Source organism: Erithacus rubecula (assembly GCF_903797595.1).
Source record: "Erithacus rubecula genome assembly, chromosome: 2".
In the NCBI taxonomy this organism is placed as follows: domain Eukaryota; kingdom Metazoa; phylum Chordata; class Aves; order Passeriformes; family Muscicapidae; genus Erithacus; species Erithacus rubecula.
The window spans coordinates 23,249,809-23,497,376 of NC_136685.1; the positions used below are offsets into that span (position 1 = coordinate 23,249,809).

At 37.7% G+C, this 247,568-nt stretch overlaps 3 protein-coding genes across 6 annotated transcripts; 2 read left to right on the forward strand and 1 right to left on the reverse strand.

The window, feature by feature from the left end:
* Positions 1-53,044: 53,044 nt before the first annotated feature.
* HCRTR2 (hypocretin receptor 2) lies at positions 53,045-84,884 on the forward strand (the record flags this gene model as incomplete). Its single annotated transcript, XM_079326593.1, has 8 exons — positions 53,045-53,273; positions 66,571-66,749; positions 68,174-68,417; positions 75,644-75,759; positions 80,377-80,597; positions 81,987-82,108; positions 83,184-83,384; positions 84,603-84,884. 8 exons carry the CDS (start codon positions 53,045-53,047, stop codon positions 84,794-84,796), a joined length of 1,506 nt encoding a protein of 501 aa, XP_079182719.1. The 3' UTR covers positions 84,797-84,884.
* Positions 84,885-90,535: 5,651 nt separating this feature from the next.
* Positions 90,536-117,450, forward strand: GFRAL (GDNF family receptor alpha like). The gene is made up of 10 exons (XM_079298291.1): positions 90,536-90,603; positions 93,780-93,914; positions 100,698-100,856; positions 103,209-103,583; positions 104,157-104,213; positions 104,841-105,165; positions 107,068-107,327; positions 110,241-110,339; positions 115,051-115,132; positions 116,130-117,450. Exons 1-10 carry the CDS (start codon positions 90,582-90,584, stop codon positions 116,215-116,217), a joined length of 1,602 nt encoding a protein of 533 aa, XP_079154417.1. The 5' UTR covers positions 90,536-90,581; the 3' UTR covers positions 116,218-117,450.
* A 6,178-nt stretch (positions 117,451-123,628) lies between these two features.
* On the reverse strand, positions 123,629-193,231 carry HMGCLL1 (3-hydroxy-3-methylglutaryl-CoA lyase like 1). Of its 4 annotated transcripts, none has more exons than XM_079297744.1 (9): positions 193,044-193,231; positions 173,915-173,992; positions 172,845-172,952; positions 169,470-169,565; positions 167,647-167,795; positions 153,262-153,325; positions 148,807-148,995; positions 126,741-126,801; positions 123,629-123,984 (listed from the first exon to the last, which is right to left on the reverse strand). In XM_079297744.1, exons 1-9 carry the CDS (start codon positions 193,146-193,148, stop codon positions 123,824-123,826), a joined length of 1,011 nt encoding a protein of 336 aa, XP_079153870.1. In that variant the 5' UTR covers positions 193,149-193,231; the 3' UTR covers positions 123,629-123,823. The 4 variants fall into 4 exon arrangements, with proteins under 4 accessions (XP_079153870.1, XP_079153869.1, XP_079153872.1 ...); XM_079297743.1 differs by having other exon boundaries at positions 126,676-126,801; XM_079297746.1 differs by lacking the exon at positions 193,044-193,231 and adding an exon at positions 176,833-176,863 and having other exon boundaries at positions 126,676-126,801.
* Between the last annotated feature and the right edge of the window lie 54,337 nt (positions 193,232-247,568).

A 247,568-nucleotide genomic window follows, 5' to 3' on the forward strand; every position in this document is an offset into this window, starting at 1 on the left:
GCTGAATTTCAGATCTGTTTATTTCATAAATCCAAAAGTATAGACAAAAGCCCAGTGACCCAGAGGAAAGGGTCTGACCTTCTCTTCTGCAGTGGCTCTGCTCTGCCAACTTGCTATAATAGTTTCACTAACTACCTTGTTTTCCAGATAGCCAGGATCTTTTTCCTAGATGCTTGTTGACACTGAGCTGCAGCTGTTGCACTGGACACCAGCTACCTCTTTATCTTCTTACCCTTTTAAAAGTTAAAAAATCTTCTTTAGGTATGGTTGTTTTATTTTTTTAATGTTCTTAGACTCTGATCATATGTGTTGTGAGTCTTCCATATTTCTGTACAGGCTGAAGAGTTTTTGTCTCTTCCCTTTCCACTCTCACCCTGTGGTGGTTTTGATATGCTTCCTCCATTTCTTTTGGTCTCATCACCCCAAAATGGGTAGGTAGGGTAGTCTGAATTGCTGACACTCGCCACAAATCAGGGTGTGAAAATTAAATGCCTCAGTATACTGATGGGTACTGAATTGCATAGACAGACACAGAGACCTATGCATGTGCTTATGATTTGATTAAAGTTTCACTAGAACTCTGAAAGAGGAACATCCTTTTCCTAACATTGGATGACCTTCCCAGAAACAGAATCCATAGATTTGAATGGCACAGTTGTGTTCACTCATGTGGGGGTTTTGCAAGGTGTTATTAGAATTGTGTTTGTTGACATGTGAAAAAGCTGCAAGGTTTGTTTTGCTTTTGCACCTATACTCAGCTCCTGATGTTACCTTGTTTTGTGGGCTCTATTTTCAAATTCCTCACTTTCAACACTGTGGCATGCCTCCCTTTATAAACACTGAAGAGGTCTCATCTAGGCTGTATGTTAGGTCTCTGTCCTGGGGGCAGAAGTCCTCTGTCTATCCTTCATGAGCACTAGGGGAAGAAAGCTGAACATCAATCTTCCAGGAAGCTGAACTGGGTACCTGGCAGTGCTTGCTGAAGCATATATCCAGTGGGAAGCACTGTCTCTGCCTGCAGAGAGGCAGAAAATGGCTTTATCCTGAACTTTAGACTGATTCACACTCACAAAAGATTGTCCTCGCAAAATGGAGACCAAGCTTTTTAATTTTTATTCTGTAAAATGTGTTCTTTAGGAATGTAAAAATTTGCAGGTAACACTAATGAAGATATGTAAGAGAAGACAATTGTTTGTCATGTTACTTGCTTTCCTCCATCCCACAAGCCAAGACACAGGAGACAAGTGCTTTAGCTCCATCTAGGAGGCAGAAAGACTATTACTGTATCTGCCTGAAACCAGATCCCACAGGTTTTTCTCATTTCTAAACTGCATTTTAAAGGCTCCAATGAATTAGTCTTGCTGTATCTCCCTGAGCCAGACTGCCATTTCTGCCATCATTTTTGTGCATGAAATTCTGCAATGCAGAAAGGCAAATTTTGCCCAGTCTAGCAGCATCTAGGTTTACATTTTATATAACTCAGTTAACATAATGGAATGGATACAAAATAAAAAATTATTTCAACCAAAGGAATTCATGCCTAAAAAGAGGGAAAACAATTCTCATTTCCTTACTGAAGGGAAAGACCCATTTTAATGAAAACAGTGAATAAGGCATAAGAAGTACATTTGATCCTGTATACTCATTCAAAGTCACACAGAAAATCAAGTCTAGAGATGGAGTCAGCCCCCAAAACATCAGGCCCCAAAAAACCTTCCCACACTTTACTCAGTGGATAATCCACTTCTTCCCAGCTAATAGGAGTCTCAAAGAATCAGACTGGTTTGGATTAGAAGGGACCTTAGAGATCATTAGTTCAAACTGAGCAACACTCCAACAAAGAGATTATACTTTTCATTTTTATTAAGTTTATTTACTTTTGCCCTGTCGTGTCAGTACATAGGGATGGTGGATTTTTACCTGCCTGATGTAGTAGTTATGTGAATGTCTTCTGACCTTTAACAACTTTTCTCCATTATTTGTATGAACATTTATCAATCTAGTCAGTAGATCATAAACTGAATCCCTCACTTCTATGGTAGTCTTTCTGCTCCCTTTTCCATACAGACTTTCTACCTACAAATACTGTCTGCTCCTTATACAAATAACTGACTGTCCATCTTTCACCTGCTTTTTTTTTATTCCTGCTTAACAAAGCCATCATTTTGTAACTTTTTCTAAGCTTTAAAAAAACACCAGAGAGCATCTCCAGTTCTTTTCACTTAAGCTCTCTAGTGAGCTAATCCAAATTGCACAGGTTTTTGGCAAGCCAGGAGCGTGTCTGGAGTTTTCTGATGTCTTAATAAAATACAATGCATGACTTCTAACGCTAAACTTAGACAGAGGCAGAAATAGGAAGGTTACCACCTTCTGCCTCGTGCATTTTGTATAACAGTTCAGTCTAGACTACCTAATTTATTATCATTCTTCATATAATGCATTCTGTATATAGAATGTATATGTAAGTGTATACACAATTAGAGTAAAAATGCAATTCCCAAATTAAATAGACATTTAAGGAGCTGTCTAATTTTAAGAACTGTTTCTGTCTACTTGTTTTTCCTTTTTGTTGCCCTGAACCATTTGCAGAACTAAGGTACCCAGGAGAAATACATTGTTTTGTCACAATGTTTAAGTTTTTGTCCCCAAACTGCCCAAAATACCATATAATCACATAAATTTCTTCCTCTTGTAGCCATTACAATTTTTATCACTTTATAAAAATAAGACCTCTTCACAGCAATTTATAACAGAAGTGGGAAGTACTGCTCTGGTATACTTTTTATTCCAAAATTTACAACTACTAAAGGAGTACAGAGATTTAACTAGATGTATTGGTTTATTTGCAAAACAAAAACAAAAACAAAAAAAAGTAGGGGCCTTGCTTTAAATTTTTCAGCCCACCATTATCTAAACAGTAAAAAGGGCTTGTTATTAAAAATGTGACTTAGCTCCCTTGCTTTTTTTCACCAAGACTGGTGCAAATATTGTAAGTTTTTGTTGGTTTTTGGCTTTCATGCTACAGAGGTTGACATTTTTACAAGTTACATTATGCACTTTTAATATCAATATCCTTAAAAACACAGGTACACAACAGAATAAGTTGCTCTTATATTTTGAGTAAATAGTCACTTTTCTTTTCTTTTTCAAAATTGCCATTTTACTTGTTGGATCAGAAGATTATATCTATTTATATAAATAAAGCCCTCATATGTTTCTATGAAGGAGAGAGTTGTGAATAATTAGTCAAGGCTAAATGAAATATTCTAGCCAGATTCAACCTACAGCTAAATATGTGCAGACACATTTAAATAGCAAGAGCCAGATACCCTTTGTTTTTCTCCTTAGCAAATCTTTCACACTTTCCAGCTTTCATTTCTGAAGAATCATCCTCTCACTTGTAATGTTTGCTATAAAAATGCATGATGTAGCCAGCAAAGATACCAAACTGATAAACAGAGATATTAGGAATGAGCAAACCATAATAAGTCAAGGGCAGAGGACACATGCTGAGAAATCACTTCTCTGGTGAAGCCATGACATTTAAATTATTGCAGTAGGATCTCACATCCATACAATCCATATACTGAAAATGATCCAATTTACTGGAAAATAATTACCAAGTATAAAGATTTCTTCTGTGGGGTACTGTACTTTAAAAACCATAAATGATATCTTTAAATTTTGTGCAAAATCATTTTACTTTGGAACATTTGCATAAATGTATATTTTTCTACCTGTGATTTTCTACATTTGTTAGATTTGATTGAGTTTACAAGATCCATTTCAATTGTTGTTTGACAGAGTGTCAGCTAAGGTTTAGCTTCTCCATGATATGATATGAAATCTTTACTGAAAATATTCAGCAAAATATGAAGATTTCATTCAAATTTATTTGAGAGTGCTCTGCAGATGTTTAAATAGCTAAACTTTCTTGAAATTCAATGTTTATCACTTAGTTGCATGCAGTCATGGTTTCCATGACCTCTTTGTTTTCATTCGCATACAAGATCCCAGGATATTTTCCACAGGAAAAATCAGCTGAATTCAGTGAACATTTCAGTGTTCATCAGTATTCATTCAAGCTCTCTGCTTTCAGGAGAATGTATTTGGTCAGGGCATTAATTTTCTGTTGCTTATTCTTAAGGGAAAAATACTGGGCCATATTGTGTCTCCTATTGGTAGCTACAGTGGAAAATTAGAACAAGGAGATGTATTTGCTCTTCATCTTCTGCTTCTTATTAGGGATCACCTATCTGAACATTAAAAGGGGAATCTGAAGGCTATTGGCAATTTTTAATGTGAGGGAAATACAGACAGGGAGAATAGAAAGGCTGACTACACCAGTCCATCTGATTCTGCATCATGCCATCACCAATGGCCATTGGGAGACACACAGATTTCCAGGACATCAGGATACTCTGAATGTTCACCTCCATACAGATCAAAAATCTCTCAGTGAAGAGCTGGATATGTATTTAATGGACACAGCTTTCACCTGCACTGAGAAGAACTATCTTCTTTTTTAGAGTGACCAGCCACTCTCTGGGGTTATTTAATTCTCCTTATTCTTTTGTTGGAATACATGGTGATCTATTCCTTATTTGTTTGTATTTTAATCTCTCATATGAGTCAGGTTGTTTCACTTAATCCCTCTTCTTCCCTCTCTTGGGTCCTAAGGCCTGGTCTGGGTGCACTAAAATGCAACAAAAGTAGGTACAGCATCTATAGGGAGGCACTCACTGCTGGAGTTGTAGGGGTACACAATAATAATTTATAATGCCAGAAGACTTAGAGTGACAGGAAGAAAGCTGCAACACCTCTCTGCTCCAGCTGGTTGTTTAGAATGGATGATGAGTTTCCCATTCCATATTAATTTCTTATTTGGGCTGATAGTATTTGCCAGCTGCTGTTTTCATATAATAATAGTAAACTTAATTTTAAAAGATGCTATTTATCATATTATTATTATCCCTAGCTCTTATCTCCCTTTTCTCTCTTTGCTCTTCATCATTTACTTCAGCTAAAAAGCTACGAAATCAAGAATTAATGTCCAAAATCAGTGCTTGCTTGTGTCTCAATTAGAGATGTGTTTTCTGTGCTCTGAAGATTGACAGCTTTAAAGAAACTCTAGTGTACTGGATCAGTATTGCCTGAAGCAAAGTACTGCATCACTTCCTATGAAAATTAACTTAAAATCCACTGATCCCAAATGGCAAAGAGCAACAATATTATTCCTTTTGGAAATTCTAGTATGAACACTAATTACTATTCTAAGAACTCGTAGCTGCTGATTCCACATTGATCTGAATATTTGTAGCTTACTTGGTAAGTCATAGGATCAGATTTAATGAACTGAGAGTCTTGAGTGTGATTTTAAGGGACTAAGAAGAAATGTATTTCTTCTGAAAGATGTCAATTTTCATGCTCTGCCCAAAAATTTCTCCAATTTTTCTAATAAAAAAAATTCCTTTATCTTTTAAGGAGTTGTAGCAGAGGAGAATGGACTGTGACCTGGAGGTGGTTTTTATGTTTTCCATTCTCCTTTAACATTTGGCCATTGGAAAAGGGTGAGGGATGGTGACCTTGCTTCTCTCTCCACAGCTGGTGTGGGAAAAGTTTCCATAGTTCACAGACAGAATGTAATTTGCTTTCATAAAGGAAAGGTTATAGAACAAACCTAGCTAAATCAGAGCCAGGAAATGCAAAGGTTGGACAAGCTGTTCAATTTTTAATTAAACATTGCATTATACAATTGTGTAAAGTGCCAAACTCAATTTGTTTCTCAGATTGGCTAAATTAGTTCTAAAGTTCCTGGTTATTTGGTAATGAATACATCTCCACAATTCATTACCTGGCTAAACTATTTTGATGCATGTGAGTATAATTTCTTGGTACTGGGGGCTTTTTTGCTTGTACTTCTCTGACCTTATAAATGAGCAAATTTAAACATGACAGGTATATGGTAAGATAAGAACTACCTGTTTGTCTCACAGAAAGCCTTTTGGTAGTGGTTAAGTGTCCACTGGCCTTCTTGAAAACACATCTCATATATCTCTAATGAAACCTACTGTGAATAGAAAAGATCTAATTCACCTGCAGAAGATCAAAGAGGATATCACAGTAAACTCATACATTCCCCAGTTGTGGTATAGTGCCTTCTTTGCTAAATGGATTGTGTTTGTTGGTTCTAGAGGGTCCAAGATTCAGTCTGGTTAAAATATTGCTGGTAAGATCTTTTGGGTTTACCTTGCCCTTTCTGGGTAGGTTCCTCTTTCTCACTCTTCTGTACTTTTCTGTATCTGCAACCTAATTTCTTGAGAGCAGTTGGATGGTCATCATGCAGTCCTAACTATGGAGCAAAGGTGCAATCTGGTGTACTGATCACTGTACATATTGTGATCTCTTCTGAGGTTGTTGTCATCTCTTGTCCTGAAACAGGAACATAGTATCCAAAGTGATCTTATTAATAATACTTATTGCAAAACTGCTCATAATTTGACAGTTTCTGTGGATGTCTAATTAAATCCTTTTCGTCCTCATCCTCAGCCTCTTCAGGACTGCATGCAGTGTTTCTGAAAATTAAGCTCTAAATAAAATTTTCAAAGATGCACACAAAGCACACAAGTTCTGCTTGGAGTTCTATTTCATTTGGAACAGATTGTCCAACAAGATTGAGCAGGCTCTGTCCCTGGAGGTATTCAAGACCTGGATGAAATAAGGGAATGAGCAAACTGGTGAGACCTCAGTCGACCTGCAAGAGATAAGACTATACAGACTCCCAAGATCTCTCAAAATGTGAGTTATCCTACTTTATTCTACTTTATCAACGCTATTTGATCTAAAAGCTTCTGAAGCCTCTAGCATCTAAAAGAAAACACGGAATATATCCCAAATAAGACTATTTATGCAATTGCGTTTCAGTTAGTCTTAATCTTTCAGCTGAAGTAATGTAATTTTATAATTCATCCACCTATGTCAGATAATAGCAAAGAGTCTTACAGCCCATGCTTATCAAATACACTGTTTCTGTTACAGATTTTGGAGGCAGAAATTTGTTCAAGACTCCCATTTAGGTATTTGGGTGTGCTGTATGTGTTGGAGTGAGTTAGCTGAATCAGTACTATGGGCAGGATTCAGCTGCCTCTATGTGTGCCAGTTCAGCCCTGGGAAGTGCATTACACCTACTGAGGCACAGATTGCATGAGAATTGCATCCCTCTGAAAACTGGAAACCAGGTATTCTACCATGCACTAATTGAGAAAATACTTGACATCAATATCTAGGCAGCTGAATTTCATTTTAGGTTACTGCTGAATGATCAGCTGCTTTCTCTACAACTCTACCTCCATGAACTGCCATCTTGTCTTTGTCCAGGGAAACCATGTGGTGGTGTGTGGGAACAGCCACCATCTTGTCTTTGTCCAGGGAAACCATGTGGTGGTGTGTGGGAATGGCTGCCATCTTGTCTTTGTCCAGGGAAACCATGTGGTGGTGTGTGGGAATGGCTGCCATCTTGTCTTTGTCCCAGGGCCCATGTGGACTCAACCTACAGGGAGTGTCCAGCATCCTGCCTTGTCCCAGCAGCCACACACAACTAAGTCAAGGTGGTGAACAGCTTTTGTGTGCAAAGCACCTTCTCTTTTTGTATATTTTCTTATTTATATTGCTGCTGTTTCTGTGTGTTCCTTATTCCAAGGCTGTTTGATTTCAGTAAATTGTTTCCTTGACCCATAGGCTCTGCCTTTGTCCATCTCGTGTTGGAAGGGGCAGGGAGAAGGGCAGTGGCTTATATGTAGTTTAATTTCCAGCTGGTGTTAGACCACCACACCGTCTCAAGTTGATTTTTGTGTTTATCATAGTTGATGAAGTTGCCTGGGATGAGCATGTGAAGGATTCGTAGGCTGATTAGTCTTTGGGGATGGTAGACAGAAATAGCTGCAGAGACATGTTAATATGTTCTGCTTTTATTTTGTGATTTCTGAGCCATAGGAAATCAGCTCACATTTCTTTGTTTAGAGTTCACTTACACATTGTAATGGCAGATCCTGTACCCTTTTCCTACTTATTTAGGCGTGCAATTGTTCGGACATCCCAGATTTTCAGGATCCCAGAAATTATTTTCTTTAAAAGGCACATAAAACAAAATAATATTTCACTTCTTGGTTTTAATAAGGCAGCATGGCTTCTATTCTCATGAAATCTATGCTTAGCCTTCTGTTTCCTTTTCTTGTTTCTGGGTTTCATTTACTATAGAAAATTGGTGTATTGGCATACTCTTTTACCAGTCAAGTTCTTAAGCTATTTCTCATTAATTTCATGGTGTTATATTTCTATATAAGCACTTACAGAATGGAAGGCGAAGGCAAAAGCAACAGCTGGGTAGCACTAACATTATGTTCACTCCACATATTTCCCTCATAATAAGGCTGCTATCCAGAATAACATTTTAAGTTTTGGTCCTCTCTTGAAACCAGAGAATTCAAGTCCAAATTCACACTGGTATTTTCACAGCACTGTAATTTAGTAGAGCTGTATTAATGCTTTTAGCATAGTGCTACTGAGATATCCTCCTACACCTATACATGCATTTATTTCTTTAAACAGGACAAACCCAAGCAGTATTTTCCTCACCATTAATTTCTCAGCAATGGCCCTGGCATGGCTGGGCATGACAGCAACATCCCAGCCCCAGCTCAATAATCAGTGCATGCTGCAGATCCATCAAATGTGTCCAGCTCCTGGGTTTGTGGAGATAAGGACTGAACTGTGTGCTGGCTGGCCTTCAGTGCATGCAAAAAGCAGTTTATCCATGTTATCAATCCTTAGGTTTGCCAAAACCGTTTGCCAGGAACCTCGATTAACAGATTGTTAATGGTGTCAATAATGTCCCAGCACGGCCACAATGTGCTGGGAGCTTAGGCAAGGACAGCCATAAAGTATTTATTACTTCAGAAGAGAGGAAAGAGAACAGGATTTGGGAATTACATTTCATAACTACAAGCTCTTTAAATTATTGCTAATTATCCCTTTTTATTGTTGTCAAATCTTCTTAATAATCATTAAAGTGTTAGATGTAATTCTCCTTTTACAGCCACAGGAGGAGTATTTTCAGCTGCTTTCCAACAGTCAGTCATGAAAACTCTGCAAAAGCATTCTGTCAGTGTGAGGTAGAAGGAGTCACTTGCTTTTAGCATACAACTTGAGCAGCTGTCTTTTGACCACGTATGCAGTGGGAGATACGGGTGAGTTCTCAGTCTGACAGGTCTTTTGTCCAAAGCCTAATGTGGATGACAGTGATAGGATGAAATTCAAAAGAACCCTACAGTGGTTCCAAATGAAGAGTTTGAAACAGGCTGGGATTATCCTCCCTGCAGGGCTAACACTAGCAGTGCATAGAGCCTGGAGGTGGGACTCAGCTTGCTCTGGTAGCTGCAGAGACACTGCTCCATGCTGGGCTCACAGCCAAGACCTGGGCACAGGCCATGGCAGGACATGCACTGAGGGCTCTGACCCATCTGATGGGCCATGGCACTACAGCAGGGCAGCTCAGCTCGCAAACTCAGGTGCTGCCATGGGACCATGTGGTGATCTGTGCAGGCTTGCTCTGAACACTCGGAACACTGACTACAGGATTGCTCCCGGGAGATGGATCAATGGCTGGCTTTTTACATGAAATTCAATATCTCTGCAAGAGCTTAGCGTGCCCCCACCTCTTATGAACTGTTCCAACATTTAATTTTCATCCTCAGGGAAGTGGCCTGACTTCAACTTCAAGCAAATGTGCTATCTCATGCTCTATTCTGTAGCTCTGAAATATTTCTCTTTACACTACAATGGGAAATACATGATCAGATGTCTTCCAGAGGGTTTTTACACATTCAAAGATTAATTGCTAATATCTAATTTATTAAACTGTATGATGTTCCCAGAGCTTTCTGCTCCTCTCTTTAAGGCCATTAAGTGTAATTTGTTTGGGCCACATGATGCCATGACCTGAAACTGTTGCATTGTACCAGAACATTTTATTGTTCATAAAACACAAATAAATAAAATTTATTTTCTACATATAAATGTAAAGTCTTTTACACTTCAGATGTTGCACTAGGATAAAGATTTTCCTTCCTAAATTTTTTAAACACTTTATTTTGCCATTTTACCTACTGGGATTTACTTCAAGCCCTTTTGCTACCTCCATATTAGTAAATTAAACAGCATGGTAAAAGGAACAGGATGGCAACTCAACTGCCTATACTATTTAGTTGTTATAAGTGTACCTGGCAGCCTCAACCAATAATACTCCCCCAAGCATTTTTAAAAGTTTGAAATTCAGTCCATTCCAAAACTCTTTTTCAGAATATGGGGACTTTTAATAAATAGTATGCCTATGCCAGCTTTGGAATCTCCAAATTTTTCGTTTGTGAGTTTAGAGGCATGTCTCAATATGCAAATTAAAGCATTTTCCTATTTTTCAATGGGAATATTAAATGTAATGTTAGGATTGATGTCTAATTTGGAAAGAACTAAACTATTTGAAGGTAATTAAAATATTATTGATCAGTCCAATTACATGAAAAGTTCACAGGAAGTAAAAAAATTCAAGATACCAGATAAATGTCTTTCACATTGAGATTAACAAAGCCATGACCAGTTATCTTCTATATTTTATGAAGAGAGATGAAAGAGTCATTTTAATCTTAGGATGTCGGCAATTTGACTGTAGTATATATGTAGAATTATTTACAATGCCACATACACCATAGGTCCTTTACAGCAGGCTGCTATACATTCAGCTATTTTCCCATCTATTATTATTAAAGGAATATTTTTCTCCAGGAGCAGAACTTTGCACTTCTTTTTGTTGAACTTTTTGAGGCTTCTCGGAGCTCAAGCCTCAAGATTCTCAAATCTTCTCTGGATTAAAGCCCTCCAGTTCAGCCCTTCACCCCTTATTTATCATCACCTGGTAACCTATTCACAATCATGTTGATTAGGCAGGGTTTGGAGGCTGTCTGTTCCTTGTTATCTTCTTGTTGCTCAAAAAAGTGGAAGGTAGATTGCAAGGAAATGTGCTCCACGACTTTTCCAGGGACTGAGGTGGGGGCTGATCAGCCTATTGTTTGCAAGGTGGTTCTTACGTTTCAGGTACATAAGCATAACTTTAATTCTTTCCTACCTGGCAGAGAATTTCTCCATCTGTCATCTACTTTCTGTAGATGATAGTCAACCTCCTCATAACGATGTGCCATTTCAACAGCCTTGATTTAATCTCTTACAGCTCCATGTATCTCACTACTATCAGCTTCTCTAAGTAGCCTGTTGATTCCTCACTTCAAGTTGTACTCTATCCCAGCAAATTTGCAGGCACCAAGCTGAGTGGTGCAATTGACGCACCAGGGGGATCTGGATAAGCATGAGAAGTGGGTCCATGTAAAAATCATGAGGTTCAACAAGGCCATGTGCAAGGTGCCACACCTGGGTTGGGACAACCTCTGATATCAGTAAAGGTTGGGGGGATGAAGGGATTGAGAGCAGCCCTGCTGAGGACTTTGGGGTGCTGATGGATGACATGAGCTGGCAATGAACATTCACAGCCCCAAAGACCAACTGCATCCCAGACTGCATCAAATGCAGTGTGATCAGAAGGGCAAGGATGGGGATTCTGTCCCTCAGTTCTACTCATTCTACCCTGCTCTGGCCAGACCCCAACTGCAGTGCTGCATCCAGATCTGGGGTCCCCAGAGCAGGAAAGACTTGTACTTATTGAAGCAGTTGCAGAGGAGACCAGGAAAGAGATCAACATGGCTGGAGTACCTCTTCTATGAAGACAGGCTGAGAGATTTGGGGATGTTCAGCCTGAAGAAGAGGATTTCTTGAAAGACTTTATTGTGGCCTTCCAGTAATGGAAGGGTACTTATAAGAAAGATGGGGACAGACATTTTAAGGGGATCCATTGCAACAGGACAAGGGGAAGCAGTTTTATAATAAAGAAAGGGTAGATTTAAACTAGATAAAAGGAAGAAATTTTTTTACAGTGAGGGTGGTAAAACACTGGAACAGGTTTCCCAGAAATGTGGTAGATGTTGTCCCCCTGGAAAGATTCCAGGCAGGTTGTATGGGACTCTAAGTAACCTGGTCTAGTTAAAGATATCCCTGGTCATTGCAGAGAGCCTGGATTAACAACCTTAAAATGTCCCTCCCAACCCAAACTGTTCTATAATTCTATGATTCTGTGTCCTCACACTGTAGGTGAGAAGGGCTGAAAGCCAATTTTTACTCTGAAGACTGAGACCTAAAAAAAATATTGAGTATGGTACTACCTCCAAAAAAGGTACCACATTTTACCAGAATGTACTCTTATTACTAGCACACTGGTGGATTCTTTTCTTCTTATCCTTTAGAAAGCTATATCTTCTTGGTTTTGCCCCACGCTTTTATCACTTTCCTTTTTTTCTCAACTGCCTCTATGCCTCTGAGGCTATGTCTAGTCTGTACTCTGAGTAATTCAGAGGGAAAGATGAGTATATGTTTGGTCATCTCAGTGAAGGATTTTGACCCCCATATGACACAACTAGATTCCAATATCTCAGAGAACCTCCAAATTATGTTTTATGTGGTTTTTTTTTCCTTGAACAGCTGTAGCTGACAAGTGCTCTTTTCCATCAATATTGAGTTGGTGTAGACCCAAAAGAAAGCAATCAGTACAGTCTTTCTTCTCCAAAGAAAGTTATGAAGAGGCATCCAGGGTGAGGTTCAGTTATCTGAGGAATTGATTCCTGATACATTTTGACATGATAAAAGTAATAGAAAATAAAATTAGATTTCCAGTGTCCTGAATATAGCAGAATGTTTGTGATATCAAATATAATTACCTTTGCCAAATGCTCTAATTTTGTGTATGGTTATAACCAGTGCTTTTATCATTTCATCTGTGTGATCTCTGATCTACTAGCCAAGTATTAGCAATTTCAGCAGTGATGTTTCTTTTCTTTATGGATGAAGGCCAATACACAATTTAAAAAATATTCTGTTGTTATATATTGTCTTCATATTTACTTTCAGATTTTCATGGCTATCTAATTATATTTGATAGCTGATGTGTTCATGTGAAGCTAACAGAAAATCAGTTTCTCTGTGTTTGTGAGCAAATGCCACCAGATGGGAAGAGAAAAGGAATGGCTAAAAGTACATAATGTTCTGTTGTTAAATCTTTCTAAATTAGCTTGGTGAAGAAAGAACAACTATTTCTGCACTGATTAATTTCTAGTCAATAGAAATGGAATTGCCATCAGTGCTTCCACACAAGGCCAACATAATTTTAAGTGCTATGACAGTCATATGCTTTAATGTTATTCATAAAAGAAAAATGGCATTTCAGTTGACCAGAGAACTCAATAAACCTTCAGAGAAATTTTTTGGCATTGTTGCTTGGGTTTTCATTCATTTTTATTTTGCCATTCTCTGTGAGTTCAACCTGATTTGTAGAGTAAGAACCTCAGGTTATATTTACCTTCACAGCTGAGTCTTTGATTCAGCATTCAAGTATATAAAATAAGTTCAAAATAAGGCAACACACTTGTTTTCATCCTTCCTTTCTGAAACAATACCTCCCTACTTGCCAAGGACAGTAAAAGTGGTTAGGTCCCTGACCTGCTTTCAGCAGTCCAGACCCCTGCAGACATTTTCCAAAAAGAATGTTTGAGATTTTGAGTTATGTCTCTAGGCAACCTGTTCCAGAGCACCATCCTTACAGTAATAAACTTTTTTTCCCATGTTTAAATGGAATTTCCTGTATTTCCATTTGTGCTCATTGTTTGTTCTCCTTTTACTAAATACCAGTGAAAAAAGCCTGACTCTCTCTTCTTTATATCTTCCCATCAGGTTTATATATCCCATCATATTGATGAGAATTCTCTTCTTTAGCCTTTTCTTCTCTAAACAATCCCATCTCTTTGAGCTTCTCTTTGTATATTAGATGTTCCTGTCTCTTAACCATACTCATGGTCCTGAAATGGACCTGCTCCAGCATGACCAGGTCTTTCTTGTGCAGGACAGCCCAGGACTGGACACAATACTTTAGATTTGACCTGAGCAGAGCTGGCTTGATGAGGGAGCACTGTGTCCCATTGTCCAGGTAATTAATGACAGTGCTGGCCAGTACTGGCTCTCAGGCTGACCCCTCCAGTACACCACAGGTGATGGCCTTGAGCAGGATGTCACATTGCTGATCAAACCACTTTGAGCTAAACGGTTCATTTTGGTTACATAGTCCAAGCTTCACCACCTTGTTGAGAAGGATATTATGGAAATGTGGGATATCTTAAAAACAGGATGAACAACAACCACTAGTATTTCCCCAGCTACTAAGCTGGACATATCATTGCAGAAGCTATCAGGAGAGTCAAGAGGGATTTCTCCTTTGTAAATCCATGATGACTAGATTTAACCATCTTGTTGTAATGCATGCATTTGAAAATATCTGCTCTGTCATATTCCCAAGGAATAGAGGTGAAGCTGCCTGGCCTTTTTGAAGACAGGACTTAAATTTGGTCCCTTCTAGCTCTCCGTTTCTCTTGACTGACCTTTCAAAGGCAATTGAGAGTGGTCTTACAATGGCCAACATCCAAATAATCATTGTTGTATCACATGTGACCCCTTAGACCCATGGATGTCCAGTTTTATTTAAGTATCCCCTAACCTGGTCCTCTTCCTCCAAGGAAAAGACCTCCTTGCTCCAGATTTTCCCACTGATCTTAAGGGCCTGGGAGCATCAAAGGCCAGTCCTACCAGCAGAGACTGATGGAGTCAGTAGTTCTTCTCAGATTCAGCTCCCTGGTTTCATATGCCTACAGACTGGTTTTCTACAGTGCTAAAAAATGGCAGTTCCAGAAATTTTAAACCTAAGTTTTGCTGCCTATTCATTTTTTCACTCTGCAGGTAGGCATCTAAATTCAGCAATCATTGCCAAAAGTGTTAATATTCCTGCCTGCTGTTCTCAGTTGAACAATGTCTCATGTGCCTCCAAGACCGTGGTGCTCTGCACCTCATCCCAAAGTGCTAAAGTGCTGTGCTGAAACCAACCATCAATCACACACCCTGATTTACTTTTCATGTGACAGCCCTTGCATACCAAAAACATACTCTGCACCTGTGCATCTGTAATTAGTAATATATTAAGAATTTTATGGAGAATTTAATTAAGAAAAGGAGACAACATTAATATATTTATTTCAATATCACCCGTTTATGGCTTGGTCCCTCAGTTCATCCCACATCAGTGGGCTGTACTCTGAAAAGAATGCAAGTTGGAGATGATTGCTGTATTCTGTACATCTCTTCTCACCTGGATTTTAACTGAGGGTTGCATAATTGTACAGAAAGTCTAGTGTTCCTAAATGAAAGGCTCAAGATTCAGTAGGATGAACACAGGACTTTCTCTTCCATTCTTTAAATACTGTAGCAGAAGGTGGCTTAGAACACTAAGAAAGGTAGCTATTATGACACCTGTTAGGGTTTATTTCCTGGTGTATTGTATCTGAACAACTGGAAAATATTTCTGATATTAAAGTAGAAGTGAATGAGAAAGAGTAAAAAGTATGTTTGTGTGTGATCATTTAATTTATGTAATGATTCTTTGCAGGAATATATGAATTAAACCAGAAACAATGGAAAAGTGAATGAATCTCACAAAATGTAGGAATTTACATTTTCCTATTCTGTTTTGGTGATAATTTCTTACTATAACTCTTCAGTGTACGCTATATTGAGGGAATATTTATTTTTGATTAAACAAGCATTTTGAAATTTGAGTCCAACATGAACTTAATTAAAGATTGACATTTCCATTTTCCATAAAACCTTACTGTAATTAGATCTATTGTAGAAATAATTACTTTTCCTTTTTCTTACGTATGTGAAATGTAATATGTAATGTGTAATTGTACGTATGTATAATTATTCCTAAATATAAAAAATTATGCGAACTAATGTTTCTTGGAAATGTTAAAGACCTTTTCCAAAAGTAATTTTGAATAAATTTAAGTTAGAGAGTATAATAATATTGATTTTTTTTCCTCAAATAACTTCCAAAAAGAGAGTAATTATAGTAATTATTTCTCATAGACTAACAGTAGATTTAAAGATCAAAAATGTGTATTATAAAATTGAGTGTGGTTATTGCTAAGAGTTGTTAGTGGCAGCCTTCACCTCCAGCAGGTCTGTCCCAGGACTTTCTCCTGCCTCACCTCTGGAGCCCAGTGCCCCAGAGCTGGGGTTTCTGCCCAGGCTGTGAGATATGGCTGCCCCTAGGGAAGCTGAGCACTTGTCCCAGACACACAGGACATGGACAGGGCTGGCTGCACAAAGATGCTGCCCCTACATAGCACTCACATCACATCAGAGGAGCACAGAGCACCATCCCCTGCTCCCCGGGGCTGGCAGAGACAGAAGGTCTCTGTGTGGGCACACACACACCAGTGCCCAGGCTCACAAGCACTCACACAGTCACGGATTCCCTGAGTACAGCATGACCCTTCTGCTCACTGATGCCCTGCTGGGACTCCAGACCTTCTTTCCACCCCTTGAATGCCCGATTTGTCAGCTGGTCTAGCTCAGGGCTTGCTGCAAAATGACAGACAGACTCATATTCTCATTGCACAGGCACCTCACAGCCCCCCATCCCCATGGACTCTACCTGCCTGATGCTCTTGCTCCAACATGGGACATCCAACTGCTGCAGAGTCCAGCTTGGAGTTTGCTGCTGAATGACAGATGCACACTCCATGCACACCCATCTTGAGAGTGATACAGACTTGCCCCCTGCCCCCAAACTGGCACCAGGCATGTGAGCTGTGAGCCACAGTCCTGCTTCAGCTGCCACAGCTGGTGGCAGTGTCCCACCCACACCAGAACCCCAGCAGGCAGCACTCAGACCTGGCCCTCACCCACGTGGAGCAGAGGGTGAGATCATGCAGAGCTAGTTACCACAGTATTGATAAAGAGATAGGATGAATTGTGATGATCAGCTGCAGGGCTCCATCTGGCAAGTGTGTTAATGGCTCCATTTTACATGCAACCAGCCTCTTTTATGCCCCTTTCTATCAGTTTGACCCTTCATTCCTCTGTGCTCCCCCTTTCTCTGCATATTCCCTCATCAGCATGCATAGCTCTATTGACCCCCCTTCCATCTTCATTCACCCTTGGGTTTGCAAAGTCCTGGTTTACTTGCAGCTTCTTGATGGCCCACAAGCTACTGTCACTGGACAGGTTTATTGTCTTTGTCTCCATTGTGCTTGTCAGTCAGGTTTGTGCATCTGCATCTTCTTGTTTATATCTCCCATCTATTCTTATTATCCCTCTTTTGCATTGAAAAGGTCCTTGACCATACATCCTTAAAAGAGATGCTCTCTCCTCCCACACACACTTGAAGTTTATTCCATGGGTTGGCTGGATCACATGTCTGCTCATTACAGGCTTCAGCAGGGAAGAGTTCAGAGTATTGAGTGAGAGTTTAAGTCTGCCACAAGGTATCATATTAATTTTAATATCTAAATATGTATTTAATCTACTGCTGCCAAGTGGTTTTGGCATTTATAGACATGAAAGGAAGCCCCTGAATTGGAGAGTTTATTGTGTTTAGGTAGAAGGTAATTAGAAGAAAGGCTCACTTCACTGAAGTGCAGTTAATCTTTCTTGAGGCATTCTATCCTCAGTGAATGAAGAAGTTCCTTCAGAAATCTATTCACACTCACTCTTAATTTCCCTGTGGGAAATCCTTTCTCTTTCTGGAGAAGGAGCCTTGTAATATTAACCTCCCAAGAGATGTTGTCAAAACTACCAGACCAGTGTCAGTCACCTTTGGAAAAAAAACAATAGCTGGATATGAAGAGTCAAAAAATGCACCACAAAGAAGGAGAGCAAGAGGAAAATTGTGGGAAGACAAGTTAAATGGAAGTAATAGAGACTATGCCCATTGTCTGAGGTATCAAAAAATGCAGGGACCCAATCTGGCTTCTGGAAAGGTCTGTTCAAACTGGTTGTAAAGCATGCATCTTCACATAAGCCTAGCTAGAGCCTTCATCAGCAGATATTTCCATATCTGTCAATCTCCATGACCTGGTTTCTTTCCTGAGGAAGCAGGATTAGGAAACTGAAGCATACTTGTGTATGCTTCACTCTAATCAGCAGAGACACAACATGGGGGTAATCTCAGTCTCATTTACACACACCTTGACTCAGTCTCAGAAGGAATCTCCCTCTTCACTAGGTTGGAAAATAAATGTGACTAATCACCTAAAGAAGTTTCCTAAAATACAGTCTGGCAACATGAAAGTTGCTCTACAAAATATAAATAAAAAATATTTTCTATTTTACTTTTTTTAAAGCAGATGTTTTGGTGTGGTAATGAGTTCATATTCAACATACTGTTGATTCTGCAGTATTTGCTCTCAGTCAGTCCTGGAGTCTTGAAATAATTCACACTTCTGGTGATATTTCAGGGATTAAATCACAGGTTTAAGGCAAACTGATGGTTGAGCTACAGAAGTTATACTTGAGTGAATATGTTGCTGGTAAAAATATTAGTGAAAAAATCAATTGTACCTTCCTGCTATATTTGTCAATAAATATTCTAATGTCAAGGAAATAATTTTTCTTGTTATAAATTAATGTTTCAGTTTTTTGTATGTACTAGTCATTCATTCTCACCAGGGATAATTGTTATACATTTAAATTACAAACCCTTTTCAGAACCAGACTTTAAATTCCTGTGTCTATAGTCAAATTTGAAGTCCAAACTGTTGCTTAGAGTACCCAAGCCTGACAATTCCTGAACTTAGCAAGAGCCTCTGCCACTTTGGCTATGTAAGTGTCTAGTTTGTTCAAGTTGGGCATGCTGCTTGTTTTTTCAATCTTAGACACTCAGAGCCACCTTTCTATGAGGCCCCATTTGAAAAATGGTGAATGAAAGATTGTATCTCCAGAGGGAATTCATATGACATGCAATGAATATTCCTTAATACATGTTCACAGGGTCCAGCTTCTCCAATAATGAATTTCTTGATGTTTTCTCTTCAGTTGGGACTGAGGAACTGCTTTTGCTTGCCAAGGAATTGGGAGCTTTTGCCCTCTTTAGAATGAAAGTTTATAATTCTGAGCTTCTTTTTTATGCCAGGATATTTTCTTAGAGAAGGATTTTGTTCATGCACAGTAAAGCAGGGCCACTGTGGCAGAATAACTCATATCTTTAGTATCAGAGAGCAAAAGAACAGATGAGATTTTCAGAGGAGCATGATAATGCAGCCTACTGCTTCCTGTCATCTAAGATAAGGAAACCATGCTCTTTATCACCACCACCATCCATGCAGCTCTTCAACAACTCTTCAAAGAATCTAGACTGTGGTTCCTTAGTAGATGAAGGGACTAACCATCCTATTCCTAGGAAAAGTCCTCTGAAACATTAATAATGTGAATGTCAGATCCTCAGGACTGACTGTTTTCCTTGTTGAGTTTGGGTCTTGCAGAATTCACTAGTTGCAATGTAAAGAGATCAAAAATAATTTCTGGCTCAGTTGTCAAAATTCTAAGAGGGGTGGGTTTTAAAACCCTTTCATTTCAGTGAGTTTCTTCATTGCTAGCTTTAGGCATCTCCTCAATTTGAGGGTAGTTTTTAAATCAGATATTCAGAGGCACAGAGATGGGGGTTTGAAATTTAAGTTTATTGTGATGGGCTTAGAATTCAAATCATGACTCCTTAAAATGTATTTCTCAATTTTTAAAATAGATATATATTTATAGAACTGATAAATAAATTTCCTAGTTGATGTCAGTAGCACAGAAGAACTCTTAAAAGCTGTTGAAAAGAATTTCAAAGTATGTTGCATATACTCAAAAAAATTCTGTAAATTATTTTCTCTAAGTTATTATGTTAATAATAACTTTGACAACAAATCAGTTGAACTGAGATATTAAGAACCCACATGATATTCAATCTGTTGTTTTATTTTTAATTGCCACATTTTAAAGAAAGCTTCATACAAACAACAAAAGATTGGGTTTTCGATTGAATGTCTGAGTGAGGTCAGTGTATTTTTATCAGAGCCTCTACAATGATTCATCCATCTGTTGTCTCATTGCTTTCTTGTTCAGAGGCTTCTCCTCTGCATTTATTTTGATATTAAACCAAAAGCAAAAAACCAGCCCATTTCTTTGATTTTTCCAATCATGCTACGTTAATGAAGGATGACTGCAAAACGTCTAATTCCTAAATATTCATAATTTAGCATGGACTTCTATATACACTGATTAAATATACAAAGCAAACCCACAAAATTTTCTTCGTCAATTTCCATTCACTAGTAATTTGGGAAGTCAATTTGAGAAGTTACTTTTAAAGCAATTAGATTATATTCTCTTTTTGTTACACAAATCAGATCTGTAAAACTCATAAATTAAATTACTGATTGCCTCTCCTATCTGCTGGTACATCCTATTTCTATACCTTTATAACCTTTGGACACCACCTCCCAGAGAATTCTTGTGGAGAAACTGGCTGGTCATGGCTTGGACTGGGACATGGGAAAAACTGGGTGGATGGCCAGTGGTGATAAATGGTGTGGCCAATCCTGAGTGATGTTCCCCAGGGCTCAGTGTTGGGTCCAGTCCTGTTTAACATCTTTATCCATGGTCTGGAGCGCAAATCCCAGGAATCCCACAAATCTGAGAGAGCTGGGTTAACCTGGAGAGAACAAAGCTGAAGGGAAACCTCATTGCCCTCTACAGCTGCCTGAGAGGAGGCTGCAGAGAGGTGCGAGTCAGACTCATCTTACAAGCAAGGTTTAGATTGGATATTAGGAAAAGCATATTCAAGAAAAGGTATTGGAGCAGGCTGCCCAGGGAAGTGGTTGATTCACCATTCCTGGAAGTGTTCAAAAGATGTGTTGATGTGTCACTCAGGGTGCTGCACTTGGCAGTGCTGGGTTAATGGTAGCACTCAACAATCTTAAAGATCTTATCCAACTTGAATGATTTTATCAAAGAAGAAATAACAAACTTCATGAAATAAGAATTTTCCCCTAAAGAATTCTCTTTCAAGGGAGTAAAGTCTTTTATCCTTTACATTTATTCTTTATGTTCATTCTACACTTTAATTATAAATTTCTACCACCAGGAAATGTCTATCCATCTGTATTTATGTATGCCTATCTATATGTATATCTACTTATTTGTAAATCTATCTGTAGGTATGTGTATAAATATATATGAAATAATTATTTTTATGGTGTGTCACCAACACATACCACACAATCATTTATTTGATCACCAGTAATCTAAAATTTAATGCCATTTTACCACTAAAGACACAAAGTCCCTTCTCAGGTAGGCTGTAATGTGCTTAAAAAACATAAACCTTTGGAATTGTGCTGGATGCAAAATTTTGTAAAATTAATATCTAAAAGGCAGATTTAACCAAGTTTCCTAGGTTTGGAACCTGTGAATGAAATGCACTTTCTCTGCTCAAATAGGAGGTAGATTTGGGCTAGAAGTGTATAAGTGGATATTTTTGAGTTCTGCAGCCTCCTTTAAACCACCAATAACTATCAGATCATTTTTGCTTATGTTGAAGTAAATTCTACCTGCAAATAGTAATATTTCAATATTTCTGATTTATATAATTTAATAATTGAAAAAATAATTTTTTCTTCAGATTTGCAATTTTCATACTGGTTTTTTTTTCCATTTTCCTTATAAATACAGCACAATATCTCCAGTACAGTATATTTGAAAAGGATTATATATTTTTCATTGATTTTTATATTAGATCACAGTTGTGTTTATAGTTTTACAGTTGCTCAGTTTGTGTAAGAATGTATTAGTTGTTTTCTAAAATGCAAAATCATAGTGTCATGTGTATTCACATGTATTATACTGAGGTCTGAGTTTCAGCCTTTGAATTCATAAATCTTCCTCATAATTTGAACAATCTGAATAATCCAATATTTAAAATTGCAAATGTGTTCTTTGATTATTCAGCATTAAAATCTGCATAAATTCATACTGGCAATATACCATGTGGGCAAAACTGCAAGGACAATTCTACAGCAATGAAGGCATAAGACATTTCCATTACCCTGGGGGCAAGAAGGGCAATTCACAGAGGCACAAAATTGCTGAGGCTGGAAGAGACCTCTGGAGCTTTTCTAGACCCATCCTCTGCCCAAAGCAGGGTCAGGTAGAACAGGTTACCTGGAACTATATCAATCAGGATTTCAATGTCTCCAGGAATGGAGACTTCAAAACATCTTTGGGAAGCATGCTCAGTGTTTGATAACTCTCAGTAAAATAATAATAAATAAAAATTATGTTTCAGTGGAATTTCCTATGTTTGAATTTATGACCCTTGCCTCCTGTTTTTTACCTTAATACCACTGAGAAGGGTCTGGCTCCAACTTGTTTATTACCCTGACCTACACATTGACACTTGTGTATAAATCTTCTCCAGTCTTTAACAATCCCATCCCTCTCTGCCTTTTCTTGTGTAACACATGCTCCAATCCCTTAGTCATACCTGTGTCACTCACTGATCCCACAGCAGTGTGCCCATGTCTCTGCTGTACTGGGAATCCTAGGACTGGAAACCACTCCAGATGTGTCTCACAGATCTGAGCAGGGGTAGGATTGTCTCCCTAGAATTAATGGCAGCAGTCTTTCTAAAGTAGTTAGGATGCCAGTGGCTTGCTTTGCCACAAGGGAGCTTCATTCCTCTCCAAGTGCATTTGACTTTTTGACATTCTTTTCCAACTACAACCACCTCTATCATGGTCCTCCATTTCCTGTATCAGCCTAATGAGAATAAAGCACTTGCCACTGAACACTTACTCAGTTTCTGGCTTAAGCTTTATGTGTTCTGCCTGCAGATTCAACCTGAATAAGTGATCTGAGGTTTTTCCAAACTCAGATCCTACTCTTGGCAGACAACCTGGGATGCAATTTTCTTCCTTCTCTTGATACTTCTTTCAGAGCAGGAGTTTCTTGCCCACCCTCACCTGGGGAAAGGTGGAGCCTTTCCCATCAGGGAAAAAGCTCATGGAGATTTAATATGCTAAATGCATATGCAATGCATAAATATGATAAATTTAATGTCTTAAATCAAGTAGAATTTGCAGTTGCTTCAGTATGGAATTAATTTTGAAGCCTGTGTAGGGTGGTATAAGCTTAACACAGCTCATACCTTTTTGTCCACTGTTATACCTTTTACTCTGATGTATCATGCTTTGTCTTTCTCAAATTAGGTTTACCCCTCTCTTACCCTTGAGGTCCTTTTCCCCAGTCAGCTTTGCTTACTGCCAGTGCAGAAGCGAGGATAGAGGATATGCCATTACTGAATTGCAGTCTGAGAGATACTCAGCTCACAAAGTGCATTCCCTGAGGGCTACAAGGTCAGAAATAGTTCCTATGGTGCCCTAAATCCCATTGCCTTCCCATTTCCCTGTTATGACACTTATAGTCCAAGTGAAACAACCAATGTAATGGCACCTCACTATTTTGTTGCTAATTTTTGAAAGGCTGCAGTCCTCTCTGTGGAGCAAGAACATGCCTTCCAGGATATTTTTAATGGCAGTGTAGGCAGTCCCATTAAAATTCCCCAGACTCATATAGACAAAATGGTTTAAATGCTGATGACTGCAATAGAACAGAGACATTTTATATTTCTTCTGAATGTAGAATTCTCATAAGATTTGGAAATACACTTCTAATTCTCAGTTAATTTGGAAGAAAAGTTTTGACAAAAAGCTTTTGCCTAGTCCTGTCTCTAAAAGACAGTTGTTCCACAACAATGCAAGAACACTTTATGTACTAATTGAGCAATATTGTGGGATTGGTGCTTTGAACAATAAAACAGCTGTCATGTGCATTTTAAAGCTTCCTGTGCCAATGAAGCATTTGAGGAGTAGGGAGTGGGAGATTTTAAGACATTCTGAAAGCTAAAAAGAAACCAAAAGCCTTCCTAAATACCACCACAAACACCTTGTCTGTACTGTAGAATACTAGCCAGTGTTGCTGCTGTTCAGGGTCTCATATCCTTATAACAGATAAATAATATCTATCATTCAGTCTGTCAAATAATATCTATCATTCAAAATCATATCATTCAATCTTTCCCTCATCACAAGGATGCATGTTTGCTCCTGCAGAGATACATTTTCTTTGATGCATTTTCACATTAGTCTATCAAGCTGTGTGCTTATCTACCACAGACAATATGGTTGGCATGTCAAGGGGTAATGGGGGTGTTCATTATTCTAGGCAAGTCTCAAAAGAGTACAGTGCCTTGAAAACGTAAATATGAATGCTTCTTTGTTGAAATATTAGATCAAAAGCTGTTCTTAAAAAGAAAATAACCTTGCCACAAGATGAAGGGAAAGAGAAAGGTAGACGGAAGAAAGTCATGTCCTTTCTCTGCAGTTTTGTCAATGATGTTACTCTGGGCTTTTTACCTCTGTGCAAAAGAAATGCACATCTTATGAGTCACAGCCAAATATTAGTGAAAATACCACATTGCAGTCATTTTATTTTCTTCCTATTTTTTAATATATCACTGTATGAGAGAGATTTGATTTTTATTCAGTCAAATTAAACAAAGTCTCCCAGAATGGTGTTTACAGTGACCTTATCCCTCTCTACAACTCCCTGAAAGTGGCTGTAGCCAGGTGGAGGTCAGCCTCTTCTCCCAGGCAACAACTGACAGAGCAACAGGACACAGCCTTAAGCTACACCAGGGGAAGTTTTTCAGGAAAAAAAATTTCACTGAAAGAATGATTGAGCACTGGAATCATCTGCCCAGGGAAGTGATGGAGTCACCATACCTGGAAGTGTTTAAAAAAAGACTCGATGTGGCACTCAGTGTTGTGGTTTAGTTGATGAGGAGGAGTTAAGTCATAGGCTGGACTTGATGATGTCAAAGGTCTTTTCCAACCCAGCTCATGCTGCAATTCTGTGATCCCAAGTGTGATGGGGATTTACAAAGCAGTTTGTAAGTGTGAGCAAATAATACATGTGTGTCCCTCCATTGAATACATTTTGTTATCAGATGCAATGCTTCATTTTTCAGGTTTTAGTCACATCTAATTGATAAATTTTTGTGCACAGGGAAGAATATAAAATAGGACTGTAAGGGATCTTCAGATATTGCCTGGTCCAATACTACCCATGATCTCTTACCCTCTCATCCTGCTCAGATAAGGTTGTTAATCTTTTTTAATAAACATTCTGAGATGGAGATTTCATAACCCATTTAAACATCTATTCCAGTGCTTGCCTAACCTTACTGTAAGAACATTTCCCTGCATCTGAATCTTCCTGGCTACAGCTCAAGGTCATTTCTCCTTGTTCTATTCTGAGTAAGAAACAGTAGAAAAAAATATGTTTTTATTTTCCTTGCCATAAATTTTTGTGTACTTGAATTCAATTAAAAAGTTTCTCTAATCTACTTTTCTTCAGCAAAAATAACTTACTCAATCTTCCTTCAGAGGTCACATATTCTAGCCCTTTTAATTGTTTGTAGTTCTTCTTTGGCTCTTCCCAAGTTGATCCAGTGTTTCTTAAACCTTTCCAGCTGACATCTTGCCAATAACTAATAGAATAGGTCAATTATTTTTCATGTTGCTCATCTTTGTAATACTAGGGTAAATTTTTGTCTTTTTTCACTGTAAGGTTAGTGCATCTATTTACTTTTTATTCATAAATTCTAGGCCTGGTTTTCACTGAGGCCTAGTCAGTGTCCTTTTTATGATTTCTTTTCTGTCATTTCATTTCACTAAATTGTATCCTATTTATTTTGTGCCATTTCTTTCTTTTGTTGAAGTTATTTAATGAAGTTATCATTGCCAAGACATCTGAATCTATTCCAGCTTGACATGACCTATGACACTGACTTTCACAGGTTTGTAGGGATGCACAGTTTGTTCCCAACTTGTAAGAGCAACAATTACAATCTAAAATTGCTGATGCTAAAAAATCTCCATCTCCCTGAAAATGTTTTGGAAATTCACCAGCTGACTGCAAACTGTTTGAATAAACACAGTTTATAGATGCATCACATGAATCAGCCTAATGTAGTAGCCTAATTCAGAAACCATATCTGTTCCAAGATGGTAAATCTATAAAGTCCATAGGCTCCAAAACCAGTAGTACTAGTTATCCTAAAGAATAACTGCAATATTTAGAGTAAAAACAGAATAAAAAAAGTACATATATATATGTGTGTGTATACCTGGGTTTTTTCAGCTGTTTAAGTGGAAGACTTTACAATTTGCTTATGTGACCATGAGCTTTGCTCTACATGTGAATGACCCACCTAAAGATCACAAAAATACTGGTTTCTAAAGGTCTTCTAAATATGTATCTATATGCAACAAAATTTCAAAGAGCATAATAAATTTTTGTAATTTTAAAAATCATGTGCAAAATATCCCATTGTATTTGTTAGACATATTTGGGCTATTTATATTGAAAAATGGTGGAAGCTTTTAGCAGACATATGAAATATTTATCCAGCTCTGTTGACTGCTGACATTAGTGGCAACGTGGGTTCAACCAGCTGTAAAACAGATTTTAGGACAGGTAGTTTCTAGTGCTGCTGGAATCTGTAAGTGGGGCTGGAGGGCAAGATGATAGGCTGGCAAAGTGAGAAACTTGTTTCCAGTTTCTGTAGGTCCCAAGGAAGTCCAAGTCTACATGTCTGAACACAAATCCACTTCCAGGAAGTTCCTAGATAATCTGCTTCCATACCCTACAGAAATTGGGTTAACAAGCAGCCAAGAGCATTGGCACTAGAATAAGTACAGAAAGAAGGAAGCTGACTGTGTAACCCACCAGTTAACTAAGGACATGTAAGAGCCTGAGGTCAAAATTCACTGTCACTGTAATTTTTCTAGAGAGTCTTTAATATAAAATATATAAATTATCCTAGCAGAAAAAAAACAGAATGAGAGGTTCCTCCTTTGCTTCCTCCATCTGAAAAATCTTGCTTCCTCAAATGAACAGGGCTGGTCTCCCTAATCTGTGAAGCTTTTTAGCCCACTGATCATGTCTGTATCCTAGGAGTTAAATACTGGAGGAAACTTTTTAAACAGAGGGAGGCCTAGAGCTCAAGTTTACCACTAAATGATGATCAAGATTTAATAAGGCTGGGTGTACTCTTGCTTCCTTTTCAAACAATGATTTTTTTCCCCTTTACTTAAAAGCATCTGTAATCGGGAGAACATTTACTGTGCTTGCTCCTGTTTCATTTAAAAATTAACCTCAGACTTCCAGGGAGGTAATTGACCCCTAGGAGAGACAAATTTCAGAAGCACATATAGGCTGGATTTTTCTGGCATAGACTTAGTTTTCTTCATATCTAGTACTGGCCAAGCCTTGGATTTGTGCTGGAGACAGTGTTGATAACACAGAGGTGTTTTGGTTGCTGCTGAGCAGCACTTACACAGTGTCAAAGCCCTCTCTGCCTCTCACACCAGCCCAGCAGTGAGGAGGCTGGGGGCATGGTCATTTGGGAGGGGGTGGAACCCTCCCTCAGACTTCATTCCTAGAAAGGCATCAGAGCTTCAGTGATTATTTGATTACAGACACTAAACCTAAACTGAGTCATCACAAGCTGATTAAATTCTATGGCAAGCAAAAGAACAGAAAGCTAAAGCTTTATTTCTTTATTTTTTTTCAAGAAGGAACCTGTAGTTTGAGTCTATGTTATGAACCTTTAAGAACTTATAAAGTGCTTTAAGCTCCAACCTTCCTTTTCCTACTTTCAGTTATAGGTTTCTATCCCTTACCTCTTCACCTCTTCATAGAAATTGGACATACCATTTCTTGTGCCTCTAAGCTGGTAATTTATTTTGCTTTAAACTGGATCTGTAAAATGACACTAGTAAAAAAAATTAGTTTTCTTGTTGTTAGGAGACTCACTGCAGTCAGCTGGGGTCATTGATTAGAGGCTTAGCTGTAACATGGCTTTTTTTAAGCTGAATATAAAACTTTGTGATGCTTGCAGCTTGTGTCAAGAGGAAAGCACATTAAGGTTCCATGTCTCCACAAAAGAAAAGCCATTTTATACAGAATATTGGTAATAAATAACAACCTAAAAGAACTAAGGAGAGAATAGAATGTGAAGACAGCTGAGCAATATCTGACAAACTGCAGTGAACTACAAAATGTTCATTCAAAACTCATAAAAAACAAATCAAACAAAAAAGGAGTAGAATAGATCCTACACTAAGAATGAGGAAAATAATCCAGTATGATGCTCTAACAAAATAATATTTTATTTATTTTCAGCAATGCTGGTCTTTTTTAAGTATTGGTCTGTTACTAGGAATAAGGCTATAGGAATAGAAATAGTGAATTTGAGGAGAAAACACAAGAGGACTGCATTCTGCAGTCTCTCAACCTTGAAAAAGATAACAAATGAAACTAATACTCTCCTAGTTGTGATTTAGTAAATCACTCATTTGGGCATTTATGTTGCATAAACAGAATATAATGCACATTCATCCATTGTCAAGCTTTTAGATCAAGGTTTGAAGGAGAGACAAGCTTCAGCAGATACAGTTAAACAAGCCACAAAACTGAAAGTCTAAAATTTGCCTTCTCAAATCCTGACCAGAATTCTATGTCACGAACCCATCTTTAATTGAAATTGATCTCAACAAGGATTTAAGGAGGAAAGGGCATGGAAGGCCAATGTAGCTAATTAAGGAGTATGAAGAAATAAATCAGTAGCACAAAATGCTCAAAGACCAAAAACTGCTCAGTAGAAAAATGAGCAAGCATGACCACAGTCAAGATTTAAGCAACCTTCAGAACAGACCAGTAAAAAAGAATCTCTTAAAAGGGTAGGCTAAACAGTATCTCAAAGCTTTACAACACATTGGCTATGATTACTGTCCTCTCTGGCAATGGTTTAGAGCCCATTATCCTGCATTTGTTTGAACTTAAAAAACACTTCCTAAATACTGTGAGTTTTTGTTTGTGCCTGTTGGTTTGTTTTTCAGTATTTTTGATTTCAGACTTCTGGAGCTATTAAACCTTTTCCTGAACACTTTTCAGCTAGTCACACAAGAGGTTAAAGATGAGAGGAATAACTAACTCTCCACCCCACTGTATTTCTGGTGCCTAATTTTGATCCTTTGAGAAAACTGACTCACTATGAATGTGCCAAGTAAAGCTGGGGAGCCCTGAACTAGGCTGGCTTTTGTGGATATGAACTTTCACAGTCTACAGTAAAGTTATAAAGCAAGTATATAAAATGTAAATTGTAGTATTAAACACATAGTTTCTTTTTAAAATAGCAAGCATCAAATGCACACTGTGAGCAGCTCAGGGATATGTAAGAAAATAACATCAGAATTAGCTAATATATTGAGGTAAGAACACACTGAGTAATGTCAATGTTTTCAGATATGGAATATATTTCTGTCTCATTGTTCAATGTCTAAATTCCCCAGGAACTCCTATAATCTCTCAGATCATTCATTTCTGCCAAGTTTGGCAAACCTTAGATGTCTAACAAGGACTTTGAAGCAGTTACTATATCAAATGCTTTTTATCTAATGATAGCTGACCATATAATGTGTTTCACAGGATAATTCAAAGCAGTTCACTAGCAATAATGATAGATTAAGCATGTGCTAAACTGCAATGATGTGTGTTTGATATTGTGCCAGCATTGAATAGTCAAGGTTCAATAGATCTCTAACTGCTCTTCCTCTTAACCATGCTTTCTTTTTAATGTATGGGAAAAGCCTGCTGCAAAGTAATTTAGTTTAGTCAAAGTTAACAGTTTTCTATGAAATAATCTGTTAGTTAAATTTCCATTTTTACCTCATGTATATGCCAGATATATTGATCATCCATTCCTTTATTTTCTAAAATAAAAGTATTTTTAAAACTAAAGGTTAGTATACCAAAAATGGCAGGTCTACCATTTCTTCAGACAAAACACATTATTTACAAACATTTTATTTTTGTATATGCAGATCACTGTTTTTAATGTATGGGCTATTTCTTTGCTGTTCCTTATTTCTATTTTTATATTAACTCCAGTAATTTATTTCATTAAGGATAGGTGAGACAAACATTAAAGAAATTAGTTTAAAATGTCCATCTCATACTTTTCTACATAGTCTCAGATTTTATTTGATATTATCCTTTAGGAATAGCTATTACTGACAGACTTTAACATCTTTGGCAGTCACACTATTTCTTCTCTACAAGGCAACTTGCAGCATTCCTGTAAGGAAATAGGACAGGAACATTCATAGACACAGCTCTCTGTCCCCACTTACATCTCTCTACACACACAAGGACATCTGATAGACCTAAACAGGATATAAATGGAACATTTACACACAATCTTTCACAGAGCAACCTCAACAATTTTATAGTTTAGCTGTAAAGAAAGGAAATCCTTCTCAAAACAGACAGTGCATATTGAAAATACAATAGGATCAAATGACAATATTGTGGAACAGAACCCAGCGTGCTATTGAATACAAATAAGCTAGCTCAAGAATCACTAGAAGCTGGGAGATTATGTGTGAGAAGTATCATTATATGCTTGTTGCATTCTAAATCTCTTCCTGGGCTGTCAGCAGCTGAGGAAGAGCACCACACCTGAGGGCCCTTGCCTCAGCAAGGTGTTTTGGCCCCACTGTGGCACTCAGCACATAATGCTGTGTGTAGGTAATGTGAGGGCACTTTATATCAGACAGCCCTGCTGCACCTGCAGGGATCAGCTCTGGAACTTCAGAAAATCCATGAGCTCTGTTGGCAGAGTGAGGTGATCCATCAGTATTAGCTGTATCCAAGGAGGGATCAGCTGTAATCCAGCAAGGTCAGAATGCCATCCTAAAGCAATTTGCTACTGATAAAATGTCACTCGTGTCATCCATTCTTTGAATGTGCTGGGGTGTCTGGATGAAAAAGAAAAAAAAATTTGATTATTGCTTGCATGCTGTGAGTTGGGTTCCACATCTGTGCTCTTTGAGATATTAAACCATAAAAGACAAGCACAAAGTCCAAGTTCTACCCATCAGAGAATTATTACAATCACAAAAATAGGTTTTAACCTAAGGCGGGCTGATGTACTATGAACATGGATAAGACACACCAGGCTACAGATGAATAAAATAGAGATACTCAAATAAAGATACCTTTTAAATATTAAAAAAAACCCAAAACAAAACAAAAACAAAAACAAAAACAAAAACAAAAACAAAAAGGGAAAATTACAATGGAAAGAGAGGTAGTGATAATCTTTTTCTTTTAGTGTCATTAAACATACACTTAGCCACTTTGCCAATTGAAAAGTTTCAAATAACATAATATGTGTCAGAGAATGTTGATTAGTTGTCAGAAAATGTCAGATATTTACTAAGTTTGTATTATATACCCTGCTTCTGAAAACATCAAAAAAAGCAAGTATATATATATTGATGGTATTGTTTTTTGGGGGGAAGAGTGGGTTTTTTTTGTTGCTGTTGTGGAGTTTTTTTTGTTTATTTTTAAATTATATGGGCATAATAGCCTGCCACATATTTCTCACAGTTACCTTTAATTCACTGTGTTAATGACACATTTTCAAGAAGTACTCCCCAAAACAAACAGTGCACAATCAGTCATTTTTAACTCCAGTTTGAACAGCATCTGTTTCTTTAGACAAAAGTCTGCATGGCTAAATCATTGTGTCTATGGATAAGTCAAGCAGATTCCAAAAAAATAGAAATAATCAAAGGTTTGCAGGCATGTATTTTCCCTACTATTTACCAAACCATTCATTTTGCACCTATTTTATTTTCTTTTCCATGCATTTAATTTTTTTTTTTTTTAAGGAAGAATTTTTCAATGTAGACAATGCTTTACTGCCAGGGAACTGGCAGATCCCAGAACCTCTCAAATGCATTATCAATTAGATATGTTTAAATTTGTACAATACATTGATTTTCCTCACCTGCTTATAGTGAAAGTGATCTCATGATTCAGAATTAGTACATGTTAACTACAGGCAACATAAAGAACAATGCAAATCTCTCAGATATTGATACTTCTGTATTTTTTCTGAGTAGTTCTGCACTTATGTTTGCTCAGCTGCCATTTCTATAAATTAATTTTTTTATAAACTGTTTGATAAAGTAAAACCTAGACAAAATACTGAGAAAATCAGACTCCAAATTCTTATAACAATATCAAAAATAGCAGTAAACTAATCAGAAAGTAAGAGCACAAAATACCTCTTAAACTATCAAAATAATTGTTAGCCTTCATTTATTAACGATGGAAATTCAAGGAATGAGTTACCAGACAGCAGTATGCTGTACACATTATTTTGCATTTTAAAGATTTAATTGATGTAAAAATCATCACAGTCTATTAAGTTGGTTTATTAATGATAAGACATCCATTTATCTCGTACAATATTTTGTCTTGCATGCTAATTAAAATTGTCTGAAATAGCAGACTTCTCCACATCTAAAAAGCAGAATAGTCTTGCAGTAAAAAAGAATGTCTAATGCTATTTTATCAGCTGTAACTGGCCAAATTAAAAATGTGAGTCATGGTAGAATGAAAATGTTAGGAGAAAAAGATACTTGCTGTAAGTTGTTTACAATCTTATTTTAAAATATAAAAGTAAAATCAAACCTGATTTCAAAGTGTTCAATTATATTTCGTTTTCAGCTTGTGGCTCTTTAACCCAGTAGCTCTTTAACTCAAATATCCAATTCTCATGAACAGACTGACATAGAAGGTACATCTTTTAAAAAAAGAATTAACATCAGAAAAAGGAAAATCTTACATTGGCGTCTCTGGATTAAACTGAAGGGAATACAGTTTTCTGCACAGGATAGAAAAACAAGATATTTCTAAAATGGATTCAGAGGTACATCCTCTTTCATACTTTAATATGTTAGTAGGAATTGACTTGGCAACACTAGAAAGTTCCACCTTTATTTCTGAGAATTATCTGAGTTACATGTGTCAAGTTTAGGTTGGGCTCTAATGATTACAGTGCATAGAGCTCCCAAAAGAAGGCACACAATGAGCCTTTATTCTTACTCAGCACCTATCCAAGCCTCATGCTAGGGTAAAACCTTCCTTCCTGTCTTTAAGCAGTTGACAAAGACACTGAAGTTCAAAACACAGGATCTTCAAGTTCCTTCTGTGGTCAGGGGAGGCTTCCAGACAAGTCTGTAAGATTTCAGTTCTCTAGAGTCTTTTCTGCCTGGCTTTCTCTCTCCACTCTGACCCTAGGGTGATGGCAATCTTGGCTTGGGTGCTCCAGTTCAGCATTTAAATTATTTTGTCACACCACAGATAAAGCATACCCCAAGAGGACACTCTCTGTTAAATAGAATCTGGTATTTGTATTTTATCTTTAGAGGCATATATCTTAACTAATTCTGCCACAATTTTAACAGGTGTCCTGCATTCAGTGTGGAGTCAAAGGAATTGCTGACCTATTTGCCCAGAGGAGCTCCTGTTAATCCTTCCAAAGTTGTCACTGTGTAAGCACTGAACAATTCAATTTCTGATTACAGAGAATGCTAGTATTATTAACTTTTCAGGGAAACAAAAAATCAGTAGATTTTCATGATAATGAACTCTTCCACTCCCCATGCATGCTCCAGGTTCTATTCTTACTTCCCCACTGGCAGGTGCCTATATGGCCTTCAGGGTCACACAGGTTTCCCAGGGTTTTTCTGCTGACAGTTTGTGAAGCTGGTTCAGAGCAAGTAATTGGTGGCATAGCAACCACAAAAAGATGGAGTTTTCAAGTTTGGGTCAAGTAGCAGGGATGCCAGCAGAATTACCGTGTTGGAATTCCAGCAGGCAGGATTGAATTGAACTATCATCAAACTTGCAATGGTTTTCTTGCACCATGAATAATCATAGGAAATAATGACATCAGTATAGATATTTCTTGTACTTAAAGGAGTTATGGTTTCTGTCAATGGGTCAACAAAAAATGAAAAACTCAGTTTAAATAAAACATATCTAGTTCAGCCTTCTTTACAGACTGACAGCTATAAAAATAAACAGAACAGCTCCTAAAAAGCTTAGCCAAATATCAAAGCCAGGACAAAGATGAGCTTTGTGAAAGGTTTCCCTCTGACTGGTTGCAACTGAACAGGCCAGAAGACTCTTGGAAAAATGCATACCCATGAGGAAGAAAAGGGTGTAAAGCACTCTTGCACCTGGTTCAAGGAAGGAAAGAAGGGTGCTCTTAGGGTACAAAACTGACTGAGAAGATGATCAGAGAAACTAAAAGAAGAGTCCTTTCCCTCTTGTACTGAGGGAAAACAGGCTTTGTGTGTAGGACAAAGAAAAATCCTGTTTTTATCATTCATTTATTCTCAAAATGAAGACAGCCGTGGGAGTTCCTGTCTACTATCAGCTCAAAAAAGTAATGAATAATGGAAATCACAGAACTCTCACTAGGTTGTCTAGGAAATAATTCATTGAAAGTATGTGATTGTCAGTCAGTGGAAAAAGCAAATTATTTAGCACATACTATCAAACGTGCTACAGTTTGAACCTTATTTTTGAAATATAGTTCTGTTGAAGGTGGGAGAATTACAAAGGTTGTTTTTAATCATACTTAAATGACATTATCCTAATGATAAAGTTAGATCCCTTGAGATCAAGAGATCTTTTCTCCTCTGACAGAAGCATCTTAACTATCAGCAACTTCAACTATTATTTTCACATGCTACTTACATATTCACAGAGGATCTGAAAAGCAATTTTTCTGTGTACCAGAACAAATGAAAGATAGGGCCAGTTCCTAGATGGAAGAATTTAAAATAAATCTACAATGGTGATATGTTTAAAATTTTGTCATGTTGCATCTGTGTCAGCAAAGTAGCAATGCCCAGGTTCATTTTCCAGTCCCAAAGAGAACTGACAGGATTAGGCTGTCTTAGTATAGTTAAGCTGACTGCAGGACAGGAGGATTCTCTATTCATAGACTCTACTGGAAATATCTCTTTGACTGTGCTACCTGCTGAACAATTCCCCAGAATTTTTTAGGAGATGAATTATTTAGTAAAAACCAGTTCCAGAACAATTTTTGCCATTTTGAATTGTGACATTGGAGTTCCAGTTCCTGGACTCAGACATTGGCATAGATAACTGTCTGAATAGTTTATGTCATGGAGAGGTTAGGAGAGACCTTTCTTTAATTTTTTAACCAAAAGTTTGCTCTTCTAAGCCTGTATCCTAATGTACAGAAGAGCTTTTATTTTCAAATGAAATGGAGTCATGTTGGGTCTGAAATATGTCTGCCATCAGCATGCTGTAAACCTTTCAAATTCTTCTTAAATAGAAACATGTTGTAAGATTCCCATGAGTTGAAGGCACTTCCTTCAATCTTCAAAATTCAAAATCTTAAATAGAAACATGTTTTAAGCTTCCCATGAGTTGAAGGCACTTCCTTCAATCTTCATCTGTACTCTACCCAAGCATCTATAACCCAGGAGACATTATTGCCTCCTGTGTTATTGTCTAAAAAAGAAACTCTGTGGGCTGTAAATTTTTGCTGTCAGCCCAATACATAATCACTTTGGATTCCTTGCCCTTTTTGTTTTTAGACCTCTGTTGCCTTTTTTATGCATAATCATTCATAAAATAAAAAGAAAATCAGGGGGTTTATTTTCGTATTCACTCCAGGTAATATGAGCTTGTCACTTACACCCATGCAAGTATTCTCATTTTTTCAAGATTCTACTGGCTAATTCTTAAGGAAGGGTGAGGGGAGGGGAAATAAATCTTAGTGTGCTAAATATACATACACCCTTCTATGCCTAGAGCTATCTGTTTTATGTTGAAGATATGACTCTCCACTTTGATGCCTTTCTAGAAGTGAAGAATTATTAGGGATTTTGCTAAGGGCTTTTTTCCCCTTAAGGCATTCCCTATCAATTTTATCACCAGAAGTTTTATATCCCAGAAGGAAACACATTACTGGAATCAGCGCCATCCCCACCCTTGCCAGTACTTGATAAGATGAGACCTCCCATGGCTGGTTTACTTAGCTCACATCTTTGTAAGAAGTTATAATCCTTCAAAGAATTTGATAAGAGTCTTTAGTTTCCTGGGAGCAATATAAATGTGAGAAATATGTGGATTATAGCACACATTATACAACTCCTTCCTTATAGTTGAAGATACTGACTAAATAATCTTTTTCAAGTTGCTACCTAGGAACTTTGTGCAATCTCTTTTGTCACTGAAGAAAAATTTCTGGAATGCTTGGATAGGAACCAAAACCAATTGACTTTAAGTCAAAATATGGAGAATGTTTCCTGATTTTTTAAAGAATCATATTTATAAATGGCAATTCCTTATGCTTTCCCAGACTCACTGATACATTCCTCCAATTCTAGTTTCTGGTATTGAACAAGCCTTTAGGCTATGAGCAAGTGGAAGAATTTAAAATGGCCCTAAGGTATCTCTTACTCTAGGAGCCTTGCTGAACTGCTCTGTAACAGAAATCCTTGAGTTATAATAGTTGATCTGTGTAGCCATGCTCATGCATCGATGGAAATATTAATGTGATGCTGCACCACACACTTTTCCTCAAACACAGATGAGTCTTTTCATCAGTTTAATTCAGAATTACATCAAACTTCCAGGGACCTCTAACTGACAGGAGCCTTACACATTCAGACTATACCTGGGCTTCTACTAGTGAATTGAAATACAGTTTGGACATAGCGTCCTGATTTGAAGAGTAAAATAGTTAAGTAGTATCAATGCAATTTCTGGAGAATTGTGTCTGGAATACTAATGTATTAGTATAGGCACAGCCTCACTTTCATGATAAATACCACTTGTTTACTCAGATGGAAGCTCCCACAAAGGGCTGTGAGCTGCTGGCGATGGTACTTGGCTGCCTGCCTTGAAGCACAGTGGTTTTCTGTACCAGCACTTATGATGTCTTACATTTAAACATCACCCCTGCGAGCTCCTGACCTAGACATAGCTAAGTGACCATGTTACAAGGAGCCAAACTGAGCTCAGGAGAAAACTTAATAGGTGCTGATTAAGAGCAGCATCTGTTCAAGCCTTTCCAGCAGCCTCCCATGTGTAACCCTCGACAGGTATCCAGTGCAGGGAATGGAGGCTTTGATTAGCAGCTGAAATAACACAGCACACACAGCCATAGCTGTGCTGTGATCCTCTACTCCAAGGAGAGAATATACTTATGGGAGTAAAGAATATATTGAAATGCTCAGGCTTGTGAATGCCTGTTTTGTTTTTTTTTTTTTTTAAATGGGCCACATTGCCACACTGGTCACAGTTCTGTAGTTTTGAGATGCAAAGGTCTGGTGTGTAAAATACAAGGTTTGAAATTGGGATACATGACTTTGATTTCCAACAGTGTGAGTGACTCTGGGTCATTCGATAGGTCTGCACATCTCTGTTTTCCTGATTGCCCTCCCACATTTTTCTTTTGTGTCTGTTCCCATAATAAATTCCTCAAAGATGACTAGTTTCCTTTTAATTCTGCTTCTTTTTGTTTTCTAGGCTACTGTGGTTTTCTTTTAAGTGCTGCATTTTGGAATAAGAACAAGGCAGTTTGTTCTAATTTTCAAGGGCTATGATTTATTACCTGCACTGCCTAATTTCATTTAGCTAAAAACTCAGTCCAAACACAATGCATATAGTACTTGTCACAGAAAACATCAAAGGCACTTCTCTTCCAAGTAAAATCCATCCTAAGTAAGTAAACAGTGTGTATTCCAGCAGGAAATAAACATTGACATAGCAACCTGTCATATGGATGACAGGACCTGCAGCTGGAGTCGACAGGAGAGGCAACCAGCAGCTCCCTCCTTACTTCCCAGGTCCTTGCAGGCCATGGCTCAACCATTATCAACACAAGATCTGAGGGCTGCTGGGTCACCTGGCAGTACTAGCTGTACACAGATGAAAAGCAAGGGCATGAGTGCAGTTCTGATGATCCTGTGATTCTATGTAGTGGTTATTTATTAATGTTTTATGCTACCTCTGAAAAATGGATGATTCCTGACCTAACTTAAAACTCCTCAAAAAAACATTGCAAGCACATTTGAAGTAGAAGTTGAAATAGAGGTTGAACTTTTCACATCAGGTGACTGAACGTTTTTATCATGTCCAGTTCTGAAAGCAGATTTACCATTTGTTGAGCCAAATGAAGGAAATACAAAGGTAAAAACTGGGATGGGCTACTTGGGGAAACTACAGAGATATTGCCTAAACATCTAGAGCTGGTTTAGCAAAGTCAGGTATTAGCTGGAGTTTCTTAATGTACAGCAAAAGAATAACTAATAAAAATGTGGGTGTGATGCTCAGTGTGCTCATCTAATCACAAATAACTAAAAAAGGACAAAAAGTATTCAATTACATTGTTCTCATAGTCTTTTCTGGCAAGGTCTGCTCTCAGGTCTTTTGCATCTGGTTGGAGAGGGTTTGAAAATGGCACTATTTGCACCAGAGGAAGATACAGCTAAGGACGTCTTAAACAAATTCAATTATTTGGGATGGGATGAATCCAGTGATTCTAAAGGAACCAGCTAATTTCATTGACATTGACTGTAAAATTTCATTTCTCTGTGATCCTTAAATAGTCACAACAATCAAGGAAGATTTCTGCTGACTGTAAAAGTAAAAAATGTTACACCCACCTTCAAGAAGTACAACAAAGAAGATCCAGGGACAAATACACAAGCCAGGAACCTAGCATGGCTCATGTCAGCAGAGATAAATTCTTCCCTTGGAAAATGTGTGGTGTCCTGAAAACTGTATGCTGGAAACAGCTCCTGCCCTAGTTTAACCTCCAAACCATACTCAGGAACTACAAAGGTTTTGCTTAGTTTATTGTAGAGACACACCTGTAGAGAGGCCATCAAAAGACCCAAAGATGAGAGCAAAGTAGTGTTGAAATCTAGCCTGTGACCCACTCACTCAGGGCCAGAGAGCAGCCCCTGACCCCATTTAAATAAATTCTAGATGCATTCATTGCTGCACTGATTAGTTAAACACGTGTAGGAACTATGGGGGCAAGCACATAGACAGGCAGGCTGTAAATGCTTTGCTCACCTGAAGCCAACTTCTACTCCAAGTAGCAGAACTTTTCTCAAACTGGTTAACAACTATTTAGCAGAACATGTGGAGCAGAGGTGAAGAACTGAAAGGTGCTACCTTTGGTCTGTGGTACATCCCTGTGTGCTTGATATTTTTTCCAGATGTCTGTCCAAACCATTAATTCTGAAATGAAAACGCGATTATTTGAGTACTTTGAAATAGAAATTCTGATAAAAAGTGAAACTTTCTCAGCATTCAAGTTTGGTATATTTGCTGAAATGCAAATAATTTTGTTACTTTTATTTTTTAAGTGGGTATGAATGACTTTCCAGCAAAACATTATTCACAGAGCAAATCTAAAATTTAGGTTCAAAAACTGGTCATCAGAGAGTTGTAGAATAACAATTTAGTATACAACAACAGAAAATTTTGCATCTCGTAGACCAGCAAAGAAACTGTTTTTATTAGGGCATAGGGAATGACAATATTTAAAGAAAAGAAATAATCAATATGTAGGAAATGCACATCTTCAACTACAGACTGAAAGAAAAAGTACTGGTAGTCACAAGCAATAAAGTACAACCCAACATTATAATGCCTGCAATGGCATTGATAGCCCAAGGAAGCATTTGGCTTCTAGGTAAAGCATATTCCCTCTCAACTGTATTCCTTTCCAGAGTGGAGAGATATTATCTGGCTACGCTGTCTCTAGTAGAGTGAAGGAACAGTTTCTGGATAATGAATTAAATACTAGTTTCCTAGGAGATGTCTTGATGTGCAGGAGGCAGAGTGAGCCCTTTATCTTTCTATCCAGTGTACTCTCAGCCTACAATATTAAGCTCTGTCAATGGGTCTAGGAGGACAAAATTTTTTTTCTGTGCAAACATCTTGAATTACTGAAGAGTAATTTAGAACAGTTTCCAGGTAACTTATGCTAGCCTCTCTATTCTCTGTAGGAGAGCTGAGTAAGACCCAAGTACACACTTTAAGAATACATTATTACTACAATTCTGTGAGGTTATCTTGCTTACCACACAGGTACAAATTTGAGGGAGTTAATCTGCATATCTGAATTGAAGTTTTTATGTTCTTGTTGCCTGATAGGCCCTAAAATCAAGAGCCAGCCAAATTAAGATGACAAAATGCACAGGACTTCAAAATCTTTATGTTTAGAAAATTAGCATAATTGACAAGAATCCCCAGTTAGAAGTACAGTTAATGAAGTAACTCCCCTCTTTGTTCAGCCCTCTACTGAAGCCTCCCCCTTTCTTGTTTATTATATAAAATAATAATATGTATATCCCCATATTGTTTATGTCTAAATAAATGGGAAAGTGAAACAGCCTTGGTTCACTGAAGAGGCAAGATTTGAACAGGATTCCTGTTTGTCTGCCAGGTAGGAAAAGTACTGGAGTTAGCTAAGAAAATATATAATTATACAATAATAGTCTACAGAGCTACAATTATATTAAAAATATATAAAAATCAACAATCCTTTGACATTATTCTAATTATTTTGATTTTTTCATCTTTAACCGAAAGTGAAGTCTGTTTTCTTACTTATTCACAGATGTTTCTATTTTATATTCAAGATGGAATATAATTTTCTTAAGTTGTTTTGAAGACAACAATGTAACTTGAAAAACACTCAGTTCAAATGTAATCATTCATGTTTACTGTGATTCTGTGACAACAGGAGATATATAGTTTATCTGGGTATAATTGGCTTACTTACAGGATGCTGGATTTGTGGAGAAAAGAAATTCAGCTCATTTTAAAGTGCATATTATTACAGTATTAGTGGATTCCATAGTGTGTTAATTTATGGGCAATGGGATTTCCACAGGAAACATCAGAAATCTCACCTAATTTCTAACACAGGAAAGCTAAGCCAAACATTTAGTTAAAATTAGCACTGACAAGCCTGGGTATTCTTGTTGTATATATTGATTATGAGACCTTCTAAAAGGTAGTTAAATTTTTTACTTTAATTAATTTTATAGTCTGTTTTTACCTTGTTGGAAGTAAAACTGTTGGAGCTATCCTTTATTTCCCACTACTATTTTTATTCAGTGATTCCTACTTGTGCCAAGAGTTGGAACAGAAACATGTCATTTGCTTTTGTCCTGCTGTTCATTTTTGATACATGTACTCATATTCTTTCTGATTTGTTTCCTATGGTAAAACATTCTAGTTTTGTAAAGAAATTCTCATGGTGTTTATCATTCTCACCACTTTTTTTACAAAGATCTTCAAGACCTGCAACATGCTCTTTGAGTGATAGTTCACTAGCACTTCCAGCAGTTTTACTGATGGGGCAGCACTCATCTGTGTAATTATACCATACTCTTGTGTTTTTCCCCTAATTGTCCTTTCTCGCTGTATATACATATTTATTAGAGACCTTCAGTAAACTTTAACAACAAAGTAACACATAATTTGGGGTGCATTTACAACAGACCGTTTTTCAGGGTACATTCTCCATCTCATGTTCCAGCTCAGTCTTTTTCTCTGGGAAGAACAATAGAAAATGAAGGAACAGTTTATAAGTCTTGTAAAAAAATACATTATTTACACAGGTTATAAATCAATTCTGTATAGGATTGTAAATGTGAGTAGATACACTGAAGCCAAATAATTTTTGGGGCTTTTTACACAAACGACTAAGCAAATTTACAGAATGGAAACAAAACAGCTAAAGGAAGGGACACATTTCTCATGCTCTGATATTTAGTTTGGACTTAGTGGACTCAGTCTGGGTAATTTGACTGCACCAGTATCAGGATTTATGGAACTCTTATAAATTTTGGTGTTAAACTTGCCATTCTTCATCCCCTTCACTTATAGCACCTAAAACTTATGTTTTTACAGATATTCACACTAAGGAAATTCTGTGAACTCAGTTTGCAGATGAGTAACCAGAAAATGAGGTTAAGTGATAGAGTTTTCTATAGGTGATAGCAAGCAACAGACAATGTGTATGAAGATACAGAATCCTCATAAAGTTGAAAATGCTAATAGTTCAGCTGTGCTTCACAAGAAATGATCTTCACCGTTAAAATTTTGAAGTAGTCAGAAAATAAAGTTACTAAAGAAACAGCAAAAAAACATCTGAGAAGGTCTAAGCATTTAAACAGGCAGCAAACTTGGAAGGAAAAAAGTGAATAGTGCTTTTTCAAATGATACTTTTCCAAGCTCTCTAGTTGAATATCTTGGTTAATCTGGTCCAGCTGAAATTAAACTGGGACAAGGATGCCTTGTTTACAAGCTATTCTATAGCAGTAAATGAAAAATGTGCAGCCAATATAATTAAATTTTAGAAGATGAAAAAATGAAAAGTATCACATACTCAGTCTTGTTTATAGTCTTGAATCCCACAGAAGTAGATTATTTATCTTCACAATCACTGGAAGAATTGCAGTGACTGAGACATCCTCAACCCCAAAGCCTTCCTAAAAGAGACTTAAAGGTGCAGGTCTGCTACAATCTTGAGGTTGGTTCATACTCATCATTCAAAGCATATTAAGCACTGCCTCACATTTTCAACTTCACAGGAAAATAAGTCTTTCAGTGCTGGTGCCTCAATGTGTAACAGTATTGTGAGAGACTATAATATTTTTTTTAATAATGTGACTCTGAGCTGGCAGCTTGCTTGTAAATACAAGGAAAAGCAAGTAGAGTTCCTGTGCTGATGGGTTTCTATCTGATGGCCCAGATCAACAGTCATGTGTGTATTGTCACACATCTGAGCCCATTCAGGACCCTGCCAGCCCCAGAGTGGTGCTGCACAATAGGTGCAGGAGTCTGCATGGGCTTAGTCACAGCTCTGATTCCTCCACAATTGCCTTTATCAGTAGCAAAGATGGTCCTAAAGTGACTTCTTCCTTCACCCCTCCATAGATAATGGGCTCTGCCTGCAAAGCATACACGCATCTTTACAATAGGAGAGGCAGAACTATAATTATCTGAGGCTCAACTACTGCCAAGTGGCAAAGGGATGAGAAAAATCTGCCCATAATAATAAGTACTGGTATTCTCAGGCATGAGAACTGAAGCTAGATTTGACTGAGATGAAAAAATACGGGTTTAATTCACTAAAAGGCTCATCTGATATTCAGGCTAGGGTAATTTCTGCAGCATAATGTTGATCTGTATCTAGAAATTTTAACATTTCCTTTTATTTTTTGACATTTTGGGACATTTTATTTTATTTTATTTTTTTTAAAACTGACTTGTGGGCTTATGCTGTTTAGCAGAGTAAAAAACTGAGCCAGCCACTGTCTAATAGGGCACTGGGTAATAATACTGTTTAATACACAGTCAGTCAATGTAAGACTTACTGAAACATGCAACTGACAGTAAGTGATGAAAAGAGAAAGCAATGACCAATATTTCAGGAGTTGGAGAAGACCACTAAAGGTTCTAGTTTAAATCATTCTGTAGCAGAGGAACCTTCTTTTATATTTTTTTTAATGACCCAACATATCTTACATATCTTATCTTTAGCCTGAACAATTTTCACAGATTTGGTGTTGAGTTTGAGACCTCTCTCTAACAATACCCCTAGTAAATATACATTTAATACATGCAGTGGCAAAGTGCAGAAGAGAAACAAATCAGTGCAGTCCATGCTGGCAAAACAGTGCACTTTGGCCCTGAAAGATCTTGAAGAACAAGTCTAATGAGGAGAGGGCTGAGGGAACTGGAATTGTTTACTCCAGTCAAAAGGAGGTTACTGCTCTCCTTTGCTGGGAGTTGGTGTCTTTTCCCAGGTAACAAGTGATAGGACAAGAGGAAATGGCCTCAAGTTGTGTCAGGGGATGGAATTTTTTTTATATTAGGGAAAAATCTCTTCACTGAAAATGTGAGAAGCACTGAACAGGCTACCCAGGGAAGTGGTAGAATCACCATCCCTGGAAGTGTTCAAAAAACATGTAGATGTGGTGATTGGGACATGGTGTAGTGGTGCATTTGGCAGTGCTGGGTAAATTGTTGGGTTTGATTGTCTTGGTGGTCTCTTCAAACCTTAATAATTCTATGATTCTATGACAAAATGTATAAAAAATTCTATGTTTTTTTTTTTTAAATTGAATGCCATTATGACTTCAATTTCTGAGGCACAAAACATGGTTTTCTATCACAAGAAACCTTGTAACAATAAGGGAAATTACTGCAAAGTTCTGCATGTTGCAGTCCAAAGTAATGTATAGCCACATAGAAACTCATTGAATGAGTGAGGAAAATATTCCTGCAACAGTTCATTGAAAATTAATGGAGGAAATTAAGCTCTTCCCTGTTACCTAACTGAAATATTTTATTAAGCAAGGAAAAAGAAAAAGAAAACAGACATGGAATAAATATCAAGGCAACATTAGTGTCTTTAAATGCCATGTGTAAATATACATACCTGAACAGAATATTAAATTACATCTTAAGAAACTAAATAGCAAGGGGTGAACAGTGACACAGAAACAAATGCTTTTGATGCTTTGTGAACTTCCCTCATGACAAAATACTTCATTTTTGTTCCCTGAAAACTTAACTTTAAAATGGAAATTTCAAGAGGTCATATAGTGGCAACAGATTGTAGAAAGTGTTTGAGAAAAGATGACCTGAGAAATGTTCTCAGTGCCATGACCAGGGCTAGAGAGAGCAGTGTCAGTATGTCTGAGAAATGGCACAAAGAGCAGAGTCAGTTTGTTAGGAATGGGGAAACTTTAATAAAAGATCAAACTGATATTAGGGACACAGCTTATCCAAGGAAAGAGAAATCTGTTGATGAAACTTAAAATAAAAATAGGCAAGTTTTAAAGTTTACTATCTGAAAGCCAATGTGCCAAAAAGTGTGCCATTTGTGATGATTCATCTGGTAATGAAGTCACAGAATGCTGTATTCAAATGAAGCATAGTGTACAGGGCAAACCGAACAAAATTCAAATAAGTGACAGGAAAACACCCCCACTGAGTTAACTGGACCCTGTTTAAACAGATAAGAGGTGATTCAGGGCATGAATTTAAAAAGTAACAACATTTTCTGTTCTGCTAAGTTAATTAGCAAAAATAAAGTGATTGCTGAAATGGAGACTGTTTCAAGCAAGGAGGACATGATTGAGGAAAAGCATGTCACAAATGGTATGGAAAAACTGGAAAGGGAAATACTCCATTTTTACATCATATGAGCAACAAACCAAGTTAAAAAATTATTTAGGAACACTTTTAAAGGTTGCAAAGGAGGAGCACTGTAACAAATTGTGGAAATCATTGTTTCTGGTTTCAGTGGAAGACAGAGGTTCAGATGGGCTCAGGGGACAATTAAGCAAAGCTGTTGGGAAAAACGTGTTAAGAGCTGTTAGCCATACATAATGATGTGCCTCAGGAAGCTGCTAACTTGCAGCTTGCTCAAAGATAGAAAGTTGGGAAGTATCATTGCAAACTTGCCTTACCCTTATGTTCTCCCCTACTCACCCATACCTGGCCACTGCCAGAGCTGTAACCATGACTGGAGGGTTTGCTGGCCTTATGCAAGGAGGGATAGAGAACAAAGGAAGAGCCAGCTTGATGAAAGCAACAGCACAATGTAATTCTGATATTCTGTCTTCTGTCAGGAGGCCAGTAAACTCAAATTGAAAAAATACAGGTCACAGGCCTGTATTACATGTTGGTGTCATTTAGCTTTGATAATACTGAAAGTGGTAAGTCCCTTAAAGCCATCTTTGTCACTGTTCACTTCCCATTCCTAATTTATCTCATCTGCTTAAAACGTATATTCTGCAGAATGGAGATTGTTCCTTGCACCATGTCACCAAGGACAGATCCAATGCTCTAATCACCATGAAAACTTTGCAATAAATCATACATTTTTTTGTGCTGATTTCATTTGATAGGCCTTTGTTTCCTTTAAAATAACCAAAATATTTATTTTTTAAAAGCTGTGTTCCTGTTCCTTCTTGTTCCTAAAAATTCTTAATATGAAAGCATCTAACTTGCCTCAGATCACACGATCACACCACAGATCCTGTGCTATTTCCATATTGGTCAGAAGAAGATTCCAGGTAAAATAATTTTAAGAAATATGTTCTATTTCAAGTTGTATTTTCTCCTGGCTTCAGAGCTCTTGACTGCAATGTGGCATTCAATCTGCTTAATTTAACAGCTTTGATGTGCTTGTAATAAATTTGTCTGAGCTTCTACAAAAATGACTTTCAGTGCCCACATATATTTATGAAGTTAAGAAGAGATTTTTTAAAATATTTAAACTTGCTGACTGAAATTATCATTGGGCATGCCTTGACTTGATTTAAAAAAAAAAAAAAAAAAAAAAAAAAAAGAAGGGAAAAAAAAAAGGATTAAACAGACATCCTCTTTTCAGCTTCTTTATATAGTTGAGAGACATTTTCAGGAAAGGTGTCTTGTAATTTGTTCTATCTATGCTTGGATTTGTGCCCTGATCATTAAATGTGTTTGCTTTTAAATATTTGTAGACTTGGTGGAGGAGACAATATTGCAGATGGTACTTACTCATTTTCATATATTAAAACCATTTTTTTTCTAAAAGAAATAAAAAGAAGTTTTAAAATCCCTTTTAGTATTTGGCTAATATATATATCCATAAGCACATGGAGCAAGAAAAGCATGGTGCAGCAGTGTACTTTTTTTTTACATGTGCATTGCGCACTCTTGGAAATTATATCTTTAGCATATAGGAAAGATGCTAGGCAACTCTGTTCCCAGCTGGACAACAGAGTGTTCATTGAGAATCAGATTCTCATATTGCTTTCAGCTTGTCTGAAATTGAACAACTATGCATTCTATTATTCTAATTTGTATTACAGCAGCATAACTCTACTGACATGAATGAAGATACTTCTAATTTACAGTAGAGTGAATGAGACTAGAATCAGAATGTTTTCACTTCAAATATGTTCTGCATTAATGAATATTAATAATGAAGATGGCATGAGCTAACCAACAGGTAATTTTTCTTATCTGTTCATTATCAGAAACAGAGAAAATTATCTTAGTTTTGACTTATTTTAATGGTGCTAGTCAGCTAATAAATCAATAGACTGTTGCTCATATTGGGGTAATAATACCTTTGCAAGTTTTAGCATTTTTTAAAACAAGATCCTGCTTAACAGGATCCTGCTTTCTATATTCAAGACAAAAATGCCTGAGGTTAACTAAATAAAGGTAATTGCCAGATGCTTCTTATATCCTCAGTTTAAAAAATTTAACACCTGGTTTGAGCTGCTCTTATGTTAAAATTGGTTTTGAATCTTTAACCTACAATTAATCACTGAATTGATGCTAAGAAAATAAGAGACCTAAAGGTGCTGCAAATGCATTGTGTGATGGAACATCATAAGGTTTACTTATAAAGGTAACTAATTTATTCTATTCACAAAAAATACAGTAAAGTATGTATTTTTCTTTTGTGGTTCTTTTCACCTCACTGCCTGATGGCCACTATCCTTATCACTTCACCAAAATTAAAGGCTATATGGGTTTCTAGCCTGGCTTTTCCCTTCAGTCTTCCTTTCTTGCTCTTAGCTTGTTTCTACTTGCTCATTTATTGTCTTCATTATTTAGTTGATAGTAGTCCATCTTCTTCTTAGAAACTACTTCATACTGCTGCCAGGGAGCAGCACTTCCACCTTGAAACAACCATTATAGCAGGAAAGATACCAGAGGATCTTCATGGGCAAAACCTGGAATTTGACTGGCCAGGATGACTCAGGTAAATAAACATCAAGGCTGGTGGTTTTCTACTCTCAGGAGCATATTTCATGAGAGAGACAAAGGAACAGAAAAACAGTGTTATATGGGAAGGAGGGAAGGAGGGAAGGGAGGGAGGGAGGGAGGGAGGGAGGGAGGGAGGGAGGGAGGGAGGGAGGGAGGGAGGGAGGGAGGGAGGGAGGGAGGGAGGGAGGGAGGGAGGGAGGGAGGGAGGGAGGGAGGGAGGGAGGGAGGGAGGGAGGGAGGGAGGGAGGGAGGGAGGGAGGGAGGGAGGGAGGGAGGAAGGAAGGAAGGAAGGAAGGAAGGAAGGAAGGAAGGAAGGAAGGAAGGAAGGAAGGAAGGAAGGAAGGAAGGAAGGAAGGAAGGAAGGAAGGAAGGAAGGAAGGAAGGAAGGAAGGAAGGAAGGAAGGAAGGAAGGAAGGAAGGAAGGAAGGAAGGAAGGAAGGAAGGAAGGAAGGAAGGAAGGAAGGAAGGAAGGAAGGAAGGAAGGAAGGAAGGAAGGAAGGAAGGAAGGAAGGAAGGAAGGAAGGAAGGAAGGAAGGAAGGAAGGAAGGAAGGAAGGAAGGAAGGAAGGAAGGAAGGAAGGAAGGAAGGAAGGAAGGAAGGAAGGAAGGAAGGAAGGAAGGAAGGAAGGAAGGAAGGAAGGAAGGAAGGAAGGAAGGAAGGAAGGAAGGAAGGAAGGAAGGAAGGAAGGAAGGAAGGAAGGAAGGAAGGAAGGAAGGAAGGAAGGAAGGAAGGAAGGAAGGAAGGAAGGAAGGAAGGAAGGAAGGAAGGAAGGAAGGAAGGAAGGAAGGAAGGAAGGAAGGAAGGAAGGAAGGAAGGAAGGAAGGAAGGAAGGTAAGAGGAAGGGAATAGAAGGAAGGAAGGAAGGAAGGAAGGAAGGAAGGAAGGAAGGAAGGAAGGAAGGAAGGAAGGAAGGAAGGAAGGAAGGAAGGAAGGAAGGAAGGAAGGAAGGAAGGAAGGAAGGAAGGAAGGAAGGAAGGAAGGAAGGAAGGAAGGAATTCACACAAGTGTCTCTACTGCCAGCACAACAGTCTGTTTCTCTTAAGTGCTTGTGTTCATGTGATTTGCTTACAACAAAATCACCTGCTAAAATATTCAACAAAGGCAGAACAGAAACTCCCCAGCTGAGTTGCCTCTCAAACCAAGTTGTAAAAAATTCAAAATTAATTCTGACCTGAGAAAAGGGCTCATAATTTAGTATGGTATTTGACTACTATGGAACTAGTACTACTCTGAATCAAATAGATTTTAAAATGAAAGGGCTATTCTCTGACAGAAGACTGAAGAAAAAATGCTGCCTATTTATGTGAATAATAAAAATGTAGGTCTGCAATAAAATTATTGTTATGGAGGGGGAAATGTCTTTGACAAAGCAATAAACTTGGATGCTGAAGTAAGGTTTGTTTATTTTCTGTGAATGTCCGTTCCTATGAGCCATCAGATGTAATAAAGCACAAAATTCTGTTTGATTTATATTCACATGGTCTAATATCATATAATAAGTGATATTGAAAGCCACAAGACATATCTTCTAGGACTGGTAATCTAATTTCAGTACTTTTGGATAAGTGATGGAAAGTTATGGATTAGAAGAGATATCAATATATGTGAACCTTTTAGCTAAATAAAGTACCAGACACTACTCTGCTGAAATAAGAAGATTAATAGATATACCCTTGAATTTAAGCATCTTTTAAGTGCTGTGTCACCAGTATATTCTTTGGTTATAGAAGTATGTAAAACCAAATGTTAAGCAGGCTTTAAACTGAAAAAAAAACCCAAAAACCATAAAACAATTAAAATAAGAATTACATAATTTTGAACATTTGCTATACACTTCCATATGAAAGGAACAGATTTAAACTGTTGCACCAAGTTTGACACAGATAGTATAATTAAAAGAAAAGATAAATCAGAACCAAAATTCATCAGGGAATTGATTTAGCTAACACACTTTCACAAATTAGAAAGCCAGAGGGGGACAACCATAATCATCTGGTCTGACCTCTTGCACTACACATCATGTGATTTTTCTGAATTAATTCTCATCTAGCATTTATCTTTTAGAAAGACATTTGATCTTGATTTTAAAATGCATGGCAAAAATGGTTCCAATTGAACACCATTTCCTTGGTAGCAGAGTTTTGTACATGGTGAATATTTTCACCAAGTTAAGTATCATCCAAATGATAAAAAAAAACAACTTTAAAACTTAATCTGTTTTCACAGGTATACCCTTTATACCACCAAGGATCAAATGAAGCTTTCTGCCTACGGATTCATGATAAGCATGCATGTTTAGCTGATTACACCTGATCTTTGGGTCACCTGCCAGCTTCTTCAAGGTCATTGAAAAAATAACAGGACCAAGAAGTGACAGTAGGAATGCATAGGCTCAGCAATGATTCTTTGTCTACCTTTTCATTCTGGCTAACCCATTTTTAATCTTTATAATGTGTGCTACATTGATTTTTTTACTAGCCTGCTCCCTAATCAGAATGTGTGGTATCAATCAAAGCAAATGTCTTCCTATTCTCTAGGAATAACAAATTTAGGCAGCTAATTAATCTGCATAATCTATTATTTACGTATTTATTGGTCAAATTTGTAATCTTGTTGAAAAAAAAAATGAGTCTTATGACAAGTTTTTCAAAAATTCATGTTGTTTCCAAATATTTATGTCTTTTTAATTCCATTCTTCTATTCATAGGAATCATAGGATGGCTTGGGTTGGAATGGAAGAGACCTTAAAGATCATCTAGTCACAACCCCTCTACTCTAGGCAAGGAACCTTCCAGCAGACAATGTTCCTCAAAGCTCCATCCAGCCTGGCCTTGAAGACATCCAGGGATGGGATATCCACGACTTCTCTGGGCAGCCTGTTTCGGTTCCTCACCATATTCACAGTAAGCAACTTCTTCCTAATGTCTGGTATAAACCTACTCTCTTCCAGGTTAAATCCATTCCCAACCTTATCACTATATAATTTTGTAAAGTTCCTCTCCATCTTTCTCGTAGGTTCTCTTCAGCTACTGGGTAGCTACAAGTAAGTCACCCCTAAGCTGTCTCTTTTCCAGCCTGAACAATCTCAATTCTTTTAACCTTTCCTGATAGAAGAGGTGCTTCATCTCTCTGATCACCTTGATGGCCCTCCTCTAGACTAGCTCCAGAAGGTCAATGTCCTTCCTGTGCTGGGGACCTCAGAGCTGCATGCAGCACTGCAGATGGGGTCACTACTGGTGATGGAGGAAGAACTCTACATCAAAAAAGACATTATTTGATTTTTTTGGCAACTTGGAAGCAAATATTGGTATTACCAACATTTTAGCACAAGAAACAAGCTGGAGCATGAGTGTGGTTTTCTGTTATTAATTAGCAAATGGTCATTCTCTAAATCTCTTCACCACTAGCAAAGACCATGACAAGCTCCTTCAATAGGTCTCTTTTTGTGTATCAAATAGTCCTGCATTCCCACATTGTCAGGAGAGTTTAAATCACTTCTCATATTCATACCTCAACTAATATAACCTTAGGGGTTTTTGTTAGCTGCAGAGTATCTAATCTTTCCTATGGTGTTTTCAGACTCTACCCTTCAAGATTTATGTAGGACAGATGCTGATCCTACCTATATATCTGAGTATATTTCACTCTAGAACATATTTAGACTAAAAGGTTCACTCAAGTGGAATAGGAATTTTTTTGTTGTTGTTGTTTTACAAGGAACTAAAGCAAAGCGAGTGGGTCTGTAGAAACAGGAGGGGGTATTCCAGGTGTAGGTATGCTGCATTGAACTTTGGAGGCAGTAGAGAAGGCTGCACATCAATAAAAAACAATTGGGTAGCCTAAAGTACTGTCTGGAGCTAAGCACTCTATGCACAGTGTTAATGAATGAATACCTGCCTCTTTATTACGTTTGTGTTGGAAGTAGAGTCGCATCATAATTTTTCCTCCATTTCTATGGAGGTGCAGACCCTGCACTGAAATGCTCAACTGAGCTAGTTGTGCCACGCAATAGAAATGGTGCTTTTATCAGACTCATTAAATTATTCAGATATGAAGTGAACAGATTGCCTGAATAAGAGGGGATTTTATCAGTCATGGAGGGACAAGTCCAGACCTATCCCTCCTCTTTCAGAGATTGTACACTTGGCAAAGTATGAAAATATTTTAAGAAGTAATGACCAGATGCCAGGAAACCTATCATAATGTTTAACTAGCACTTCTGGGTTCTCTTGAACTGCTTTCTGCCAGCTGAGCCCATTTCAGAATAGCTGATGGGCTGTTGCTGTATCAAGATCCCAAGCTGGATGTTTGCAACAACCTCAGCGCAGTGAATGCATGCTAAACTCAAGGCACAGGGAGGTCTCACAATCTTCAAATCCAATGAAACCTCACAGTTATCTGCTCAGCTCACTTAGGGATTTTTCCAACAGTCTTGGGAAACCCACAGGGTTCCCGTTTTTGCCTAACTTTCAAAGCAGCACAGAAATGAGACAGCTTCATAAGCCACTGCTTTCTAATGGCTCCTTTAACCCTGCGCTTCCTCCCACCGCAGTCTTCCACAGCCTTAATTCACAAAATATCTTGAATATATCTGGAATCTAATGCAGAAAGGTCTAAAGGGAAGTGCTTGTGCAAGAGAGGGTGAGAAGCCGAGGAGAAGCAGAGTGAGGAGAGGAATGGGCACTCTGGAAGCAGGGCTGGGGGTAGAGATGAGGAGCTGGGGATGAGCTGAAGCAGGGGGAGGAAGGGGGGGAGGCATACAGAGATGCGGGGGGGTGTAAGGGTGCGTGTACATGAATTGGGGAACAAAAAAAGGCATCGTCTGAAACGGACGTGACTTTTCCAGCGGGGGCGGGCGCACTCTGGCACCTGAGGCATGCAACCTACCCCGACCAGCCTTTTCCACGACGGTGCCGGGGGTGCAGCCTCCGCGGGGGAGGCTTCAGCCCTTGCCCGGTCGGGGAAAAGGCTCGTCAGGGCGGGTTGGGGACCGACGCGGATCCCCAGCCTGTTCCCGCATTGGCTCCCGTAAGTTCCCGCGTCATTTTTCTCCCCACACCCCGCTTTTCGCACTGGCAACCACAAGCCTCGATGGAGCGGCGGGAGAAAGCTCGGATGCTCTGAGAGGGTCTGGGTTTGGGGGTTATTGTTTTTTTCCCCCCAGCCTCCGGAACAACCACTAGGGATGTCCGGGATTCAACCAGAGGATGGTTCCCCTCCGTACAGGAATTGGACGAGTGGCTCGGAACTAAACGAAACGCGGGAGGCTCTTTTAACCCCTTCCTCCGACTACGATGATGAGGAGTTCCTGCGATATCTCTGGAAGGAGTATTTGCATCCCAAGGAATATGAATGGGCGCTGATCGCCGGCTATATAGTCGTCTTCATTGTGGCTCTCGTCGGGAACGTCTTGGGTGAGTCGAGCTCCCCAAAACTTCCCGTTCTCCCTCCCCGAGATGGGTTTTGCACGGAGGGTGGCTGGAAACCGGGGCGGGTTTGGCACACCCCTCTGGAAAGGCGGCAGTCCCCAGCCGAGGGGGAAAGTTCAGGCTGCGCGGATGGGGCGGTAAAATCCGCTCCCCCTGCGCGGGCCGGGGCGGCGGCGCCGCTCGCTCCAGCGCCGGGCACGGCGGCACAGAGCCGCGGCTCCGGCCGGCTCCCGGCCCTGTCCCCGGGCCGAGGTGCTGAACCCTCCCGCACGGCGGCGGCTGCGCCTTCCGTCCGCTCGGAAGGGTGCTGCTCCCTTACGCAGCCCGGCGCGGCCCCGGGGTATTGGGGTGATTCTCCAGGACAGAGACAGAGACGGGGCGCGGGGCCGGGACGGCGCCCGGCCGAGGCGGCAGCCGGCGCTGTGCCCTCAGGGGCGGCGGGCGCGGAACGCGCGGCTCCTTCCCGGCGGGAGCGGAGCGGGGCCGCGGGGCGGAGGCGAGGCGGCGGCTCCCGGGCGCTCATTGAGGCAGCGAGGCGGGGCGGGGCCTCCCTGGAGCCCGCCTCCTCCCGCTTCCATTCATCCTTGAAGGAGGCGGCGGGGGCACCGCGGGAGCGGTGGGGGCGCTGGAGTGTGCCTGTGCTGTCGGCAGCCCGCCCGCTGCCCCCCATCGCTCCCCCGAGCCCACAGTGGGGGCTCTCGCCGGGCTGTGGGAACAGGTGCCTGTGCTGGTGCGGGGGAGCGCGGCCATGCCTGTGCACACACCCGCCCGGGGCGGCCGTGCCCCCAGCTCCCAAGGGCGGCCGTGCCCCCAACTCCCAAGGGCGGCCGTGCCCCCGACTCCCAAGGGCGGCCGTGCCCCCAATTCCCAAGGGCGGCCGTGCCCCCATCCCAAGGGCGGCCGTGCCCCCATCCCAAGGCGGCCGTGCCCCCAGCTCCCAAGGGCGGCCGTGCCCCCGACTCCCAAGGGCGGCCGTGCCCCCAATTCCCAAGGGCTTCCGTGCCCCCATCCCAAGGCGGCCGTGCCCCGTCCCGGGCTGCGGTGTCCGGGGACGGAGCAGGCGCTGCTCCCCAGCAGTTCCGCGTTTATGAATGGGCTTGGCGGCCGCCGGGAGCCGGCTCCGCCGGGAGGACTCCCCGGGCTGCGGCCATGGCCATTGGCATTCCCGGTGTCCATCCCTATGGCACTGCTCCGAACGGAGCGCGCTGGGCCCCGCCCCGCCATACGGGCCTTTCATTCATGTTTTTCTGGAGGAATTGTGCGTGTCAGGGCTGTCAGTGCAAACTCTACAGGCTTCCCGAAGTGAGATGCAAATGAGGCTGCAGCCAAAGGCAATATTTTTAAAGGCATTTTTAAAAAGTTCAGCGGACTGATGATGCGCTATTTTTTTTTAGTAATTCTGTAGCATTGTGCTAAGTGCCTGTGCACACGTTTGCTCAGTCCATTGCTCGGCAGCCAGCTTGATGGACAGTGTGAAGATAACAGCCCTGTCAGAGGCTTTATTTTTAAACTAGGATAAAAGCTGTCTTTCTGTCTGATTTTGAGCACAGACTATTTTAGGAGAACCACCTGTGCTTACCTCCACCGATACTGTAGACAAGCTGTCCTCTCACCAGTAGAGACTCAAGGTCAAATCTTCAGCTGGAGGAGCTTTTGCACTATTTACACTTTTCCCCTCTGAAGCCACGAGGAGAAAAGCTTTAGTCTCTATGCAGATGTGCAGATGTTCTTTCCTCACATTTGTGTGTATGAACTCTTTGCTTTGGATGGAAACTGGCATCTGGCTGTCCACTCACCGTTTCTTTTACTGGATAGAATGTCCACTTTTTGTCCTCTGAAATCTCTCTCTCCAAGCTTTAGTACATAGTAGCAAATCTCTGTCTTAAAATGGACAGAGAAGTACCTGAGCACCTTTCTATCCACTCCTCTAAATCGCAGTAAATCTTACAATAGATAATTCATCTTTACATTTATCTACTCAATTATCTTAAAGGTCTTTTCCAACCTAAATGACTCTGTGATCATCCTCAAGCTGTTTGCTCCATATTGCTGGTTCTGTTTATGGGTGAATTGTTTGTGGTGCCTGCAGGTGCTTGGTAGCTGAATACTGTCTCATCTTTATTCAGGAAAGCTCACACTGCACTGATTGCACGCTCATGTGATTCTGAGGAGAGAAATGGATGTGATCTAATGCTCTTTACAAAGACATTTTTGACTTTTTTATGACCAGTGAAATCTGATGTAGAAGAGTTGATGTTCTACTACAGCACATGTTGATGTTGATGACTCTGAAAAGCTGAGTTCTTCTGCTTGATAAATACATATTCAAGGTTAATCTGGGATTTAGTCATGGACCTTCTCAAAGAAGAGCAGGAATGCTTCTGAGGAGAGTTTTAGTGACTGCTAGTGCTTTATAGTATCATCCTTAATGATGCATTGCCTTTCTTTGCTTATGTTTGCCCAGTGTTGCAGAAGAGTCAAATGCTTTGATTCTATTTTTAACATGTCCTATTCAAATAACACTTGAGCAACCGGGAAAAACCCTCCCTTTCCATATGTGGTGCTGAAAATTGCATTTCTGCTTCTTATTTTGGTTTGTGCACTCACATGGGATAAGTAGTGTCCCAGAAATTGTACCTGTGCAAGCAGAAGAACAGCACATCCCTTAGATATTAGTAATAAACTGGATTGAACCATTCTGACAATTAATTAACAGCCAAGGGTAGAATCAGAAGCTCAAGCTTTGATTGACATCTATTGGGTTCTTGAGTGAGATACACAGCAGGAATTCCACTAATAATAGCATTTAAACAAGGTCTGCATTGCTATTTAGCTTTCAATTTAATTAGAGAGTTGTCACAGACTGTCCAAGCTGCTGCACAGACCAGCTAAAGTGAAAAACATTAGCAAGTCTCTGTATCTGAGTGCAGGTTTCAGTATTGCACACAAAGTGCTTCATGTCAATGATTCTCTTGTATGCTTGGATTGGCTGGTCACCAGGTACTTCAGTGCAAACCAAGGTAAAGAAACAGATTTTAATGACAGATGATTTTATGACATATTTACATGAACACTCAGGGAATCTGAAATCTGGATGGCAATATCAGTATGATGATTTATCCTATTTTCTTCTTCACTTGGTCTCTATTTATCACTAGAAACAGAACAAGTGTAGAGGGCAAGGACTTTCTGTTTTGCAAATAAGACCCAAAGTTTGCAGAGCAATGAAACTCTTGCAATTTCTTTGCACCTCTAGTGCAAAACATAGGACTTCTAAATGTAGAATGTATGTTGACTATAAAGACTATGTTCTTTATTTTGAAGCATGTAATTAAAAACACTGCTTAAAAATAGGAAACTAGATAAGTAAAGAAAAAATGTATTTTTAGGATGTCTGGAGGTCTCTGGTTACTGATGCTATTCCATGCTGATCAGTTGCAGTTAATAACTGGAATAAGACTGCAAGAGATTGAAAGGTACTGTACAACTACATATATTTAACTGTGTATCCATATGAAGAATGCAAATTACCCTTGTTGAAGCTATTCATTCACATGGGTCAGGATTTTTCTAATGAAATGGTTTCTCTAAGGGAATATGTATTCATCAAAATTAAAGTGTACAGCAGAGATGACTTGGTTTGATCAAAGACTGAAGGCAAACTAGCAATCTCCTGGCATCCCACCAGCTGGGCTGCAGGGCCTCTTGGCAGGCTTGCCCAGAGCTGGCAGGAGCTGAAATCTTTAGCACACACAGTCTGCCACTGCCCAGCTTGAAAGTCCTCAACACTGCTGGCTTCCAAGGGTAAGAGACCATGCAATACATCAGTGAGCGCTCTCAGAAACTTTATTTCTCACACAGTTTTGTGATATTTGCTTTTCATTCCAACTCAGAAGGAGATTGTGAGAGACTTACCCTTCTCTGGATAGATGTATTATTTATTATCTGTTTTACAGTAACTGCCAGTTTTGCTGAGATCTGTAAGAACCCAACTATGCTCCTTTCTTCAAAGAGTTCATAGTCTGACTCATAGAGTTCAACAGTCTCCATTTGATTTTTCTAGGGCTGGAGCAGAAAAAAAATCAGTGTATGGCTCTAATACCAGAGTCCTGCCCGATGCCTATGAATAGGCAGCTCTCTCAAATGCTGCTCTGTTATAATTTTAAAGATATCCAGTGAATACTGAGGTCTAGGCTTACATGTCTATGTTGATAGAATTGGATGAGTCATGTATTCTCTTAAATGATCTTCATGAATCCTATTTCATTGCTGTAGGTGAGGCATATTTCATTTAATTACATTTAATAAATAAATTATTACATTTTTTAAGATCACTTGGGGAATCTGATACTGAAAGGACTTTGTAATATCAGCATGAGAGTCACCTTTAGCTGTTGGATAAATAAAAGCTAGAATTGCTTTATCATTGTTAAGAAGGCAGCACATAGGAAATGAGACAATATGTATTTTTTTTTTTCTACCTAAGATAAAGTGTAAGCTCAATTTATGTAAGAGTTCAAGTATCAATTGAAGTACACAGCTGTTTGCATAATCTAGGGATTACTCACTGTTTTTGAAAAGAAAAAAGTATTGAAGGGTTCAGGATGGGTTATTTTTTTTATAGAGCATAGTTTATTTTTTTGTGTTGCATGTCTTCTTTGTTTTCTTGGACATAAGCAGCTGAGTTACTGCCTGTCTCACAAGTGGAATGTGTCAGAGAAGAACTATGAGGGACTGTTCCCCAGGGGAAGGGGTGCCAGGAGCTGAGGGCAGCAGCGAGACTCACAGGGCAGTGTACTCACCAACACAGTCACACAGTGTCTGAGAGCTTGGTAGGTCTGAAGATGTTTACCAGGTTTCAGTCACCTCCCAGCAATCACCACACGAATCTGTAGTGCTGAAACAGGTCTGAGGTTAAGCCAGAAAATCAAGTCAGTGGATGAGTTTTACAATCAAATTCAGCAAGGCAAAAGCTTACTTGCAACCTGGTCATTGCCCAAGCCTAGTGTGAGACCCTGAGCTTAAATGCAGTTCTGGAGCACAAGGCTGACTCTCAAAAGAGTACTCCAAAACTCCAGAAGCTGTGTTCCCAGAAGCCTTACCAGCTTACATGCTGCCCCATATCAAAGCTGGCCTCCAGCATGGACAGCTGGCTCCTGGACAGGGGGCAGAGGTTGCAGAGCCAGAGGGTGCACTCACCTCTGACAGAACTGTGCTCTGTCTCCTGGATCTTAGCACAGTAGGACTGCAAGGATTTTAGCCAGTTTGTGGAATATTAGATTGACAATGAGGATCCAAGATACAGATTCAGAAGTTGTGCTATATGCAAGATATTTGATGGAACATGCCACTAGCATAGTGAACTGTATTTTCTTTGTATATCCTGCAGAAAAGGCACTGAGTCTTACATCTCCATTAGAAAAAGACATGGACATGGAAAGGTTTTTCCTAGTGCAACTCATGTTGCAATGACTTATAGATGCTTTTTGAAGCATATTTTTTCAAAGTTGCACAGCATTTCAGCTGTGAAACACAACATTTTAATGTCACGCTGCTTTAAATTGAATCAGCAAAGTGTGAAATCTTTTCAACAGTGTCATATGCAGTATGACATCTAAATTTCTGACTCTTCCACCTGTGATAAGAAGTGTGGATAAAGATTTTGTGGGCTTTCTTTGTAATAAAATGAATTGTTATTATTATTAAACATCTAATCAATCATTATAGCCAGCTCTGCAGAGATGACTGGGTTTGCCAATACTGATAATGATTTGGGAGGTGGATACTTTAAACCATCTGTCTGTCTTAGTCAATACAGTTAGATTAGGAAAACACTCTGGTGGAACCTTTCTCTTCCTCCAGAGCTGACCAAACCAGGCATTTTGGGCAGTCTGTTTTTATAGCATAGCTGATTTTCTGCTAATAACTCCCATTTCCATTAGACTCTTAATTGCCTAAGATTATATAATGTGGCCAATTTAGGAAATTAATCCAGTGCCAATTAGATGGTAGTGCTATTACTCCCAGTTGTGATCCATAGACATAAGCTCCCAGTACACAGAATTCAGTTCTTGTTTTCTTCTCTAATTCCTTGATAAGCCAGTGTTTAAGATGTAGAAGCGTTCTGGGGCATATGAGTAACCCACGACCCACAGCTCTTAAGTCTGTTTAAAACCTTTGGTACAATAGAACACATGGTAGGTAGAAAACCTCAGAAAACATATTGCTGCAAGCAAACTAATTGTTGTCATCTGTTATATTTATGTAGATCCTCAATGTCTTTTTTTCCCCATTAGTCCATTCCAGTGAAACTGATATTCAACAAAATACTTTGGAATTTCAAGTGTTCTGTGTTATTCAACCACATTTTTTACAGTTTCCCTGTGTGATGGAACCTAACATACACACTTGTTTATACGAGGGAGCCTGACCCAGACATCTGCTCCTTTTGTCATGTTTCTAAGAGTTTCTTCACACGTTTGAATATATTTGGTGTTTCCTGTTGATGAGGAGCTGTTGCCTCACTGGCAGGCCATGTACTTCCTTTGCTCAGAGTATTGGCTGTCTTTTCAGCTGTCACATCACATGTTCAAGGACAGTTCTCATCTGCCAGGCATTGTTACCAGATACAGGTTTCAAGTATTTTTTTCAGTATTTCCTTTATAATAAGAATTGTATAAAACAGTGTATTTTCTTTCTATTATTCTTTCTATTACTTTTCATTTTAAGCCTGGTCTCATGTTCATCCCCTTTCTTTCAGATAAGATTAGTTATGTAAAAATGAAGTAATATGGGAGTTTAGAACTTAATAGTGGGTAAGAGATGGACAGCCTAAGGATTAGATATCTCCCTATTCACAGAAGATATTGCTTTGGTTTAGACCTTTAGTTCTAATTACTGGTTTCAAAAACCCCTAATTACATATTTTCTACTATTTAAAGTGCTTCTTTCCCCTTAATCAAGATCATCAATGAAATTACTGAAAGACTCATGAGAAGCCTTCCTTAAATAAAATAAGCTTAGTCTTAGACACCTAATTTTTAGACTTTTAAGTCAAAGCAGAAGAATCCTTAATCAGGAGTCATTCATAACGAAGATAGTTTTAATGACAGCGTTTTTCCTTCCAGCAGTATACATTCAGTGTTTTCACACAGGCTCTAGCTCTCCAGAATTCCCTTTGGTGGTACATCTGCTTAGATATTATCCTTTCAGCCTTCCATGATTGTGTTCCTTGACACGCACCACTCAGATCTTGATTTGCAGCAGGTAATATCACCAAAAGAGAACAAGAGGAAGAATGCCATATGAAGAACCAAATAATTGTGAGGAGTGGGTGGGTTATGAGACAGAGAATAAACAATGTGTAATTCAAAACTATTTATCACGTTTTTTTGTCACTGGTTGTAAAATAGTGTGAAAGAGTAGAGTTTTTTAGAAGCTTTCTGCCTAATGTATTTGGAGATGCTGATTACCAGGTCTTATAATCACAGCACCAGTTCCAAATAACTTCAGCATGACTATATTATGATATTTCAGTCAAAGAGTTGTGAGACTGAATTACCAAAGAAAAATAAAATCTTTGTAGTTTTGTATGAAAAATGATAATTCCTTGTTTACTTCCATATGGGATTTATTATTCATCCAAAATTAGATAAGTGATAAAGTCATTCCTTTATATATGAAAATGTCAGGTATTGCTGGTTAAGGAAATTACATTTCTATTCATCACTGAAAGATGACCCATTGAATAAGAGGCTGACAAGACTTCTGGAGTGTGAGGGAAATTATTTAGGGTTGACATGTAGAAAACAAATTGACAGCTGACCCAGGAGTCCACCAGTGGAAGGACTGCAGCAGTGTTTAATATGCTCAAGACAGCATAAATCTTCCAGGAGGCAAGCAGCTGCACTTTATACCAGATGGAGCCTTTGTATTGTTTTCACATTCAGCTTGAGATACAATGAGCTGTGCTAATTGATTAAACACCATTACAGTATCTAATTAAAATGCCCCAGGACATTAAACCGCAGGGACTAATTTTGCACATAAGAAATACCAATCTCACTATGTTGTCATATCAGAGAAGGTTTTTTTCTTCGGGAATGTGAGGTGAAGCTTTCTTGATTGATTTCTAACAGCAATCAGTCTTTAAAAACAGTCTTAAATTTTGACTTTAATCTTTTAGCATTTTGTCGTTGTTGGGACTTTCCTGTGAGACTTTTTTGGGGAATGGCAGATCGTCATTGTTTGAAGGTTGGGTCAGAAACCAGCTTCGTTATCACAGAGCTCTCCTGTCTTACGAGAGCCTCCACAGATTTTTCCAAACGCTTTCATCCTGGCGACTCTTCTGGTTTCCGAGCCTTCAGTGACACTGTGTGGAATAGGTGGGAACAGCAAGCTCTTCGCTTAAAGCTCTGCTGGAGTCTGGAAAAGGAAAAGGGGAGCGCCCCCGGTGAGGCGAAGGATCTGGGACAGTCTAACAGCCATTAGAAAAGCAGCTGCCCCTTGTGAAACCTGGCCTGCCTGTTGGCACTTGCAGGAATAGCTCTAACTCCGACTGGTTTTGTCAAATAAAGGCAGAAATATGGAAAATAACACAATACGTTGGACAGGTAATTAGATTCCATTAGAGCACTAGCAGTAGGGAAAATCATGCAGAGCAGAAGCACATTTCAGGACTGCTTTTTAAAATTTCTCTCTTTTTTTTTTTTCATTATTCTAATCATCTTTCCTCCAGTGTCTGTGTTAACACCACTTCCCCCACTTACTTTCTCAGTCCCATTCATGGCTAGTAACATCAAAGTCTGCATAAAAGCTTTGCACATAATATTAAATTGAGATTTTACTAAATTAATTTTACTATTTCACCGATTTTTAAATGTAGATCTAAAGAATTTAGTTTGGGCCATTTTTCTGTGCTCCGACAAAACGGGCATCCTGTTAACACTGTGCTATCTCAAGTTTTTAGGAAGGCTGCTTCTGGCCTCATCTCCTATTTTATGATTTTGAAGTACTTTTTGGTAAACTACACTCCCAATTGAGAATCTTTTCTACCTTTCTTATCCTTTCTTTTCCTCTTCAAGATGAGTGAAAATTCACAGCTCTCTGCTATTTCTGTTTGGGTAGGCAGATGGCATTTCCACTCCATGGAACTCTCTTTCCCTAGTGTGCTACTTGAGTGTTCCTGTGTCAGCTGAGTGCCTCTGTAAAACTGCCTGAGATGAAAATGTATAATTAAAGGAGTGCAAGTGGAGAGTAGATGAAATTCTTTTGTTCTGACACTTAACTAGCTTCACAGTATTCAATGGCATAGTCAAACTATTTTTCATGCCTATAAAACAGCAGGTTTTGAGCAGAGGCTAGAGAACCTCTCTTGATGAGCTGCTAGAACACTATCAATGAAGCTATTGTCCAAGACTACTGAGTAACCTTGGACTGTAGTAAACTCAGAAAGAGCGAGCCTGGAAGGAATGTATTGAACTAACTTTAGGTCATTTAGGACTTATTTATTACTTTTTATAATTCTGTCCTATTCAAATAACTCGTAGCAGATCCTCACAGCTTTTTAACCTTGCCCTGAAAAGAAACATTACCAATGCTTGTGGCAGGTTGAAAACAGTACTGCAAACAGCAGAGGGCAATGAGGGCAGAGAAAGCTGACTTGGTTTTAAAATACTTCAGAGGCTTTTTTTCACAATCTCTCTTTGTTTTTTTTTTTTTTTTTTGTTTTGTTTTGTTTTGTTTTGTTTTTTTTAATACATTCATGAAATGTGTTTCTGGGATATTTAATTATTATGGTATCATTTAAATATTTATGTAAACATAAAGCTGATTAAGGTGCTTGTACTACTATGTGACATTAAAAAGGTGGGAAATGTTTTACACTGAGGAGAAGAGGTCAAAAGGGAAAACAGACAAGCACAAGCAGAAAAATATAAAGTAACAAATTATCTTGCATTTCTGTGCTTGCAGCATATTGACCTTTTTCACCTTCCAGGTGCCTACCCCCATGGATTCGAATTCAATGAATTTGAGGGGTAGTTTCTGTACCTTGGCTTTCCTGAACACTGCTACACCATGAGAGCAAGAGACACAGTCTTTTATGTTACTCTAAGAAACAGGAAACACTGAAGTTCATCTACATTCCATCTGTGTGAAGCCAGTGTGATCTGGAAGGTTTAGTACACAGCAGGGAATTAGGAGTCCAAGTTTCTCTTTCTGTGTCTGATTTATTGTTCGGCCTTTAACAACTTCTGTTCTGCACTTCAGTTTCTTTGTGTCAGAGATGGAAATGGTAGTAATTCTTAGATCTCTAGGGTATCACAAGGTTTCATTTGCTCATAGATAGACAGCTTTGAACTCAATGTGCAGAATGTTATGAATTGATTTCTGATACAGCTGGATGCCAGTGAGATCGACCTCATATTTGTCAATTTAATGGATTTGTTTTACCAGAAATAATGTTTATGTTCAGGTCTTTTTCACATGGACCAGCACAGGGATGGGAATAGGCCTGGTCAAAGACCAAACATATCTCTTTAAACCCTGCATCTTTAGGCACTGACATCCATGGCTGTAAATGATGTACTTGTCTGAATTAGGTAGAACACAGGACTGCTGAAACCATAATATGAGAAAAAAAGTGGCCAAACTCTAAACTTTTAAACAACTTTTTATTTAATTTTTGACTGTTGATAAAAGGAATAAGAAGTACACAAACACATTGCCATTTAATATCAACTTTTGCCCAGGACCATACTTTCAATATGAATGGCACCTAAGATAAAGAACCAGCCATAAGAAAATGAAATTTTTAGATTTAAGTATTAAAAATTATTGAAAGTGAAATGGTTTTTGCAATTTTTTTTCACAGCATTTAATTTCCAACTGCAAATATTCCAGAGGGGCAGCAATGTATTACTCCCCTGGATGCTGCCTCTGCACTATCAGACTGTAGCTGTGGTAACCCCATGCATGAGTGACAGTGATAAAGCTCTGATGAATTATGTTGCAGTTATCATGCAATGCTATAGAAATAATTACTTTGGTAGGTTCTTCAAATCTTCCAAATGTGAAGAAGATACAATCAATATGTTTCCTTTAAGCCTTTAATTTTCAAATCTTGTCTTTTAGATATCTGAGGACAAAACTAAGAAAGCCTGAAGTTCTGTATTCAGGAAGAAAACAATAGAACAAATGTATATTTTATCCTCTTCAAAACCAATGCAAGAACAGTGAAAATCTTTGTAGAGAGGTTTATGAAAGCATGATTCATGTATAGAAAAAATTAAATTATAAGCTACAGAATCCAGAGCTATCTCTGCAACATATTAAAATATATGAAGAACATATGTTGCATCACAACAGAGGTTTTAGATGAACCTTGGAAGCCTATATCTTAAGATGATAGTTAATCAAATCACCTGGTCTTAGAGAAACTGAAGGCCACCAGTCTCTCCCTTGGTCTGTGTCCTAGTCTGTGTCTAAACATAGCCCTCATGAAGAAGTACTGATCTCAGCTCCTGCCACTGCACTGGTAAGATCCTGAAAGAGTATTCTGCCAGTTTTGGTCACTGCACTCTCACCAGAAAGGTTCAATTCAGTCTAAAAGTGTCCAGAGAGCAGCAACAAAGATGGTTGCAGAAGTTCTAGAAATGACTGAGAGTAAAAAATAAAGAGGTCTGAAGTTCTGAGGAAATATGTAAAAAAATTCCTTTCATATGTGAAACATTGATGCAAGAAAAAACTCTTCCTCATTCCTGCCTATGTGCAGGAGAAAAAAGTTATATAAATAGCAGCAAAATAAGAGTAGATTAGGCATGAGACAATTTTTTTTTTTTTGGTAAGGTAGATAATTAAACAGTGCAACACATTTAAGAGACGTGTGGTATCTTCAAATACAACACATTTTCAAATGTAAACTTGCCAACAGTTGCTTAGTTGTAGTCTTGCTGTAATTCTGTTGCTCTGAAGACAAGAAAAGTTTTGTGGGCTTAAGTAATATGTTTATTAGATCAACTGGTAAGCTGGAAGATAGAAACTTTCAGACACTTCATCCTTCTTAGGATCTAAAGAAGCATCTGATCTCAAGAGCTTATGTGCCCTAAAGTCTGTATTTTTTTTTTCCAACTGTTTTATCTAGTTGAATGACTATCAGAGAGTGACTTAACTCTGACAGATTCCATTTTAGGTTGGGCAACTTCTTGAGGACCTTTTTAGCTCAATTTTTTCACATTCTCTGATCTGTTTAATATATCTAAATTAAGCATTGTGCTATATCCTGACAGATTAGGAGACTGAATCTTCAGCTAGATGTGCATGATGGATGAATAATTGTTTGCAGGGAAGACCCTTTGATGTACAATGAATTGTATTCTTGTTTTACAAGAACTATTGTGCATCAGTTAAAAAAGATCTTTGGGTGAATGAATTTAAAAATCTAAATAATTCAAAAGCCTTTGATTGCTCAAGTCACTCAGGGTTTGACTTCAAAAATTATTTTTAGAATGACTTTTCTGCTACATTCTCAGACTTAATTATGGCATTTTTAATTTATAAGCTTATGAATTTGTGTAATGATTTTGAAGACTGATTTGCCTCATTTCTAGAAGTCCTTAAGTTTGAAAAAGAGAGACATAAAATATACAAAACAAGCTTTAAAGGCACATCTTATAAAGTGCCTTCTACATGCTGCTTTTGATCGTCATAAAAATGTAACATTTAATACAGCAAAAATACTTTTATTAATTTAATTTGTATGACAGTTACCCAGAAAATTGTTACAGATTCTCTGCAGATAAAATAGTTATATTAAATACAGCAAAATATTTTATAAAATTATATTTGTACAGTTTGCAAGATTCTGTGTTGTAGCAATTTGATTTGAGCATCATGCTATCATAAGAAAACAGATATACTTTTAGAGGAGTAAATGTGTATTGCTGTAGATTAGAGCCAATGGCTTGAAAGAGAAATGAAAGAAGTTTTATGAGTAGTTAGTGAAGATTAACTAGCAGAGAAGTAAGATGGTTTATATATTGGATTATTTCCCATGTTGCAGTCTGTGGAAAGCTATTCTTTGTGTATCAAGAATCTCTCTACATGTATTCTCTTTTTTCCATTCTAAAAGAAAACACATGGTTCTTGCATTGAACTGCATATTCAGATATTCTGTATTAAACAAAGCACACAAAATTTCCTTAATTCCACAAAGTCAAATATTTTCCTCTTAAAGCATTTCCTAAGTCATTTCCATCTCACTAACTTGTCTTTCCAAATTCAGTTTGCCTTGCAGTGTGGAAGAACCACCACATGCGGACCGTTACCAACTATTTCATAGTGAACCTTTCTCTGGCTGACATTCTGGTCACAATTACTTGTCTTCCAGCAACTTTAGTTGTGGACATCACAGAAACGTGGTTCTTTGGGCAGACCCTCTGTAAAGTGATTCCCTATTTACAGGTATTATTTTTCTGTTTGTGTACACGTTACCCTTGTTATGAAAACCAGAAATGACAATGGCATCTTCCTAATATTTCTAATCCAATGATCTATGCCTGATACTGAGTAGGTATCTCAGAGCATATACTGAGGCCTGAAAGACTGTTCCACTTGAATGTGATTGTGCATAATAAGGACTGGTTTTCATCCATCTGATTGTTGAATTTTGGCAATACATTTTTGGGACATGTTTCTGATGCTCTTTACTTTTTGTGACCTTTATTAATGATTCTGAAGGGATGTAAAGCAATAATAATATCGGTAAATAGAAATAAAGTCCTTAATATTCTCTCTGTGTGAATGTGAACAGCTGCACAAGTGTCCTGAACAGAGAATCTAACTTCTGAGGGCAGTATGGGCTTTTGTTGTGTTTACTGATTTTGTGTCAAGGTAACCAGGTTCACTGGGAGTTGATCAAATTGTCAGCCTTAAGCAAAAATTGCTTCTACTCATTTACCCATGGAATTAACTAGTTTTGAAATCATTTGCATCAAAATGATTGACAAATACCTTTTCTAAGAATAGGTGTGTGAATGAACTGACTGGGCAAAGTAGAATGACAAGTGCTTGGATTTGTAGTCATTAAAATTCAGAAGAACTAAACAGTACTCAGATTATATGAAGATCATCAGCTCTGTGCCTCCAGCACAATTTATATTTGCAGAAGATATCTCTATGGCCAAAGAGCCACATTTTCAAAGGCAAAGTCCTCCTGCAGTTATGAGCTCTACTTGATACAATCAAAATCACAATTTTGTTTTTCAAAACTTCTATTCTAGTGAAAGAATATCATACAAATTGAAAGAATAAAACTGGAGTGATAGCTTATTTCCTTTACTGAAAAAACAGTAAAATGTCTTAGTCTGCCATAAGCTGATTGTTGTCAAGGACTTTTTAATGATATCCTGAGTTTCATTGTTCTTGTAAAAATAAAAAGCTAAATGATGACTCTGGTATGCTAACATAACATAGAAATCAACAAATAAATTTTTCTACAGAGAAAAAAAAGATAAAATTAATTGTCTAATGTTTTAAAAACTTTTTTCAGATTAAGTTTTATAAATTCTCAGTTGATTAAATTTTGGATTTCAAAATTTGATTTTGCAACACCTTTTTAGTTTAGTTAGCGTCCTAATGTGTGAATTGTCTTGTGGATTCTAGTAGGAGTACAGCAGATGAGGATATCTATTGTAATTTGGTAATAAGTGGTTTTTAAAGGAGTCTGTTTTTCTGGAGTCTATTTAACAATTGCAGGTAAAGAACTAACTATGTTGAAAATATAAATATTTTTTAAAACTCTGTGGGAAAGGTATGATAAATAATTTTTGGGAAACTCTGTGGAAAAGCCTTACATTTACATTTACATAATATTCCATTTTCTTTAGACAGTTTCAGTCTCTGTGTCTGTCCTAACTCTCAGCTGCATTGCTTTGGATCGATGGTATGCAATTTGCCACCCTTTGATGTTTAAAAGCACAGCCAAGCGAGCCAGGAACAGCATCATAATTATCTGGATTGTGTCCTGCATCATAATGATTCCTCAGGCTATTGTTATGGAGTGCAGCAGTGTGTTCCCAGGATTAGCCAATAAAACCACCTTGTTCACAGTGTGTGATGAGCACTGGGGAGGTGAGTCTGTCATTGACCATACAAGCTGAGTTTGTACTGCTGTAAAGTAATCAAAATATCAGCAGATGTTAAATAAAGTAATCAAAATATCAGGAGATGTTAATGTGAAGTCAAGTTGTATAAACAGAACACAAAATGTCCTTGATTATATAAGCTTTCCTGGAACTGTCATTTTTCAAATTCTGTGAAATTTCTGTGTATTTCTTTTGTTTTGTTGAGGCTTTAAGTACATTTTAAATTAAGTTTAAATGAATGAGGCTGACAAGTGTCTTGACCGTGTTAATGCTTCCCAGAGGGTAGAAATGTTCCCATCCTTCAATGCTCATGCTTATATAATTCTGTGACTGATGGACATTGAAGGTTTACAAAGACTTCAGTATTTAGCCTTCAGAAGTAGCTATGCAAGAACAGATTTTCTGTTTACCTGGTATTTTGCTAATTGCTGGCATTTGGCAAGTGTTTATAGGTATCTCCTGAGAGTTCTATTCAAAATACATGTCATTGTAGAATTCACAGAGAAGTCATCTATATAGGGCAGTGAGTTAATCTAAAATTTGAAATTTGTCATGGACAAAATCACTGAAATAACTTTGTGGAAGTAATCAGTTACAAACTAGTCTATACAAGAAGTAACCCTGCCCTTCCAGATTTGAATCTAAGATGTTCTGTATCTGAATGAAGCTGTAAGAAGCAGCAAGGATTTCCAGGGAGTAACTGCTTCTATTTAGTCTCCATTCACAGTGAGTGGTGTGAGCCACCCACCCCAATGGTGAGGGCTCAACTCTGGTGGGCCTTGGCAGACCTCCAGTGCTAACAGAGTGCATGAGTTACATGCTGTGACTCTGACACTGCATATAATGGCCATCAGTAATACCATTATTCACACTCAGGAGAATAAAGCCAAGTTTGCCAAAACATGTAACAAAAAGGTGCCTGTTTAAAAGCCTTGAGTCCGGCTAAAACACAACCAGATATTCTCTCAGAGCTGTCTCTGTAGAAGATGATTCCAGTCCTGTGAACAATTATGATAAAATACAACAGAATCACCTGTACTTAATTATCATGATAGATTAATCTAAACAACCTGAACTGCTGAAGGCTCTTCCATGTGCTCTACTGTAAGTTCCTTCCCTGCCAGTGGCTTTCACAGAGCCACTAGAGGATTAATGAGAAGACACTGGGTATTGCATTCCCTGTTTTTGGCTCCTTCATCCCAGTCAGTCCTCTGGGACACGGCAGGGGGGCAGAGGTGGCCACTGGTACTTGTTGCTGACAAAGGTGTGCTCTAAGTTTGTAGCTGAGAGAAAGCCTCTGTTAAAAGTTGTGAGTACTGTACTTGGTGTTTCATTGGAGAGGAAAAATCTGCTCTTTACTTGTAGTGTTCTTTCTTCATCTGTGAAAAATGTGAAAATATCTCTCCTGCTGCAGGGTACTGCAGTAGTCATGTGACTGTTTTCTCTCACAGCATTCATTCCAGGTACAATTTTTGTCTGCTCATTTTGGCACAGCACCAATTATTCATGCCCTCATCACTTCAGGGTTAACTCTGCAGCACAGATTCTTTTAATCTCATCCCAGAAAACAATGTGATTAATTAATTAGGAAGTCATCAGGGAATGCAATCTCAGAATTTCCAGATCCTTATTGGCCACTTTTTGATTTCCAATGGGAAAGTGTTGCTTTTGAGCTACAGAGTCTGTAGTAGGCTTAGAACTATTTTAAAGAGTGCCTTTTGTTCAGTTGTGCTGAACTAGTTGCAGCCTGAGGTGAAGCAGCCACCATACAAAATAAAACCCAACAAGAAACAGCTAACCCAAACTCCCATGTGCTGCTTGCAAGACTCTACTCCTATGGAGTGTATTTGTCTAAATTTAAATCTATTGGTCCTCAGGTTAGGATGTGAGCCTTCACTTGGATGCTTGGAGAGATATAGGGGATTATAATAAAGGCAAGGATTCGTGTATAGAATCAATTATAGAATCAATTTTTTTGTGTCTAGCTTCAGAAAGGGTGTGCAAACACTTCAAAAATTTTAAATTATTATTTATATTGAGCATGAAAATAATAATTTTATACTAAAAAGTTTTCTGAAATGGGAAGATTTTCACTTCACTGAAAGATAAAATCCCTATTTTTATCTTGCTGCCTTTTTAATGACTAATTCTTTGAATGGCAATGCACCATCATTGCTAGTTATTCTGATGGTGCATTTCAGATATCCTTAAAAAAACCTCCATATTCTAATAATAGCTTATCATAGTAATTTGAAAGAAGAATCTTTATATGCATTAAATTACAAGAAGCAGATTTCTCAAAATCATTGAATTGCTTGGTAAAAGTAGAGTTAACTATATTTTATCAATGAGTATAATACATATATATATATGCATCCCTTTCAGACTATAGAGAATAGAGCATCATTAAAAAATAATTTCCATTCTGTTGAAAATGTCTAAGGACTCTGAGTTAGATCAAAGCATAGAATATGCAGTTTTTATACTGAAAAATAGGGTTTGAAATCACAAAGGCCCCCAAAAAGAAGAACAAAAGAAAAGGGTAACAAAGCAGTGGTTTGAAAAGAGTGGTGAGCCTTAAAGCTGGAAGAAGAAATAAAAAGCTAATATTTTAAAAGAAAATAGTTACAGTTTTGTTTGATTTTGTTTTGCCTTTTTTGACTATGCAAATACAGAGGGTCAAGCAAAGAGCTAACTAGGAGGATGTTGAAGGAGAAAGAAATTCATACTGCTACAAATAACATATTTGAAAAGTGAAAGTGGAGATGCAAATGTTGCACACACTCAAGAGACCCTAAGAAAGTCCTGTAGGAGAGTCAGTTTAGAGAAAGGGGTTGTATTTGGATGCTTATTGCTTTGTTTAGAACTGCATACAATTAATGCTGTCTAAAATTACAGTACATCTGATAAAATCTTTGCAGAGTATCCTGTACATCATATGTTCCAAGGATGTTAAATTGTGAATATTAAAGATTTGGACTGCAAAAAGAGGATGCTTAACAATATTTCCCAAAGTGTTTTGGAAGTCTGTTGTAGTTCTGGGACCCCAGGGCCATTGGAACATGAGGTGCTATGGAAGAGGAACTGGAAGCCATGTCCAGGAAGATGTCAGAGATACCAAAGCAGGAGACAACACTGCACCCTACACAGGCTTAGGACCAGCTGCTGGAGACCATAAAGTCTGATGAGTGTCTGGAGGGAAGGTCTGAGCAGCACTGTGACACTTGTGTCCTTAATGGTGAACAAACAGTCGCCACCCTGACTAATAACATTTGAGCATGCTGTTGGAAAGCTGCCAGTGGCTGCAAATGGAGCAATAGTTCAGCCTAAAACAGGGCTCAATTTCTTTATAATTGCTTCTGGCATTCCTGAATGTAAAATTCATTGCCAATTCTAGGCTGAGGGTTTTTCATCTTGAGTACTGTCTAATAACAATATTTTATTTGGGAATGCAGAAGGATCCAACTTGTGACCTAAGCAGGCTCACTTAAGGAGCCAGAATTGGCCAAAGTTCTATAATAGTCTGTAATTGCTGTGCTGAATTTGATGATAAAGTGCCAAAATAAAATAAATGTATATTAAAATGAGTTCACCATGTGTCCAACTCAGCTAAGTATATTGTCTTAGAGCTGTTCAAGAAGAGAGTGTTGGCCAAAGTGCATTAGCCAAGCCCTTTGCAATGATAAAAAGAATATGGAGATAATCCTTTCCCAAAACTGTGTGGTTGAATGGAAACAAAGGGAAGACTTTGTGTTCCATTTCCTCTTAGACTATTCATACAATAGTACAAAACCACATTGTGTTAATTCTGGACAACAAATAGCTGGAAATTGCAGTACTCCAAGAAGCTTTATACATTCTGTTTATCAAAGTGTTCAGAATTTAATGAAAAACTCATGGAATATTTTAATGCAGAAGGAAGTCAGAATATTTCTAATACTAAAAGTAAGCTGGATATTATTGTAAATTGATAACTCAAGCACAATATATTAGGTTTCAAGATGTAATTTAGTATTAGCTAATAAGTACTCTGACATAGAAACTCAGTTTTGGAAGCACTGCATTATATGGTTGATTTTTTGTGCTATGGGCATCCACTTCTTAACATCCTTAATTACCACGTCTTATTTTTAAAATATACACTTTTAGTTGCATTGCTTCTCTATGTTGGTAAAACCTCATAGGTGTTTTCCTGAGAGTAGGGAACCCAGGAACTCTACTGATGCTCAAAAAACTTGATAGTCCTATTTTTCTCTGTTCTTAAGGAAGCTATCAGGAGTAGCAATTTTGTTAAGCACTATGGCTAAAGGGACTATTTCATTTGCTAGACATATAATAACATTTTAAGTCTGTTTATTTCAGTCTGATTACAAATATATATGTATACATGTATATATATATATGTATTTATGTAAATATAGTAAAATTTTGGCAAAACTTTAGTTTCAATCTACCAATTTCAGGCTGGGACTGGAAGACCATGTAGAGAGGGAAGCTTTAGAAAATTTTTAAATGTGCTCAATAACCCCTGCAGTAGACAGATGAAAGCTTGTTTTAACAGAGTGATCCTTTATTGGGTGGGGTAATTACAGTGTATGAATGAAGCTGAGTAGGAATGCTGATCTGAACCTAGTCCAACCCCCATGACCACCTGTGTGCTTTATGTTTTATTCTCTCTCTTCAATGGAATAGTAGCCAGAGGCATGAGAGTCATTGTTTTATTCTTAAAGAGGTGGTTACTCCAGCTAAGAACAATCCCCCCTGTCCTGAAGTCCATTGCACGACCATAGAAGGCAAGAACTTTTCTCCTTTTCTGCTTGGCACTAAGAGTTTCAGCCATCCCAGTCAGGCAGGAGCACAGACTGATTGATGTTTGCATTCAAGGAGCCTGGAATGCACTTACTTGATAAATGAATAGTATGCTTATCCAGCCCTCCTCCTCCTTGCTGCTGGAATTGTCAAACAGCTTTAAAGCTTTTCTTTGGCTTGAGAAGCTAAACAGAGTCATGCTTCTTAGCGAAAAGTTCTGCAAAGGGCTTTGCCCTGGGTGGAGGAGGGACAGGTTTCCTTTGATGTTTAGCAGCTGGCACTTTCCAGGTGGCTAAACTTCAAAGGCAAGTGTTAGGATCTTCCTCCAACCTGGTCCTCAGTTCTTTGTAGATAGCTAGGCTCCTTTAATGTTTTACTTTACTTGGAATGCTAAATTGGAAGTCATAAACTCCAGATGGCCTTTTAAATATGTACAGTCCTTTACCTGAAAGGGGCCCAGCTGCCGGCAGAGCACTGATGAGGCAGGTGGCACCTCCTCCTGAGTACTTTCAATTCTGACCTCCTGTGATCCCAGTAAGCCACATTCCTCCAGTTTCTCCTTCATCTCTCCACCTGTGAAGCATGCATGTCAGTACTTCCCTGGCTAGCAGGACTGCTGTGAGGCTGCTTTTTCTGGAATGCAGAAGCAAGTTTGAGATTACATGTTGATTGACAATCTCAAGTTAATGCCAGTTATGAAAAACCTGCCCCAAATGGTCTGGCTCCCCCAGGAACATTGACAAGAGTTAGGAGCTGCAGCTGCTGGTTAGGAGTTGGTAAGCTTTTTTGCCACAGGATCTTAGAGCAAGAAAGAAGTCAAATACTACTCATCTGAATTTTTTCAAACCCCGATCCGTCAAAACTATCAAATGTCAGTGGCAGCATCTCTATTACCTTTGCTGGGAATGAACCTTGGCTGCAGTTTGCTGCAGCAGGTTTCCATCTCCTTGTTACTGAAGGTTTTCTGTCTGGTGAGCCAGCTGGTGCTTTCAGGTGCAATGACAAGTGTGAGTTACTCGAGTCTGCATTTTAGAGTGAGCCTGGAATTTACATGACAGTGTTCTCCCCCCTGCTATGAGAGTAATGGGGCAAGTCTTTGTATATCTTTGTCTGAGATTCTCCTGGAATGCCCTTCTTTGATAGGGTCCACAGTATCAGTCATTTTAGCAGGCAGAAAATAATTTGGATACACTGAAGTTTTGATCTCATGCAATCATGCAATTCTTTTATTTTCTTTCTCTTTCTTTTTTTTTTAATTTTTTTTTCTTTAATTAAAACACCAATCAATACAGAATTCCACTTGTAGATCTTATAATCCTGGAACATTTGGAAATTCTGGAAATTGACATAAACATTCCTTCTTTTCTCTATCTAAGATACAATGTTTAGGATTACCTTGCAGTTCAATGGTTCATGGGGTGCAGTTTCTCTTCTGCTATGTGTTCTTACTCTTCAAACTGTTCATTCCTTTTCTGAGGCCAGCCATAGATGTTAAGTTGTAATTAATAGCAATAATCAGTAACAGCAAACTACATTTAACATTACAAAAGAGAAGACAAGTTTTCAAGCACTGCATATTCTGATACAAACTACTGATGGAAATTAAGATGCAGCATTCTTAAAACTCAATACACTTACAACACTTTTAAGATGTTTTCTCTGAGCAAATAACTTTCATTAGTTGTCTTTTTAAAAAAGATATATGGGAAACTAGAACACAACAGTACCAAACTCATTATTGTTAAAGCTGAGTCAAAAACCATCTTGGAGATTACCTAGATTAAAGCACTTGAATGTATTGATTCTATTTTTAAAATGTAATCATAGTAATTAATTACTGAGTCTTAATCACATGTGTTCTGCCATCAAAGAGTGATTTATGAGCTGTGTCTCTCCTCCCATCTGTGTCCTATGTGCTGTGGTTTCCAGGTGCAGTCTTTATAGATGAAGGATTGTGCAGTTTACTCAGGGACACATAGTAGCCTTTGCAGAATTAAAACCAAAGACAATTACACAACTTTTCAATATGTGAAGGATGAGGATTATTACTTAGCTATTTTTAGATAAGGCAATGTTTCACTTTTAGATAGCGTTTTGTTTTAAGATAACAAATTAATCCATCACTGTTTTAACAAAAAGCAAAACTTAAGGCTGCATAGGTAAAGTAATAATATGATAAGAAATCAGTACTGTGATATAGGAGATCCTTGAGATAAAAAGCATGTTTCTAATAGAATGTATCTAGAAGTGATTAACAAAGCAATCTTGACCATAATATTATTTGTTACATCTTCCTGTTATGTTGAAAAATACATGCATATCTGTATGAACAATTTTTATAAAGGTGATTTTGAAATGTATGTATGTTTAAATGCACTTTTCCTATTTGAATTCTCTTTCCAGCTGAGGTTTACCCCAAAATGTATCACATGTGCTTTTTTCTGGTGACATACATGGCACCACTGTGTCTTATGGTGTTGGCCTATCTGCAAATATTCCGAAAGCTGTGGTGTCGCCAGGTAAGTCACTGGCTCTCTTGACTTGCTCTTGCAACTTTTGCAGATTCCCATGTACAACCTCTCTTTATAAACTCCATGTTGTCACTTAGGACTTTGAGTTTTACATCCATGCAGGTATGCAGCCCCCTTGGATAGGCATTGAGATGTAAAATGAAAATGAAGGTAGTCAAAAAATAAACCACTTTCTTGTGTCTGTGAAGGGCTTTCTCTTAGAGAGAAAGAAAGCAAAAGGCAACAGAAAAATTGATTTCAGGTAGAAGAAAAATGTCCATCACTGTATCAGAAATGCTTACCAAAAATACCTTAGGTGACCTTATTTATACTACTAAAATCTCTGGAAGCAGTCAAAATTTAAGATTGACCTTCTCATTTTGTTAGTTTCATTTTTATTTTTCTTACTCAGGTTGATGGCAGGCCCACTCTAACCAAAGTGTAAGCTAGAAGGTCCAGCTATCAGTACTGGGAGACTGGAATTGCTTGATGTGGAGCTGACTGTTATCAATAACATTTGATGTGAATTGATAACTAATAGTTGACGCAATTTCTGATATGAACATCTGTTTTTTTCAAGTTTTGATTAAAAAACACAGGAAAGAAAATAAGAATAATAAACAAAACAAACCCACCAAGCAAACAAACAGACAAAGAACATTTGAATTTAAGTGGCAAAAAGATGTAGCTTTTTTCAGGAGTCTTGAAAAATTATTTTGTGTATGTGGACTGTGATTTGCCATGCACTAGTCTATGGTGCTCTCTGATGTCTTCTGCTTTGTTCAGGATTTATCTATAGCTGTAGTCCACCACCAGCTGCTCTGTCATTCTGTAAAGGACAATAAGCTCATCCAGTTGAAGAAATAATGCAAGATATTCCCTCTCATTTCCATCAATGTATGGGCATGAATCACTTCTCTCTCACCAGCATGTGATACCATCTGATTTTGAGGCTGTCCTGGGCAGGGGGTAATACCTACCCCCTTAGGAACATTTTTCATGTAGTTCATACACACAGAATGCCTGGGTGGGAATAGACTTTCAAAATCATCGAGTCCAACCCAAAAGTTCAAATTGATTCATCAGAGACATCACAAATGGACTTTAGATTTCTAAATATACATATGACAAAATTAAAATACAAATCTTATACTGGCAGAATATATCTCTTACAAGTAACTCATATACAGGAAATACCAAATCTACTTTAAGGCTTTTTGTTATCATCCATGAGTCATAGCAGCAATTATTGTCACTTTTAATCAGATTAGGTTAAACCAGAATTGCTGTTTATCATGCTCATCAGCTTTCAATTATTATTTTTGCTTTTAATTGCTTAGGTTGATAAGATGAAATAACAAGATAGCTTGGAGACAAAATTTAACCTTTACAGTTTGAGAGGGCTCTTCTCCAGAACAAAGGATGTCTTGCTTAGTTTTTTTATTAAGTTCAGTCTAAACATAGTTCTAATATGCTCTGCCTTGCTGAATCTCTCCTGTATCACCCAATGACTTTATCACCATAATCCTTCTCAACCTTCTCTTCTATACCTTTACAATCTGCCTACCCTCTCAAGCTCTTAATTAACTGAGTTAGTGCAAAGCAGTTATTCTTAACCTACACATAGTTGAAATTGCTGGCTCAGATCCAGAGCAGAAGTTGAATGACTGAAAACCAACTTTTTTGGGGGGGTTTCCCCTCTGCCTCCATTCCCCAGTAGTTTTAGCTGGTCTATTTGTTCTTCACCATGTTTCCTCTCCCTATTTGTCCTGCATGCTGACCAGGTTAGGATGACCCCTTATTTCTCAGTGGCAAAAAGAGAAATTCTACACGGGCTCAGTGCTATCAGTGGTGCCAAACTGCAGCTGCCTCTCTGCCTGGCGTGGATGAAAGTGAAATTAAAGCCATGGCACATCTATTATCAACTGTGACTTGGCTGCAGGCATCAGGCACTTTTCTGAGTGCAGCAGGTGTGCTGTAATCAGTCATGTAGCACAAATGAATGTGGTGCTCTAAATGTATTCTTTGGTAACAGCTTCAATTTAAAAAATCACGCTCTTTACCAGAAATTCAGTTAAATGTGGTGATCTTATTGCAAGGTACAATGAGCCTTTCAGATGTACATGGCAGAAAAAGTACAACAAACAGTACATGCTTTCTATGCCCTACTTTTTTTTAAATGTTCTTTTTTCAAAATGTAATGTGTTGTGCATGCAAATTTTCAGATGAAAAAATAGAAGATTGATTTACAAGTTATTGTTTTCATACTTTGTATAATAGCTCTTAAAATTTCTGATTGTATAAATCAAGCAGATCTTTAAATTAATGATTCATCTTTAAAAAGACAAGAACAATCATGCAAAAAATACTACAAATTTTGAGTAATTTTTAATTATTAGCAAGGAAGTAGTGATTTGAAAGTCTATGTTGTGTGGATTTTAGGTAGATTAAAAACAGCTTCTGAACAAATAGAACTGAATGGACTTATGATGAGAGTGTTGATACACAATTTGTAATATCAAATTCCAAGTATGCTTCAATTTTCTGATGTCTTAATGCATTGACACTAAAGCCCATTTGTATTAGTAATTAGGAGCTCTACCTTTTTCTTTTTGGTAGTTGAAATATACCCTTCCACTCTTTGCAAGTTGATACTACATTGGAGAGATTTTCTTTGGTTATAAACCCTTTTATAACTATCTGAGGGGATAGAGAAAAGGTGCATAAGAAAGTAACTCTAAATTTTAGTATTTGTTTATTCACAGCTAATAGGCTTTTCATAAAACATTGGAATTACACAATGCTTCAGAATTCTCTCTGACTAACTAATTTCTGACAAGCATTATATGCATTATGCTTCCGTATATCCTTGGATACTTGTATGTACATAATCATAGAATCATATAAACATTTATCTTGAAAAAGGCCCGTAAGGTCATTGAATACAACCATAGACCTAACACTGCCAAGTCCACCACTAAATCATGTCCCTATGTGCCACATCTACTTATCTTTAAATATCTCCAGGAGTGCTGACTCAACCACTTGCCTGGGCAGGCTGTTCCAAGGCTTGGCAACCCTTTCTGTGAAGAAATTTTTCCTTATATCCAATCTAAACCTGCCCTGGCATAACTCCAGACCATTTCTTCTCATTCTATCACTTGTCTACAAGTAGGGTAAATGCCTTGCAATAGGACAAATGTTCAATTGTGAAGCTGGTAAGTGCTGATTTCAGATGTGTGAGTGGGAACAGATCAAGTGGAAGGGGCTGAGTTGTTTTAGATCCATGGATACATAAGTAAAAAATAAATATTATAACTTATCCCCAAATTTGTTTCATAGATTTCTTGTCCATTACGTGGCAACTTTGCCAAAAAGTTCCAATAGGTGTAAATCATGTTTGTTGGTGCACATAAATGCTGAACTAAGGGCTTGTCTGTGCAAGGAAGATATTCACACACAAGGCCTCTCCCACCCCCACCAACAAATAAATAAACAGACCAAAGCTAAAAGCTAACCAAAAAACCCACCAAACCCCACAAAACCTCACCAAAACCTCAACATAGTAGCTTTTCTAGAAAAATTCAGAATATGCATGCTTTTAAACTTACTTTTACATTTCTTCAATAAATATTAAAAAATTTCATAATTTTCTGGTCAGATTGTCTGGATAAGGCCTTATTAAAAAAAAAAAAAAGTTACAATAGGCATTGTGAACTTCCCAGATATTTTTGAACTTGAAATATTTCACATGAGATTAGTCTCCCTACACACAATTGTACTACACATAAATAAAACTGTATTTCTAGCCAAGAGGTTTTCACACTGTATGACACTGAAAATATTATAAATGCAACTATAATCGAGTTCTCTGAGAAAGTCCTTGACATCTGCAGTCTTTCACATTTTGCTGCAGGCAGGAAGTAATTTAGGAGAACTGAAGCAAAATTGTTTTACTTGGCTTATGTGAGGGCACGGAAAACAAAAGCCAATTTTTTTTTAATAGCATGGTCCTACACATACTCATTGCAACATGTCTTTAACTAACCTAATTCTTCCTGTTTCTTGGCACTTTTCCATGATTTCTCTCAGTTTTTAAGAACTTTGCAGAGAGATCCACACTTCTGCTGTGATTATTTCTTTAGCTACTTCACTGTCATTGCGATTGCATGTATGGAAGTTTGGCACTTAAAGCTATGCAGGTTTTAAATCCTTGTTTTCCAGTACTGAAAAACTGTTTAGTATCTTATAACAGCAGCATATTAATGGGAAAAACTACTCTGCTGTACAACAAAACATTTAATGTAGAACTTTATAACAACATAATTGCAGCAATAGGGTTGGTAATTTTGATAGTCTGAAGAAACAAACAAGACAAGGTATGTGAGAAGTAAAGAAAATTTGAGGACATGAGTTGATATCTGTGTATAAAACACAATTTTTTATGTAGTCCCTCTAGGGTGTCTGAAATTCACTTTGTTTCCTGCAGCTACACCAATTAATTTAATTGAAAAGGCCTTTTTATCACTGTGTGCTTATATTGTATATGTCATGATCTCTATTATCCTTGTATCTGCAGAAAAAGAAATCAGGTTTTAAAAATGCCACTTATTTTGTCTGCCTTAGATCCCAGGAACTTCTTCTGTTGTTCAGAAGAAATGGAAGCCTCAGCAGCCCTCAGCACAGCCCCGGGGTCTGGGACAATCAACAAAGTCAAAGATTAGTGCTGTGGCAGCTGAAATAAAACAGATTCGTGCGAGAAGGAAAACAGCACGTATGCTAATGGTTGTCCTTCTGGTTTTTGCACTTTGCTATCTACCAATTAGCATCCTCAATGTCTTGAAAAGGTAAAGTTTATCCCAAAATATAAACACTTGGTAGAGCTTTCTGTCTAAAAGCAGTTCTCTGTGACAAGATTCCTTTTATTCTGACAGATACTTTTGAAGGATAAGCTTACTTATTGTATGATAAAGAAGTGGGAAAGAAGCATACAATTGCAAAAAAATATTATATATTATATACATTCAACCTATCCCTAGTCTTAAACCAGAGGCCAGATTGTGGAGCTCTTATTAACAAGATCTTCCTCATGAAAATTATCTAGCCCATCCTCATTAAACATTGTCATTTACATGAGATTACAGCTTGTTTGCTGTAATTGTCCCCATGGAAGTGCAGTCACCTAAAGCACCAGCTGAAGGTCAGCAGCAGAGTGCAGTGTTGTGGCTTGGCTCTGTGAAATGAGTTCAAACCTAAGCTGCCCGTGTATAGTTTGAGACCTTAGGCTAACCCTTCAGTTGGTCCAATGAAGCTGTATTTTAATTTTTTATATTTTTCTCTCTGTGCATTTTGTTTGTAATTCTGTACACTCCTGTTTTTTGTACAGCCTTAATGTACTTTTGTACAGTGGCTTTGGTAAAGTTACACCTCATGGGCCCTCTAGAATATCAATAAATAATGGCATGTAGCAGAAGATTTGAGTATCCTAAAAAATAATGAGCATATTATTGGTGCTTTTTAAATTGTAGTGTTATTGGAGTATTTGAGTTTTTTAAGGGATCGTTTCAAGGTTTAAGCATACCCCACTCAATTCTGGCCCTTTCTTGAGGCCTGTTTAAATACTTTTCATACTGAAGTCCCTTCACAGAAAATGTGGAGAGAAAACTATCTCCAGAAAATGCTTCAGGCCCCCTACAACCTGAAACAGAGGAAATACACAGGCTGCCTCAACAACAATAGGAGAGTAGGCTCAGAGTTAGATTTTAATTTCAATGGCAGAAATAATGTGCAAAGAGTCTGGGAATGCAGATTTCCCTGCAGGACAGGAGCTGCTACAGCAGCCTCAGGTTTGGGGCCAGTTCAGTTCCTTTTCAATTCCAGAGATATTTGCAGAGTGGCCTAGAGAGTGCATTGGAGAGTGGCCTAGAGCCAGGAAGCTCAGTGGCACGAGTACATCAAAAGCAACTTCTCCTGTCTTTTCTTGGCTTATCTGACACCAGATGACTTTAGTCACTTGGCAGAGAAGTTGTGCATCTTCACTACAGTAAACTCTTTGTGCTAAACCACCAAGACAGGAGGCTGAGGGTTGGGGAGAGGATTTCATTCTCTCAAGTAAGAGAGCAGTGCTGAATCAGCCTTTCTGTAGTATTTCAAATAAGTCATCAGAGATAAAATTAGGCTAGAAGTTGTAAAATCTAATTTTGCCATCTTTCAGGTTTGCTTTTCTCTTTCTGTAGGGTGTTGGGGATGTTTAATCATGCTGATGACAGAGAAACTGTATATGCCTGGTTCACATTCTCACACTGGCTTGTATATGCAAACAGTGCAGCCAATCCTATTATTTATAACTTCCTCAGCGGTAAGTTACAATTACCTAGAGTTCAAGTTTAAAGTATAATTTGAATGCAATGAGCCATACCAAAAATTAATGACTATGCAACTTCAGCTCAGCTCCTCCAGTGGGAACTAGATCCTCTTCCTAGTATCAAGTATCCTGTTACCTTCAGACCACCAATAAGTAACCTAGAGTGTGGCAGGAGTGCTAGAGTGTGACTGCCCATGACATTAATGTGGTAGAGAAGTTCCTGGTATGACTTTGATCTGAAACAATTGCCATTCCTCTAAACACTCCCTGGATGCTCTCTGGCAGGTGGCACAGTCCAGGGGCTGTCCCAGCTTGCGTGTTATACTCAAGTTTTGGGATTTGGAGGCTGTGAGTCTTCAACAGTACTTGCATGACCAGACTGTGCCAAGTAGAGTCGGCTTCAAAGAACCAGCCAGGATGTGATTTACTTACTAGGATAGATTTGTCTTAGTTTGTATATGTGTCATTTGGTTTGGAAAGCAGAATCAGCACCTGAACTGGTGGTATTGCAGCTAAATACATGGAAGCAAAAGTCTGTTGATCCTCACTACCTATTGGCCCACTGTAGTTTTTTGTGGTGTGTAGTATGAAAACGATCTGAACAATTTTTTCTGAGCCCCAAAAGCATGGGACTATCAGTTGTGTTTCTTCTTTTAAAATCTATAATGATAAAACACAAATTAGCCATTAGCTCTCTCATTTCATGTATCAAGTAAGGATTCAATCATTCAAGGCTGTATTTGCTCAATTTTTTTTTTGTTACATATGTAATTAATCAGCAGACTATCTATGAGGTGCTTTCATTAATCATTCTAGTTTGTCCATTCTGTCCAGCCAAGAATAATTCAGTCTTCCCATCACACCTCGCATGTCCTCTTAGAAAGGTTATCTTTTTTCTGTCTTTCTCCAAGATGGTTAAACTGTGATTTTCTACTTCTGAATTAGAAGAGCATCTGGGTGGTTTTCATTAATTCTGCTTTAGATAACTCCTTTATATCCGAATCTATAAAGTGTGATGAAATGCGGTTTACAGTACAATTTTTTCATGAGTCATTTTTGTGGTTGACAGGGAAATTTAGAGAAGAATTTAAAGCAGCATTTTCCTGTTGCATCTTTGGCATTCGCAGCCACCATGACGAACGGTTCAACAGAGGTCGTGCCAGTACAGAGAGTCGGAAATCCCTGACCACCCAGATCAGCAATTTTGATAACGTGTCAAAACTTTCAGAACACGTTGTATTGACCAACATAAACACAATTCCATCAAATGGTACTGCTTCTATTACCCACTATTAGTATACTGGTCCCTATGCCTTTTGATCCCATAGAAGTAAATTCTAATTGTGCATCCATCAATACTGGGATCTGAGCACAAAGAGAGAAGGGTGTTTAAGGTTAAGAACTGACCATAAGAAAAGAAAATTAAAATAAATATTTTATAGAATATGCCATAACTTTGATTGTATAATGAAGAAATAAATTTTCATCACATTTATTTCAAAAGTCATGTTGCAAATAGGAAGGGAGTAAAGCAGTCATATTTTCTACAAATATTTTCTTTGGATACCTACTTCTTTCAGACTCCTAAGCAAATAAAGAGCAAGTACCTGAAAGTATGAAAATTATTTTCCCTGTCATTAGATAGTGTTCATGAATAGCTGTATTCTACTCTGATCTAATTGTCTGAAGTTGTGGTATATTTTATAACAAATATTTTAAACAAAATTGGGTGTAGAGATTGAACTACTATAATGTCCTTTACTATTTCAAATTATCTGCTTAGCATGCATTCTGATGTGAGTTAGACTGATCAAATAAGAAATACATATTAATTCATTTCCCAAAGTTTTCTGTTCCTTTTCATATTAGGTAGGCTGTTGCATGTCTTCAGGAACAGCTGGGAAGCCACTTTTCACTTAATGTTGGAGGAATGGGGTTTTCTCCTGAATTCAGTAGTATTGCCATTCCTTTATGTACGGCACAAGCAAAGTTCCAAATGTGAATCCCATATGAGAATGTGGCTGCAAATTATGTTTTATCCTTTGTTTCTCATTTATCATCATCCTCTATCCACTGCTCATGGCAGGGGAGTTAGATCAGATGGTCTTTAAATGTCTCTTCAAACCCAAACATCAATGATTCCATGACTGACTTGTAAACAGGAAGCTGTGGTGCTCTGTTGGTCAGAGAGGCATCTAGATAAGGTACCAAAGGGCAATTTACTAAATAGTACATAACAATAGGTATTGAACATATGAAAATGTTGAAAAACAAAAAAATCAAGATTTATGCATCAGAAATGCCCTTAGTCTTCAGTCAAGAATCTTTCACTTAAAATTTTCACATGCAATTGGAAACATTCTCTGGAAGAGCATTTTATTAATAGATAATCACCTGCATAGTGTTCAGAGAGAGAGAATCAGAGAGTGAGTTAGCCAGCCACCTGGCAAGCAGTGAAATGTTCTTAAAATCTTTATTTTGTCTACAGATATCCCAGCTATGCTGAGCCCATTGAAGGCAGCAGAACTGCATCTCCACATACCCGGGATGAACATGACTTCAAATATAGATGAAGCCATAAGGGTTTCTGCAGAAGACACTGTCAAAGCAGAGAATGCAGAGTGGGATAAATTTGTCCCTAGCATAACTAAGCTCACTTCGATGGAGTTACAGCAAGGATGACTTTGGCTCAACACACCACCACTGCCAGAGACTGTCACATGCTTTTAGCTGTGGTACAGACCATCACTGGACAAAGGGATTCCTTCAAAATAACTGCCTATCCTCTTTTTTCTCAGTCTTACAGAAACCTACTTACCTCAGTATGAGCTAAAGAACAGGTCTTTACAATTCTTTTTAAAGATTGGATTGTATCATACTTTGTAAATATTGTAGATATTTATTTTTATATATTTTAGATGCTGTGAAATATTCTAAAAGGTATCATATAAAGAAATCTAAGTATTTGAAAGAAGGCTCAAACATCATTTATTTATATCTTTCTATAATTGACTCATGTACGAGGAATGCTTACTTATGCACTAGTGATATTCTGGCATTACTTTGCACTTCTTTTTCTGCAAATCCACTTGTAGTAAATTCTATGTTTATTATGGAACTTTCACTTCAGATTGATTTGGGGAGAGTCCACATTACTTTTCTAAGTACAGACGTGTTTCTAAGGTGTGAATCCAAAGCACTGAAAGTCACATGTACTTATAAGATTACATTTAAACAGCCTTTTTTTTTTTTTTTTCAGATTTGAGTGCCTAAAAAGTAATCATTAAAATAAAATTTATGTGATGCTCAAAGGTGCTATAGGCTCAAACTTCCTACTCAGGCCAATAGGAATAACAAGTGTCAGCACCACTGAAGGACAGGACATTTTAACTTTGGTAGCTTGTTTCAGTACATAACATGTACATGTTGCTCCAGAAGATCTCTGAACACAGGAAACATTAGCTGTATTTCATTTTCATGACTTCTCTCTCAATTGCCATTTAATACTAAAGATACAATCAATTTACAAATCTATATATCTATTTATGGGATAATCTCTCTGGCCTGGAGCTTCCTCCTATATATTGTATTTTTCTTGTTAAAGGATGAAGATGGTGCATCACTGGAGACCTAGTCTTCTAGAAGAATGTGGTCTATTGGTTAGAAAAAGGCCAATAATCAGAACCTGAAATACAATTTCCCTGTGGCACTATATTTGTGTTTCTGTCCAGATTTTTCAAAAGAAAGGGTAAAATGAGAAGGAGGACTTTTTTTTCATTAAGAAGGATTTGGTTTAGAAAGAAGACAGTCTCATGTATTCAAATGTTTCTATAAAGCCAATTCTTAATTGACAAGGTGTTATTTGATTATCTTTTGTAAATATTTTTTCTAGATTTTTCTTGGACCTAATGTCATGCAATGTGCTATCTGTCATGGCAACTATAGTTTTATGAAGTGCTCAATCACTTTATGCTTCAGCCTTCCCCAACAGCTGTTTGACTTTACATTGTTGCAATTCCTCCTAGTTTATATTGATGTTAAGTGAAAGAAAGGGATTTGCATTCATTTGTATATTAAAGTTTTCTATTTAAAGAGAAAAAGGAGAATTCTCTTTTTTTTATTAAAAAAGAAAAAGAAAAAAAGCTAAATAGACAGAATGTTTAAATATCAAATAAAATAATAGGAATTTCAATATTCCTATATGTAGGCTTAATTTTTAAGTATAGCTATTATGTCAATGTTATTTCAAGAAATTATTTTGCCTTGTCTCTTCTAAGAAAATAAAACCCAAATAACTGTGGAAAGCACAGCAGGATTTGATTTCATAGCTATTGCAATTCCTTTACCTTGAGAAGGCTATTTTTTGCTCTTCAACCATGGAAAATGCAGAATTGTTAAAGAGTGTTGAACAAAATGTATTTTTTTCCTATATCATTTGAAATGATTGAACAAACAGCTGCTGAATTCAAACATTACAGATATGGGAAAATGGAATTTTAAAAAGTTCTCTAAATTTTTCTTTTGTTTAGCTATAAGCAAATAAATAGTCAAAAATTTCAAAACTAGCATAACAACCCAGCTGCAAAATAATTATTAGTAATCATTTATTTGAGACATAAATTATCTCAGCCCATGGTTGAAAAAAATGTCCACTATGCTCAATTTTCATAAAGCTATATTTTTATTTCAGAAAAAGTATTTTTAGCTTTTCCTTGAAGAAAAAGACTGCAGAAAGCAACGGTTATTTAACAAAACATGGAGAGCATAAAAGGAGAGTATGTATACTTTTCAAACATAGAAGATCATGGGTCACTGTGGAAGACCAGCAAAATCTTTATGCTTTGTCAGGTGTGTTGCCCAGATCTCTGTGGGACAAACAGAGAGGAAAAAGGGTACAGTCCTGCTAACCTGAGTCACCAAACAAGGAACTAAAATATTGGTGTCAGTGAGGCTCATGGAAAAATCCTAATTAGCATCTTTCTAAAGAGGGGGCTAATTCCACCTGCTGGCAGAATTTGTATTCTTTTTGCTGCTACTTTAATGCCAGGGGAGGAATTGTGGTAGTTAAGTTAGTTCTGAGGCAAGAACATCACTAAAGGTCAATGGCAGGTTTTGGAGCCTGGGGGTGTTCTGTGCCATGTTAGAAAGGGAGTTCTGGCCTTAATTTTGTCTTTGTAAGATAAATTGTTCTCCTTTTTATCTTTTCTTATTTTCACCTAGATCTCCAGAGTGGAAACGTCCAGACATTTTTAGGAATTTCTTTTAACCACAACTTTAACTTAGCAGTACTTTTTATGTGAAGATGATAAATAAAATATGAGACATTCATTAGCAAGTGATTCTGGGTTTTCTCTGGACAATTTCTATTGAATAAGCAGCATATCTTTCAGACAAAAAATATACAATCAGATGTTATATCAGATTTGAAATTCTAAGGATAGCTACAGAGTGTTACCTAATTTTTGTCAGAGATTACGGTTATGAAGCTAAATAATGGTGAAATATGGTTACCAAGATAAATATCTGGTTATTTTTATGAAAAGATTTTTTCATTCAAAAATAAAAATTTTTGATTAAAGTATTCCTATGCTTTTATTTATTTAGTTTCACAAAATTCAAGAAATTACTTTTTTAATTAAAATAATCACTGGGAGAAAAGCCCTATAGTGAGCAATAGCCAGCAATGGATATAGAAATAGCTGTGAGAAGAGAGGGTTTAGTGAATGAACATTTCTTATCCAGCATATAAATACTGAAAATTATCTGAAAGCTGAGCCTTAATTGGGTTTTGTAACCTCTAGCTGCTTTGCTATTGTAATATTTCCACTATTGAAATGGAGAAACAGAGTTCTCATGCATTGTTTCTGCTTGTCCACAGCAGCATTAAACACAGGGTTTAAATCACAGCACATTTGTTCCTGCAGATATAAGTTGTGCCACCATCATTCAGGTGCTTTGTCTCTCAACATATTTCACAGTCTTGGAGGTTTGATATCCTGACCTGTTTCTCCTTTACTGTTGTCACTGTAGTGATAAGCTTGTGCCTTGCAGTCACAATGAATTCAAGATAATATTTCCCTGTCTCCACCTCCATAAACACAATATTTTTCCTCTTCTTCTGGACTACATAGAGACAAGCATCTCATTCTCTGATATGATCAAAATTGATATGTGTTATTAACCTGGAGAGTGCTTTATATGGATGCTTGGATGGAGTATACACCAAACATTAGTTTAATTCATCCTGTACTCTATGATGTATCATGACCTGCTGCTGCATATTACAGTGGTTTAGAGCAAAGGCAAATTTAACTTTCTGACTTAGAATTTGTCTCACAGCTAAAATTATATTAATCTCTCAGGCTGTTCTTTCTTCTTGACAATTAGGTTTTTCTGTGGCTGTTGGATATATTGAGTGAAGTAATATATTAATTATTGAACAATTTTAAAAGCCCACAAAAATATTTAGTAATTTTGTCATTAGGAGTTTACATAAATAATGCACTTAAAAAAACGAAGCTAAAAAATCTGTGTTAAAAAATATGAGAAATTGCATGCAAGATTGATCTTTCCTGAGCTTAGAAAAATGACTGAAATCTGGACTTTGGGTCAAGTTTTGCTTTGTCAGTAGAGACAGGATTTTAACCACTATATCTGTCTCTGATAGCTAAGCTGGAAATGTTATGATATCTTTTTGTTTTGGTGTTTAAGTACCAAATGCAGTTTAAAACGTTCTGTATGGGGCAGGCCATTTGTGAAAACAAGATTCATGAGTAGCATGGGGAAATCAGGAGGGATCTGTTGCTTCCTCCTCCTTCCAGTGCAAAAGCAAAGAGCACACACTGAAGCCAGCAGGTGTATGATTGCATCCTTATGGCTGACTGCTTCATTGTTAAGTACCAAGTCAGCTGCTGACTTTTGTGTGGCAAACTGTTTTTTGAGGTATTTTAGTGAAACACCTGAGGTTACACTGATAATCCAGTTTGGGTCTAGACTATAGATTAATTATTTGTTCCCCTGGTCTTCTGTCCAATATATTCCATAGGTCTTGCTGGTCAAGACCATAATCCACATCTGAGATGAAAACAAACGAATTCACTTCTAAAATGCATTGAAAAGTTCTTACAGAAAGTGTTAGGACATAGCAACAGGCATTTTCCAAAGATCTTGCAGGCAGCAGCCTGCTCTGTTAGTTTCTCCAGAGATCAAATGAGAACTGAGTGCACAGGGAGTGCCAGATCCTGTTGAAGATGCTGAAGAGCTCATCCGGACACAGAAACTGTGGGAAGAGAAGAAATGAGAGCACAGGGTGTGACAAGGACAGCAAAAGCTGCTCCCGGGACTGGGGCGCGTCATTCTCTGCCCCTGTCCGCAGGGCTGGGCAGGGACAGGAAAGGGACAGGGACAGGGACAGGGACAGGGACAGGGACAGGGACAGGGACAGGGACAGGGACAGGGAGACGGACAGGAGCATAGGCAGGGACAGGGAAAGGGGCACAGGCAGAGCCACAGGCAGAGGCACAGACAGGGGCACAGGCAGGGGCACAGACAGAGGCACAGACAGAGGCACAGGCAGGGGCAGGGGCAGAGACAGGGGCACAGGCAGAGGCAGGGGCACAGGCAGGGGCACAGGCAGGAGCACAGGCAGGGGCACAGGCAGGGGCACAGGCAGGGACAGGGGCACAGGCAGGGGCACAGACAGGGACAGGGGCACAGGCAGGGGCACAGACAGGAGCACAGGCAGGGGCACAGACAGGGGCACAGGCAGGGGCACAGGCAGGGGCACAGGCAGGGGCACAGGCAGGGACAGGGGCACAGGCAGGGGCACAGACAGGGACAGGGGCACAGGCAGGGGCACAGGCAGGGGCACAGGCAGGGGCAGGGGCACAGGCAGGGGCACAGACAGGGGCACAGACAGGGGCACAGACAGGGGCAGGGGCACAGACAGGGGCACAGACAGGGGCACAGACAGGGGCACAGACAGGGGCAGGGGCACAGACAGGGGCACAGACAGGGGCACAGACGGGCAGGGGCACAGGCAGGGGCAGGGGCACAGGCAGGGGCACAGGCAGGGGCAGGGGCACAGGCAGGGGCACAGACAGGGGCACAGGCAGGGGCAGGGGCACAGGCAGGGGCACAGGCAGGGGCACAGACAGGGGCACAGGCAGGGGCAGGGGCACAGGCAGGGGCACAGGCAGGGGCACAGACAGGGGCACAGACAGGGGCACAGACAGGGGCAGGCGCACAGACAGGGGCACAGGCAGGGGCAGGGGCACAGGCAGGGGCACAGGCAGGGGCACAGACAGGGGCACAGACAGGGGCAGGGGCACAGACAGGGGCAGGGGCACAGACAGGGGCACAGACAGGGGCAGGCTCACGGGCAGAGCCGGCGGAGCAGGGGCGGGGCCGGGCGCTGTCCCCCGGCCGGTGCTGAAGGGGCGGCGCCGCTCCGGCACCTGCGGCCGCCATGGCCGCGCTCCTCGGCTCCGGTAAATTCGGCCCCGGTAAGTGCGGCCCCGGTAAGTGCGGCCCCGGTAAGTGCGGCCCCGGCGGCTCCGGACCCTCGCCTCGCCCCGTCCCTCCCTCCCCCCCGGGGCTCCTTCCCCGCGGGTCTCCCGGCGGGGCACCGGGGGCTGTTGGGAGCGGCTCGGGGAGCCCCGGCAGGGCAGGACAGGGCAGGGCTGGGGAGGGATGGAAGCGGAGGGAAGGATGGAAGCGGCGGGGACCCCCCGGCTGGGACCCCCCGGCTGGGAGCCCCGGCTGGGAGCCCGGTGCGAATGAGCAGCCACTTGTTCGCTGGCTGGGGAGCGCTGGGTGCTGCCAGCGCTACACACGGGGCTGCTGCTGACACTTCCTCTGGGTTTGAGTGGAGAAAAAGGGAAAATCAACACAGCGGGTACGGAAGGATTTGGTACAGGTAGAACATGATGAGACAAGGATGTTTTAAGTTTTGTTATTCTCCTTTTCTGCTCACTGCATACTGTATACATGCTGCTTCTCTGTTTAATACCCCACCACTCTAAACTTATATTTCTGTGTTAAAAATATTCCGTAGGTAGTTCTGCCCCAGTTTTTGTTAGACTAAAGTTGTTCTTTATGACTTTTCAACTATTCAGCTGTTGCTTGTCATTTTGCTTTTGAAGCTTGTTATCTCGCTGCTCTTGCCATTGCATAGAAACCATACCTTGGTTTCCCAATATTCATTATTACTTATTTACATTTTTTAGGATTTCAGAATTGGGAAATGTAATTCCTCCATTCCTCAGTTCCCAATCTGCAAAATGAAGGTGCTAAAAGATTCCTTTCCCCATCTTTCTTGTGACCTTAGACACCAAATTCTATAGAGAACAGAGAATTTTACACCTACCCAGTGAATCAATAAGCCTTTGCATAAAAATGCAGACATCTGTAGAAATTTAAATGTGTGTCTTCTTGTCAATATGGATCCCTCTTAGCTACAAACTGACGCTTAGATACCCTGAACTCTCCTATGCAGAAGTCACTTAGTATTCCAAACACGAGAATAAATAAGTACAGTGAGCAACTGAAGTAGTAAATGTCAGTTTAAGGAATTGCATAAACTACAGTGCCCTGAATTCTAAAATCATATAGGACAGTTTGCTTCAGGTAGGCTTGTGGCAGTGTACCCCCTCTGTACAGCTAAGGAAACAAAGACCCATCCATAAAGTGTCATTAGACCTTTCTCAGGCTGAAGTGCCTTCAATCCTGGATTATGCTATTCACCTCTTTATTTTACAAAGACATCACCTCCCATTTTGTGGCCAGTTTCCAGGTAGGTTCAAAATGAGCAGCAGTATGAAATACTCCCTAAAAAGTAGCAGGAAGGCTGTGCAATCAGCCTGTTTTTGACTGTCTCAGCCACTGGTCCTTCAAAACTGTCTCAACGTGGAAGAGAGCACAGACACTTTGTGCTGTGAATCCCAGTCAGATGAGTAAATCTTCTGTTGTGTTAGAACCTACAAAATAGATAAATGGTCATCCAGCAAAATACCTTTTCTTAATAAATTTGTGGGATTGTAATTTTATATTGTTTTATATATGCAGTCATTTTTACCTGTGAGGTATTTGGCAACTTCTTTTCTCTGTCACCTGAGTAAATAGTGAATAATTTTACATTAAGAAAGATCTTTTGGAGGCAGTCCTAGAGCTAAAATGTTGTCATAATAAGCCAAAATTGTCCCTATGGACAAGGCCAGCTGCACATTCCTCAATGTCAAGAGGTAGGAGCTGTTTTTATCAATGTGTCTTCAAGGCTGATGAGCAGACACAGCCCAAGAGTGTTCCAGGCTGGAACTCACTGAAATCACCACCAGTCCTGCAGGGATCTGAGAACTGCCAGCAATATGCACAACTGAGGAAGGATTAGCACCAGCTATAATAAGCACATGTGGCCTCTTCTTTGTCTCACAGGCACACTAGTTGCTGTTGCACCTGTCAATTATAAAGTATTAAATGTTGCTTCATGTAAATCGACATGCATCCAAAAAGTGCTCCCTACAGCAGCATTATTGTATCACTGGTAAATAATTTCTAGAAGGGATGGCATCACCTCTAAAGAGTAGTGGCTCTTTAAGGTTATCTAGAGGTATATTTGATACATAATTTCTTATTCTAAAATGTATAGTTAGAAAAATTTAATTTCTTTGAATAAGGTCTGGACAAATCCTGAGGCAATATTTCATGCCTCATGCACATGATGTTGAAGGGATTAAACAATGCTGGAAACCACTCAAATTCCATATGAATTTGCCTGAACGTGATGGGGGGAAACAGTATTTGGTCAGAGAGATGATGTGTCCTTCAACAACTAAAGAACATCAGGTTTTCAGAAGGCAGTTTGATAAGTCCTGAAATCAGTGACTGAAATTTAATTTTATAGAAAATAAAGATACATGATTACAAATTAGAGGTTGTCTTACCATGGGAATGTTAATGAAAGAGCAAAACTCCAGCTGATTTATCCTTTCTTAACAAGGCAATTTAATTTTCTACTGATAAGTCACAGTCAATGCTGCCTTAAAATTCTTTAGCTTGAAACCTCCAGAACTTTTTAAAGTAATTAACAGGCTTAATGCCCTCAGGAAAACAGATAAAGACATAAATGTGGGGGTTACTTTCAAGAAATGATGTGTCTGTGAAGTAAAAATAAAGAGAATGAAGAGTACTGTATTTATAAAAAAAAAAAAAATCAGGTTTATTATCTAACAGTTGTGTAGCTGTCAAATCTCTTTCACACACTCTATTCATAGGAATTCCTAAAAAGCCCAGCTTGGTGAGATTTCATGCAAATAAAATGCTGTTTCCTCTGAATTTTATACTGTCTTCCTTTCTGAATTTATTATGGATCTCAGAACTGCAGCAATTTCTGTATCTATGCACTGATGTCAAATATAGATATGGTTGCTGCTATAATACTGGGGTAAACCCAATGCAAAATATGCCACACTGAAACTTTCAACATTTAAATTTAATTTTCCAGTTGCAACATTGAGAAAAAACTTTATTCTGCTAAAAATTAATTTGATAGCAAATGTGAATCTATAGAAAAACTATAATAAATTATATTTTTTAAATTTATGTGTAAAGGGAAAGGGTCAGTACAGTATCTACTGCATTAAATAGTCATTATATTCTGTTTTTACAGTGTTGTTAATTTACTTCACATGTATATCTACTGTCCAGACTACTGACTGTCTGCACTTGAGGGAACAATGTATTAATGCTGGAAAAGGATGTGAGAGTATCTGGAATGTGGTTGAAGATGCCTGCAGTATTTCAGGTAATTCTGTATGGTGTACGTAGCTCAATTTTGAATTGCTGTATGGTTGCATATTCACAGTTTGTTACAGTATTGCTGTGGTAACTAAATGAAGATGGTGAGATTTCAAAGAGAAAAATTATGGCAAAAGACAGCTTCTGAAATCCTTTACAATGGCTAATGCTACTTTTAATAAGAGTCACACTGTCTCTTCAAGGAAGTGATAAATGAAATTTCTGTACTATGAGCAAAGTCAGAGCCTGAAGAGCCAGACTCAAGAAGTCTGAATTCAGCAGAAATTGGATTCTTGTGGGATCCTGTTAAATAAAGCCTGCATGCAACTGGAAAAGAAGTTCCAGCATTGAGAGAATTTGGAGGAGTAGATCTGCCCCCTCCCTGGCAGTGTTCAAGGCAAGGCTGCATGGGTCTAGTGGAAGATGTCCCTGCCAATGGCAGAGGGGTTGAATTCCCCCCCAATCTAAACCTTTCTGTGGTTCTATAACCTCACACAATATACCCTAAACAATGTAGTAGTTACTTAGAGTCATTTTTAATTATTGTACTAGAATAAGAAACAAATAAAATAAGGAATGCCTCAAAGAAAATTGAGGGGAGCACACTGTGTTTATTCAGTGAAAAGAACCAACACATCACTGTGATTCACTTGCAGGGGATGCTGGTATTATAAAGTGGCATGACTGGGCCTCCTTGAGTTGTTAAACAGGTTCTCATGTAAATGAAGGCAGATATTTAATCTCTTTCGATGTTTATTGCATTTCCAATAGCTGGTGCTTTACTTTCAAATAATCTATGTTTTAATCAGGGAAAGACCAGGTATTATAAGTTTGGCTGAAACCCATCCTACTCTTTGTGGTTGTTCAAATGAAAATGTTCCTATCTCTGAAGGCTTATTGTCTTTTTGAACAAACCTTGGGTGTCTTTCACCAGCTCTTTCTTTAAATCCTTCCCAGACCTTGCTGTTCAATGCTTGGAATCCATTTTCCAGGTGCTGTGAATATGGAAGGGAGACAAGAGTGGCACTATAATCTGGTAGTATCATTGGACCAAGCTAGTAATGACACCTTTCCTGATTGATAAGTGCCAAGTGACCTGTCACTACATCATCTCTAGCAAATGCTAAGGGCCAGGAGCTATTTTCTGATTGAGTTCACCTTTCATGGGGCATTGTGTGGTGGTGAATCAGAAGTATCTACATCTCTGTGGAAATCTCTCTGCTTCTTATAATGGCCTTATTTGAACAGAACAAGCCATGTTGTGATGCCATAATCTGTTCAGAGCCTCAGCTGCAGCAGAGCTGACAATGTGAATGTCCCTCTGCCCTGATGTCAGGACCCAGTCTGGCCTGTGGGGGAAGCCAGGCAGCAGAAGTTTCTTGGCTTTGTGGTCAATAAGCCATTGCTAAAGCATTCACCTGCAGTGTGAGCTACCTGCATGAATGCCTCTGTCTGTCTGATCTGTTGCATGTATTTGGTGTCAAAAATGTCCCAAGTCACAAGGCAATATTTAAAATTATTAGAGTAGAACATTCTCTGAGGAGTCTTTGTTAGTGTGTGCTTTCCCAGATACTTATCTATTTTGCACAGAATGGCTGAAAATTTTTAAGAACAGATGAAGTAAATGAAAAATACATGATAATATAACAATTACTACAGTACCCAAAGCAGCTGGGCTTCAGCCCATGTTCTATTGATCTGATAAATATTTTATGTGAAGTGAAACAGTTTCAAAAGATATAGCTGCTGTTTAGAAAAAGAAAAAAAGGTTGGAATATGCAGTACTTTCTGGCTCAAGTGACCTACAGATGAGCTCTCTAGAACCAAAGCAGGACAAGCTGAATTTGCTTCTCTCACATCATTCACAAACCTATTAGCACCAGGACTACTTGCCACAAAGACTTATATTTGTGCTGTAGCCTGTTAATCTTGATCCCCTGCAGCCAGATGAAGTGGGCCAGCATGATTACTTCTCCCCTTTGGATGTACAACACTGTCCCATAATATGACATTTCTCTCTCTTATTGTCCTATGTACCTATTCACTATATTAATGATATTTGTAACTGGGCCAGAGAAACCTTCCAGAAATAATATTTCTTGTGATTGCTTGTTTGGATTTGCATCTGTGTGTTTCCTTAGGATAATAGCTTTTGGCAAGGACTCTCCAGCATTGCAGAGCACTCAAATATTGTTGGGTCTAGGACAAATTATACTAAATGTGCTTGTTAGGTACCCTGATCCCAGAGCATGTAAATGCAGTCAGACTGATGGTACCTCTCAGGCAGCCCACAGAAACAGTGATAGAAAACCTACCAGCAGCATCATTAGCAAGAAGAACATTATACTGTCTGTCATGTGCAAGTCTAGAAACTTCATGGATGAGCTATAGGAATGGAAAATGTCCTTTGAGCACAAGCCTGTTACTTGGAGGCAATAGAAAATGGGGTAAATATTTGTTTGTTAGCTTCTTTATGCAAAATCCAACTACAAATTATAATTAAACTCCTTTGGGGTACAAGTTCAATAACTCAGTCCATCAGACTGTAATCTCAAAGTTAAATGTGCCCATTATCAAGAATCCCATCTTTTGCTCTTCAGTGCAGGTCTGGGAACACTCCCCAAACTACTGCCTAAGTCACTCCTTTTCCTGTCAAATTTTCCATCTGCTTCCCCACTACTACAGCAGCATTTCCAGAGTATCAGTTTATAATCCTCAGAGTCCAATCCTTCTTTTACTTCTGTGGCCAAAATATGGTGGAAACAAAAAACAGAGTGTGAAAAAAAGTCTATGAATCAGCTTCCAGGTCATGATAGAAAAGATAGAAATATTAAATTTTGATGAAATAAGATTTTTCATTCTGAAAAAAATCAAAAGAATTTCAGCACAGCAGAATGAAGACTTTAAGGTTTGGGCTTTATGATTTGTTTGTGGGTTTTGTTATTTGTTTATTTTCCTTTCATTATTTCAGTGTTTAAAAAAAAAAAAAAAAAAAAAAAACAAACAACCCAAACCAGACATTTCTGAACTCTGATTTAACCGTAAGTATAAATTTTTCTAATTTTTCTGGATGGGAGACAGTGAAAGTTTTCAAAAGAAAAAAGCAACTCAGATCACTTAAATTTTAAGGAATCACATTTTGAATTAAATTTTGATGAGTTTACTTTTCTTAGAATAACGGACTCATTGAGGTTGGAAGGATCTCTGGAGATCTATCCAAACTGTGGTCTCACCAGTGCCAGAGAGGAAAACCTCAGACTTTCCCCTGTAGTCTTCAAATTCAATTCCCACTGAGATGACTGAAGAGCTGATTAAGCAAAAGCAGAGATTATCACTCTTGGAGTGTCAGCTTCTACTCTGTCATGCTTCTGTCTGTGGTCCTGTGTACATGAATTATGTACCTATAAATAAAACAAATTATGAATAATGGCTGCCAAACATTAGGTTGAGAGAGCTTTTTTTTTTTTTTGGTAAATGCCTTAGAAGCATATGTATAAGATAGAATATATTACCTAGAACTAATCTCTGGTAAAGCAACAATAATTGAAAACCAGTAATAAAATATTTTCTGCCGTTCGTCACAGCTGAATCAATACCATGTACAAACAGAGCAATACTGATAATAGGTTATTTCTATACAGTTTTCAAGAAGTCATGCAAGGGAGCCCCATAAATCTGATGTGCTTCCTGACTCTGTCCATGCCCTTTGCATGTGTGTAGCCCCAGAACCTCTCCCCCAGCCCTGGCCATCAGGTGCAGGCTCAGCCCAGAGCTCAGACAGGGAGCACTGAACGCAGCCCCTGACTCCTGGCCACTCCTGTCAGTGTCATGGAGACAGGTGGGCTGAGTGAGGCTGGGGTGCTGCACAGAATAAACTGGGGTGGGGGGTTTTATTCTTCTAGTTCTACTCACCTTCATCCTGGAAGTGTACTCTGCACCTTGAAAAAGAAAGTCATAAATTTTGTGAATAAGTTAATTTACACAAGCCCCTCCTGATCTTTATTGCTCTTTTTCTATGTTTTCTTGAAATTCTTTTATTATCCCTTACTTAGCTGATAAATACAAAGTAGAATATTCTTATGCTCATCTTCATGGGCCATGTCACCACATCCTTTCCATCCTATTTTTATGGTCAGGGACTATCCTATGTCTGTGACCTTTGATAAATCTCCCGAGTTCCTTGATGTCTGGAACTGTGAGGGCTAAGGGCCAAGGGTGATGATCTATTTCTGAAAAAGCAGAAGGAAAGGTGAAGATGAGGTTGGAGAGATACAGCCACCATCAACTTCTCTGCTGATACAAGAGGTGGAGTGGGAGCAGAGGCTGGGGCCTGCAGCTCTTGCTGGCCTGTGACATTCCCCTCTAGGAGTGTATTGTTTGATATACCCCTCAAACCCTCCTTAGGCAGCAACTGGAGAAAAGGCAATGCAGGAAAAATGTTTGAAAAAAGGGGATCAGGAGAAGGATGTGAAGTCTGGAATAGCTGATTCTCATTATTTCAGGCACAGGCAAAATGCACTGTTCCCTCTTGAAGAGCCTTGCCTCCCTTGCCTTCCACTGCTATTTGTGTCAACAACACATAAGTGATTTTAAAACTCTGGTGACATCAAAGCTTGCCCATGGCACTGGTGACACAGGACTTTTTGTCACTTTGCAGTTTTACTGAGTGCAGAGTCTTTGCTGCTCCACACCTGTGAGGAAGCAGCAAGGCAGGAACCAGCCAGCATCATGTGCAGGGCAGAGACATCAGCCTGTGTGCTCAGGAGACTAAACCAATTCTCATTTGCCCTGAGACCTGGCTGGATCTTGTGGAACAAGTACTGCTTCTCTTAGAGATTGTGAGACATTTAATAACTATGAGGTAAAGAGAGGAAATGTGCTGGATCAGCACATACCTGTTTCAACATGGTAGATCATGGCTTTCACAAAATAAAACTTATCTAAATTAAATTAAACTGCTTCACATGTAACATTCTTGAGTAATGTGTAACCTTCTTAAGCAATAATAAATCACATTATCATAGAATGTTAAGGGTTGGAAGAGACCTTAGAGATCATCCCAACCCCCTCTGCCACAGGCAGGGACATCTCCCACTAGACCAGGCTGCTCAAGGCTTTGTCAACCTGGCTTTGAACATTGCCAGGGGTGGAGCATTTACAGCTTCCCTGGGAAACCTCTTTCAGTGTCTCATAATCCTCACAGGAAAAAAATTCTTCCTGAAATCTAACCTAAATTTCTTTCAGTTTGCATCCATTATTCCTTGTTCTGTTACTACAGTTCCTGACAGAGTCCCTCTCCAGCTTCCCTTAGGCCCCTTCAGATACCTGAAGGTTGTTGTGAGGTCTCCACAAAACCTTCTCTTCTCCAGGCTGAGCAGCCCCAATTTTCCCAGCCTGTGCTTGTAGAGGAAGAGCTCCAGCCCTGTTATCAACTTGCTGGCCCTTGTTTGGACTTGCTCCCACAGTTCCATGCCCTTCTGATGCTGGGGACACCAGAGGTGGGTGCAGCACTCCAGGTGGGGTCTCATGAGAGCAGAGCAGAGGTGTAGAGTCACCTTCCTCACCCTGCTAGCCACTCTGCTGCTGTGAATGCAGCCCAGGCTTTGAGTGAGCACTCACTGTTGGCCCATGACAGGGTTTTCACCAACCTCCACACCCAAGCCTTACTCTGCAGGGCTGCTCTCAATCCCTTCTCTGCCCATCCTGCAGGTGTGTCTGGGGCTGCCATGACCCAGCTGCAGGACCTTGCACTTTGCTTCATTGAGCATCATAAGGTTTGCCTTGGCCCACTGCCCCAGCCTGTCCCTCCAGGGGCATCCCTTCCCTCCAGCCAGCTGCACCACACAGCTTGGTGTCAGCAGCAAGTTTGCTGAGGATGCACTCAATCCCACTATCATAGTAATAATAAGATTTTAGAAAAGCTTTTAGCTCATAAAGTAGATGGCTGATTGATTTACCTTTGTACCACAAACTAGTACATGCTCTTTATTTTTACTACACATACATGGAAAATATGACCTGACATCCCATGTGAGTTTTTACCATTCAGTCCAAGTGCACATGTAAACAGACTTGAAACAGGGCCAGCAAACTAAAGTTTCTGCCTATTTTTTTAACTTCTCCTTTATTTTTATTATAAGAATCCTAAAAATCAGACTATTCTTGGGCTACTTTAAGTTTATTGTCATTCTCAAAGTTAGGCAGTGAAGTTTTTCTATAGAGTAGCAGTTCAAGACAATATCCAAATGGCATTTGTAGGCATGCACATTCTCACATGAGAGAGAGAATCTGACCCAGAGCTGGCATCTCCTCAGCCTGGGGCTCTCATCACCATTAATTATCCTGGGTCTGCCCTCTGTGTCCTGTCTCTCCCTCCATCACATGGGGATGCCTCAAGCCTGCACTGTGTGTTCCTGTCCCTGTGCCAGGCACCTCATTTCTGCTACACAGGACCAAGATAAGTCTCTCCTGTCCCTTCCACTCCTGGGCACCTTTTTCGTTTGGTCTCTGTGCCTTACCTGCCTAAAATAAAAGGTGTGAGTTTAAGGTTTTATGTACTTTGTAAATGAGAGCAGATATTCTGGCAATGGGTCAGATCAAATAAAAGAAGTCAATATTGTATCCACAGCTTTATTATATTACTTTGAATGTTATTTAAAATTTGTAAAATATGACAAACCATCTTCTCTTGGCAAAGCATATTATTTTTGTTCTTCAATTGAATTGTTTTATGTAACCATATCCCTTGAGCACTCATAAACATTAATGAAATTATAATTTTAATGGTGAGTTCTAGGTAATAGATGCAAGGCAGAAGACACTGTTGGATGTAATAGGATAATCCAGGTCCTGGCTGATGAATACCCAGAATTTAAAAGCTGTGTCTGCACTACAGACAATATCTGTAGCATCACAACTTGGCTTGGGAAACACTGCGGCATTAATAAAGGTAAATAAACATAAAGTTGTAATTATGAAGACCAAACCCAGTAATTTTGCAACCACCATTTTAAGTGGATTCAACTTTCTTTGCATATACTCAAGTCTGATAAATGCCCCCAAAAAAATTAGTTTTGTCTTTTCTGTGATATTCACATTCCAGCATGCGTATGAAATAAAATGCATGTGAGAAATTCAATGGCTTCTAAAACTCCTGTTGAATCCACTGGGAAGCAGGAGTGAATACACAATGTGTGCTGAGGGCTACTCATTGCCATGCAAATTTGAGAGTCACTGGATCTAGGTTGTGAATATAGAGAGACATATTCAGCACCTTCTGAATGGCAGGATGAGTGAATGGGGATGCACAGGGGTGCAGTTGTGTCACACTGTGCTGCAGGAGGACCTTCACTACATCTAGGAGAGGCTACTGGATGTGTGAAACACAGTCACCACCTTCATAAAGCTGCACATAATATATAGTGCATATTTTAAAAATTCTATTGTAATCAATAGGCCCCTCAATTTACTTTTTTTTTTTTTTTTCTGAGAACTCTTATCCCTGCAGAGAGCCTATCTCTGTCATTGGGAATTACTTAGTACATGAAGAAATTGCAGTTTCTGGTCCAAAGTCTCCTGGCATAATGATTAGCAAGGCTGACACAAGAGAGGTAAAATCATCCATTGAATGAGAGTCTGCAAAGTGAGTTTCAAAGTGATTTTCAAAGTGATTCCTGGCACTGGTCCATCACACCCTACTGGCATCACACAGCATTCATCACACAGTACTAGAATATATGCCCCTATTGCAGAGGGAAGAGTAACATCCTGATCTGCCCCAAACTCCTTGCCCCAAACAAGAAGGATGGATATCTGAAACCTGATGTTGATGTCATTGGAGCAGTTGCTTATGCTTCTAGCAAAATGCCATAATGTTATATCTTTTTGCCAATTGAGATTACATTCCTCACCACTGTAGAAACAAGTTTGGATGGACTTAGAGTAGGTTGAGTTTACCTGCAAAGGATAGCATATGGTGTTGCTAGGCACTTTCAGGAATAATTCTCCCTCTCTAAATTAAATTACTATTATAGGTAATGAATCAACCATCTTCTAGAATTACCATTCTCTCATTAAAAATTACACTTTTGCTTTAGATGATAATCCGTGATAGGTCCAAACTGTAGGTGGTTAAAATTATGTGAAGTTAAACTCTTTATGCAGTAATTTTAGTGAGGATCTTTTTACTGCTGTTTTGCTGCTGAACTGTTAGAGTGGACTGTCCTATATATCTGACAGCACACAGTAAACATCAGGACGATTCATTGTTGCTGCGGGGCTAGGAGAGCAGCCAAAAAGATGTAACAACAAACTTCCTACAGGCAGAAGAGAAGGAAAAAAACCTTCATTAAAGAAACAAATTATACTTTTATAGACTAGATCGTGGTAGATCATGGAACTGAGGATAGACTCAATTTCATTATTTCGAGGAAGTTAACATGTGGGAGAAATAGGCCTTTTGGGCTGGAAATTATTTTGATTATGCAGAAGCCAATTTATTATTTATTTTTTAGATTTAGTTGAACATTTTAAGACTATTGTTTATGCGATCATGCATTTTTTGATTGGTGCTTCTATGCTGTTCACATGTCTTGCATGAGCTCTTCAGTATGGTGATTGGTGGTTGTTTAAACTTCACTGCCCACCTTTATTTTGGGTCTTTTAATTTCAGTATTCTGGTTTTTAGCTCCTTCTCTCTCAATTTAGCACAGTTTATGTTTCAGCGGCTTTGAAGAGTCTTAACAAGTTGTAGAAAAAACACTTTAAAATGTTTCATTTCATTCACCTGTTATAAATACTGGTTTAAACTAAGAAATATACTGAAAAACAGCTAAGCATGTGAAGAAACAGTAAAATATGCCGAAAAACAACTAGGCAGCAAAATATGGAGAAAAACAGCTAAATGTAGTTTGGCTGGTGTACACAACAGAGACCAGAGTCTGGATGTGTTCAGACATGTTTCCTGTGGCTTAAACTTGTTCACTATTGCTACAGTAGCACCCTGGTGAACACGCTTTCACTAAAACATCTCGTCTCTCACGCATCCAGCAGGTGCTTAATCAATGTTGCAATTCTTTCTCTCATGTTTTCCTTGAGCAGCCTGAGAAAATCCAAGCCTGCTTTTTCCCTGGCGTTCACCAGAATCCCACAATTCATTTGTCTGTAAGACTCTGAAATTTTGATGTGTTTAATCGGAATTAAGCTAGGGCGGTCTCACTCATGGCGGTGCATTAAGACAAGCACCGTTTCCCGGAGTTATTGCGCTGTTTGATTCACGACTGGTCTGCGTTTCTCTCTCCAGGCTATTGGGAGTCTCCCTCGGGCTCAGAGGCGGGGCCGGGGCGCGGGTGCGGCGCGGCGGAGCGGCGCTGCCGGGAGCAGCCGCGCTGCGCGGCCGCCTGGCGCGGCTTCCGGCGGGCGTGCCGGCCCCCTGCGCCCCGCTGCGGCCCGCCCGGCTGTGCCCGGGCCTGGCGGCGGCTCAGGAGCGCCGCCCTGGCACCGTGCGCCTGCTCCCAGCCGCCGCGGCCGGGCTGCGCTCGCAGTTGGGAGGGAATGGTCAACAACCCGTGTTCGCAGCGCTCTCGGGAGAGCCAAGCGTCGGGAGCTGGGGAAAATGATGGCGGTGATGGTGGCTATAATGGTGATGGTGACGAGAAAAATCTGGTCACTGACACAGGTTAGTGCTATTCCAGCAGTCTGAACGCTCTCATGCATAACACCGGTCCACAGCCTGTGAAAAATATTTCCTTGCCCATTTGCAATTCAACATTGAAAACAAGACCATTAAGGAGGTTTATTTATAAATAAATTCACAATCTGATAGAAAATGATACCCTGAGAGCAAATACTGTTGTCCTTCAATGTGCTAATTTGATACAACCTAAATCAGCTGGTTTCAGCTCTTCACTATAACTAGAAACAATAAGGCCTCTGGATTTTATTTATTCACAAGAAATCTGACTTTATAATGCACTGAGAAGCTATAAAAAATTCTTGAGTTCATAGGATAATTATGTAAAAAATGTTATCAGCAGTCTTTGATAAACTATGCTTTGACCCCAAAACTTATGAATATATGTAATAGTGGATTTAGAATTTGTTAGTGGGTTCTATTTGGTCAAACTAATTTGTTTCATTCTTGTTTGTTTTTACTCCTGGCACTATGCCAGTGAGACAGCCAATACTTGAAAGTTAAAAAGCTAAGATAGTATTTACAATTTATGCCTGTACCTGTATCTTTTTCTTCTAGACAATATTAGTATGGAAACAAAGTTGCAATGGGGTTTATCTGCTCTCCCCAAACAAGGTAAGTCTGAATTTACTTATGAATCCTAATAAATAAATTTAGCTCCATTTTCAGACAGTGTACAACATACCTTCAGATTGAAATTAATACGTTTCATTCAAATGGATGAGCAGGGAGTTAAAAGATCCAACATATTTTCAGTTAAGGTGCTGGATAGAGAAGAACCCAAAAATGTAACAGGTAAGAATCAAGTAATGTACATGTAAATCAGGTAACAATCATGATTCTGTCAAATTAACAGAAGCAAAACTTATCCCATAAGCATTTTTGGGTTCTAGAATTTTCTAGATATTTTTGGAAGGTTTATTTCACAGTCTAGAAATATCTAAACTGATGTTACATGTACAAACATGCCATTTATATTCTCTTCTTCATTACTTATTAATGCCTAGCATAAGACTGTATGCTGGGAATTTCAGCAGTTTCAGGAGTGCTGCTTGTGAGGGCCAAGCAGGGCAAGAAAGAAGTTACTCAATAGGCTTAAAAGAGGCAATGCTGCAAGAGCTGGGTCAGAGTTTTGGGAATCAAGCTTGATTTACTGGGAATTTTGTAGACAGGATGCCTGCCAGTCATCACCTGAGAAAAATTTTTTTGAGATTTTATTTTAAAAACTGTTGTTCTTTTTAGTGTACACAGCAAACAGAAGCTGTCTGGATGTGAACAGGGAGTGTGTTGAAGATGAAGTGTGCAACAAGCAGCTGTCCCTGTACCTTAAAGTTTGCTCAGTAAACAAGTGCAGTGTGGAAGGATGCCAAGCAGCCATAAGGTTCTTCTATCGAAACATGCCTTTTGAAGTTGCCCAGATGATGATATTTTGTGACTGTGTCCAGCATGATGAATCCTGCCACAGAGCCAAAGAACTTCTCCATGGCAAGCCCTGTGCAGTTACTGCAGTTCCACCTCCATCGTGTCTGAATGTGATCCACATGTGTGAAGAGAATGAACTGTGCAGGTGAGTAGAAGTATTTTGCCCACTAAGGTGCTTTTGAATAATGATTGAAAACATTTTTGTTATGCTCTATGTATCTCAGCTATAACAAAATTATTTTCTGCACTGTGTCTGCTGTGTTTGACATCTTTACAGGTGTTTGCGTAAACTGTGGCAATTCCAGAAGTAATCCCACAAGTAAACTGAAATGATTGATTTTCAGAAAGGTTTGGAATCTAATGTGGGCTTTTCTTCTGCCTGTATCATGACACTTAGCACCATTTCTGCTGGACAAACTTTGCTATTGCAATTTTCATTACTGCTTTCTTCAGATAACACCTGCCTGTCTGCACCTTTGCCCTCCAGCAATTTGCCCAACTTTTGCAGCAGACCAGACAAAGTTTATTTGGTAAAAGTAATTACCTTTTGAGGACAGAGTCTGACCCCTTGTACCCAACAGCCACACAAACAGCTTGGCCTGTTCAAAAAACTTTTGTCTTATTCTCTTCATCTCAGGGATACTTGCAAAAAGCTTTTGAAAATCTGGCCAGAAATATGCACAGACCACAAATCTCATGAAGGATAATGCCTTTTCAAAGTTTCATTTTACATTTTTAAAGCATGCAACAGGATTACCCATATTTGTAGTTCAATTTAATTGCCCCCTTTCATGGACAGTCAATTAGCCCGCTTTGTTTTTTCAGTGTAGTCACCTTGTGGATTAAAGTTTAATTTCACCTCAAAGTTGTGTTCAAATTAACCTTCAGGCAATAAACCCGGAGGTCAAGAGATGGTTTTTGTTTTGTGCAGATTATTCAGATTGATATCAGTGAGAATAGCCAAAGGGCTATAAATGTACATCTGCACATGTATAGACATGTAATATCATAATGGCTGAATTCCCCATCATTTTGGGAACATTAATGTTTCCTGGCACTGACAATAAATGCATATAATTAGCAAAATTAGTTTGTGAATTATGGCTAGTCACATCCATAAATCAGGAGGTGAATGAAAATAATTCCATTAGAACAGAGGTGGCATCTGCTTCAAAACTTATGCTTGTGTAATGAAAATATATGCTAAAATTTTTAGCCAGTATTGCAACAGTCCATGCTTTTCCATGTGACATGCTTGTGGCTACTACATGATATCAACACCAAATTAATAACATATTTATATGATTAAGGAAGAATATTTTAATGACCTAATATACAATATACTAAACTTTACCTTTATTATCCCCTAAAATTAAATGTGATGGGTTTTTAATTAATATCTACATATTTTTTGTTAATTTATAAAGATATTTTCTATTGTCTTATATAGTGCATTAAAGGACAGTTTTATTCCATCCTAATATGAAACAAACAGAAATAATTTGAGAATATTGAACTAGGTAGCAAATTAATTCTTCATGTAATTTATCTCTGCTATCAATTTATCTTTAAGTTCACTGAATTACTTGTACTTTTTCCTGAGCCTTGGACATTTTGTATTTTGTTAGCATTTGGAGGGCAAAGGGATGTAGATTGGATGTAGATTATTTAATGCAAAATAAGTTGAATGCTTATTCTTCCTTCACACTGCTCAAAAACAGATCCATTAGAACAGCACCTGGTGTGGCTTCATTGTGATAACAGGTCTAATTCCTGTATTCACATTTCTTCTCTGAGTATCTGAGACTGTTGGAATTCACACTGTTTTTTACTGGACTCTGGGAAATAGATGCTGATTAGAAGTGCAGTTGCTTTTTCTCAAAATCAGAGAAGTTTTTATGTCAGCTATCACTGAATATTGTGATTTTTAAGCTTAAGTGGTACCTTGGAAATACACATTCTTTTAGTGATATCTTTTTAGGAAATCACAGTTCTTAAAGTGTCATTGCACACTTCTTTTGCTTTTCTTTATTTCTTTCCTTACCAGGAGAAAATACACAACTTTTCAGTCAAAGTGTTGGAGACATGTGACAAAAAAATGCTACAGTGATGAAGCTTGTCTTGAAACTCTCCTCAAGGATGACATGCCCTGCTCTGCCAGCACTGATTGCAAAGCAGCCTACATCAGCAGCTGGGGCACAATGCTGCACAGGGAGTGCACCTGCCAAAATGTGCCTCCTGTGGAGCAGCCTTTGTGTCAGCTCTTCCATCACATGCTGCACAGCAAATCCTGCTTCAGTGACTTACGTGAGTAGCACTTACAGATTTACAGAATAATTAGTGTTAAAGAGAATTATGATGCTAATTTACATCAGATCTTTACTATATCTTTGATACCACTTGGTTTAAGCAAGATCTATAGCTGTGGGTTTTTTTAAATCAATATCAAGCAAAAATTGGACATCAGTTTTCTTCTTGTGGTTTGGGGAAAAATTATAATAGTGAACCAATGAAATTGACTACGTCTCATTATTTGAATTTTCTGAAATAAATAAATAATTTCTAGATTCCATATTAATATGAAAATTTAAAAACTCCAAAGTCTTCCTATTCTCGGCTTAGCATTGTACTTTGGTACACTGCTTTTATAAATAATACAAAATAGCATTTGTTTTTCCTTTCTTTTCTTCTTGGAGTCTTAATATTAGTAATCCTTACACATATTTAGCAACAGAATTCATTCTGCAGGAAATAGTTTCAATTGTTTAAAGTAGGCTTTAGGATTTGGTCTCCAGTGAAAACAGTGGGTGTAATTGAGATGAACTATAGGTACTTTTTCAAAACCAGTAATGCCTTTTATGTGCTCGATTAGCTAATTATTTTTGTTAAATATACATGTCTTTGCCAAGCCTTTGGTTGAGAGAATTGTTAATGCAATAAACAGCAATACAGGAGCAAATATTAATGTTTTAGTCTGAACCTGCAGAGTGCCTTCAAAGCAAAGCTCCTCTTTGTCCCCAGCTTCTGTGTTGTGGGTCAGTCACAGGGTGGTTCTCTATCATGGGGTGGTTCCTGGTCTCCTGCAGCAGAAACTGAACCTGAAGGTTCATCTGCAGCCTCTGCAGTGCTCCAGCTGCATGCACTGGTCCATCAAACAGATCAATGATGAAAGCATTCTCTTCTCCTCAAATCTCTGACTTACCACACCAGCTATTTTGTAATATAAATCCTCTTAGGGTGTAACTGGCTAGTGCATCATGCCCTATGCCAGCTATTTTCCACATATATACTCTAAAATTATATGTATTCTTAAACTGACTTGGAAGAGGTAATGACATCTGAAGATTTCAATGAAAAGAAATGGTTCTTTCACAGTTTTATCTGCTGGCAGTATTTTGAAAGCATATATGAATTTTGTTCATGCATTTCATTGAATGAAGTAGCTACTCTTTTAGTTCCAAAAAACAAAATAGTACCACTGAAAAAGGATGTAACTTTTTTGTGTCATTCAAAGGCTACCCAAAAATTAAAATCAAGTTGCTGAAGCATTGCTCTTAATTCAGTTAATGATTAGTCCACCCAAACTCTGAGAAAATATTAAAAATTTTATCCTCTGAAAAAGTGATAACATAACCCACTTAGACTTGAGACTTCTAGCTGTGCTGATGAATATTATTTACTTGCTCTATTTAGGACTGAATTTAATATTCCAAATGAGTGAACACATCATCGTGTTAGTTGTTTCTTAACCTACAAAGCAAAAAGATGATCCTCATGTCTGAATAATCAAATAATTGCTGACAAGCTTTTGCCATTCCCTGAAGCAGTCTCAGGATAAAATGGTTTGAGGGGCTTTGTGATTAAAACTTCCCTAACATAATTGGGACTGAAAAACAGAAGCTTGTGTTTCTTGTCTTGTGCAACAATTTCCTGGCAGTTAAACAGAAAGAATTTGGGGATCCAGAGCCTTTGGTGGATCAGTACCAACTCTATAGAATACTTGCAGCTTATTCTTGCTTTACTTTTTCTTTTTCCTAGATGTCTAGTTGTAATGCAGCTAAACTGATGATGGTGATGGTTATGGGTTTTATTACAAAGCTTGTTTTTAATGCCATTCTCTGCATGGCAGTACAGAGATGTAGAATGCACCCACCCAACCTCACCTGCTGATTTATTCCTTGGGCCTGGTGGTGATTTTTGGCTGACTTCCACTCTTACAATGGCAATGATCTTAAACATTTCTGAATGGGCAGATGGCCAGGGTTTGGAAGGGGATCTTTGCCTCTAGAACTGGTGTGAACAGACCCACTAATGGTGTTTTCACCCTCTTATCTTCCTACTTGCTGTGCTGTGCTCACAGGATTGCATTTGCTGCAGACTCTGTAGGAGGCAGGAATTGTGACTGACTGCTGCTGCATGAAGCAGAAGCACAGTGTGGATCATTGCCAATGTGGGATCAGTGTCTCAACAGGAATAAGCAAAAATGTCAGTGAGGGAAAGAAAAAAAATTAATTTTCCAAAATATTTTATTTCTGGGTTGTACTTTTGGATCTTACAGGAAAAAATCCAAATTACAGGTAGGTTTAGTCAATTGTTATTTGGACAATGTTCCAGGCTGCAAATATGAGTCTTTCTGATATTATAAAATTTTCTCAGTTTGATGTTCATGTGAGTGACCACATGTATCCTTGCATGGTTTAGCATCCTACTCTGTAAACTATACTACTTAAGTAAACATCCTATTTTTCATTTCAACAGAAGATATGTATTCTCAGATATGTTCCTGATATTATGGCCACTGAGAGGGCTGGCCTTTGTGAAAAAAATTTATTAAAGTCTAGCAACAGAGTTTGAGAATAAACTCTGCCTTATGGAAATTACTTCAGACTGCTACCCTGTTCTCACCACTTCTGTTCTGGTTTGGTGGACACAATTCTTTTGGTGGGCCTATTTTTTAAACAGTTTATGTGGAAAGTGAATTTAAGCTCTTTTGTGGCAGAAAATATTTTCAAGGTGTACTTGTCATCCATAAGAAAAACTGAGGTGAAATGGGAAGAACTTATGCACTCATTCAATTTGTTCATCAGGTATGAGTAAACAGTATTTTTAAATAGCTCCCTTTATAAATACTGCAGCTGTTAGCAAAGTATCAAAAAATATTCACTTATATTATCATTTTAAAGTAATATTTTAAATGGATATTTTCTTTCCAATATCCAGGTCAAATTTCTATTCAGAAGAAAGGTTTTCACTGGGTAAATACAGAAATGCCAGGGGAAAAGATTTCTGGAGCACAGCTCCATTCCTCTGCAGTTAATGGTGAGTTTGGGCAAGTGATTTTATGATTCCCACAGCACTACTCTTGAGATATTTCACATGTATGATAGAAAAGACCAAAGTTTGATCCCTTGGGTGGGCTCAGCTCAACCTGTTGCTCCTTCATTTGGTCTGGAAATCTCCCTGCCTGTTTGGCTTAGCTTATATATCCACAAAATAAAGTTAATCAGACTGAACCAATTACTCTGATAAATGGTTTTGAAATAGATGTCTCACAAGCACTGTATGATAACTGTGGAAAATTAAGCTATTAAGCCTACCAGAGCCTGACTCTCTGTGCAGTCATTAGAAAGTAGTAATGTCATAATGTGTAATACAAATTATTATCTTTGATGTCACACCTACTTCTGTCTCTCTTGACTTTCTGTAGTAGTTACCACAACAAAATGAGAAGCCACAGTAAGTGGTCTGAGAAGGGGCTTGTGTTACACCCCATCAGACTCTACCTTCATACACAGCAGAAGGGCACACAGTATCCCATGGGCTGAAGAGCTGCAGCTGCTTTTATTTCCATGCATTTACAGTAAGAAATTAAGCAACATAAAGTTAAAGGATATTGAATTAATATACAAATGTTATATCTTATATTTCCTTTTGAGGGAGCCCAATTACAGGGTTAGAACACTAAGGAGCTTAATGCACTGTCACCTCTAATGACAGTGACCTGTTCTACCTTGTGCAGGGCAGATTACAATTCTCCACACAATACTACAAATTAATTCCCAGAAGTGTTCATACAGAACACTTCTAACTGTGAAAAAAATAATTCAATTCCTGCATGCAATAGAAAATTAAGTGACTTCTGACCTCGCCATCCTTCAGCTATTGCTAAAGTGGGCAACCTGGATAAGGGATACAAATGGATTAAAGCAATGGGATTCCTGTATGTGCATAATGAAGCATTTGACTGTAGTGTTAGTATTAAAGTTACTTAAGAATCATGTATGTCATCCAAGTGCTCTGTGTAGCCAGAGAAGAAGTCAGGGACCCTCAAAGGAAGAATAGTCCAATCTTTTTGGACTGCATTTGCTGAAAGGATTGACTCCTCCTTGCCAATTAGAGAGGGAGCCTGAATCCACAGCTGGAATGAGACTCTAGTGGTTAAATAATGCAAGTCATAATACAAGAAAAACTGCACTAAGTGAGAAAATGCAAAATGTGAGATATTACACCCCTGTGACTAGTTCTAACTGCAGACCTTTTCAGTGAGTAAAATGCATTTTACTTTTCACTCAGAGATTCAGATAAATATTTGCAAGAAGAAACCTGCACCCAGATGATTCTCTTCACATTGAAGTCTGAATACTTTCCAAAAATCTTTCCTTGAAGTCTTAAAAGAACTTTGGATGGCTTTAGAAAAATACAAAGAATGCTGACCAGCCTAAACCATACAATAAAATATTCTTTCTATTGTAGCTGTCATGTACATGAGATGGGAACTCTAAGCCATAAAAGTCCCATAGGAAGCCAGGTCAAGACGAATTTGATTCAGGATATCTATCTGATGGTAAAAACCATAGTGCAAATTGTTTCATAAATCTCACTGCCAAAAATCAAACTCAATGTCCCGGAGACATATGCTAATAAATGTACATTACTCAGTCTGCAAAGGGAGTTATCATCTTCACAAAATATTTATCTTTAATGAAATCAAATCCCAAGAAGAATTCAGGGCACAGAGGTAAAACAGTTAAGTTGTCAAATATGTCCTGTCACATGTGTGAAGACTTTTGAAGACATTTGCTTCTTGGCTGTTTTTTGCTTGAAAACCACGAGATAAAATCTGCTGATGTATCTGCATTAAAATCTCAGAAGAATGCTTAGTTTGTCATTGAATGACACAAGGAGCACTTTCACCAGATGGAATGAATGTCCATCTGCAGATGAACCTGCTCAGAAGAAACTCAGTATATCTTCACCTTTTTCTTAATTTAATACTTTAAAATATAGAATACTGTTCGAAAAACGAGTTAGATTTCTCTGTTTTCTTCAGCAGCATCATAAATCATCCCTTTGGATAAGATTGCTTTAATAGAAGGAGTCTTTCACAACAAATAATAAATCTAAGTATATATACATATATTCAAATATATCTGTAAATAAATAGAAACGTGAAAGTTTAAAAATGATTACTCCAGCTTTTGGTGTAAAAATGGGATACCAGGATTGTGTAAAAATCTTGACTGGATTTAAACACATTTGCATTCCCAGGAGGGAACAGGCCAAGAGACCATCATCTTTGGGCTGATACAACTCTGTTAACAAGATGTGATGTGGGCAGAGCCAGAACCATACAAAAGTTAATCAGACATTTCCTGTAAGCTTAAATTTTAATCTCATTTTGGAAACAATATCAAAAAGTGATAAATCAAATAAAATTTCTCCAAACTTCTAATATGACTGCCCAATTATGCATCTTCAGCCTGGTTTTGGCTTTATCCTATGCAAATTATATAAATGACTTTACAGATCCAAATAATTTTAAAGACTTTCCTGCACTTTAGTTTGAAAAATGATTCATGTGGGAAGATAAGGATTTACTTTCATCACCATGGAGCTTTGAGGCTAAGTTGTGGGTTTTTTGTGGGAATGGAAGCCAAAATACAGAACATTTACCCTGTTCTTGTGAGATACAATAAAATATAGTTTGATCCAAAACTGTTGAAATTTTGTATTAAATTGTAGTCTTATCATATATTTCCTACTGAGGAATTTTGCAGTGCTAAGTATTTAGATAAACATGTAATTGGCAGGGTTTATCTCTAAGTATACCAGCTGCTGTGAGAACTGAGATTAGTTCAGCTCCAGTGCCTTTAATTTGTAAAGTATCAAACACTGTCAGTCTGACAGTTTTATAAATGCAGAAAAAAGTCCATGACAAACTGCAGGTAGCCAAGGAACCTCTGAGCAGAGGCTGGGATTAATCTGTTTGATGAATATGCACTAACAGTACGTAAACAGGTAGATCTACAATAGAGGAAGATTCATCAAAACCCCTCTTTGTTCCTGACAGAACTGAATCAACACCTCTTTTACCAGCAATTCACCAAAAATATAGCATTTTTTCAGATTTTGTTAAAAAATATAAAAAATATTTCAGTTGGTCATTTCATAGTGTTTTGTTTGATTGAAATGAAGCACCTTTTACAAATTTTATCTTAAAAAGATCTCAGTGTTCTGCTGAGAATTTATTAGCCCATTTTAACCATCCCTAACTGTACAATATATAATTTGTTTGATATAATAATTTTTGTGGTAAGTGACATACTTCAAAAGTTTCTCTGCCTAAAATATGCGTGAAAGTCACTTTCCACTTACTCACTTTCCAGTTGCTGTTTCCAACAATAAGAACCTGTTGCCTTTACAACTGCTCCTAAATTTGTAAAAAGTTTTCAAAAATAGCTGCATGTACAATTAAGATTCAGAAACTGAAAAAAAAGCCTACAAATTACTCTTTTGCTGAAACCCATCATCTTAAAGAAATGTAACTTGAGCGCTAGGCCAACTGCTGATGTAGTTTTTAACACACATTATTAGCAGTCCTTCTCTAAGATAGACCTCACACTTCTTTCTTCAAAAATTCACCTTATTAACTATCTTCCAGTAGGTTAGTGGATTAAATGGAATGTTCATTCCATTTGTGCTAATTGTGGTGGTTTGATGACTCCTTTCATTTTCTGATATTGGAAAACTTGAACTTGGGATGTTTTTTTCAGAAAATGAAACATACAGTAACTGGTAACTTATTCAGGGACCACAATATGGCCTTCTCATAAACCCTGGGCATGGCATGGAGAGCCTCAGGAGCAGCTAGGGCCCTCTGCATTTGAATTCCTATGTAAACAAAACTTACCTGGTTGTACAAAGGTGACAGAATCAGTGCCACACCAAAGCCACACAAAGGTCTCGTGTTTTTTGCTCGTGGCTCTGCATTTGTGGCCACTTGTCAAGTCATCTAACCTCCACACCTCTCCATCCCATGCCCAGGGTTTATATTACACTCTCAACTGAAACGTTTCCTTCAGGTATTTGATCAAGACTGATGGATTCATTACTTCAGGAAAAAAGAGTTACTCCTCCTTTGAAAAATAAAATTTGAAACAGCTCCCAGTTTTTCAACAGTTGGAATTTTTAGCACATAAGCCACCTAAGTGACTTTTTGGTGAGAAGCCTAACAGAAAAAGGAAACTCCACAGGAATGGGGCCCAGAAAAACAGTATTAGTTCCCATTTTACATTAATTTGATTCAAGGTGGAGTATTGCTCCAAACTGTGATTACAGTAATATGTGAAAAAGGAAAATAAGTCTAGTTGATAAGTAAGAGCCAAGTCTGCTTTGATACACAAAATAAAATAAACATTTAAAAATCAACAGGGAGAATACTCCAAAACAAAAATCACAGTAACAAGCTGTTCCCCTGCAGCTCAGTGAAAGGTACTGCTTTACTTATGATGTGCTATTGGAGCTGGTATTTACTAAAAGAAGTCTGAAAACTATGTTGCATCAACTGGCAAAGGAAGAGTAATTCCTATCACTGACATTCATGTAGGTCTTTTTCCTCCTTTTAATTACTTTTGACAAAATTGATAGCTAATTATCTCACATATATGGGATTTCCAATGTAGATCTCAAACTGGTTTCTTATTACTAAAAAAGCAAATGTTTCATTTCTGTTTTCTGTTTTTATTTTTAGGTGACAATGTCTACATTATTGCTTACTCCTCCTGCATTGCTCTCATCCTAGGAATAGTCCTGTTGACTCTCCTAAAGATCAGGTAATTTGATAGGGATATTAATCACTGCTTCTAGGAAACTGAAAAAACAGAAAATAAAATGTTTTGGCTTAGTTAAAAGGTGGACATTGTGATTGTCTTTAAAAACAGCCCAGTGATGGAAAGAACTGACATTGTGGGTGTCAGCAGGGAAGAGTGAAATACGATATGGATCTACAATGCCCTCCATTCATGCAGAGATCCCAGGCTTTGGGAGCTTTCATTTCCTGTCCCATGGCAGGGGAAGGTGAAATCTGAATTCAAAAATTCTGTGAGACTATGTTCCTAGCAGGCAGGGGTAATGCAAAAAGGAAATGAGAATATTCAGCATTATAACATATTTAGAAACCAAACTGTGAATGCTGCTATTGTAGTTAATATTCTTGCCAAATGCCATTTTTGCTCACAGGAGTCTGTAAACAACACCCACCATCCCTGCCATCCTTTCCCCCCTCTCTCCCTCCCTCCCTCCCTCTGTATGAGAAACTTCCCATACACCAATGCTTGGTAAGAAAACAGAAATGTGCATTCACTTAGTTAAATGAACATGGCCTTTTCTTAAATGATACATTTTCTTGGACCAAATTAAATGGCCAGATTTCAAGAATTGCTCTGTCAGATGATAGGTAACAGAACATGATGTAGCAGGAGCTATGTATAGTGGGAGGGATACTGAGTCAAATTTCATTATTAAATTCCAAGATAGATCAAAGAGGAATTGTAGAAAAATGCAAAAGGCAAGTCAAGGATATATGGGAACAGAGGCTTTCTCTTTAGGTTTGCATTTACAGGAATATCAGCATATAAAGAAAATTCAGATTTAAAGAATACAGAAAATGGAAGAAAGAACAATGCATTAATAACAACGAAGGGGATTATTTTATACCACAATATTAATCATAAAAAGAGGGGAATTCTGCCACTGATTTCAATTAGGCCAAAGTTCAAAACAAAAGCTGTATAGTTTATTGTTTAATACATGCACATTCTTTGTTTTCAGAGCCTGCAGAACAAAATATGAGTCGAGAAGTCCCTCGCCAGACCATTCTTCTGAAACATTTATGGCCCATTATAAAAGTCACAGATGAACTACTCTGTTTCTTGTGCTTTTTAAGGCTATTCCTGAAAGCCAGCCTGTTGTACATATGTGATAATAAAATATATATTAGAAAAACTGCTATAAATTATGGAATTTTGTAGTTAAGCATAAAAAATATTTTTTATATTTATTAGCTTATTTTAAGCCTTTCAAAACCTGAAAAAAATGGTAAAAATGGTAAAACTGTGGTCTCTCTTATTTATGTAGATTCACAGATCTGTCTGAGCTGAACATTTCCTACATTTTTAGATGCACATGGCACTGGTATAAATGCTGTGTCAACAATGGCAATCTTTGAAGCCCACCTTTTCTGATCTCAAATCATCTGGAAGAAATTTTAAAAAAATCCACTCAGAAGCATTTTAGAGACTTGGTAAAGAGCACAAATGTGGCAGTTTTGTACAGCAGGCTCCCAGGTACCAAGCACCTGGAGCAGCAGTCCCAGCTGAGCTGCCTGCAGTTGATGGTGGATCACCTGCAGGGTCAGAGGAGATCAGGATTACAACCCCCTTCAGAACTAAAATGACTCTCTGGCATAATGCTTTGGCTCCAAAATGTACTGAAATTGTTTTCAATTTCTCCTCCAATATGCTTCTAAAAGGAAAGAGTGAGCTTTGCCACTTCAAATACAGTAACTTTAGAGAGCTTTTTTGGTCTGAATGCCCAGTGGAGAAAGTCACTGGCCTGGGGTTGAAGTGCCTGCTTCTCCAGAGAGAAGCTGTGGCCCATCTCCTCCTCTGTGTTCCCATTCATTGTCTCTAGGCAAGACCAAAGTGCCTAAATGTCCCCTTGCACTGCACTGGGAGTCTTGGTCCCTAAACACCATTCTGGATCCCACTTTGTGGCTGTGACCTCTGGATTTCTCTCTATAGCTGAGCTGTTTTGCTAGATTTAAGCTTCTATTTACTACGAGTGAGTTGTGTTTGTTAAATGTTTGTAGCAATCTGGTTCTGGTGAGCACAGAATAATGGACTGCCATTTCTTATTCAACTGTTACCATAAATAGCCAATGTGTTGCCTTGTTACATTATCTGATTAATTAACTTTATTTTCAATGTGATTAGTTTTAATTTTGTTTGAATTATCACTTTATGTAACTCACCTTCAGTTTTGACCGTGAGGCAACTGATCCAGGGCCACATCTAGTGCTAGATGACAGATCTAGGACTAGATATTAATGTGATCAGAAAAGCAAGAATCTCTACTCTTCAATGTGACTTGCAAAATCTGAGTTGTGCAGTTCTGTTGGGGAGAGGCTTAGAAATCTTAAACAATTATTACAACATAGATTTTCTCTGTCTTTATAATCTGCATAAACCAAAGAATGTCCTTTTTGTTTTGCAATCAAATGTTCTGTCCTTACTAAATCAGCATTTGGACAAAAATACAGCAATTTGCAGCATCTGGCTTAACTCTCACCAAACTGGTATATTCATATTCTTCATTTTAAAACTATGAAGTGGGAAGACTTCAAGCTGAAAATACTGTTCAGAATAAGCTGTATAGAAACATTTCATTGTACAGGAAATATGCTTCTGACATGAAAACTGTGCTGGTTTTCAGTCTGATTTCAAAAACCAGTGAGCCCTCCATGTCACAAAATTTGAGAAGATCCATTTAAATTCAGATTTAACTAAATCTCAATGAAAAACAACAAAACATTACCTTCTTAGAACCTTTTTATTTTCTAATTATCTTATATTTAGACACTAGAAACCCAACTCATATATGTGCTTAGACACACTCACAAACAAGTGTGTAAAATGTATTTGAAACTGAGGGTAGGTTACTCCAAGAGACAGCAAGATACTCAATGGTTATTGTGTTGTTCTGCAATTTTAAAGGCTCTCTTAAGAGATGACCTAAATGTTTAATGGGAAAAGTACACTCCCTCCACCATATGTGTAAAAAGAAGTCTGTCAATTGTGCCTCGGTGTTAGTTATTAAATAAAGGAATTTCTGCTGGGATGATTCCTGTGATCCTGATTATGCTCTAGCTGCTTCACAGTTTTTGGAACAAAGAATTATAGAATCAGTTAGTTTGGAAAAGACCTTTAAGATCTTTGAGTCTGACCATGGTGGAAGAAAACGCTGCATTTTGTAAGAGCTTCATTATTAAAATATTTTCCCCTGAAGTATGTCATCTGCATCCATACCCAGATGAGGAACATTAAGTCTCACTGATGACAGGATTCCCAGGACACATGTCATTTTGGGTAAGGATGTAGCATTCATCCTCTTTCCACTGGAGCTGGGACATCCCAAAGTGATGACATCCTGGTCCTCTGATCTAGATATCAGACCAAGCTAGGAACACAGAAGATGGATGGAAGCAGCACCAACACCAGAAGATGGTGCCATAAAACAGAAAACACCATTCAGTTCTTTTAAAAAATAACTATAGCTGTCTCTCCACCTAGGAAAATACTAACCCTCATGTTCAAGCTAGTGAAGATAACTAACTGCAGCTCATGTTGAGGCACTTCAAGAGTAGCATGGGGTAGGGAATTCTACTGTTGATTTTGCCAAGAAAGTTCCCTCATCAGCATTTTGATGTTTCAGACCACATGCTGAAGCCATTCAGTCTCCCATGAAGTGTGTAGGGAATCTTAGACATCACTTACACAGCACAGATTTCTATCCTGCATTGGAACATCTGATGTTAGATAATGCCTCATTGAACTTTTTCAACTCCTGCCTCCATTCCTGCCTGTAGCTTTTAATGTTTAGTTAATGGAGGAAAGAAATGTTTCCCCAGTAACTTAAAAGAGATTTGTCTGCTATAAAAACACACAGGAACACCAGATTAAAAGGTAATCCTAAGAAAAACCACTCAAAATGGATTACAAGGTAACAAAGTCAACACGGGCATACACGTCAGTGACAGCTCATATTTGCTAATGCTGCACGCATGAACTGTTAGTCAGAGCTGCTGAATCTGGCATAATACATGAGCATATCAGTTTCAATAAACAGCAAGACAGATTTTATTTCAGCTTTAACACCACATATTGCAAAATCACAAATGCATTCAACCAGGCGGATACATGACAATTCCTTGACAAACACATCATCTCTTAGACATTGGTTTCAAAGGACTAAGTTGACTTTGGCTGCATTTCTTCTGCCTGCTGTGTTATTGCAGCAATGAAGATCAACACTGCATTACAGCAGGACTGCAGAGAAAAATCATCTCAAAAAATACAATATAATGAAAGAAAAGCATTTATCTTCAAGTCAAGAACTGGAATTCATTTACTTCTTTCCACTCAACCTGTTTAGCTACTTTTCTAGATATGTCACAATCAATGAAGAGAATTTAAGGCAGTGTCAGAAATCATAGAAAAATTCAGTGGCAGAAAGTATCAATTTTCTGATATCACAGTAACTAAATATTTCTACCCCTTAAAATAAATTCATTGAAAAAATAGGCAGATCTTATACATTCACACTAACTCTTTGGATAAGTATTATTTCATTTCAACAGCACTGATCCCAAACATAAGAATTTTACTTCACAGACTTGTAGTCTTCATTTTGTGACTCTTTAATACAATAATAAAAGTTTTATGAACTCAAATGACACTATTAAGAGAGGAAAATTAGCCAAAGCCTCTCTGGACTTATTCACAACACTAGAATATTTAGTTCTTATTTCATAAGCTCTGGTTATACATGAAAATGAGCCATTAAAGTGCTGGTCCAGAGCCAAACTGCCCTAGCACATAAAAGTTTTAACTACAAAGGAAGCTGCTGCTGGAAGACATTAGAAGTGTATGGGATCTATGTCATTGCTGTGTTCTGGAAGGCACTGAAGAATGATTATGCCCATACTACTGGAACTGATCAACTTCTCCAACAAAGCCCACCAGTCATGCCTTTAACAATGTAATACCTTAACTTATAATTTTTATAATGACATAGTGATAAGAACACCTGCTCATGGAAGCCAAACACCTGGATGCAAGCCCTCCACAGGCAGGGGGCTATTTCAGGGTGAAGGACAGCAATGTATTCAGCTGGGGACTGTGACAGGGACTAAAAGAGCAGACACCACTAGTGATGGGTCACTCTGAATATAAGCATGAAGGTTTAGGAAGTCAGAAGCACTGGAGAGCCTCATCCATGTCTTGACATGTTTTTTGAAGGGGTATAGTCTCAGCTGTTCTTCTATGTGCTAAATTCAGTGCTGCTGTGTGAGTGATGCATGCTCATGGCACAGCTATTGGATTAGCCTTTGCTATCAATAGCAATAGATGCCTATTGTGTGAAGACAGAGATTAGGTGTCAAAATGTTCTTCATAGTCAAAGTTATGCCAGCCCAGGAAAGCAGAACAGCAGCATTTTACACACCTAAAAAATATGTGTAGGCAGAACATAAGATGTCTCAGGATTCTCAGCCACACTACAAGTAAACAAGGATTTTATATGGACTGCTCACCTGGATCCACAAACCTAAATTCATCCCAGGTGGCAATTTTGGCACATAAACACTGGGTTGGGGTTTGCTTTTTTAAATTCTGGCTCTGCATTTCTTTCTCCCTTGTAACAATCCTGACAAACAATCTATTTGTCTGCGACCTCCACCCTGGATTACTATAACTCACAATGTGGTTGAAGCTGAACATGTGGGTAAAGTACAGGCTCCAGATGTGACTGCTCATCTTTTCCAGTGCTCACATCATTACAGAATAACAGACTGCAATTAAGGCTCTCTGCAAGTTTCCAAGTAGTTTCTAAAACAGACCCAATAAAGAACTGATACATTTTAGGTTGTTGCACATGATTTAATAAGTACCCTGTTTCACTGCATAGGGAGAATCAAGAGCCTTAGAATTGCAAACCAGACAGTCCAGATGCTGAGAAGTCTAGGATGCAGAGGCATAAAAATGGACACTGCCCATTCAGTTCCTTACTTGGCTGATAATTGAAGGCCTCCCCACTATCTTCAAGGAAAAGAACCTTGCCATCTGTTGCAGAGGCACTGACATTCTTTTCTTGGGATTCTTCTGGTTTTAGAATTTTTAATTCCATTCTACCCAGTGGCACAAATTCACCAGATTTACTAGAAAGTGTGTTCTTTTTGAGTTCATATTCACAGGATAAGCTGAATTGTAAGGGACCCACAAGGATCATCAAGTCCAACTCCTGGACCCTGCACAGGACATCCCCAAGAGTCACCCCATGTGCCCAAGAGCACTGTCCAAACACTCCTCAAACTCTGTCAGGCTGGTGCTGTGACCACTGCCACTGCTCCAGTGCCCAAACACCCTCTGGTGAAGAACATTTTTCTAATATCCAACCTAAACCTCCCCGATACAGCTTCAAGCCATTCCCTCAGGTCCTGTCATGGGTGTGTGTGTAATCTCCCCAGGCTGAGCAGCAAGCTCAATCTCAGTTCAGTTGTTTAGTCTCACATTCAGGTTTGCATCACTGCTTTTTTTTCAAGGGCTAACTTCACTTTCAGTCTTTGAGAAGCTCAATATTGTTTATGCCAATTAAACATGCTTGCTCAGGGGGGTCTTGGGTGGAAGAAAATTAATTAGGACCTACATGAAAACTGCATACTTCAGCTCAAAATGAGCCAATTCTGTGCCTACAGAGAAAACTAAACAGGAAAATTTATTATTAAATAGGACAGTATCACAGTAAGATTGGTCACCATCAGGGGTAAATGGCACATAAATTAGCCAGTCTTTAAGATGTCAATTCTGGCACCACATTTAGGCTTAACTACTAATTATTAGACTCAGTACAGTCTAAGTACTGCTGCAGTTTCCTCACCTCTTCATTGGGTCTAATCCATTACAGAATTTTAAAGTTCATGAATCATTCAAGACCTGGTTTTATTTAAGTTCATGTTTTGATATATGAGCTATGGTGGCTGCTAAATAGCAAAGCCCCAGCTGAACAACGAGAAAAAGAGGAAAGAGTTTTTTTGTGGTGATCCATCCATGCATCTAGAAAATCAAGGTGTTCACGCCTCCAGGAATACTTGAAAGACTCTGCAGGAAATATTTAGTATTTTGAAATGATAGGCAAGATATTTCTTGCCTCATCTGAGCACATTTTTTTGTTTGTCCTTTGACATTTACCATGAGAAGAGTGAAACAAAGCAGTTTGTATTAATTTTGACTATCATTATGGCATAAACATGATAGAGGTATTATATAAAATTTATACTTTTGTGTTGCCTGGAATGCAAATACTGACTTTCTTAAACTATGCCAATTCTAAACTACTGGCTAAAAGATCTCAGAAAAATTCACCTTGGTATTTCAAAGGCCAACCGTAACTCAGCTGTAACTTGGCAGACTTGAGTTCCAGACAAAAAAAAAATCAGCCTTTTCTTTTTATGTGAGTTATCTTTCCCTTTCTTTCATCTTACCTTTTGACATGATTTCACATTTTTGAGGAAAAGTGAGAATATTGATGAAGACCACAGTCCAGGGTTTTAGATTTTCATGTCAACAGGCCATGTTCAGAAAAAATACAGATCAAGGTTAAGAACACAAAGTACAGAACAGATCCCACCCAACCAACCAGTAAGAGTACTGAAGTTTCAGGCTGAAAAACATGACAGTATTTTCATGGCACACTTGAACATTTATAAATAAGATAATTCTCTTTGAATTTGTCCATTTGTTCTTTATTGATCTAAAAATGACAGTGCAGTTCATTGGCATCTTGTTGAACTAAGGGATTTAAAAGAACAGCATCATTATCAGTAGAGCACAAAAAAAATTTTAAGTGGTCTCCTTTGTGTAAGCTAGAACAGCAAAACACTATTATCCTAAAAATCCTGTGACTTCTGAATGAGAGAATACCAATTCATAGCCTACAGAATGAAAAATCCAACTGTTTGATGAAACCTTGGAAGAAAATGTAGCCTCTTCTACACCACTATGAACCTGAATGATGTCGAAAACCTTGCCAATTTTTATTTGCTTCATATAATTAGGTTTTAATAATTTGACCAAAAAAGGCAACTACAACAAATATAACATATGTAACAAATAAGGAAATTTGCAAGAGAATTTGAAGTGTCTGGCAGAGTGCCATTCACCACAATGTCTTGGAACAAGATAAAGTCATCCATAATTTAACAGATGTTAAACAGAATTTAAAAGAAGTTCTATTGCTAAAAAATTCTTACAGTGAGTTCAGATTTGGCTCCATGTTCATAACACAGTGACTTGACAAATGAAAAGCAAGAATTCAGATAAATAAAATACATAATAGAATGGCCACACACAGTGTGAGATCCCATAAACTACTGAAAATATTTGTACTGTTCTGAAAGACATCTTGATTAAAATTTAACTATATACTCACTGCCTCTACTCAGTCTTCCTGAAAACAACTAAAAATTCAATTTAAAATATGGTAAAATGTTTGTACATCTGTAGAAGTACCAAGCACAGGGTTCTGTACTACAGCCATTTATTTCTTACTTACAACTCAGACAATTTCTGACAAGACAGTACAGTACAATAACTCCTCCCATAAAAAAAAAAAAAATTATATATCAGTTCTATTTTACTTCTTTGATGCAATGGTTTTCTTGTTTCTTTTCCTGGTGCAAATGTCCTTGGTCAAGGTAAATGGAAAATGTAATCAAGCTGCAAAAAGAAAACTCTGTTTAATTGGTAGTTCCAGTACTGAAGGAAGCCTGTGCAACTTTTGAGTTTGTTTTCTTGTTCAAAGCTGTGCAGATGAAGTTTCCAGCTTCCATCACGGCACAAAGATTTACTCCCTAAAAAAGAGGTGAAAAATGTTAAGAATAATAAATGCACATGTTGAAAATGCTTAGACTCCAAGTTTTTTGCTCCAGGGTCTAATTTTTGCAAACAAAGGGCCTGATTCATGTTATAGGTCAGTAATGGAGATCAGAAAAGCTACAGTGATTTACGGGTAGTTACAGCTTCTAGTGGTTCAAAAGGTTCTGCTACTTGGAGAGTGATTCCTTGTCCCATCAGCAGTGGGCCAAATACTGGAGTAATACCTTTCAACCCCAAAAGAATCTGGAATAAAGAACTGGAATTACAACTAAAAGTTAGAAGAAAAATATAGTGTCTAAATATGTGCTATACTTATTTATCATCCAACACTATAAAACTTCAGGCTTGCAAGTGCCCCACTAGCAGCTCAGGAAAATGGAGAAAACACACTCGTACTGGCAACTGAATCCAGGGGAAATGGGCTCCTGTACTCTCTTGAATTACTATAATCTCCTTCTTGAAGGAGTCCATTTCAATACAAAATTACAATTTACCTTGATAGCACAGCTGAGCAAAAAATCACAACTGCTTCATCTGCCCATGCTAAAAAACATCCTCTGAGCAACTATTTTTAAACTGTGATACATATCATAACTGCTTGATTGCTAAAATTAAATCAGATCACTGATTAAAGAGGCAAAACCACTTCATTGTAAGTGTCCTTTATACCTCATGTATAGTACAGATTTTAAAGTTAGATCATGTGATTTAAGTACTTGCTCCAAAGATTGCAATTTGAAGCCAGAGTAAAGTTCCTGTAGAAAGGATGAAAAAGGAGCTTTGAACTACCAATACACCAAGCAGTCATTCAAAACTGGGAGAATGTCACTCTCCATTAAAGAGTACACGTTGTATTGCATCAGAAATTACACTTTCATCACACTTCCAAATTGATGCACTAATATTCAGACCAAAACCTGACTTAAATACTTAATCCTTTAATTTGATCTAGCACTTAGTTCCACATTCTGTCTTAAACTTAAAATTAAACTTAGCTAAAAATGCTAATGAGAATAGAAATGACTTAGCAGAAATGTAATCAAAAGCATTTTTAATTTGAAAAAAAATGCTAGCACCATCTAAACCACACAGTTCAAAGACATTATTTTACTGCTATCTCTTTTTAATACAGTTACAACAAGTTTAACTTCAGCTTATTCTGTTTATCCTTAATGGGTCATTACTTAGATTTAGTTTGTAAAGTGCTATTGCACATAACATAATCTAAAAAAATTAAATCCATCTGTGCTTTTTTAACAAGGAAAAAATGAGCAACATACCACCATAGACATATTTGGTAGTTAGATTATAGAAGACGTCAAAATAAACTCCCCAAATTACACAACAGTCATGTTTCCATCACTGTAGCACTGCATAATGTGATATGTGTTGATAAGAATCATACCTTCACAGTTCACATTCATTAAATGGAATATATGAATCTCTACCTTTTATACTGTCTTCCTTAATATAAGGACTGAGAACCAAAGGGGAGTCTCATGAGGGCACAAAACCCAGCATTCATTAGCATGACCCTGAGATGGGAATGGGACAGGAACAGGTGTTTGTAAGGTTGTCAACCTTCAGAGAGATACCCAGAATGTACTTACTTAGTATACTGGGTAATCATTCCATGTATCCAGAATTACTCCTTCACACCCAGGAATTATTATGGCCCCCAAAAAACCCAAAGAAAAGTGCCTCTACTATTATCTATAAACTTGGATAGGTGCCTTAAATCACAAGAGCTTCTTCAAGAAGGCAAAATCCTTTAATTCTCATTGACTTCAAAATTATTTCACATTTAGTCAGCCAAAGATTTATTTCAAGGGTCACTTCTTGTTTAGGTGTTCTGAAGAACAGTACAGAAAAACCATCAATTATTATTTTGATGTATTTAGTCAACCTGAACTCAATAACTCACAGATATCACAGAATACTCAGAGTTGGAAGGGACCCACAAGGACCATCAAGTCCAATTCTTAAGTGAATGGTCCATATGGGGATCAAACCTGTGACCTTGGAGTTATCAGCACCACTGACCAACTGACCTAAAATAATGTATGGTTAAACACTGCCCAACATTGCCTGGTATTTGAGGTTAGTTCAGTCAAATAATTGAAAACTTTAGCATATAGCTGAGATGAACATGAGAAAGTGCTCCTTGCAAATGGACAGCATTAGCAATCACAATTCCATTTTGTGCCATTACACAAAAAAGAACATATTAATAATCTTCTTCAACAATGATTGTACAGAATTGGCAATGGTACCAAAACCAGCCAACATTATAAAGAGAAAAGCTCACTATTATGGTAATAACTTTGAGGGTCCAGGTCTCTCATCCAGTAAAATACTCTTTATTTAATGAGCCAGAAAGTATCCAAAAAAGCAAAGCCTTGTGTTTTGGTATTGCACAATCTAAAATATAAAATAAAACAAAATCTAAATAAAACCACCATCATTTATTTTGCAAAAACTACAATGGGCCCTGAATATTTTTTTGAACAGCACAAGCACAAGTTATTGTGAGAATCACAGAATCACAAAATAATGAGGTTGGAAGAGACCTCTAAGATCATCGAGTTCAACATTTGTATAATACGTTTCCTAGAAAAATATATTTTTGTCCCTAAAGTCTTAAGTAGAAAGTAAAAATATCTCACTGTGTTGATCCCCAGACCATTCAGCATGTATATCACATCCTCTGTGGCTACATTTCCAGTAGCACCTTTTGCATAGGGACAACCACCAAGTCCTGCAACAGATGAATCCACTACAGCAACTCCCATCTGGAAAATAAAAATACAAAAATGAAGCATCAGCACAAAGTATTATTTATAAAATTTCATAAATGGCAGATCATATGTATTAGTCACCGTGCATAAAATACACATTTCTCCACAAATGGATGTGTTCCTTGGAGGAAATTCCTTATAATGGCTTCAGTCCTGACATCTTTATAAGGTAAGACTTTTCAAACACAGGATATGGAACAAAGAAACTAATGGTCCATTACATTTGGCAGATAAGATGATTGCTGTTTTATAGACAGAGGTATAAGCATTTTCTCTCTTTATCTTTCAACTTGATGTTTTCAAACAACCTGCATCTAGTATGAAAGGTTTTCATGCAAAAAACACAATCAATGGAAGTTCTCCATAGATATATATAGATTCTGAGGTTGGAATATTCTTAAGAGAATACTTGGCACACAGTGTTAAGCTTTCCCATTTAAACTAGACCTAAATTAAGACTTGAAAAAACACTCAGCTGTGGTAAATTCATAATTGCTTGATTTTTATTTTTTTTCCTGCTGCTATCAAATGTCTTCTGTCTTCCGATTCACTCAGCAAATTATTGATAAAATGTAGTAAACCAGTTATCAACTCCACCCAGGAGATAATCTTGCATTTCCTACGTGATAAAGTCTTCCCTAGGAGACTGATAAGGGAGGGGACAAAAAACTGAGCCAGTGATTGCACTGATATATTTAGTGAGCTTTTACACCCTCTTCTTTCTATGATTTGATTTTAAAATAAAGCTGAAACTGGAAAGCAATCTTTTACTGTTACAACACGTTAGGTATGTGATCCAGGACACTGGGTCTCCCTTTCAGAGAAGGCTCTTCAGTCTCCCCCTTGACTCTGGAGGCATTCAAGCTCTGCAGATAACCAGAAACAGGCAAGGGAATTAGGCAAAACAATTATTAGGTCTTCAAAGACACAAGCTCCTCTTTGTCTTAAGTGCACTAGATGGTCCCCCTTCCCACAGGAACAATTTAGACAGACATACACCAAAACTGCAAGACTGAAATTCAGGGCAGGAGTTTCTGTGCAGAGATAAATTTTCAAAACCCTGACTTTGGGTCTGGAGAGATTCAGAGGTTAAACCATGCCTGTTACCTGCATATGCAAGTCAGGAAGTTTGGTTTAGAGGCCTGACTGCAGAGATTGCTGATCTTTCCTCTGAGGAACCTGCCTGTCCCTGAAGGTTGGTCTGGGAGCCTGAGTGCCTCCTTCTCCTTCCTAGACATGTACAGACTATCTGGCAAGGTAGGCAAATGATGCATCCTGCATGTTGCAGTTGGCTAAGTCTCTTTTCCAAGTACACCTATTAATTGGGTTTTTAGTTCTGAAATTAACTAATGTGGGTTTATTTTTTATTTGCTTATAGTTTTAACAGGGCATTCTGTAGTATTATCATTGGCCTTACAGGGTCTTTGAACTTCCAACATCTGCAGAGATGTTGGAAGTGTTGTCCCAGGTCCTCTTCTTGGACAGAGAATATTATCTTGATCAAGGTAGCTGCTCAAAGCCTGTAATGAAGACCTCAAAGGAGTCGAGGTGCATAACTGTGACAGGCAAGAGAGTGCTATTTAATACTGCTCACACAATGACAGTCTCTAAAAAGAGATACTGTACTTTAAAGTACACTCATCTGTGACTTATGGAGTGAATCACCAAAGTGTACATTTCACATTTCAGTCACTTGTCACAGCCTTTGTGTAAGTCACCAGTCAGAAAATGTTATATGACACATATATCTGTGTCCAGTACACAGAGGATATGCATTCATGACAGCTGGAAATTGTCTCTTTTTGCACTACCTGCTAAGATTCATATATTTACTCTAGAAGTCATTGCACCAAGCTCCACAGTGGCAGCTTTCAGCTTGAAAGTGTTCATGCAGAGACACATAAGGCTGGGGAAGGTCTGCAGAAAAGGGTGTCTACTGTGGATGTACAGGTATGATGATACAAGCATGATTCCACCACTGTGCCTGCTCTCTCAGTCTGATTTTAAGATTTCCATCAGAAATTATTGTTTCAGAGATAAAAATATGAAATTGAGGTCTTTCATGGAGGTTTTCCCAATCTGTAAGGTTATGTCATAACTGCTAGTGCATTCCTTCTTCATGTATTTTCAGTAACTTTTACATGGGGATAAAACTATAGGCAAATAATGTGGTGAGGTACATCTTGGCTCTTAAATTCCCAAGGAATACCACTTTGTCTAACCACATCCTGGCATTATGAGGCAGCCTTATCTGAGCTATTCAAAGTACCCTCACTGGAAGCTGGAGTAAGTTCAGACAATTTATCTTATAGTAGATGCAAAAGCATATAAAATCCTGATGTCTTCTGCTGGCTAACAAGTGGGAGCAGTAATTTCAACATGATGGACAGTGATAATTGCTCTGTCTTTTAAATCACTGACTATTTTGGCTAAATAAACAAATTAAATAAAATTTAAAAAAAAAAAAAAAAGAGAAGGTCTAATAGCAACTTTACACTAGTAGCATCCTTGGAGAGATGGCTTTAACCATAGTACAGGACACTTAATCCATTACTTCCCAGAAACTATGTATAAACATGAAGTCTCTAAAATTGTATCTCTATCAGGTTGTATTTGCTATTTGAACATCAAGCCAGTGGTAGACAAGGTCCAGACATGTATACATGATACAGCCACCCTGACTGACCTCCAAACCTGACAGTTCTTCAAATCAGTGGTCATAATATGCAGTGAGCAGGTGTCTCTTATTTTAAGATTATGTCTTTTAAAGTTCTCTTCAGTATGCTTCTCATAGGATATCTACTGCAATGTACTAATATTTCAGCAACAGGGCCAGCTGCATCTGTCTGCTCTTGCATGTTGTACAGAGAGTTAAAATGTGTTTGCTGACCCAAGTGCAGAATCACTCCAGTTCATCTTCAGTATAGCCCCATTTAAAAAAAAATCCTTAAATAATCTATACTCTAAACTCCCATCTAACAGTGCTAAAAACAGATGTTGGAAAACATCCCTCAGCAGTGCTACTAATTTGGAGGTTGATATTACAGCCCAGCCTGTCCAAGCAGAGTCTGAAATAGCACCTAATAAATAACTCCTCTGTGCATTTGAGCAGCTATGAGGCTGTTTTGCTGTTGCAGCCACTAAAAGCATAAGGAGCTCTAAAGTAAAACCTAAAAATTGATAAAATATGTAAAACAAGGTCTTTTCCTTCATCACATCTTCCATATTTATCAGACTTTTACAGGAGATAATGACCTTCAATGCTTTTAGCAATCCAAGATTGCAAAAAATTCACTGTCAATATGATGTTTAAAAAGTCCACAGTCTCACTGTCACCTCCTGACAGGCACCAAATTGTGCTGACATTCCTGTGAAGTTGTACTGCAGCATTTCATAGGATATGTCCTAGATGAGCACTCACTGAGCTGCTTACATATGGACACGTATGGGGGTGAACAATGGCTTGGCTTCCAGGACAACTATAGTACTTCAATATTTTTTGATAATCACAAAATTCCTGACAGTGGTTCCTGAACACCTTCCAAACTTTAGCTTTGGCTAGCTTTAGCTTACTCTCTAGAGAAGGCAGAGGACTTTTTGCTCCTGTCCCATGCTAACTTCCTAATTCCCCAATGAGAAAGCCAAGAATTAAATTCATCACCTTTGTCAAACAGCCAATTTTAACAGGAAACCATTATTGCCAGTGAATAATAAATGCTTCATGTTTCTCAGTTTGCTTTACTAGCTCCCCATAACTTCTTGTTGGGACAGTCAGTCTCCTTCCTTACTGATCTTTAAACCTGGTTTGTCTGGCAGAAGTTTAACTTTGTTTCTCTCTTAAAAATGGCAAGGTCAGCATCAGTAACTCCAGGAAAGTATGTGGTATAAATCAGAAGCTATAAATCAGGTCTTTCATAAATTGGTCTTCTTCTAAACGATGAGATTTTGAAAGCATAATATCAAGGATACAATGTATGCATTAAACAGGAAAATATTTGTGCCATAAAGTCAAGGAGCCACAGTGCTGTGAAGTTCAGTGCCCAGTGTCTTAAAGATAGGTGCATGTAGACATGGCAAAGAATGGCTGCATTAGTTCAGTGTTTGTCCAATGAAGGAAGAAGGCAGGGAGGAAGATGCAAAGGTCAAAGGCTGCCCACACAAAAGGCAGTACAAGACTAATGCTGTTTAATCCTCCAGCCCAGTCAGTGCCTGGCTGGCACTCTTGGAATGGTAATATGGATCTGCTATATTCCTGTGTCTCTCTGGCATCAGTCTGCTACCCACTATTACATGGTGCACCACTGTCAGACTCACACTCTCCTGTAGAGAGACAGAGAGGTAACACAGAAACAGAAATAAATATGCCAGAAATGCTTTGTAAGGTTCAGTGGCTACAAAGACCCTTCCCTAATTTACATTGCCAAGCTGTCTAAAATCAAAGCTTGCTATTCTCCTGTATTTCAACAAAATAAATGTATGCAAATAAATATTATTTTGAAATTGAAAGCATAATTTCTATTAATAAGGCAATAAAATGCAATAACATATCTTTGTGGAAATCCCTGAAAGTTATCTGCATTTCCTTCCTGCTTCTTTTTTTCTCTGCTTTTGCTAAAAGCCAGCACACATCACAAAACTGCTTTCCAGAGTTAACACCATCCCTGCTGACCACAGGGTGTCACTGTTACATCAAAATCTCCAATTTCCCAGTTCACGTCGTTTGAAAATTAATACATTCATCAGCGGAAAAAAAATATCCTTTTCTTCCAAAACATATTGAGATGCAAGCAATTTGTGGGCAGACGTGCAACATAAAATAGGTTAATACTGCATTCCTTTAACTTATTGTACACATCTTTTCATATTGCTACTGACACATTTATTATAAGCAAAGCTGGCAATGACATCTAGAGTTAAAGTTCCCTAACACTTTCCGTCATAAGGCCCCACTTTCAGTTGTTTATTGCTTTGTCAGCCTTTAACTGCTGGAACTTATATTTTCCATACCTTGTCTCTGCCTCAGACTGGATTGTTTTGAAAGTTTTAGTGAAAAATGGGCTTGGCCACTTCCGGGAACAAGTTTTGGGGAAGAAAAACACTCTGTTACGTTAATATTCAGTAAGTTTTACATTAATTTCTTGGAGATATTTTTGTACCTTTGCACTCTCAAATTTGGCACAGCAGGGATACTGATCTTAAGAGATCCCAGTCTGGACTTAGTTATAAACACAGGGAAGTTCCACCTTAGTTCCACCTTATTGTCAGGAACAGGTCAGTCTGGGAGTTAAAATGTCCAAGGGTCAAGAAAGCAGCAGCTGACAATGATTTTTTCTTAACCTCAACAAAGAATTGTGAAGCAATTTCCCTGAGACTGAGCTGGAAAATCTGTGTCTCTGACTGACAATGCATTGTCTGCACAAAAAGCCTGAGCAGTGAGGTCTGTGCTGCAGATCTGGTTCTTCAGAAAGCATTCATAGATGTTTAGGGGAAATCAATTCCATTCAACATGGGACTGATTTTGAGATTTTGGAATGCTAATAAAAATCCTATGTCATAACACAATTAATGAAGCAGATGTTCACAAATCATTATTGCCTATGCAGGCTTATTGTGCTCCTTTTAGGAATATGTGCACTCTTCTATTAAAAAACACTGGGGTTTGCTGGTTTGGGGCTGTACTCAACTCGAGCTCTGCCTTGCTAAGGATCACAAAGCTGCAGGGGGAGCAGGAGGCACGCCAAGGTCTTGTTGGAACCCATGAAGATGCAATGATCATCAAAACAGTAAGTGACTTTCCAGTCTCCCTTCCTTCCCTCCCCAGGCAAGCCAGGGCATTGCCAGATGCTGCTCTGACAGTAGCTACTGCCCCAGATGCTCTTCAGTAGAAGTTCTGCTCTCAAGCAAACCTGTGATGGTTTAATAATTTATCTGCTTACTATATCATGAAATAACCTTATCTATAAATGCAAAATATTTGTTCTATAGACAGAAGTCTGGACACAGTCAGATGACCAATGAAATAGGTAAGGCAGAGAAGATAATAATCTTAGGATCTGGAGGGAAAGAGGGAACTAGACAGAAAAGACAAAGAGGAGCTCTGGGGGAGGCTGGGATAGAACTGTCTAGTCCAGATGTGCAACAGCTGGTCCAGGTTGCCTGTGCCCTACATGTCATCAGGTAACAAGGTTTTTCTCACATGCTACATGCCACTGTACATGAATAAAAATAAACTGGAAAATAAACAGAGGTCTTTGAATGGACAGGGGAGATAAATGATCACTTAACTCCATGGCAAAGTTACTGATAGCAGCTTTAGGAGAGGAAAATTTAGCTGGGAGTGGACAACCTTTGGAGCTGCTAACTATTAAGCTCTAATGAAGAAAGAAAAAAATATCCAGTTAATTCCATGGATGGCTCACAGAGATAAGCTGAGTAGACACATAAAATTAAACAAAATGGCTGAATTATCATAATATTGGACATCAGCTGAGAACAAGTTGAATGCAGGACAGAACAAGTAAAAATCAGTATTTGAGATGCAGGCTGCAGACAGTGCATTTGCCTGTGAGCCACAATTCTGAAAAGGGCAGAGGACTACTATGAAGAATCAGGGAAAGACACTGATTTGAAAGGCCCAGAACTTGAAATGCATGTGGCAAATATGGAACATGTGAATCTATCAATGAAAATGGCAAATCTGACCCAAGAATGCCAGTATTTGAAAAGGCCCCTTTTCCCCTAATGAAGTTAATCTATCTTAGGTACCCCTTTTACTGTATCTGTGCCTTAGAAAGAAACTACAAACTCTTCTGATCTTGTTTTTTTGTCCTCACTAGCTTCTGCCAGCTCTCAACCCTTCAAGTTACTGGAAGACCAATTTGTGTTGAGTCACTTTTCAGCTTAGCCTGGGTGACCAAATTCTTCCTGTAGGTGTAATTTCCCTCACTTATAACCAGAACACTTGCAGCATTATGCACTAAGTGGCAGCGGACACTACCTTGTACCAATGTGAGCAAATAAATACATGGATGGCAGAAAGCATCTATTTTTTAAAATAAATTTGCAGAAATGACAGCACGTATAAAAACACAGGGAATGTAGAGCAGAACTATTTTCATTCCACAGCAGCGTTATCATGTATCAACATCAGGGTATCTAAAGGAACAAAATAATCACATTTAAAATGCCATCTAACTTCAATTCAGCCTGAGCTTCATGCATTGTCACAATTTTTCAGATTATTTTATAATGTACTACAGGGATATGTAGAATTTTGAATCCTAGTTTGGTCTTTACATAATCAATCTTTTGCATTTTATATGAATATATACATAATGGATGCTTTGTACTTGGAATACATATTATATATTTTTATAGCAGTTATTTTCTAATGCGAGAGATTCCCTTTCTCATTTCTGGAGATAAATCTCACAATAGAAATGAACAATTGTGCATCCTACTCAAGCTGAACAGATATGTATCTCCATCATTCACTGTCACTCCATAGTAGATTTAGAGTCAGCCAAAAATAATTTGTACAGTTAATTTGTACAGTTAAATAAAACCTGAACTTTTTATTCAGACTTAACTACTATTTCAAATATCTCTTAATTCTATTTTCAGAATCCCCTGAGTGAAACAATACTTTATTCCACTTTAGTATGTAGGATATACAGAGGTTCAGAGACTCTGCTCACCAATATTCATTGACAAACCACACTCAGCATAAAGAAAAGTGGATTTCCAAGATGTATGGCAAACTAACCTTAGAAAAAAAAAAGAAACTCCTGGCATTTGTTACATCTTCTGGATTACACAGGTGCACATCCATCTTCTCCCATATATGGAAAACAAGAACTGCATCCTCCATTCAAATGCTTTTAACTTATTTACAGCTAGACTGGAGACAATATTTATCATCACAAAGTATAAAGCCAAATGTCCATTTTCTTCAGGAGCACCAAAGATTAACAGATTAGAATGTTTTCCACATGTCCACTTTACTGTCAAGAGAATATTAAAGAAGTTTTCCAGCTTCCGCAGCTCAGCCAGATGTCAATGGATCCCACAGTGAGGCAGAATTGGCAGAGTAGCCTTCTCATGACCCCAGCATTGTTTTATCAAGGATCAGTTTAAAAGTATAAAGGGCCATTTCTTGCTGAGATCTGTAATGTTTTTCAGCCCTTTTCCCCTGCAATTACACAAAAGTGCTGACTTTGTTGAACTACTGATATGCAGTAGTATTTCTTATGACTTCTCTCACACTGTGCTGTAATTGCTGTTTATGTTGGCACAAGGAAAGTACCACGTCTTGTTTCCACTATACACTTCCGGACTCTGGTTTCAGTAACATCAGTGTAGGATATTGTACTGGGCACATGTTTTGTTGTGTAAACATTAACTGGTAATTTACCCTGTCAATCTCCACAGTATGGCTTCTAATTACCAAAGGTTGAGGGGCTTCAGATGGACATTTTACAAAAATATTTACAGCAGTTATCCTGCTTCTTTTTTTTTTTTATTATTATTCACTGGTATTTGTGTTTTGAAAATAATTGCAAGAGTAAAAAAAACAACTCCATCAAATGCCATAAAACAAAACCCAACCCCAAATTTATTCATTCTTGTGCACCTCATTCTCTAGAGTAACTAAAGACTAGTTTCCTAATTAGTTAAGCAAAAATGATGGCAGTATGACAGTAAACATGACAGTATAGGAAAGTGCCAGATATTTGTTTGTTTGCAATTTAATTATTCCCTTTATATTTTTTAACAAGAAAAAAAATACTTCTATTGGCATTTTTTTTCCTTAAAATTCATTCTTACTAAATAGCCTGTGAACTTGCAAATGGCTGTGCACATCCTTATTTGATTCAAGACTCAGACAAATGTACTTAACAAATGTTACCACTATGGTCTTGTTGGAAAATCTACTGCAGGGATTCAGAAGCAAAGAACAATCTCCCTTTAAGAGCTATGGAATATATGTTTTAGTCATTCATCTGTATAATTTCAAGGAAGTAGCACTTTATATTTTGTGCAAAAATACAGTGTCTTGAGTAGAATTCCAGGGTGGGATTATACAGTAACAGTAATTACAGTAACATGGGCAAGGAAGATGCAATCAAATAGGGCATTTTTTTGGCCACCCTAGGCAGAGAGAATTTTTATTTCAAATAAAATTTTCATCATGATTTTCATTATAATACATGAAACTTTTTTTCAAAAGTGTGATAGTCTCTCATCTTTTACTGTTCCCTTAGAATTGGGTCAACTTTATAATGTTAATCACATCATAGTACCTCAGCATGTAGCACTTTAAATACATGGGCTAATTAAGTGGCAGCATTAAGGTGGAGAGACACGAAATATAAAATGTCTTGAAAATATTTTTCTCTTATTCTGATGGAAGTTCCTTTTTATAAAAAGACATTTGTAATTGTCTATCCAGTGTATCTGCCAGCAGTAAAGCCAGAATACTTCTTTTGTTTAAAAGGCCATTCAACTTAGCATCTTATATTTTGCTATAGATGCATGTTATATTGCTCTGCTAAGTCTAGTTTTATTTTGTTTACTTGGTTTATTGGTTAGAGAAAAAAAATCTCCATCAAGTTAAAAATTATTTCCTATTGTTGCAACTCTTAGTGCAAGCAAAATTTAACTGCTAAGAACATTGATTAGAGAAAAAAATCTTTCTATAAGCATTCACTTAATGCATTTGAATGGACTCTGATAAGCAAAACACATCATTTGCCTCTGGCAGTCTCACCACATATCATTTTCACTAAGCAACAAAGAAAAAAGTAAACAGGTAAACATGCAAGCTGGCAGAATTATGTAGTGTATAACATTGCCATTCATTTATGTTTAAAAATTATAAAAAAAAAAATATTTCTGAGTGCCTAGCTGTTTTGATTCATACTGCAATATTTCAAAAGGAAAAGATAAATGACAAATTATTTGACTTGGGAGACTGTTTTTGTGTTGCTTCTGCACAGCACAGAAAATGATTTTCATACTTTAAGTACTACATCAGCTTTGGTTTCTGTCTTAGCTGAAGTCATCTTCAACTTATTCCACTTATGCAAATACTCACTTGTTCTCCCAAGCTACAAAGATCCACCCAACACTCATTTGGAGTGAGTTCAGAACTCCAGCCTTCGGTCACAGCTATCTACAGATTTTCTGCAGTTTAATTTACCTTAAAAACACCCTAAGATCTTGTTTAAAGCCACTGGATGCATCTTAGAATAGGGAGTAAGTCTCCCTGCATTGTTTGCCAGATGATAATAAAATTCCTTCCGAGGAGCTGTAAATATGCAAGCATGGCCTGATTTTTAGTTCCACCCCCTCAGCACAGCTGTCTGTAGAGCTGCCCAAAAAGGAAGGAAGCATCATCCTGTAAACTACACTTCCCTACTGGAGACCCTGGGATTTGTTATTTCCCAAGTCTATTCCAGCCATGGCAAACTCCTCTTATCCTTACTTAGGTCTGAAATTCAGGCTCCATACAATGTCCTCTTTTACAGGCAAAAATTAGAATACACACACTCACAAATAATGAAAAGTCATGAAAACAGTAATTTCCAAGAAGGAAGCATTGTAGTGATTCTGTTCTTTTTTAACAGTTGCTATTAAAGTTTAAGAAAAACTACTTTAGGATAAAAAAGGAGTCATCTCCATCAAGCAGAAAAATAAACATCTCTTCTCCTAGCTGATGTGTACAGATTAAAGCTCCATATGATTATAGTGAGAACTTCTAAAAACAACTCCAGCAACACTCAGAGAAACTAGTTCCTTTCAAAAAAAAAAAAAAAGTAATTAAAATGAGAAATTAAATTCTGGGGGGAAAAAAAAGTTTTAAAAGTACTTAAAATAATTGTATCTTGACCAAACTTTTGAAATTTTGCATTCACAATTATTTTAAAAATTATGTTGAAATACTGTATTTTATTTCTGTCACTGCTCCACATACCTTTATAGTGTCCAGTATATAAATTCAAATCCCCACAGACATCAGCAGCACACTCAGAACTGACCAGAACCTCTGAAATCTCATCTCCAGAGACATCCTTAGATGCCATTATGGAATGCCACAAATGCTACCAGTAATGACAGCAAAAATCTCCCTTTTGTGGGGCTAACACACAGAAATTTGTGCTCTTTTGTGGTTATATATATACAACCAAAACCCTAAATGGCATCAGGACTGGAATTCAATTGCCCACTGTGTGTAACTCTTGCACAATCCTTGCACAGCTTCTCCCTGGGGCAGACAGAGCTCCACCAAGCAATTTCTGGCACAGCCTGGGAATTAGCAACCTTTAGGGACCATAGCTGTCAGTCTGGATTTTTGGAGGGTAAGAGTTTGGTTTTCAGGATGCAAGCTTTAAATAGCAATTGGTCATAGTGCCAGAGAAGCCAGGACATGCTGAGCATGGCAAACCTTACAGGAGTGATAAAGCAACTGAAGGAATGCAAACACTATTGAGACATACAACCTCATCTCCAAAATTACATGGCAGTTGATGGGATAGCAACTGAGGAAGAAATGCATGTTGTGGCAGGGGTGCTGAGAAGGGAGAATGGGATGGGTTTGCCAGGATGGCTTCTGAGATGAGCCAGTTGTGTAGGATTGTATTTGTGGAAATCCTGTTTCATTTGTTGTGGAAGTTGAAAGGTGTGGGAAAGACAAGAAAGACACCATAAAAGTAAAGGAGACAAGTAACAATAGTGGAGAACTAACTTGTCTTTCTGTGGATGAGAGAGTGCTAATGTAATGCTGAATAAGGCACAAGAAACAATCTTCAGACCAATGAAAATTCTTTATTTTCCAGTCATCTAGATAATCAAGACTTTCATTTTCAGGAATTGAATCAAACACTGTTGTAAAATAACAGTTATCAGTTCAATTTCTGATTGCTACAGGCGGTCATCTCATTAAACCTACAACCAGTCACTACCAATCATGCAAAAAATCACCCTAAAATGCTACTTTTTATGCATGCAATCTGAGGCACAATAGAAATATGCATGGGGAATTTGACACCAGTGTGCCCTCACCATACTTTTTATGCATGCTAAAGATCAGTGATTTCAGGTTTTTAGCACAGTACTTTCACAGCTTCTAAAAATACTAAATATTTATTTTAAATGTGGCTTAGCATTTTGAAAACTATTTTATACTAATTTGTTCTATAAACACCTGAAACCCTTTTTTTTTTAAGCCTTCTTACATTTCCAGCATTTGGAAGTAATTTGTTTCTAGTCCAAAAAATGAATGTCTGTCCATAACAAAAAGAGCTGGACTGCTGCCCAATCCACTTCAGAACTGGATGATGCTGACTCTTAGCCATTTAAATAGTCAAGTTAAACAAGACACAGTTGGGATGATAAAAGGAGGTCTGTAAAGAGACTATTGCTCTGACTATGTGGACTTAAAACTATCAAACAATGACTAGGAAAATAGCAAAAGAGAGAAAAAAAATTAACGTTAGTACCAGGGAAAACATTCGGGTTAGGTGAATGCAAGAGCACAGTATCCATTCACATCACTCTTTCCTCTTGCCTGTGAGCTGCCAGCAGGATATTTACTCTGCTTAAGCACTGACAGAGGCAAAGAATGGCAAAAAAGACATTACAAAAGACAACATAGTGAAGGGGATGTCGACACTAACAGGCTGCGTGGATTATTATCCTAAAAAAGCAACTATAATCTGATAATTTTGTATCTAAATTATATTCTCTGCCATCTTGTGTGAGCTTGTTTGCAAGCACTAGTGTGCAAGCTTCTTATAATATGGAAAAAGGTGGAAAAATCATAGTTTCTTCTCATATCTTATTAATACCAGTTTCTTTCCCTTTTGCAAACTATAGTTCCAGATATGACAACTAAAGATGCAGAAGAATAGAATTTGATGAAGACCAGAGGACTATTTAAAGTAAATTCCCTGAGTCTGCTTATTTTTGCATTCACAAGAGGACAAAGATGCACAGTAATGAAAACAATATTAGAAATGTATTTTAGGTACTGATCGACCAAATCATTACAACCTTAATGGCTCTAGATTTAATGAATCAGAAAATGATCATGAAACTCAAATTGGAATGTACCACTCCTGATTTTATTTGAATAGTTGCTGCAATGATTTTTCCATTCATATTCCATTTAAACATAGAGTGGTAAGTATGCATCAATTTGTAGAGATATAATGAAAGATGCCTAGATTTGCATGTGAAAATCCAAAGTTTAGAAATCTTTTAGAGGATAGTTGAAATTCGATTGTAAGCCAAAGTCATGTCTACTGTTCCAAGTCAGTTCTACTGAGGTAATTTGAAGATGTAAATAATCTACACCTGATGAAGGCTTGCTTTTTTTAGCATCTTGAATCAGACTTAGACTTGAGGTTTGTTGGTTCAGTAACTAGGTCTAAAAGCTTCTGAAATCCAATCAGCATAGTACAGGCAGATAAAACCATGCAAATTTCTATTATTCATTAATCCTTTATAGTATGCTAAGTTTCATTTCAAATAAAAACCAAAACCCACAAAACCATTCATACAGGCTACCTATTGGTATATGCATGGTCTTTGCCTCAGGAACTTTCACTGCTATTTCAATATACAATAACAAATATATTCCCCTTCCTACCCTAAACTATTCAAACAATAAAAGTCCTGAAACAAAGTCTACCATTTATTTTTTTTCCCAGTTATACTGCAACAATTGCAATAATAGCAATGATTAGTTTATTTGTGGACTCTCAGACTATTGTTTTTCTGAAGCATAAGGATAGAGGTCAAAAACTTTAAGTTGCTAATTCTTTTGTACTGATCTGAGAGAAAAATAGGAGTGATGCTGCCTGGTCATTTGTTTAATTCCTTATTTTGCTGATATTACAGGTAAAAACAAACAAAAAAACAAAACAAAAAACACCCAAAAACCAACCAACCAAACAAACAAAACAACAAAAAACCCCCAAACAAACAAACAAACAAAAAAAACCCAAAACAAAACCAAAAAAACCCCAAAAACCCCAAAAAAACAAAACCAAAAAAAGACAAAATACTGGAAAACATCTGTCAGATTTTGAGCATGAACGCCTATGTTTTCATTTTCTTCCCATATGTAGGTCTGATTTATCCATTTGTGCAGTATGTTTTTTCACTTACAGTAGTAACTAGCTGACTGCTCACAGTAGCAATATTATTTGATCAAATGCAAGGGGGTTTTTTTTCTACTTTCTCAATGTAGACACCCTCTTTTTAAGTTTTCTTCAGAGGAAGAAAATGAGTACTTTGCAGCCTGCTACCTTGGAATAATTCACCTGCCATTTCCCCCCTAATTTATGTGCTTTCAAATATAGTTTTATTCACCTGTCTTTTTAGCTTTCAATCTCAAAGAATTCTACTCATGTGCTTTCCTAATACCACGTACTTCTTTGTCTCCAACATCTGTTTTTTTAATTGCTAGCTTTAGCTAAGTGCTATGTCATTTCCACAGAGAAGGGGGAATAAAAGGAAACAGAAACAAAACGGCAAATTGATGTTTTCTAAATAATTTTATTTTACTGCCAACATTTCACCTAGCTTGCTAACCAATAATTCAAAAGTTCTGTTTCAAACACAGAAAATACCTAGTAAGTGCCCAGGATAATTTAATTATTAGAAAAATCCAGAAGTAGAAATCTAGAAACACCCTTATTTAAAAGAACAGACATGTTGTAATAAAGTCTCTACCTACAATTTTGTGTATTCCCATTCTCTTATGTTTGTTCTCAAACATTTTTGTTTGCATGCTTTAGAATATTACACAGATTTTCACTTACAAATTGTGCCAGCTATCCTATTTCTCACAATGGAAATCTAAAATTTGAAAAAGAATAATTTCTACAAGTTAGAACAATTGCCCTTAACATGAGCATCACAGTATTGTAAATTATTCATTTAAGCAGGAAAACCTAGGACCCACAAGCCAATATATCCACAACTCTGCTGATGGGTGCTTTCCAGCTTAAAGAAGTTCCGTTTCATAATTCCATTTGTTTCCTGCCATTTAGCCAACTTTCCACTTATTACATGCCTCCACACCTAATATGAACTTCCAGTGCAGAACACTTTAAATTTGCTATGGCCATTGTACATCCTTTGTCTTCTTTGGCAGTGATTGCCTCTAAGAATTCCAGCAAAATACTGAAGCATGACCAGCCCTTCCTGAATTCTGTACAGCTACTCTCATTCAAACTGAATTTTTTGGTAAGGTTTCCCTATCTGAACCTTGAAATTAGTTTCTGGAGATCTCTGTTAAGTCTTCTGCAGTTTCCTAGCATATATTTGTAAACAGCAGAGGAAAGCAAACTTGTGAGGTCTGCTGAAGACTTTCCATTTCCATGCTTTCCTCAAAGTAGGAATGCAAACATGTTAAAATTTTTTCAATATCCCCAAATATTGCCATTCTTCATATGGCAATTCTCTCCTACACTCACATTGTGCTTTATAACATCTTCAGAGTGCCAGGTTGTGCAGGATCAAAGAAATTGAAAGGATCAGATAATTTGATTAGGCAAACATGTATTTTGATTATTTGCTCACTCACATATCTTAGCTTTTTTAATCCAAAAAGTACATTCTACACAAAACTTGCAATCGGCTTTTAAATTTCAATTTCAAAACTCAAGTTTTAAATCTTCATAGGAACCATCTGCATTTGTCTGATGATCTTTCTGGTTTTTTCCTATCATTTCACAAGGTGAAAGAGATTAGCCTTATTTCTCTTTTACAAATAAAAAACAATAATAAAAAAGAAAAAAGCCATGAGTACAGTGACATGCGAAATTAGGGAAGGACAAGCCAAGATGTATGTTATGGTTCCTGTCTCCTGTACCCCCTTAATTCCATACTGTATCTCACTATTAGCTTAGAAAAACAGTCTGTAAGACAGTGTTGAAATTTTAACTGAACTGTCGTGATTATGTTTTGCTCTGTTAAAATTCAGTTCAGATATAAATAATTTAATTGCCAGGTAGTGAGTGCCCCAGCACACTGCTGAAAACAACCCAAAATACTAGTATCATTTAATGCATTATTGAAGCAAGAATTTTGGCAGATCAATACAAGTTCATTTTGTCAGTTACTACAGAACTCCCCAAAACGAGTATTTTTTATGTGTGTAGCAACAGACAAATCTGGCTGGACTGGCTTCCTCAGCTAAAATTCATATTCACTGTTATAGGAGAAATTCATAGCACAATGAGTACATGCAAGGCTTCACACTTTTTCACATTTACTTATCTATCTTCTCTGCCTTAAAATAGAAGTGTCAATTCATTTTACTCACTATAGCTCTGGATGATTGAGCTTTTCAGGGAAATAAAAAGGCAGTGTTGCTTACAAATGAAGAATAAGGTCTTGTTTTGGGGATTTTTTCCTTTCTTGATCAGTACATAAAGCTTGTGAAAACTAAACTAAAGCTATTGTGCTTATAACTTTTTACAACATGGTTTCATAAAACTGTACTTGAAGATCATCCTGTATTTTTTTAAATCAAGAGATAAACTGGGAATTGTATACATATTTATATGTGTAATTCAGTAAAAAGGTAATAGATCACCAAAAAAACCCTGAAACATTTTATCTGGAACTACTATACACATGCATTTTTCCCATTCAGCCTTCCACCACTTCCATCCATATCTTCATGCCATTTTACCATTATTTTATTTTATCACTTCTCTATTCTATTCAGCTACCTAACTTGCTTGGCTTCAAGCTGTAACTACTAGTAATTCACTGGGATGAGCCCTCATTCTGGCAGATGTCTACTAAATATGCCAGACAAATCCAAGGTGAAAGAACTGTCTTCAGGATATAAACGTTAGGTGAGTTTTCTAGTACAGAAGTGTTCTTACATATGATGTATTTATTTGGAAATTTAGCACTATTGGCATTACAGGTATATTCTTTTATGTCAGTCACAGAAATGCAGATCTGAAAACCTAAGAGGAAAATATCAGCGAATGTAATCTGGCACCTGAGAGAGACATTTAAGTGCTGTCAGACACCAACACCTAAAATTTCTCAGGCTTTCTTGAGTCTTTTTTTACCAACAGAGCTGAGAGTGGAGAACTGCTAGGGCTTTCCCAGACACCAGGAAATGCTTTCTGAATTTAACTGAGTAGGAATATCTTTCCTCTGCAAGACAAACCCTCCAGCTGAGCTCCAAGAACAAAGCACATGAGGCCTGCCATCTCAGCACCCACTCCACTACCTGCCATTAAAAGCCATCCATAAAGCTCAACTTAATGGTTGCCAGTCCCTTCTCTAAAACTCGACTGTCCTAAAAAGCAGCAAGGACAAACTATGCCATAAAGGAAGGCAATCAAGGAGCCCAGAGTCATAGCAAGGCAGGCAGTGTTGGCAACATCAAAAACAAAGCCAATAAGTTGAGTCAGAGATTCAAGACTGGAATCAGGTCTGGACACCATAACCAGGATCAGACAACATCAGCCAGGTCTGAGGGCAACTAGTAAGTCAAGCCAGCAGGTGAGGATGAGAATGGGAATCAGGGAGGTCCAAGATGGCACAAGTGCAATTGCAATGCTGCAGCAGAATGGCTCTGGCCAAGCACTAAAGCTTCAGGTTTGAAGCCACTGCCAGATGAAGGAGAAGGAGCCTGCAATGAGGATCCTTAGCATCAAGCAGCTCCTGGGCAAGAGATCTCAGCAGCAAGTCAGCCTTGAGCCTGCACCTGAAAGGATCCATGACAGCTTGTGACTTCAATTGTGACTTCAAGCAAGCTCAACAGCTATGAAAACCAAATCTTGTCTTTTGGGGGGGAAAAAAAAAAAAGACAAGATAGAAAGCTACATCTAGGCGATGGCTTTGGGTGGAAAATTCATCTCATCTCATGTTTTGCATGGAAGTTCATGTAAATCACAGAGGGAATTTTAAACACAGTGTTTTTTTAGTTGCTTAACTCAGGCTCTACAATTTCATGCTGCTGGCTGTTGTGAACTCTATTCCTGTTGAAAAGTGATCCTTGTCAATTAATAAACCATGAACTTTAGCACCTATGTTCAGATTCCTCTCCTGCTTCTGGCAGCTAAAACAGCCAGGCCAATACTGAGTGCCTTTGAGTGAACCTATATTTTACTATATAAGTAAACTGGATGCAGAAAAATATGCAGTTTAATTAGGGTCTCCAGCATACACCAAGATGTTAGAATCAATTTAGTTAAGTGATGCAGGGAAAAGGTCAGCAGTCAGCCATTCTTATTTGGATTTACTTTTTTCTTAAGTATATTTCATCTTTAAAATTCAAGGATCTTAAAAAAAATTAATAAAATATTATTAAATATTTTAAGCTCTCTAAAATGGGATATATTACAATGTTTGAAAGAAAAACCTGTACTCTCAATTCTGAATTTTGCAGTCTGAACCTTAAAAGTTTAATTAAATGCTTGCTAAATTCTGTTTCTGGCACTAAAGTGAGGATTTTATTTCAAATTTCTGGTTTTCTGGAAAAAGAAAGAACTGATAAAATGAAGTTTCATTTGGCATGTAATCAATCTCATTCATCTCATTGTGTTCAATAAGATGAACATGATTACACAAGTTGGTAAAAATCCTTGGTCTTTCTAAGTCATTAGAGTTTTATGCTTGTTTTCTTTAAGTTAGAATTTGATCCTCACAGTGTAGGGATCAGTTCAATTTAATGAATTAGGATAGCAATTTGAGTTTGATGAAATTCTACGGGACTATCTCGTGATTGTTTCCTTTATTCAGGTATCACAGCCAGACAAATATCCTCTTTGCCTCTTAGCATACTCTTTCTCATGTTTGAATACATGTTATAAAGACAGACAAATTTATTTCTGGCAACTACACAAGCTTTACAGGAAGACAGTTCTTTAACACATCCAGTAAACACTTCCCCTTCCATATCCATTCCGTATGCACAATGGGAGTCAATTGTCAATGAAACTCAAATCTCCTTAGATCAATGACCTACTTTTCTAGGGCCTCTCCAGAAAAAAGTTTCCTGACCCATCTTTTTAGCCTTCCTTGGAGGTCTGTAACAATTGCCTATAAATGTCTTACTATTTCTGTTAGCTACACTATGTGTTTGTCACATTAGCTAACCCACACATAATCAAAACACCATAATCTTTAACTAGATCTCCATATAATTTCCCATCTTCTGAATTGTCTCTCTAGTAAATTCTATAGTCTGGTAGTTTAATATTATGTCATGCAACCAAGAGCCAGTCATGTTTCTGCTTTAAATGTTTAATGGTTTGTTTTGAAGCATCACTTCATGTGCCTCACATTTTTACACAAGTTCTTTTCATAAAATAAAGCAAATTTCCTTCTATCTGTATTATTCACTTCAGCAATTCAAAAATTACTTATGCTTTAAAAATTGGCTAATCTCTCTCCCATCTTTCACTACCTATCCTTTTGCTAAAACAACACATATAAAACTGAATACTAAAGCTGCAAGACTAGTGCCCTGCTAATTTCTTATACAGATACAGCCTGTCAGTTCTAGATGACTTTGGATCAGCCCCAAATGAAAGAAAATATTCTGGGTAGTATAATCCTGCATGAAACAATGTGATCTGTATAAAAAATCACTTACTGAATCACCAGCAACTCTTTCCACTCCTAGGAGATCTCCCATCGAAGCAATGCCTGAATTAGTGCAGAGTGATTTGTGGCTTTCCAGCTGCCATTCATTAATTCTTAGGAAACACAATATACAATACAACAGTACTCAGCCTGGGGTTGTTCAGTGGTGTCTTAGGAAGAGTGTAATTTGTCTGCTGAATGTTCTTTAAACTTGTTTTCAAATAATAACTGTAGCTCATTATTTCTATGACCCCCAAACACATTTCACTCTTGCTGAAATATTGTGTCGGTCACGCAGACCCATAAAGGGGGAAGGAAAAGGAGTTGTATCTGAGAAGAGTTTGGTTTAGGAAACAGCAGCTGAGTTGAAGAAGGAGTTTTATTCCAGTGCTCTGCCATTCCTATATCTTTGGCAGAAAGGAAAGCAAGAAAGGCAAGCCTGACAGCAGGGGCTAAAAGTGACTTGGGCACTCTGATCCACTGGCTTTAGCACTTTGCCACACAGCCGACCTGTGACTGAGAGGGAGTCCCTGTTTTAGAAGGAGTATTGCTTTAGGAAGAGTTATAATTCACTGCTAGTTGCCTTGGGTTTTTCACCAGAGGCAAGAGAGGATGCTATGAAGTGCAGGATCTGTTTGAGCATCCAAAAGCCTGGGGACCTTCTTTTACATGAGCCAAGGAGCTGCTTGCACAAAGCCAGTCAGAGAGACTGTGTAATGCCTGCTTCATCAAGGACTTTTGGCAAACTCTATGACAAGTTCAGCTCAGCCAAAACCACTTCACCTTTAGACATGTACTGCAGGAGACCTTGACAACAGAGGGAAGTTTTCTGGTGGGTCTCAGGCACCCCTGCCTTCCCAGAAATCTGAGAAGGTTGCATAGGAATTTCTTTTTAAGTCTTTTACTCCCTTGAATTTGCATGTTAATTATCCTAAAATGCACATTACATACCTAAGAGGGTTTTTTTTAACCTTTAGCTCTTATACAGTTTGTTTAAGAACTAAATAAAAAGACAGGAGCAACAGGTAAACATGAGACAAGAATCACTTACAACAAATACTGGAGCTAACAAAACATAGCCATTGTTCAGTGTTTAGTAGGCACCATGACAGCAATTATTTTAAGGAAGGATTTGAAAAACAATGCTTCAAGTATTTTTATGGCCAACTCCTCCCATGCTCAGGGGTTTTCATGCTTTTAGCTATTGCATCTGCAACTGAAGCTAACTGTGAAATTAGCAATTTATTTATCCCATGGTACATAACACACATTTGCAACAGGAAAAGTAAGGGGGAATAGTGAATGCTGTGAGTAAAAGTTAGAACCTTTCTTACCAGATTTTGTCATTCCCTATTGAATTGAATACCTGCAGATACCAATGTTGAAACTTTCCTTGTTACTTCTTATGGTGTATACTACTAATACTATTAACACAATTGTATCTAAATAACATCATATGAGCTCTGCCAAAATACCAAGTCAGACAAAAGAAACTTTGACCTTCAAAATGACTGCCTGACTTTCAAAGAAATAGAAGATGCCATTAAAAATAAAACAGAACAATAAAGGCCTACAATTTGTAAATAGCCTTTGATTCTGCAATGTTTAGTAAAAGTAGGTCTCCTTACAAAGGCATATGAATATAAAGATATTTCTCAGGATTATATCTTTACAAAATCTACATTAGAGCTTGCAGTCTCTTTTCTGCATTGTGTCCTATTCTGAAAAATGTATCAACGTAAGGGAAAAAAAAATCTCTTACAGAAATTAACTCTGATTATTTAGGCACAGATTTGAAAACTGATTAAATAAGATATAAAGTTGCTGCTAATCTTACTCAGAAGGCATGGCTGATAAACAAAAAAGAATAATGAAGGCACATGAATAGTGATGAAATTATCTATTCTGTGTATATAACTACCAATATTTTAGATTTATCCATCTGAAATCAAGATGTAATTATGCATTATTCCATTTTATTTTTAGACACATCTATAAAGTAGAAATTTTAGTTTAGTGGAAAACAAACATACAGCTGTTCCTAAGAAAACTGGCATCTGAGATACCAGAAAAAAAAAATTAATGGCCCTCCTTCATCTAATGTCAATGAAATGCAATAATCATTACTGTTTCTTAGTGACTTTGTATGGAATTGAAGGTAATTAATAGATAAGATTTGACATTTCCTGGTAAAAGCAACAGCAATAATACCAGTAAAAAATCTGATGTGTGAGCGATATTTTTCTGAAATTTAGTGACTGCCTTTTTGCTCTTCTAAAGATTTCTTTAAGGTCAGGATTTTTTAAAATTGCACATTGAATTAAATAAGAATACATATTATTGTATACATAAAATGAGAAACCAAGTCACCTGTATGGCTGTGAGGATATTGGCTAACGCCTGGCCATATGTGTCATGACAGTGAACAGCAAGAGCACTCAAAGGAATTTCTTTCATAACAGCTTCCAGCATTTTTTTCATACTTCCAGGCGTCCCCACACCAATTGTATCTCCCAGAGAGATTTCATAACAGCCCATACTGTACAGCCGCTTGGATACCTGATTAGAAACAGAACAACACCAAGAGCTCAGGATGAAAGAGGATCAGGAACACACAAAGGACATACCTCTGTACAGCTTTTAGGTTTTGACCTACCGAGGTGGATCTATTTATCAGACACTCTATATTCATTCTTGAAAACTGCAATTGAAGAACATCCCACAGATCCTCTTATTTTAAAATTATAGTTCTGCTACATTCTGTATGTGGAATAGTTAACTAGTCAAATCCATCAAAAACTTGCTTTCTGACTCTCCCACAGAATCCAAATAAGCAAAATTTTAACATTAATTTTCTGTCAAGTCCTTTCCTAACATTTTCTTCTCTCTGGGGACTTGCCAGCTGTTTGGTTTTCTCTATGTACTTTTCAGCTTGCAAGCTGTGCAGGGTAAAGACCTGTCCTTTTTTTTGCATATTACATGAAGCCAACAGAGATAATAAATAATTAACAAAAAGCCTGATTTTCCTTTCTCTTGGCACTTAATCAATGGAAATTGAACTTTTAACATGCTGCAGTCAACATTAATTTTGCTTGCTTTTCATGAAATCAAAAATTAAAATACTAACAAAGCAAAACTGAAACTTTTTAACATCCTAGTTCTTAAATTTTAAAAATTTTCTTAATATCAAATAAAATTATATCTAAATAGTTACTTATGTAAGCAGAACCCTAAATATTTCTGGAATCATGTCTTTGAGGAGTTATTTGCATGAGTGAAAACTGAGGTCTAGCTCCATAATTTTTGCATGGAGAGAAACATATTCAGAAGCACAAAATCATGTTTTCACTGAAAATATTGCTTCATGAATTGAATTCAGGATCTCTCCATATTATTTTTGTTGGATTTATTTGGAAAGATTCCATCTTATTTTCAACTGCTCAATATGTTTGTCCCCTTTAGGATTCCCCACTGTGTTTGAAAGATCCCAAAAGACCACTCCAATGGAAAGGAATCCCAGCTTAAAAACTAACTGGTTAGAAATGAAAAAAGACAACCCTCTTCCAAAAAGACATCTTAAGTCACACTGCAGTCTGCTGCTAAAACAATTCCAGGACTTCATTAGTGGGATTGCTGTGAGCTTGTCTGAGGAAATGGACAAAGTGCTGCACCAGCAGTCTCGGAAGTGCTGGATTAATATTGCTGTTCACTTAATACAAAGAACAGCTGAAGAAGAACTTCAAATAGTCTGAATCATCCTGTTTAAGGCTTGGAAGTACTATGGCTATTGCAAATGTGGTAAAACTGTGCTTTAAAGTCAGTTCATACACACATAAATTCAACATATGTTTTAAGAAAGGGACATTCACCAGAATGTAAAAGGGATCCATCTCACAGCATATTTTTATATCATCAACACATAGCAGGCATTTTGACTAGATTACTGTAGTAAGAAAAAAAAGGATCATCTGCAGTTAGTGGTGGATTACATCCAGTTAAACCCCAAACCTTTGTGTTTCTTTAAGATCAGGGCAAATAAATGTACTGTATTTCCCCCCAACCCTCCTTCTTTTAATGAATGATTCAAAGTCTTTCTAGGCGAGCATTTTAGTTATAAATTTAATGTAAACTGCTAGAAATCATATTGCATTCACTTCTTTTTCATGCTCAGTCCTTAGGTTTTTCAGCTTCCTGAATGCAGAGTTCTGTAAGATGGAAGAGTGTGAAACTGTTAATAAGCTGAGTGTCATCACTGACTTGTCATGATCTAAACTTTAAGTGATCCTTAAAAAGATATCTACATTTAATTTAAAGAAGATAAAGCATCCTTGGAAGCTGAATGGGAGATTTTTGTACTGAATTTTCTATTGTACCATATTAGAAGGAAGCTTGTCAGTTTTTTAAAGTTTTCAATATGGATTTTTGGGAGGAGAGTGTGGGAGAAAAAAACACACTGTTTTTTTCTATGTAATTAGGATGTGATTACAAGCTTGCAGCTTTGTTGATTGAACAGGGTGGTGTTCTGCACCACTGAGCAGTTTTGCTCAGTGCATGAGCCTTGTGCTACTCCCCTGGGGAATACTGACTTGACATCCAGCATTGATCAAAATGGGAACTGGTGAACCAGCACTGCAACCTCTTAGGCATCTGAACAGTCCTACTCCTGGAAATAATATCTGAAACTATACTTTACATTGAATATAGAAGATGATAATCTAGTCACAGATTATTTTAAGCAACAATCTAAAAAATCTGCGGTTCTTGTGCTGTAAATGAAACTTTAATGATCCAAGAATATTCAAACAAGAGTAGGTACATTTTCTATACTTTGATCAAAATGTGTCCTGGATGATATTTAATTTAATGAATTCACTAAAAGAAAGCTAAGGAAAAAAATAAGCAGACCGAAAGACAAAAACAGCCAAGCATATGATGGACTTAGATGATAATGGATTATACAACTGGCTTCAAAGATGCTATACAGTGTTTCCAACAACTTCCAAGCTTTATCTCCCTGAAGTTCAAATTCTCAAACCACAAAATGATAAATGGCTAAGAAGTGACTTCCTTTCAGGAATTAGCAGACTGATAAGACTAGGCAGTTTATTTTACTATATGAATTTTTTTTTTTGTTTTAAATAAAGAACCATACAAATATACCTGACAGATTCCAGAAATCTGAAGGCTTCTGAATTTTGCACTCACTAGATAACCATGTGTAAAGCAGTTATGTATGTAGTATGCCAGAAATTAATGCTGTCTGCAACAATGTGTAATAATGCATGTAGTCTGAAAAAATTTACCTCTTCTAATTGCTTTTGCTTCAGTTGAAAAATCTTTTGCATAAAAAAATCAAAAATGGTTACTATTACTGACTGCAGGAGAAACTGCCTAAACCTTGCAATCATAGCTGCTGATTGAAAAACACAGTCAAGCGAGTCAAAATGCTCACATCCCAAAAACACAATGACCAGAGCAGCAGCTCTCTGAAAGATTTTAGAAACTCAGCCAGTAATTTTGATTATGCTGATTCTGTGCATCTATTTACACAAAATCCATCAGATGTTTCTATATATACAGCAGGGCTTGCTGAATCAGGGATGGAATGAATAAATTTAATATGGCAGCTTTTATTCACAAACACATACAGGTATGAGCATACAGGTATGCAAGAAGACACTTTTTAGAATGAAGAAAGAAAATATAATAGCTGTGTGAGTAAAAGTTTGCAGGTCTGGAACATTAAATAGCAATCCCACTGACAAACTGAGAAGGAACTTCTCTGTACAAAGAGACAGTAAAAACCAAGCAACACATGGAAAAAAAGCCTGTTGGGGAACATGGTGTCATTTTTAACCTTCACTTCATGATAAAGCAAATAATTTTTTTTTTTTTCCCAAAGAGTCTGAGTATGTGTGGATGCTGTGGAAGAAGTATTATCACAAATTCCATCTGGAATGTATACTAGAAGGAGATGCAGGAGAACAGGACCTGAAAACCACCCACACAGAACATAATATATAAGACAAATGCTGACTAGCTGCTAGTGCTACAAATTAAAAAATAATAGTTTGGATGTTGTGCTAGATCAACAGAAAGAGGTGATTAAGTGAAACAGAGAAGGCAAGCCTGTCTCTAGGTGGAAGGCCAGCATGTTCTGCCTTAAGCCTCTGAATTTTTACTCCACTTTGGTTTATTCCTGTCCATTTAGGCTTTGATGACCTCTTTGCCTTCCTGCAAATTTTTACACTTGTGTTTTGGTAATTTCTCTTCTGGAAAACAGGTTGGGCTAAGGTATCTTTTTCTTTATCCTTTATTCTAAATGGGGAAAGGGGTCAGAGAGGAAAGCTGCAACTTATTCCATCATGGCACTAGGGCAATTTAAGAACTCATATTGGGAGTGATTTTTGGCTCATGTGTCAATCACATGACCCTCACCAAAAGCACAATGACAACACAATGTGCTTATTCCAGCATAAAATGGATTTAAAAGCAATAAGTGTGCTGGAAACCCTCTTGTACAACAGAGTCCAGTGACATATGTGCTTGACTGTATTTCCTTAAGTTATTTCTTACCTTCTTGCTAGACGAAATAGTGCATAATACTTTTTCTCATGACTGATAACAATCAAAATATGTGTTTTGTCCTCACATTTGACTGTATATGTTAAAGTGTGGTTATGCACTAAGTTTTAGCATTAGCTTGTTTTCCTTAAATTTCATCCATTAAAGATCTTTTTATGATTAAGTAGAGAAAATTGCTTATTGACATTTGTAAATGTATTTTTGATTCATTTAAAAGACAAGCCAGAAATTCACTCTTACTTCTGCCACTTTATCTGGTACTACATTTCCTTCATATGGGCATCCCAAGGCACAGGACACATACCTGTAAGAAAAACAACACAAAATGTTCTGTTTTATATATATAATACATGATATGATATGATATAATATGATATGATATAATATGATATAATACATGTATTCATTCATATTACATTAAAAAATAGGTTTAACATAATTTTGAACATATAAACCAGTCAATGTAGAATAAAGATTTGAATGAAAAGTTAAAATTACATCAGATGAAAACAGAAGGTTTATCAGTTTTCCTTTCAGATTACAGAACAGCAATGCACAGCTTTATTTATGCTCAATATATACCATGAGTTATAAAGGACTGGCAGTGCAGCCAAGTTGACAATGTTGTAGGATATTTGGTTTTCATTGGTATTTCCTTCTGAAGTTGCAAGAACCAGCTCAAACTTTGCCCTCACAAGGTTTCAGAGGAAGATGCCATTTTCTTCCTTACACTACCTCCCCAGATCATAGTGAGCAACCATGGACAAAGACTACTTCTGACAACCCCACCATCTCATCACAACTGTGGTGAATGAGAAAGCTTTCACTCTCTCTGTACTGGCTTTTCTGTCCCAGTGCCCCAGAAGAATCATAGCTCCATTCCAAGCTGTAATTTAGGTATGCCTTGGGACAAGAAGGAACTGAGAAGCCAAACTGTGTCCCTCAGCTATTGGCTCCACAAAGAACAAAAACTGAAAGCCACAATGAAACTTCTGTTGTTCAGCCCTAATGCTCTATTAGCATAGAATTCAGTTTAAATTTCCTACTTTTAATGACAATTAAGAGCCATGAAATTCTAATTAAACTTCTAATTGTTTATCTTAAATTGATCAGGAATATGATTACACTAACCAGAAACATCCAGTTAAATCAAAAGTGTGACTGTAAAAGGATTTACAACAGATTCAAAGGTCTGCAGAGCCCCAGTCCCAGTGGGAGATTGCTCAACTGCTTAATAGGAGAACAAGAGCCTTCATCGATCTCCCATCGTTCTGTTTCGCTCAACACTGAAGGATATAATGTAAAATTATACACTGTATAATGCAAAAGGGATTGAACAGATGCCAGTTTGTATGTAGTCAAGGTCCGTGGGGTAAAGGATGTATTGTTTCTTTGCAGTTGAAGGAGAAACTGATTGATAGAATGTGAAATCAGGATCAGTAACAGGCAAAAACAAATTGAAAAAGAAGTCCATATTTTAATGCATAGAGCATGTTCTATCCCTTATATGAAGGTATGATGCTGGCTCACTAGAAGTAACAGTAAGAATGAAGCAAGCCTTAAATCTAAAAAGAGCTTGATTAGCTCTGACAAAGAAATGGAAATGAATTTTGCTTCCACAAAAGTGGTTGGGTCCATTACATCCTGCTCATAATTTTAATCCAGATGCCTACTAGGCCTGATTTCAATTATCTATATGTCATTATGAAAACCAGGTTTTTGAAACTTGGCCATAGAATTCATTAACTATCAGCCCCAATTTAGATGTCACTGTTTAAATTCCAAAATTCTGAATTTTCATATCTACATTAAAGATAATAATGTAGCTACTGTTAACAGTTAAACACTGCCCTGATTTTCAGTGACACATAACTCAAAAACAATTCAGGATAATTTCCCTAATTTTTTTTATGCATACAGTATTCCAAATGAAACTAAGCATGAAGAACTTCAGACCCAAAGGATTGGTTTTTACATAATACTACAGTGCCTAGAGCTAGTGACTGCATACACCTACTGAAATGATTTTCAGTATCAACCACAGCCCTTTTTACAAAGGGATGAAGAACAACACTAAATGCTAAGTAAATGCAAAACACACAGTAGGCATGTGCATGTGTTCCCTTTACTTACATACCTTTACAGGTTCCTAATGGCTACATATGTCAGATCAAGAAGACATGCATTTGGTAGTGATAATGTGGCATGAATGACATATGGAATGGAGTAGGGCAAACAAAAGAAAAAGCAGGCCAAAAGGTATCTAGGGAACAACAGAATACTCCCTGTGGTTCACACCAGAGAGCAGAAACTTGCCTGAGCTCACATAATTCAGCTGGGCCTGCTGGGGTATGGAAGTATGCAGTGACCTGAGGAATCTGCCTACTACAATACACAAATCTGTTTGAGATTATGAACTCTCTGCATACTTACACCATTGCGACTAGACTGACATTCTAAGCAAGGAAAATATGGTACATAAAATCTATCTGGGCATCTGATATAGTTCAAGAATGAGCTTGGCAGAATTTTATCTAATATTTTCACTTAATCAGTTGGAATAAAAAGAAAAGATTTGGTGATAACACTGAATTTTAAAGTGAAATACATAAAATGCAGCTATAAAAGAGTAAAGTACACTCCAGATATTTATCAGGACAAGCATTTTCAATAGACGACATAAAGTAGCCGACAGAATTACAAAAATGGCTGAGCTGGAAGAGACTCACATTGAGTCCAACTCCTGGACCCTGCACAGGACCATTCCCAACAGTCACACCATGTGCCCAAGAGCATTGTCCAAACACTCCTCAAACTCTGCCAGGCTGATGCTGTGACCACTGCCACTGCTCCAGTGCCCAAACACCTTCTGGGCAAAAAAACCTTTTCCTAATATCCAACCTGAACCTCCCCTGTTACAGCTTCAGGCCATTCCCTCAGTCCTGTCACTGTCAGCACAGAGCAGAGATCAGGGTCTGCTCCTCCTCTTCCCCTCACAAGAAGCTGTAGCTGCAGTGAGGTCTCCCCTCAGTCTCCTCCAGGCTGAACACACCAAGTGCCCTCAGCCACTCTTACAGCTTCCCCTCAAGGCCCTTCCCCATCTTTGTTTCCCTTCTCTGAATGCTCACAAAAATTTTCTTATATTGTGGCTCCTAAAACTGCAGACAATATTCAAGGTGAAGCTGCCCCAGCTCAGAGCAGAGCAGGACAATCCCTCCCCTGGCTGGTGATGCTGTGCCTGATGCACACCAGGACAGGGCTGGCTCTCCTGGCTGCCAGGGCACTGCTCACTCAGACTCAACTTGTCATCAACCAGGATCCCCAGGTCACTTTCCATGGAACTGCTCTCCAGAATCTCATTCCCCAGTCTGTCCATACATCCAGGGTTGTCCCATTCCAGGTCCAGAATCTGGCACTTCCCTTCATGTGGTTGGTGATTTCCCAGCCCTCTAATTTATCAATGTCTCTCTGCAGGGCCTCCCTGCTTTTGAGGAGCTGACAGCTCCTACAGTTTTATATCATTTGCAACCTTGCCTAGTATCCCTTCCAGTCCTGGGCCCAAGTAATTTATGAAGATGTTGAAGAACACAGGGCCTAAGATGAGGCAAGCCCTCCAGAATTCCTTTTCAAAAGGTCTTGCTGTATTCTTATAGGAAATGAGATACAACTTGAGCTAGTTGCAGAAAACTACATGCAAGTTGGAACACACAGGCTAACCCTGAGTACTGTTAGGTGGGATACAGAGACCCTAGCATGTGAAAGGAGAAAATATGCATATCTGCATGAAAGAGCAAAGAAAATTATGTATCTGGTCTGAGTATTTGCCAGGATATCTAGAATCAAGATATTTTCAATTCAAGATATACTCAAGTGCTGAGTGGGATACTTCGTAATTGCATTTGTGTGTTTCCAAATCATTAAGTGGATGTGTGAGGAAATAGGTTTCAATTCACAGATTTATTATCTACAGATAAATTTGGCCGTTACATTTTTTCTTTCATTTTTGGATATGAACGAATCCATCGGGCATTAAACTCACAAGAGAATACAACCAAATTAGAGCACCAAGACTTTCACCCATGTGGCTCCAACATGGCAAACAACTTTGAGTTTGCAGAACTGCTTGGAAAGGAGAAAATTACCAAGACAGAGCCACAGAGAGCAACAGAAGACACAAGTTAAAGGAACAGTCTGGTCAACTGAAGCAAACACTACTGACAAATCAAGAAGAATGAGGATAGACTACTGTTTCCGAGATCTTGTCATCAGGGAGTTTGGTGAGAGTTGTTGCAGTTGCAAGCAAGGAACAGAAGCCAAAGTGTAGGAGTTGTAGGAGGGAATCACAGAAGAGGGCCTCCAGACAGTAATTATAAACAGCGCCTTCAATGAGCTTAGGAATGAAGAAGAGATAGGCGATAAGATATGATATGAAGAACCAAGTAGGGTCAAAGGTGCAATTTTTAAGAGGCAAATGCTTGCTTATATTGTAAGTGGAAAAGAGCCAGAGACAGTGAGAGGTTAAGAAAGAGAATAAGGGAGGGAAGAAATAAGAGGACGAACAGAACATGAGTCACTGGGGCAAGTGGAGGGGGTACAGATGAAAAGTAGACAAGAAACTTCTGCTGCTCTGACAGTGGAGGAGAAAGGACAGAAGGAAGAGGATATTGTATCTATTTTTCTTAGGAGAAAAAGCAGCAGAGGAAAGAGAAGAGTTTGAGCAATAAATTACAGAGGCAACTGGGATTTAATTTGTGAATTCAATTAAGTTGGAGAATACAGATGTCTTCTAAGAAAGATAGCAGAACTGAAGGAAAAAATATACCACATTGAGAAAGACTGTCCCGGTCTCAGAATATTCACTGGAGACACTCCACAGTATGAGAGCAGAAGCAAGTATCTGGGAGTTCACAAAGTGGAATCTGCACTGGAAGTGTTTAATTCTAAGTATGTGCTTAAATCTTTGCTGAATCAAGGGCAGACATAGCTTAACTGTATCTTCAGCAAACAAAAAAAGAAAACAGCCCATGAGGCCAGAGATGGAAAGAAGGACTTGCAAGTGAACACATCTATATAGCTGCTTTAGCAACACACAGGGACAAGCTGTTTTGCTCACTCAGGTTTTGAGAAATCAGAATCCTTCCCTTTAAGAAAAAAAAAGTTTTCTAGTTGTTTCACCTGGCATAGTTTACCCAGTCTCTTGTCTGTCTGCAGGTGAGTATCATTCAGTCTTCTACAAAATTGTTTCCTATGCATATAAAACAAAAACCTCACAACTTTCCTGTGTAATATTTTGCACAAATAATGCTGAACAGTCTCTGGGGATGGGGAGGGAGAAGGAAGAGGAAGAGAGTTTTCAGTTTCTTCCAGTATGCCAAAACCAAACAAAATTTCAATGTTCCAGGAAGGGTACACACAGTACAAGGTCCCTGTGATCAAGGTCACTAAGAATGGTGATAACCACATTAGCCCAGTGCCTATGAAGAGAAGGATATAAAACCACAAACAGGGTGAATGAGCAAACATTTTTAACCAAAGTGTGTTAAAAGGAAAATTAATCCAAGCAGAAACTGAACTCCATGTTGTAATCAGCCCTTTGTCAACTTGTTTCAGCAGGAGTCCCAGAGCCAGATCCACAGCTGCTGCCACAGCTGGAAGCATGAAGCCTCCTGAGAAGCCAGTTGCAGACTCAGATGCTGCTGTTTCCTGTTTATTATTATAGTGTAAGTTTGCACATTATTTACCATGTTCACTGGAAATGTATTTATTTTTACTGGATGTTTGTGCTAAAATGTACATGCCTACCATTTGGTGAATTCATAATATTAAGGTTGATCTATTGTGTCTCTTTGCAGAAAAAACATTGTTAAAAATAGGGAATCTTTACTGTAGGGAGAGAGAAAACACAAAGAAAACAGAGAGAGTGGAAGGAGATTCTTCCAGAAATGGATTCTCCAAGCCAAGTCCAGAATGTGTAAATAATGCCAGGATCTTTTTTCCACATTTGATTTAAGAAACAACTCAAACCCTCCCAGACATCCTCCCTCCTGCACTGCAAAAAACCGAATACAATCTCTCCATGTATTTAGTGCCCAGTTGCAAGTAAAGTATCCTTTTCTCAGTGAATACTACAGAAAAATATTTGTTAATCTTTTTAAATGCAAAAAATCCACTGTTAAATTGTGAACTGTGTTCTAGGAAATAGTTATTTCTCTAAAAATATAACCAAACTGTTACAATAATGAAGATCCACTTAACCATTTAACTTTTAGTAACTCTCTCAAGTTACCTATCAAACCATCACATACTAGCAAACACATCACATTTTTACTTTAGAATTTCATACTAACATTTCACATACGATTTCTGCTACCCTTTAAGAAGACACAGGTATCATTTTTACTTCCCTTGGGTATCCCTCTTTTTTTTTTTAAGTAGCTACATAAATTTATTCCTCAGGAAAACCCTCATATAGTGCAATCATTCAGTAAGACAGAGTCAGTACAATGACTCCAAAATCCTTTTCTTACTTAACCTGTTCCACGTACAGAGAAATTCACTAAGTTCCCACATCCCAGCAATCTCTGGCTTCTTAAACTTCTCCAGGGCACTGATTCCACTGGCTTAATACTGTATAACCCTGCAGATATGTTTACCATTCGCATAAAAAATGTGTTTCTTCCAAGCCCATTAAATGCTCATCTACATTTTGTTGTTCCCAATCCCGAATATAAGCTCACTTACACGGACATGACGGTGTTATATGGGTCTTAGTATCTAGAAAAAAGGCAATAGTATAAATCACAATATTCTCAAAATAATTGTGATTATGCTAAACTACACAGTATAGTCTTTAAAATTGGCAATCTAAAGCAATGTGAAAAAAAAAAAAGTGCATTTGAACTCTAAGTATTCCAGAATACCAGAAAATATAGGCTGAGTTTCTGTCTGTATTTGTAAGACACACACAGCTTCGAACTGCATGTATTTGTGCAAAACCGAGTTGTTGAGTTTATCTTAAGGTATTTCTAATTACATCTAAAAGATTCATTACTGTAAGCCATCCTAATATCTCAACTTAACTTACTTAGGATGGACTGTAATAAAAAAAGAATAAAAGAACATTGTTAAACTGAATTTAAAAGATCTGATTCTCTTGAAAATCAGGAGTTTTGGATAATCAGGATGTGTCTTTATAAACAAAACAGGCTTTGCTATGAGTTTCTAAAACCAATTGTTACAAGTACATTAAAATAAAAAGAATTTATTCTTCCACATCTTTTTTTTTTCCAAAACAAATCCAGATCTAGCACAAGACACAGATTACTAAAATCAATTCTGTAAGTCTTGATTATAGTTTGTTTAATATGTATTAGCATCAAAGTCAGTCAACAATTATTTCCTATAATCAACAAGGAATTACATATGTTGTAACCTGTAAGTTTTATTATGGCACAATGTAAAAGGTGGTAGTAGTAATACTACTACTACTACTAATAATAATAATAATAATAATACACATATTTGTTATCTATTTTTCATGGAAAAAATATTCCTATATTTCAAGCATATCAACAAGTATTTAAATTCTATATAAACACAGGTGTAAGCCAAATAGTGATACATTTCAAAATGCTTTTATCTACTGTGAACAGCACCATACAATTCATTCTTAAAAGGAAAAGGACATAAACAAAGGAATTACATAGAGCAGTTCAGAATTGACGTGTGATCGCATGTGCTTTAATTGATGAAGCAGCAGCTTTGTAAGGAAATGCCTCTAGAGGTATTTCTACACCAACCATTTGCATCTGGTTTTGTAATACTGAACCTCTAAACATTTACATACACATTCACATTTGAACAAATGGCCTTAAAAGGGCTACTCCTATGAAAAATTTTCAGGTCTTGGATATAAATACAGTTGCTGACCATGGAGAAATGTTTTTTAGTAGAGCAAAAAAATTACAACCTTTCAGGTTGTATCCTATAGAACTATTCCTAGTTTATTTTTGATTAGGAATAAGGAGGTCCTATATAGTATTGCATTTTTCAGATGCAGATAGTCTGATTTGATGTCATGGTCAGAGGACCCGAAGCAACATTTTTGGAGAAGAGAGAAAAGTACCAGTAAGGACTGCCTTAGTTTCTTTACTGTTCTGTTGTACTAACTGCAATTCACTCCTGTGTCTTTTTAAATTTTGGAACACATTAACTTAGAAGAATCGAGCATAATGGAATACATTACCTTGGAAGAAAACAGCTTATTCAGAATTTACTTAACATTTTCTTCATAAGTACATTCATGATACACAAGTTAAAGAACAATCCAAGTGACTACTTCCAATCACCATTTCCCACCATTTTTTAATCAATCCTGGCTGTTAAAATTTAATTTTGAATCACTGAATAAGTTGTGATATTTTTAATAGTACCTGAATTATGCATTGCAAGGTGCAAATTTAAAACCAGAACTACATTGTTCACTTTACATGTAAAACACACACAGTAGTAACATATACATAGGTAACATGTTAGCTGACCACACAGCTTGTAACTGATTTGGCTCAGTGTCTTCATAGAGTGTGTCCCAGATGTTACAGTAAAGTTCTTATGTATGCACTAAAAAAACTCCCAAACTAACCCAACACCCAAACAAAAACCAAGAGAACCCCACCCCTTTATGATGCTAATAAATGGTCAGACTTTTAAGACCATATGCAACATTTCAATTCTTCATAAACATTTTAACTGATTTAGTAAACATTTAGAAAACTGTGGACTGTGCTACAGATTTTAAATGTGACAGCTGACAGCATAAATTTTCTGGATGATGATGGAGTCAATGTTAGTGCAGCTGTAGTAACAGTAAGACATGCAAGAACTTAAAGTTTAGTTTCAACTCTTTGAGTGCATTTTTCATAAGATTCAAGGATTGCCAATGATTTATGCTCACTACATAAATTGTAAATTGCCAGTAAAAATAGGAAATACAATTTGAACCCCTTAAAATTATTTTTGGAAGAATTTTTCAACTGCTCAAATAAGGAGTTAGGGTAAGGCACTAAATTATCCATTTCCTGCAAATAAATAACACTTTAAACAATAAGAGTGCTTTAGAAAGGAAACAATCTCTGTACTGAAATGAACACAAATACAATTTATACATATTATTACTTTCATTACTTTAGTAATTCTAGCATAACATTTTAACCTACAAAATTTATAATAGAATTTAAAATGTGTAGTCCTGGGAGCTTACTTGAGGAAGGGCCGAAGGTTTTGGCCATGGTTCTTTAAATCATCCAATATCTAAAAGGCTGATTAAAAACTACGTTCACAGAGTAAAAATCTTTATGTAAGTCAACAGCTTCATTTTGTGACACCGTGCAGCACAAAGCCTAATAATACATTTCTTCTATCTCTTGTAATTTACACAAATTATCTAATCCTTTGCCTAAGCAGAGGTAGGATGGGATTAATTTGTTCTTACTCCTGATATCAGAGAGGGTCATCCACAGCCTAGCCTAAGACAGGCCACCAACACTGGATGGACCTAAACTCCTTTGCAGCCAAAAGGATGGATCATCCAGACAGCATTTCATCTTATCCTGTGGAAGGATAAGATACTGTACTGTTACAGTAAACCACAGCAAGAAGGTTGTCTAGTTTCCTCTAGTAAACTACTAGAAAATTTAGGATTACAAGCTCAGGCTCATTGTGTGGTGATGCTCAGATGTGCCTCATGTTACAACAATAGTGAAAACCAATACATAATTACTACCAGTAAATAACAGCCACACAACAAAAAAAACTGAAACTAATCTTCTTCAATAGAGCAACAACCAGTCAAAACATGAGCACCTATTCAAAATACTGAATATTAAAAAAACTTGCCACAAACTCGATTGTCTCAGCATTTTAAAAGAGTGCATGGAATCAGGATACCAAAATGTCATTTATTGTATATGTCACTAAAAGCAGCCTCTTTAGCAGCAGCTAAATATGGAATCATAAATCAGAGACTTCAACAGCTAATTCTTTTTTTTGTTGGTGGTTTTTTTTTTTTAATTTCCAGGAAAAAGTCACTGGGATTGCACTGAATATTTCTGTGAAATCTCAGTTTAAGTTTTACTTTCTGATTATATTTTAATGTTTTTCACTGAGGACGAGGAACCTAGTGTTTTATCTCATTAAATACATTGAAAAACTCCAGAAGTCTTCCAAATGTTCTGCAATATTTGGAAACTAATTAGCTACTTTCTCTCAAGTACTAATGAATTCCCTATAGTGCAGGTTTTTCTACCAGAGAAAATCATAGTTTAGCTTTCTAGAATTAAGTCTGAAATATGAGACTGCTTCTATAACCTCCCTTCTCACAAGCATCTGAAATGCTGGAAACAGATTTACTTACTTTCCAGATTTGAAATTCAAAACTTCTTCTTAAAGAGTATTTTTTTCATTTTTTTAATTGATTAGAAGTTTTAAGTCTACCTTCCAGATCTTTTTTCAACTTCGGGGAGATCTACTATTAAAAAAAGAAGTCCTTGTGAATCCTCTATTTCCATATTCAGGCTTCTGCCAATTTTTTCTGGTCTTCAGAATTCTACTCAAGAAAATACATGGAAATATACAGAAACTAAACAACCCCTTTTGACTATTATTTCTGAGTAATCATTCTGTCTCAATGCTTCCCATGGACTCTTGTAACTCTGCAACCCATGAGGACTGCATCTGAATGAGTATGAACAGGAAGGATCACAAGTCAAAGTATCACAATCCTTTGCAATTACTCTCCTTTAAACATACTTGCCTAGAGTCTGATCCATAGCACTCTTTTATTTCTCATTAATAACTCTTTTGACTCCTCAAAATCTTCCCAGAATGGATTTTTTTGAAGTACACTCAAAATCCATATGTATGGGGTTAATCAGTTTCCTTTTATCTTCTAACTTACAGTGTTCAAAACCTTCTTTCCAGTATTTTCATATACTGAAATCCATGTTCAGTGGATGCTGAGAATTATTGCCTCAGAAAAGGCTTTTTGTTATAAAATTAGGCCCCATATTCTGCAATTTAGATTCTCAGCAGTTTTAGCAGATTTGCGATTTTATTATTGAGTTACATTAGACGAACCTCTCCTAAAGTTTTCAATTTGTCAAAGTTGTAACATCAGTCCATCATCTTATCTCTTGTGCCCCAACCTCTATTATTTACTGGATAAAATAATTCTCAAACTAATGTGATGAAGATACATGTAACATTTTCATAAATGTAACTTCTCTTCAATATACATATCCTCTCTATTTGGATTCTTTACTTCATTACAATCCCACCCATGCCAAGATGATTTTTTGCCTTTTTTTTTGGGGGGGGGGGGCATCCTTGTTAGATATGTTAATTTGTAAAGCCTATAAATTGTATACTTGATCAATGTGTGTGTGCACTGCAGCAAAAACACCAAGGTAAAAACCCTTTATCCCTTAACTTTGTCTGGCTCTCAATCTTTCAAGACCAGGAAAAGGCACCACCCCAACTGAATTATTCTGTTAATGGCTATTTAATTCTGAATGATTCAGTTTTCCTAGACCTAAGGAAGAAAGCTGGAGTGCACTTAACATAATTTTCATTCACAACTTAGAATAACTTTGTAGCATATCTGGTATTAAGCACTTCTCTGCTGAAGTGCTCTGTGACACACTGCAGCTGGCATGACAGACTCAATAAAATTTTCCTGCATGTACTGTATGAAGTTTATCTTATGTTTGCATATTGCACTGAAATTAGTGATATCTGTACTGGATACACAAAATAAGCACTTTCAAAATACAATGTTTGTATTTTCCTTGTATTTTCAATTATCTCCTTTCTCTTCATCTCTGTACTGTTGTTTCCTTCACCACCTGGCTCTTGATACTCCTCCATTTTATCGCTTTGCTTTGTTTTTGTTCTTTAAATTATTACTTTTTTTTTTTTCTGTGCTGTTCTTCTGTTTTTACCATTTTCTGCCTCCTATTTCTTTCTCTCTCTTTTTTCTTTTTCTATTTTTCTTTTTCTGTGTGAAGAAAAATAAAAGCCACATGGTTTGTCAGACAATAAATATTTGGAAAAGTTGTAGAACCCTGTCATGGGAACAATTACATCACATCAGCCTATCAGTGCCAGAATAATTGCTTCTGGTATGTTACAAATGCAATAGACATAATCTGGGGGGAAGGGGAAGCACCAGGCTGACACTTTTTTAAACATGTAAAAACTAGTGCACAGAAAACAAGTTAATATTTTAAGCAGAAAATCAATCCACAGTACACCAGAGGGGCTTCTTCATCACCTACAATCTACTTGTTATGGACAAGTTGCAAAGCCCCTTTTTTGACATCCTCCATAATTATCCAAAAACAATACATAGGCTTTGAGGATTTCCTAGATGGTTGGTTGCCTATATCGTACGATTTAGTTGAATTTTATTAGTTAAATGCAGGAATGTGAAACAGAAAATATCTCCTGACATGCCTAGACATCTGAAAAAAACAGAAAACAGAAGTTTAGTGTAAAAATGTTCCCAAGTGGATAAGGCTTGTTGCTTTACACTTGCTGTTTTGTCTGAATTGACTGCTTGTTCCTTTAACCACACCTGTCTGGGACCGAAAGTTCAGGCATACCTGAACTTAATCCTCCCAGAGAACTCAAATTGCTAGTTAGGTTCTGAGCAGAATTTAGTTTTAGAAAAAAATGTGATGAACAGTTGTGGCAGACAGCTTTTAAATAACAGACCTCTTATGTGAGAAGTTTCTCAGGAAGGCAAACCATGACTCTACTGGCAGATTAGCAACTGGAAAAAGTATTTAAACTCTGGTACAAGTTACTGTTTCTTACAGTGAACGTCCTTGCTTCTCTATTTGGTGATTTTCCTCATGAAATATCTCAAGGCAAAGGAAAAAGAAACCAAGCATTTATGAGCTGTCCTTGGTTGGCTCTTCTGTGTATGTCAAAATCACAGAAGCACAGTATGGTTTGGGTTGAAAGGGACCTTAAAGATCATCTAGCTGCAACCTCTGAAATGGACAGGAACACCTCCTTCCAATAGATCAGGTTGATCAGAGCTTCACCCAACCTGGCTTTGAACAACACCTCCAGGATGGAGCATTCACAACTTCTCTGGGTGACCTGTGCCAGTGCCTCAACACGCTCACGGTGAAGAATGTCCTCCTAGTCTCTAAATGAAACCTACCCTTTCATCTTGAAGCTTTTCCTCTTGTCCTATTGTTACAGTTCCTGACACAGAGTCCCTCTTTGTCTGCTTCCCTGCAGCCCCCTTCAGATACTGGAAGGTTGCTGTGAGGTCTCCACAAAACCTCCTCTTCTCCAGGCTGAACAGCCCCAACTTTCTCAGCCTGACCTTGTAAGTGACATGCTCCATGCCACATGTAAGTTCTCCGCTGGACTTGCTTCAACAGTTCCATGTCCTTCTTATGCTGGGGAAGCAGAACTCTGTGCAGGAATCCAGGTGGCATCACAGCAGAGTAGAGGGGCAGAATTCCCTCCCTCGCCCTGCTGGCCATGCTGCTTTTGATGCAGCCCAGGACATGACTGGCTTTCAGGGATGTGAGCACACACTGCTGACTCAGGTTGAGTTTTTTGCCAGCCATCACCCACAAATCCTTGGATTGGACAAGATGATCCTCAGAGTTCTCTCTCAACCTAAACCATACTGCTGCTCTGTGATCCTCTGGGGCAGAGGTATAACAAGAAGTCAGATTTCCCTTTAAGGCAAATGCCCAAACAACCACACACTGTTGTGAAAAAAAGTGTGCAGTAGCATTACCTGCATCACTATTTCTGGAGCACAGGGAGAAACTAGGATTTATTCCCAGACTGATTTTCAAGTACTTAAGTCTCTGAGGTATCTACCTCTACATATTTTCAAGTCCAAGTATTTTCTGAGCATGATGCAGATTACACTACTAGTAATCCTCAAGGAATCTAACTGCTGAGTTTCTCCTTGAATCTATGTGAGCCTTTCTGCATTCACGAGGACCTTCACAAATAATCTTAGGTAAGCAGTTCTTACCTGTGATGCAAAAGAAAATGGAAATAAAAATTGATCCTGTTTAAGACTGAGTACCATTTAGGATAATTTTAAGTCCAAAATAAATGCTGGACAATTCTAGAGTTTCATGCACTGAAGAGTCAAAAATTTCAATCCTGGGTTTTCAGGATAACTTATATACAGAGTAAGCTTTTTCTTGTAAGTAAATTTGTTTTCTTGCTTTTATACCTTGGTGCTGCAATGTATGTAGTGATATATTATGAATTCTACAATAAAATAAAAATTTGTAGGGCATTTTCGTAAGGTGCCTGCATTACAAATTCCCAAGAGCACAAAAAAAAATTATTCTGTCATCTGTGATAGTAAAATTTGTATAAAAAAACCTCATAAACACAGCTTTCGTTTTTCAATTTCCACAGTAAAAGACTCACCAACAGTAGTTAAAAATGCAAAAAAACCAAAATATACTCAATCCTAAAAACAAAAATCACAGTAAAGAATATTATTACAATTCATCTACAGAGTAAAAATTTGGTAATAAACTTTTCTACTGGTAACTTTAGAATCTGAATATTTACCCACGCACTGGAATATTCATATTCCTTGCCGACTTAGTGACTTCTTCAAACCTTTCTATGCTTTCTTCAATTGAACAATTAATATTCATTTTGCTAAAAGATTCAGATGCTGCACCAAATACTGAGACTTCTGTAGCTCCTGCTGCAATCTGAAAAATACATTTCAAGAAAACAGAATCATAACACTATATTAAAGTATTAGATTAAGCATTTAATTCTGTACAACATTCTGAAATTTTAAAGTACATTAAGTCTATAATTCATGACTAAAATCTAATGTTAATCCAATTTTTTTTATTTAGCTATAACATACTTACAGATTGAATCAAATTTTGCGATCATTCACTATAGCATATTTTCTGCTTCTTCTTAGCAATTAGTTAAACATGTTTTTAATTGATGATAAAGATGTAGGAATTCACATGAATCAACTATACAAAACACAATGATTAACACTTACATTAATCTTTCCAGAAAAGGAAAAGATCATACAACAACTGTCACACTGTCTGTTTGTCCTGAACACCAGGAAGTCATTCTCATGATTGGTAAAGCTCTCTGTGTGCATATGCCTAGAGCAGCAACAATAACCAGCAGGGATTTCCTTACTAGAGTCAGCTCTAGGATCAAGGGCTCCACTGGTCTTGGTGTCCCAGTCGATAAGGACAACATGGAAAATGTACATACACATGAGAGAAGCCTCAGAAAACATCAGTCTAAGAAATGTGTAAATGTGGCAACTTCACTGAAGGGGCAATTAGCCTGAGCTTGCACTCAGTACCTCAGTAAGTCAAATAACATGAGGCAAACTAGAAGGCTGAAAGCCAACTGATAGGAGAAGAAAACATTTTAGCTTAGGAGAACAATTAACTAATTCACGCTCCATTCAGAATAATACTCTTGTTCAATGGAAAAGTATGGAGCTTTTGCCTTTACTCTCTGCCTCTGCAGGATCATGTCTAAAATTCAGCAATCCATATAGGGACAAATATTCTTTCAGAGAGAAAAAAAATCAGCAAGGAAGAATGCAGGAATAATCTACAACCATTTTTTCATTGTTTTTCCTTCACTATATCACTAAATGCAGTATAGAGATAAAACACAGTTAAATAAACTCATACTACCATTGAGACTAAGTTGTAGCACTATAGTCTGTCTGTTGATAGTTAAGTCAACTATGCACAGGATTCTGTTTTAAGATATTTCAGTATAGGAACTGAATGACAGACTAGATCACAAATGTCCACCAACCAGTATGCTTTCCAAGTACAGCTTGTCCTACATCAGGACAAAAGCAGAAGCATTAAAATTTTTCAGACAACAAAAAAGTGTAAAGATTTGACTAAAAATGTGTATATTTTAAGACAAGTGATCTGCTCTATTTTTACACTTTTACACACTTCAAGTCTATAATTTTAACTATCTTGGAAGAACTGGAAAATATTAAACTCTCATACCAAATCAAAATGAAATCCAGAATTGCTATAAAGCTTATTCATTTCTTATCCTTCAGTATTTTCCACCAAGACACTCTTCAGAAACTGTTCAGGGGCCAACAAGTCAAAAAGAAAGAACTGTCTTGCCCTTTACATACAAGCATCATTTAAAAGAACTTATAAAGCTCCTGGTCAATGTCTCTAGTAAAATATGAGCTTAGCATCATTCTGTGAATTTTCCCATTTTTCATAAAGAAAATTGGGAATTTTGAATGAAAAAAACTGTAGTTTATTTCTGACATTAAACAGCTCGTTTCTGGTACTGAACTTAAAGTTTCTGAAACCTTAAAGGAGGTAAATGTGGAAAACATGCATGAAGGCACTTACAGCAGAATGAAAACCTTGAAGATTAGGTGTGAGAACGGGATACTGGACTCCAGGATGCCGCTCAATGCCCCTCATTACTTCTTTGTGATCTGCCATCTAAAATATATAAATAATTTATATTGATCAGCAGTTATTTTCTGATTTTATACAGCTAACTAGAAATTGAATTAAGACTGTGGTTTTGCCTTCATTACTTTTACAGTTCATACAAAAAGTCTAACAACAAGGGGGTTAAAATGATTTTTTACAATAACTCTTTTTTAATTTCTTAACTAATGACTATTTGCATTGTAATCTTTTAAGATCTATATGAATATACAACTAGGGCTAAGACTTCTACATTGTTCCTTTGTGTGTATCTCTAAAAATATAACTTGCATTATAAATTGACAGATTTATGATCATGCTGTTCATCAAGTGTTACAGCAACTTTTAACTTTGCTTCACTGGACTTAATAGGTAGAATTAACAGAATCATTGAGATTTTTAAAACAGAAATCTTGAAAACTTCAGCATTCTCATAAATGCAACTACCCAATGTTAAGCATAACTGGACTTGAATTACTCAACAATGTAATCAGGACATTTGAAAAGATTAAACATATCTCTTTTAAAAATGCAGCAAAATCCAGATGTCTGCATAGTGCAATGTTCTAATATATTCAGAAGTTTCTTTCTAAAGAGGAAAACACTTCTTTACTATAGCAAAGATCAGATTACTTGTTTTCCTTGGTTTCCCCTCACAAAAGAAAATCTGCCTTTTTAAGATACTCTTGCATTTTTCTCACACATTCAAGATGAAATATATGCCCTGTAATAATGAAGATGAAGGAAACTTATTCATTTAATAAAGGCAGACTATTCAGATATGCACGTTTTCTTAATAGAAGTGACTTGAAAATAAATATTGTTCAATGGTGTTTGAAAATACAATTAATAAAACATATCCCTCTAAACGTATTAAAGATTCTGAGTTTTTTCTCATAAAAGCAAATCTCTCAAGAAAACACTATTAAGTTGGATTTCTGTTTCTTTCCACACTGGTGGAAAGTAATTTGAGAAGTACCATGTGAAAAGATAAATGAACTACAGAGCTTTCATTACTCCTTACTTTCAGCAGATACCTTCTTGATAGTTATGCAGTACCACAATTCTAAATACATCAAATTATACCACACTATTAACTAAGAATACTACTTGTAATCTGGAATCTTCCTGTCACCAACTTCCTTCTATGAAAATAAATGGATTAAAAATATCAGGAAAAATCTATCCTCTTCAAATATAAGCCCCACATGTATCTATAAGGAAGCTTATACATGGCACAAAAGGTGTTTTATAGCCAGAGACAACTAATTTCTTATCAGGAGGTAAGTGATAGCACAAAACCTTTTGTGTTTGCTTCTATGTGAACTAAATTGATCTGATAGCCTCACAAAAAACCTCTGTTAACACCTTAGTTTTTTAAGAACAATATTTCATACCTTAATTTAATATAAGTAGTAGCTACATTTCTCAGGGCAAAAAAGTATGTCTGAAACCAAATGATAAATTAAATGGCAGATGCTGAAACTAAATTCACTCACCTCAATTACAGCCTGTCTTAATATATACTGGAAAACCAAAATGACACTTTTTCAACCAGTATAAATCTGGCAGATCCAAATCATATTTTATGTATTAAATCTGTCCCACTGCTATTTTTCCTGTAAGTAAAATCCCATCTTTGCATATATTGCATGTTATAAAATTTTAAATTATAATAAAATATTTCTTTTTCCCAATTTATTTAAAAATAAGTTTCCTAATAGTAGATATTTATAATTTTTGGCTGTTGATGTTATAGGTGTGGGATCCTGTTTTATATGGCACCTTGCTACTGTGGAACTTTTTCTTTTAGATTTTTCAGTAAAAAAAAATTCTTTGCCAAAAATAACATGAGTGGGAAACCATAAAAAACTTAAAACACTAAAAAAAGAAATAAGTGAATGAGATCTAAAATAACTGCAAATTCTATTCCCATGGCCTCTATAAAAAAAGAAAGAGCAAAGAAAAGACAAAGTCAAGACTACACTCTCTGTCCAAGCAACACAATCTTATCTTTTAAATTTAAAAGAAAAACATTTTAAACACTAATTAAGCCATTAAAACAAAGTATTGAGTGAATGAATTTGAGATAAGAAAGGATTGCTCATTTTTTCTAAACTGACAAACCTGTGATAAATTTGGTACTCATAATGGCTCACAGGAAAAGGAAATAATTAAACAAGGAAGAAATACACCTTTGCTTTAGACTTTTTCTTCTAACATTTAAAAAACAACATTATTCTCTGTTGCAGTAACTGACAAAGTGTGATGGCACTTAGAAAAACTTAACCTATTCCATTTTAGCAGACAAGATATCATTGCCCCTGCACTGATACCAAAGAAATTCTGCACTGTCATTCTACTCATCACTTTTCATATTATCCCTCTTCTAGACTCTTCCCTGGTGACCCTGAGAACACCAAAATAAAGCAAAGGACAATCTGTACAATTTGTTTTGCTAATTCATGAATAAGTATGGCTGTACTATGTTGTTCTCAGAGAAAAAACAAGAATACAGTCCAGGCCTGGGATGTATTCTCAGTTTAAAATGGACAAATTTATCTACATTTTGTCACATGTGCAACATGCAGTAGACATTGTTAAAATTGAAGTTTTTTATCTAATTTATTAACTTGTTTTCATTTGTAAATAACTTGTATGCTCCTTGTCAAACATAAAGTATTCACATGCTTCTGGGCAAACAAGTGTGCAATTTCTTGAAAGGTATTTTAAATTATATACATAAGTATTAACTTATTTCAGGTAAATAGTATGAAACACTGGCTGTCTTTCAGGACTAAGCCTGAGCTTGCAGTGTTACATCTCAAATGGAAACGTGGCACTCTAAGGCCAATGCATCTGCTGCCAGTACCAGAAAGGCTAGCTTTCTGCTGAATTCTATCAAAAATTAATTCTGGAAAAATAATAAGCAAATTATTACAATTCATCAAAATTTAAGTGCAGCTGCTGATAGAGTGTTAGAACTCCAAAATAAGTAATATCCCTAACTAATACTACGTATACAGAAGTCCCAAATTTAGATTTCCTAAACATACTTCCAAATGTGGAAAATTATATTTCATTTAGACAAAAAAGAAAATAATGTATGCTACTTTTTTACATCAGTGACTACTAGTTTTAGAAGAATAGAAAAGAAATAAGAACAACAATAAATTATATTAATGATGTGTTACCATCCCAAATCTTTAGTTAAAACTGAATATTACATAAATAAATGGAAATGGCATTTAAATTGAAATAGTTCTGAATGGAGCTGATTTTACATACCTGAGGCACCCATTTGGATGAAACAAAACTGGTCACTTCTATTGCAGGCAGGCCTGTTTTGGAAAGCTGGTTGATTAACTCAATTTTTGTATCAGTCGGGACTATCACCTATAGACATGGAGACATACTTTAGCAAAGTATTTCATGTATAAGCAGCTTTTGTAAGTGGAATGATCCCTGTACATAATCAATTTTATTTTTTTTTAAATAATGAACTACACTTAGATATTTTGCCATAACTCTATTGTTTCCTGATAGTAGGAAGTATAAGGAAGGTACCAGGCAGCACACATGATGTTACTCCATTTTCTGTCCATCACAAAAGGAAGCACTCCTGTGTAACTGATTATAGATCTGGCCTCATTATTTGTTATTAACCAAACACCAAACTTGCAAGAACTGAAAAGGAAAATACTAACAGTGCAACCAGCAAAAAAAAGGGAGGAAAAAACTCCACAGCTGTGGCAGAGTAACACTATTTTGCTGATACCACTAAGATCTCTGGCATCAGTAACAATGATATATGTGAGCTTATCCTGTTTGTGGAAAGAGATGACTCTTTCTATACATGTACCCTATAACCTCTTGCAATCTTCTTCCGTGCTTCCCCACCACCCTTCAGGCAAATAATCCTATCAGGAGAGTAATATTTTTCTCGTCTCTTTAGCAGGAAGCATGATAAAATCTACTTTACTATTCCTTCTACATTAACACTTGAAGCAGAAACACAAGTTACAAAGATAGCCAGTGTTTCATACTATTTACCTATTATGTCACGACAGAATGCTATTGACTGACAAGACAAATTCCAGTAAAAAGAAATGCTGAGTAACAGAAAGACTAGTCAAGTATAGAAAAAAATTATATGATCTAAAAGCTGAGTATATATGAATAGACTTTTATTCTAATAAAAGTTACAGTTATCAATGTGAAAACAGATAGATTTAATAGTACAAAATAGTACAAATAGTACAATAGCACAAATTAGCAGGATGAACATGTTTTACATAATGAAAATAATACTAACATCCATGTCAAAGCACACACAAAAATAAAAAGAAATAGGTTACCTTTTCATTTTGTAATCCATCCCTTGGCCCAACTTCTACAATTTTTATGTACTCAGGCAGTCCAGATGCTTGAGGTTCCTGAAACAAAAATCGATACCAAAAAATAAAATAACTAAGGTCACCAAGAACAAAAGGTACAGCTTGTAGTTGTCCTCTCATATGATTCTGGGTACAAAGTCATATTGTCAACATTAAGTTTGCTCAGCACATTTAAAAATCTGTGAGAACGTTCCACATCTTGACCTAAGGAATAAAAGTTAAAAACAGAAGTTAATGAATGTTCCACTGCTACTTTGAGGTCACAAAAGTTTATTAAAAATGCATATAGGACCGTAAATGAACATTGAGTTTCACAGTGAGAATTATTTCCATTTCAAAAATCTTTCCAATCAGCAATCCAGTCCTCCAAACTTGTAACTGAATGTTCTCAATTTAACTTAACAGGTACTTCTCTGTAAACGACTGCAAGACTTGGCTGTAAATCTGAAAAGAACATAGCAGTCAAAAAGTGCTAAAGAGATTATTATTGAAAAATAAAAGTTATTTCTTTGACAGAAGGTGAAGGTTTTAAAAAATTATTTAAAGGAGAACAAGGAACGCCTCTCATAGATAAGAAGAATTTTTCAGGTGTAAGAAAAGCTATGGAAAGGCAGGAAGCTGATGGGGACAGGAGGGAAGGAAGGCAGCAGAGTAAGGTCAAAGGGCTAAGGAGAGCATGGGGAACTGGGAGGGGGGGGAAAGAGAAATGAGAACAGGAAAGCAGGTGAAGGGAAATGAAACTTCCTTTTTTATTATTTAGCTGCCCTGTGACTGAATCAAGTTGACAGGTGTGGTAGTAAATGTAAACTGGACCTGTAAGTCTTGAAACAGTTCAGAGCAGTAGGCTGGATTCAGCCTCAAAAGCTGTGTGCCCTTAAAAAAACACCCCATGGCTAATTTGGGGCATGCTGTCCATGCTCAGGAATGGACAGGAGAGACACAGGCAGCCCTGCCAGAAGCTCTGGAAATACCCTGTTTTCTGTATTGCACTAAGGACAGAAGCCAAACGAGTTCATTCCAGTGTTGAAAGCCTGAGCTGGGATTAGCACGAGCTACCTGCAGGACAGGTAGCCACCACCTCTCCCAGGAGTTTAACACCACTGGAAGGGTGACACTGCCAGGGGGGGACAGCTCCTGCCCGTGGGAGTAACAGCTCCCCCAAACTGGAGAGGCTCTGCAAATACAGCCACCAATCTCAGAACATCCACACCCAAATGAAAACCCCATATTTCATTTCTCTCTGACTCATATCATCAGGGTTGTTTCTACCAAATGGCTACTAATTTCTCCTCAGTAATGGAAAATGAGCATGCTTATGAGTACCCTTGGTTTCTCCCAACATTCTTGGTGCCTGTGGGCAGTTCTGTGCAGGATTTGCGAAAATACAATAAATATATTTCAGACCATTTACTGTGCATTTATCTGAGCCTGGTAAAAAGAATGGGAAACAGCTGTATAGCATCTATTTGATCACACGGAACATCTGGTAAGTTGAAACTCTGTCAGGCCCTGCTAAGCCCACACTCACTGACAGTATAAACCTACTTAAATGTGAAGGTAAAACCTTCACATCTGCTGCATATTGTTCCTCTTAAGTTATTTTCACAAATATGGCACTGCTTCAGCACTACAGGCATAAATCTGGGTTATTTCATGATTATCAGATCCTTCTTGTTGCAAGACAAATGCCACAGCTGTACTATGAGTGAAACTGTGACTGGAAAATAAAAAGAGAGCTAAAATAGATTATGGGAACCAAAGCATAATTTAGAGCATGGAAAATGTCCATAAAACTTTGAGAGCAAAAGCATTCATTTTCTGGGCCAATTCTTGTAAATCCTATTTAGTGCCTACTGTGGCAAAATTTTGTGGAAATCAAGAGCTGTACTTGCCTTCTCAGAACAGGTCACACAGCTATGCCAGGTGATGTCCACAGCCCTTGGAGTTCATAGGGGTCAAAAGTTTGGAGGGGATATTGCAGAAAGGCATTCAAGTATTGTTTTTTATTTTCTGTATGTTATTAGAGATATAGAATCTCTTTGAATCATAGCCCAAGCCCCTGATTTTCTCTACAGGCTTCCTGTTCACCAGTCAGTCTCAACTTAAATTCACTGTTCACAGAATGAGAACACTGAGAATCACATAGGGAATGATTCCTACATACTGGAAACTCAAGGCAGTATGATAGTATAGACTGTACACTCTTCAAGCTGATGAACTAACTGCTTAGAGTAAATTTCTTGGCTGAGAGTCCAGAAGAGTCTTGCTTTGCATTGTATTTCATCTGGTTTTGGTACACTGATCACTCCTATCTTCAACATTTCGCCTGTGTGGCATCCGACATTGTACTGAAAATGTCTCCTTCTGTTATCAGCAGATATTACCACCTCCATATTTTCTTGTGAAAACTTTTGGACTAACATCATTACCTTATTTTAGTGCAAACATATATTATTTAAAAAAAAAAATTAGATTACTGCCATAGAAGAAGGACATTTTAAAAAAAATGGAGGAACTCCACCAGCAATGCCTTTCTGGTCTAATAAATCTGCTTTCAACATTACCTCCTATTTCCTCCTCTGCCATTTTTTTATTCATCTCACCAATTCTGTTTTGATCATTCTTCTCCCCAGCATAACTAATAATTTCTCTTGTGCTGCATTGCTGAAGCTCAAATAACAAGCAGGTCAAAGACAGGCAGGATACTGAGATTCAGGCCCCTGTGTAATATTTATACATTTTACAGTCTATTGCTGATGGATAGAACTCAGAAAGAAACTGGAGACTATAAGAGTATGTATACCATCTTCTGCTAAGGTAACTCTAGTATTTTTCTATGCTATGGCCCAAGTTGAATCCAAGGAGTAAAGGAATCTCACCTGTCCTGTGAATGAATACTGGGTAACTAGCTGTTAGGACATTCTCCCAAGAGAGAAACATGTACTTGACAAAGCTGTTGGGAAGAAAAAGGAGACTCGAGTTTCTAGGAACTTTTCTGATCACAGCACCACACTTGCAGAATATCTGGACATTACTTACATAGTGTCTGAAGAAACTGCCTGAGCCACAAGTCACATTCTGTGCCAGGCTTAATGCCACCTGACTCACTAGTCAAGCTTCAAATGCACAGAACACAGTAAGTCTGTAAGAACCTAGGCAGAGTTTAAACACTTCTCTGTTTACTACCTGGATGGCATCAGACCTCAACCAGGAGTTGGGATTCATGAATTGAAGGACTCATTTCCCCAAACTCTAAATGGAGCATTTAAAATGTACCCTCCACCTTTGGCTAAAAGGAATGATTTTCTGAACCAACAAGACCAACTTAGAGAATCTTAACATCTTTAAGTATGGCATTAAATGCCCTACAGATAATAATAAGAAAATATACACATAAAAATTAAAACCAGTTTACATATTTTAAATGAATTAAAAATGGTGAAGTATGCAGAAATACACAATTACCAATTTTAGTACTATTAAACATGTCAGGTATACGATTTTGTTTCAGAAAAAATATTTACTGAATTTAACTGTATGAACTATTTTTATGTAACAATATATGAAAAGTATTAATGGCAAATACTTAAGAGGGACTGCTTATTGAATAATACAGGGTCTCTGTTAAAAAGTAATGACCACCAAAGTATCATGTTTTAAATATCAAAAAGGAAATAGCTGACATAAAAGACTAAGAGCCTGGAAAATTTGTTTTTCCATGTATCAAGCCTTGCCAAGGGAGCACAAAAACCATATAAAACCATAAAAAAAAAAAAAATTGCCTCCCTCAAAACAGAACATAGCCAAAGAGTATTTTTAAAAGAAATAGAAAAAGGAAAACCAAACCATTTAGCTTGAGACATTGAATGCCAAATTTCTGCATGGAAACATTTTCTCTCAACTATAAATAGTTGCAAATTTAGCTTCATTATAGAAAACCCTCGTAACTTTTAATTAAAGCAGTATAATCTCCCTAATGTAACAATAAATACAAAGAAATTAAATAAACACACTTTTTAAGCTCTGTTATTATTTCACTACTTCCACTAAAGATGTTGAGGTTCTTTCAGCCTTCTGATTTTTATTCCATGAAGGCCATTCATAAGGGCAGAAACAACAATGTCAAATATTACCTTTCTATTACCAAATATTAGCTTCTCAAAGATAACTGAAAAACACAAAAGTAAGAGAGAAGGATCTGGAGATTCAGGTATTTTCAATCTTTCTAACCAAGCGAGATTAAGCTTTGCTTTCCTTTTCCACAAGGTGGTGTTCTGGCACAGAGGACAACTGAACAAAGGTAGGTCCACCATGCACAAAGAAGAATTACTCAGGAAAGTAGTTTTCAACAAGAAACAGCAGGGAGGTGGCATCATAAGTCCATAATGTATATCTGCAGTGACATGGAAAAATGCCCAAAAACCAGGAGAAGGCTCTAAGATAAATAATATGATTGCTGGAAGGAGAACAAAGGAAACAGTGGTCAATCTTCTGAACACATAGATGTCTCTAAATTTTACAAGATATAGAAGATATAAACAGGAAGAAATTAACATCCTTGTTCACACAATTCACACTACTAGAAGGCAGATACAAAACATTACTTCCCAGCTTAACTAGAGGAAAAAATGGAGCATATTCAAAAAACAGTGGGATGCACCTGAGGAATATCCCTCAGAAAAGATAAACTGAGTAATCATTCCAGAACTTCTGCTTCATGCTGCTGACATGACCACTGGGAGAAGAATGGCCATGAATGAACCATGACTAGCAAAAACCCTCAACCACTGAGAAACTTTCATCAATTGAAGTTTTCTTATTATATCAGTCCATATGCATGACCTCAATGTTAACACAGACATACCACAAACAAAGCAGTTACAATACATAAAATACCAGATGCATTTCAATAAAAGCAATACATATGATTATACTTAGGACTCTCCATATTGTTTCTGATGCTGTTTGACTAAGAAAATGAAATGGCAAATCTGATCCTGGACTATAAACTAGGATGTCATAGAAAAAACAGTAGCCTGGCACTTAATGAGTAGAAATATTGGGACTCCCTACTTCAACAAAACAATTTAATCAACTTGAGATTGTCCATGGGAGGGCAAAATGTAAAATCCAAGTAAATCACTACTGAATAAAATTAGTTAAGTGCAGGGTTAACCTATCTGGAATAAATCAAATAATTGTTGAGGTCAAAAGGTTGTTTGAGCTTACAAAAGAATAGTGATTTACATATATCAGGAGATTTTCCGAACTGGGAGAGAATTCACTGTAGGGATTTTCTATGGTAAATAACAACCCTAATATTTCTACTTTCATTTATATTAACTATTAAATTACGATATAATCTGCTAGTATTCTTATTGTTGTAGGATGTTTACAAAAAATTCATTCATATGAAAGCATAAAATATGATTTTGAACAAGAAGGTATTTAACTGAACTATGAGAATCATGCTGGATGCTGCTGGAGTGCCCAGTTGTTTGACCTAATCCTGTTTACAAAGAAGACTTTAATGGTAGAGGCAAGGGCAATAAAGTAGAAATAATATTAACTAATAAAGAAAAAATGATTACTTTTATTTAGAAAATAGCAATTAAGATTTGGAAAAAAAATAATTCTGTCAAGTATTCTGATGAGGTGGCAAATGAAAAGGTTAACAAATGACATTAATAAGAAAAGCCCAGAAGACTGAAAAAAGACGTTGCTGTGTTAAGAATACTATTCTTACACAAAACTAGAACATTTGAGTCACACTCAACTACACTACTCATGGACATACTTACAAATTTTAAAGAGCAAAACGCCATCTATGTATCACAATTCCTTTTGAAAATTCTTTACAAGTCTTCCAAAGCTACAGCAGACAAGGTATTCAGGTCAAGGTTAAGAAACCTCAGCTAGCACCAGTCACATGAAGAAGATACTAAGCCACTTCAGAACATCTCTTTGCAGCAACTGGCATGATCTCAATACTTCTGCCCAAACTACACCTTAGAAGCAGACCAACTTAATTCTTGCCTCCTTGTTTTCCCATGACTCCTCTGTAAACAGAGAATTCACATCAATCCAGACCTAGACCCACGGACTGACTTTGCAGTTTGACCCTGGATCTCTTTCACTGCTATGGACGGGGCACAGGGCTGCATGGCCACCTCTGTTCACCACCACTGGACCAAAGCCTGACCATGACTCACAGACCTGCTCCCAGCTGTCACCTGGGACCTCCTTTAACATACAAACTCGCCTGATGACCCGGATTTAAGCCTGAACCCTTCTCTAGGCCTACCCTTCTCACCCCACTTAGCTCCTGTGGGACTGCCTGGTGACCTGCCTGTTATCACCCTCAGCCGGGAGCTGCTGGCCCTCACTGCTCCTGACAGAGACATTTCTTATTCTAGAGTTCACTTTAATATCTGAACTTTGTCCCTTAACATCCAATTCCAGATATATACTCCTCGAGTATTTCTTTACCCCAAGTCAAACAGGCTGGGATTAGAATGCATATTTTTTCTCCCTTTCTTTGCCCCTTTCTATCAGTTGCACCTAAAACCAAAGTGTAGTAGCTGTTATCCCTAAGGATAAGCTTTGTTGATGAAGGCCAGAAATATCACACTTTTCAGATCAGAGTAGCAGCACTCATAAAATACATCTGAACATTAGTGTTTTGTGTATTAACTCTGATTTATCTTCTTACCCACTGGTGGCTACAGCTATCAGATGCTATGACAGTAATCCCAAAGAATAATGTTTTATTCAAGTAACAAACAAGGGTTTGACATGAAAAAATATACCAAAATCCAACTAGTAAAATATACACAAACTGAACCATGTTTACAAAAGAGAAAACTTAGGAGTAATATGCATTTGTGCTAAATCACCTATCACACGGACAACTGCCACAGAGGTACTAAGTTTGCAAATGAATTTCACAGCACAATACCTCCCTGGTCTTAGTAAAATGCAATAAGATGTAGCAAAACAAATAAGGAACTCCTTTCTGTAAGAAAGAACATTTCTTTCAGACAAACACAAATTCACACATTTTCTAAAGAGCTACAGACTTAATAAATCAGTATAACCTCTGTCTGCAGGAGTCTGAGAGAGGTAACAGGAGGAATTCCTCACTTCCCAGACTATTTTCCCTTAGATTAGAATAGATCAACTCTCACATACTTTGGGTGAAACACCTGCTGATTATTTTCTGTGACTTGTAGTTTACTCTTTTGCTTACAGTGGATGTACTTAATGGATGGGAAATCAGAACCTGCAGCTGCCTCTAGTACACAATTTACCTCATATAACCAATTGAAGTGAACTCAGCTTGAACTATGAATATACATAAACTGAAAACCTGGAACTGTCTGTTTTGTTTAATTGAAAGGGGAGTAAGGCATTTGAATACTGTCTGGGGGTGTCAACTTCACTTTTATTTTGAAAGCATAAGAATAAAATGTAATAATAATACATTTTTAAATGCATGGGAGCATGAAAGTTGTTTTCTGTTGTACTTTTCACATCACACCACACACTAAACTCATGTTCCTTCTTAAGTTATTACTCATTTTCCCCTTCCATGAGGGAATGCAGAGTTCAGAAGTAGTAAACAAGCCTAAGATTCCTCACTGTTTTATTTACCATGTCGTGGGTTTGGAATGCATTCTGAAACTACTACTCTCAGTCAAACAAATTACATGGGCTACCATACTGATCTTGCAACAATATTATTCTGTATTTCTCTATGACCTTCTCAGTTTCTTCATTAACTAGATTTTCTTCTCCATCTCTTCATTATTTGAACATGTAACAGTGTTTATTCCAAAACTAATGGTACACTGAACTTCTATACCAGGCAAGTGTTTTTCTGAGTAACAGTGTATAAAGCAATAAATTGTTAGCCCATATTCTTTAGCTTTAGTCCTGACTAAATCCTCGCTTTGTGACTTTACATGTATCACTTTCAAACCCCAAAACTGTACAAAACATAGGTATAGTGAAATGATAGCACACAACTTAACTGGTGGTGTTATCTCAGGGATACAGTAAAGGCTATGATGGATAGAAAATCAAAGCATTATTTCCTGCTTCATCTAATAGTCATGAGCAGAACCTATTAATATAAACATTCACAAAGAAACATATGTAAGTTTTACATACAATACCATTACTAATATTATTTCAAATAATATAAATAAATCTGAAGAAACACAAGCATAGAATTATCAACATTTAAGATTTGTTATTAATTTAGATATTTCACTGTTATTTTCATAACTCAATAGAAACAAAGCCAGAGAAAGTACACTGGAAAATATCCATGAAGCAATTTTGATGTGAAGATAGTTACAGACTCCCAGAAGCTTTTCCCTTTAGTAAGCCAAGGGAAGAGATATTAATTATATACACTGAATTCATGGGAGTCCATGCTACAGTTTAACTATGCAGCCAAGGACAACTTAATACATGTCAGTATAGAGCCACGCAGACATTTTCTGTGGTCATGGCTAAAATTTACCAAATGCAAGCTCCAGTGGATCAGAAAATTCCACAGACTTGTGGTAGGCTAACAAAACTGCTGTTCTAACAGCTCTTCAAAGAAGGAAATCTCAGGAACTGGAGACTGAGTGTCTAACAGGAGCAGCAGCTAGTTTTAAGAGTAACTGGAAACCATGTCCAATTCTCTGCTATGATGTTGGAAGCTCTTAAAAAAAAAGAAGCAGTATTACAGGACAAACAGAAATATAAAATCAAGCCCAAAGATTGTTCACTACCTTTGAAAACAAAGAAATAGCTTCTTTAATATTTATGTCTATACTTCACAAAATTCATTCATATCCTGACAAAAACAGGCCACATTTGTCAAATTACAGTCTCCTAGATAAGACTGAACTTTCTGTATTAGCACTGACAACTTAACACCTTCTAAAAAACATTTGTTGCTGTTTTCAACAAATGCAGAGTAGATGGAACAGCAGAGGTCTGAATATCCAAATTACAGCCAACAGTTCATGCAACCTAAAAAGGCACATAGATGTGCTGTAGTCACAGAATTTTTGACAACTTGAAAAACAATGATCAAGGAATCTATTAGTAGTGTCGGGTGGTAGCAGAGGCACAGCAACCACAGTTAGATTTGTGTTACAGTGAAATAAATTATAAATGGTACTAGAGACCTCTACTACTAACAGGAGGCCAACACAGCCAGTCACTTCAGCAAAAATTAAAAATGTATTTTCAGGACATGGTGTATACATTACCTTTTTCTATTTCCCTAAATGCTTCCCTTGGCTAACAAGAAGCATTTCTCCATTAACCAAGCTGATTTACAGCCAACTCACTTTCATCCATATCCCTATCTTGGTCAAAGCCTGGAAAAGCAATTATACTCTGCCATCTGGGCTGGATGAAAAGGATACAGAGAACGGAGATCAACAGCATACTGATGACACTGGAGCCAAAACCTCCCACACTTTCCTTTACTATTATTTATGGTAATAGTATTATGGTGTGTACAGTGTTTTACAGGCAAGACTAAAGAGAGAATTCTAGAAAGGAGAAAGAGTGGTGTTTTTCCACACACATTGAAAAAGCAGAGGCATGATCATCATTACAAATCAAACATGTGCAAGCAATTTGCTCTTTAAAATACTTTGGGCTATCACTGGGGGGAAAAATGAATATATTGACAAGTCAGCCCATCTACCCTATCAGGTAAGTCTCTCTAAGAAACTCATTGTCAATAAAAGTGAGTTATGCATTGATCTTTAAAAATCAAAATTAAAAGCTGAAAGTAAATCAACTGTTCTCCATTACTACTGCAATCGAAATCTTCTTCTATGTCCAAAGGCTGGGCCTAAAAGATTGAGTAAATCATTAATTTCAATACAGGTGGCCCACCATGTTTTCCATAGCTCTCTTTCCAAAAGACATTGGTTAAAATGACAGTATTTTAATGGTTATTTATTTCATCACTGTTGGCAACTCATCCTTCAGGAGAATTTGAAATTTATAAAGCTCTTTAGAAAAATAACATCTGTAAAGTATTAACATAATAATTTCCCAATAATGGTAAGGAAATTATAACTTGAACACTACGTCATTCTTGATGTTATAAAAACTGTCCATTTTCACAATGAAATTAGTCAAATGTGAGCATATTTAAAGAATAAAATTTCCTTCCTATTTAGCTGAAAATAATGAAAGGCATTAAAAATTTTCCTTATACGAAATTTTAAAATTACATAGATATAAGGTATTATATTTTAAATAAACATTTACAATAAATTATCACTTTTCATAAGCTTATTAAAAATACTCATGTAATAATGATATGTCACAGCATCTTCTGAACTGATTAAATTTCTCATTTATTACAGTAAATAGCAATGTAGCAGTAATTTTAGGGCATTTAAATCATGGAGACCTGAAAACAGGTAGAAGAAAATATACTGGTACTGGAGGAACTATGATAAAGATAAAACCAAATTGGGAATATATCACTTTGGACTGTTTGAGAAGATTAAGGGTTGTCATGGCAAACTGAATCATGTTATTTCCCAAATTTTTATTGCTTTCACTTCTAGACTGCACATCTAGGAAGCTGCTTTTTTTTTTTTAAGCCTCCATATTCTGGATAATAAAGTTTTCATGAGAAAGAAATTATGCAGTTAAAAAACTGGTAATGAGACCAGTGTTAACTAAGGACAAATAAAAGAAAAATATATCTAATAGTACTACTATTAGCTGTACTTTTATTTTCCTGTGACACATAAAATTAACTGAGGGATTTTTCCAACCACTGACAATAGATAATGCTGATTATGGCCTAAATGGCCATGCAGCCAGACCACTCATTAAGCTCAGAATGTCCTGAAATACTCTTAATGATAGGACTCAACTGGACTTTAAAACAACTGCACTTAAGTATCTACACTAGGTGTCCCTGTACAGTCAATGTATATACTCACATAAAATGTCTTAAGGTTCCCTGAACACAGCATGCAGGACACAGGTCCTGTGGCTTTTTGGAAGCTGGAGATAAAGGAGGATAGCATAGGGCATGTTAAATGGGGTCATGAATGAAGAATGGCCAACTGAATGAAGGCACTTCTCAGCACTGTCAGCATGGCCAAAAGCATATCCAACAATGCAGCAAACACCAGGGGCACAAATCAGATGGCTAATTACAAGCACCCTTGTGCATTTGGGATGCATCTGACTTGCCCTCTAGCCACTGTGCCAGAGAGCATGAGTCTCCTGTAGATCCTATTCCATACCTGCCAACCCTGTAAGCCATCTCAGCTACCTTAGGGCATCTCACATGGCATCAGACAAGAGCACTTAGAAAATTAAATCAAATCATGAATTTCAAAAAACAGCAGGGAGACAAGAGAAAACTCTCGATCATCAGTTGACTCCTCTCTGCATAGCCAACAGGCAACTGGCTTAGTAGTTTAACATTCCATCATCTTCATTCATCCCATTCTGGCAAGTGACCTGCCAAGGCCAATGAACTGGCCTATACTCTGTCTTCTCTTTCCCCAATAAAATATTCATGTATGCTGCTTTACTTTCTATGAAGCTAGTACATACTTCAATTCAAATTATGTTTCCAGGGTTTTAAAAATTCAGCTGTGATCAGCTGCAGATTCTGCTAAATCTTTTCCCTAATCCCAGTGTTCCACATGATATACCTTCATCACTTACCTTGTTCCTCCCTTTCTCACATAATAACACCTATATTTAATCTCATCTTAACTACTTGCATTAAAAGTAAGCCCTAAAGCCACATACAGTTCCTTTCCAGATGCTGCTGTTGAATTATTTCCCCATGGGTTTCACCTAACATTCCGGCAATGTCCTCTGGCGCTTCAGTCCACACATCTCATCTATTCAAAGCCTTTAAACTTCTTTTTCCAAGAAACTCATAAACTAACACCTTTATTCCCATACAAAACAGCTAACATCTGTGGACAAAAAAACCCACTCAAACAAAGAATAAATGTCTACCCAGCACAGTTTTTTCACCAATGCACCTTTTAGCAGTTTTTGATTATAATAAATCTGTGTTTTTGTCACAAGAGCTGCTGAGAATGACTCTCATAAGAGTATTTAATCCAAATAAATTCAAATGCAATGCCACAACTGGAGTAACTTCCATTCATTTACACCAAACTGTAAAATAAATCTCTATTTAACAAGGGAATTATCTAAAAATAATAGTGGTTATAACAACATTCCAACAGTAAATATAATTTCCTTCTTATTATCTGCAGCATCTTTTCCATCTTCTGCAATATTAGAACTTTGTCCCAAATGCTAATCAAAATCTTCACCATTGACATGATACCTAATCCAATTAGGTTAAATTCTAAAAGTTAGGAAAAACTGCTATGAGCTTTTAACTGTAGTAACTGTAATTTGAAAGGCAACCCTTAAAACTGTCCCTGGAAATACTTTTCTGAAATGTAAACCATGCATTTAGCAGTTTTCTGGTTCCTCTGAAGTGATTGATTAAAAGACCAGATAATAAAATAATTGTCTGATTAACAATATCTTACGTAATAAAATCCTTATTATTCATTGTATGTCATGTCCCCATCAACATACTAGGAAATAGAAAAAATCCTTCATCTCTACTGCATTGCTTAATTTTAAAGCATGTGCACCATTTTGACATTTCTACCCCAAAAGGGCTATATAAGTATACATTAACACAGCAGTAATATTTTCCTTTTTCTGAAAAGCAAAAATGCTGAATTTGTTTTATGGGTATTTAGCACAGCATGGAAGTCTGATTTTGATCATGCCTTCATCTCAAAAATTTCAGATCAACCAATAAAGCAATTTCTCTCAGAATTTCAATACCCTGATGAGTTTTCCTAAGTGACAGAAGATGAATGGATTAGATAGAGAGAACCTTTTCCCACAAATTTCTACCTGATTTTTATTTCCATTCTTAAAATTATTCTGTTGCAGCATTTTCTGAGGTTCAATTAATTGATGATCCTTACTGAGTGCATAGAACTTCATGGCACTGTATGTAAGGTCCACATCTGCACTACCATGTGCACTGGCAAACTTTTAAGATGGCACATTTTGCCCAGCTAGTTCACAATAACACACAACATTGCCTCTTTCATACTTCATCTATCTTTTTAAAAATACACTTGGGAGAAAAAAAGGATGCTCCAGAAAATATTATACCTTTGTTAAATGAACAAGAGAGTTAAACAATAAAATTCAACACAGCTTGAAGTACTAAACAACTATTTTTCTGATGTCTCCCACAGTTTTTTTAAACATAACTTCTTTCATACTTGACACATTAAGAATTCTCAATGGCATTCAGTTCCTAAAATTTCAGGCAGTCACCACCTTGTTTAAACACCTCAAATATCTATATAGTGAAAGAAGTAAAGATGATAAGAACTCAGCTTTATCTCTGGACTGTACCTACACTGAACCAGTCTCATACTGCATGCTATTCATGTATAAACTGAAATTCAAACATATGCTTCCATAAACATGTGCATCTTTCAAACCAGGTGATGCAAGAGTTGAAACTATCTTTTTCCTCAGAAACACCAAAAAATAGTCCTATTATAAAAATGCAGGGAAAACATCCTAGATACCCAGCATTCCACCCTTAAGCATTCTAGGTACTCAGCATTCCTTCTATGTGAGAAAAATAAACCAACCTTAAAGCCACTACAGAGACAACAGTTAATACTATTTATTAGTCACCATATCAGAAAATTAAAAACCAGAAAATTTCACTAATTAGAAGCAGTAAATTGTTTTGCTTTTTGAAAACTTCTATGTCTGACCAGCTGGTACAGTAAGCTTCTAAGGTGAGAAGCTTAGTTCTCAAATCATAAATATGATCCTTATTAAAAGAAATTCTCATTTATTTCAGTAGGAATTAAATTGGGATCTGACTGATCTTCAGCAATTCACTTATCTTCACTCTCAGCCTAAACAAGAAGAATGATCTCAAGGTGCATGAATTTTAGAATTATTATTTGACATGTGAGGTGCCTTAAATCAATCCTCCTCCTTGAGCTGGCATGAAAGGAAATGAACATCACTATGCCCACATTTAGGCTTTGGAGGAGATGGAGGTCAGAAAAGTCAAAAATGGGATCTTACAAAATGCAGATAGAGGTTTTGAGTAAAAACTTCCTGCACATTTTTTAGTTCCCAAATTTGCAGAGCAAATCCTTTACAATATTTCCAACTTTATTATAGTTTTAAATTCACTTAATAATCCCAATATAGCATAGATCTCTTATCAACTAAAAAGCTTCTGTTACCCATCCAGTATTTACAGGCCATTGTACAAAAGAACTGAAAGTCAGAGACTCCACTTAGGTAAAACTTACACTTTATCAGCTTAACTTCTAACATCCTGTTTGGCACCCCTAACAAACCAAACACTCAGCCTTTTTGGTTGCTCTTGAGATCTTACTCTGCAGTATATAAAATAGCTGACTGAAAAAGTTGGCATGAGTCTAGTGACTGGATATTCTGAAGGGGAAACTCCTCTTGACTTCAAAGAACATTTTACAAAGAGCTCAGCATTGCACTCTGCCTGCTCCAGTTAAATTCAGTGGGAGGGGGTTTTATTTACTGCCTTCAGTGTCAACATGTATCATATGCCATTTGACATTTCCAAATTCAACAAGAAAAAAAAAGAGCATGCTGATATAAACTGAACAGATTGCTCTAATCTAAAATTAAATTATAATATCTTCTACTTTATTCTTCTATTTATTCTATTTTTATAATAATGTTGTATGCTTTACATCTTGCAAACACTAAGAAAATAAATGTTCCATGGAATCTGCAACAAAGAAAAAAAAAATATCCCATTCTTGGGATATTCTTTTAATGTAGTCACTGAGAAAATAATCCATTTAATGAGTTCTGTATTGACAAGGCTTCTGCATGTAGAAGAATACAGAAGGGCTGGAATAATGTAGGACTGGAAACCTGGAATTTTGTAGTCTCTTAGTGATCAATTATTTGGTCTTTGGTTCTATGAAAGACAACACAAGGTCAGGATGAAAACAGAATGAGGTTAAAAATAGTGAGCAAAAGAAAGAGAGAAAAACTATCTTTGCCCATTGAAATTAACATATTTTCTCCATAAAATTTCATTAATTATCTTTAAATAATGCCATCTTTTGAGAGTTAAGAAATAAAAACTGCAACATAAAGTCCAGGAAAACTACCTTGTTTTTTTCTCCACCTATATGCAATTTTCATCAGACTAAAAAAGGGGGGGGGTGTAAACAATGATATATGGTAATTGCCATAGCAAATTAATAAATTTGTAATACTGTTGTCAGCAATTTTTATAGTACTTATTAACTAGATAAATTTAATTTAAAAATGAAAATAGGTTAAATAATTCTTTAATGAGAGACAGCAAACGTTAATTTATTCCTGGAATATATAATTACATGGGGATAAAAAGAACATGAAATAGAGTATGTCTGACATCAGTTGCTCTGAGGTGTACCTAAAAGACTCAAATAAAACAGAACTGCTGTCTCCTCCCAGGCTGCATAATACCATATGCTTCATTTTTTATGCTGTAATTTAAATCAAGAATCAAACATAAGTGAGTAAAGCACATGTAATTGTCATATGGACTGTGAGTTCTGTTGTTATTTTCGAGTTGCTTTAACAATAAATTTGAGAGGTTTCTAGCATATGTTTAAAACATGACAATCTGTTACAAAATCTAAACTAGCAAATTAAAACTGCAAAAGTAAGACACTTGTGTGCATCTCTTGATCCAAGAGCATCATGCAGTGAGGAGATGAGGGAATCTAAGTCTGGGTATTTTCAGTTTGGATATTTAGGCACGTAGCACATAAATCATTGCAATCAAGGCTCTGAAACAGAAGTCAGCTGTCTAAATTGGAGGACATAAGTTTTTGCTTATTAGTTTATGTATTTAGCACCTAGCATTTCTGTTCCTCTCCAGCTACAGAACTTTCCAATGGTAATATCCTGTACAACTTAATGATTCTGGATATTGCATTCCATATGACAGCCTAAGTCAGTGACAGATACCTAAAACATAACATAGCACACATTAACATTATTTAGACATTACACTTTCTAAAGCCACAGTTATGTCCAACAGAGTAAGAGACCAGAGTCTTATTTTTGTCTTATTTTTGCTATATTTGTTGTAAGTGTAGGTAGCCCTCACCAACCATATGACTCCTAATGTATTCTCCTTTTACTATACTCCTTAGTACACCTAGCTAGTAGGACATGAACACAAGTGTTTAAAAAAAAAAGATGCTTATAATTTAGCTATGCTTAACCACTAGCCTCGTGCAGTGTAGGATTCCCCAGTTGAAAGAAGCAGACAAATACTCATGCTAAAGCTGACCTTAACAAAGTATTATTATAAGCCATGCAATGGAATTTAGAAAACTGGACATGGAATTTTCTCTATTTTAAAACATTTCAGTATCTAGTCCACTATTTCTTACTATATAATCTTTACAAGTTCTTAAAAACCAAATAATTTTCACTACTATGGAAACCACATCATATAATCATATCCTCATGATTGTGATTACAAAGCTTTTAAGGAATTCTACCAATGGATCATTTGCTTTTAAATTTCTACTTAGTATTTATTATATGGACTACATCCTCCAGGTCTTAAGACTAGGTATCAAAGTCATTTTACATTTCATCCCCCTTTTCCAAACCATTCCAGGGGTGCAAGACCTAACTTATCTCAAGAAAACAAAGACAAAGACATCCCACTAAGATATCCCATTATTTCACCTTCAGTAGAGCTTCAAGGGGTTAAACCTGGACAGGACTAGAAATTAGTCAGTACAGTATAAAACCAAATTTTTATATATTTGGGGTTTTTAGACAAAATAAAATGATTTGATTTTTACAAGAGCCCTGGCAGCAGCATTTATATTTTACTTAGTGGTTAAAGAAAAATCCTGAGGAACTCCTGAAAATATTTCAGCAAGTAAATAAACTCTTTATCAGCCATGAAAGCATTATTTCTGGGAAACTATTCTTGCACCTAAACTCCCTTTCCTATTTTATTTCTTAGTGTACCCTCATAAATATCATTACAGTGGTGCTGCCTTAACTATCTTGCATACACTGGTCATAAAAAATTAAAAAAAAAAAAAAAGACCAACAAACCTTTTTACAGCCATTACTTGAGCCAGTATAGTTTCTAGATCATGTAACAAGAAACATTTTTCTCTTGAACAGGACTGGTATGGAATGCACTCCTACACAAGGAAAACCTTTGTGGGTTTTTTAAGAATCCATGAGAGAAAAATGGAAATTTTAACAGATTCATGTAAAATCACAGCAAGGTAATGCAGAAGCAAATGTTAAAACATGAACAATGACCAGCTCTGGATTTAATTAGTGCACTGTGCAGCTCACACCCACATCAGTGTGCACAGGGAAGATGTTTGCTGTTGATTCTCATGTTTGCTGTTCACTGGTGACGACATCTCTCTGTATCCTTAGAAGAATAAAAATGGTGAGGAAAATGCAAGAAGAGCACTTGAAAAATTAAGTAAAATGATCCATTACAACAAAGTAGGCCTTTTTATTTAAATTACTATTTTCTGAGATGTTAATGATTGTTTATAACTGGAAATGCGTTCTGTTGCAAAAGCCTTTTCAAATCAAATGGCTTATCAAGGTATTTTGAAGAAAACTTTTAAAATATTTCAGATCTTCTGAAAGGAAATGATGCAGCAAAATGTAGCAAGAGCACATGAACAGAATTATAATGAGCAGAATTATAATGCTTTGCTTCAAGCTTAATGCATATAAATCCATTAATTCTATTTTATTTCTTTACCATAAAAAAAATTCCACAAAGGAAAAAAAAAATTATCTGATTATTTCCCCAATATTTAATGCTGGATAGACACTATTCCCAAGGAAATACGATAGCCAAAAGCTGTATGGGGCTCACCTATACACAGCAATGTTGCTTTGGGTATGCCATATAAGCAACTTTTGAGATATGAGGCTCAGACCATGTGAAACAAAACTAAAATGCTGCCAGTTTTCATCCCACTCAGAACATTCTTCATCATCTCTCCACCTCTGAAGTCACACTACTACCTTGTAATTAAATGTCACTTCCAAAGAGCGGAGAAAAATGGGAGATAATCCCACCGCCAATTGGAAAACGAAGATGCAACAAACAAGAGGCACTCTTAAAAAAGCAAGTAAAAAATATATTTTAAAATAGTTTAAACGATTTTGTTCTAGGCTCGGTTTATGTTTGTAAAGGTTTGAAGCACTGACTGATTACTGGACTGGAGTTGGACTGAGTGACTGTTCAGAGCTGGCAACTTTCCTTCACTTCTTCCCCTACAAATCCATGTTTAGGACACTCACTTGGCAGCCTGCCCGGGCACCTCTTAACCTACACTCCGGCAGCCACGGTGCCCACCTGCTCAGAGCTGAGAGCTCACAGCCAGGAGGGCGAGCAGCCCCCCTCACTCACCCTCGGGGCAGCCCCGGCCTGCCCCGCACCCCGCGGCTGCGGCGACTCCTCCCGGACCAACCGCGCCCGCCGCGCTCGTGGGAGCCACACAAGCTGCGTGGAGCAAGGGCAGGGCCCGCCCGAATGCGTGTCACCCTGTGGTTTTATGATTTTCACTGATATGGTCACGCGTGGCGAGCACCACTGCTGCGTGTGTTCGCCACCGGCTCACCGCCGCCCACCTGCGTTCGCGGTGCTGGAACACGGTGTAACACCGCCCGTGTGCTCCATCACTGACCGGGCACAGCCCAGCGGTGCGGGGCGCTGGGTGAGGGCATCGCGCTCCCCCGCTGCTCCGGGCGGGACAGGACAGGGCAAAGAGGAGAGGAGAGGGGAGAGATCCGGGCGCTGCCGGCGGCACGGGCAGGGGCAGCAGCGGAGCGGCGCGGGGGACGTGCCTGAGGGGCGGGGGGCTCCGGCGCCCCGTCCTCCCTCTGGTGGCGGCCGCGCCCCGCAGGGCCGGCCCCGTCCCATCCCCCGACCCGCGCCGGGCGGTACCTGCGCGGGGTGCGCGGCCGCGGGCGGCTCCGCGATCCAGAGCTGCTCCTTGAGGAGGTGCTGGTAGCTGAGGCAGTGCTTCAGCGCGGACGGCACCGTGCCCATGGCTCGGCCGGCAGCCGCCGCACGGAGGGCGCAGCCGCCCGGCCCGAGCGCCAGCAGCGCCGCGATTGGCGGAGCGAGCGCCGCCGCGTCCCCTCCCGCGCGGCTGCGGCGGCCGCGCCTCACGCCCGCCGGCCCCGGGCTCCTGCTCCCGCTCGGCCTCTGCCCCTCTCGCCTCACGCCCGCCGGCCCCGGGCTCCTGCTCCGGCTCGGCCTCTACCCCTCTCGCCTCACGCCCGCCGGCCCCGGGCTCCTGCTCCCGCTCGGCCTCTGCCCCTCTCGCCTCCTCTCGCTCTCCCGGCGGAGGAGCCGCGGCTCGGGGCAATCTGCGCTCGCTGCGGGCTCGGCCCGCACTCAGCAGCCTGCAGTGGCGGGGTGAGCGTGGGGGCAATCCGCTGAGGGCAGAGCATGATGGGACAGCCATGCTGCGGGTGTCCTGCCCCGCACTCCCGCAGGACACCGGGCCCAGCCGGGCCTGGCAAGGCTTGAGCAGCAGGGGGAAGAGAGGAGCAAGGGGAAGCGTCAGGGCTGCTTCCAGACCGAGCTGACGTGTCCTGCTCGGCATCCCGGGGCAGTGCAAACGATGCAAGATGAAACAGGTCGTGCTCGCTCGGGCGCCCAGGTGACAACAGGCTTGGTGCGCACACTGGCATTGCTGCTTTCCAGCTAGGCAGCAAAAAACTTAATGCATAGCAAATGGAATACTGTTCGGGTTTCAACAGCTCTCCCCGCAGCAGCAAGTTTTATTATGTTTCTCCCTTACATTCATTGTGTCAGCCAAATTCCCATACTCTTCTCAAGCAAAACTTGCTTCTGGATCATTCCTCTTCTGGGGTATAAGGGATATTTTGTTAAATTTATTAACCTTTTCATTGATCATTTTCTGCAAAAGATCATCAGGTTTACCACCAAGGCTTTGTTTCAGTTGTTCACAGCTAGACATGATTCTCTCAAAGCCCCATCTTTTTGCAGTTTTGCATTTCATCCTCGTTGTGCTGTGCATCTAAAAAATTGTATTTCCACATTGTAAACCAAAACTGGATTCATTGGGAAGATTTTGTTTTTCAAGGATAATCATGACTTTTCAGAAGTAAGATATTTGAAGTACAATGTAATTTAAAATTTGCAAATATTACTGGTGGTCATATCTGCAGTTTCAAATCTGACCACTGAAAAGTGCCAGGAAGTTATTTTTTTACTGGCTACTATTTGGTGCAGTTAGTATATTTTCTGCCTTTTTCTACTAAAATATAGCCAGATGGAAATAAAGATAAAAACTGCAATTGCAAGAAAATTAAGAGTATGTCTGTGAATAAAGCATATCTCTTCTACCTTGCCTCTTTTGAGTTACTCCAGTTCAAAACTCAAATTTCATATGGCTTTAATCATCTTTCTTACAAATACCTTGGAAATTAGCTGCATTGTAATGCTCTGAAGGTATTTTATATAGCAAACTGCTATTTCCTCCACATTAAATCCCTTCTAATTGTATTGTTTTTATGTCTGATACTGTTTTGTTTTTGCAGGGCTTAAAATTTCAGTGGGCTCTTCCAGTCTATATCCAGTGTCAATGTTTACTGTCACAAACCTGGACTCAGGTTTGACTGAGAGTCAAGACCCAGAGTGCCTCCACATATGCTGAAAAGGGTTATCTTTATCTGAAATCCTGGTTTTGTTGGGCAGAGAAGGAAAATGTAACAGATGCATTTTGAAGTAATCCTAAATTGAGTTCTCATGCAACAGTTTCTCATTGTTTCTTTTCTGTTCTACCTCTCACTCTCCTGTAAGCAGAATTCATTTTTCACCCTTGCCAATTCTGCACTGAGTTTTTCAACTGGTCCTAAATGCAAGCAGTTGTAAATAAAACACATTCATCTGAAACATACATGTTTCTTGGGAGAAGGGTGCGATAATTTTTCTGTTGCAAAAGGCCCTGTGTGTTAAAACCTTTAGAGCTAAAATGGATTGTTATTGCTGAACATGAGTCACGTCGGACAGCACAGAGTGAAAGAAGCTCCAAGAGGATTGTGTTTTAGGCACACACAATCATCTTGATGATCTTTTTTTGTTTGCAGGGGCTACAAAACTTATTCCACCCCACTTCATGAGTTAACATTAAGGCAGATACCTTGTCCTGTGATAGTACCAGTATATTTACTAATACAAAGGTTTGCAGGATCATGTAAGGAATAATGGACACTTCTGGCAGATCTTTCTCTAACAGCACGTGCGCCTCTCAGGGTCTGGACTTTTATGTGCTCTTTGCTGTTCTTTGATTCTGCATATCTTTTGTTCAACAATGGCATTTTGGAACAACTTCAGTTTACTAGAACACATGGAAGGGCTCATGTGTTTAGTGCTGTATCAGGGTAGTGAGTAGAAATTGCTCACAACTGGCTTTTGGCTTTCCATCTGTCTCTTAAAACTGTTTATCATTCTGATACTCCTCTGAATTTATCATTGTCATTGGCTCACACTGTGTTCTGGTCAAAGGTTTTAAAACGTTTATTAAAAGGAATGCTTTTCAGTAAAATAAATAATCTTCCTAGAAAGCATGCCACCAAGCCAACCAGATGGGGAGAACAGGCCTATTTGTGTAATATGCAGAGTAGATCCCAACACTATCACAGGAGGTGTTTCTGTACTCCTTATTGTTCCCATGCAGTTACACAGGTAGTTGGCAGTCAGATCATTAGGAGTGGAAACATAAAGCTGCTGAATTTCCTGCAGAGTGACACAAAACCTTGGCCAGGAAAGCCATAGTAAAAATAGGTTGATCATTTATAAGCATCTAAAAGAAAATAAGAAAGTTGTTTAAAGAGTGATTTGATGACAGCAAGAAGGACAGAATCAGAAGCAAGGGAGCTATTCATACTGATGATAATCATAAGTGCCAAACTGGCAAGCAGCCAAAGTGCCTACTAGGCAGGGATCAAAGACACATATGGTGAGTCTCAAACAACAAGTAAGCCATAGAATTCTGGCAAGCATTGCAGGAATAATGTGCTCCAGCCCTAACAAAGATGAGGGCTAAAAAAAAAAACAATGGGGCTACCAATACTGGATCATACCTCAGGGAAAGCAAAGCTTTCATCATTTCAGTTTTATTGGAGAAAAATGTAGATAACTTCTCACATATGGTTGGTCTGGTTGATCTAAATTGATGGGAAGTGTAACACAATGTTAAAAAATATTCTTTACAGTTGTGGCAGTAAATCAGTATTCCATTAGTTGCAGCATCATTCAGACACAGCATTCTTCAGAGAGTTAGTAATAGATTTACTTGCCAAAGTAAAATTATATCCCAGGTGATGGACACCTGGCATTTGAAACAGACACAATCAAGAAAAAAGTCCAAGTTAGTGTCTTGCCAGATGTTGGAGCCTGTTCTTTTCTATTTTTTCACTAATTTGGTCAGATGGCAGGGTTTATGACAACTAGATTACAATGTAAAACAAGCAAACACAAAAAGGGACACATTTTAACTTTATTCTCACTGTATTTTGCAGCATCAAATACGAAAAAAAGGAAATTCTGTGAGTTTAGACCTGTCTTCATAGTTAAACACCTCTACACAGAGTCATTAAAAAGGGGACATGTCATAAGCTGTGTTATTTTGCATTTGTAAAGGGAGCTGACTTTTACACTGGCAAGAATGGTGCTCAGCAGCCCTTTGGTTCTTTGGGTGGTCTCCAAAGTACCAGCACTGCATAAAATTGTTATGAGGCATATGAAGGACAGCAGAGAATTGTAGCAGAAAGTGCTTATTTATGGATAACATTTTCCATTTGAGGTATGTCCATAACTGACAGAAATGCTGCTGAATAAAATGTATCCCTTGTCTGACTCCATCATTTAGACTGTAATTTCTTTGTCTCAGTGACCTGACCTACCACTCAACAGTACCAGGAGAAACCATGAGCCAATTCCTGAATGGATTTTCAAGGTGCTATTATGATATTTAAGAAAATATTTCCTTTTCAGAGCAAGTGTTTTGCCTTCTGTTATACAGACTTTGTTTCCATCTCTTTTTTTCACATCAATGTACTTAGTATGTCCATCTCCACCTCGTCTTCTCTGCTGATAAATACTGCTGTGATTTCTTACAGGGATTATAAGGTGCAATATGCAGTAGCCTCTGATTTCTTTACTCTCTTTAAGTTATTAAGAGACAACAAAATTGTACTGATTGTCAGGGAAGGCAGTTTGTTTTTCAAAAAAGTGACCCTTTTACATCACGTAGGAGAAAAAGAAACTATAAATTAATCTCAGGAAATATTTATTGAATAAAGAAATGCTGGAGCAGCTGGGACATGCTATATCCATTGCTTCTCAAATAGAGAGCATTTATCAGAGTTTAATCAAAACAGGACAAAATAACCACCAGAAAATTGCACCTTCACTGCATTCTGTTTGTAGTGCTTTCCAATCAGGAAAAAAGAGACAAAAACCTTTTCTGTTCTCTTATGAGCAATTATTCTGATTTATTTTAAATATATGTTTTAGTGTCAAATTAACTATCTTCTACAAACCACATGCAATTTCTTTGTTTCAAACTTGTCTAACAAGTGAAAATTAATTAGGCATTACTTAATAAAGCACAAATGTATGTAGATGCTATGAACACAAAAGCTAAATTTACATGTTCTTTTTCATGTTATTCTTCTAATTACTAAGTTAACATGCCAAACAGATTTTGTGGTCATACCAGGAGTAAGTGTTTTGAGGCATTTGCCATATAACTTTACTTTTAAAATTACTTGTAGTATGTCCCAAATTGCTATGTCTCTGTCATTAAATTGTTCCAGAGCACTAGCAACAGTTTGAATTCTAATATTGTCACCAGTCTGGCACTAGAATTTTTCTATTATTTCTGTCACCAACATTAATCAACTTAGAACAAAAAAAACCCCAAACCATGGAGAACTTTTCTGGTGCAGTATAAACTTGCTTAATTTGGCAACTAAACAGTAAAAAAGTTATTGTTTAAGAGGTAAAGCAAAGTGTTTGCACATAAAGGATATATTTGCCAAGGTAGTTTGCTCATGTTTGATATGGCAGTTTCATGTTTTTCAGTTTACTTCATATCATTTTGCCTAAACAATATGTAATTAAGATGTATATCCAAAGTAACTGAAAACAGTTTTTAAATTATTAATTCAACAAAAACTTCTGGACAAAATACCACTAAATAATGAAAAATAAATTGGAATAGTATGTAATGTAGGATAAAAACAAATATCACATGTGCCATAAGGCAAAGTAATCTGTGATCATCAAGTGGATGTGTGCATCACTTTTTTTTCTTCATTTCTGTTTGTATTTAACTTCAGAGTCAGAATGAAGTTTTCAGCTAAGTCCTATGGTTTAAAATCCTCTTCAGTAGTATGCATAAGTAGGACAAAGAATTGTGGTTTTTGGCTTCAATAGTAAAGACTGAACCAGGCAAATGAACACTGTAACTCTGGAGGAAAGACTGACATAGGAATTACTGGAATGGTATTGACATTCAGAGATTTCCTTTTTAGCAGAATGGTAGCAGCAGCACCATAAAGTAACAAAGCTTGGCAAAAGTCAGGATTTTACAGCTTGTTTTGCTATCTTCATCATTAATACAAGATTTAGTCACATAAAAATTGATGTGCACTACTTCATGCTGCATTTGCAACAAAAAGCACATTCTCAAATCCATGGCATTTCTAACAAAAATTTGTCTGTAAATTTCATCTGGGCAGAAAAAAATTACAATACCTTTAAATTAAAATGCTAATGCATATTGTGAAGCAGAATACATCTAATTTTTGTTATGTTTAGGACTCACAGTGTTGCTGAAGCAATATTCTGTGAAACAGAGCAGTGTTCTTTTTTGCAACAAGAATGCCATTTACAGTATCCACTTTATTATTTCCTTCCCCAATTTAAAAACAATTCACCTCCTAAGCAGATGTTTGTATACCAGGATGAGATTTGTTTCACATACTACATCTGGGAGTTTTAAGGTCTATGTGTCAGCTCAGAGAATTATCAGAGAATCATAAAATTGCTTAGATTTGAAAGACTTTTATAATCATTGAGTTTAGCCATTAACTCAGCACTGCCAAGTCTACCACTAAAACATGTCCCTAAGAATCACAATTGCCTGACAACACAAGAGCTAGAATTTTCTTGGAAAAATTCATAATTTTCTCACCTTTTGATTGCAGATTATGACTTTTAGAAGTGTTAATGTGGTCCTATTACAACTGGGTGCTCGTTTGGGCTGGGATGGAGTTAATTGTTTTCATCACAGCTTGTATGGTGCTGTCTTTTGGATATGTGATGTAAACAGTGTTGATAAGAAATCCGTGTTTTATTATTTTATTCCTGATCATTGTCAAAGCCTTTTCTGTTTCTCCCAGTTGTAGACTGGGGGAGGGCAAGAAGTTGGGACACAGCTGGGACAGCCGACCCCAAAATGATCAAGATACTAATAAAAGCTGAGGAAGGAGGAAGCAGGGTGACATTCAGAGTTATGGCATTTGTCTTCCCAAGTAACAGTTGTATGTGATGGAGCCTTGCTTTGCTGCGAATGGCAGAACACCTGCCTGCCAATGGGAAGTGCTGAGTCAGTTCCTTATTTTGCCTTGCTTGCATGCACAGCTTGGCTTTCCCTATTAAACTGTCTTTATCTCCACTCGCAAATTTTCTCAGCTTCGTGCTTTTTTTCTCTCTCCCATCCCACTGTGGGGAAGTCAATGAGTGTGGGACTGACCTGCATACTAGGGTTAACTCACAACAAACAGATCCAATCTGCATGAGACTGCAGTGGAAAAAAATAGACATGGACAGCATTAGTCAAACCTCCTACTTTAGGCACTTAAATTAGGCATTGCAGCATTTATAAGCCTTTAGAGAGCTTTAAGCTGCCTAAGCTGCATTTTTTCTGGAGTAAGTGAAGGGATCTAGGTGTCCACGTCACCCTCAGAGAAGCATTTGCTCCAGTTTAGCTACAGACTTGCTCTTGCAGTGTGATGAGCCAAACTGGTGTTTTCTAGGCAGGGCAACATGTGCACTTGAATTTTGGCCTGTAGGAAACATCAAGCACAGAGGAATAGCTACTAAGTTCCTGGATGAGTTTGAGAAGCCTTCAGAGTATTGGATCTACACTTTCCATTTACTAGGAGAGAAAATGCCAAACCAAATGTTGATACTGCATCACTGTATAGCCAGGAATTTGAGTGATAAGGAATCAAAAACAATACACAGAATATTTCATTAAATTCTGTAGTAATACATTAATATTGTAGTTCTGACTTTTCTTTAGCCTTTACATATTATGGGTCCTAGGGCTGAAAGATTCATTAAGATATATAGTTTTCTATGAGGTCAACAGGTAAACAGACTTTTGAACTTAAAACTGTTGTGTTTGGGGGGTTTTTTGGTTTGTTGTTTGGTTTGGTTTTTTTTGGTTTGGCATTGGATTTTTTTGTTAAAACTTATTGTTCCTTTTCTGCTGATGCAGAACTTCAATTAAAATTTTTGAGGTGCTTTGCACCACGTTAAGCAACATCATTTGATGTAATGCCTAAATTATTATAAATCAAATTTCCCATTCTAAGCTCGAGGAGAGCGCTAACAGAGACTGGAGGTAGTATGAGTTTTTATAATTCTCTTTTAGTGGGTCTTTTGAGGAGCATAAGCAAAGGGGAACAGGTCACCATGGGCTATCAGAAGACCCAGCACAGGCAGAAGAGACAGCATTGCAGCTCCAGAGGCAGTAGCACTGCTCCAGTCCTTGACAGCCAGGAAGGGGAGCTTTAACTTCCTTTCACAATTAGGTCCCCGAGAGACTTTGGCTCTTCAGCCTCATTAACATCCATTTCCTGCTCCTTCCCATGGTGTTGTCATCTCATTTGTTCGTGAGACAATGACCTTGTGTTCCCATTGTAAACACAGTGGTGTTTACCCATGTTACATCTGGGCCTGATATAGTGACCACTCTATTTAAGTTGCCAAAAATTTCTATTACGAAATTATGTCCAACTGTTTCTAAAAGGCTAGAGATGTCCACATCTTGTAGCAAGAATTTGGAGTTTAGCAGAAATATAGCCTGGAGTCAGGAACATGTCTTCAGTTGTGTCAGTAAATATCACTTTAATTTCTAAAATGTTGAGAAATGTGATTTTCTAGCTATGCTTTACTCTTTTATGTTTGTCAGAGACTAATAACTAAGCAGTTTAATATTCCAGTTGCTCTGAGCAGATTTTGCTCTTGCATGTTACTCCAGCATGGGAAACAGTACTGAACCTAAATTTGGAGCCCACATAACTCAATTTCTGCCACTGCTCCACAACAAACACTCTCAAAGAGTAAAACTTAGTGAGACACTAAAGAGGAGTTCTGGAATGAAAATAAAACTTCATGCTTTTGGGCTTCAGACAATCACTTAAGTATCAGGGTTTAGAATGAGACCTCCTTAATAGAGAAATAGTCCAACATCTGCCTACTGTAGGGGGATTTTGCACCTTTATGTAAAACATCTGGTGCTGGCTACCATCACAGGCAGGATGCTGTGCTTCAGAGATTACACATTTGATGCATATGTTTTCTGTAGTATGGATAGAAAGTTCATAGAATGCTAATTCAGAAAATACGAGTTCTAAAGGAATTTGGTTGTACCTGTAGACTATTTTATTTCTACCAAAACAATGATTTCCAGCAAAAGATCATTCAGGTAATGTGTATAAGATGCTAATGATGAACATATGAAAATATAACCACACTTGCATGCTTGCTTTGAGATTGACTGTATCCAGACATAAAATAAAGCATGTTTCCTATCCCAGTTTATCAAAAGAGAATGGAAATACGGCTAGAGAAAGATAATCCAAAAATGCCAACTTTAAAAGCCTATTATTGACAAAAGAATACAAAATATGGCCAGCCCAGTTCCTTTCAGACAGAAGCAGCTAGGGAAACATGGTAGACAGGATACAGGATCTCTTGCTGGTCTCTGTTTATCTCTGACAAGATTTCAGGAGTTAACATGTTAATTATGAATAAGTGCATGCATTAATAAAAAAACATTTTAAGAAAACCAATAAAAAATTTTGTTTGTCACAGATATCTGAACAAATCATTGTTATGGCATTTGAATAGTGATGTGGTACAAAGGGGGTTCATTCAGCCATTTGAGAGGCAAGAGAGGTCAAAGCCAGCTCTACCAGCAGGGGAGTAGGTAGGGATGTCTGAAGCTGGAAGCAAAATTCTAACCAAGGCATAAATTTCTAGTCCAAGGGGAAAATTCAATGAGAGCTCCACCCAGAAAATAATTATATGGAAAAATCAAAAATAGTTGAAGTGTCCTTTCTGCTGGAAAATGTGCAGCAGTCAGCCAAATTAATGAGTACTGCCTGATGAATAATTCACCACCATTATTCTCATTAAACCTCTAGTCTGTGCAGACAAATTTGGGATTATTCTGTAAAAACATAAATGGCCTTTTAAGGGTTGTAATTGTTCTATTGTATTTAAAATGTGGTTTATCTGAAATGTATACTGTTGCCACTTTTCCTCTACTCTTGCACTACGCCAACAAGTATTCACAGAATCACAGAATCAATTAGGTTGAAAAAGACCTTTGAGAACATCAGTTCCAACCTATGACCAAAACTCCCACCTCATTGACCAGTCTGTGCATCCAGTGTTTCCTTCAGCACCTGCAGGGATGGTGACACCACACCTCCCTGGGCAGCCCATTACAATGCCCAGTCACCCTTCCTGTGAAAAGCTTCTTCCTCATGGCCAGCCTAAAACTCTCCTGGTGCTGCTTAAGGCTGTGATCTTTTGTCCTGTCACTGGTTGTCTGGGAGAAGAGAGCAAATCTCAGCTGGCTACAGCCTCTTTTAGGCAGTTGTGGAGGGTGATAAGCTCTCCCCTGAGCCTCCTTTTCTGAACCACCCAAGTTCCCTCAGGTTCTCCTCATAAACTTGTATTTCAGACCCTTTATCAGTCTAGTTGCATGTCTCTGGAAATGCTCCAGCAGCTTAACACCCTTCCTAAATTGAGGGGGATCAAACTGGACACAGTATTCAAGGTGTGGCCTTATCAGTGCCAAGTAGAGTGAAAGAATCTCCTCTCTAGACCTGCTGGCCATACTATTCTTGATACAGGCCATTCTGTCACTGGCCTTTCTGGCCACCTAGGCATACACTGGCTCATGTTCAGTCTGCCATCAATCAGTACCCCCAGGTCCCTTTCTGCCTGTTGTCTAGCCACTCTGTCCCCAGCCTGTAGTGCTGCAGGGGGTTGTTGTGGCCAAAGTGCAGGATTCAGCACCTGGTCCTGTTAAACCTCATATTGTTGCATTTGACCCATCTATCCAGCCTGTCCAGATCCCTCCCAGGGCCCTCCTACCCTCCAAGCAAATTGACATTCTCCCCAGCTTAGTGTCTGCATATTTGCATCTGCATCTATATATTTGCTAATAGTGATGCAAAGCTCATCTTTTTATGAAGCCCACTATACTATATAATAGAACCCCTATTTCCTCACTTATCCCTTCTTTAGAGCAGTAATATAATTTAACAAATTTCCTACATGAAACTTCTTCTGCCACACAAGCTGAAATATCTCTTATGATAATATCTGTGAAAACTCCCTGTTCCTGGGATTTTACACTGCTGCCTCTTCCTGCAGTGTTTGATTCTTCATACGTAGAATCAGTAACAGCAATTACTTAAAAAAATAAACTCTCTTTGAACTAGAGTTTCTTCTTGAGAGGCAAGATTATAGTTGCTAATTTTTGTTTATATGGATATATTCTCAAATACTAACATTAGAAACAGTGGTGTGACTATGATGGATACGCACAAGAACTTTTTAGTCAGATGCAATATCTTTAGCATTATTCATGAATATTTTTATAAAAAAACTGATGATCTCTTGGGCACATTAAGTCATCCTCGTCCATCAGCTTCTAGCTACAGGGTTAAGGAAGTTGACTCAGTGTTTTTATGAGCAAACAAGTCAGGGTAATGCATATTGTTTTGCAGCAGCAAGTTTCTTCACACAAGGATTTTATTAATGGAATAAGAAGTTCAATGTTATTAAAAAAAGAAATCTGTTTTGTCTGGTCTTACCAGATTAACTGGTAAAGCAAACACAATACTTGGTTCCTCTGGAATACGACCCTGTAGATTTCCATGTGTTACTGTAAATTTAATGCTTTGTATGTACTTTTACAGCTGGATTCATGAGCTGAAGCTGTTAAATTTAATTTCTAGCAAGCTAAATAGCTTATGGTCTAGTTTTATTATTATTCATATTTCTGAACCTTAAGCAATAAGACATAGCCTGTAGGGATGTTTTAAACCAACACGACTAATCCATCCCACAAGACCATGAGCAAAGGAGTGGCAATATATCCACAGCTGATCCCCAGTGACTTTTTCTCATTATTCCTGCAGTCAAAATAGTATCATTTTAAAATCAGTGTAATAATAGAGAGTAAAGCTTGGTGACTAACCTGATGAACTGTTTAAAAAATTTAATAAAACAAAACAAGACTGAAAGATAAAGTGGACTGGAAAAGGTCTTCTTGATGTTGTTCTTCACCTTTGACAGACTCATCTGCTGTGAAAGTAGCTAAAGGAGATTTCCCACTGAGGTTTAAACTTTTTAGACCTTGATCTTCAAGACACATAGTGTGGAAACCAGTCTGAGGTGGGCCTTGCTCTCTAACTGGAATTTATTTCAAATCATTCTGGAATTCTGCGGGCCTATACTGGTTTGTATATCTATGTTAATATTGGTGATAAAATATATTTTCTCAAATGAAAATATTCTTCTATTAAAGAATATATATATTCTTCTATTAAAGCAACCATTCTCTTTTATATTTAAAGTCTACTTAAGTATTTTTCAGCAAAATACTAGTTGTGCATATTTTTTTTCATGGAAAGTGACAGGTAGACTGCAGTTGTATTATTTAATGTACAAGTTATGCTATAAATTACAACTTTCAATTTGACCCATTTTGTTTAGGGGAAAGCCTCTGTATGGATGGAATCTCCCTCATGTTGGATGAATGCTTCAGATGAATGCCACCCAATTTGACAGCTCAGCAAAATTGACAGGCTCAAGTCTGTGATAATCCTGGTGTGGCTGATCAGAAGCAAAGTGGAACAGAAAAGCAGTACTAGGGATGGTCGCTCAGCATTTCTGCAATACATTTGTTTTTACCAAGGTGCAGCTTTATGACTGTGCTGCTTAAGAACTCTCTTTTGTGAGGTCTGAGCACTCTTAATTTAAGACGTGTAGTATTTTGTAATGAGGAGCTGTGCAAAGCAAAAAGAAAGACATTTCAATGTCATCAGGTCTAATTAACCAAAATTATAGTGCTTGAGTGCATATATTCTATACACCAACTTTATATGAAAGCTATTGAAACTTAAAAGAATAAAGTCCATAAGTCCCTCAACACCTTCAGTGTCTGAGTACATTCATTAGTATTATTTTGTTCTATATGATCAGGCTGTTACTCTAGAAAAGCATTAGCTACTGTGTTTAATGTAAACTTTAGCAATCAAAATAAATGTAGCAATTTGTACATAGGAAGGATATCTATTGATCCCAACTGGATTTTATAAGCATGTGAGTTAGAAGATGATACATAATGCATATCAATAATGTATGTTAAGTTTAAAGGAATAGTTCCTTCTCAATATGTGTGAAAATGCTCTAGATTAGGATTTCCAGTAATATATTTTCTAGGGAGAAAATTTGCACATGTAAATGCATACACATAGCCCCAGTGTTTTTGTTCAGCCAGAATTAGCAATTTGTTCTTTTGCAATTATATATTTTGGGCCTGACAAGTTCCATATTGCCACAATGAGAGCTAATTTTTTTGCATGCCAGCAGTGTCAAAAACCCAAAAAACTTAATTTTCCAAAATAAAAAAGATAAACCATAAAAACATTAAACCTATATTTTTATATTTTCCTCTTTAAGCATTTCAGAATGGCTGGAAATATCATCTGTCAAAAGCACATGGAACACCTCTTAAACAGATGCAGATCAGTGTTCTACAAAGAACTGAATTCAAGTGCCCTTTAAAGCAGTTATTCACCCTTAAAGACAAGCTGAAATGAAAGCCAAAAGACATTCATGAGACTGAGACACCACAGCTTGGACTTCCTCAAACTGTGTGCTGAATAAAACACTGGACTGTAAAAAGTCATGAGCTGAGCTTCCATTGACCTTTGCTCTGCCTTCTTAACTGTGAAGAGTGCAGTGCTTCAGGACTGCAGATAACTACAGTCATGCTTCAAGAAGAGGTATTCCAGATTCAGGATACCTGCTAATGTGTATATAAGTACCAGAGAGAGAAAAAAATGAAATCCTCAAAGGTAACATATTTCCTCTGGGTAATTAAGAAAAACAAAGTGTTTTAGGAATATCACTTATTTTTGATAACAGAATTTTAAATTCTTTTTTTTTTTTCCTAAGTCCATACTAGTTCCTTTTCTTCAGTGGGTGTTCTGTGTTGGAAATATTACAGGAGGCTGAAAGATAGAAAACCACCCTCATTTTTGTAGTATGGGTTCTTTTCTGTAGGTTGAAAGCACAGTCTTGAAAGCAGTCTTGTTTTTCCAGATCTCATATTGGAAGAAAAAGGAATAGCATGCTCCATTTCTAACCACTTCTCCTTTTCCTTCCTTCCTTCTTTGCCCTTTTCCAGTCACCAGTTGCAAGAAATTTCTCTATAACATCCCCAACCCAAGTTTATACCCTGTGGAATTATATTCTCTACTGAGTTTCACCAGCAACAGCAGAAGTAAATTTGTTACCATGATTCTCATGGGAACTACCTAAGTTATGCCTTGAACTTATGACATAACTAAAGATTTACAGAAAATTCTTCTATCTTTATTGTTGATCTTACCAGGTGCAAGGTGGAGTCTCATGGATGTGTATCAACTTGTGTTGTGTATGTGAAAGGCTTTTACAACTTAAAGTTGACCAATTCATGTGATCACTGCAAATAAAAAGACAATTATCTGGCAGCTTTTTAATTCAAAAGCACAATCTACATTTTTGCTTTCAGACAACTGTTTCTCACAGCTCAGATTGTTAAGAACGGCACCAAATTATTCCTAGAACTGTCGATTTCCAGCTGCTAAGATTTGCATTCTCCCCACACCTGTGAATCTCTGCAAAGCACTTGTAAGCAAGGTGTGGGACCAGGATGCCTTCAACTACTTCTACTGAAGGAAGACAGCAGAAAGGATAGCTGGTAAAATTATTAAGTCAAAAGAGAAAAATTTTCTTGCCTTCAACAGGTAAGAAATACAAGTCAGAGAACAAGGGAACCAAATGCTACTCAGGAGAGTCACAGAGGGGTTCACTTGCTCCCACTGACATAAAATGGAGGAAAGAGAATGTCAGAGAGTGGGAAACAAGTGATTAGCATTTCAGAAGAGCTGGGAAGCAAGAATCCCACTGGAATGGACATGAGCCACAAATATGTTCATTATATTTATTTTTAAAGAACAAAGTAGAAATGTGCGGTACTTCAGGGAATACACTAAAGAGAAAATACAAATAACAAGTTGTAACTAAAAAGAGGGAGAGATATTTTTTCTACATGGGACAAGCACATACATAGTGTTCAGTCCTGTGAATTCACAATCCTTTGGAGTAGCTCTATTGAAATCAGTGGCCTCATTCTAAGGTTTTGAATTGTGGAATGGTACTAAGAGTGTCTTTCTCAAAAAGAATCCATTCATGATATGTATCTCATGTCAGAACGTCAATGAAACTGGGTTTGATCCCCTACTAAGTTAGCAGGAGAAGACCTTTTTTTTTTTTTTCTTCTTTTTAGCAGAAGGCAGAGCTTTTAAAACCTACATGGATTCCAGAGGGTAGCCTATACATTTTTCATAAAAATACTGTGAAGAGAAGATGGAGATATTCTCTTTTCTGTTCTTCCCCAGTGCTACACCTTCCATAAATTATGTCACTGTATTTGCGAAAGGATTTCTTCAAGGTTAGAGGGGGAAGAGCTGAAGCGACTATAGGTGAAGGTGAAGTCAGTACTCAAAGGGAGTGATAACAGTGTCTGCTTTTAACATTCCTCAGCATCCTCTCTTTCCTTGAACTGAGACCCCCAGTACTTATTTTAGCAAAGTTGTTCTCTTCCTGTAAGCTGTGTGTAAGAGTTTGATTGCTTCACCATATTGAAAGCAAAATACATACTTTGAAGGAAGCACAGTTCATATTTTAAGGTATTTCATCACTCAAGACCACAGCTGGCCAATACCAAAAGAACAATCAAGACATGGGACTGTCAACAAAGAACAGTTCTCTACATCAGAGAATCAGACACATTTGCACTCAATTAACACTTTGCTTAAAAATAGACAAAGATAAGCCCTAAAGAGTGTGGTGCCCAGCAACCCCATCATTATATATACAATAGCAATGCATAGCAGCAGTTATCATCATGCCCTACCACTCCATTTGCTGTAACAACAAAAACATCCACTATCAATTCCTTATCATGTTTGGATATATTTGAAGATATTATCATAAAGCTGTCTCTGTGATATGGTCAAAGGGATGATAACCTAGTTTGTTTTAAAAGTGAAATTTATATAATCTTACTCTTTTCTACTTAAATTCCTTACTAAGTGCTGATTAAGCACAAGCCTCTGTCATGTATGGGTGAGAAAGATGGTTTTATGTCACTTTCACTGTTCTTGGGGTTCAGCAGAAATTATTTTGACTGTTGTAGAAGTTAGCTCTGCTTCAAAATGACACAAATCTGCATAGAGCCAAAGATACAGGAATCAGTGGAGTGCAGAGATGCCATGGACTATCACCTCTTCAGGGAGAACCCACTTGTTTTTCTTATGGCTGGAAGTCAGTTGGTACATAGTTTTTCATTTCTTTTCCATCCCCATGACATGGGGATTTAGGCACACAAGAGAATTCAAATCTGCATAGATCAGCTAATCCAGTAGCTGTTTTGCAGCACCTGAGTAGTGCAAACTAGAGAGAATTAGGCTGAGAAGAAAACTTATATTACAGCAGGTCACAATTCAGTAAGGCATTCATCCTCACCTCAAATATTTCCATCTGCAAAGCAGTATCTGGAGAAGGCATACAGCATTTACAGAGCACTCAACAAAAGAGTAAACTCTCTGTCATTTTCCATGGCAGCTTTCTAATGAAGGAAAGCACTTGTAAGAACAGCAGTAATAACTTTCCTTTTACAGAAGTTCAGTTCACTTGAGATGGTTCCCACATGGAGAAGAAATGCCTCAGATTTTTTTTAGCATTTACTTGGCAGTTGGGGCCTATTTATTACTTCATATACTTGGATGTAATGGCAGTTAACACACAGTTATGATGGGGAAGTGATGTAGGATTCTAAAAGATACAAATTGCAGTACATATTAAACTTTAATTTGCTGCCAATCTCAAATCCTTCAGCTTTTTTAGGACTGGAGGGTCCTTACAGAAGTGTGGTGGACACGAGCTATATTAGCTGTTGGTCCAGCCCAGTGCTGCTAGACAGCTAACTTGGGGAATAATATCAATGTGTTCTCTTCTCTTTGCACTTTCATGATGCTGTGGAGAGGACATGCATAAATAATTGCAGTTTTTATGTAAGTCCACACAATACCTGGCTTCCACTGCCAACTTAGAGTTAGGTGATTTTCAACGTTTGGTCTTATAGCAATATGTTCTCTAAATCCTAATAGTTCTACTGATCACAGTGAAAGTAGTGGAAAATATGACAACTAATTATAAGATTCTTATAAGACACCTGAGTTTATATGCAAAATAATTTATGCAAAAATATATCTACATGCAAATGTCTCTCCTTGTGCTAGGCACATGAGCTCTAGAGGCAGCCAGGAAAACTTAGCAAATGCAATCCTTAGAGATGGAAAAGCCATTCCCAGCTCCAGGCACAAAGAGAATTAAATCACTCTCCAGACTGTCCTGATTAGATAACTGATATCACACCAGTTTAAATACCCTTATTGGGATTCAGTTCCCTAAATTTAACTGCCTGCTTACAAAATTTGAGATGCCATAGTCTGCTGATGCCTGTCTAGAGGAGTAGTCTCCTGCAGGCCCTGTGATATCTGTCAAACATACCACAGATGTCTTGGGCATCCCCTCAAATTAAAATGCTATAAATAGGAGATTATCTTCAGTTTCATCCCTTTAAAAGTTTGGGATGCTTAATTATAGATTAAAGAGATACTTCTCTCTCCTGATGTCTCAATTTGTAGACTGAGAGCAGTTTTTTTCTTTAAAGGAAACCAGAACAATCCAATATTTAGTCCATAGTCCAGAGACAGGGATCCAGATCCTGCCTGAGCAGAGTTGAGCACTTATATTTAACTGCAAAAGTTGCCTAGCCATCACTATAATTTTTCCAGGGGTAATATGAATCAGCAGGCTGTGGAGTTACTGACATGCTTAATCACAGCCACTGACTAGAAAACATTTAATCAGGCAGTGGAAAACATTAATTAAGCAGAAAAACTGACAGTTCCTATTCCCTGAAACCTCTGAAGCCTGGCAGTTTAGAAACACTGTTAGATTCAGACCCTGACAGCCAAAGGATGGAACTGAAACCACATTTCTCAACAGTGATAAGTGCATTGTCTGCTGTGGAATTCAAAATGAAATCTCTGCTCTCTCTCTCACCTTAAGACTGAGTTGTCTGTGGATATGCTGAGAAACAAAATTTGTGACACAAGAACAACTCTGAAATCTTAAGTTTCAATCCATAGGAATTTTATATACTGTGGTTAGTTGAGTAAGGAGTCAGAACATCTGTGCTTTAGAGTTAACCTGGTAAAGAGACATTTGGGTATATAAATTCCTCTTTAATTTCCATTAGCCCAGTTCTTAAGTAACTGAATAATTTGTCAGAAAGGTAATTGATTTTAGAAAAAAATTGGCTTAAAATTTTCAAAATTTTAAAAAACTTTTATCCTCAAGTTAGAAGAGAATTATTATTATTATTATTACAATACATGTATCGTATATAAATCTGTTGTGGATTAACATTTGATTTTTCTGTCTTGTACCTTAAATCATTATACTGCCTAAGGAAAAAGAAACATCAAACATAAAAACAGAAGCAAGCATATTATTATTTTATTATTTAGTACTGAAGTGTAAGACTAAGAAAATGTCACTGAGAGCTTCCTGCAATGAAGTCAGCTAATCACTGCAGAAATAAATATATACTGGAAATACAAGGGAATCTGGAAAATAACTGTGGCTATTTTTAGATAACTCCATCCTTCCACTCCTTGAATGATGGTACAATAACCTTCAGGTTGGGAACTTACAAGGAACTTGGACTGAGTTCCATGCCACATGTATAATCTCAGGAAAGGACAGTTCACAGAAACATGGATTTGAAATTTTTCTTTTGTCTTTTAGTATTACCTGCTGGAAAATGGCATAATTGTTTCTTTCTCTTTTTAATTGAATTTTTCTTGCCTCTCCCTTTAGAATATTTGTAGTTTTTCAGAAAGATGATAGCAATTAGGAATGCACTGGCAGTCTAATAGTAATAAAGCACATGAAGTTGCCTTTGCATTCATGGATACATTTATGCTACTGAAGGGTTTCTCAGTATTCAAACAATTCACATATTTAGTGAATTATTTAACTTTTACATATTTAAACAAGAAACATTCTATGCTCAAGGGAAAAAACAAGGATATGGTCTGAACTGTACTGTACTCAGGTTCAAATGATGAGCATCTTTCAGAAAGAGAAAAAATGGTCTGTTAGCACTCTTAGGCAAGAACGGATTAATTTTTATCTTAATCTGGTTTATAGAAAAGCATTTCCTCCTCTTTGATGTGGCATATGCTAAGTGAAAACATCATGCTCTACCCATCAGTATCATGCAAGTGGTCACTCTTTCTTCTGCACTGATGTTACAAAAGGAGATAGCCTGCATGGCTGGAAGGTATCCATGATATTAAACAGTTCATGGGGCTGAGAAGTGCTGAGAGCAATCATGCAGAGCAACAGGCCACAGGAATGCAAATCATCCACAAAGCCAAAAGTGGAGCTAGCAGGTGGCCTCTCCTATTCATCTGATGTCAACACACTGTTCAGATCAAGCCCTTTTAACATCTGGGTAGGCCTACTATTGCTTTTAATTAAATATAATAAAACCATTCAATATTCTTGCATCCATGAAAACCATGCAGTAAAAAACATATCTTCTGCACACTGAGGGTCACTCTAGTTATATAAATAAATAGTACCATTTAACTTAGATTGTGAGGTAGTTTAAATTTCATATACTTTCCATATACTGCTCAGTTAGAGCCTCTGACATTTCAGTGACTGACCATATTTCCATGGAAAATGTTCCTGCTCCTTCAGAGAATTTAGAAGGGGAAAAAAAAGCCTTGTAATTAACTTTTTCTACCTTTGAAACATTTCCACTGTAAAAGATTTTGAACAGAAACATTTGTTCTCAAAATTAGTTTACAGAGAGAATTTAACTGTGTTAACATATAAGCCATGGAAACTGTCATAATATCTAATTAAATTATTACTGACGTTCCAATCAGTAGCAAAAAAACATCTGTAACTGTAATTCTACTACAGAGAAAGTATAATTAAATCTATTCAGTAATGGGTAGCAAGCTATTGCAGAAGCATACTGCAATGCTTTAGAAAGCTGGAATGCTTCAAATATCTTTTACAAGTATAATAAACCTTTTTTTTTAAGTGGGAACATGAATATTCTTCTGAAGACCCTTTATTGGGATTTAATTTCAATGCATTTATGATTACATTACTTCTTCTGTTTGAAACAGACTGGAAAAAATAACTGCCATCATTCAGAGCCCAGGACAGAGAAGCCTGTAGGTGTATTTTCGTTGTATCTCTATGGAGAGCAAATGGTAACAGCATGCTTCATTTTGATTTCAGGAGATAAGCAAAATAAAGCACACAGTGGAGTGTTCTCATGAACAGAAACATTTTCCAGAACTGGAGCCAGAAATGTGTGACAAAGCTGAAGTGCATTATTGTAAAAAATTAGGAAAATAGATGACTTGGGAGGAAAGTAATGGGATGTGAAGCATTTAATGTGAGGTCGCAAGGTCAACTGTTGGTAATGGACTGAGAGTTTTTATGTGAATGATGGTTGCTGGTAACTCTGTGCAAAGAGAGATGGATGTCCAACCCCTAATGGGCAGATGTGATCACCCCAGAACTCCATCACTGTTACCTTTTTCTCTTTCTCTAGTCAGAAAAGGCTGAATCCAACTGGAATCTCAGTCTATGATGCCATTTCCCACCTGCACTGAGGTAACTGGTGTTTGGACAGAAGCTTTGCCTGAATTGGTCTATTTTCTAATTATGCTCATAGCATGAGTATTTGCTCACCCTCCTCTAAAGCTGCAGTTATTACTGAAACAACAGTTTCTCAGGAAGAGACAACAAAACCAGCAACACATCAAAATTCTGTCTCAGGTACTATTTATGTCAGAGGTTGAATTATAAGCAGTAAATTCCTTCTACTTTCTGGGACATTCTATCCATCAATCATTTCAATTCCATTAATTCAGATTAATTCAATAGCATATATTGCAAATAAAAAATGCCTAGTTTTCAGTCATTATTCTGATATAAAATGCTATATATCTACTAACAACCTACTATGTACAAGAAAATGGTATCTCAATAGCACTTTCAGAGAGAACATCAGGTTTGCATAATCTGTTGTTTTGCAGAAGATTGTATACCTAAAAGCCACATTAAATGCTTTCAGAATTTATGACTGTGTACCTTTTCCAAATGTTAAGTTAGTCTAACTGTAAGCAAAAATATGTGGTACAAATGTGTTGCTGCCACTGTGCAAATAAGAAGTTTACTGGCCTGCTTGAATGAAGGAGGTTTAGAGAGTGCTGCTCTTACTGAGGGCATTGGCAAAATTTCCACTGACTGCACCTGCCACAGAGTTAGGTGTGGGGGGAAATGAGATTTTCTTTGTCTTGTGTGGACTGTGGAGTTGAGTTGGGTTGGTGGGGTTGGGGTTCATTGGGTTGGGTTATGTTGGGGGTGAAGAGAGGGGAGGAGGAGAGAAACTTCTGCCCAGGGTCTTGACATTTTTGAAAAGCTTCAGGGCATGAGGCATCACACTGAGTGCAGATCTGCCTATTCAGCTGAAGGCTCTTGAAGAAGAAATATTTAATAATAATGCCAATTACTCCATCCTGATCACCTGTCAGCTGACATTAGGCAACAAGAGCCGACAGATTCACCAACTACATAGTTAAGGAACAGCTGTGTGTGGTTATGCAGTTCAGAGACCTAGCACTGCAGATTTTAATGTATAAACAAAAAAAGGACACTGTGCTCAATTTTGATAATTGCATAAATTTCTACATTTTTCCATTCTCTTTTATATATTATTAAATACTTCTTTTTGAAGAAGGGAATTTAAACATAGATATAATTTATACTTAATTTAAATATATACTTAATGAAAGATCTGATGTCTTTTTAACAACATTTTTTTAACAACATTTTTTTTAACCCAGATATGCTTTCTATAGTTTGCAATCTCTTCAGCAAAGACAGAAACACCATCTGAAGTAGTCAAAAGAGAATAAGTGTGTCTTTAAGTATAGCTTTGCAAAATTTTTAAATCTCAGGAAGACAAAAAAAAAAAGGCTTCATATTTGACTTAATTTATAAACCAGTTTTGCAACTATACTTATTCAGAATGTTTGTTATGTCTTGTAATGAACTGTAGTGGTTTTGAAAACAAATCATTAGAGCAATTTTCACAAGCCTTAGGAGTTCATTTTAAAACTCAACTAAAATACTTCTCCTATCAATCTATAAAGGTCCTAAAGTAACTTTAAAAATTGGTATTTTGGAAGTCTTCTTTAGACTAGAGTATCTTTAGGCAGATATTCTGCCTGCCCTTTTAAGAAAGTTCATCACTTTTCTTGGAAAGATAGGTCTCTCATAGGTATTTCAATAAAATATGTGGGCTTTCAGATTCATTACATTGAAGCCTCTTTTTATATTCATTTTATTTTGGAAGTAATTATGCTTTGGAGGTGTTATCTCTGTTAAATACTTTGTGAACTGTTGTACATCTGTCGAATCTATTTTGCAAATACGATATTCTACAGAGGAATTCTGAGGCATTCATACAGAATTCAGCTGGATTAAGTGCTGTAATGAAAATGCTGCCCAAGTGTATTTTATACTACAGTAAGTACTTATTTCAGAATTCAGTTATACCTACAGGAATATATTCTATGTCTGGGAATGACAAAGATACACAGTGTTTTGGCAGAATGACTACAGCTCTGCTAACCAGGTTAATGAATTTGAAGAGGAAATTGTGTGAAAATACTACATACAGCCTGAATTTCTGCCTATGGTTTACCAAACAATGCCATTTACTCAACAGTAATGAGAAGGTTGGTGTCTTTGCTACCTCTATACAAGCTTTTTCACTACAGGTATATGATTGGAAATGTAGCTGTTAAACCTTTCTAAATTGCAGCTTAAGAAAAATAAGAAAGAGAATATGACAGTCAGGGCTAGTACTTGGTAAGAGCTAGGCTAAAAAGCTAAATTCCCCCTGAAGTGCAAAGAAGAAAGAAGAGAAAAGAGAAATTGCTAGATGGGTTGCCTCAGTATTTCATTTGGAATATATTTTGAGGAGTAGCAATCTTAAATTTTTACTGTGTTTGATTAGCACTGAATAAGAAAAATAAATAGCATTTCTGTTTGCATTTCTTGCCATTTGCATCATTCACTCCTAAGCAGAATTCATTGATAGTCTCCCCCCCTTTTAGCTCAGTGAATTCTTTTGATTATATCTTGGTGTACATTCAAGAGTGTTTCAATTTTACTGGTTCACTGACTTCTTGAAGACTTCATATTCAAACAAATTCAATTTTACCATCAGTTTGAAGTAAATTTTGTTATTTTATTTAGGTGTTGAATTTATGAGCCATTTAGGACAGTTCTATTTTAATTACCTTTTTTATTATCTTCATTCTTACATTATAATTTTGCAAAATAGCTTTTTTATCAAAGTAATGTTACTGTCAATACTAAATATATTGCTGCTGTGCACATAAAGAAGAAAATAAACAAAATCTGAGAATGTAATTCCTGTTAAACAGTATTATCATTTTACTTACAATTTTGCACCTCTTAATCTTTACCAGCTTTACTATTCATTACTTACTGACCCACCCTTTTGTCTTTATTAAAAGCAAACTAACACATTCCTCTGTTATCTTTCTGGCATCTTGATCCAGTGAAACATTTTAAACTTTTAGAAGTTTTACAATGTGTTATATGATAGTTCCCACATAGAATTGCCCATATTTTATCTTTAAAGGAGTTTAGAAAACTCTGTATATTTAGCAGATATACAAAATGAATTTACAGACTAGCTCAGAATAAATCTACAGATTCCTTAGTCTGTGGTTTTTAGTAATACAGGGCAAGGATTTTAGGGGGAGTAGGTATTTACTAGATCAGTGGTGTTAGAAATAACAGATACACTTAGAAACACAGAACCTGGCTGATCTGAAATGCAGGTAGAAAACTTCAGATTAATTGCAGACTGATTTTGACTCTTTAAATAAAGGAGGATGTCAGCAAGAGGAAAACTTACTAAGTTTGTAGTCCTTAAAGAGCCAAGAGACACATATTAGAGAATCATGTTTGTCGTTCAGAGTTAGGGGATTTTTTTGAATGTAGTTGAAATAGAATGTAGAACATTCTATTCTATATATTACAGTGAACAATTTCTGTCCTAGGATTCCCCCAACACCTCCTCAAAGCAAGCCAATGGCTATGTCAGGCAGGTAATTAAAGAAACCTTTCTAATATATTCTATTCTATATATTGATAAGGATACCAAAATATCAGGCAAAAAGGGGGAAAAAGAAATTTGGAAAGAAGTACAAGTGAATACAGAGATGATGAATTGTTCTCCAGTTGATTCTCTGCATGCTACAACCTGTGCAATTCAGACTGAAGTACATGGCAATGTGCACTTGGTGTGAGTGATATTCTCTTGCTTGGAGAGGAGCATGTTGATGTGGTTTAACTAGATCTGATTTGCATGTGCCAGTTTTAGGAAATGGAATTCATAGCACTGAGTCAAGACTCTGCATTCCCTATAGAATAAATTGAGAAAGACAGCATCCTTGGGAAGGTGGGGATGATGTTAGCCTACATGAGTATGAGGGACACAGCCAAAGGAGAGTGCTCAGACTTCTGACCCTCACAGGTACTTCAGCTGCTCTTTAATATGGATTCAGATGTTGAAACTGCTGTTCTAAAGCATTACATTTGGTTTTTGATGCAAATACTGATCCTGTTCTTCAGATAAGAGGTGACAGTAGTAGTACCACCAGTCAGTAGGATTCTGATGCATATGGTATGCAGCCACCTGAACTCCAGGTGATTTGGATCCTTGTCTTCTTCAGAAAATGAAACCATTTAGTGACTGTTTTGCTGAAGGAGCACCACTAGATTGCCAAAAACACTTTGTGGAACCTAGAGGAATTACATTTCTTAAAATAAGGGTGGAGAGACACTGGGATATACTGCCTAGAGAAGTTGTGGGTCCCATTCCTGGAGATGTCCAAAATCAGGTTGGATAAGAATTTGAGCAACACAGAAGATGTCCCTGCCCATGGCAGGGGGTTTAGAACCAAATTATTTTTAAGGTTGTCTTGAACCCAAACAATTCTATGATTGTACATGACCATACTTGCATTTTTTATCTACATGCTTTACCTGCATAGAAAGAATAAAGAACTTAATCTTGATAGCAAAGACTAAACCAGATAATTTGTTATTATATTATGCTGATAGATTTGGCTTGATATTATGTTGTAATTTTTAAAATCAGTGTTCTGGTGCTAATTATTTTTTCAGTGAACGTGATAAATAAAACCATCACCATTTTCACTTCATGCAGAGCTGTGTTATAACAGATTACAAAAAATCACTGAGTACACTCCACTTAATTCTATTGACATGACTAAAATCAGAAAATGTGAGCTTATGTCAAAGTTCTATTAATTTTCAGATTATTAATATCTTCTGGCTTCTGACTGTCTATGCTAATTTTATGGATAACAGTTTTGTTTAATTAAAGTTCTGTAAAGATTCAAATAAAAATGAGTAACTACATCGGCTTGTAATACACTAAGATAAAAATATCTGTAGTGTTCAGAAACAAATCTGGCAATAAATTGTTATGCTTTGAAGATTCAGTGTTTGGCTTCAAGATCTTCTTAGCACTTTTCTCATCCAGGCTCCTACGAAGTCCTCAAAATATGCAGGATGATATATGGCATTCTGTTTAATCACTGAGCATATGAATTGATGGGAGTTTTTTTAGATGGAAAAAGGGGCTCTGAAGTGCATTTTTATGGTATGCACTTCTTTACTTATGTTTAAGCAAACACAGAGGAGCCCAACACTGTATATTCTCCTAGTGAAAGAATATTATAATCAAGCTGATATTATTCTCATTTATATAAGCATGGGTGCTTTTTTTTTTCCTGTTTTGAAATCTTCTTGACTAACATAACCCATCTGTGACAGCTGCTGTTGATAAAAGCTTTTTAAAAGCTGCTCTACTTGAAAACATCATGTGCTGGTTTAGGGACTCTTTTCTTCCTTTCACAACAGTAAAAATTATTAGAAATGATTGATTGGCTTTTTAATCTGGTATTTCCAGTATCTAAGTGATTAGGTTAATTATCCATGGAAGGCAATTCTAGTAAGAAGGAACAGTCAAACTGAGGATTTTTTCAGCAGTTTATTAGAAATTTATATTAGACAACTAATAGGCAGTAAACTAGAAAAAAAAACCAAACAGCCAAAACTGTTCCAAAAAATTTTGTAAAGCAGGCAGAGTAGTAAAAGATTACATGTTAGGAAACAGAGAAAAATGCACATTGTGATTAAAACTTGTAAAAAAATCTGATTGTGTTTTACACCAATGCAAATTATATAGTATTTTCTATATTCATGTTTTATTAATCATAAATAAAATCACATATTTAAAATATATACTAAAAGGGCAGAAATTCCTTTTGGTCTGGAAATTCCTAAATTATGAGTATCTGAATAAGCTATTAGATTACTATTGTTTTATGTATGAAGAAGATCTGGGTTTTACATTTGAAAGGAAATTTAAGAAATAAATAAATAAATAGAAAAGATAAAAGAGAAACCTGATATAACAGCCCTTTGATCTCCCACTAAACCAGACAAAGTTTCTTCCACTTGAACAAACGAAGTAACTTGATATCACACTTGGATGGGTCTTCTTCTTTGTTGGTTATCACTGGAAGGGACAGGTCACATTGTCAGCATTTGCTGATAGCAGTGTGATAGCGGGGACAAGTGCTGGGCTCTGGATGCAGAAGGGTTGCCTCTGGTGAGTGAGGACTGCCTGCTGTGCTGTGCCCCTTCTGGTCCTCTGAGCCACCTTGATTTTGGCCTCTCCGCCAGTCAGTCTGAAAATCAGATTACTGAATATCAGAGTTTTGCTATAAATGCCCATGGCTTTTTTTTCTTCCAGGAAGAATCGTTGTCCTGGTGGGGTTTGCATACCCCATCAGTGTGCTTTTCTGCTCAGGGAAATAGCTAACTGGGCTACTGAATGCTGAGAAACATCAAAGGAATGCCTACAATGCACAGGCAGCTTTGGAAGAGTAGTGAATTCAGTACATCAGAGAGAAACTGCTCAGTGCAGTAGTTTTAGCATGTCAGAGATAATTTTTTTTAGGTTCATACATATATTGCACATATTTGGGGACACTAGATTGAGTGTTAGACAGTAGGGATGCAGCCAAGTTATCAGGTGTCAGAGCTAGAGGGTGGCTCATGGCCCTTTTAGATCACTGAATGTTTGTCACAGGCACAATTTGGAGCTATCAAATGCATGATGCATTGTGAGGCATGTCCTAAGGCCTTGTAGGATGGGTGTCAGCCACTTGAGTTCTGGCAGCAGTAGAATCTGGAGCCCTGTGAATCCAGGGACACTGGAGGGCAGCTTGCAGCCAGCTGATGTTCCTTCAGGAGGCTGCAGCAACAGCAAACAAAGCTGCAGTTACAAGGCAGGCTGCAATTTCAGATGCATTCCCTCAAATCTCAGCCAGACTTGGGCACATTATCAATGAAAGAGTATTCACCTAGATTAGCAGCTGCTAGGATGCCAGCAGCTGAGCTGAGAGACACCCCTGCAGCTGTGAAGGCATTGGTTCTCACCAGAGAACTGTGCTTTTTAATGTGGAAAAAATACTGCTTGTAGAGCAAAGTATTGATGTCCTTAACTTTAAGGAAACTTCTGAAGGTCATGCCTGATAACTTCAAATAATGTCCCTTACAAACTTCTGCATCAGAGGCTGGCTGTTGATTTGAAATATGTCGAATCAAATACTTCAATTTTGGCAACTGGATATTAGATTTTGTAGTGGAAAGTGCCAGGTAACTTTAAATAAACAGAGCTGCCAGCCCTGCTGGAAATAAAAAATTGTACATACACAAATGCACACACATGCACTTCCTCAGAAACCTCATTTGTGCCCGTGTGTCTGCTCCTGGATAGACTCAGCAGAGCTGGCCAGACGGGAAGAGAGCTACAAGAGCAAGAATAAACAATCTGGAGTCAGGCAGAAAATGAGGCTCCCACCTCTGCAGATGTTGCTCGTAGGTCATGGTTGTGCAGCATGTGAGTGACAGACTGAAGAGCTGTGAGTACTGGGGATGTCTTCCAGGTCATATGTGTGCAGGCATGACCAAAGGGCAACAGCAAAGCTGGACATCAGCTCTGTCATAATGAGGGTGGCACCATTCCTTTCTCATCAGCACTAAATCAACCCCTCTGTAACACTCCCTGACTGAATAAATAGCTGTGAAACAGGACAAGGTCCTCAGGAAGACAGGAGTCAAGAGACACACAAGAGTATTTCATTGCACCCCTTGACACCATTCCCATTAGGCTAGCTGCCATTAAGAGAGGATAGAAATGTGAACTGTACTTCTTGAAGGGTGGGTGGCCTGTTTAATGCCTTGACTAGTGTGTGGTTATTAATGCAGCCTCTCAAAACAGAGGAAAACCACTAAAGCTGCATGTTGAGGGAGTTTAGGGGAACTCCCATAGACTGACAGCTTCAGGGAACGCTCTCTAATAAACACAGGTCCCTAAGAAACAAACCAAATGGTACTATATTATGAGAATTAAACCCACTTTATTAAAAGAAGGACTTTATGAAAGTACTTGGACTATTTTTCAGGTTTCTTGGCTCACACTTTCCTCCCTGCTGTTCCAGATTTTCCCACAAGCATTGTCACAGCTATAGGATTCGACAGCCCTTCATCTACTCTTGAGGTTCATACAATTTTTTACCCCATTAAAAACTGCACATAGAGCTCTTTACTAGTGCCAGTTTTGTTTTCTTTTAATGTAAAAAAAAAAAAAAAAAAAAAAAGTAGCTTATAAAGGGAAAACTTCTTTCTTGAAATGAGAATAGTAAAAAAACACCAACACAGAAAAACACCAAAAACATTCTTCTGTTTCTATTTTGCATACTTTTTTTCCCTGACTTGCACTTACATTGCTTATTGCATTTCTCTTTTTGCAGGGGTGGTCTCACCTTTCTCTCCATGATGGTTTTCAATTCCATCACTGATAGCTGTGAGGGGGGAAAAAAGGAGACACAAAAAATCAAATTTGAACAGCAGTCAGATCCATGGCTCAGAAAACAATTGTTCTCTGCTTTGAGCAATGGGGGGATTAAGAAGTGGCTAATTATTTGTTTGGGCTGTCTGAGAAGTGTGTAGGTTCTATATGTTGGAACCAATAATCCATTTACTAGTACTTAACTTCTACTATATCACAGTTGCTCTGCAAATAGCTATGCAACAAAAACTATGGGGATGTAACTTTAAACTTCTTCTTATAATTTGTAATAATAGTGTGAGAGACTGTTCTAGTACTCTGTTACTCTGATAAATGGGCAAAAAAGGGAAAAAGATTACCATGTTATAATCAGTTAAGTCTGTTGCATTTTAGTGTCAGCAGGCAGAGTAAAGAGGAGATATTTACATGCATTGTGCTTTGTGCTCTAATTATTAAACAGGATGTCTTTATTTTTTTTTTTTCTTTTTTATCTTCTAGGATAATGACACAGTTAATTTTTTTGTCCTTAGTAGAATAAACTATAGACAAGAAATGTTCCCTGGTCTCCTGAAGACATTTAAAACAGCAGCAAACATCTAAACAATACTCAAGACATGGTTCTCATAAGAGTAACAGCTGTTGTCAGGTCGTATCATTCCAGAAAAGAGTGAAGACATTATATTCAAAGAGATCATGTCCAAACATGAACTATAACATTGTATGACTAAATCTGTTAACATTTTAACATAATTAAAAGTGCTAGAACATCTTAGCTGTAGTTTACAGTGGTAAGCAGGCACACAGATTTTCCCCTTGAAAAATTGCAGTCACCTAAAACTATACATAAATCCTGCTGAATATGTACAATAACTTCATTTCTTCATGCCAAATTTTTCACAAAATATCTGGTGTGAAGAACTTTTCTCTGTTCTTTTTATCCGGTATTTCAGAGGTTAAAGCACCAATCTAGGCAGTAGCCAATGAAATTTCTGGGTTAATTTTCTGGGCACAAAATTGGGCATATGAAGATTTAATCAGAATATGATTATTTAATAAGCCCTTCAGTCTGTTAATTTCACATTAGAAAGACCTTTCCTTATACTTCAGAGACTCCTGAAAAATTCTTGCTCTGTACATGAGTTGAGTTCATCTTACAGAACCTTCTCTTCTCTCCTGCCACAGCTCCCAGCAAATGCTGAGGGGGTTAATGATTAATTAAACCCAGCTGGCTTTTTCCTACATCTGATAATTCATCCTGTCACAACAACCATGGAATTAAAACAAAATAACAGTCATTAAGAACCTGGGTTATCCTATGTAATGGTCACTAAGAAGTAAGCAGTCCTTAGACCAGTGACTAATCCAGCTGGTTTTTAGACCTTCCCTTACCCAAAACACAGCCTCAAATTCCTGTAGTAACTCAACATAATGTATCCAGGAAATCATCACCCAAATATTTAGGGTGTGAGTAGCAGGCTGTGCAAATAATTGTTTTTTCTATATGACCACAGAACCAGAATATACAATGCAATTCTTATTTCCTCTCTCATCAATCAAACAAATTGTTTTCTGAGATGTTTTAGGAGTTTAAACTGGGGTTCACAAAGAGTGGCAGTGAGAAGCATCACACTGCATTCAACTGGAAGAGGCTTGAAACACTTCAAAAGAGAAGGTGATAGAGGGCTTTAATCAACTCTCCAAGCTACCATGTTGCATCTTACCTATGGGTGCACTGACAGTGGCAAGAGAGTTGTGAATGCTGCCTTAGACTTGCTGTGGACAAAATCATGGGATTTAAAGCATTTGGAAATTTCTCATTACCAAATTCTGTGTTTATTTTTCACTTGGCAGAAACAAGAAAAAAAATTAAAATTTAAAAATTAAAAAAATGGAAGTCAAATTTGATAGATTTATTTATAATTCACCTCAAATTGTATTTTAGAAAAATAAATTAGGGGTAAAGGTAATTGTTATGGGAAGAAAAGAAAATCATCCAGCTTCAGCAGTTAGGCAGTGTAAGCAGAGTACACATCTGAGCCTCTATTCACAGCAAACACTGGGAAAAAAAGTCTGCAAATTTATCATGACAGTATAATAAAAATTTAGACAATATAAACCACTTTAAACTGCTATAAATAGTAACTTTTACTTAAACTCACATGCAGATGATTTTTTTCTTAGAATGGAGGGCAAGAGATTAAAGATGTTCTGCCAAAAAAACAGGATTAAAAGATAGAGTTCAAATGTATATTTCAGGCTGGGAAAGATGAGGGATGGTAGTGATTATTTTAGAGCTCCACCAAGCACCTTTGTCCAATTATCCAAATGCTTTCTTTCTTTTTCAGAACAGCTTGGAGGAGTCCAGAGCTGCTGGCTGGCCTATGGAGCAGATGTAAGTACTGTAGCTGGAGATTGTTAATCTTATTGTCTTTAAACTTGGTATTCTGTAGAGGGAGAGAAAAATACTACCACTTGTTCCAAAATGTGGAGTGCAGGTACAAGGGCTGCATAAACACATCGAGACTTTGCTTGATAAGAATTTTGAAAATGTATTCTTTCACTTCACATTTTTTCTTTCTCTCACCTAGACTCCAAGCTCTTTCAGAGATTGCCCTTTCAGAAAAAAGTTTGGGTTCTCCCCCTAAGGCACCCATTTCCCTGATCACTTCAACAGTCTCACCCTGACGTCTGTTTTTCTTGAATTCCCTGCAACCCTGCATGTGACAGTTTAAATGGTCTAAAATATTTTGGTAAATGTGGGGGAATCTTCATAATGATTATTTTAGCAAATCCTTTTTATAAAGCTGATCATCTTCAAAAATATTAGATGGTTTAAGAAAACTCCATCTGAGGGTTCCTGGTTACATCAGAAGCTTCTCATGGAAAAGATTTAAATTATTACTAGGACCAAAAAACAATAGTAGTAGTAGTAGTACTACTATTACTACTATTATTACTAGTAGTAGTAGTAGTAGTAGTAGTAATAATAATAATAATAATAACAATAGGTTTTCCCTCTGCTTTTCAGCATATGTGAGAAAAACTTTCAGAATAAAATGTCGGTAGGCCATACTGTAACTTTCTCATTGCTAGAAGATGGTGGCTATTTGTGTACTCAAGAATCCTCAGATAGTCCCAGAATTTCTTTTTTTTTTTTAATTACATCAGCTTCAAAGTACAAAACCCACCCCAGGGGATTTTTCTTCATCACTAGAATAATTAACACAGTGGTAGCTGTGCCACTGGAGCAGTTATTATCAACATAATGAGTCAGCCCAGTGTTTGCTTTAACAAACAAAAGCTTTAGGTCAATACATAATTATTAGCTAGGCACTTTTATTTAACTCTTTTCACTTAGTTAAATCTTTAAATTAAAATCTTTTCACATGCAGAAATAAGCTTTAGCTTTAAAAGTTCCAAAATAAAAAGATTTTCCGCTTTAGTCTCTATGCTCTGAATTCATTGACATTTGCTTGTGGTTTCAGTCCTCATGAAACTCCTGTATGAGTTTATAAGGTCAAAATGTTTCAACAGATGTACTAAAACACAGTGAGCAAGTCACCACTTTGTCTTGTTTCTGATAACCTAAGCAGATTGAGGGGGTTTAGACATTTTCTCCAGCTCTCAAATCATGTTGCAGCCCCAGTCTCTCAATGTCCTATACAAAATGCCAACACCAGAGATGTCTATAATGTTTTTTTAGTGTCCATCTCATGGATGAAGTTGAGAGTTAAAAATCTGGTCCCTAGAGTGTCAGGAGAACAGGATAGGAAAAATAATATTGGGGGAAATTCAAAGTATCAGAAGATACTATGAACATGGTGGAACTACTCTTCCTTTTCAGCTGAGGATGAATATAGATTACCTCTTTAGGTGGGAAGATGATGGTTGTGTCTGTGAGCAGTGAAGCAAGTTTTCTGTGAACAAGTTCAGAGCATCCTGCATGTCTCTTTGAAGGCAGTATGAAGACTTGTATCTTTTAAACATCATTAATTCAGCACTGATTTCAGAAAGGTGGTGCCCCAGTTTCAGAAGCAAACTGATACTGAATAAGAAAGAAGCAGTTTCTGCAAGGACTGTGATGGTGCATCTCGGGTGTCCCTGAGGAGTGAAGCTAAAGATACAGAAATGTGAAACTGCCCATTCTGTTTGATCAAACATACCTACTGCAATCTCTGCATCCTGTGGATTAGATTCAGCACAAAGCATGTGCTGCCTGGAGGGCTCAGTGTGTCCTTACTGGTGTAATTTCCTAATGGAAATGAAGGTGATGGCCTGGAAATCAGCACAGTCTGAAGCTCCTTGCAGAGGAAGAGGGAAGGAGGCAGTCTTCAGGCACACACTCTTTTGACAAGCCTGCTGTGGCTCCTTTGGAGAATAGCTGTGGCACAGGCACAAAAGAAAAAGCAAAGTCTACCACTTGCTAGCACCCAGCATTAGCATTCCAAATTCTGTGCCCCAGTAGCTCCATTACACTGGTCTTGCAGACAAACACCTCCCTTCTGCACTGGCAAGTGGACAAGATTCCTACCACTGTTGTCAGCCTTATCTTGATGATGATGATGACTACTGTTATTAGTGATGATGGTATTTTTTGCTAACTTTATTTCTATTTCTATGCCCCTTTTTTTTTTTTTTCTTTTTTTTTTTTTTTTTCCTTCATCATCCTCTTCTGTTTCAAATGCCCAGAACAGCCCATTAAATACACTGGAAAAGTCCATCTTTCTGGCGTGCCCTGACAGATGAAAATCAAGCTGTTAGAGGAACAAAAATGCAAATATAGTTACAAACAGATAGTTTCTTTATCATTATTCTTTTGGAGTAGTATTGGAAATTGTGCATTTGTTAAGAGTGGAGTCCTTAAATAGCTGGATTACGATCCCACTATGGTGTCAGCTGCCTGTGTCACAGCCAGGTAAATCACCAAATTCCTGGTTTTCCATTTGCTTCTCCATTTGCTGCAGCAGACCATCTGTGCCAGAAATGTCCACGAGAACACTTCCATTCCATGAGGGGTAAAACATCTCGGGCAGGACTAGAAGGAGCAATTCAAAGCACAGTGGCCACTAGAGTGGAAACCTAACCCCGGTAAAGCCCATGAAGCACAGTGGGGCCAGGATTTCACCCCAGCCTCTTTTTTCCGGCTTTAAGTGTGTGATTTGGCAGGGGAAAAGTTCAATTGAAGGCACACAGTTAGGCTATACATACAACAAAGAAGCAGGGAGGAGGGAAAAAAGAGCAACACAAAGGATTGCTTTAAAGTTAGACATCAGCTCCTTTAGCTTTACACAATAAAGGAAAGCACATAGGTTTCAACAGAATAAAAAAGACTTTATTTTGTAAAGAGATCTCAGGATGAAACAAAGGACTGTAATTGTACCTCCTATCTGCAAATCTGAGGTGGTGAAGGAAATGAAAGTGGATGGATGGTTAACAAGAATAGCTTGAAACCATGCTTTGTTAACAGAGTAAAATTAGCTTGCTGAGAACCTTTATTTTCCACATAACTTTTAACAGGAGCATTATTTTACATACTTCTATGGTAGAGAGCCCATTTACAAATTTGCAACAAGTAACCACTGAACTTCAGCTAATTTTTCTCTGTTTTGTGTTTCATCTGCTTAATTAATGACAATACATCTGAGGTGGGTTGCTAGCACTTCCAAAGCTGAAAGTTTGTCAACATTTCCATTCTAGGCATCTCAGGCTTTCACATTGGCTTAATTTTGCCCTGTGAAATCAAATCTGAAAAAGGTTTAGAGGTAAAAGTATTGCTTGGTTTTGAAAAAAAGCATCATGCTTTGTTTGAAATGTTGGATGAATCAACTGAAATTAAAACAGCAGAAGATTCAATTCACATGTCCTTTTTGTTTGCTGGTTTTTGAAAATATGAAAAGCCACAGATGGGTCAGACCAGATCTGTGTCCAAGCTCAGCATCTGCCTGCTTGGAGAAAAGTGATCCCTCTGCCCCTCCTGCTGTGCCTCCCAGCTAATGTCATAGCATTGTCTTACATGTTCATCACAGAAATTAGTTGAGATATGTGATTTCTCTTTTTTTTTTTTTTCTTTTACAGTTGCATCTTAGCAGATGTGCACTGTACTCAACATCAACAAACCTGCTTCAAAGGACAGTTTCATTGTTGTCAGTTCATTCTGCCATCCAAAACATCTGTGGTGGGGGTGTATGGGAACATACTTTTACTGTTGAATATTTCTGTTTGCCTGTGCTTACCACCAAGGAAGTGGTGAGACCTGTCAGTGCTGCCATCCAAAACCAGAATTCACTATTCTGTTTTAAAAATCTGGCAACTTCTCTCTTTTCTTTTTTCCCCTAACCTTTTCTGCAATCTTCCAAATGCAAGATCCAGGGTATCCCTGACATCCATTTCAAAACCTGATCGGTTTTTGGCTGGAAGTCCCCTCTACAACTCCACTTTCAAATTCAGAAATAGAGATTTTCCACTCATTTTTTAGGACTTTTCTACTTTGTGAAGTGAATTTCATTATGACTTATGTCATGGCAGGTGTTCATCTCCCCTCACCTTCTTAATGCAGGAAGCATATGGGGCATTACCCACAATAATAACCCCACTGAATGTGTCTACCAGCAATGATGACTGGAGAGCCAACTGGCCAGCCTGGAGTTCCCTTTCATAAGGGAAATTCCGTGGGAGTTATGGGCCTTGTACAATAATAGCCTTATTCTAGAATATTTTCCTATATGAACTTCATGTTCAGGTTATGGACTTGGGAAAACTTTTTCTTTTTTAAAGAAAGAAGTAAATGTTTCAGAATAGCAATTCAAGAACACATCAATTCAGATTTAATTTCAAATTGTCATGTTTTGGGGATTACAGATTCAGACTCTTGATTTTATCTGACTGTATTTTTCACACGTTTTGTTCTTATTTTAAGTGTTTTATTTCATTCAAATTTATTTAGCAGATCCCTCTCTGGAGCAGGAAATCCCAACATTATTAAATTCAAGGACTCAAAGCAAGGAAGGTAGAAAAAATATGTTATTTGGAAAAATCTGTTGATTAATACTGAAGAGCTCTCAAGTAAATTTAAAATTAATATTAATCCGAATCCATATAATATATGGAAAATTATTCTAAATTTGAAACTTGAGAAACTGTATTTTAATCTTGAAAAGTTTTATTTCTTCTACTACACCAAAGTGGAAGTGTATTTACAATCTGAATTATACACATAACTCATCCTCCAAATAATTTTTCTAGAATATTCATTAATGGTACAGGAATACTTTTCAAACATTTTGTACAAGCATTTTTTTTTCAATACAAGAGTAACTCTATAAAAATGTAATATAAACCATATAATATAGACAAATGTTAGGGGGTTTACAGTGCTTCATTATTTCTTGGAATACTTCCAAATAATTTTTTTCCTTTCTAATTTCCCTCTCTAATTTAACTCATCAGTCAGTATTTCTTTTCTTCTTCTGTGGTTTTAGCCAAACTGAGCTGCCCAGTCCAGAGTGTGTGGTGTTCCTTATACTCTGCTCTCAGACTGGGACAAGGCAATCCATTTCCCTAGTATGGGAAATACAGGATTTCCACTGCTCTGTGGAAGTGCTATTCTAAGGAAAGTTTCTTGCTGGGCCAGACAATGCCCTAGACAGCTCAGTGTGAAGATTGACCCAAATGCATAGATTTCACAATGTTTTCCATAAAATTTTATGGTACAGCCTCTCTCTATATTCTCCTACTCTCCTTCTAGCCAAGAAATATTTGCCAAGCAATCACTGAAATAACATGTGATAAACAGACCATGAAAACTGTTATTTGTTGTCTCTTTTCTCAAGTACAATAAAAGAACCAAAAGGACAGAAAATAAAGATGCATAAAAAGTAAGTTATTAAATTTAAAATAAATATTGAGACTACTCAGAGAAATTTATTAACACAGCTGAAGGTTTTATGGTCAGAGACTGTGAGTTGGGGTAAATATGACTTCCTATTGCTACCATGCTCCTGTAAGAGGGAATGCTGCAGCACCAGACATCCCTCTGCAATGGGGTTGAATTTACAGCAGTAAACTTGTGCTGAGATTTACTGATATAATGCTGCCTAAAATTCTTTCTTGTGTTAAATTCCATGTTTTCAAAAACGTATGTTTCCTCCCATTAGATGTGCTCAAGTATTGTAACAAACATTTAAGTGCTATACTGGAGGACGGTTGAAAATACTTCTATTTTCTTAAATCTTTGGAAAAATTATCTTAAACTTCTGTGGTACATACTGATCATTTGGAGATAAACCCTTTAAAAATGAGAAGTTTAAAGACCTTTGTATATGGGGAGGAGGAAGTTTAAAGAAATGCAATATAGGACATCTAACTGTGCTTCTATATAATCCATGCTCTGCTTAATGGTGCAAGCAGTGCCCTGATCTGGAGCAGAGCCTTTTCCCATTATAAAGAGTTCCCAACAACAATACTACAAGACCAGCACAGGAGAAGACTCCCAGTGCTATATTTGAATGTAGTGAATAGTTACACAAAGTCTGAATGGTATTTTGATGCTGAAACTTAAGCCTTCTTCAGATTTCAAATTTTACTTCTACAAATGTTTAGCTGGTGCTTCATTATAAGAGTTCAGTAACAGATATCAAGTATTTACATGGAAAATGTGATAGAAATTTGTTTAATCTACTTTAAACAGCAAACAGATGCAATAAAGCAGTAAGAACAAAAGGAACAGTAGATTTCAGAAAGCAGCATGAATAGTACATTGTGACTATAAGGATTCCCCTTGGCAGACTCTGCTCTCACACAGATCAATACCTCTGTATGAATTGTCATTGCATTGCATTTTCAACAAGAGATTTTTATCCCCTGAACTTTTCTGGATCTACTTAATGCAATAATAAGCAGAATATAAGTCCATCACATGATTTCCACCATTTTTAACATTTGGTCATCTTATTTCAGGCATGCAGAATAGACAAATCAGCATCAAAGGTTTTGTGACAATAAGGAGAAAAACCTAGGTTGTTCACAGAAGCTGGAAACTAAGATGGTTTGCTAATTAAAGACCACAGCATTAAAATTTGTGTTAGGACTCAAAAATGGTAGCATATGTACTTGATGGGAAGTGGTCACAGCACCAATCATGTCAGAATTTAAGAAATATCTGGATAAGGTTCATACTCACATGGTTTAGTTTTAGGTAGTCCTGCAAGGACTTGATGATCCTTACAGGTGCCTTCCAACTTGAGAGATTCTGTGACAATACCACCTCACTTCTGATACAAACTGCTTGCTACAGAAGTGTTTGTTAAGGCCCACATTGTATTGTAGCTGTTAAATTATCCCACTGTCAGTCACTTGACATGGTTGGTCCAACCACTCTTTCTAATCCAATTACAAATACTGGTGAAATAAAGGTGAAGTATCAGAAGATGTTCCTGCAAGTCAGAGCATCACAGAATGGGTAAGGTTACAGGGACCACAGTGAGTCCAACTTCCCTGCTCAGGAAGGGCCATCCTAGAGCACATTGCAGGGAATTGCATCCAGATGGTTCTTGAGTATCTCCAGTGAGAGAGACTCCACAACATCTCAGGTCAGTCTGTTCCCAGTTGTGATCACTTGTGGTGCCTTCCTCAGATTCAGGTGGAATTTCCTGTGCATCCATTTCTGCCTGTTCCATCACTAAGATGAGCCTGGAAACATCCTATTGATCCCCTCCCTTCAGATACTCATAGACATTGATGAGGTTCCACCTCAGATCTCTTCTTGAGGTGAACAGGCCCAGCTCCCTCAGGCTTTATTCATAAGAAATGTTCCAGTCCCTTAACCACCTTCATAGCCCCACAGGATGCACCCACTCCAGGAGCTCTGTGTCTCTGCTGTGCTGGGGAGCCCAGAACTGGGCTCAGCATTCCAAATGAGCCTCACCAGGCTGACAGAGGGGCAGGATCACCTCCCTCAACCTGCTGGCAATACCTCCCTCAACCTGCTGGCAATGCTCTACCTGATGGACAACAGCTGGAACCCCAGCTTATTTCCTGAAATGTGCAATGGTTTATGTCCTCTAGCATTCTCATCTGGATATTTGGGCTTTACTAGTCTAATTCTTGAGGGTTAGAAATATACTGGTAGATATCCAGCCTCCCTCAGACCCAGTCCCAATGAACTCTGGCAGCAATGAGTTCCACCAGCTAACCATGAATGGTATGAAAAAACATTTCCATATGTCACTTTTCTTTCCAGTTGCTGGCAAGAAATCGCTCTGTTTTTCCTTCTTTATTTCAGCCAGTTGGTCTTTCTAGTGAACAAGGTGATCCACCCAGACCTAGCAGCTGTGACTGGCTGTGATTCACATGGAGAGGAATGTGGTGATACATGGGATTTTTCACGAGGCAGAAGCAGATCCATGGGTTTGGGGGGTTGATCTGCAACAGTCACCGTGGCTTTCTTTGCAGTCAAATTCTGTAGTAACTTGCAAAACTAGCTTGCAGTTTGGAAGTGATGAGTTAAGTGTCATTGAGGTATTGTTTTAAGTGTCACAGGTATTTTTAAAGTAATTGTCTGTATTCTTTTGATGAACTTTGCCTGAAGACTGTAAACATTCCTCATAATAAGAGCATCATTAGCAGATCGTCAGCAATTGTCTTGGAAAGGAAAAAAATGTAAAATCTACATGGCTTGAAGGAAATGCTATTTTTTCTTTTATTTTTTAAAAAGTTTTTCTGGTGCACTGAATGTGATGATGCTTTGCTTTTTCAGTTTATAGCAGTATGTGTTTACCACGCCTTCCCCAGTGACATTATGAAACAACCATGTTTTTGTGATACTAGGAAGTTATGAGGTTTGCAAGGCAAAATTTGGATGCTTGTAATGACACTGTCTGCTTGATTCTTATTTTTTTAAGATCAAATTGTCCTCTAAGGAGTTGATTCACATTATATATATTTGTTGAAAGTTGTTGTGAAATCTGGCTTAGTCAGTAGCATGACCTGATTCAGTTGTTCTTCCCATCTCTGGCCAACGAATGTTATTATTCTTTATTAAGTGACTAGCAGTGTTATATTAACTTTTACGAGTTTCTACCACAAGATATATAACAGGTAAAGTTATAGAGGATAGATTAATCCTGGAAAACACAACATGCATGGCAAATGTTCACCCTGTACTTGAGAGGTTAATTATGCTTACTTTTATTCCACATGCTTTTGTGTATAAAGTGTCCATTATGTAAGCAAATTTTTTCCAAAATATTTGTGAAGGTTTTGCCCTTTAGTCATTATGGAACATTTGAAGGAGATGAGTCTGGAGTCTTTTTTTTTTTCTTGCAGGGAATAGACAGTGATACAAAACAATTTTTCTTCAGTCTTGCTCAGGGAAATTTTAAAACCAGTGCTAAGTGAGTAATAAGTGCAAAATCGAACAAAAACATTAAGAAGACTTGCATTCGAATTATCTGAAAATGAAAAAGAAATATATATTAAAAAGAACAGGAAGTTGCAGACAATATGAGACATTAATGAGTTTTTTAAAATTAATTGTTGGTAGTTACGCAGACAAAACCTTTTCATTATCTACTAATCAGTGGGGGTATGGATAACCTTTTCCCAAATTTTATTACATTTATAGTAGTAGCTCTTCATCACCAATAAATAAATAAGGAAGTAGATGAGGAAGCTACAGTTTCAGTAGCTGAAGCTTGTAGCATATCAGCATTAAATTATCTCAGTCCTGTAGTGACTGCTAATCTCCTCACCTTGACCTTGCTGTACCTGCTGGATTCTGCTTGGTTTATTTGAAAAAAACACAGTGGTAGAGTCTCCTCTTCCAAGCCACACTGTTTCTATATTTTTTATATATATATATATATATATATGTATGTATTTAGCCCTTTTATGTTAAACAAAGAGTAGCCCCTAGGAAGACTTGGTAGCATGTCTTTCATTGGTTAGAGCTGATTTTCCTTCAATGAATTCAAAGTTCATTTGCTATTTTAAGGGAACCCTGTAAGATATTATCCTGTGGGAGGGCAGTACAGTGGGGAAAACAGTGAGGTTTGGCTTGCAGCCAGAATTAGCTGGAGAATTTCTGGATTTTGGCTGCACTTGCTGTAACAGCAGATTAGTCTGTGCTGAGAGATTTATCAGGGCCTGCACAAAATTAGAAAACCAAATCTGCTTATGGTGAAAACTCCTCTGCCATGTCAAAGGCCAGTTAGGTATTCTCTGTGCACCCCACCACTGACTGCTCCCCTCAGGCATGGGCTGACTGGATCACAGCAAAGCATCTGAGAAGTCACTTGTTTTGAACCCTTGGATGAGCTTTCATGAGCATACTGAAATGAAAACAAAGAGAAAGAACAGAAAAGGTCTAGAACTTCATTCTCTTCATTGTTTCTCCACAGCCTAGCAATTATTCAAGGGATAAATGACTGAATTTTATATACATGGCAAAACATGTTTCCATTAATATTTGTGAATGAGCTACAATTATGAAACTGTTTTGCTGTCTCTGATTTTTTGCCAAACCTCTTCCAGGCGGACTATTTTTGTCATGGGAATTGGCCATAAACATTTTATGCTTAAATTTAAGATAATTTATTCTGCATTTATATCAGTATATCTCATTTTAGCTCATGGCATTTTCCTTATTTAAAACAGTACAAATCTCAGCAGCATATGACTTAGTAAAGAGAACTATGGAGGTTCTATGGACAGTGAAAATCAAACTTTTTTTAAAACAAAAAAGCTGCCTGCATATGTAAATACTATTGAAAATGTTTTGTGCCCCAATAGTGCATAAATATTAATTAAATCCTGGTCTGCTGTAAGGGATTTCAATCATCATTTCTGTAGCTTTTTTTCCCCACTTTTCTCACATAGTTTGTATATTTGTGGTTTTTACTGAGTAACTTTTAAAAGAGTAAATGTATTTGCATATAAGTCAAATTTAGAAATGAGAAACACGAGAAAGCTATTTCATGGAAACAGCATCAGGAAATTGTGGAGAAATAAATATTATATCTCATCTCTGACCATGAGGTCATACTACACCCAGTTATGAAAAGTCATATTTATAAGCTCCCACCTCTGTGGTTTCAAGGAGGGGGAGGGAATTCTCAGTTTGCACACTGCAAATCACAAAACCAAGAGATTCACCCTTAGGAGAAGAAACTTGTTAGTTATATCAGTCTAAAACTGGATACTGCTCCTAAAACCAGGGTTACCTTATTAAAATACATAAATAAATAAATACATAAATAATCAGAAAGCTACACAAGGTCAGGAGGAAAAAGTTATTTGCACTGTAGCAAGAAATCCTCAGATCAAGCATCTCTTTTCAAAGTGTGATTGTGGAATGCAGCAGCTGCTCAAGGTTCTGCTAACTGTGGAAGATTCATAGCCAGCAGATTAATTTACTTTTCACCAATTATAACTTATCTTACATCAGACTGTTTACAATTTCTCTGCCATCTACATGCATTAGCACCAGGTTAACGTGCAAACCATGCACTAAATTATGTTCTGGATAAATTTCTCCTGCTAAGTACCACAGTCCTTGTCCCTACTTCCCTAGAATAACCTCTGATCTTCACTTCAACAAAAAAAATAATTACTATCTTTGCCCAACCCAGGACAAGTAATTTCACTCCTAAATAACTGCACAGCTGGAGACAGATGTGTTCTTCTCTCTGGGCAGACCCTGCAGGGTCTTCCACAAGGCTTTATATCATCCTTGTCATTCGTTTATCAGGGTCCAAGTGTTGTACACTGAAAATGTGTGTAAAACATTCTCAGAATTTCAAACAATAACAAATCAGAATGGGGGAGGGGGAGAAAAGGCTGCAGCAAAAAATAGAAGTCTCCCAGCTGTGCAATCTTAAGTAGCTGGATTAGCAGAAAATGCACTCCCAAACTTGCATTTTTGCCATCCTCAGCAAAAGTTGATTCAAGGAATGTATTATCAAATTTTAAATTCAGTGCCAGACTAATGAAAAAAATGTTTCAAATCTTATTTTAGCATGCACAAAGATACCAGTCTATAATATTCTGTCCAGAGAAGTCTTGGAACTCTTTCCCCCCCCCCACCTCAATAAACTGGTATTTTCTGATGAAGACAAAGAACTCCTTATACCTTTCATTTTTCAGTTAGAGAAGATTTTTCTTTGAAGCATATGTGTTAATGTTTGATTCTGGTTTTCCCTTCTATCTTCATGAGCCTTTTAAGTATTCTGGGTTTTTATTCCTCAGCCATATAAAAGATTGTATCATTTTTGCTACATGAGGAAAAAGAAAACTAAATAAGCAGTGTCATTTAGGGAAATTATTTATTTCAAATAATTTTTGATGATACAATAAAAAGGACAATTTTAAAGGAGAACAAAAATAGAAAATATAGATTTTAGAAGATAGAAAATATAGATTATTATAGAAAATATACATTAAAGAACTATTTTAAACATTAACTTGTGAAATTCAAGATCATAATCAATATGAATATTACAATAAATGATATGGCTACTGATATGTAATTTATTAAATAATTATGAACATAGTTGTATAGCCTAAAAGGAATATAAAAACTTTTAAGCCAATTTAATGAGCCAACTGATATTAAGCAAAACTTTAAGCAATGTTCTGAGACCAAATGTCATATGAATTTGATCCAATATTGCATGTGCATCTCAAAATGAAAAAGAAACATGAAGTTAAGTAGTCTGGATAATTAATTTTTTTTTACTTTGAATTCAGAAGTCAGTGGTATTCAATCAGAAAATGTCAGTCATGTCTAAATGAGGAAAGAATTGCCCAATTTCACTAATTTTTTTTCTGTTCTTTATAACTATTTGCTTTGTCTTCAGTCTTCCCTGGTCTCTGCAAGACCATCCTGGATTGCTTTATTCATCATAACCCTTTCCACCCAACAGTGACACCTCTCCCAGATTTCTTAAAATATCAGAATGAAATCAAGTAGGAATACAATCTGGAGGGGAAAAAAGTGAAACAGCCTATTAGCAAAGACCATGTTCAATTGGCTACTCTTTCTATACTCTGCTATTTGAGAAGTCTGCACAGGTCAGTCTTCTTTGGCTGAAACAAAGGCCTTATCCTTGCTGAATGCTCTTTTTCATCCTGCAAGGGGGTCTGTTGCCCTCTGTGGATCCATACTAATGAATACAACCCCCTGAGGGCTCACCTGGGGCTCAGAGGACAAATGGACTGGCAGGGTGATGCCCACAGGGCCATTCCCCAGTGTCCTGGTGTCCCAGGCAGGATGCCTGGCCCATCCCATGCTGGCAGCAGTGCCCAGCACACACCAGCCCTGAGCTGAGCCTGTGGGACTGTGCCAGCTGCCATGGGCCAAGGCTGTGTCCAGAGGAAAACCTGCAAGTACCCACCAGCAATGGGAGATGGACAGCAGGAGAACACAGAAACAAGATGATCCCATGCCCCATCACTGTTAAGCTAGAGCAGACAGAGTTACAGTGACTAAAATTGCCTTTCTGCTTCCTGAGATATATTTCAAGTGTATAGATGAGGCAAATGGACAAAATTTTTGTGAGCATTTTGAGGTCTAATGTGCATGCTCTTACAATTTTTTAGTTCTAGACAGTTCTCAAACAGCACAGTCACAAGAAAAACACAATTTTAACTGGCAATCATAGAACAGGACTAAAGCTAACAATGCAAGACCAGAAGAAAAAGCTCCCATACTTTTAAGTTGATTGTTGAAATACAGTCATGGAAGCAATTCCTTTACTGCAATGAAATCTCCTAACATAGTGAGCTGAGTCTGATGAAAATTAGATCAGCTACCATGTGAGGGTCTCACATTACACTTGCTGGGGAAATGCAATAAGCTTTCTTGGTCTACAACTCTTTAACGTGCCTGTGAATGGGAGGCTTCACAGTGACCACAGGGTTCAGAGTCCAGATTACATATCCTGAAGCAAGCAGGGAGTATCACATTCTGTACAAAACATTTTTCAGCTAATATGGCAGGCAATGATACTTTCAAAAGTTTCTAAGGGACTTAAAGGTGTAAGTTCCATTTCCAGCCAGGACCCTGGTTTGTATGTAGGGTATAGCCACCAAAAAGCTAAGCACCATAACCCCCAGGGTTGGCATATCTCACTATCCCCAAGAGTAATCAGCAGGACTAAAGTTGCTTTCTCTGAACAGAAACTGTGAGGAGAACTGACTAAGCTAAGGAGCAGATACTGCTAAAGTAATTTTTGAAGATTTGCCAGAAAAGAAGGCCCTATGGAACTGGAATTCATTCCATGAATTCCTTTGTGGACTAATATTTTTGCAGTCTTAGACAACAACAAAAAAAAAAAGCATGGTGTTGGTGGTAAGAAGTAGTCCTGCCAGTGCCAGTGCTCCCTTTTACCCAAAAACCTGAGTGTTAGAGAGAAAGATGTGGTAACCTGGGGCTTGGAGCAGCTTGAGGAGATTACAGCCCACATATCCCATGTGAGTTCTCCAGCCATGAAGATAATGATCCTCATAATCATAAACATATTTTCTCTTCTACACAAAGATTTAAGTATGCTACTGAAAGAAGAACAATTCTGTCAGACAATACAAAGACCATTTTATCCCAAAATATCCTTCAGAAGATAAAGTTAACTTATAATATCTAGTAAAGGCAGGTATGGCTGAAAATGGCAAGTTGTGTGGCACATACCTGGGAAGGCAGAGAGGCATGGAGGAGCTGCAGGAATAATCCATGGCTGGAAGGTGACACTGGCTGCCCAGATCCCAGAGGATGGAGTAAACTGGGCTGGATTCTCAGCTAGGTTCCAGGAAGGTCTGGCAGTGTCTGCTTCAGCTCCTGAGTACCTGCTACCACAGAGAAAATGTGGGATGCACAGTAGCCCATGTGGTAGGGTCAGGGGATTTGGCCTCCAAATAAGAGCCCAACTTTAACTTCTCATAGCAAATAAAGCAGATGGAAAAATGAATGTGCAAATTTTCCACGGTTTAAGTGACTGGAAACAACCTCCACAACCACTGGGGTGAATAAAACATCTTAATTCCTGCTTTTTCCATGTGGCATAATGCAGACTTTGCCCATGGTGGGTTTCTACAGCAGGCTGAGCTCCATGGTCCTGCCCACCCTTTGCTCCCACCCTTTCCACCACACCCACCTGAGCCACTGGCTGTTGATCCTGGTCAGCATGCTGAGGAAGAAAACCACCTTTTTTTCACATCCAACATTTTCTCTTGGATTTGCATGCTGAAATGATTCAGCATAGAGGCCAAACAAACTAGAAGTGGGGAGGTCAGGGCCCTGGGAAAGGGTGGGATCTTGGAAAAGCTAAGGCAGGTTATGATTGCACACCAGCCATTGAGCCAGCAAGGAGGCAGGTAGGGAATGCCTGCTGTGAGCATTAAGGCATCAGGCTACTAAGCAAGTGCACAGCACTAAAGTGCCTCTCAAGGGGAGGTATTTAAGCATTTTATGGAACTTTACCAGAAGAAATTAGACTTCAGGCAATTTAAGGATTCAGTGTTGCCTATATTAATGTTTAATTTGTTTTGCTCAGCAACTCTTTGCTTTTTTGAAATAGATGGAGTGAAAAAGGCCAACATTTTTTCCATAGACCAGTCTGTCTCAAGAACAGACATTTTCTTTATTTATACATACAAATAAAGCATATGAAAAACAAGTATCACATGGAAAGACACACAGATATACAAATGCTGAGAATATGTGTTAGCAAATAGACATCTAAAACCATTTTCCAGTTATAGTGTGTGAAGAGGAAGAGTCCTTAGATATCAAAGGGATGTTCATGGTAGAGTCTCTAATGTATTGAATGCTAATTCAATATGCATTATGGTTCAGCAGTATAAACAGGGTTAGAGCTGGGAAAGTTAAAATTAAGAGAATTATGATTTTTGAGGCATCTGTATTCTTGACTAAGGCTTTTGGTCCCTTGGGGTGCTATGACCCTACTTTTTGTTGTGCAGAAGATGAAAAAAATATGTATGGCTAGAAACCAGCATAAGAACTAAATCCATCTGGGGGTATCATCTCACTAACATTTTAATTGAATGCAGAGTCTGTCATCTTGCTCCAAGCTAGTTTAAGATAGTTCTTTTTCTCTTGACCTTTTAGATGAGGTCTACAGTTAATCTACCTTTCTTTTTGTTCTGAAAATAAGAGGAGAAGGGGTAGCAGTGAGTATTCTGACCCAGTGAGTTCACCATGACTTTGGAGAAAGGCTTCTGAAGAGAACAATTGTAGATGGCCCTGAGTGTGCATAAGCCCCAGACTACTCAGTTTTTAGTGACACCCAATATCCCAGTGGAGCTATACAGTAAAGAATATTACTATAACCAACAACATGTATTTCTGTTTGGTTTATTCACTTTTATGTCATGAGGAGAATAAAGATCAACACAACTAGAATGTCTGTTTAGGCATTTATTTCAGTTCTCTCTGCCCTGCACCTTGCATTAACCTCCAAAATTCTGCAAAGACTGCTACAATGCAATGAATCATCCCATTAAGTCACTAATTAGGGAGAATTCCTGTCTTAGTGAGTCATCAGCTCTGCACATTATGTTTATCAGACTTCTTTACAATATCTAGAAAATTCTGAGAATGTGAACAGGAACATTTCATAGACTGGAGAAAGTCGGTTAAAGGGAATAAACAAAAAATAACTTCAGCAAATAATTTTCTTTATGACTAAAGGAGTTCCTTAAAAACAATTAGTACCTTGAAGTGATCAAATCAGAAAAAAAATACAATTTTCTTATGAAGGAATATTTTTCAATTTAATAAATATATCCGATGGTACATGTCACTATACTTGCATTTGTATATGCAAATTACAAATATGCACAAACAGGTCTGTCTGTTATTAGACCCCCTCATTTGTATTAAGATATTTATCCTCTTAATTCTCCTTTGATACTGGTAAATGTTATTATTTTATTACAAATGAGAACAGAAAGAGGTAAACATACCTGTGAAAATTTTTATCACAAAAAGAAATGTATGGCAGATAAGAATTCAGAAAAAAACCAACAGCAGCATCTAATGCCTCAAATAGCACCAAAGGTCTCACAAAGCCTAATTAATTTACTTGTCCTTTGTTAATACATGACAAATTCATGAAGATATGGAATACCCGTTGTCCAAAGATTTGTTGTGAATCAATGATAGAAGCAGGGAAGCAACCCAGAGCTTTTTAGCCTGTCTTATTTTCTTGCACCAAGGAAACTTCTGACTTTGGTTTATACCCTTTAAACTGTATCTGAAGTTTTAATAATTTATAAGAAATAAACTGGATAAGTGACTTCAAATATTAGTCTCCAGCCTTTCCACAATTATTGATTAAATTGCTTTGATAGTCAGCTGACAGTCACTCCTTTCCTTTCTTTACTGTCCAGAAAGAAATGGGAAGAAAAGACACACATGTATTAAAATATAGCCAAGAGTTGTCTGATATGAAAATGATGCAATATCCTCTTGCAAAATCTATTAAAAAAAATAGTAATTTGGAGATCTACATCTTTGTGCATAAGTAAAGGTTAAATAAGGTTAAAACTTTACTAGCCAGGCTGTATTTGTACTGTAGCAGACTCTTCAAGATATCTAGCATACAGTCCTGACCTTGGAAGAGTCTGAGAATGCAAGTGCTGTCAGTGCTTCTTACTTATACAAAACTGAGTCAGCATCAAAAATGTCAGCAGAACACTTTCTATTTTAATTTAATTCTCTCAACATTTTCATTGGGAATGTGTATGCATTTCAGCACTGGGCTGCCAAAGTTAAGGAATTCCCAGCTCTTTACAGATGATTGCACTGTGTGGTTAACCACTTCACTGCATCTCTGGAGCACTGCATAAAGCTGGGGAGCAGCTACCTTTGCACAGAAGTAGGACCCTCAGAGTTGCAATGAACCACAGATAAAAATACTCAGAAGTACTCCTGACAGGACCTTAGTCAGAAGATGGTGCTATTATAACAGAACTTTTAAGGCAGCTGAGTCTCCGTGGGAAAATGCAAGAGAAAGGAAACCCTAAGTTAAATTAAAGCTGAATTCAATGTGAGCTGATGCTCTGCATCTCACTGAATACACCTCACACAAATGCACTGACTAGGACACCTTTTAATTCTACACCTTGGCTTGCTTGCATCAAGAGGGAATTTCACAGGAAAACACACTTTAAATTGCCATTCACAAACTTTTGCACACACATTTGGATCACAGCTAATTTCAGTGACCCTCAAATGACCAAAACCCTTTTTATGTATTTCTTCCCCACATAGAATGTTTCCATGTCAATATATTGGTTCTGAGTGAGTTGCTGTTGGTATTACAAAAAATGTTGAAATAGGCAGTAATACAATTTCATGGCTTCCAGAGCATTATTAGCTCAAATATCTACATAGAACCACTGTTTTATATAGAAATAGATTTGAAAGCTTTCATATAGAAATAGCTTTGAAAGCAGTTCCTTTTGTCTTTATAAGGGGAAAAATGGAGATTGCACAACTCTTCATAAACAGAATACTAAATTTTCTGCAATGTGTAAATATTGCATTGTGACTGTGAAGGAGAAAAAGCTGCTGTTGGTGGGAAAATGAGGAAACAAACATGATTACTAAAACATCTGGTTGCAAGTAAATGAGCATAGTAATTACCTACACAACAAATGAGTGATTAGAAATGCATGAAATTAGAGCAATCCACAGGAAAGTTAATTGTTATGATTGATGTGATGAGTGATATGGATTCTGTAGTCTTTAGGCAAGCATGAAAACTAGATTATAAAGACAGAACCACTAAGTAGAAGAGACCACATGAGTTTTACTGCCTGACAGAGACCTCTTCCTTGCTAGAAAAGTTGTGCTGTTCTTAATATCTAGAATATAATGAATATACATGTACATGAAGAAAGCCAACCTGGAGACAGGTGTTCTCATCGTGACCCAAATGCATTAATGGAATTACCATTTCTGGCTGCATTCCAGTGCCCTTCTGAAGAACTGCATTGAGTAAACTTCTAGTGAAACAATCTGTTAAAAAAATTGCAAAAATCACATCTGTGAGAGGAAACAGCTTGATAGCCTGGCATTGCTTGGAAATTGAAGGAAGCTGATCTCCTGGAAGGCTGATAAGCCTTAGTGCTTAGGGCAGTGTCATGTAACTAATGATTGTAAGGAGAATGACGTAGCAGCTGTATATAATGTTTAGTTACCTAATTAAAACAATTTAAATATGTGCATTTCACATGATTTTTGCCTTAACAATTATTATTTGGCTCATTTCTTACACCTTTTTTCCATAGAAAAGGTCAGATAAGGGAAAAGATTCAGAGGAATGGGATGAAAACATTGTAGGAAATATTTTGCAATTAGCTATTCTTAGCTATTATTAGTTACTTAGCTATTCTAGAGTAAATCCAGAGGAACACTACTGCTTCTACTGCAATGTGTATTTACATCATGGGAAAAACCAAGAGAATGGGAAAAGAGACAGTCAGTGGAAATGGGGTGTAACATGATTGAAGAGAGGGGTCAAATTCTTTCCTGCCAAAAATGAGCAAACCTCTGTGAAAATGTCAGTGAAGCTTCACTCAGAAATGTCAGGAGAAATTTTAGACAGAGTGGGAATTCCACAATGAGTAAGTTTTCTGTTGTTTTGAAATAGAGCCATATCTTTAAGCACTTTTATGATTAAATGCAAGCATTTTCAGCGGGCTCTAGTGCACACCATTCTACAAGACATTTCTCCTGTTTCCTTGCTGGGCAGCCCCTGTGTCTGCACTGTGTTAGAGAAGGGAACCCTGCAGCTTCCAGGCTCCTTTCCACAAATGTGGGCTGCTGGCTCCTCACTGGGTACATCCTGCCAGGCTGATGTGGCTCCTGCCAGGTGTCAGCACAGCTCTGGCTGCTCTGCCCCAGTGGCACTTCTACAGCACTGTGTGAGCTCTGCAGGTCTGCAAGGACCTTTTAAAATACTGCTTTCATTATTAAAATTTGGGAACTTCCACATTCAGTTCAATTCTGAAGCATGAAATTATTTTCCCATAATTTTAAGTTATCTTCAGCCATATTTTGTTGTAGTTGAGTGAAAGAGTAAAAGCATCAGCCATTATTTATAAGGAGAATAAATATGAGAATTAAGGAGTTAATTGTATTCTGGCACAAATAGCATTCTCATTACCTCACTATCCACTATGGGTAAACAGAAAGAATCAAAAATATCTTTACAAGTATTTCAAGGGCACTATTAAATTTGATAGATTTTGTATGTACACAAATACATCCGAGAATATTGATGTGATCCTTGGATATATGTCCTGAGCTACACAATGTAGGTCCTGCTAGTTAACAACTCTTAAATTTTCCCTAAATTAGTATATTACAAAACATGAAATGTTTTCAGGCTCAGTAGTGTGCTAAAAACTGTTTCCTTTACAGGAAATAGAATTAGCTATATTAATTCAATTTTCAAAGATTAAACCAATTAGGGAGTTTTGTTTCTTGCTAAATGCAAAATTCCTTTTCATGGTCAGGTTTCATGGAATCCTATGCACTTACCTATGTATTTTTATCCACAAGAATTCACACCAAGATAGCAAACCAAGAAAAATCCAAATGAATTCAAAAATGAAAGAAAAAATAAGCAAAAAGGTCTCTCCAAGTTTCATATCCCAGCTAAACAAGTAACTGACTTGGCAGGTCTTGTCTTTGTTCTGTCTCTGCAGCACAGTCTAGGAAAGAGCACTCCCAGTGGGAGCTGTTAGTCTTGAATAATAAAACAGATAACATGCAGAGAAGGCTGAAAAGAGCCATTGCAGAGGTTAAGGAAGAAACACTAATTTTGGAAAGGAATCCCAGTGGTGGATGTAAAATTTGCCCGAATAAAAGGGAACACATGTTCTTGTGGCAAAGCAGCTCAGCAACCAAGAAAATAACCAGGCATGAAAAGCCTTATTTTCCAATTAGATCAGTTCAGGGAGTTTGATATATATGCTGTGTTTCTCCACCATGTCTTTTCCAACTTTTGGTCTCTCTGCAGTTGAGTAGCTCCAGGTTCAAGCCTGGACTTCTCTGTCAAAGAATTTATAGGGCAGACATGCCAGAAAGATCTCCCACAAAGTTTTCTCCTTACAATTTAGTCAAAGACTTTTCTCATTTCCACAAGTGTTTCTGCTCATAAGTCAGCTGGAAACCCAGAAGAGACCAGGACAAGTTATACAGAGAAGATCTACTCCCATATCTCTGCTTCTCTTATTCTCTGAGAGCTGTTCCCTAGAAAATATGTTTTTCTCACATCTCCAGCCAACATCTGGCCTGAGAACCCCTGCTATACAGATATGAACACAGTCCCAGTCTTAACACATTGCTGAACTTCCCACTGAGGAGGAGGAAAATGCAAGAAAAGGGAGGGATGTAACATTGCCTTCAACTCTACTGGCACAGATTTATGACCTTGTTGAAAAGGTGCTCCAAGATCTGCTGCAAGATAATCTTTGTTGGTTCCCTAGAAGTAGCTTTTAAATACAACCACTCCCACACTGGAAAGGTATGGTTTACATTCTGCACACAAATAACCATGAAAATAGAAAAAATTGTTGTAAATGCACAGTATAGGTCCAGGTAACTCCTAAGATTGCCTATTATTCCTTAAAGTTTTGAGTTGCATGGACAGAAGGGCCAAGTGTATGCATCATTCCCAAAAGAGCACTAGGACACTGGTGGCCTAGTTGTCCTCCCTCTCATCTGCTCTCCTGTTTGCCAAGCCTCTCCACTTCCCTGTACATGTAGAGCTTAGCAATACTAACAACACACACTTCTATTGTAAAGCATTAACATCTGCTAAAGCAATGAAAATATTCATTCATATTAATAAGAATAATCGGTGGTGCCTATTGGAAGCAAAAATGTACAGGAAGAGAACAGAAAGCATTTAGCTGGAAATAGAGCTGGGATAAGTGTCTGTGTCATGTGTTGTAAATGTGGAAAACAGAATACAAAAGGCCCATTTAATTCACATGAGATTCATGACCTCTCATGTACCATGTTTGGTGCTGATTTATTTGAATTAAGATGGCAAGAAAACCTCCTCTCACTGTTTTTTTTTGTTGCATTTTTAGTTTAGTTTTCTTTTGTTTTTAATCAAGCTCTTGCTCAAGCTCTGTGAGTAAGAATTCAGTAACACATTGTAAATCACATTTTGCAAGTTCTGTGACTTCAGATGAGATAGTAAAAGATAATGCTGTATAATTCACATGTGGCTGGTTTGTCATTCAGGCACCACATGTCAGATTCTCCCTCTGCACTGCTGAATGTGTGAGCAAAAAAAGCTGTAGAGACTGCAAATAACATATTTTTAAGGCAATTTTTCTGGTAGTAAGATTTTTTTTTTTTGCTGTTGCTGAAACAATTCAGAGTCTAATGAGTACAAGCCTAAGCCATTTTTTAAACAATCTTTGAGTCAAATTCAATTTATCATTAAACTTTTCCAAAAGAGGAATTGACAAAAAAGCCCAAAAAAACAACAACTAACCAAAACAAAACAGAAATACACAGTCAGCAATCAAACCTTCCCCAGTAAAAGTAGAGAAATTTATGTTCCAAAGCAAAAGTGTGACATCCCATGATGATAACAGAAGATTTCTCAAAGCTTCACATATGAAATAAACATCTGAGTAAAACTTTTTCTACAATGTAATACTATTTTTAAGGTGTCAGGGATTGTCACTGGCTATAATTGCTCAAAGTCTAGCCAGAGTCACTGTCCTAAACCTACTCTTTATTCTTTGGAGAGAAATGGGTGAATTGCTATCCAAAAAAGCAACTTTTCAATGCTGTCCCTAAGAGAGTCTCAGTTAAGGTGTGTACAGCATAGGTGTAACTCACACCACTCATGGATCTATCATTTACCGGAATGAGACCCCGAGTGGTTGGACCATTGACTCATCTCATAATGTAAAGATTAATTACTGCTTTATAGTTTTACACATCCCAGTATGCAAAACAAACAGAAAAGGCCTGGTTTCTTATTCCTGCAGATAGCCAAGCTCCTCGTGTGGCTTCATTTTGACTGCCTACCTAATCACTCACACCAATGGATATTTTCCTAAACATCCCTCTGCAGAAGAAGGAGTCATGGCACTGTTAACACCACCAGCCCTTCAGGTGGATGCACAGTGGAATGAAGCCTGATCATCCTTCTCTTTGGAGACACCCACACCAACAGCTCCCCGAGATCTCCCTGCCTGGGTTTTGCACTGATCCAATGTATTGCTCTGTTGTCAGCTACCAGACAGCTTTGTAACATTAATTCTGGATTTTTTGGGTTTCCAGTTGTTAAGGATGTCAGAACCTTAAACAACTTGATAAAGAGCAAAGCTCTTGTGTCCTAAATGATACTGGAATAGTCTTCATAAGAGAAATGGATGCAGCTACAGATAAGGGTAAATTTTCATATAATTATGTACACTTTACATTAAATATGTGTATATATATTATGCATAAATATATATAAAATAATAGGTATTTCCTAGGACAAAGGAAAAAAAATCTTGCATTAATTACTGAAGAGGAGCTTATTTCAACAGGTTGACATGAAAACATGCCTACATTTTCTTCTCCAGAGAATGCAGGAAGTTTGATGCCACTATCCTTTATTGCAAACAGAGGAATGACCAGTTAT

Bases quoted from the DNA above. Each gene is read 5' to 3' on its own strand.
- GFRAL (XM_079298291.1), top strand. From the start codon at position 90,582: ATGGCCGCGCTCCTCGGCTCCG. The intron at 103,584-104,156 runs GTTAGTGCTATT...TTTTTCTTCTAG, and splicing joins AAATCTGGTCACTGACACAG to ACAATATTAGTATGGAAACA. The intron at 115,133-116,129 runs GTAATTTGATAG...CTTTGTTTTCAG, and splicing joins TTGACTCTCCTAAAGATCAG to AGCCTGCAGAACAAAATATG.
- HMGCLL1 (XM_079297743.1), bottom strand. From the start codon at position 193,148: ATGGGCACGGTGCCGTCCGCGCTGAAGCACTGCCTCAGCTACCAGCAC. The intron at 172,953-173,914 runs GTAACCTATTTC...CCATGTCTATAG, and splicing joins ATGGATTACAAAATGAAAAG to GTGATAGTCCCGACTGATAC. The intron at 167,796-169,469 runs GTAAGTGCCTTC...TGTATTTTTCAG, and splicing joins TTCAAGGTTTTCATTCTGCT to ATTGCAGCAGGAGCTACAGA.